Source organism: Lepus europaeus, chromosome 18, assembly GCF_033115175.1.
Source record: "Lepus europaeus isolate LE1 chromosome 18, mLepTim1.pri, whole genome shotgun sequence".
Lineage (NCBI taxonomy): Eukaryota > Metazoa > Chordata > Mammalia > Lagomorpha > Leporidae > Lepus > Lepus europaeus.
Genome location: NC_084844.1, coordinates 44,361,577 through 44,605,369, shown reverse-complemented (window position 1 = coordinate 44,605,369; position 243,793 = coordinate 44,361,577). Strand labels below are relative to the sequence as shown.

The 243,793-nt window shown below is 45.2% G+C and overlaps 4 protein-coding genes and 2 pseudogenes across 12 annotated transcripts; 2 read left to right on the top strand and 4 right to left on the bottom strand.

Annotated features, from left to right (window-relative positions):
• Positions 1–526: 526 nt before the first annotated feature.
• Positions 527–14,111, top strand: GIT1 (GIT ArfGAP 1). 4 transcript variants are annotated; one of them, XM_062175341.1, is made up of 21 exons: positions 527–629; positions 5,533–5,666; positions 6,035–6,147; positions 6,238–6,343; positions 7,210–7,427; positions 7,511–7,605; positions 7,942–7,984; positions 9,474–9,500; positions 9,639–9,687; positions 10,025–10,097; positions 10,402–10,499; positions 10,734–10,845; positions 10,924–11,057; positions 11,162–11,314; positions 11,404–11,634; positions 11,727–11,780; positions 11,887–11,973; positions 12,085–12,158; positions 12,250–12,432; positions 12,520–12,583; positions 12,706–14,111. In XM_062175341.1, exons 1-21 carry the CDS (start codon positions 578–580, stop codon positions 12,916–12,918), a joined length of 2,313 nt encoding a protein of 770 aa, XP_062031325.1. In that variant the 5' UTR covers positions 527–577; the 3' UTR covers positions 12,919–14,111. The 4 variants fall into 4 exon arrangements, with proteins under 4 accessions (XP_062031325.1, XP_062031322.1, XP_062031323.1 ...); XM_062175338.1 differs by lacking the exon at positions 9,474–9,500 and having other exon boundaries at positions 535–629; XM_062175339.1 differs by lacking the exon at positions 7,511–7,605 and having other exon boundaries at positions 563–604.
• A 216-nt stretch (positions 14,112–14,327) lies between these two features.
• Positions 14,328–19,666, bottom strand: TP53I13 (tumor protein p53 inducible protein 13). Of its 4 annotated transcripts, none has more exons than XM_062175345.1 (7): positions 19,356–19,666; positions 18,263–18,331; positions 18,001–18,042; positions 15,668–15,796; positions 15,353–15,547; positions 14,729–15,260; positions 14,329–14,649 (listed from the first exon to the last, which is right to left on the bottom strand). In XM_062175345.1, the coding sequence occupies exons 5-7, from the start codon at positions 15,509–15,511 to the stop codon at positions 14,537–14,539; spliced, it is 804 nt and encodes a 267-aa protein (XP_062031329.1). In that variant the 5' UTR covers positions 15,512–15,547; positions 15,668–15,796; positions 18,001–18,042; positions 18,263–18,331; positions 19,356–19,666; the 3' UTR covers positions 14,329–14,536. The 4 variants fall into 4 exon arrangements, with proteins under 4 accessions (XP_062031327.1, XP_062031328.1, XP_062031329.1 ...); XM_062175342.1 differs by lacking the exon at positions 19,356–19,666 and adding an exon at positions 18,519–18,620; XM_062175343.1 differs by lacking the exons at positions 15,668–15,796; positions 19,356–19,666 and adding an exon at positions 18,519–18,620 and having other exon boundaries at positions 14,328–14,649.
• A 164-nt stretch (positions 19,667–19,830) lies between these two features.
• On the top strand, positions 19,831–29,985 carry ABHD15 (abhydrolase domain containing 15). The gene is made up of 2 exons (XM_062216433.1): positions 19,831–20,749; positions 24,412–29,985. Exons 1-2 carry the CDS (start codon positions 19,869–19,871, stop codon positions 24,935–24,937), a joined length of 1,407 nt encoding a protein of 468 aa, XP_062072417.1. The 5' UTR covers positions 19,831–19,868; the 3' UTR covers positions 24,938–29,985.
• Positions 29,986–33,177: 3,192 nt separating this feature from the next.
• On the bottom strand, positions 33,178–188,364 carry TAOK1 (TAO kinase 1). 3 transcript variants are annotated; one of them, XM_062175210.1, is made up of 21 exons: positions 187,698–188,364; positions 141,622–141,771; positions 126,200–126,424; positions 113,388–113,459; positions 108,801–108,902; positions 107,626–107,671; positions 106,276–106,372; positions 104,706–104,819; positions 97,943–98,034; positions 91,627–91,720; positions 88,542–88,623; positions 81,063–81,230; positions 77,956–78,159; positions 74,878–75,012; positions 69,865–70,101; positions 68,584–68,712; positions 63,784–63,987; positions 59,043–59,282; positions 52,069–52,281; positions 50,519–50,701; positions 33,178–39,823 (listed from the first exon to the last, which is right to left on the bottom strand). In XM_062175210.1, exons 3-21 carry the CDS (start codon positions 126,329–126,331, stop codon positions 39,362–39,364), a joined length of 3,006 nt encoding a protein of 1,001 aa, XP_062031194.1. In that variant the 5' UTR covers positions 126,332–126,424; positions 141,622–141,771; positions 187,698–188,364; the 3' UTR covers positions 33,178–39,361. The 3 variants fall into 3 exon arrangements, with proteins under 3 accessions (XP_062031194.1, XP_062031193.1, XP_062031195.1); XM_062175209.1 differs by lacking the exon at positions 141,622–141,771; XM_062175211.1 differs by lacking the exons at positions 104,706–104,819; positions 106,276–106,372; positions 107,626–107,671; ... (3 more) ...; positions 141,622–141,771; positions 187,698–188,364 and having other exon boundaries at positions 88,542–88,597.
• On the bottom strand, positions 40,963–43,427 carry LOC133776786 (serine/threonine-protein kinase PLK4-like; annotated as a pseudogene).
• LOC133747176 (nucleophosmin-like) lies at positions 92,681–93,593 on the bottom strand (annotated as a pseudogene).
• Positions 188,365–243,793: the final 55,429 nt, after the last annotated feature.

Genomic DNA, 243,793 nt, shown 5'->3' with positions numbered 1-243,793 from the left:
CCCAGGGGCCGCAGTGAAGGGGATGGGGCTAAGAGGGAGACTTACACTGCCTCGGGGCTTGGAGGAGCACAGGAGCGGAGGCCCGGGCTGCAGGCCACGCTGCCCGTCCGAGCCCGGCGCCGCCGCGGCCCCTTTAAGCGCCCCCGCCCCCTGCCGCCCGCGCTCCCGGCTTCCTTTCTCCGGGAGGCGCGGCCGGCGGCGCGGGGCGGCGGGGCGGGGGTGTGGGCCGCCCCTCCCCCGGTGGGCAGGGCCTGCGCCGCTTCCTGCAGGAGCGGTCGGGAGCCGCGCAGGGGGCGGGGAGAGCGAGCGGCGAGCGGCGAGCGGCGGCGGCGGGGCGGCGCGGGGCGGCGCGGGGCGGAGGGCGCCCGAGGGCGAGCGGGCAGGCGGGCACGGCGGGTTCCGGGCCAGCCCCCGGGGCGGACGGTTGGCCAGGCGCGCGGAGCCTCGCCGGGGCCTTGCCGGAGCCGGGCCGGGCAGCAGGGGCCGCCGCTGCTGCCGCCGCCGCCGTCGCCGCCCGGGCCCGCCGCCCGCGCCCCCCACGCTGGCCCAGAGGGCTGCGGCCGCGTCGCCGCTGAGGATGTCCCGGAAGGGGCCGCGAGCGGAGGTGTGTGCGGACTGCAGCGCCCCGGGTAAGCGGGGCCGGGCCAGGGGCGGGACCGTGCACCGAGGCCGCCGCCGGGCGGGCGCCGGGGCCTGGCGGGAGCGCCGTGCGGGGCCGGAGGGCGGGGCGGGGCGGGGGGCTGCGGCCTCCGGCCTCGGCCCCTGGACCGGGCCGCTGCGGAGTCGCGTCCTTGGCTGGGGGGCCGGCCGGAGGGGCCCCGGTTCCCCCGAGTCCGGGGGCGAGCGAGGAAGGACGTCGCCGGCGCCGCCTCCCACCCTCGGCTCGCGGCCTCCCCGGCTCCAGCCCGGTGTCCACACGGAAGCGCCGGCCCGGGGTGGCGGGAGTTCTGTGGCGGAGGCCGGCGGGGTTGAGGAGGTGGGAGCGAGTGTGGATTTTGTGTCACCTCCGTGCCGCCCCCGCGTCTTGCACCTGCTGCCTGCTTGGTCGGCATGCCCGCCGGGGTGGCTGGGGGCCCAGGGGCACAGACGCCCCTGGGGCTTGGGTACAATTTCCTCAGGAGCAGGCGAGGGGGTGGCTCCTCCTAGGATTCCCGGCCCCTGCTTCCCAAGGCTGAGACCCCTTTCAGGGCCTGGTTCAGGGCCAGGCCAAGCCGGGGCATCTTCATCCCCAGGCCTGCTGGTGACTGGGAACAGCTGGGCTCGCCTTTTCCCGTTCCCCAGTGAAGCCTGCTTGGGAGGTGGCCTTGATGCGGCCCCAGACCCCTGCTGGTCCCCTAGTGCAGTGTGGCCAGAGTGGGGTAGGGGGCAGTGGCAAGGGGTGCCTGGCTTGCTGGCAAGGGCGGGCTCCCGGGCAGTTAGGTCTGCGTAGGTGTGGATGCCCCGGCCTGCCGAGTGTGTTAGGGGCAGTGCGGGACCCAGGAGGCTGCCTCCTCCTTCTGACCCGGGAGAACTCAGCCAGCCGAGGGGCTGAGAAGCGTGCCTGGGGAACGCAGCTAAGAAGAGGAGCCCTGGTCCCTGGGAGATGCCGCAGGAGTCTGTGGGCATGGTGGAGTGTGGGGGAATGGATGCGGCTTTGGGGGGGCTCTTGCTTGAGCTCCCTGGTGGTTCTGTGTCCCGAGCTAGAGTACTCGGGAACGGGGGCTTCCGGCAGGGGCGCACTCACAGGTGCCATGTGGGTGGCAGAGGTCCTGAGGGTCCCGGAACATCCGTGTGGGGTGGTGTTCAGACCCCCAGTTCTCCAGGAACTACCACTGCCTTCCCCTCCCGCAGCCAGGCCTGGGGATGGAGGGGCTAAGGGGAGACCTTGCCTTCGCCTGTCCTGGCTCTCCTGCACCTCGGGGCGGGGGAGAGGAGGAGTGGGTGAGGCTGAGGAGACACCCTGCTAGGGCGGTCTGGGCTTTAGGCTGCCTTTGTTTCCAGCTCACTCTGTGACCCATGGCGAGACATTGCTCGCCCCGGGCCTCAGCTCCCTTGACTGAGGCTCACCAGTTGGAGTAGAAATGATTTCTGAAGGCCCTCCTATCTCCAGAGCCCAGCTCCTGATTCTAGGCTAGGGGGACACAGGGCAGCGTCGTCCACCTGTGCTTTCCACGTTGCATTTGAACATCTGGCCGAACCCTCTGGCTGCCCGGAGGCTCGTATATTGGATACGGTGGCTGCCCAGCGCCCATCGCTCCTGGGTCCCTCTCGGATAAAGGCGTTCAGGTCCCTGGTGCTGCCTTCCCTGTGCCCCAGAGCACAGGTTAGGCAGAGGCTGTGAGAAGGCAAAGACCAGGAGGTGAGCCTGAGGGTCTGGCAGTTGCCAGCCACGCCCCAAGGATGTACGTGTTCATCAGGGCTGCAGACCCCCCTACCCTGTGACACTGGCCATGGTGTGTGGCGGCATGGGTGTTCTGGGGCCTGTGAATACGCAGCAGCCTGGGTCCAGACCCAGTGCCACCCTCCTCAGTGAAGCCCCCAGCCAGGGGGGCTTCTCTCGCTGTCAGGGGAGCCCTGTGGTCCCAGCCCTAGGGGTGGGGTCATGCCCTTTTATAGTTGGTCCACTGGGGAGGTACAGCTGGTCCCCAGAGGGTCCCGGGCCTGGGCCCGTGGAGAGCAGGTTTGAGTATGTTTTGAGGCAACTGGACGTGGCATGGCTGCTGTGACAGCAGGTGCCACCTGGTCAGCCGCCATCAGCATCCCTGTTCACACCACAGTCCCAGAGAGGTGCAGGGGTCAGGGGCCCTGGAGAACGCGGTCCCCCGTCCTTTACCTCTAGCCACCTTGCCGCGTGGCCTCAGTGCTGAGCTCCCAGGCCCAGCCCCAGGTCCCCACAGCAGCCTCTCTGCTCTGGCAGCCCAAGGCGCCCATCCTATGGACAACCCACAGGCTCACTGACCTCTGCGTAACACAGCTCCTGGGGCGGGGCGAGTGGTGGGCTTGCTTCCTCTTGCTGCGGCGTGTTGGGCCTTGTGGACACGGACGTGTGTGTGCAGCCGTGAGGCCACACCCTGAGCACGCCGTGGAGCATCTTGCTAGGGCGCTCCTTGACGTCGCCCCCGCCAGGGCTAACTACCCTCTGTCCCCATGGGTTGCCCTCGCCTGCCTCAGCACAGCTGGCTTCTCCCTCTTGTGTGAGCTTTAGTGCTGGAGAGAGGTGTTTATAAGCAGATCTGCTGGCCCTTGCGGCCACTAATGCTTCCGTGGTGGCAGGAAGTGACATGGTAGAGGCCTCCATGGGGTCGGACCATCCGAGACCCCCTGCCACCTACCTCGCATAGCAGACCACACCCCAGCTGTGGAGCTGGAGCCCAGGTGAGGGTTGGCAGGGTTCTGAGCAGCCCACCCCATCCCCTAGCTCTTTGGGCTGAAAAGCCTCTTGGTGGCAAGGGCGCTTTATCCCTAAGCTACAGTAGCTAGTTGGCTTCAGAAACCCTTCCTGCTTCTTCTCTTAGGAACTGGTGTAGGTGGAACTTGGGGTCTCATGCTTGGGTAGACCCGAGGCTGTTTGGGTATAGGTGGTAGGTAAGGCAGTTAGGGTGCGCCTCCGTCTGTATCATCCAGAAGTGAGCTGGCACCAGTGTGGCCCAGACCACGGCAGGTCTCCATTTGAGGTCCCCATGGAGGAGAAGGAGGGCCTTTCCCACAGGTGGGGGAGAGAGGACCAAGCAAAGCCTGGGGCCACATTCCCCAGATCCTGGGCCCTTGGTCAATGCTGTATCCAGGGGCTCATTATGTTTGGTGTGCCCACAACCTGGGGCTCTTGGACCGCTGGTCCTGGCTATAACGCTAGCTTTTCCTGGCCTGGCTTCTCTGATAGGGCCACGGGCCTGGGGTGGAGGCCTCAGGGCGGCCCATTTATGATCCTGGCCTGGGCGGCTCCCCTCTTACAGGAAACCCCACCATTTCAGCAGGAGGAATTTAGGCTGCATCATTTCCGGCTTCCTGCCTGCACTGCCGGAGGTGGCTGGCAGGCAGACCCCTGACCCAGTGGTGTTTGGTAGTGGGGGTCGGCCGCCCTCCATGCCTTAGTGGTGCAGTGCGCCCAGGGCTCCCCCTCTTGCCACGGACAGCTGGTCTGGGCCTCGTGGCCCAAGGAAGGTATATGGCGACACATTGTGGATTCTTTGGATCCTTCTCCTGCCCTGTTTTGGGGAGTCCCTGAAGAAACTTGCACCCAATGACCGAGCCCTCTCGTTTACTTCCTGTACGCTGTGGCCAGAGCCGAGGCTGGGCTCCTGACTCAGAGCCTCCACACAGCTCTCCTGGGAACTTGGATGAGCGTCCTGGACGGCCGCGGCCCGGGAGTCACCTTCTGGTTAGGAGAGGTCCTCATCACCCCAAGCTGTCCCCGTCCCAGGGGCCACCACTCTGGACATCCTGAAGACTGTGGGGAAAGGCAGAGAGCCAGTACCCCACCCCCTGCCCGCCCCCAGGCCAGGGCTTCCTGAGCCCTGGGCAGAGCACAGTGTCCAGGGAGAGCTCCCCGCCCCCACTTGCAGGCCGTACACAATGGCCGCTTTCTCCCCCGTGACCTCTCCGCAGCCTGAGTTGTATGCAGCTGTCTCCTCCCCCTGGCCCAGGGGGCCTGGGATGGGTGGTACCTCCGCCCCCCTCAAGGAGGACCCTGCTACTCCCAGCCAGGCCTGGCTCCCTTGTTGCCAAAGTTCTCTTCCCCTGCTTCTCCGGGGGCTCTGGCTGAGCTGCAGGGGCAGAGCCCCCGGGGAACAGCACAAGTGCAGACATGTCGTGGGTCTGCCGTCAGAGTGCCTGGGCCCACATCCTAGCACTTCTGATCCTTAGCTGTGTGACCTTGCGCAAGCCCTCTAACCTCCCTGAGCCACTGTCTCCTCATCGGTGAGGCAGGGACAGCCTCGCCGCACAGTTCTCAGAGGCATCGTGCATAAAACAGCCAGTGGTGCACAGTGTTCACTTCATCGCGGTTAGCGCCTCAGCTCTGCCCACCCTTCTCCAGACGGGCTGCGGCCCCCACCACCAGTGATGTGGCAGGAGGCTGGGGCATGAAAGACCCTCATACCTGGCAGCACCAGAGCCTACGGTGGGTCTGGCTGTCAGGCCCTAGGTGCAGGAGACTTGGGGCTGACCTGTAAGAGGAGGGTACCCAGGAGGCACATGGCATCAAGGTCTCGTCCCCTAGGGGATTCCTGCCTCCCTGCGGGAAGGGGTAGGGCAGCAGCTTTGTTCCCTGGGGAAAGGCTGTGGCCGCAGGACAAGGAGCTGTGCCCAGTGAATGGGCCCTGGAGACCACATGGCGCCAAAGGAGCAAGGGTGTGTAGCACAGGTCGTGGCCCTGTCATTCCCACCTGTGAGCCCTGGGAGAAAGCCTGCGTTGGTAACCAGGCCTAACCGCGGGTATGGGATATGAGCGGGTGAGCACGCATAAAGTACTGAGTGTGGTGTGGGCCCAGAGTGGGCGCTGAGAAGGTCTCGCCTGCCCCTGGCTCTGGCTGACCGTTGCCTCCACGCCGGCAGACCCTGGCTGGGCATCCATCAGCAGGGGTGTGCTGGTGTGTGACGAGTGCTGCAGTGTGCACCGGAGCCTGGGACGCCACATCTCCATTGTCAAGCACCTTCGCCACAGCGCCTGGCCTCCCACGCTGCTGCAGGTACAGGGATGGGCCGTGCGGTTTTTCCTTCCCTGCAGACCCAGGCCTGGGCTCAGGTCCTCCCCACCGCAGCCCCACCCTCGGTGGAGTCTGCAGCTTCCACGGGGCAGCATCCCCTAGGCAGAGCTGACCCTGACCCTGACCCTCCTCACCCCTGCTGCGCTCACCAACACAGCCAGTTCCTAGCAGCCAGGTGGCGCCAAGCAAGGCACTTGGCATGCTCCGTGGGATCCAGGCCTCTGGGTGGCCTGGCTGGCTGCAGGTATGGGGTGGCAGACCCACAGGAGGTCCCTTCCGTGCGCTAGGGGTGGGTCCCCGATGCCCAGCACACAGTGGGCGCACGCTCACTTGGCAGTCTTTCCCCACAGATGGTGCACACACTCGCCAGCAACGGGGCCAACTCCATCTGGGAGCACTCCCTGCTGGACCCCGCACAAGTGCAGAGCGGCCGGCGCAAAGCCAACCCGCAAGACAAAGTCCAGTGAGTGGGGCTGCAGGGGCGGCGGGGAGGGCGTGCGTGGCCTGGGCTGTGGCTGGGGGACACATGTTTCCTCCTGTGTGTGCCATGCAGCCCCATCAAGTCCGAGTTCATCAGGGCCAAGTACCAGATGCTGGCGTTTGTGCACAAGCTTCCCTGCCGGGACGATGACGGGGTCACCGCCAAAGACCTCAGCAAGGTTCGGGGGGCCCTGCGAGGGAGGGGCGGGCCTCTGCTTCCCACCCCCACACACCGCGAGGGCCTCTCCTTCATAACTGGTGAGCCCGTAGGCCCCTAGGGCTGCCTGGCCAGGGGAAAACAGTGGCCACAGCAGGGGACAAGATTGCTCCATCAAGCTGTGTGTGACCAAGGCGCCTTAGCTCCCGAGTGTGCACATGAGACTAAAGTCCCCCAGCTGCCACTCAGAAGCTAAGGGCAGGTGCGAAGGCTCTCAGAGCCTCAGTGTTCTCATCTGTAAAATGGGAAAGAAATAATAGCAACTACCTCACAGGTGATATGGCTTCCTGGCAGAGCACACAAGCACAGAGCAGCTGGTGACTGTGGCAGTTGTTACGATTTTTTGAATCTTATTTTTATTTATTTGAAAGGCTGACAGAGATCGCCCATCTGCTTGTTCACTCCCCAAATACCTACAACAGCCAGGGGTGGGCCAGGTCTAAGCCAAAAAACCCAGAGCTCAATCCAGGTCTCCCAAGTGGGTGACCGGGACCCAAGCACCTCGAGCCGTTCCCTTCAGCCTCTCGGTACATTAGCAGGAAGCTGGTTCCTAAGAGGAAGAGCTGTGACGTGGACCAGGCGCTCCGGATAGGGATGTGAGCTCCGCAGGCGGCATCCCCGCTGCTGCCCCGGGTGCCAGCCCTGAAGGCAGTTTTTATTCGTTGGCATTCATTCCTGGTGGGGAGCCTTCTGTCTTCCCTGACACGGCCAGATTTTGGCTGAGCCCCTCGGAGCTGGTGGACGTGCGGGGAGCAGCGGGGCAAGGGGCAGCTTGGGCAGGACTCGTGCACACGCGTGCACAGTTACTGCACACTCCACTGCTTGCAGCAACTGCACTCAAGCGTGCGGACCGGCAACCTGGAGACATGTCTGCGCCTGCTGTCCTTGGGCGCCCAGGCCAACTTCTTCCACCCAGAGAAGGGCACCACACCCCTGCACGTGGCTGCCAAGGCAGGGCAGACGCTGCAGGCAGAGCTGCTGGTCGTGTACGGGGCTGACCCTGGCTCCCCCGACGTTAATGGCCGCACACCCATCGACTATGCCAGGTGAGGGTCGGCCAGGGGGTGAGGCCTGGCGGGTGGGGGCAGTGGGCTGCTGCTGCAGGGCTGAGCCATACCCCTCCCCACAGGCAGGCCGGGCACCATGAACTGGCGGAAAGGCTAGTCGAGTGCCAGTATGAGCTCACTGACCGGCTGGCCTTCTACCTCTGTGGACGTAAGCCGGGTGAGCAGAGCGCAGGCAGGTCTGGCTGGGCCTGGCAGGTGGGACCCAGACACACCCCAGCAGCAGGTGCCATGGTGACAAAGCCGGCTGGGGAACAGTGTTGCTAGGCAACTGGCTCCTGTGAAATTGCTGCAGGCTCTGGGCTGCAGCAGGTTGGGGCCAGAGAGTGGGGGTGGGCCTAACTTCCAGCCAGCTCCCAGCGCTCTTGGGGTGGCCTGCCCTCCCCCTTCCCCCCTGACACTTCTGGGTGCCAAGCCCTGCTTGTGGCAGCGGGGTGGGCTCCCAGCTGCTGAGGCCACCCAGCACCAGTGACTTGGCATTTTTATTTTTGTTCAGATCACAAGAATGGGCATTACATCATCCCACAGATGGCTGACAGGTGAGTGCCCACCTGATGCCCCTTCCCAAAGGCTGTTGGATGCCATGCGGACGTTTGACCCCCAGAGGCCCCACCCCATGCTCTCCCCTGGTTTCATGGGCCTGGAACCCCACCCCACCCCCATCCTGTCGGGGGGGGGGGGCTGGAGGCACAGGTATTTCAGAGCTTAGTCTTCACTCCTAATGCTGGGCCGAACAGCAGGTAAGGATTGCCAGCTCAGTACACGACCAGCACCACCTGAGCCACATGACTGCCCAGGGCACAAGGAGAGCCTCTCTGTGCTGGGAGGGTGGCTGCTGGGCTCTGACCCCACCCTTACACAAACCTCTGTTCTGTAGTGAAAGATGGGAGGCTCCAGGGATTGACCCGCTCTGCGGCCACTGCCCAGGCCCTGGTCGCACACTCAGAAATCAGGCAAGGGCCATGCATGGCACAGGGTTCGAGTGAGGTGTTCCCGCCTCTGATCTGAGAGGCCGGGAGAGCCCCAGGTGGTAAGGACACCCCAGGCACTCATCCAGCTCAGGAGATGCATGCTAGTGCCACCTGGTGGCCATCTCTGGCCACGGTGTTCCACTGCCAGGCTGTAACTGGAGAGGAGCTTGCTCCCTCCCCCAGAAGCCAGTGTGAACAGATGCAGAGGGTCAGGCCTGGGCAGCAGGGATCCCTCAACCCAGACGTCCTCTGTTCTGAGACTCTCCCCATTGCTCTGGTCTGATTCTGCCTTGTGTGTGTGGCAAAAAGCCCCACGCGTGGGCACACGTTCAGTGCAACATGGGCCACACACCTTCTCAGAGCCAGCAGCTACTCTGGGCGCTGCAGTCACAGGCGGATGTCTGACGTGTTCCCTGCTCTTGCTCCAGCTAGGGAGGCTGCCCATCACTGCAGCTCTTGCCCACGGCAGGAGGCACAGGGGGTTGGAAATGCCACCCGGGATGGGGCGGGAGTCCCAGGAACACGGCCAGGACGAGGTGCGCCCGAGATGGCAAGAGCCCAGGCCATGCCCAGGGCAGACGGGTTCTAGGCCCGGAGTGTGGGCTCCGCTGTGCCGTCCATGGGCTGTGGGACTGGAGGCAGGCCGCTCAGCCCGAGTCTTGGCTGCCTCATCGGAGGAGGGATTGGCAGAGCTGTTGAGAGGATTAAGTGAGATATGTGTGCAAGGCGACCAGCCCGTACTTAGAAGCCCGCTTTCGGTGGAGGCAGGGCTGAGGCGAGCCCTGAGCACTGTTGGAGTGTTGGGTCCCTAAGGTGAGGCTGGTGCCACTGGGTGGGAAAGGCGCCCAGGCAAGAGGAAACGGCGCGGCACCTGGGGTGGAAGATGCCTAGGTGCTCCCGAGGTCGCCGAGAGCCCGTGAAGGGGCCCCAGGCAGAGCAGGCAGGGTCGGGGTGCGTGCCGAGAGTGCCAGCTCCTCCCGAGGCGGTGCGAGCGGCCCTGCTGCTGGGTAACAGCTGCTGTCCTGTTCTTCCCTCTGCTGCCTTCCTCTGGACTTAGGTCTCGGCAAAAGTGCATGTCTCAGAGGTATAGAGGCTGTGGCGGGCGGGCGGGGCGTCGCGGTCCTGTCTGCCTGGGAGCCCTGCATGCCTGGGAGGTCACCACAGGGGCCCGGCCACCTCTCACGGCCCTTTTTTCCCTTGCGTCTCCCCTCCTCGCCCCCAGCCTGGACCTGTCTGAGTTGGCAAAAGCTGCAAAGAAGAAGCTGCAGGCGGTGAGCACCCTGATGCTCGGAGCCCCCCCAACTCCCCGCCCCCGGCCCCTGCACCCTTCCTGTCTTGGACCTCGGCTCTGCCTTCCATGTGTAGGGCTCCCAGGGCCTTAGCCCCACCTCTGACCTACAAGGAATCAAGTAGTCCTGCTCCCTTCTGTCCTCTCCCTCCCTGGAGCTTGGACCCGAGCCCCTGCCTTGTTTTCCAGGTCTCAGAACACAGGGCTGGGTGGCAGCAAGGACACGAGCCCCTCCCCTATCTCGCGCCATCCTAGCCAGCTGGCCTAGCCAGCACTGGGGCCAATGGCTCTGACAAAATCTCATCCCTCTCTGCCTCCAGCTCAGCAACCGGCTGTTTGAGGAGCTTGCCATGGACGTGTATGATGAGGTGGATCGGAGAGAGAATGACGCGGGTAGGTTCGGGGATGGCGGTGGGCACCAGAGTGCCTCCACTGCTGGGGAGGGCCCGGGCCCTCAGCGGAACCCAGAAGAGGTGCCTGGCAGCGTCCCTGCTCCTCCCTCCCCCCGCCCCCCCACGTCACTGCCTCCTGGCCACAGCCAGATTCCAGCCTGAACTCCGGGGCTGCTGGATGGAGGGTGGGGTGGGCGTTGTCCTGTGCCTAGTCCCCCGCCAGCCTCATCCTGTGTTGAGCAGGCTCGGTGGGCAGGGGGTGGCCCGGCCACCATGCTGATGGCATCTCTGTCCCTCCCCCACAGTGTGGCTGGCCACCCAGAACCACAGCACGCTGGTGACGGAGCGCAGCGCCGTGCCCTTCCTGCCTGTTAACCCGGAGTACTCGGCTACCCGGAATCAGGTCAGAGGGTGGTCTCTCCGTCCCCAGGAGCCCTGCCCTTCCTCAGCCCGCTGGGACTGGGCTCCTGCCCACGCTCGCCCTCGCTGAGCTGGGGTTGGGGAACCAGGAAGACGTCGTTACTTTGAGTGCTTGGTGTCTTCCCAGCGGGGCCCTGGTTCAGGCGGGTGGCAGGGCAGTGCCTGGTGGCCCCATCGCTGCCTGTTAGGGGTCAGTGTGGTCTTCCCTGCCTTGCAGGGGCGACAGAAGTTGGCCCGCTTCAACGCCCGCGAGTTTGCCACCTTGATCATCGACATTCTCAGCGAGGCCAAGCGGAGACAGCAGGGCAAGAGCCTGAGCAGCCCCACAGGTGCGGCGGGCGCGGCGCCCCCTGCCTGGGGAGACGGCCCAGGGGAGCCGCCCCGAGTGACAGGCCCTGTGCCCTCAGACAACCTCGAGCTGTCTGCTCGGAGCCAGAGCGACCTGGACGACCAGCACGACTACGACAGCGTGGCCTCTGACGAGGACACGGACCAGGAGCCCCTGCGCAGCGCCGGCGCCACCCGGAACAACCGCGCCCGGGTCTGAGCACTGCCCCCCGGCCCCAGCTCTACCTCCTCCCAGCCCAGGGATCTGGGCGCCCCGGGCTCCGCCCGAGGGCTGATGGCCCGCGTGTTTCCCCACAGAGCATGGACTCCTCAGACCTGTCGGACGGGGCGGTGACGCTGCAGGAGTACCTGGAGCTGAAGAAGGCCCTGGCCACCTCCGAGGCCAAAGTGCAGCAGCTCATGAAGGTCAACAGCAGCCTGAGCGACGAGCTCCGGCGGCTACAGAGGGAGGTCAGCGCCGTCGCCATGGCCACGGCCGGGGCATAGCGGGAGGGGGCCCGGCTGCGCCCCGCGTCCAACACACCGGTGTCCACCTGCAGATCCACAAGCTGCAGGCAGAGAACCTGCAGCTCCGGCAGCCCCCAGGGCCGGCGCCCACACCCCCGCTCCCCAGTGAGAGGGCAGAACACACCCCCATGGGGCCCGGCGGGAGCACCCACCGCAGGGACCGCCAGGCCTTCTCCATGTATGAGCCAGGCTCTGCCCTGAAGCCCTTCGGCGGCGCGCCTGCGGATGAGCTCAGCGCTCGGCTGCAGCCTTCCCACAGCTCTGTGAGTGCCCGCGGGCCTCCGGGGAGGGGCGAGGGGCAGGGGGCGGCTGCACCCAGAGCCGAGCCGTGACGCCTGCTGTGCTGACCCCGCAGGAGCTCGAGGACGACAGCATGTACTCGGTGCATGTCCCTGCTGGCCTGTACCGGGTGAGCAGAGCCTGGGGCGGGGTGCGCCCGGGGCAGTCACACCGGAGAGAGGCATGCTGCAGGGGGTGGGGGGAGGCGCTGACTCCAGCCCCGCCCTGCCTTGCAGATCCGGAAGGGGGTGTCTGCCTCAGCCGTGCCCTTCACGCCCTCCTCCCCGCTTCTGTCCAGCTCCCAGGAAGGAAGCCGCCACACGGTAACGCCCACCAGCCCAGTGCCCAGAGGGGGCTGGGGGCGACTGGGAGGGGGGGCTGCGTGGGCCCAGGCCAGTCTGGAGCACTCACCTCCTGCCCCCCACCCCCTTCAGAGCAAGCTCTCGCGCCACGGCAGCGGTGCGGACAGCGACTATGAGAACACACAGAGCGGGGACCCACTGCTGGGGTGAGCGCCCTGGGGTGTACACCGCAGCCCCTCGCCCCTGCCCCAGGTCAGCCCTGGGACCAAACGTCCCTGGTGTTTGACCCCGGGACAGGCTGGAAGGGAAGCGGTTTCTGGAGCTAGGCAAAGAGGAGGACTTGCACCCGGAGTTGGAGAGCCTGGACGGGGACCTGGACCCCGGGCTGCCCAGCACGGAGGACGTCATTCTGAAGACAGAGCAGGTCACCAAGAACATCCAGGAGCTGCTGCGGGCGGCCCAGGAGTTCAAGCACGACAGGTACGCCGGTGGGCGTGCCGCGGGGGACGGGCAGCCCCGCGCCCCTGCAGGCCCCGGAGAGCCCACTCGTTTCTGCCCTCCCTCCAGCTTTGTGCCCTGCTCAGAGAAGATCCATCTGGCAGTGACCGAGATGGCCTCTCTCTTCCCAAAGGTACAGGGGTCAGAGTAGGAGCCTGAGGGGTGGGGCAGACGTGGACAACGTGGCAGCTCCCTGAGCAGAGGCCAGATGTGCCGGGCTTAAAGTCCAAGGCCCGGCCTCCCGTCTCCCTGCAGAGGCCAGCCCTGGAGCCGGTGCGCAGCTCCCTCCGGCTGCTCAACGCCAGCGCCTACCGGCTGCAGAGTGAGTGCCGGAAGACGGTGCCGCCGGAGCCTGGCGCCCCCGTGGACTTCCAGCTGCTGACTCAGCAGGTGATCCAGTGCGCCTACGACATTGCCAAGGCTGCCAAGCAGCTGGTCACCATCACCACCCGAGAGAAGAAGCAGTGACCACTCTCCCTACACCCTTACCTGCACCCCGGGACCTCACTGGCCACGGGAGCTGGGCCACTCCAGACACTAATCCCCACCCCACAGAGCCACTGGCACAAGTGCCCTTAGTGCTGCCGCCCTCCTGTGGCAGCCAGGCGCCCTGGTGCCCACCCTCTCGAGCCCCCAAGGATGGGGAGGTGGGGTGGCAGGACCTTCTGCCCCCCACATTCCATGTACCTCCCTCCCTGTACATAGCGCCCCTCCCTTCTAGCGTGCAGGGGCCTGCAAGGCGTCATTCCCAGCACCCTCAGCCTCGGGTCAGGGAGACACTCCCAGTGGGGCCGCTCCCCCTGCGTCACCCCACCCCCATGAGCCAGTTCAGCCCTACTGGGGGCTGAGTGGGGGCACCCCCTCTGTACATACTCTGTGGATGTCCCTGCCCCTTGCTGCTCTCCTCTCATGCCAAACGGCCCCTCCCGAGGGCACAGGCCCCCAGCCTGCGTGCTGGGGTCCTCAGCAGCAAACACTGGAAAACTTTTCTCTCCTCTCCCTACTCCTTAATTTTAACTTTGTGGTAACTGAGTGTCCCTGCGTGCCTGCGTGTGAGTGTGCGGGCGGCAGTGCCGTCCCGGAGGCCTGGTCCACCTGGAGCTAGGAGGGACAAGGGGACCAGAGTGGGGGGACCAGCATTGGGGGGCAGCCTCCCTCCCCCCAGCCTGGGGCCAGAGACTGCAGGCTCACCAGCTGTGGTCCTGCCCTATGTCCCTCGTCATTGCTACCCCCACTGCACCCCTTCTCCATGAACTTCAAACAAGAAAACCACTTCTCTCCCTCCCTCCTCCTCTCCCTCCCCTGTGGAGGGGAAGGTGTGCTGGCTGGAGTGGAGGACAGAGCACCTGAGCCTGGGGCTGGCTCCCCGGGGTCCCCGACTCAGCTGGTGGCCGCGGAGCTGACGGTCCCCTCCCCTTAACCTCGTGGAGGCCAGCACCACCATCACTACCCGCACCTGCTGTGGTTCCACCCTCCAGGGGCCTGGGCGCCCCCCACTCCCAGCTGCAGGCCAGGCACGCTGGAGAGGCCTACGCCAGCACCCACCACCAGCTCTTGTCCCTGTCCTGCCTCTTCCCTGGGGGGCCAGGCGCTACCTGTGTGGTGGTGGGCTGACTGTCAAGACGTGTGTCATGTACATTTGTATCAAAAATAAATAAGTGACCATGTGCTGCTTCCAGTGCTGGGCGGCGCGGGGGCCAGGGCTCGCAGGAAGGGAGAGGCACCAGCCTGGCAAACGGAGGGCGCCGGTGCCAGCAGCCGGGAGGGAGGTCCGCAGAGGGGCGAGCAGCCGGTGCGCCCTCCCCGCTAAGGCAAGCAACGCGGGCGTCCGGGTGGGAGTCTGTGGGGCAGAGGCACAAGGTCAACTCCAGGTTCTACTAAAATAATTTAATAAGAAATATGGGGCATTTCGGAACGGGAAGCACAAAGCGTCATTTCTCCGAGGGGCCACCCCTCCCAAGGAAGTCAGGCCGCGGCAATGCTGCGTCTGCCACCAGGGGGCGCTGCGGCGCGGGTCCACGTGGCAGAGGTCGCGGCCTCCCAGCGGGAGGAGCCCGCGGCGCCACAGCGGCTGGGCCGGGCCAGGTCAGTCAGAGCTGTCCCCATCCGGGCCACTGTCCGGTGTGGGCGGAAGGAGGGGTCTCCGCCGGGAGCGCTTGCCGCGGCGCGGAGGCATTAGCAATCTCCGCTTCAGCACAGCTGCAGGCAAGATGGGGTGCAGTCAGGGGCACGCCCACCGCGGGAGGAGAGGGGCAGGGAGCCGGGGCAGGACACTCACCGGCCACCGTGTCCTGGCTGTCCGCGGAGGGCCCCCAGTAGATGCTCTCCCCTCTTCGGAAGTTTCGGTGCAGCCGAGTGCAGAGTGTGGCCAGCGTGAGCAGCACCAGCAGGAAGGTCAGGGCCATGGCCGCCCAGGCGGCCTCCTCGGTGCGTGGCGTGGGGCCCTGAGCTGCCCGCGGAGGCGCTGCTGCCCGCGGGGCTGGGGAAGCCTGAGTGGGGCAGGCACAGAGGCCGGGGCTGCCTTGCCCATGGGGCTCCAGAGCCTCTGTCCTGGAGCTGGCCTTGCTCTCGGGGAGCCCAGGCAGCACTGTAGTTTTACTCCCCTTATCTAAGGCTCCCAACAGGCGCTGCTGGGACTTCAGGCTCCAGGAGGAAGACGAGGCAGGTCTTGGGCCTGAGGGAGTGGGCTGGAGACCCAGGGCGGCCCGCAGCCCCCGCCTCTTGGCACCACTGGGAGAGAGCTGCCTGGGCCCTCTGGATGTCCCCGCAGTACCTGGGGGCCGCCAGCTCTGCCGAGCAGGGGCCAGGGCCTAAGGGGAGAAGACACAGTGGTGAGCCCTGGCCTGCTCACATAACCCAGTAATCTGGCTGCCCACCGAGCCTGGGCTCCCGCAGGCCTTACCTGGGCACACCTCCTCCCGCACAGCCCCGCTCCGGCAGAGGGAGGGGCCCCAGAAAGTCCGACCGAGTGGGGCCACTCCTTCTTTCTCTGTCTCCACCGCCGCCGCCTCTTCAACCAGTGGGCCCAGTGGGCGGCCCAGGCTGGCTCTATCCATGCCATCTCCAGGGCCACCCCCCAGGCTGTCAGCACCACGGGCTATGAAAGGAATCAATCCTTAGAGCAAAAGGGGAAGAGGGAGCGAGCTCTCGAATTTTCCTTCCCAGCATGTGGGGCATCCTCCTCCTTGCCCGACAGCGCCTTCCACCTGCTGCTTACCCGCTCCCGAGTAAGACTGGAGTCGGGGGCAAGCAGGGGCTTCGTCACCCACGTGTGAGCCAGGAGGGCAAGCCGGAGCTTCAGCCAGGGGTGGGCGCAGGGGTGGTAGAGGAAGCCGACGGCCTTGGCCTGGAGGAGAGGCACAGAGACGCTCAGCTAAGCCCCAGTCCCTCCCAGTCTCAAGTTCCCCTATCCTGGGGGCCAGTTCAAAGCGAGTCCCAGGATGGCCGAACGGTCCTTCCACCCTCAGGGCCCAGGAGGAACCCGGGTACTGCTGTGCACTCTCTCCTGTCTGTGCGTTCCCATCACCCCTCATCTCCACCAAGGGCTACCCTCAAAGGGACAGCCTGCCTGGGGAGCCCGGCCAGACGCACACCACACTCCTCAGCTGTCTCTCTGCACCTGCAGTGCAGTGAGGCCTCTGCAGGCGCACAGTCCAGACTGCAAGCGCCACCCACACGGAGACCAGGTCTTTACATGTAGGTTGGATTGGGGAGCAGTCAGTCCCCCAAGAGCTTCTCGATCCAGGGCGTGCAGGCAGCAGGTGCACAACCTCAGGACTGATTCTTCCTTAATCATGAATCATCCTTTGACTGAGTCAACCTGGTGCTAGCACTGAGCTACGTGCTGCAGCAGATGCAAACGAGAGCAGAGCCCATGTAAGAAACTCAGGGACAGCCACTGCGAGTGCAAGAGTAAACTAACGAAACTCCAACTGGTCAGCAGGGAAACTGGAAGAGACGGTTATGAGCATTACAGGAACTTAGGGGAGGATGGAGTAAAGAAGGCTGACAAGACCAGGTGAGATGAGGAGGCTGTGAGCTCTCCAGGGAGGCAGAAGCACCTGTGTGGTGAGCCAACCACCAACACCAAGAGGAACCAAGGGTTGGGAGAGGCCGGAAAAGGCTTCTTTAAGGTCTAACAAGCCAGACAGGGCTGTGTGAGGGAAGGAGCCTGGTAAGTGACAGGATGCAACATCTCTTGGTGTGGAGATAGGATCCCCAAACATTAGATATTGCAGAGGAAAACCCGATGCAGGGCCCAAACCCTGGGGCCATCCTCTGCTGCTTTCCCAGGCACATTAGCAAGGAGCTGGACCAGAAGTGGAGCAGCCGAGACTCGAAGCAATTGCCATTTGGGACACTGGGCGCCACTGCGCAGGAGTCGGCTTTACCTGCTATGCCACAATGCCGGCCCTAATGTCTCTTTTTTTCCCCCTCACTGGACTGGAAACTCTGAGGCCACCCACTGCTTATTTGCCTACCACAATGATGTTTGGTGAATTTGTGAATGAGCTCATTTAAACTTTGCCACCATGAAGGGTACTATTTTATCCCCATTTAGAGTGACAAAAACTGAGGCTTAGCACAGTTGCTTCGCCAGCCCAAGGTAAATGCCTGTGTCTCCCCACCTGTGTCCTCTCCAGTCTTGATCACGGAGCAACACGTGGCTCTCACCACGTACTTGCCCTGTTCATCACTACCTCCTGAATGCCTTTTCAATAAATACGCATTTATGTGTGGGGAAAAACCAACGAAAACCCAAAGGGACAAGAAAGTTCTCTGACTACAGGCAAAGATGACACTTGGAGAGAGGCAGCCGTGTGCAAGCTGAGCCTGCAGTTTGGGGCCTGAAACCCAGGACGCACGCCTAACAGGACACAGCCATGTGCCCTCCCTGGCTCTGTCACACCCTTCCCCCTTCACAGGTGGAGGCAGAATATCCGCTGGTACAGAAAACTGGGTCCCAGGAAGGCAGACTGCCCGCAGTCACACAGGGGGGTCGGAGCCTGCCATCGTTTTTTCCTGCTACCCTGAGCCCCGCCCCTCGGGCAGCCGCCTGCCCACACAGCCCGCTACTCCACTGCTCAGGGCAGTCCAGCAGGCCACCAACGTCACACCCGCATCCCATATCGGACTGCCAGTGGGAGTCCAATCCAGCACTGAGAAAACAGCAGAGGGTGGCCCAAGTGCCTGGGCCTCTGCCACCCATGTGGGAGACCCAGATGGAGCTCCTGGCTCCTAGTTTCTGCCTGACCCAGAGTTGCCTGTTTTTAGCCAACTTCTCGAGAGAACCAGTAGATGGGGCATTTCTCTTTCTCTCTCTCCCTCCCTCTGTTGCTCTGCCTTTCAAATAAATAAATAAATCTGTATTTAAAAAAAAAAAAAACTCTCCACAGCACTTCTGAGCACTGGGGCCTACAGCTCACCATCCCCGGGAACTGGGAATCGTGCCTCCTTCTGAGGGAGTGGTTAGCAAGGGAGCGACTAAAAAGAGCAGCGGGGGCGGTTCTCCCAGGTGCAGACGCTCGGTGGGTCTGTGACTGTACTCACCTGCGCTGGTCTCACACGTGTGTAGGTCACTCTTGGGGATACCTACATGGACAAAGAGGACAGCTTAGAGCAGCGGGGTGCGCCCTGTGTTGGGTGAGGAGGTGCTGGCAGGTCCCAAGGGCCACGCTGGGATGGAAAAGTTGGCTGCTGGGGCAGGAGGAACCGGCAGAGGTCCCCGGAGGGTGCGCGTGGGGCGCGGCCAGAGCAGGACCGGGCTCCCCTTTCACACCCCTCTCACCCTCCTGCCCTCCAGGACTCCTACCTGTGCGGGCAGAGGCCACAGGCCCTCCGGACAGCCGACTCCTGCCTCCTCCGCCGGCCCAGTCACCACCTGTGGGTCCAAAGCGACCAGCTGGGGCGCTGGCCTCGGCGAGGGCCCTGCCCGCTCCGTCCCCAGGCCCAGCCCGCCAGTACGGAGTCCCCTCCGAGCACGCCACTCCTTCCAGGGCGAACTTCTGGCAAAGCGCTTTGAGATCCCGGGCCCGGGTGGAAGGCTCCCCGGGAGCCGCTCGCCTTACCTCGCCGGGACCCAGGAGCCCCGCCAGGGCGGCCAGGAGAAGCAGCTGGGGCGAAGGAGGAGGCGGAGGCGCCATCCCAGCCCACCCGGGGCCCGGCTCGCCGCCCCGCCCTGCCCCCGCGCCCCCACGTAGACCCCGGTCGCGCGCGCCCCCGCCCCGCCCCCGCCCCGCCCCTCGCCCGCCCCCAGCAGCCGAGCGTGCGCGCTCGCGTGCTAAACCCCAAGCCGGAAAAGTTAGGAGTCTGAGCTTGGGGGCTGAGCGCGCTGCGGGGCAGGAGGAGGACCACCTCCCTCGCCCAGGGGTTGGTCCCCGCGCGGCCCCGTGGCCTGCGGGGGATTGTGGAGCAGGGGCGAGGGCGGGAAGTGGGACTCTTGGAGGTGATCGGCGGGCTCCTCTGGGACCCGCAACCAGGCTCCCCAAGGCCGACCTGCCGGAGCGGGAGCGGCACTTTGCTGCCCTAGCACATCAGGCCCCGGGGTCCCGAGGCCGGGGCTGGCCCGGGCGATGCTGCGCCACTCCCCCCCCCCCCCCCCCCCGCCACACACACACACACACACACACTTCGGCCTGCCCCGGCCCCCGCAGTCGTCGCTCGCCCGGCGGCGGCCCGAGAGGCACTGGCGGCCGTGAGGTGGCGAAGCGCCAGGCCTCGCCCTAACGGGACGCACCGGCCGGGCTTGCCCGTCCTCTGCAGGATTCGCAGAGCGAGGGTTGGGGTGTCCGGCCCCAGACCTCGGAGTCCTGCAGGAGCGGGTTACTTCCGCCGTCTGCCGCAGCCGCTGGCCCGCAGGGGCTCCCCGCCCTCCCGCAGGGCCGCCGGCGCCGGCGGACTCTCACCCCTCGCAGGGCGCCCCGCTCGCTCTCGGGGCCGTGGGGCTGTTCACACCGGTGAAGCCTTCCTCGCACTTTCCCGCTCGCCGGGCTCCTCGCGGGGCCAGCGGGTCGTCGCAGGGGTGCGGGCACCGTCGCTGTCGGGGGCCACCCTGCTCTCCCCTGGCAGCCGCGGGGAGCCGCCGCGAGCAGCGACGCAGGGTCTCTCCCGCCTGCCACAGGCCGCGTTGGGCCGAGGGGTGGGGGCCTCTGATGCTCGCCCCAGGCCCCCTCCGTACGCACCCTCCCCCTCGCCCCGGCCGCTTTCACCCTGCGCCCCTGCTTGTCGCAATCGCTGTACAAAGGGCCCGGGCGGGAGCCCTGTGGCTGCCTCTGCGGGGCCGCAGCCAATCCGAAGGGCGCCCGCCCGCCCGCCCGCGCCAGAGGGCTCTGGGCGCCAGGCGGAGCCGCGGCCACAGAGGGAGCCGGGCGCGGGGGCGGCCCGCTGCAGCCTGCCCGCCGGGGGCTCGGTGCCTCGCCATGCCGCCGTGGGCCGCTGCCCTGGCGCTGTGCCTGGCCGCTCTCACCCTGCTCCTCCTGCTCGGCCCGCGGCTTGGGCGCCCCTGGAGACGCGCCGTCGGAGCCGGGCCCCGGCCGCGGGCTCCGGGCCAAGACGGCGAGGAGGAGGCAGCCGGCGGAGGCCCCTCGGATCAGTCCGGCGACGGGCGCGAGCCGCTGCCGGGGGGCTGCAGCCTGCTTTGTAAGCCGTCGGCGCTGGCCCAGTGCCTGCTGCGCGTGCTGCGGCGCTCGGCTGCGTTGGGGCCGGCTCCGCGCTCCTGGCTCTCCGGGCCCCACCTGCAGACCCTCGTCCACTTCGTCTTGCCGGCCGGGCCCGGGCCTGAGCTGGCCCGGGAGTACCTGCAGTTGGCAGACGACGGGCTGGTGGCCCTGGACTGGGTCGTAGGACCTTGCGCTCAGGGCCGCCGGGTCACCGGCGCCGGGGGCTTTCGGGCGGTGCTGCTGGTGATCCCCAATGCGTGGGGGCGCCTCACCCGCAATGTGCTGGGCCTCTGCCTGCTGGCCATGGAACGCGGCTACTACCCGGTCATCTTCCACCGCCGCGGCCACAACGGCTGCCCGCTGGTCAGCCCCCGGCTGCAGTCCTTCGGGGACCCGTCGGACCTCAAGGAGGCGGTCACTTACATCCGCTTCCGACACCCTGCGGCCCTGCTGTTCGCGGTGAGCGAGGGCTCGGGCTCGGCGCTGCTGCTGTCCTACCTGGGCGAGTGCGGCTCCTCAAGCTACGTGACAGGCGCCGCCTGCATCTCGCCGGTGCTGCGCTGCCGCGAGTGGCTCGAAGCCGGCCTTCCGTGGCCCTACGAGCGGGGCTTCCTGCTCCATCAGAAGATCGCCCTCAGCAGGTGGGTGACGGCAAACAGGTGTGGGCCACGTCGCCCATTTCTTCTCGCACCTCTTCCAAATCTGTCGGAACGCCACAGTCTGGACAGCACTAGGGGGGCAGCTTTTTTTTTTTTTTTTTTTTGACAGGCAGAGTGGACAGTGAGAGAGAGACAGAGAGAAAGGTCTTCCTTTTCCGTTGGTTCACCCTCCAGTGGCCGCCGCGGCTGGCGCGCTGCAGCCGGCGCACCGCGCTGATCCGATGGCAGGAGCCAGGTGCTTCTCCTGGTCTCCCATGGGGTGCTTGGGCCATCCTCCACTGCACTCCCTGGCCACAGCACCCTGGCCACAGCAGAGAGCTGGACTGGAAGAGGGGCAACCAGGACAGAATCCGGCGCCCCAACCGGGAGTAGAACCCAGTGTGCCGGCGCCGCAAGGCGGAGGATTAGCCTAGTGAGCCGCAGCGCCGGCAAGGGGAGCAGCTTTAAAAGCTTTAAAAGCAACGGATGGGTTTAGCTGTGCTGCAGTAGGGACTCCTGCGGGGGGGCCCTGTCTCAGCCTCGGGTGTCCTAGCAACTTGACTACCTGGCCTGCCAGCCCCAGAGCGCACCTGCCTCCACCTGGTCCGCAGCTGAGGGCCAGGGCAGCGATGGCCACTGAATATCTGCGCAGAAGGTTTACTTACAGGCTCTGAGCCGGGAGATGTCAGGACGCAGAAGTGGGGACCCTGTTGGGATTTATTCGAACTCTTTAGGCCTACCTGATTTCGCCTGTTCCTAGCTGTGTATTCAGCACATTTAGTACAAAATATTGAAACAGAACTGTTTGACCACCAAGGTGACAGGCAAGACTTTGCCACGGAGAAAGCCCGAGTGACATTCCCGGCTTTTGCTAGGAAATGGCGGAATGAGATGGGAGACGTTCTGGCAACTGTGAGGGCTAGCGAAGGACCTGGGCTGTGGGGTCAGGCTCGGCTGCCTTCAGCCCTGAATTTCCAGCGAGCCCGCCAACCCCTTCGAGCCTCCCTTCCCTGTGCAGTTAAATGAAGTTGAGAACCACTCCATTTTTATTACAAATCGTTACATGAAAAAACAAAAGGGGAGGACGTGGCACAGAAGAGGCTCTCTGTAAATGGTGGCAATGGTGATCTTAAATTGTTACAGTTTGTTTGAGAGGGAGAGGGAGAGAGAGCCCACGCTCAGATCGGCTGGTGTGCTCCTGGCATGGTCGCAGCGCTGGGCTGAAGCCTCATGCTGGGAATTCGTCCCAGCTCGCTCTCATGCGGGACCCCCCGCTGCCTCCCAGGGGTTGCATCCACAGGAAACCGTTGAGGAGCCAGAGCCGGGAGTGGAGCCCAGGCGCTGGCCAGTGAGGTGTGGGCACCTTTTGCGCTAGGCTGAACACCCTCCCTGAGCTCAGCAACAGGCCAGGGCGCTGCCCTAGCAACCCAGAGCGTGGCGCAGTGCGGGGGCAAGGCGCCCTCACCTGGCTCAGCTGCCATAGTTTCTGTCCCCAAACGCCCTCCCTCCCCAGCCCACGCACTGACCCTGGCCACCAGCTTGGAGGGCGGGGTGAGGGAGGTGAGGAGGAAATCCGCCCTTCTGATGGAAGTGTGGGACCGAAAACTCAGGCGAGCATCTTTGAATGTTTGCAGGAGACACCAATCTCAATTCATCTGGCCAAGGCTGGAGTGGTTCACCCCAGTGTCCGGTCCCCCGCCCTACCTGCCTTGTCAGGGTGCCAGGCCCTCTCCAGGGGCCGCGGATAGCGCTCTCTGAGACGACGCAGCAGTAAATCAGCCCCTTTCCAGCTGTTTCCTCTGCTGGCCAGCACGCTCCAGAGCACCTGCCCGGCTATACCAAGCGGGGATTCTCTTGTCATCAGGACAGCACGTTTGCTTTCTAAAAAAGTGAAAGCCCAACAACTAACACAATTTTCAGTAAAATGAGACTGGTGGGGAAGGCAGGGCTTCTGTCTTTGGTTTGGATTGCCTGAGCCCATGCGTTCTTCTTCTTCTTCTTTTTTTTTTTTTTTAAGATTTGAATTAATTTACTTATTTGAGAGGTAGTTTCGGAGAGAGGGAGAGACAGAAAGAAAGGTCTTCTATCCACTGATTCACTCCCCAGATGGTTGCAACGAATGGAGTTGAGCGGATCTGAAGCCAGGAGACTGCAGCTTCTTCCAGGTCTCCCATGTTGGTACAGGGGCCCCAAGCACTTGGGCCATCTTCAACAGCTTTCCCAGGCTGTCGCAGAGAGCTGGATCAGAAGAAAAGCAGCTGAGATTTGAACTGGTGCCCATAAGGGGTTCTGGCACTGCAGGCAGAAGCTTAGCCTACTAAGCCACACCGCCAGCCCTGTTTCTTTTTTAAAGATTGAATTATTGGAGCTGGCGCAGTGGCTCACTTGGCTAATCCTCCGCCTGTGGCGCCAGCATCCCATATTGGCGCTGGGTTCTAGTCCTGGTTGCTCTTCTTCCAGTCCAGCTCTCTGCTGTGGCCCGGGAGGGCAGTGGAGGATGGCCCAAGTGCTTGGGCCCCTGCACCCACATGGGAGACCAGGAAGAAGCACCTGGCTCCTGGCTTCGGATCAGCGCAGTGCTGGCCATGGTGGCCATTTGGGAAGTGAACCAACGGAAGGAAGACCTTTCTCTCTGTCTCTCTCTCTCACTGCCTATAACTCTACCTGTCAAATAAATTTTTAAAAATATTGAATTATTTATTTGAAAGCCAGAGTTACAGAGAGGGGAATCTTCTACCTGTTGGTTCACTTCCCAGATGGCTGCAATGGCTGGGGCTGGACCAGGCCAAAGCCATGAGCCAGAAGCGTCTTCTGGGTCTCCCATGTAGATAACAGGGGCCCAAGTACTTGTGCCATCTTCCACTGCTTTTCCAGGCCATAGCAGGGAGCTGGAATTGAAGTGGAGCAGCCAGGACTCGAACAGGTACCCATATGGGATGGCGGCATTGCAGGCAGCAGCTTTACCTGCTAAGCCACAATGCTGGCCCCTCTTTCTTCTTTTTAATAAACACTGATGTATTTGAAAGCTTGAGAGAGAGAGAGAGAGAGAGAGAGGTCTTCCATCTGCTGGTTCACTTTCCAAATGGCACAACAGCCAGGACTGGGCCAGGAACTCCATCCACACCCCCCACATGGGTGGCAGGGGCCCAAATACTTGGACTGTCATCTACTGCCTCCCTAGAGGCATCAGCAGAGAGCTGGATGGGAAGTGGAGCAGCCAGGACTCAACCAGGCTCGCGCTGCAAGTGGCGCTTAACCCATAGCACTACAATGCCAACCCGGAGTTTGTTCTCCGAGGAGGGCTCAGGAGGTGATGGCTCCCAGCAGGTTCCCTCGAGAGGGCCTGAAGTGGAGGTGAGGAGGAGCACAGCTGTGGAGTCAAATGTCCCCAGGGCTGGGCAGGGACACAGGAAGGGAGGAGGAACCAGTTGTTGCCACCAAGGGATGACAACCCATGTGGCTCCACCGTCCCACATGCCTGCATTTTACATAACTGATTTTACATGACAGCCGTGAAATGGAAGTTTTTTGTAAAGTGCCAGCCAGCCCAAGAAAGCCTCTGTAGGCAGAATCTGGCCTGCTGGCCACTCTTGTGTGAATTCTGTTGTCAGCATGGTGTTCTCATTCTCCCCCCACTTCCCGCCCCTTCAACTTCTTGCTGCCAGGTACGCCACGGCCCTGCAGGACACAGTGGACACCAGCAGGCTGTTCAGAAGCCGCACCCTGCGGGAGTTCGAGGAGACCCTCTTCTGCCACACCAAGACCTTCCCCATCAGCTGGGACACCTACTGGGACCGCAACGACCCCCTCCGGGACGTGGATGAGGCGGCTGTGCCTGTGCTGTGCATCTGCAGTGCCGATGACCCCTTGTGCGGGGCCCCGGACCACACCCTGCCCACCGAACTCTTTCACAGCAATCCCTACTTCTTCCTGCTGCTCAGTCCTCACGGAGGCCACTGCGGCTTCCTGCGCCGGGAGCCCCTGCCGGCCTGGAGCCACGAGGTCATCCTGGACTCCTTCAGGGCCTTGACTGAGTTCTTCCGGATGGAAGAGAGGCTGAAAGGGCTGAGCAGGCGCCGAGCTTCATTCTTAGGGGGCCGGCGTCGCTGGGGAAGCCTGCAGAAGCGGGAGGTCTCTCCCTCTTCCAGTCTGGAGGAGAGCTTCAGCTGGAAGCGATCATACACAAGGTGAGACCTGGCCTGAGCCCCTCCCCCCGCCTCGTCCTTCATGGAAGAGCAGAGCTGGGCATGGGGGTGTCCCACAAAGCTGCTGAGGACTGCCTCGGGGAGCTCCCCGCTCAGTGCCCCTGATTCGGGCCCCTCTCTCTTAAGCTGGTCTGTGGAAAGAGATGGAACTTCCAGCAAGCTTGCACTCACTGTGCGCTGCACAAAACTGCCCAGGCTCTCGCTGGTCCAGCACCCAGGGCACTCCCGGCGACTGTCACCAGTCACTGGCTTCATAAGCCAAAGAACAGCACCTTTTAAGTCTACGGGCGCAGGAGAAAAATGCTCTTGGTAGCAGTGGCTCCAGGGAAACTGGGTTCATGCGTGCCAGTGCACCGCTCTGTCCCACACAGACAGCTTGGCGACCCTGGCTCTCGAGCAGGAGCCACTTGATGGAGAAAGGACAGGATGTTTGTGTCTCGGCCCCACTTCCCTCATTTGCTCTGTGGTCGGGGCGCTCTGCTGTGACTGCGTCGGCAGCTGTGGCAGCAGCCCCCGGGGTTGCGTGACTATTTCAGGCTTGGCCGGGTATGAGGAGGGCAACAGAGGCGGGCAGTGCAGTGCGAGGTTGACTCGGGGAGAACGTGAGCACCCATCTGGGCTGCTGAGGTGCATCTCGAAGAGGAGCTCTGCAAGTCTCTGCTGAAAGGGGGCTTTGGCCTGGGCCCCTGGGAGAGATGACAAGGGCACTGCAGGAACCAGCGGCGCCTCACACGTGGCCTCAGGACTCTGCTGCAGGCAGGCTCTCCGGCTCCCTAGGACGCTGGCTCCAGTACATTCAGGGATTCCTCCGAAATCGCCCACCAGAATAGTTGGCCTGAGATGAGGGCTTTATTTAAGTCAGTGAAAAGTACAGTCATAACCTAGCTTTCTGGAGAGTTGTTCCCTCCCTGGCACGACCACTAGCCTCTCCCTTTCAGAGCTAAGGGGACCAGAGAAGACAGAAGCACAGATCAGCGCTGACTCCCTGAGCGTGCTTTGTCTGCTCAGTTGTGCAGAAGGCACAAAAGCTGTTTTCAGGATCTGGCTACTCAGTGACTAAGCCGGTGTTTGGTTTCATGAGGAACAAACACTGCAGGCTGGAGTCAGATGCAGTGTACAGACTGATATACAGATCCTGCTTTGGATCGGGCCATGATGACGATGACTTTGGCAATAGGAGCTCTGGTCCCATGTGTTGCTAAAATTCCAAAGCTTTGCCCAAAAGTTTTATTTTAAATTTGTCATTGAGAAAGAGGGCACCTGTGTTGAGCTCAAAACAGCACAGTGCTATTGAAGAGAAGTCTGTGTCAAAAGCCACCTCCAAGGCTTGGTTTGGCCATGATTTCATGTTTGCACAACGCTGCCCCTGTCTTACTCATTTGTATCATATAAGAATCTCTCAACTAACTCCAGGAATTTAAACTGAAAAGCATTGAGTGTCTGATGTACATTATACTCTTGTGAAAAAATTCTCCCACCTCCCTACTTCTGCTCCTCCTCCTCCTGACACACTTCACCATTTCTGAACAGGAGAAACCGAAAGGAACTGAAATCTGAAGTTGCTCTAGCTGGTGAACCACCTTGGTTTAAGGCTTGGTGAGGGAGAATGGCGGACATGGGTCTCCCAGGCCAACATCCTGTACAGTGGGGACTTCAGCTGGTTGGGGGCTTGCAGTCCCTCGTGCCCTAGGTCAACTCAGCATCGACTGCAAAGTGGGAAGCAGCCACGTGGTCTTTCATGCTAAGACTTAAGGATCCCTGAGGGTAAAAACCTGGATAGTTTCTCTGGGCCAGAGACCCCAGGACTCTAGGTTGAGATTAGCTTTTGGAGAAATGGTGGCTCCCTTCTTAAAGGAGAGAGCTTGCCAGGGAGAATACTTTGCAGCTGCTGTCTTCCGGCTCTCAGAAGGATGGCGGAACAGCCTTAGTGCAGCTTCCCTGGGCCCGTTACCTAACTCCTGCATCGTCCTCCTCTGTGGCCCTCCTCCTGCCAGGTGTGTGTGCATTGCACATCCCCTTATCTTCCCATCACTGCTTGAAGACCAGGGCTGAAGAGCCCCTTTTTGCCAAGAAAGCGTGATTCCTGTTCAAGCAGGAAAAGGTCTGGGTAACCCTGTCCGTTAGCCCAGATTGGCGCTGCTTTGCTGAATAGCTAATCATGGAAACCAGCTGGAGGAGCCCCAGGCACGCAGTTTGGAGAAGGTGCAGCTGCTTGAACAAAATGGCAAGTGTGAGTTTGAGGAACCAAGAAACAGCCGAACACACCCCAAAGCAGTGCCACTGAGTGTTTGCAGGTGGAGGCCCCTGTACTTGTTTGCCCTTCTTTTGGTCTCTTCATTATTTGATAAACACCTGCAAGTGCTAAGGGGAAGAAAACAAAATCCAAAGCTTGGTGACTAGTTTCAGCAGGGGAGACCCAGTCCTTCGTGGATCAGAATGCAGGAAGCAGGCAGCTGTCAAGCTCTGGGCTCTGACATCAAGACCTGGCTAAACTCAACTCAATTCCCAGGAAGACTTAGTATGTCCTGTACTTACACAAAGGCTTCCAGGGTGGCTTGGCTGGAGATGGCAGTGTGAAAAACAAGTCACCCAATTCTCATTTAGAGAAGGCATCACCTCAGTTTTGAGTGAAGATGTTCTAAGACTTGATTACCATCAGAAAAGAGGTCTCAAGGCAGGAAGTGTCATCTTGGCCTTGCACACAACCTCAAAAGAGCCCCAGTCAGAAACTCCTCTGAACTCCTCTTCCACTAAAACCGCAAGATTCTTTGTCAGACAAGTTCCCTTCCTTTAGAAATGAACGTTAGCCTGAGTTCCTCTCCCTGCTAAAGCCAACAGATGCAGCTGGCTGGTTTGGGAGAACTTGATGACAATGCCAGTAAAGAGTATTGGCAAGTTTATAGGCAAGCCGCAAAGGATGACATCAGAAACTGATCCCACCAGTTGTCTGTTTGCAGAGATAACTTAGGAAGGCTTGAGAAGTTCTACGTGGGGAATGAGTGCCTCAGAAAGGCTTAAGTCCCATGCTGTCGGTGGGACAGTCAAGCTCGACTCCCCTTGGCACATACCAGAGAGATGTGTCAAGGGAAGGTGGCCCTGTCATCCGAGAATCTGTGAGCTGAAACGATGCTGAGCTCAGCTGTAGACTTCTGGCTAGGTTTTGGGTTTGGCTTCTCAGCCTTTCGGCTAAGATCAAGTGTAGGCTTGGGGTTTGAGGATCAGTAGACCACAGCCAGGATACCAGTGGGAGTTGGGAGATGACAGATTTTCTATGGAAATAAACCTGCCACAATGATCAAACCAAAAGATACCCAGTAAATAGGGGCCGGCACTGTGGTGTAGCAGGTAAAGCCAGCACCTGCAATGCTGGTATCCCATATGGGCACCGGTTCGAGTCCCAGCTGTTCCACTTCCGATCCAGCTCTCTGCTATGGCCTGAGAAAGCAGTAGAAGATGACCCAAGTGCCTGGGCCCCTGCATCCATGTGGGAGACCTGTTAGAAGCTCCTGGCTCCTGGCTTCAGATCAGCCCAGACCAGGCCCTGTGACCATTTGATGGAAGACCTCTCTACCTCTGCCTCTCAAATAAATGAAACTTAAAAAAAAAAAAAAGATACCCAATAAGTACGCTCTACTTTCAAGTGCTGAGGAAGAGCCAGTTTTCAAGGTAAGATAGAAAATTCACTAAATCAATGACATTCATCTATTAAAAACAAAAACAAAGACACCTCTGGCCCCTGCAGCCTTGCTCTGTGGGGAGGCAATCCCTTGCTCTGGTGATTACCAGTGTAGACAATAATTTCTATCTTGCCTCTAAGTAGTGAGTAGATCGCACTCCCTGCAACACTGGAATGTTTCCATTTTTCTATCTCCAGACACAAATCTGTGCTGTTTGTCTTCAGAGGCCCCTGTGTACTCAGCCGTGCTTACCTACCGTGCAGTTTCACAGCCTCCTGCACATCCTGTATTCACTGGTTGTTGTCTCACTTTTGTAGATCTAGCCTTCTGTCCCCTAATGCTAATCAGTGGCAGCTGTTTAATCAGCAACCAGACCTTCTGCTCTGGGCTAATAATTTCCCAGCAGGCTCAAAATTCCCTGATCATCAATGGTATCTACATAGAGATATATGTCTTTCAGTGGGAAATTCACATTTGAGTTTTGAACACAGTACTGAAAGAGTAGTTTGGAGATGTGGGTTCTAGTTTCTACCTCATCTATGACTTAAATGATCCTAAGAAAATTATTATTATTTTAAGATTGGTTTATTTCTTTGAAAGGTAGAGTTAGAGATCTTCCATCTGCTGGTTCACTCCCCAAATGACTACACTGGCCAGGGCTGGGCCAGACCAAAGCCAGGAGCCAGAAGCTTCTTCTAGGTCTCCCACGTGCGGGCAGGAAACCAAGGACTTGGGCCATCTTTTGCTGCTTTCCTAGGCCACAGCAGAGAGCTGGATTGGAAGAAGGGCTGCCAGGACTTGGGATGCTTGTTTGCAGGCAGAGGTTTAACTTGCTGCACCATAGCACCAGCCCTAAAAAAATTATTCTAGGAGTTGTTCCATATGAAAAGATTGAGATATATAGGCTGTCAGGAGATAATGAGATAGTAAAAGCACATACAAGTAGATACTATTAACCAAGTAGACTTGCAAGTTTATGTCTTCATCAAGTAGTTACTCATTAATCATCCCAACACCCAGCACAGTGCCCAAGATTCAGTAATGATGCAGGGGCTGGGGGCTGGTGCTGTGGCCTAGCAGGTAAAGTCACCACCACCAGTGCTGGAATCCCATATGGGCACTAGTTCAATTCCTGGCTGCTCCATTTCCAATCCAGCTACCTGCTAATGCACCTGGGAAAGTATGGCCCACGCACCCACGTGGGAGACCTGGAGGAAGCTCCTGGCTCCTGGTTTCAGATCAGCCCAGCTCCAGCCATTGTGGCCATTTGGGGAAAGAACCAGCAAATGGAAGATTTCTATGTCTCTGCCTTTCAAATAAGTAAATAAATCTTAACAAAAAAAAAAAAAAAAAAAAAGCAGCAGCTGCCGCTGTGGTATAGCTGGTAGCACTGCTGCCTGTTAACCAAAGCAGACATCCCACATAGGAGCTGGTTTGTGTCCTAGCTGCTCTACTTCCAATCCAGCTCCCTGCTAATGTGCCTGAGAAAGCAGTGGAAGATGGCCCAAGTGTTTGGGCCCTTGCCCCCCAAATGGAAGACCTGGATCAAGCGCCTACATCCTGGCTTTTGCTTGGCTCGCACTGGCCATTGTGGTCATCTGTGGGAGTGAACCCCTAGATAGATGATCTCTCCCTCTCTTGAAAGGAAGAAAGAGAAAGAGAGAGAGAGAGAGAAATCAAGATGGCTCAAGTGCTTGGGCTCCTGCCACCCAAATGGGAGATGGGGATGAAGCTCCTGGCTTCGGCCTGACTCAGCCCTGATCATTTCAGCCACCTGGGGAGTCAATCAGCCAATGGAAGACGTCTCTCTGTGTCTCTTCCTCTCTTTCTCTGTAACTCTTTCAAATAAATAAATAAATAAATAAATCTTAAAGAAGTAATAATCCAGTAGTCACTGAACTGAAGTATACTTTATGGGAATAAAATTATCTTTAAAAACTGAGCAGACACTCTGTGTACTAAAATTACTTTATTACAGTTGATTTTTTTAAACATTTCCTTTGCTATGATACAAAGGATACTTACAAACAAAATATTACATATGACCTTGTTTTCGCTCTTATGTTCTGACAACTTGGTAACAGCTTTAAATGCACAATCTATACAATTAATACAGGTTATATATGAACTATCAGGTATGCTGAACCAGAAGAACACTGACAATACGCTGTACAAGGAGCCTTACCAGTTAGTGCCGTGGACCATTTCTACCGAAGGGAAATGCACATCTGTACAGCCGCCTTTGCCAGCTGGCACGGACAGGGAGGGAGGCTTCTTCCCCAGCACAGCCCTTGCTAAGCCTCCACTGTAGGCATCTGTTTGGTCCAAAAATTGAGAGGACTGCATACATTTAAAATCAGTCATTGGTAAAGTGGTGGAACATCACACTTTCAACATGATAATCTCTCACCCAAAAAATCAGTCCCAGTTTTAATGACCACAGGTCCTTCGTCCATCATGAAAACCCTACAGGATCAAGGGCTTTGGGAGATGAGAAGATGAAGGCTGCCAAAAAAGGAGGCAAGAAACCAAGCCAAAATCTAGGTCTTGCAAAATCATCATTTTTCCCTTCACCAAAGGGAACTAGAAATGTACAAATTCATTGATGAACCTCAATGATAACATCAGTTAGCTGATAACCCTCATTTTACCTGGACCCCTGACTTGTGGGAATAACCAAAATAGACTGTGGATAATATATATACCACTTTTAGGAAGGAACCTTTTGCTTAGAATATTCCCTTTAGACACCAAAGCTGGTCCTGGGCTATTCAGGTGTGCATTAGTCTCTCAATGGTCTACTCAGAAATGATAAGGTTACAGCTTTTTTTCTTTCTTTTTTTTTTTTTTAAATAAAAAAGCGACTGAAGCATTTTTTAAAAGGTAAATAGCAAAAATAAAAATAAAAACCAACCCTGGCATTTGCACAAATAATGCAAATGGAGTGATATGGCCTTTAAGGAAGGGTTAGTAGAAGGGAAGATAGAAGTGAAGAAAATCCAGAGAAAATGATGTATTAGTTTTTCTTTTTAAAAATTTCTACATGTGCAAAAAAATCATGCTGTTTGAGAAAAACAAAGGGAAATGAGTACATAAAACTAAAAACATAAATAATATGTTTGGATGACTGGTAAAAGCAGAAACCAACCTGGGTTACAAAAAGGATTATACATTCAAGATGCTCTTAAACCCAGTGGGATAACTTATGTTAAAACTGTGTTAATAGTTATGTTAAAAATCTCAAGTTTGTTTTTAAATCTTCACAATACAAGCAAAGCTGTTTTAAAATATACACTATACATATTTCTCATAGTCTCTCCAACCTCAATAATGCGCATTACACCGTTTCATAAACTAAAACATGGGGGTTCTGAAAGCTCAATTGCTCACAGAAACCCATCCATTATTTAAATGTTTGTTTGAAGTTTTAAGTGGGTTAAAAATCTTAGCAGACTTACATAAATAGGATTTAGCAACACAAGTGTTAATTTAAAAAACTCTAAAGCATTTACAAATTATCTGATTCGAACAGTCTGGGAAGTTATGTGCACTATACTTTAAAATGTTATTTACATCAGACCATTGCTTTTGTTGAAATTTCCCTAGAAAATACTAAAAAAAAACAAAAAAACAAAACGAAGACGAATTAACCTGTTTTCACTTAGCGGGAAAAGATCATAAAAGAAAAGGTAAAATAAGAACAAACTTACATCCTAATAGAAACCCCACACATCCCTCCTCATTTAGGTTTTACTCTAGGAAACCACTTGTAACTCCTAATAGGCTCATTCCTCAAGTGTCAAGATACTGGGATAAAATACCTTGTCAGGTAAATTACTGGCCTCAAGTGGACTTTTCTTTTTTTGAAATGTTTTCCCACCTTATGTCTCTGGCTTGGATTATTTTGGGACATCTGTAATTAATTAGAGGGGCACTCTAAATAGGCACAATTCCCATTTAATGTGGAATAAGAATCATAAAATGCTATTAGGAAGAAGGAGTGGTGGTTTCTTTGATACTATGAAATGCAAGGAAAGAGTACATTTGGAATGGGCACCCAGAGAAGGCTGTGTGGCAATACACCATGGGCAGCCAACATCTTTATAAACTAAATGTACTTGACTATGACCAAAAAATGGGTTAGAAGGGATCTAATATCCCCTAGGTCTTTTGATATGTGCCAAATCACCACAAAGACCAGCCAGAATCTGCAAGTGTTAGGCAGTTACATCCTTTTTAATCACACCCTTTTTATTCACTCCATGACCATGTGCAATTTATAATAACAGTAATGTTCATGTCTAGGCAATGTCTTTGAGGGCTCAGAAAAAGCAAAATGTGCCACTGAGAGAAACCTGTTCCCATATAACTGGTCTTCATGCTTTCAAGTGGCCCTAATATACCTTGAATACTAAGCCAAGCCATGCAAAAGCAAAGAGTACACACTTTTCATTAACATTGGTATCTCATTTCTAAACCACTGACCTCAGAGTTGCCATAGAAACATATAAACACAAATACTGAAAGCATACAATTGAGGGTTTATGGATTTTTACGAAATGCATTTCCCTCAGCTATGTTCACCAGTCTTCAATACCTTGGCTACAAGGCATATCACAGAAAGGGAGGTTAAGTGGGGATAATGCAAAAGGAATATATGTAGCTCTGGAATCAGGACAAATGTTCCAGAAATGGGATCAATGTGCCAGCAATAAGCATAGTTCATTTCATTTGCAAATTCAGTTACAGAGCCCAATAAACAGTCCCAAACCATAATGTTATCACTTGCATAATTTACATCAACATTCAAACACTTGCACTTCACAGACAAAACACACTTCTGTAAACATGGCCACTGGGGGAGGGCGGTTCCTTACCTCATTCAGACTGAGGACATGTAATCATTATATTAAATAAAATTATTTCGCTTTAAAAGACTTCAAACCTGACCAATGATTAAGCTTCATTTCTCCCTGTGTAACAACACTTAGGCATTAATTCTAAAAATGTCACCTAGGATGATTTCAGGATTAGATGCTAGGACCACAACTGGCAATGACAGCAACTCCTCTCTAAGGGGCACAGAGCTATAAACTTTAGTACAAAAACAAAAAAATACAGAAACTAAGTCAATTTGTTAGCTACATATTTACAGATAATTACAGGATTTTTCACTCATAATTGCTAAAAACTATGAGTGAAAGGAAACTGTGCAGGTTGAATTACCCGTACTTTGGGGGAAATCCTTGGGCTATTGATACCCTTCTTCATTCACTCATAACATCACACTTTCCACTTTTCATGGCAAACTACCTACAGATGTTCAGACTTCTAAGTTTGGTGGGCATCCTGCCATTTCAGAGCAAATTTAACCCTCTTCTCTTTTTAAAGAACCCTTTGTATTTTTAAAAACAAAACAAAAAATACACTCCAACAGATACACACGCACACACACAAATCTCGGAAGCTTTACAAAATTTGGATAGCTGGCAAACAGTGATGGTGACATAGTAAATGGCTCCCCAGTAATTCTCTGCCTTTATTCTCTCTAAAGGATATCTATGGGTGGGTGGAAGTGCAAGCTTAAGAAACCCACAATAGGCAGATAAGGTGCATACTAATTTATAAAATTTCTTATGATGTGAAGTCTACTCTTAGGCCAAATGGGTTCTGTTCCTTTGTTTGAATGAAATTTTGAAGTCTAAATATAAATGAGGAAAAAATTAGTCAACTTGACTTTACAGGGGGCTACCAGAATTCAGTAGAAAATACAAATACACAATAAAGGAAGATTTCTCAGCTTCACTTTCTTTTTCCAGACAGTGTTTAATAAAACTAAAAGTCATTTCCAATGTAGACCTATTTGTAGTGATTTCATCAAAGTGCAGACAACATAACCACACACAGCAAAACAGACTTCAATCAGTAGTCCTTGCATACAAGAGGCAAGTCTGCTAAGTGTACAGAACACTCTTCACTCTATAAGGAATCTGAGGGTGGGAAATGTCCAGTTCTTAACAACTAAGAATGAGTAAATGCCTTTTAAAAGGCAGTGCTACAACCTGGTTGGGACACTTAAGTTAGATGGGGAAAACAAAACTGATTTTGTTTCTCTTCAATAACAATCTGTATTTTGGTAAGCAGCTCGAAGATGACAGCCCAAGTTTTGACCTTGCTCCTTAGAGAAGGCTCTTTTCTATCTACAAAATGAAATCCTCTTCTTCCATCAGTATAGAAGATTCACACTTATATACCTTACATACATTATTTTCTGACTTGACTACACACTAAGATACTTCACATTGTGAGCATGGGACAAAACACAGGACTATATAAGCCTCCAAGGAAAGGATTGCTGTGTTGGGCCAAATCTCTGCTTGAATAGTAGTGGCTCAGAATGGGTAGAAGGTGCACAAAGAACTTACTATTAGCAAGCAAGAAGAGGCAGCTAAAAGGAGAAAGCACCTCACACCAATACCATATTTCTCTCTCCCAGTGGCCATTTCCTGTAGACTTTACAGTTTAGGAGAATGTTAGATACTTTAGCAGTATTTCTCTTTGCTCTTCTGATCCTCATCAAAATATATAATTATTAATATTAATGGAATAAAAGAATAGGAGGATCAATGGCATCACTACTAAGAAGTATGTATAGAGACTACATAGAAGGTTGTGATTTATTGGTTTTTAAATCATCTTTGCAGAGGAATCACCACCAGTGTTCTTAACTTGCTATGGTTCATTTCTCTCCGCATCACTTATCTTTTATTGAATCACAACATGAAATGGCTCCTTCCCCAGCACTATTTTACTAAATCGCAAATTATGGTTCCATATTCTGCTTAACTTTCTCTTCACTCACACAAGTGCTAAGAGGGGATTAAAAAGGAAAAGATTGCATCTAATGATCACCTTCTCATAAATATCAACCCAGAGTACTCATTTGTAAGAAGCACTGGCATTCTTGCCTTAACTGAGGACTGAAATAACAAAACCAAACAAAAACAACAGAACCTTAAGCGCCCTGATGGAAATGTACAGTATGAGTTACATCCATCTATCTATACACATATAGACACTCATATGTATATACAATATATACATACAAATGATAATAGCTATACCAAAAATGTGCATATTAAACACAGTTTTAAAAAGCCAGTAGATGATGGTATAATACAATTTATTTCCACTAGTGAATGGCACAAATGGAGAAATGCAAAGGAGGTGTTTCAAGTACAATGAAGTTATTTTTCACAGGTGAAAATAAATAGTATTATTCCAGTGTCCAACACATGTATTCTATAAAAGTTTAAAATGCTAGACATTTAGTACTTACAGAAGCAGAAAGTAACTAAAGTCTGCCTTATGGTCTGAAAAAGATAGTCATAATTTTTCAGTTTTTGAAAAGAGGGTGAGGAAAAATTCATGGAGTTGGAGGGAGTATCCAGGATAGTTTCTTTAGTGGACTGAATGGTATTTACCTGATGTCTAGGCAGCCAAAAGTAATAAGGACTATGTTAAACACTTCAATTTATCAATAAATCCTTGACTTGAGATTATGAAGCATGTTGCTTCTGTGAGTGCAGCTTCAAATGGAGGACTATTCATCTCTGGGTACAGAAATTACTAAAAAGAATAGAAGCTCTGAATAAAAACCATATAAACACAGTTTTCAGCTAACATTACCTATGTAAGGACAATATTATCAGATACTATAATTTGGGATCAGAGCTGACTTTAATAAGGAGGAAAAAACACATTCAAAGGGAAGGGAATCCAATTAGAGATAATTTATTTATTTCAAGAGGATTTGCATTTTTAAAATGCTAACCTCAAAAAAGGGAGAGGGAGCAAACACAAGAAACTTTTTACTGTCAGGCTCTGGATACCAGATATAGCATTTATAACTTATGATATGGTATACATATTTCCCACATTTTTATTTCTCTTAAACATATAATGAGTTAACACCAACACTGGGAAGGAGGTAGTGTTAATTTGATCAAATGTTGAGATTTGCACATTGACTGAGCAAAGTGCTTACTCTTTCTTTAGGAAATCTCAAAACCTTTCAAATTTTCCTGCTGCAAGCATTACTCTCTGATGATTCCTACCACGTATGAGATCCCTTAGAAGTCAGATCTTATAAACACACACAAACCAATTCATTTGAATCATTTTTGCAAACTATATATATATTTGAATTAAAAATTAATAGTATAAATCTGGATTAATAGTCCTGACCTATATGTAAAACTGGTTGCCACACAATTAAATAAAAGCCCTACTGGACAGACATTTGGAGTCAAGATTCAATCATGCTTTTATATAAATACATATTACTCTGAATGGGCTCAGTAATTCAGTTTCACTAATTTACATTCACAACTGGATTTTAAAATGTATCACTGGTAGTATTTGGGATTTAAAGAGTTTTGCACACAAAACTGACCTGTTTCCCTGTTTTATTTTTCTAGTAGTACAGAGGGGCCAGATATATGAAGAATTATTTTAAAGGTATCAAATTCCATTATACTTTTTGAACATTTTAGTAAACTGTAAAGCTCTCTAATTATTTTGCTCCAAATAGGTAGATTTCTCAATTTGTTCCAAACATTGTATGTTAACTTGTCTTTGAATGCAAAAAATATAGTAAGAAAAAAAAATCTCTTACATTTCATTCATGTTTATATAACAGTGACCACCTGAAGGATGGCCACCAGGATAGTAAATCAGAGTGTTACAGGGAACACTCTAAAACTGTGTGTAAATTCCACTGTAATCTTGGTTTTAAAAATATTTACACTAAAATATTAATATTTCTTCCAGTTACCTTCAAATCAATGTCAGAAACTCTTAAAGGAGCAGACTTGTAGAGACTGGGCTGACATACCTGGAGATTTAAAATTCGGTTAAGAAAAACCAAGACTTCAACAGTGATAGATTATTATTTGGTCATTAATTTGGTCTAAATGAAGAATATTATTGAGAGAGATTTAGTTCTACCTTGGAGCTCTCTGACTATATGAAAAGCAGGATCCAGTGTTAGCAGCAAGGACCCTTCAAGACAACTGGGCAGAGGACAAGAACTTGCAAGAAACTCCAATCTGTCACTGAAATCGACACTCTTTTCCTTTAAGTCATATTCACAGTTCCCACCTACCTCCAATTCAATTTCCATACACGTAATAGAATACCAAATAACACCCGCTTTCAACATTGGGTTGATCCTTCATTGTAAAACAAAACAAAATATGCTGTCCCTCCCTCCCCAAATAATGTTACTTTTTGTCAAGAGATTCCCTGACCACAATAACCACCCATTCCCCCTTTTTTTAATTTGCCAAACTTCCTAGTTCCTTTTCAGTAGTACTTCAGCACTGAGGCTTGAGACTTCTGGAAGTGGTGTTTCCTATTGTGTGATGTTAATATGATGCCAAATAGTCACTAAGTCTCAATGAACTAGAAGTTTGTAAAGTACTGCAGCAACAAAAATAGCAACTAGAAGGAAAAAAAAAAAAAAAAAAAAGGAGGACCTGTGCATGTGGCAAAAATCTACAGTGGTGATGAGGATTAGTCAGCAGCTGGTAAAGTCATTGGCTCAGTGACTCCTGGTTCACTATGGCAATTAAAGATTTAAATAATTGGCTATTCTACTTGTAAACAGGAAATCCCATAAGCCAAAGGGGATAAACAAATTATGTTGAAGTAGTGTGATGAGAATTTCAATACATGGCAGTTTTGCAAATATGGCATCATTCAAATACCTCTGGCATTTGATGTATATTGGCTGTGTGTCTTTGTTAATTGTATAAAGCAGAAGAACTGTCTGGGGTCTTGGGGATTCTAGAGCGTAGCTAGGATGAGATATCACAGTATAAGCAACAAAACGCCAGGATATACAGGCTTCATATCCTCACTCGGACATCAGACGTATTCATCAAATGACCTTTCCAAGGCCCCTCTCACCCTTCTGGACTTCCCCTTTGCAGGTTCACAGGTTAATGCAATTCCCACACAACTCGTCATCTCCTTAGCCACTTCCACTTCACTGTGACACAAGAAGGCACAACTGAATGGACAAAAATCACTGACAAATCTACAAAGCATTCAGAAAAGGAACTAAGTTGTTTCTACCACCTGAAAAAGTCAATGCAATCCTTTAGTGTTTATGGATTTCTTTTAGTCATTCCAAATGAGGCTGAGAAGTCAAAAGAATTTAATAAAGAAAATACACTGGTGAGGGGATGCAGGGTGTTCCATAATAACTTATTCAGCAAATGCTGCCTGCTGTGAGTGGTTCATAAGAATTTGGGATAAAGAGGAAGGCTTAGATCTTTTCACAAACTTCCATTTTGCTGCATTTTATTTTTTGCAGTGTTCAGAAAATACCCCCTATGTAGCCAATTTCTTTGTACCACATGCATGATGTGTGTGTATATGAGTGCGTGTATAAACACACACACACATACATTCATATGTTTAATACCAATTCCCCTTTCCAAAAATTCCCCGAAAGTTTAAAAACCAAAACAAAACCCGGCAGCCAAATACTATGACATCCCAATCAGTAAACACAAAACAGAACGTTTTACAAAAATGAATAAAATATACCATGTGCACTCAGCTCCTCACTGTAGTACCCAAGTGAGGAGGCTGCTGTGACGATGTCTGTAGGCAGTTTCTTTTGGCAGACAGCTCCAGCGGAATTGCCACTCTCAATTATTAAGTTATGTATAAGACATATGTGACCCATTGGATATTTGTGAAGTGACACTCGTGCTTCTGCTCATGCCCTGCTCCGTCCGTCCCCCAGAAGCTGTCCGCCTCAGAGCCTGGGGGCTATTGCGGACTCCCATACTGCTACCTCGAGGTACCCCTTGCATTGGCCCCGAGGGGTGACCCCATGGCTGGGGTCCACCTTGCATTGGATGCCCCCAAGCTTGTGGTGGGCCACCCATGGGATGACCCCAGTGAGGTCCTGGACCCCCAGTAGGATTGTGAGACCAACCAGAAGCTCCTGGGTAGCTGTGGCTGAATGCCTCAGGGGAGAGATTAGAAAGAACCATGTTACTAAAACCTAGTCTCATGCTTTCAGAGTCAAAAGCTTCAATTTCTCTGGCTTGACGTTCCAGCAGGCTTCGTATTCTTTCTGTGCGTTCATTCTGTAAAGCCAACATCTCTTCTTCAATCTGTTGAGGGTTAGAGAAGACAAGCAAAAGAATTATTTAAAAAATTATTAACTGAGGAAGCAATAATTACTCAGCTTTCAAGTGGCTACTGTATGGATATACACTTAAAAAAATAAAAAAATCAAAAAGCCAAGGGAATAATTTTAAAGATTATTAAAAATAATTTCTACTGAAATAATAAATAAAGGCAACTATCATTAATGGTTACTAAATCCATTAGGCAAAAAAGTAGGTGGAAAATGAAAACAAGTGAGGGGATAACCAGCCGTACTGGATAGCAGACACATACTAATAGACACTAATAAAAGAAATATTGGTGTAGGAATAAACAGCTGAAATGGAAATAGAATGCAGATTCCAGTTTGTTGGTCTTTAATGCAGGACAAAGCAGTTTCTAATCCAATAAAAAAAGATGGCTTTTTAAACAAACACAACTAGCCAACTATCTGGAAGGAAATAAAAATGGAACTTCATCTATACACAAAAATATATTCCAGGGGCCAGTGCTGTGGTGTAGCGGGTAAAGCTGCAGCCTGCAGTGCCAGCATCCCATGTGGGTGCCAGTTTGAGACCCGGCTGCTCCACTTCCGATCCAGCTCTCTGCTATGGTCTGGGAAAGCAGTGGAGGATGGCCCAAGTGCTTGGGCCCCTGTTCCCATGTGGGAGACCTGGAAGAAGCTCCTGGCTCCTGATCAGTGCAGCTCTGGCCGTTGCGGCCAATTGGGGAGTGTACCAGTGAATGGAAGAACTCTCTCTCTCTCCCTCTCTGTCTCTCCTTCTCTCTGGGATGGTATCTCTGACTTTCAAAAGACTTCCAAAGTCTAAAGTGAAAAGCAAAAAAGAAAAATATGCAGCAATTTTCTAAAAGCTGAAGAACTTTTTTAAATCAAAAATCATCATGTACATTTTTAATAAAAAATATTAGAAATAGAAAAGGATATCTTTATTTGAACACCTGAAAATTTTAGAATTGTAGAAAACACTATTTGAATAATTGTCTCTAAAAAGCTAAACTTCCATGTCAAAATGCCCATTGTGATGTTTCTAGATGGCTACTGCTCTAAAAATCAGGAAAAAAAAAAAAAAAGCTGCAATAACTAAACAGTTAGTTTTCATGTTAGAAGTAGCGAATACTATGATTACTTATCACTAAGGCTCAACTCCTGTCTTTCAATGTGTATAATCACTATTACAGACATATTTACATGGTACTTTGCACTGGATTCCTGTTCTATATAAAAGAGAAACGGAAACTAAAAGTACTCAAGTATTAAATACATGCTATAAACCCATTTATAAACATACTAACTTTTAAAGGAAAATTTAAAGCATAATTCAGTTATTCTAATTTTCCTATCGAAAAATGAAGATCTGGGGCTGGTGTGGAACAGTGAACTAACCTGCCACCTGCAATGCTGGCACCCTATATCAGAGTGCTGATTCAAGTCCTGGCTTCTCCAGTTCTGATTCAAAGTCTCTTAATGCACCTTCCAAAGCAGCAGATCATGGCCCAAGAACTTGGGCCTCGGCCACTCACATGAATTTCCTAGCTCCTGGGTTTGGCCTGACCCACCCCTGATCACCACTGCCATTTGGGGAGTGAACAGCCAGTAGAAGATGTCTATCTCTCCCTCTGTCACCCTCCCTTTGAACAAATTTTTTTTTTTTGAAAAAGGATAATTGAGAAGTACCTCAGGACCACCTGACGATGTTTTAAGTATCATTCATTATCCTGAGAAACCCATTAGGTTAGTCGAAACTTTAATTACATTAGCACAGTGTTTACTGGTTTACCAAAAAATAAAATAAGTGAAAAATACTGACATTGCTGTTTGTGGGTAAGTATCTCTCTTCATTTTCATCTACTTCTGATCTTTTTGACTTCAAAAGCATTTCTTCTGAATGACACCGTTCCATTGTACATATCTTTTTTATTTTATTTATTTTTATTTATTTTATTTTTTGACAGGCAGAGTGGACAGGCAGAGTGAGAGAGAGAGACAGAGAGAAAGGTCTTCCTTTTGCCGTTGGTTCACCCTCCAATGGCCGCCGCAGCTGGTGAGCTGCGGCCGGCATACCACGCTGTTCCGAAGGCAGGAGCCAGTTGCTTATCCTGGTCTCCCATGGGGTGCAGGGCCCAAGCACTTGGGCCATGCTCCACTGCACTCCCTGGCCACAGCAGAGAGCTGGCCTGGAAGAGTGGCAACCGGGACAGAATCCGGCGCCCCGACCGGGACTAGAACCTGGTGTGCCGGCGCCTCTAGGTGGAGGATTAGCCTGTTGGGCCACGGCGCCGGCCTTTTTTTTTTATTTTTGACAGGCAGAGTGGACAGTGAGAGAGACAGAGAGAAAGGTCTTCCTTTGCCGTTGGTTCACCCTCCAATGGCCACTGCGAACGGCGCACTGCGGCCGGCGCACCGCGCTGATCTGAAGGCAGGAGCCAGGTGCTTCTCCTGGTATCCCATGGGATGCAGGGCCCAAGCACTTGGGCCATCCTCCACTGCACTCCCGGGCCATAGCAGAAAGCTGGCCTGGAAGAGGGGCAACCGGGACTAGAACCCGGTGTACCGGCGCCACATGGCGGAGGATTAGCTTATTGAGCCGCGGCGCCGGCCAATTTTCCATTGTACATATCTTTGCTCGAGTGCTGTAAGTCTCAGATCTATCTGAGGAATGGGCTCTATGAAGATATCGAGAATGTGGCCTTTCCTCTGCATCTTGGATACTCTACCCCTTCTACTATCACCAGTTTCTTGATTTCCCCACTGAGTATAAAAACTGCTTCCATCTCCTGCAGAAGAAAATCACTTGAATTTTTATTCTTTGGAAATACAGTCATTTTATTTGGGAGTGGCTGACCAATCGAAAGTCTTCTTCTGTCACATAAACTACCACTTATACTGGTACTGGAAGAAGCTGTAACTGCAGCAGAAATCGTAGCATGTTCACTATCAATGGAGTCTTCTACAGTTCCTAAATCTTTATTTTTTGTTGAAGAATTTCTAGACATAAAAGGATGGTCCATTACTGAAGACAGACGTGAACGATCCACTGGATTTCTACGAAGTAATTGGTGAATAAGGTCCTTGGCCTCTCATGACAAAAAGCTGGCATTTCATAATCTGCCAATACTACTTTATTTAAGGTGTTCTTGATTGTGTCAATGTCAAAAGGTGGTCTCCTAATAAGTAATGTATAAAACATACAACCCAAGGATCAAACATCAGATTCAAGTCCATGTGCACTTTCAAGTTGCAATTTCTGGTGAAATGTAATTAGGAGTTCTACATAAAGTATAGTGCTTTTCATGCGGCATTTTCAATTGTGTTGCCAACCCAAAGTCAGCAATCTTGATGTTCATATTACATGTGAGGTCCAGGTGCAATATACCATGAGAATGAAGATACAACAGTCTTGTGATGATCTGGTACATGAAGTGTCGAGTTTCATTATCTGAGAAGGGTTTCATTCTGTTTTTTAGATACCTCTTCATTTCTCCATTATGACACATTTCTAATACCAGGTATACATAGTTGTTATCTTCAAAATAATTATAAAGCTCCAAAATAGAAGGATGTTTCAATTGGTAATGTATTTTCACATTAGCAGAAAGCCAGGATCAAAACTACTTTAATGTGTGAAGAAATACCTACCTTTGGCTAATATTAGTATCTATCTCTCTCTGCTTCTTAAATAAGCCTTAAAAAATCCCAAAACAGGGAACACTGCTGTGGTGCAGTAGGCTAAAGTCTCTGCCTGTGGCACTGGCATCCATATGGATGCTGGTTCGTGCCCTGGCTGATCTTCTGATCCAGTTCTCTGTTTCTGGCTTGAGAAACCAGTGGAAGATGGCCCAAGTGCTTGGGTCCCTGCACGCACATGGGAGACCTGGAAGAAGCTCCTGGCTCTTGGCTCCTGATTGGCTCAGCCCTGGACATTGTGGCCATTTGGGGAGTGAACTAGTAGATGGAAGACCTTCCTCTCTCTCTCTCTCTCTCTCTCTCTCTCTCTCTCTCCCCCTCTCTTTGTAACTCTACCTCTCAAATAACTGAATAAAATCTTAAAAAAAACCACAAAAACCCAAAACATATTTATTTTGGTGCAAAAATAAATTTAAAATCACACATAACTTTCTCATAATATATATTCCCCATGACCTTTTTTTTTTTTGAAACAGCACATCAAAACTTCCTTTTAGGGGCCTGCACAGTGGCATAGTGGGTAAAGCTGCCGCCTGCAGTGCCAGCATCCCATACGGATGCTGGTTCGAGTCCCGGCTGCTCCACTTCTGATCCAGTTCTCTGCTTTGGCCTGGGAAAGCAGTGGAAGATGGCCCAAGCCCTTGGGCCCTGCACCCACATGGGAGACCTGGAAGAAGCTCTTGGCTCTTAGCTCCTGGCTTCAGATCTGCACAGCTCTGGCAGTTGCAGCCATCTGGGGAGGAACCAGCGGATGGAAGACCTCTAAGACCTCTCTCTCTCTCTGTCTCTCCTTCTCTCTTGGAGTAACTCTTTCAAGTAAAATAAAAACAAAATCTTTTTTTTTTTTTTTTTTTTTTTGACAGGCAGAGTGGACAGTGAGAGAGAGAGACAGAGAGAAAGGTCTTCCTTTTTGCCGTTGGTTCACCCTCCAATGGCCGCCGCGGTAGTGCGCTGCGGCCGGCGCACCGCGCTGATCTGATGGCAGGAGCCAGGTGCTTCTCCTGGTCCCATGGGGTGCAGGGCCCAAGGACTTGGGCCATCCTCCACTGCACTTTCCTGGCCACAGCAGAGAGCTGGCCTGGAAGAGGGGCAACCGGGACAGGATTGGTGCCCCGACCGGGACTAGAACCCGGTGTGCCGGCGCCGCAAGGCAGAGGATTAGCCTAGTGAGCCACGGCGCCGGCCTCAAAATCTTTTTTTTTTAAACTTCCTTTTATTGCAATTCAAACATTTGAAAATCAGAACATCTAATTATCTGTCCTAATTATTATGCTCTAGACAAAACATCCAATGTTTTCTTTACATTCCTTTCCCACAAGTCATTCTGCACAATTCTTGGTGCTGGGTTTCATCTCACTGCCTTTAGTCTTCTAAACCACATGGGAATACTTGAAACTTATTGGTGCTTCTCTGGGTCAAACCAGAAAGACAAAAAGAACTAAATGACATTGGAAGTCATTCAAATACATTCAAACTACAGATTCCATATAAATCACTGGTACTCAGATAGGAAGAAAAAGACAATTACAACTAATATTATAGGTTATCAAAAATTATTGCTATACAAGTCTATCTTAACATAGAATAGTGTTCTACTGTGTAAAATTACTAGCAAGAACAGTAAAATAGAGATTATGCTTAAAATGACTTTTTGTCATAATCCATTGCTATCTTAGCATTCTCTGATGGATCCCATCCATGAGATAGGCAGTAACTGCAGCAACATCTGAACAGCTCACTTCTTCATTCACTATGAACTCAATTAGGAACAACCTCTCTGCATTCTTTTTTAAGCTGTGAATATCTGTACATTGAGAGGTAACTCAGCTTGGCCAGTTGCTCTCTCCACTCAGATAATAATGTCCCTACACCTCTCCTCCTTTTGGGCCTCTGGAATATCATCTTGACAGCTCTGTGAGACTGTTGAGGTGGATCTTCTGGTTACAGGTGAAGGGAATTTGGCAGAAGGGTTGAGCATCAACTTACTAACATCCTTTTTTTTTTTTTTTTTGACAGGCAGAGTGGACAGTGAGAAAGGTCTTCCTTTGCCATTGGTTCACCCTCCAATGGCCGCCGCGGTTGGCGCGCTGCGGCCGGCGCACTGCGCTGATCCGATGGCAGGAGCCAGGTGCTTCTCCTGGTCTCCCATGGGGTGCAGGGCCCAAGCACTTGGGCCATCCTCCACTGCACTCCCGGGCCACAGCAGAGCGCTGGCCTGGAAGAGGGGCAACCGGGACAGAATCCGGTGCTCCGACTGGGACTAGAACCTGGTGTGCCGGTGCCGCAAGGCGGAGGATTAGCCTAGTGAGCCACGGCGCTGGCCAACATCCTTTGTTAACATTTCTGAATCCTCAGAATTTTCTCCCACAGAAATCCAAAAAGATTCTGCAGACCAGGTTGGATTACACTTTCCTGGTGGGTCCACAGCAGTTGCGTTACACCTCTTAGGTGTTTGGCTCTCAGGTAAAAGAGTGCTGGACTCTCTAGTTACTCCAAAGGAGCCTGAAAATAACTAAACAGCCCATAAAGACAGAAAACACAGCCTCCAACAGAGAGATGAAATGAGCCAACTTCTCTCTATGACTTTTGTGAAGAAGCCTCACACACATGGATATTTTAAATAGAGGAGTCAAGAAAACATTAAATGACACCATGAGTATGCAGTCAAATCACATTCTGAATTTCTAAGAACAAATGATCTAATCCATAATTTCCTTTTTATTCTTTTTTTGCTTAAGATTTATTTATATTGAAAGGCAGAGTTACAGAGAGGGAGAGGGAAAGACAGAGACAGAAAGAGATCTTCTATCCATTGGTTCACTTCCCAAATTGTTGCAGTGGCTGGGGCTGGGCCAGACCAAAGCCCAGAGTTTAGAACTCCATCTCCCACATAGGTGGCAGGGGCCCAAGTACTGGGGACATCTTCTACTATCCCAGGCATGTTATCAGAGAGCTGAACTGAAAGCAGAGCAGCCAGGACTTGAACAGGTACTCACATGGGATGCTGGTGAAGCAGACAGTGGTTTAACCCTCTGTGCAACAATGCCAGCCCCCATAATCTTCTTGAAAAAGGGAAGGGGAAATTTTTACAGACTAAAAGCAATGTGCAGAGCTTGTTTGAGCCTCAATCCAAATAAACCACTTTAAAAAAAAAAAAAAGATTTATTTATTTAAAAGGCTGAGTTACAGAGAGAAAGAGGAACAGACAAGAGATCTTCCATCTGCTGATTCACTCCCCAAATGGGCTCAACAACCAGGGCTGGGCCAGGCAAAAGCCAGGAACCAGGAAGTCCATCTTGGTCTCCTTCATGGGTGGCAGAGGCCCAAGCACTCAGGCCACCTTCCTCTGCTTTCCCAGGTATATTTATCAGGGAGCTGGATCAAAAGTGGAACAGCCAGGACAGAAACCAGAACTCATATGAGACGTCGGATCGCAGGTGGCAGCTTAATCCACTGTATGACAATGGTGGCCCCCAAACAAATCAACTGTAAAACATTTTTGGACATGAACTAAGAAATTATTACTAATTATATTAGCCATCACAATGGAATGATGGTTATGTTAAAGGCAAAAAGTCCTATCCAAATTTAGGAGTAAAATGCTAGCTATACTTGGATTTTCTTATAAAACTCTAGATGCTATCCTTTGAAAAGTATGTGTGTGGAGGTGGGAGAATAGATGAGGGGAAAAAAAAAATCTTGATACCTGTTGAAGCTGGGTGATACATACTTGGGATTTCCTTGTAATATATTTTGTACTGTCTATGTTCAAAATTTTTTATGGTAGAAAGTTATTTAAGCCGGCACTGTGATGCAGAAGGTTAAGTTTCCGCCTGCAATGTCGGCAGCCCATATGGGTGCTGGTTCAAGTCCTAGCTCCTCCATCTCCAATCCAGCTCCCTGCTAATGTGCCTTGGAAAGCAGCAGAAGATGGCCCAAGTGCTTGGACCCCTGTACCCATGTGGGAGACCTGTATGAAGCTCCTAGCTCCTGGCTTTTGCCTGGCCTAGCCCCGGCCATTGCAGCCAATTCGGGAGTGTACGTGGTAAGTCAGCAGATGGAAAACTTCTTTATCTGTTTCTCCTTCTCTCTGTATCTCTGCCTTTTAAATAAGTAAATAAATAAATCTTTAAAAAAAGTTTTTAAAATATTAAACAGCAAGTTTTAAAAAACTGTAAAAGAGCATTAAATTCTAAGATTTTAAAGCATTTTAGGGCCAAAGACAATAATTAGTGGTCACTGCAAAAATGCAGTTCAATAATGCCAGCCTCAAGGACAAATTTTAATTCCTGTTTCTGCTTCTCCCTGCCAACTGAAAACACTGTGTATTTGCAAAATAATTCTCATTATCTTAACATCTTTCTATAAAATACCCAAGTGATACCAATTAAACTTATAAACTTTAAGAACTTAAAATTTTTTCTTTTAAATATCTTATATATCAAAAACTTGGGGCCGGCATCCCAAATGAGCACTGGTTCAAGTCTCACCTGCTCTGCTTCTGATTCATATCCCTGCTAATGTGCCTGGAAAAGCAACAGAAGATGGCCTAGATACTTGGGCCCCTGTCACCCATGTGAGAGACCCCAAACAGAGTTCCAGGCTCCTAGCTGCAGCCTGGGCCAGCCCTGGCCATTGTGGTCATTTGGGCAGTAAATCAGCCAATCAAAGGTATCTGCCTCAATTGGATAACTTTGCCATTCAAAAAATAATTTTTTTAAACAATAAGGGGTAGATATTGTGATGCAGGGAAGTAAACTGCTGCTTGGTATGCTTGCATCACATATCATATCAGTGCCTGGGATTGAGACCTGCCTCCACTTCCAATCCAACTTCTTGTGAATGCACACCCTGAAAGGCAGCAGAGGACTGCTCAGGTGCTTGGGCCACTGCCACCCACATGGGAGACCCTTATGGAGCTCTAGGATCCTGGCTTTGGCCTGACCCAACTCTGGCTGTTGCTGGTGTCTGGGAAGTGAACTTGCAGGAGAAGGACATCTCCCTCTCTCCTTCTCTCTCTCATATGTGTGTGTGTGTGTGTATACACGCATGCAAGGGCCCAAGCACATGGGCCATCTTGTTACTTTATCCCGAAGTGGAGCAGCCAAGACTCAAAGTGGTGCCTATATGGGATGCTCTCATTGCAGGCTGTGGCTTAACCCACTATTATATAAAGCCAGCACCAATTTTTAATTATGATTTCTTATATTTTATACAACATATCTTAAATAGGATTAGCCTATTGAGCTGCGGCGCCAGCCCAGATTGGATTTTAACTACGAAAGTTGTAATCAGACAAAATAAGATTTCTCAAAATATGTGTGTTTCTATCCTTCCCATCTTAAATGAGAAAAATACTTGAGATAATTTTATTATTATTATTATTTTTTATTTGACAGGTAGAGTTATAGACAGTGAGAGAGAGACAGAAAGGTCTTTCCCCTGTTGGTTCATTCCCCAAATGCTGCCAAGGCCGGTGCTGCGCCGATCCAAAGCCAGGAGCCAGGTGAGCCTTCCTGGTCTCCCATGCAGGTGCAGGGGCCCAAGCACCCTGGTCATCCTCCACTCCCCTCCTGGGCCACGGCAGAGAGCTGGACCAGAAGAGCAGCAACCGGGACTAGAACCTGGCACCCACATGGGATGTCGGCACCACAGGCAGAGTATTAATCAAGTGAGCCACAGCGCCGGCCCCAAGATAATTTTTTTAGAGTCAGGTAAGTATCTCTCTTAAGGAAGCCATTAATAAAGACAGCTATGCCAGAGAAATTGCAACATCTGATTTACATGATTTTTTTAAATATATATTTTCAAATATGATAACACCTTCTAGTTTTGTTATAAAATTTATAGGAAATAGAGGAAAATCTATAGGCCTATGGCCTAGAAACAATAACAACTTAAGGAAGATCATTAAGCATGTATTAACAGTGCCCAATGTACCTAGGACTATACCAGCTATATTTCCTCTCAAAATCTCATTCTTTTTCTTTTCCCCAACTCACACGTGTCCCACATAGACACATTCTCTGTTTCTGTCTTTCTCACCTCAGCACCCTAAAGGATGAAAATGTATTTGGGGACTCCAGTTTTATTCTTTAACATATCTGACAAAGTAAAAATGTTTCCAGAAGCAATGTTTCATCCTGACTTTTCAACTGTGTGGAACTGGTTTTATCTTCTGTCCCTCAGTAATCTGTAAAGTTCCAGGCCAAGGATGTATGAGTAAAGCACATCTTCCTGATCCTTTGTCCCTGCCTCTCCCAGGCAACTACTGTAGTTCTTTCTTTTCACTATTCAAGTCTTTCTCCAACCTCCTTAGGTAGAGGTAGGTAGACAAAAGAAGTGAGGAACATGGGGCCAGAGTTGCTACTCTCACAATTCAACTGACCCTTTTTACATAACCCCACATCTTTTCTTTAGCAATTACTACCAATTATATTGCCTTCACTTGTAGAACTCATTAATTGTAGGTTCATACTGAGTCAATAATTTTTTTTTTTTTTGGACAGGCAGAGTGGACAGTGAGAGAGAGAGACAGAGAGAAAGGTCTTCCTTTGCTGTTGGTTCTCCAATGGCCACCGCGGTTGGCGCGCTGCGGCCGGCGCACTGCGCTGATCCGACGGCAGGAGCCAGGTGCTTCTCCTGGTCTCCCATGGGGTGCAGGGCCCAAGCATTTGGGCCATCCTCCACTGCACTCCCTGCCCACAGCAGAGAGCTGGCCTGGAAGAGGGGCAACCAGGACAGAATCGGTGCCCCGACTGGAACTAGAACCCGGTGTGCTGGCGCCGCAAGGCAGAGGATTAGCCTGTTGAGCCGCGGTGCCGGCTCTGAGTCAATAATTTTAAAGGGAAAAACAACAACAACAAAAATCACCACAAAACCCTACTTAACTGCAATTAAAGAAATCTAATGTAACCTGTCAATATAAAAAATTATAAATTATTTTGATAATAATATTTGACTAGAACAATTATCTTCTTTCTCTTACGTATACCTTTTGTTCTAAGAGTGCCCTGCGGAGGGAGACCCTTTGTTCAAGCTCCCGAAGTTCTCGATCGTGTTGTGCCTCAGCTTGCATCTTGATTTTGCTCTGATATGCATTTAACAGCTCCAGTTCCTGCTGCAGCTGCATCTTCAAAACCTGGCACTCTGCTTCCTGTGCTTCATCCAAACGTAGCTGAGAGAGAAATAAAAGTTACATTCTACCATGAGCTACCTATTCATGACCCATAGAAAGAGGGAGAGGTGTTGGAAAAGACTACTCAGGTCACCCAATTGTTCTCTTTTCTAAGAGTAAACATCTCTGGATTAAAAAAAAGAGGCACAATATCCAATGATGGCATTATGATGATAAAGCTATCAATAAGCTATTTGGAGGATGTTTGAATAACCACATTTTTCCTAAGGAAAACCTAGAATCTGGTTTTATAGGTAATACAGAACTCTAAATCTCTTCTTCTTCCTTTCTAGAAATAACTATAGAACAGAATCCAGAAAACTGTAGCCTATGGGCCAAATACGGTCATCCACCTGTTTGTTTTGTTTTTGTTATTGTTGTTGTTTTTAAACAGCCCACTAGCTAAGAATGATTTTGAAATACTTACACAAACATTATCCTCAATTTTGTCTACTGGTCTGTAATGCCCAAAATATTTATTACTTAGTCCTTTAAGAAAAAGTTTACACAACTCCCATATACGATAAGTTTTATATTTGTGTTCAAATACAACCACTTGAATTTCCAGTGCAGTACTAATTTTTGACCACAATTTACTAAATCTGTTGATTTTTTTTTTTTTGGTCCATTGAGCTTTTATTTTAAGCATGCATTTCATCCCTAGAAAAAAGAATACCAGGATTTTCCCTCCTGTGTGTTTTTGTCTTGCGTCTTTGTGGTCCATGATGCCAGCTGAGGTCAGTACAATGAAACCAAACTGGCGAGATAGAACCACATTGTTCTACTATTTTTCTAGATCTTTCAACTGCATGTCAAATCGGGGGCTGATCACTCCACACTTGTTTAACCTGCTTGTGAGGTTCACAACAATTTCCCCGGCTCTGTGATCACCAATGATTTCAAATTTGCCAATGTAACCATGTTTCATCATCACAGTTAGAAACCTGATGATGACTTTGGAAGATAAAGATAGCCTAATAGTACTTGGCGTTTAGCTCTTTTTTTTTTTTTTTTTTTTTTTGGCATTATTGATGCTCCTGAGAGCATTAGTCAGGATGTTCATGTCCATTTTGGTGGCACGGAAAGATGGCGGAAAGAGCCGCTCTAATCTTAATAAGCTGTTAAGATCTGTGTCAGCAGGGAACCTATACAGAATCTCATATCTAAGTACATCACCAAGAACTCTGTATGCAGCATGACATTTCCAAGCAATGCTGAGAACAGAAAGAATGTGAACTACCACCACCATTTCACAAGCTACAAGAGAGCTATCATTTACAACTAGAACTTTAATTGCTGAGATTTCATTTAGGTAGTTGAAGTAAAAGGGCACTAAATTTGTTTTTGCTTAAACAAAGCAAACTTACAGCCTGTGTAGAGAGCATTTCATTAATGCTGTGATCATACTGCTCAGCCAAGATGGCTAACTTCCGGGTCTGCTCCTCCTTGAGCCGTTTTAGAACAGCTTTGTGCTCACTCTTTGGTGTAGTCTCCAGCAGGTGATTTCTTAGTGCTTTGTACTGTCTGGTTTGGATTTTACAGGTATCCTGAAACTGCTTCTTTATTTGGAGTTCTTTAGACTGAGGGGGAAAAAAGGTATAAGTTTTAACATACATTTGGTATACCTCATGCTTGCTTATCTGCTAATAAAAAGGGAAAGACAAAATAAAAAGGCTAGATTATAAGGTTGCAGGTCCTTTCATACTTGACTACTGGGTCAAAACACTGGATTCTATGCATTTTTACAACAAAAACTCTAAAACATTAAAATATTTAATAGCCATTTATCACCAGACTTTAAGCAATACATGTTATTTCACTAGCAAATGTAGTATCTTTAATAAACACTAAAATTAGCTTTTTTAAAAAATATTTTATTTATTTATTTGAGAGGTAGTGTTATGGGGGTTGGAGGCAGAGAGAGAGAGGTCATCCATCACTGATGCACTCTCCAAATGGCCGCAATGGCTGGAGCTAGGCCAATCCAAAGCCAGGAGCCAGGAGCCTCTTTTGGTTCCCCAATGTGTGTGCAAGGGCCCAAGCACTTAGGCCATCTTCTACTATTTTCCTAGGCCATAGCAAAGAGTTGGATAGGAAGAGGAGCAGCTGGGACACAAATTGGTGCCTATATGGGATGCCAGCGCTGCAGGCAGAGGCCTAGCGCACTATGCCACAGCACCGGTCCTTAAAATGAGCTTTTATTGCTGCTTGCATTCATTACAGAAAATTAAACTTCTTCTGAGGAATTAAGTAGATATAAAAGCATTTTATTGGCAAAACAACATTTTAACAGATTGCTGAGGCTGAAAATCAAGCATATTTGGGAGCTGGCATTGTGGTACAGTAGGTTAAGCCACCATCTGTGATATCAGCATCCCATACTCAAACACCAGTTTGAATCCCCAGATGCTCTGCTTCTAATCCAGCTCCCGCTAACGTGCCTGGCAAGGCAGTGGAAAACAGTCCAAGTGCTTGGGCCCCAATTACCCAGGTGGGAGACCAGGATGGAGTTACTGGCTTCTGGCTTAAGCTTGGCTTAAGCCTAGCTGGTTGTTGGGGCCATTTGGGGAGGGAACCAGCAGACAGATCTCTCGGCTTTCCCTCTCTGCAAATGTCTTTCAAGTAAATAAATAAATCTTAAAGAAAACAAAACAAAACCACACGCACACATTCTGCTCTTTATCTAAAAAAAAAGCACTTCCAATTTCTTTTTTCTTTTAAAATATTTATTTATTTATTTAGTGGAAGAAAGATACACAGGGAGAGACACAGAGACAGACAGCTCACATCCTCTGGTTCACTTCTCAAATGCCCACAATCAACAAGAAACTGTTAGCAAGGAACTCAAATCAGTCTCCCAGTAGGTGGTAGAAGCCAAATTACTCAAGCTATCACCTCTGCCTCTCATGGTCTGCATTATCAGGAAGCTGAAATCAGACGCCAGAGCAAGGAGTCAACCCCAGACAGTCCCATGTGGGATATGGGCATCTTGACACCTGCTCTGCCCCAGTTTCTTTTAGAGATAATCTCAACTACTAACTACATACTCTAAATAGATCCCCCCAAAAATAGGGTCTGTGGCCAACCTTAAGGATGATTTGAAGTCTCTATTACTAACTAATGAATACTGCCATTACAACTGTCTTTTCCTCTCAAGTAAATAAATAAATCTTAAAAAAAAAAAAAAAAAAAAAGAAAGACTATGGAACAAAGGAAGGACAATTCTCATTGAGGTTACATAAATTACATAAAGATTTCTGAAAAAACTAATTTGAGTTTAGAGACAGAAGATATTCAGTTTTTGTTTTATGTTAATTACTGTGGTAGGTAAGCTACGTACTCCAGTTTAAAAATTTTTTTTTCCAAGATTTATTTATTTATTTGAAAGGCAGACTTACAGGGAGACAGAGAGAGAGAGAGAGAGAGAGATCTTCCACCCTACTGGTTTACTCCCCAAATAGCCACAATTGCCAGGGCTGGGCCAGGCTGAAGCTAGGAGCCAGGAACTTCATCCAGGGCTCTCACATGGGTGCAGGGGCCAAGTTCTTGGGCCATCTTTCCCAGGGGCATTAGCAGGGAGCTGAATCATAAGTGGATTTAAATTGGCTGGCGCCAGCCCTTGTTTTTACTAGGTCACAGCTAGGTCACTGCTTGATACAATATTACAAGTAGAGTGTCCTTCAAGTCCTGGCTCTTCTTGTACCAATCTAGCTTCCTAATGTACTTAGGAAGCAGCGAATTATGGTCCAAATACTTGGGGTCCTGCCATTCAGATGGGATGGATGGATTTCCTGGCTCCTGGCTTTAGCCTGGTCCAACCCCAGCTGATGTAGCCATTTGTGGAGTGAACCAGTGGAAGGGAAATCATTCTCTCTCTCTCTCTCTCTCACTTTCCTTTTCTATCACTCTGTTTTTCAAATAACTAAATAAACAGATCCTTTTTAAAAAGAAATTTTAACAAGATGAGATAAATTCCCTCAAGGTATACTGGTCAAGCCTACAAGTAAGAATCTATGTATTTATTACATTGAGGCAGAATATAGAGTTGAAGTTATTTTACCTTAATATACATACTACCAGGTATTGGTTGATTGATTCAGTGTGCAATGAATGCATATATGACCAAATTTCTACTTATTTAAGAAAAAGTCTCCCCCTCACCTGTAACACTAATTTAAATATTTTCATATTTTTCACCAAGTGAGGCATTGTCATAAGCTTTTATTCTATGAGGGATCAAGAGCTATCTAGTTAAAAAGAGGAACTCTTGATTTATCTAGGCTTAGTAGTACTGCTCTTAAATACAGTTCCTGGTTAACAAAGTTCTTGAAAGTGCTTATAGACAGAAATGGAAGAATGAAATTTAGATACCTTCTGCTTCTACATAGGGATCTTCAAAAAGTTCATGGAAATGCCATTATGAAGAAACTGCAAGGATTTCAAATTTTGCTTGCACCCAAATAAGCTTTTAATTCCATTTCCTGTGAACTTATTGAAGTATGCACATTAACTGCCTGTATTCATTTTTTTTTTTTTTTAAACAGGCAGAGTGGATAGTGAGAGAGAGAAACCGAGAGAAAGGTCTTCCTTTTTGCCGTTGGTTCACCCTCCAATGGCCGCTGCAAGCGGCACATCGCACTGATCCGAAGCCAGGAGCCAGGTGCTTCTCCTGGTCTCCCATGCGGGTGCAGGGCCCAAGAACTTGGGCCATTCTCCACTGCCTTCCCGGGCCATAGCAGAGAGCTGGCCTGGAAGAGGGGCAACCGGGATAGAATCCGGCGCCCTGACCGGGACTAGAACCCGGTGTGCCAGCACCGCAAGGTGGAGGATTAGCCTGTTGAGCCACGGCGCCGGCCTATTTTTTTTAAAACATTTATTTATTTGAAAGGCAGTGACAGAGAGAAATTAAGAGACAGAAAAAGATTTTCCATCCTCTGGTTCAGTTCCCAAATGACCCAACAACCAGTTCTGGGCCAAGCTAAAGCCAAGAGCTAGGAATTCCATTCAGGTCCAAGTACTCAGGCTATCTTCCACTGTCTTCCCAGGCATGTTAGCAGGGAACTGGACTGGAAGTGGAGCAGCTGAGACCTGAACAGGCACCAGATGAGATGCTGGCATCACAGGCCATTGCTACAAAACACCAACCTCTGACTATATTCTGTTTCTTTAATGTTGTGCCATGAACACTGTAATAATTCCATATCACTGCCCAATGAGAAACAAATAACTTGAAAAACTCTTCAACAAGCATAAGGCTTTTACCAATAAACTGTAACTCTCAATGTCTGACTCAAGTCAAAGATGAAAATAAGCTGAAGTTACTTCCACTGAACACAAAGCACCACGTAGATGACAGTTGAAGGTAATCTTACACAACCCATTCCACAGAAACAGTGCCCCACCCCAAATCCTAATCAACACATATAAGTATTCAGACTGAAGATTCTTCCTCAATTTAAAGCCTTGGAGGGACTGGTTTCCTGGTGTGGAGGGTTAAGCAGTGGACTGTAACACCAGTATCCTACATGGACACTGGTTCATGTCCTGGCTGCTCTACTTCTGATCCAGCAGCCTACTAAGGGCTGGGAAAGCAGCAGAGGATGGCCTAAGTGTTGGGAACCAGAAAGATCTCCCAGCTTCTGGCCTTGGCCTGGCCCAGCCCTGGCCAATGCGGCCATCTGGGGAAGTCAATCAGCAGATGGAAGATATTTCTTTCTCTCTGTAGCTCTTTCAAATAAACACATGAATCTTAAAATAAAAAAAAAAAAAAAAAATCTAAGGGCCAGTGCTGTGGCATAGTAGGTTAAGCCTCCGCATGCAGCATCGCCATCCAATACAGGCACTGGTTCAAATTCCGGCTACTCCACTCTGACCCAGCTCCCTGTTAATGGCCTGGGAAAGTAGTGGAAGATGGTCCATATGCTTGGGCCCCTGAACCCACGTGGGAAACCTGGAAGAAGTTTCCTGGCTTCTGGCTTCAGATTGGTCCAGCTCTGCTGTTGTGGTCGTTGGGGGAGTGAACCAGTGGATGAAAGACCTCTCTCTCTCTGTAACTCTGCCTCTCAAAAAATAAGTAAGTCTTTTTTAAAAAAGCTAATCTGATTTGTTCAAATTGAACAAGTTAGATAGATACACATAAATAAGAGGAAAATGGGGGATTTTTTTCTTTACTAATGGAGAAATTTGAGTTCATTTGTCATTAGAAGGAGACATTCTATTTAAAAACTAACCATGAATGGGAAATACTACTTTCTCCTTACTTTTTATGTAGCATCTGAGAAAAATCAGACTACAGTTTATAAGCTTTCAAACTGAAAAGTCTCTAATAACAAGACACAAAAGGAAAGGTTAAAGTAAAACAACTACCCATCACCTAAGCACCAGAGAAATGCAGTCACATCAGGTTTATGGTATGAATATAGAAAATCAACAAGCTTGGCCAGCGCCGCGGCTCACTAGGTTAATCCTCCGCCTTGTGGCACCAGCACACCGGGTTCTAGTCCCGGTCAGGGCACCAAATTCTGTCCCGGTTGCCCCTCTTCCAGGCCAGCTCTCTGCTGTGGCCAGGGAGTGCAGTGGAGGATGGCCCAAGTGCTTGGGCCCTGCACCCCATGGGAGACCAGGAGAAGCACCTGGCTCCTGCCATCGGATCAGCGTGGTGCGCCGGCCATTGGAGGGTGAACCAACGCAAAGGAAGACCTTTCTCTCTGTCTCTCTCTCTCACTATCTACCCTGCCTGTCAAAAAAAGAAAAAGAAAAAAAAAAAAAAAAAAAGAAAATCAACAAGCTTTCAGTTTGGCTTACACTTAGGAACTGCTGTCTTTAGAATCACAATTACTGGGGACAATGCTGTGGCATAGTAGGCTAAGCCTCTGCCTACGGCGCCAGCATCCCATACAGGTACCAGTTCATGTCCTGGCTGCTCCTCTTCTGATCTAGCTCTCTGCGTATGGCCTGGGAAGGCAGTGGAGGATGGCCCAAGTGTTTGAGCCCCTTCCCCTGCATGGGAGACCTGGAGGAAGCTCCAGCTATTGTGGTTATTTGGGGAGTGAACCAGTGGATGCAGGATCTTTCTGTTTCTCCCTTTCTCTGGGAATCTACCTTTCAAATAAATAAGTAAAAATCTTAAAAAAATTAATTATTTCCATAGACATTGCTTTATATATCTTTTGGTGGTAGATTGCTATTACATAGCCAAATGATTATATCTCCACTGCAGAAACAAAATAAATATAAAAAATCATTATGAATTCCAATTTTTCTAAGCATTAACAAAGGAAGATTATGGTAACCAACATAACCACTTTCTAAGTGGTGAAATAATTAACTATCTTGAAGACAGAGCAAAGTGATATTTTACTCAGACACATGGAAAGGTTAAGGCATCTCAACTGTGCTTCTGTTTTTGTTAAGGATAGCTTGTTTGAATGGACTATGATGGGACTAGGCAATACCATTGGGTGTACTGTAGCTTCTAGATTTGCACACAGATTACTTCTGTAAATGAACCGCACTTTACTCCAGCAGAGTTAGCCAGAATAAAACAAAGAACAGTTTTATGGCTTAAATATTAGTTTGAAAAGTACTAGCAGGGACAGAGAGAAGAGACTTTAATTAAGAAATATTGTAGAATGTAGGCCTTACTGAATATAAAGAGGTATAAAATATGCAGACTTGTACAGATCAATGATCTGATCACTAATGACAGCCTATATTTCAAGTATTTTTGCTTTTTGCTTATTAAGACTCATGTGATTCTACTCCTTCAAATGTTTATATTTAAGTTACAAACAGAATTGTTAGCTCTGGTTGACTTTCATGAAGGGGAATAGATCAAGTGGCTTGAAAGGAAAAGGGAAGAGGGGAAACCTTTTATTTATAATGCACTTTTATATTTGGTACAAATCACATTTAGAGTAAATTAAACTTCCAAAATTCTATTACCTGAAATAACAAGGAAAAGCCAAGAGGTTAGCATGTTGACGCATGGAATTTATTAGACAAGGGGTACATTACAATAAGAATCTTGATTCTTACTTAGTAGCACTCCCCTACAGTTAAAATTTTGGCAGTTGTGTTGTATGCTGATGAAAAGTACATAAGCATAGTTCTGTAGTGATGGACATTCCATACTAAACCAATTCAAATGAAAATAAAAACATTCTCTCAATTTCTTAATAACTGGACATAGGTCTTAGACATTTCCTGCTAACATGGGTGCCTTATTATCCTATCCCCTTTATCCTGTCTGGTGTGGGCTTTGGAGTGAACTAGTGGCCAGAAGATACCTGTCTCTGTCTCATTCAGTTTCTTTGCCTTTCAAATAAAAGTAAGTAAGTACCTTCAAACTCTTAGGCTGTTGTCGAACTTCCATGACATGCTTTCGCCTTAGTTCACGTTCCCTTCGCTTATTATATTCCAGCTGGTTAGTGAGTTCAGTTTGATGCTGCAGTCTGATCAACTCACAGCGCATCTTCTGAATTGTGTTGAGGTGGCGGAACTCCAGTTCTTGCATGGATTCATGCTGTCGCAGAAGCATGGCATGCTCTAAGTCCTTCTGAGTTTGCCTTTTATTTAACTCCTAAACCATAACAAAAAGACAAGGATATAATTTATTGTGTACAATGCCAGAAAAAAAATTCTAGGTAACAGAATAACCAGGAAACAAATGTAATCAACCCTTTGATTCAACAGTAAATATCATGGTTCTATAACTTTACTTTTGTAAATGGGCAGTTAGTATCATAAATTTCCTTATCATATTCATTTATTATGCATTAACTTTTTTTTATTTGACAGGCACAGTTAGACAGTGAGAGAAATAGACAGAGAGAAAGGTCTTCCTTCCATTGGTTCACTCCCCAAATGGCTGCTACAGCTGGTGCGCTGCACCGATCCAAAGCCAGGAGCCAGGTGCTTCCTCCTGGTCTCCCATGTGGGTGCAGGGGCCCAAGAACTTGGGCCATCCTCCACTGCCCTCCCGGGCCACAGCAGAGAGCTGGACTGGAAGAGGAGAAACCAGGACTAGAACCTGGTGCCCATATGGGATGCCGGTGCTGCAGGCAGAGGATTAACCAAGTGAGCCATGGCACTGGCCCCATGCATTAACATTTTACTGCAATAAATTTAAGACATTATCAAATCTATCTCAAGCAGCTTAATGGCCTCATTTTAAAAATTTGTCTCCTGGGCCCAGCACTACAATGCAGCAGATTAAGTCACTGCTTATGAAACTGACATCCCATATTAGAGTGCTGGTTCAAATTCTGGCTGCTCCACTTCCAATCCAACTCCTCGCTAATGTGCGTGGGAAAACAGAAGACAGACCAACTACTTGAGACCCTGCTACCCACATGGGAGAACCAGATGAAGTGCCAGGCTCCTGGCTTTGGCCTGGATCAGTCCCAGCAGTTGTAGCCATTTGGGGAGTGAACTAGTACATGGAACATCACTCTTTATCTTTCTCTGTCCCTCTCTCTGTAACTCTGCATTTTAATAAATAGACAAATCTTAAAAAACAAACAAAGAAACAAAAAAAAACTCTATGCTTCTGTTACATCACCTCTCAAATCCAGAAAGTAATATAACTACTTCACAGATTTAACATAAGGGGGGGTTAGTGCTAAGGCATAGTAGGTTAAGAGCCCCTGCATCCACATAGTAGATCCAGAAGAAGCTCCTGGCTCCTGGCTTCAGATAGGCCCAGCTCTGCCATTTTGGCCATTTGTGGATTGAACCAGTGGATGAAACCTCTCTGTGTGTAAATCTGCCTCTCAAATAAATAAATAAATAATTAAAAAAAAAATAGAAAAAGAGGGGCCGGCGCTGTGGCACAGTGGGTTAACGCCCTGGCCTGAAGAGCCAGCATCCCATATAGGTGCCGGTTCTAGTCCCAGCTGCTCCTCTTCCGATCCAGCTCTCTGCTGTGGCCTGGGAAAGCAGTGGAAGGTGGCCCAAGCCCTTAGGCCCTTGCACCCATGTGGGAGACCGGGAGGAAGCCCCTGGCTCCTGGTTTCAGATCGGCACAGCTTCGAGTAAACCATCACGTGGAACATCTCTCTCTCTGTCTCTACTCTCTCGATAACTCTATCTTTGAAATAAATAAAATAAACCTTAAAAAAAATAGAAAAAGAAATGAATTAAAAAATAACGAACTCTCAGAATAATATCTAGCACCTGGTACTCAATACATGCTGTCACCTTATAAAAAAATCCTTTTCTGGCCGGCGCCGTGGCTCAACAGGCTAATCCTCCGCCTTGCGGCGCCGGCACACCGGGTTCTAGTCCCGGTCGGGGCACCGATCCTGTCCCGGTTGCCCCTCTTCCAGGCCAGCTCTCTGCTGTGGCCAGGGAGTGCAGTGGAGGATGGCCCAAGTGTTTGGGCTCTGCACCCCATGGGAGACCAGGAGAAGCACCTGGCTCCTGCCATCGGAACAGCGCGGTGCGCCGGCCGCAGCGCGCTACCACGGCGGCCATTAGAGGGTGAACCAACGGCAAAGGAAGACCTTTCTCTCTGTCTCTCTCTCTCTCTCACTGTCCACTCTGCCTGTCAAAAATAAAAAAAATAAAAAAAATAAAAAAAAAAATCCTTTTCTGAGGTTAAAAAAAAGTACCCATGTCCATATGTAATGTAAAAGCCAAATTTGCCATCTTTACCTCTGTACTCTCTCCCCAGAAGCTAACAGTTTGGTGCCTATGCTGCTCAACTTTCCCCTTCTTTATTGTGACACAATTATTATATATTATTATGTATTTTTAAAAATTGAACAATATATACAAGTATGTAATCTGCTTTCTTCATAGATCCAGATCAGATCAGCACATACAAATGATTTTTAAGTTTCATTCAAAATTATTGCTTTGTGATGACAACATTTTTTCAATCACTCCTCTATGGCTGGAGTGTTTCCATTATTTGCATTTATAAAGAAAGTACCAATAAATACCTAGCTGTGGTGCATTCTATAATCAAGCTATTACTGTAGCATTGAGTTCTAGAAGCAGATTTGGCAGGAAAAACATATATACATACTACATTTTAAAAGCTAGTGCTGGGGCCAGCACAGTGGCGCAGTGGGTTAACGCCCTGGCCTGAAGCGCTGGCATCCCATATGGGCCCCGGTTCTAGTTCCGGCTGCTCCTCTTCCCATCCAGCTCTCTGCTATGGCCTGGGATAGCAGTAGAAGATGGCCCAAGTCCTTGGGCCCCTGTACCCACGTGGAGACCTGGAAGAAGCTCCTGGCTCCTGACTTTGGATCAGCGCAGCTCCGGCCATTGCGGCCATTTGGGGAATGAACCAGTGGATGGAAGACCTCTCTCTCTGTCTCTACCTCTCTCTGTAACTCTGTCTTTCAAATAAATAAAATAAAACTTTAAAAAACAAAAAAGCTAGTGCTATAATTCACACACCCAAAAGAGAGTACCACTTTATACCCTTTCTGACAGTGTCCACTAACCCATGCCATTAATAGTACTGGATTTTATAAATCTTACGAATTTTTCTGATCTAACTGTAACAAGTTCCAATTTGAATTTCTTTACTAGGGTATTCCCACAATGATAACATATTAGAAGTTTATTTTAACCGAATTTTGACAGTAAATTTTTTTATGCTCACAGGTATCCTAATCATAAGGAAAATTATTTTCATTGTCATAAGAATTTCTACAGGGTCAGCATTGTGGTATAGCCAGTAAAGCAACAACAGACTACAATGCCAGCATACCATATGGGTGCTGGTTCATGTCCTGGCTGTTCCATTTCCAATCCAGATACCTGTGAAAGTGCGTGAGAAAGCAGTGGAACATGGTCCAAGACCTTAAGTCCCTGTACCCATGTGGAAAATCCTGAAGAAGCTCCTGACTTCAGACTGGCCCAACCATGGCCATTGTGGCCATTCTGGGGAGTTAACCAGTGGATGGAAGATCTCTCTCTGTAATTGCGCCTTTCAAATAAATAAAATAAATCTTAAGAAAAATTTCTACATTTACCTGATTAATAATTATATGATTGTAAAAATATGTTACATGGTAATACACATGGCACATATTTCAGACCAAAGAGGCAAAGATTACCCAGTTGATTTCCTTATATTTAAAAATTATTTTGTAACATATTTATTTGAAAGGCAGAGTTACAGAGAGGCAGAGGCAGAGAGAGACAGAGGTCTTCCACCTGCTGGTTCATTTCCTAGATGGCTGCAATGGCTGGAGCTGTGTCAATTTGAAGACAGGAGCTTCTTCCTAGTCTCCCTTGTGAGTGCAAGGGCCCAAGGACTTGGGCCACTTTCCACTGCTTTCCCAGGCCATAGCAGAGAGCTGGATTGGAAGTGGAGCAGCCAGGACTCGAACCAGCATTGACATGGGATGCCAATAATGCGGGCAGTGGCTTTACCTGCTACACTCTAGCACCAGACCCTAAAAATTAATTTCATTCACAGATTTAATAAATATTTATTGAATTTATATGATAGGTCAGACACTGGGGATATAAAGAACTTTAAAAAGCCTGGAACTTTTTTTTTTTTTGACAGGCAGAGTGGACAAGCAGAGTGAGAGAGGGAGACAGAGAGAAAGGTCTTCCTTTGCTGTTGGTTCACCCTCCAATAGCCACCGCGCTGATCTGAAGGCAAGAGCCAGGTGCTTCTCCTGGTCTCCCATAGGGTGCAGGGTCCAAGCACTTGGGCCATCCTCTACTGCACTCCCGGGCCACAGCAGAGAGCTGGCCTGGAAGAGGGGCAACCAGGACAGAATCCGGCGCCCTGACCGGGACTAGAACCCGGTGTGCTGGCACCGCAAGGCAGAGGATTAGCCTATTGAGCCGTGGTGCTGGCTAAAAGCCTGGAACTTTAACAATTTCCATTCCAGTGGGACAAAAGTGCATACATGTAGGTGTCTGAGAAGGATCCAGAGGTCAAGGAAGGAATTCTGAGGAGATTACACTGGAATAGAAACATAAAGATAGAGAAGAGTAATCTAGGCAGATAGTATAGTACAAAGGCTTTGACACTATAACATAATCAGCATATTATCAGAAGATTACCTTTATAAAAGGATTTACAATTTCATGTCATTCTAACGTACCTCCCTGACAAGGTCCTGCTCCAAGTTATGACGCCCAAGTAACATTCTTCTTTTGAAGCGACGGCATTCCAGCTCTAAATATTGTCTCTGACGTCGAAGAAGGTTAGCCTCTTCTTCTGCTTGGAAATGCTGTATATTCTCCTTCTGTTTGGAAAGCCACTCCTGTTTTTCTTTTTTGGGGGTGCTCTGGTTTTCATTCAGTTCCTAGAAATATAAAAAACAACTTAGCACAAAAGACACAAGACACATCCTTCTTTAAAACCTCTCCAGGAGTGGTGCTGTGGTGTGGTGGGTTAAGCCCAACCCATATGGGTGCCGGTTAGAGACCTGGCAACTCCACTTCTGATCCAGCTTTCTGCTGTGGCCTGGGGAAGCAGCAGAAGATGGCCTAAGTCCTTGGGCCCCTGGACCCATGTGGGAGACCCGGAAGAAGTTCCTGGCTCCTGGCTTCAGATCGGCACAGCTTGGACCATTGCAGCCAATTGGGGAGTGAACCAGCGGATGGAAGACCTCTCTCTCTCTCCATCTCCTTCTCTCTATATAACTCTGACGTTCAAATTAATAAATAAATCTTAAAAAAATAAAAGTAAAACCTTTCCAAATAGGGCTGGTGCTGTGGTACAGTGGGTCAAGCTGTGGCCCACAGCACCAGCATCTCATATGGGCACCTGTTTGAGTCCTGTTTCACTTCTGATCTAGCTCCCAGCTAACGAGCCTCGGAAAGCAGTGGAAGATGGCCCAAAAGCTTGGGCCCTTGCACCCACATAGGAGACCTAGAAGAAAGCCCCTGACTCCTGGCTGTGGTCGTTATAGCCATTTGCGAATGGAAGATCTCTCTCTGTCTCTCCTTCTCTCTCTCTTTAACTCTGCCTTTCACTAAATAAATAAATATTAAAAACACTCTTTCCAAGCACATTAACAATGCAGTACTTTCAGGTAAAAATCATGCATGAGGCTGGACATGTGGCGTAGCGGGTAAAGCTACCACCTCCAGTGCCAGTATCCCATACCAATGCTGGTTCGAGACTCGGCTGCTCCACTTCTGATCCAGCTCTCTGCTATGGCCTGGGAAAGCACTAGAAGATGGCCAAAGTCCTTGGCACCTGCACCCGTGTGGAAGACTCAAAAGAAGCTCCTGGCTCCTGGCTTCAGATTGGCACAGCTCTGGCTGTTATAGCCAACTGAGGAGTGAACCAGCGGATGGAAGATTGATCTCTCTCTGCTTCTCCTCTCTGTGTAACTCTGACTTCCAAATAAATAAATAGTTAAAAAAAATCATCCATGAATTGAAATTAGGACTAAAATATAGTTGAATATTTCACTTCTTATTTTGGACATTCTCAATACATTTCTGGCAAAATTTGTTTTTTTAAGATTTATTTTATTTATTTCAAAGAGTTACAGAGAGAGGTAGAGACAGAGAGAGTTCTTCCATCCACTAGTTCACTCCCCAAATGGCTACAACAGCCGGAACTGAGCCAACTCAAAGCCAGGAGCCAGGAACTTCTAGGTTTCCCACGTGGGTGCAGGGGCCCCAGGATCTGGGCCATCTTCTACTGCTTTCCCAGGTGCATTAGCAGAGAGCTGGATCAGAAGTGGAGCAGCAGACTCGAACTAGCGACCACGTGGGATGCTGATGCTGCTGAACATGTCAGGGTTTAATCCACTACGCTACAGTGCTGGCCCCTCTGGCACAATTTTAAAAATTCTAAAAAAGAACCAGGAATTAAATAGAAAACCAATATAAACCAATGAATGGAATTTAATTTTCAGAATTAGTAACCATTGAACAAATTAAAATCAATACTTTTCTTTTTTAAAAAGATTTATTTATTTGAAAGTCAAAGTTACACAGGGAGACAAGCAGAGGCAAAGTTACAGAGAGGTAGAGAGAGGGGTCTTCCAACCACTGGTTTAATTCCCAGATGGCTGCAACAACCAGACCTGTGCCAATCCAAAGCCAGGAGCTTCTTCTGGGTCTCCCACGTGGAAGCAGGGGCCCAAGGACTTGAGCTATCCTCCACTGCTTTCCCAGGCCATAGCAGAGAGTTAGATTGGAAGTGGAGCAGCTGGGACTCGAATCGGCGCCCATATGGGATGCCGGCACTGCAGTCGGCAGCTTTACCCACTACAACACTGCACTGGCCCCTAAAATCAATACTTTTCTAAACAGTTTTAAAAAGCATCTCACAAACTACATCAGGAAAACACATTTATATGGGACAAGTTAAAAAAAAATGACAATACAGTCAATGATGCAAATCCTAGCATGTTAATTAACATACTAACATCAATCATTTACAGAATATAAAGTGGTCATCTTTCCTAGATATGAGATGACTTTTCAGGCATTACCAAACTTAGAGTCTTTCCTCTGTTATTGAACAAAGAGACTATTTATTTAGATATTTAGTTAATAAGATATTCAAACACATAAAAATAAAAACAAAGAAATGAGTAGTTCTCAATGCAGGAGTGTATGTTTAAGAACTATAGTGGGCCGGCGCCGTGGCTCAGTAGGCTAATCCTCCGCCTTGCGGCGCCGGCACACCGGGTTCTAGTCCCGGTCGGGGCACCGATCCTGTCCCGGTTGCCCCTCTTCCAGGCCAGCTCTCTGCTGTGGCCAGGGAGTGCAGTGGAGGATGGCCCAAGTGTTTGGGCTCTGCACCCCATGGGAGACCAGGAGAAGCACCTGGCTCCTGCCATCGGAACAGCGCGGTGCGCCGGCCGCAGCGCGCTACCGCGGCGGCCATTGGAGGGTGAACCAACGGCAAAAGGAAGACCTTTCTCTCCGTCTCTCTCTCACTGTCCACTCTGCCTGTCAAAAATTAAAAAAAAAAAAAAAAAAAAAAGAACTATAGGGGTCCGGCACTGCGGTATAGCAGGTAAAACCGCCCCCTGCAGTGCCAGCATCCTATATAGGCAACAGTTAAAGTCCTGTCTGCTCCACTTCCAATCCAGCTCTCTGCTGTGGCCTGGGGAAGCAGTAGAAGATGGCCCAAGTCCTTGGGACCCTGCTCCCGCAAAGGAGACCCAGAAGAAACTCCTGGCTTCGGATTGACACAGCTCTGGCCTTTGCGGCCATTTGGGGAGTGAACAAGCGGATCAAAGACCTCTCTCTCTCTCTGCGGCTCTGACTTTCAAATAAATAAATATTTCTTTTTTAAAAAAAAGACACTATGGGAAGATGCAGGAATGACATGGGTACATGCAGAGAATCACTTGGGTGTCTTTAAAAATCTGCCAGAAAACACCCCCTTTCTGATATGTTCTTTTCTCTAGCAGGGGTGGAGAACATTTAGCCCATGGGTCTTAAGTGCTCTGGCCCTGCCAAGGCAAGCACAGATGGGACTTGAAATTCAATATATCTGTAGCAGGCTAATTTTTAGGTTGATAATTTTGTATGGCCCATGAATGCCATTAAAAATAGCTAAATAGAAAAGCCGGTGCTGTGGCATAGCAGGTAAAGCCGCCGCCTGCAGTGCCGGCATCTGGCTGCTCCTCTTCCAATCCAGATCTCTGCTATGGCCTGGGAAAGCAGTGGAAGATGGCCCAAGTCTTTCAGCAACTGCACCCAAGTGGGAGACCCAGAAGAAGCTCCTGGCTCCTGGCTTTGGATCAATGTAGCTCCAGCCGTTGCGGCCATCTGGAGAGTGAACCAGCGGATGAAATACTCACACACTCTCACTCTCTCTCTCTGCCTCTCTGTAACTCTGAGTTCCAAATAAATATATAAATCTTAAAAAAAAAAAAAATCCAAATAAATCCTTGGTAGAAAAAAGGTTCCCCACCTTTGTTCTATAGTGAGTATCATTATTCTAAATGAGCATCCTACACACACAAAAGAAAATAAATTAGTATGATTACAAGCTATTTGCCTAAAGGATTATCAAAACTAACCCATAAAGTAAAATTTCATTTCACTGGAAAATTGAAGTGTACTAATGTACTTTGTTGGATATTTAGAGATAGAAATCCCATTTATAATTTTTTCATATTCAGTGTTCCAATATAGGGTTTGATTTTTGTATTATTGTTAGGGGAATATTTCACAGGTTATATACCCTTTAGAGTTGGAAAATTTTATAAATGAAACTCTTTGGCAGAGTATTTATAGCAAGTCTGTCCACTAATTTGTACACAATAGGACTAACATACATGATTACAAGGCCAATTCTTACACACATATAAAGCATTAATATCAAAGAATAATTTTTACTTTATCAAGATCAATTAAGTTATCATAGTGTGCTAACTAATTACATGTACTAAAAATTTCAGTTGGTCATTCACACTGGAACTAAGGCTTTCTTCAAAGTTACTGCTAACTGATTTTTTAAAAAGTTCAAAAAGTAGCACATGAAGGGCAAATATGAAAACATGTCACCATGAAGAAATAATTAGCATATTGATCCAGTAAAGAAAATGTGACAAACATGCCTCTTATCCTTATTCCATGTTAAAATTATTATAAAAATAAATTATTATAATCTTCTAACGTAAGGTTTATTTTTAAAGTATGAAATGTGGTCTTTTTCCACAGCTTATATGTTTTTATTTTTAATGGGTAAGTTACATAACCTATAACTAAACTACTATTAAAAATCATATTTTCAAGAACCTATTTTAGATCCTACTTGACTAGGAAGCTCAATTAAGCATAACTGCTTATATTCAACGTCTTCATTTATGCTAACATATATTTAACATCTACAGCCAAAGAAAATACTTAGAGTTGAGAACCATTAGTTATAACTAATAAGCAGGTAACTGGCTAGTAAATTTTTATAAAGTAAGTACCTCCTTAAGTTGTTCTTTTCGAAGTTTATATTCTCTTTTCTGGGACTCCAAAAAGCTATTCAGTTCCTTCTTCTGTTGGGCTTGAATATGTTGCTGAAATTTCTTCTCTTCATTGGCCATCACTTTAGCCTATATGAAATTAAAAATGAATCAAATTAGTTAAGTAGATAAAAACTGAAAGTAGCAGGTTAAGTTGCAGTCTGAGACACCAGCATCTCATATGGTCGCCAGTTCAAGTCCCAGCTGCTTCACTTCTGATCCAGCTCCCTGCTAATGCGCCTGGGAAAGCAGTGGTTGGCCCCAGTATTTGGAACCTTGCTACCCACATGGAAGACCCAGATGGAGTTCCAGGCTCCTGGCTTTAGCCTAGCCCAGCCTTGCCATTGTGGTAGCTTAACCAAATAGGATAAATTTTTTATTTTTTTTAAATAATTGAGAACATTGTTGCTACTTTAAAAAAAAAAAAAGATTCATTCATTTACTTCTAAAGTTAAAAAGAGAGAATCTTTCACCCACTGGTTCACTCCTCAGATGGCTGCAAGAGCCAGTGCTTGGTCAGGCTGAAGCCAGGAATCAAGAACTTCACATCTGGTCTCCCATGTGGATGGCATGAGCCCAAACACCTGAGCCATCCTCTACTTCTTTTCCCAGGCCATCACCAGGGACCTGGATTAGAAGTGGAGCATTCAGGACATGAACTGGCACCCATATGGGATGCTGGTGTTGCAGGTAGAAGTTTACCTGCTATGCCACAAGGAGGGCCCTGGGATTAACTGGAATTTTAATTAATAATTTCTAATATTCTCTGTAGGTATTAATCTTCAAATATTCTGATATGAAAATGCTACTAAAAATATAAGGATGGATTCCAAACAGAAAACAGAATTATGAATGACCTTTTGAGACCAAATCATCTACTGATGGTTTTATCAGATAATCAGGGTGCCAAAATCCTAGAATAACTGAATGACTTACCCCCATGACACTATAAAACTATCAAGCATAAGGAAATGACTCCATGATTATTAGTACTTGATATTAAAACAAATTAACTTTCCATACTCAAAATGCACATACACAATTAGGGGACCATCTTTTTTTGTGACTGATCTGTCATCAATCAATAGAAAGTTTTATGCAAGTTACATAAATGCTTCTCCCTTTCCTCAATTGACGTGGTTCCTTGAAACAGATACCCTAATACCAAAACATCATGTCGGTTAATTTTGAGAAAGAAAGACATAAGCTAAAATAAGCAAATTAATATAGTGAATCAACTACCTCTTTTTCCATGGCAGCCTGGTGCTTCTTGATAAGTTTCTCCATTTCTGCAGCAAAATTATTTCGCTGAGTTTCAAGATCTTTGTCTAATCTGAGGCGGTGTTCATCCATCTCAGCCTTTAGCTTATTTTCTAGAGTCATCAGTTGCTTTTGATGTTGACGCCTCATTCGCTTATAGCCAGACATCTGTTCTCTAAGCTCAGAGTCCTGCTCATGTTCTTGCATCTGCCTTGTAACCTAGACATAAAATAATGGAGAGAAAATAATAAGACAAAACATTTTTTTTCAAAGGCATTTTAGACCATACCATTATTAACTAAGTAGGTAGTTAAGGTAAGAGAACCCAATGTTAGCAGTTTCTAATTAAATTTCCAGGAGACTTTAAAAAGAAATAGAATAGATAAGCTGGTTATAAAATTGTACATGAGAATGTAAAGGACCTAGAACAACCACGACTTGGGCCATCTTCTACTGCTTTACCAGGCCATAGGAGAGAGCTGGATCGGAAGAGGAGCAGCCAGGACTAAACTCCTGTCCATATGGGATGCCAGCACCACAAGTGAAGGATTAACCTACTGCATCACAGCGCTGGCCCTTGTAGCATTCCTTTTTATAGTTGAATTATTCCATTGTGTGTTTAATTTTTTTTTTTTTTTGACAGGCAGAGTGGATAGTGAGAGAGAGAGACAGAGAGAAAGGTCTTCCTTTTTGCCGTTGGTTCACCCTCCAATGGCCGGTGCACCGCGCTGATCCGAAGCCAGGAGCCAGGTGCTTTTCCTGGTCTCCCATGCGGGTGCAGGACACAAGCACTTGGGCCATCCTCCACTGCCTTCCCGGGCCATAGCAGAGAGCTGGCCTGGAAGAGGGGCAACTGGGATAGAATCCGGCGCCCCAACCGGGACTAGAACCTGGTGTGCCGGCGCCGCAAGGCGGAGGATTAGCCTGTTAAGCCACGGCGCCAGCCGTGTGTTTAATTTTTTAATCCACTGATAGGAATTTGTGTTTTTTATACCTTTTGACTATTGTGAAAAGTGTTGCTATGAGCATGAGCATACGTGCAGTTGTCTGAATTCGAGCTTTTAATTGTTTGAGAGGCAGAAAGACAGAGACAAAGAGACTAGAATGGTCATATCTAGTAGTTCACTTCCAAAATGCCTCTAGTGGTCCTTGGCTGGGGGCGAAGCCAGGAGCCAGGAATTCAATTCAGGTATCCCATGTGAGTGGCAGGAATTACCTGAGCCATCATCACTGCTTCTAGGGCCTACATTGACAGAAAGCTTGATTCAAGAGCTAGATGCCGGCTTTGAACCCAGGCACTCCAATAGGGAATACAAGTGTCTTAACCACAGGCCAAACATCTGCCCTTGTAAATTTTTTTTTTTTTTTTTTTTTGACAGGCAGAATGGATAGTGAGAGAGAGAGACAGAGAGAAAGGTCCTCCTTTTTGCCGTTGGTTCACCCTCCAATGGCCGCTGCGGCCGGCGCATCGCGCTGATCCGAAGCCAGGAGCCAGGTGCTTCTCCTGGTCTCCCATGCAGGTGCAGGGCCCAAGCACTTGGGCCATCCTCCACTGCCTTCCCGGGCCATAGCAGAGAGCTGGCCTGGAAGAGGCGCAACCGGGATAGAATCCGGCGCCCCAACCGGGACTAGAACCTGGTGTGCCTGCACCGCAAGGTGGAGGATTAGCCTGTTAAGCCACGGCGCCGGCCTAAATTTTTTTTAATTTAGAATATTACTATTAAAATATACACTGCCTCTGTAATGATCATTCTATTCTCTCTAACCAGGAGTTAGTTTTCTTAGATTTTTAGATGTGTGCCTAGCTTATTTCACTTAGCATAGTTTTCTCTAGATTCATCTGTGAGGTTGTAAATGACAAGATTCCCCCACCCACATTTTTTTCCTTTTAAGATTAACTTATTTGAAAGGCAGAGTAACACAGAGGGGAAGAAAGAGAGAGAGAGAGAGAGAGAGAGAGAGAGATCTTCTATGAGCTAATTCAATCCCCAAATGGTGGCAACAGCTGATGCTGGGCCAGGCTGAAGCAAGGAGCTAGGAATTCTATCTGGGTCTCCCACTAGGAAAGTAGGGCCCCCAAGCACTTGGGCCATCTTCTGCTGCTTTCCCAGGAGCATTAGTGGCGAGCTGGATCAGAAGCAGGACTTGAACTGGTGCACTGACAGGGATGCTGGCATTACATAACTCCAGCCTCATCTACTCCACCCCCCTGTTTTAAGGTAGAACAATATTCTACTTTATGTATGTATATATACATATCACATTTTCTTTATTTATTCATCTGGTGATGGCCATTTAGGCTGATTTCCCTATCTTGGCTATTGTGAATAATGCTACAATAAACAACGGAACAAAGATATCCCTTCCACATATTGCTTTCAGTTTCTTGGCTATATACCCAGGAGCAGGATTAAAGGATCATATGGTAATTCAATTTTTAGTTTTTTGAGGAATCTCCATACTGTTTTCCATAAAGGCTATACAACAATATACAAGAGTTCCCATTTCTCTACACTCTTGCCAACACTTGTTTTATTTCATCCTTTTGATAATGTTTTAAATTCTTTTGGGTATATACCTAGGAGTAAAATTATTGAGTCATACAGAAACTATGTTTAACTTTCTGAGGAATCATTAACTTTGCAGCAATGGCTAACCCATTTTACTAGCAATGTCGAAGAATTACATATGCCCTACAATACCTCTCATCTTGTTTTCTTTTAAGTACAGGCATTCTAGTGCGTGTGCAGTGGTGCCTCATTATGGTTTTAAGTTGCATTTTTCTAATAACTACTGATATTTTCATATGTTCCTTTTCCATTTGCGTATCTTTTTTTTTTTTTCTTAAGAATTATTTCATTTATTTGAAAGGCAGAGTTAGAGAGAAGGCAAGGCAGAGAGAGAAAGAGGTCTTCCATCTGCTGGTTCATTCCCTAGATGGCCACAATGGCCAGGGCTGGGACAGGCTGAAGCCAGGAGCCTGTTCTGGGTCTCCCATGTGGGTACAGGGATCCAAGGGCTTACGCTATCTTCTGTTGCCTTCCCAGGCACATTAGCAGGGAGCTAGATTGGAAGTGGAGTAGCTGGAACCCGAAAGGGTACCCATATGGGATGACAGTGTGGCAGGTGGCAGCTTAACCCACTATGTCACAATGCTGGCCCATTGTGTATCTTCTTTAGAGAAATGTCTGTTCAAGCCCTTTGCCTAATTTTAAATTGGGTTGTTTAAAGTGGATTACTTTTCACAATTTTTTTTTATTGCAGTTAAATACACCCATATGGGACACCAACAATGCAGGTGGAGGCCTAACCTTCTATGACACAGCACCAGCCCCTCAAACTTAATTTAAAATGTTTAATTTATGATTCAAAACAGTAGAGAAGGAACAGGTAAATTACAGACGGAGAAAAAATATTTGTAAGATGTATATGGGGGCTGGCGGCACAGCTCAATAGGCTAATCCTCTGCCTGCGGCGCTAGCACACCAGGTTCTAGTCCCAGTCGGGGCGTTGGATTCTGTCCCAGTTGCCCATCTTCCAGGCCAGCTCTCTGCTGTGGCCCAGGAGTGCAGTGGAGGATGGCCCAAGTGCTTGGGCCCTGCACCCCATGGGAGACCAGGAGAAGCACCTGGCTCCTGCCTTCAGATCGCCGCGGCGGCCATTGGAGGGTGAACCAACGGCAAAGGAAGACCTTTCTCTCTGTCTCTCTCTCTCACTGTCCACTCTGTCAAAAAAAAAAAAAAAGATGTATATGGGATGTAGTATTTGTATCCAGACCATATTAAAAACGCTCCTGCCATGGCCTGGGATAGCAGTAGAAGATGGCCCAAGTCCTTGGGCCCCTGCACCTATGTGGGAGACATGGAAGAAGCTCCTGGCTCCTGGCTTTGGATCGGTGCAGCTCCGGCCGTTGTGACCATCTGGGGAGTGAATCAGAGGATGGATTCTCTGCCTCCTCTCTCTTTCTCTGCCACTCCTTCTCTCTTGGTAACTCTGACTTTCAAATAAATAAAGTCTTTAAATAAATAAAAACTCTGGCCGGCACTGCGGTTCACTAGGCTAATCCTCTGCCTGTGGCGCCGGCACACCGGGTTCTAGTCCCGGTTGTGGCGCCAGATTCTGTCCCGGTTGCTCCTCTTCCAGTCTAGCTCTCTGCTATGGCCCGGGAGTACAGAGGAGGATGGCCCAAGTGCTTGGGCCCTGCACCCCATGCGAGACCAGGAGAAGCACCTGGCTCCTGGCTGTGGATCAGTGCAGCGTGCCAGCTGTAGCAGCCATTTAGGGGGTGAACCAATGGAAGGCAGACCTTTCTCTGTCTCTGTGTACTCTGCCTGTCCAAAAAAAAAAAAAAAAAAAACAAACCACCTCTTCTATTTGAATGCTAAAGATATGTTCATTTTATTGTATGAAGGAATCCGAAGGCAGAAAAAGGTAAAATGAATTATGGTACATAATACGTATTGAATAATGCAGTTATATATTGATCTGTTTAAGAGAAATAAGGTTATAATTTTCCAGTTCAATGATCTTCAAAAGGTCATGAAAGGGATTGCTGGGTCTCCTAGAGTAATAAACATCTAAGAAGTGGGGTTAGAGGCCGGCGCCGTGGCTCAACAGGCTAATCCTTCACCTTGTGGTGCCGGCACACTGGGTTCTAGTCCCAGTTGGGGCGCCAGATTCTATCCCGGTTGCCCCTCTTCCAGGCCAGCTCTCTGCTATGGCCCGGGAGGGCAGTGGAGGATGGCCCAAGTCCTTGGGCCCTGCACCCGCATGGGAGACCAGGAGAAGCACCTGGCTCCTGCCTTCGGATCAGCGAGATGCGCTGGCCACAGCGGCCATTGGAGGGTGAACCAACGGCAAAAAGGAAGACCTTTCTCTCTCTCTCTCACTCACTGTCCACTCTGCCTGTCCAAAAAAAAAAAAAAAAAGAAGTGGGGTTAGGGCCACGGTGGGTATGTAACTATATATATAGTCCAAGAGAGAAATAGTACATACCAGTGATGCCGTCCGTATGGTAGCAAAGTGTTCTCTATTACGATAGTGTGATTTGTGACGAGATACTTGGGGTGGAGATTGTGGATCTGATACTCTTGTTCTAGGATCTCCTTCTTCTCTGTAATTTTCCTCCTCCTGTACAAAGAAAGAGACAATATTATGTAAGATGAAAAACACAGTTTGAGTCCTCATAGAAATTAAAATCAAAAAACAACTTGATCAATAAATCTCAAAGACATAATTTTAAAAAGCAAAAATAAAACATGGGAATGCTGTCTTTTACTTTCAACATAATTAGAATTATGAAAAATTATTTCTGTGGCTGGTACTGCGCCTTAGTAGGTTAAGTCATCACCCGCAGCACCAGTATCCCATATGGGCCCTGGTTTGAGTCCCATTTGCTCCACTTCCAATCCAGCTCCCTGCTAATGTGCCTGGGAAAGCAGCAGAGGATGGCCCAAGTGCTTGGGCCTCTACACCCAAATGAGAGACCTGGATGAAACTCCTGGCTCCTGGCTTTGGCTTGGCCCAGCCTCAACCATTGTGACCATTTGGGGAGTGAACCAGCAGATCAAAGATGTATCTCTCTAACTCTGCTGTCTTTCAAATAAATAAAATAAAAGTTTTAAAAAATTTCCATAGTGAATGAAACAGTACAAAAATTGAGGATTTGAAAATATACAAGGCTAGATTTATATCCTATTCTTTACATGCAAAACTGAACTGCTTTAATATAACTTTAAAACAAAGATAATAAGGCCGGCGCCGTGGCTCAACAGGCTAATCCTCTGCCTTGCGACGCCGGCACACCAGGTTCTAGTCCCAGTCGGGGCACCAGATTCTATCCCGGTTGCCCCTCTTCCAGACCAGCTCTCTGCTATGGCCTGGGAAGGCAGTGGAGGATGGCCCAAGGACCTTGGGCCCTGCATCCGTACGGGAGACCAGGAGAAGCACCTGGCTCCAAGCTTCGGATCAGCGCGATATGCTGGCCGCAGCGGCCATTGGAGGGTGAACCAACGGCAAAAAGGAAGACCTTTCTCTCTGTCTTTCTCTCTCACTATCCACTCTGCCCGTCAAAAAAAAAAAAACAAAAAACCAAAAACCAAAGATAATAAAACATGTAGCCAAAATTCTAACTAATATTGATAAACTACTCAAAGGCGCTTGGATTTCAGAAGCAATTTTTCTTCATAATACTTTTGTTGTCTGTTCAAGATAAGCAATAAAAAAATAAATGTAAAAAAAATTTCAAAGCAAGGGTGAGCATTGGGTCTAGTGGCTAAGTTGTTGCTTGGGACACTGGCATATATATCTGAGTACCTAGATTCAAATCTTAGCTCCTGATTCCAAGTTCCTGCTAATACATACCCTGGAAGACAATTAGTAATGGCTCAAGTTATTGATTCCCTGCCACATGTACAAGACCTGAGTTCCCTGGCTCCTGGCTCCTGCCTGGCCCATCCCTGTCAGTGGATGGCATTCAGGTAGTGAATCAACGGATGGGAGCTCTGTCTCTCTGCCTCTCAAATAATTAAACATTTAAAAAATTTAAGGGCTAATGTCTTTGTGTACCTCAGGTCCTTACATGAAGAGGAAGTCAGCTAAGCAGCAATGAACTACTTGTGGAAACAACTTTGTTTTATGATTGGCTAAGAATATACAAACTAAACATGGCTTTGCCCTAAATAATAGTATCACTTAACCAAATCATTCCTAATAGCTTTTGAGCACATATGTGTATGTATGTATGTCTATGTGTATGTGTGTGTGCGTGCGCGCACAGTAAAACAAGAGATCTGCCATTTTAAGTGGTGATAATTAGATTCTCAGTGCTACACAACCATGAGCTCTATTTCTAAAGCCTGTGATTACCCCAAATAAAAACTTTATCCATTAGAAATAATTCTCTATCTCAGTCTTCACACAACCACTGGTAATCAGTAAATTGCTTTCTATTTCTATGAATTTGTCTATTCCAGACAAGTTAAATGTTTATTATATACTATGTCCTTTTCTGTCTGGTTTATACTACTTAGCATATTTCTGAGATTCATCCACATCACAACAAGTAACAGAACTTCATTCTTTTTTATAGCTGAGTAATAATCCATCGGACACATATATCAAAATTTTGCTTATTTATATGCATGTTGATGGATATCTGCATTTTAGCTACTGTGTCTAAAAGCTTTTTAGATAATACTGAAAGCTGAAGTTCAAAAAGGAATCATTCTTGCGAACCAAAAGGAGTTACCCAACTTTCTAGTATTTTTGAGAAAACTTAAAATTTCTCACTCAAAACTGCAAATATAGCAAGCACTCACATTTCCTAAGACCACAATTTGTCATTTTCCAGTAATACTTTTATATTAAAAATGTAATTATGGATAATGCAAAAGTCACTTTTCATCATCAACCATCTCAACTGTTTTTCCCACTCCTCTAAAGATACCATTACTATGAATTTCATGTGTTAACAATCTTATTTTTAATATCTTATTTTCCACATTCAAATATTATACAACACAATATTGCTGTATTTCATCTTCTAAGATTTTAAGACAGCTCCACATTCTTTTTGTATCCTCAAAATCTTAGTTTTCCAAATGTAGATGATTTTTTCAAAATGCTCCAAACTTTTTGAGGCTAGCATTGTGAGGCAGGAGGTAAAGTTGCAGCCTAGAACAATGGCATAAAATATGGGCACCAGTTTGAATCTTGGTTGCTCCACTTCTGATTCAGCTCCCTGCTAATGGCCTGGGAAAAGCAGAGGAACATAATCCAAATGTTTTGGGCCCCTGCCACCCACACAGGAGAACCAGATGAAGCTCTTGCATTCTCATTTAGTTTGCAACTATCTGGGTAGTGAACCAATGGTGGACTATTTCTGTCTGTCTGTGTCTTTGTCTTTCCTTCTTGCTCTGTAACTCTTTCAGATAAAGAAATCTTTCAATGATAAAATAAGTTCCAAAACTTCTGAAACTTCAAAGTAAAAAGACAACCTCTTTCTCTTAGAACAACCAGACAAAAAATTTGCTAATCAAAATTGAAATCTTTTCACCAATATCAAATACTCACAGGTTTTAAATGGATGACAGAACTGTTAGACATCACTGTGTGGTCTCCTTCCATCATGTCTAGCTCACTCTTGTCATCTGAGGCATCTGGAAGACTGTTAACACTACTGCTTTGGCTGCTGGCACTAATGGACATACTAGGAATAGACTGATTACTTCCAACACTATTCACTGTTCCTGTCCGGCCAACACCATGATCTTGTTCCTAATAGAAAGAGAGAATAGGGTTCAATCATCTGTATCTCTTCTGCATTCTTGTTTGTATAAACAACTAGCATACTACATGGCACACAATCCTTAGAAAGAAAATTTGAGGTCTGTTGTGAGAAATATTTTTGTCAAGATCAAGAAGTTTAGCAACTGTTAGTTGATTGATAACAAATAAAAATGATCAACAAGTAAATAACAAATAAGTTCATCCAACTGTTTAAAGTCAGTTGATCAGTTTTGGATGATTCCAAAGTATAGTATCCACAACACATCCCATGGGCTATACAGACTCTGCTATTGCTTAATGATTCTCAGTTAACTCAAATTCCTCCTTTAGAAAAAAAGTTATAAATGCTATTACATTTTTAAAAAGCCTTTCTTTAGTAGATTCTTCCTTTTTTCTGAAAATAGTCTTTAGATTACCCTTCTACCACCAAATAATTTAATTTTCATTCATAGCTATCATAAACTAAGAATTACATATTACATATCTATGTAATACTCAAACATAATCACAAGAACAAGTTACCAGGAGCCAGTGTTGTAGCACAGGGGCTAAGCTGTCACCTGGGATATCTGCATCCTATATCAGTGCTGGTTCAAGTCCCAGCTATTCCGCTTCTGATTCAGCTCCCTGCTGATGTGCCTGGGAAAGCAGTGAAAGACAACCCAAGTACTTGGGTCCCAGCCACTCATGCGGAAGAAATGGAAGGAGTTCCAAGCTCCTGGCTTCAACCTGGTCCAGCCCCAGCAGGTGAAGCCATTTGAGGAGTGAAACATTAGACAGAAATCTCTCCTCCTTTCTCTGTAACTCTGACTTTCAAATAAATTAAATAAAACTTTTTTTTTTAAAAAAATAACAATTTCCTGAAGTAACCAAGTAGCCATGATTTCTGGGCACCAATACTCTAATACTCTTACCATACCAGTAATCAGTAATATACACAGAATTTATAATAAATACAGACATGTGGTATATATATAAAGGGACTTTAAAGAGACTTTTTATTTTTCTTCTACCCATAGCCTAACAGAGACTGCGTTAAAAAAAAAAAAAAATTTAATCACAGGGGCCAGAATGGTGGCATAGTGGGTAAAGCCGCCACCTGCAGTGCTAGCATTCCATATGTGTGCTGGTTTGAGTCCTGGCGGCTCCACTTTTGATCCAGCTTTCTGCTAAATCCTGGGAAAGCAGTAGAAGATGGCCCAAGTCCTTGGGCTTGGGCCCCTGCACCCACGTAGGAGACCTGGAAGAAGCTCCTGGTTCCTGATAGGCACAGCTCTGGATGTTGTGGCCAACTGGGGAGTGAATCAGTGGAGGGAAGACCTCTCTCTCTCTGCCTCTCCTTCTCTCTCTGTGTAACTCTTTCTTGTTTTTTTTTTTTTTTTTAATTTTTATTTATTTATTTATTTATTTATTTTTTGACAGGGAGAGTTAGAGAGAGACAGAGAGAAAGGTCTTCCTCGCGTTGGCTCACCCCCCAAATGACCGCTACAGCCAGTGCGCCGCACCCATCTGAAGCCAGGAGCCAGGTGATTATCCTGGTCTCCCATGTGGGTGCAGGGCCCAAGCACTTGGGCCATCCTCCACTGCCTTCCCAGGCCACAGCAGAGAGCTGGACTGGAAGAGGAGCAACCGGGACAGAACAGGTGCCCCAACTGGGACTAAAACCCGGAGTACCGGCGCGGCAGGCGGAGGATTAGCCTAGTGAGCCACGGCGCCGGCCTCTGTGTAACTTTCAAATAAATAAATAAATCGTTAAAAATTCAATCACAGAGAATTTTAATACTATAACTTTATCACCTATTTCATACATGAAAAATTGTAATTTTTGGTCATAATTACTAAAAATAAACAAAAACTGTTAACAGTTTTGTATTTTATACTTCATTAATTATTTAATGCTATTGAAAAGTAAAGTAACTATTGTGCATTGTTTCAGAATACAAAGTGATGTCTTACTAGAAAGCAACCAAAAAAACTCAAAGATGTAGAACTCTGATGGCACAAAGAAGAAAAGCTATTAGGAAAATAAAAGATAATTTCCCATTTAGTGTACTTTATTTGTATATTTCCTTGTGAGGAAATTCTATAACATTTTTTGCAAATCTGTATTTCTACTCAAAAGGCAACATAAAAGCCTGCAGAACCAGAAAGATAAATTTGAACTCATGTGTGTCTGCTGACAACTAATTAAACACTCTGAAGGTTGCTCTCTTCATCTGTAAAATGAACATTTTATAATAGTATAGATGGAATTAAATTATGTAGAACATAAAGGAATCAAGTAGTCATGACGACACATTAGATTATGTATAAGTTTCTAACAACTTCTCTTTGAGTAAAGTCACCTTTCAGAGCCTGCAATTTCAAGAACTTCTAAAAACTTGTTCTAAGGAACTAGATAATTCAATCAAAAAGGGCTCTGTGGCCAATAAATTTGATAAGGATCAGATTAAATGGCTGAATATGTTTCTTTAAAAAAAAGGCTTCTCAGGGCACTTACTATGCGAGTGTGCATCAAAAAGGGGTTAGGTTTTAGAGCTTGTAATCTAACATAAAGACAGGGATCTTGTAGGACCAGTGTTAAGAAAAAATACTTGGGGCCAGCCCCGTGGCTAGGCTAATCCTCCGCCTGTGGCGCTGGCACCCTGGGTTCTAGTCCTGGTTGGGGTGCCAGATTCTGTCCCGGTTGCTCCTCTTCTAGTCCAACTCTCTGCTGTGGCCCAGGAAGGCAGTGGAGGATGGCCCAAGTGCTTGGGCCCTGCACCCACATGGGAGACCAGGAGGAAGCACCTGGTTCCTGGCTTTGGATCGGCAAATTCATGGAAGGGCAAGTTACTTAAGGAAAGAACAATAAAAATAATTCAATATTTTAGTCTTTTTTAAGGTATTACCTCTTCTTCTTCCTGTGCTTCTACTGCTGGTCCATTATGTGCCTCCTGGAATAGGAGTTTCTTCATCTTTCGATACTGAAGATTGTCCAGTTCTCTTACTGCATCCTTTGTCCTTTGAATGAGATCTATTAACACTGTTTCAGGGCGCTCCCGAAGAACAAACATGTGCTGAAGAGGGCAGAAGGTAAAGGTCAGATTGGAACTTCTTTTTCCTTTTTAAAGACTGATTTATTTATTTCAAAGGCAGAGTTAGAGGGTCAGCATTGCGGCACAGCAGATTAGGTCACCACTTGCAACATCCCATATTGGTGCTGGTTAGAGATCCAGATGCCTTGCTTCCAATCCAGTTCCTTGCTTATGTGCCTGGAAAAGCAGTGGAAGATGGCCCAAGTACTTGGGTCCCTACAACCACATGCAAGATACAGATGAAGCTCTGGGCTCCTAGCTTCCACCCAGCACAACCCTGACTATTGTGGCCATTTGAGTGTCTCTCTCACTCTGCTTTTATTTTTTGCTTTATGAAAAGATTTATTTTGCATTTATTCAAAAGGCACAGTTTGAGAGAAACAGAGAGAGATCTTCTACTTGCTGGTTCACTCCCCAAATGGCAACAATGGCAGGAGCTGTGACAGGACGAATCCAGGAGCCTGGAACTCCTTGCAGGTCTCCCCACATGGGTGGGAGGGGCCCAAGTACTTGGGCCATCTCCTGCTGCTCTCCCAGGCACATCTGTAGGAAGCTGGATCAGAGGTAGAGCGGCTGGAGCTGGCGCAGTGGAATAGCGGGTTAAAACGCCGCCTGTAGTGCCGGTATCCCATAGGGGCGCTGGTTTGAGACCCAGCTGCTCCATTTCCGATCCCACTTTCTGCTATGGCCTGAGAAAGCAGTAGAAGATGGTTCAAGTCCTTGGGCCCCTACACCCACGTGGGAGACCCAGAAGAAGCTCCTGGCTCCTAGTTTTGGATCAGCACAGCTCTGGCCGTTGTGGCAAATTGGGGAGTGAACCAGCAGATAGAAAACCTCTCTCTCTCTGTCTCTCCTCCTCTCTCTGTGCTCTCTTTGGCTTTTGTTTCCAATAGTTTTTTTTTTTTTTTTAAATATTTATTTATTTATTTGAAAGTCAAAGTAACACAGAGGGGAGAGGCAGAGAGAGAGAGAGAGGTCTTCTATCTGATGGTTCACTCCTCAATTGGCCACAACGACCGAAGCTGCGCCAATCCGAAGCCAGGAGCCAGGAGCTTCTACTGGGTCTCCCACATGAGTGCAGGGGACCAAGGACTTGGGCCATCTTCCACTGCTTTCCCAGGCCACAGCAGAGAGCTGGATTAGAAGTGGAGCAGGCCGGTGCCGTGGCTTAACAGGCTAATCTTCCGCCTTGCGGTGCTGGCACACCGGGTTCTAGTCCCGGTCAGGGCGCCGGATTCTATCCCGGTTGCCCCTCTTCCAGGCCAGCTCTCTGCTATGGCCCAGGAAGGCAATGGAGGATGGCCCAAGTCCTTGGGCCCTGCACCCGCATGGGAGACCAGGAGAAGCATCTGGCTCCTGGCTTTGGATCAGCGAGATGCGCCGGCCGCAGTGGCCATTGGAGGGTGAACCAACAGCAAAAAGGAAGACCTTTCTCTCTCTCTCTCTCTCACTATCCACTCTGCCTGTCAATAAATAAATAAATAAATAATAATTTAAAAAAAAAAAAAAAAAAAAGGAAGTGGAACAGCCAGGTCTCAAATCGGTGCCCATATGGAATACTAGTGCTTCTGGCCAAGGCGTTAAACTGCTGCACCACATGCCAGCCCCTGAATAAATAAATCCTTAAAAAAAAAAAGAAGACTGCCCTTTTTGAGCAAAATGAAGGTGTTTTTATAAAAAAAAAAAAAAAGAAAAGAAAAGAAAAACAAACAAAAAAAAAGAAGTAGAGCAGTCAAGACTCAAATATGCACTCCTATGTGAAGCCAGAATTGCAGGTGGTAGCTTTAACCTGCTATGCCATAACATCAGCCCCATGAAACTTTTTTTCTTAATTACTGCAAATGTATCCTTGGTCAGAACCTAGAGTTACAATCCTATAATGAATAATGCCTATAACATACAGCTATCTAAGTATATTATACTTTTTTTTTTTTTTTGACAGGCAGAGTTAGACAGTGAGAGAGAGAGAGACAGAGAGAAAGGTCTTCCTCCCATTGGTTCACCATCCCCAAATGGCTGCTACAGCCAGCGCACTGCGCCGATCTGAAGCCAGGAGCCAGGTGCTTCCTCCTGGTCTCCCATGTGGGTGCAGGGCCCAAGCACTTGGCCCACCCTCCACTGCCTTCCCAGGCCACAGCAGAGAGCTGGACTGGAAGAAGAGCAACCGGGACAGAACCGGCGCCCCAACCAGGACTAAAACCTGGAGTACCAGCGCCGCAGGCAGAGGATTAGCCTAGTGAGCTGCTGCGCTGGCCTAACTATATTATACTTCTGATATTTACTATATAATTGTATAAATGTATTATATAATTGTATTTCTGATCTTTATAAATTTTTTTTTTTTAGATTTTTTATTTATTTACTTGAGATGTAGAGTTACAGACAGAGAGGGAGAAACAGAGAGAAAGGTCTTCCATCTATTGGTTCACTCCCCAGATGGCCACAGCAGCCAGAGCTGGGCTGATCTGAAGCCAGGAGGCAGGAGCTTCTTCCAGGTCTCCCACGTGGGTGCAGGGGCCCAAGCACTTGGGGCATCCTCCACTGCTTTCCCAGGCCATAACAGAGAGCTGGATCAGAAGAGAAGCAGCTGGGGCTAGAATTGGCACCCATACAGGATTCCAGTGCCATAGGCGGAGGCTTAACCTACTGTGCCACATATTTATATGTGCCGATATTTATAAAAATATCACTTATAAATACATATAAGGTACTTCAAAATATAGAATTAAAATTATGAGTTTATTTTGGTGCAAAATAGTTTTTAAAAACCATGCATAATTTTTATAATATGTACTTTCAAAATATTATGAAAAATTGTATAAAAATTAATTTAGAGATTTTTTTTTTTGGACAGGCAGAGTGGATATTGAGAGAGAGAGAGAGACAGAGAGAAAGGTCTTCCTTTTTGCCGTTGGTTCACCCTCCAATGGCCGCTGCAGCCGGCGCATCTCGCTGATCCGAAGCCAGGAGCCAGGTGCTTCTCCTGGTCTCCCATGCGGGTGCAGGGCCCAAGCACTTGGGCCATCCTCCACTGCCTTCCCGGGCCATAGCAGAGAGCTGGCCTGGAAGAGGGGCAACCGGGACAGAATCCGGCGCCCCAACTGGGACTAGAACCCGGTGTGCCGGCGCCACAAGGCGGAGGATTAGCCTGTTAAGCCACGGCGCCGGCTGTATAAAAATTAATTTAATTCTATTTTCCATAAGCTTTCTGAAATATCCTCATATACTCTATATAACTACCTCTGTACTTAAAAAAATTTTTTTTTATTTTACTTGTTTTTGTTTATTTGAAATGCAAAGAGACACAGACAGATTGAGATCTTCCATCTGCTTGTTCACTCCCCAAGTGCATGCAACAGCCAGAGCCAGGCCAGGCTGAAGCCAGTTCTGAAGTCTCAGAACTCAGTCCAAGTCTCCCACATGGGTGGTAGGGATCGAAACTTGAGCCATCACTTGCTGCCTTCCAGGGTGTGCATTAGCAGGAAGCTAGAATCAGGGGCAAAGCTGGGACATGAACTGAAGCACACCAATATGTGATATGAACATTGTAAACATGGTCTTTAATTGCTGCACAAAACCCCTTCTTCCACAAATTTCATAAAAACTTTTTTTTTTTAAAAAAAGATTTATTTATTTGAAAGGCAGAGTCACAGAGAGAGAGAGAGAGAGAGAGAGAGAGAGAGAGGAAAGACAGAGGAAGAGAGATCTTCTATCAGCTGGCTCACTCCCCAAATGGCCAAAACAGCCAGAGCTAGGCCATGCCGAAGCTAGGATTGGAAGTGGAGGAGCTAGAACTCAAGCTGGTGCTCCCATGAGATATTGTAGGAACTAGGTTTAACTGGCTGTGCCACATTGGGCCATCATCCACTTCTTTCCCAGGTGTATTTGCAGAGAACTAGGTTAGAAGCAGAACAACCAAGACTTGAATAAGTACTCCAATAGGGGATGCTGGCTTGCAAGTGACGGCTTAACTCACTGTATGTACCACAATGCCAGACCATTAGAGTTATCATTGTTACATTGAATTACCCTAGAAATTACAAAAAGACATATGCCCTCACTTAAGTTCCATGAAATATCCCTGAATTCTTACTTTCTGTTAGTTCAAATTTATTTCTTCTCTATGCAGAAAGTTTTCAATAGGGGCTAAGTTAAGCCACCACTTGCAATGCCAGCATGCTATATGTCCACTGGTTTTGAGTCCTGGCTGCTCCACTTCTAATACAGATTCCTGCTAATGAGCCTGGGGAAGTAGCAAAAGATGACCCAAGTCCTTGGGCCCCTACATCTACATGAGAGACCAAGATGAAGTTCCAGGTTCCTGGCTTCAGCATGGCCCAGCCCTGGCCATCGTAGCAATTTGGGGAGTGAACCAGCAGATGGAAAATATCTCTCTCTCTTTCTCTGTAACTCTGCCTTTCAAATAAATTAAAAAAAATTTTTTTAAATAAAGAGTTGTCACTATACAATATTTTAATCTACTTCCACTGTAATCAGTGTTGCTATTTCAAACTCATCAACATAATACCTCTACGATATTTCACTAAATGCTTGTGCCAAAATTATTTAGCTGTCAACAGAATTCTAGATGGATATCTGCAATATTTAATTCTGATAAGGAACTTCATATATTAAAATTGTTTAATATTAATTTTTTTCATTATGATGGACTGTGATAGAAATATGATTAGGCAAAATGAGTTCTTGATAAGATACTTCCTATCATTTCAAACAAGACTGTAAAAAATATACACTGTAGTTTAGGCAAATGGTTACTATACAGACTCAGGATCTAATCACCAAATAACTGACCTTGTTGGGCTGGATTATTACTTTAAGAGTTTTAAGCTTTTTGTCTGTAATGGGCAAATGTAAAAAGCCAGTCACATTTTGCCTTTTGTCTTAGTGTATAAGTGTATAATGTATAGTCATTTTGCCTTAATTTAAAAAATATTCAGTTTTCTTATATTTCTAAGTTTGATAGTTTTTTACATATAGGTCTCATTTATTATTTACTAACATAATCTTTAGTTACATTAAAATTTCTGTTGCTACTGTGAGTGTGTATTTATTCAGGCCCTCGTTTTTGAGACTGTGAGTTTTCTGTCTAGAATTCCCCAAGCATAACTAAAACTTCTATGTTGTTCTTTTACTTACTGTGCTTCTAAATGGTATTACCAAATATATATATATTCAATAATAACACATAAATGAATGCTTCCATCAGATTTTTCTAGCCATGATTTAATTAATGTGTGTAAATAAAGGTAAGTTGAACTTTTTTAAAATTCTAAAATATTAGGCCGGCGCCGTGGCTTAACAAGCTAATCCTCTGCCTTGTGGCGCCGGCACACCGGGTTCTAGTCCCAGTCGGGGCGCCAGATTCTATCCTGGTTGCCCCTCTTCCGGGCCAGCTCTCTGCTATGGCCCGGGAAGGCAGTGGAGGATGGCCCAAGTTCTTGGGCCCTGCACCCGCATGGGAGACCAGGAGAAGCGCCTGGCTCCTGGCTTCGGATCAGCGAGATGCACCGGCCGCAGCAGCCATTGGAGGGTGAACCAACGGCAAAAAGGAAGACCTTTCTCTCTGTCTCTCTCTCACTATCCACTCTGCCTGTCAAAAAAAAAAAAAATTCTAAAATATTAGTATAGAAATAGTCTACTTAAATCTTACAATGAAAAAAATCAAAGAGATTCCTTAGAGTCACAAAAAGAATAAAATCCAACTAATTAATACCTAATCTAGATGCTATAAAGAACTATAATTGACCGTCATCATGGCTCACTAGGCCAATCCTAGGCCTGTGGCACTGCCACCCCAGGTTCTAGTCCCGGTTGGGGCGCCAGATTCTGTCCCGGTTGCTCTTCTTCCAGTCCAGCTTTCTGCTGTGGCCTGGGAAGGCAGTGGAGGATGGCCCAAGTGCTTGGCCCCTGCACCCGCACGGGAGACCAGGAGGAAGTACCTGGCTCCTGGTTTCGGATCGGCGCAGTGCGCAGGCCGTAGCAGCCATTTGGGGGGTGAACCAACGGAAGGAAGACCTTTCTCTCTGTCTCTCTCACTGTCTGTAACTCTATCTGTCAAAAAAAAAAAAAAAAAGAACTATAATAAACACAACACTACTATTCTTAAGAAGTTCAACATTTAAATGGAATAATTTTTGTGGAAATCATGTATTTAAATTAAGACAACCAAGCCTGCTGAAAATTGAATAGAATTTACAGAATTTTAAAAATATTTTCTAAGCTAAGTTGGAAAAGCATATTTGCAAAAAAGGAAACAAAAGTATTACATCCACTTTCAATACTTTCTTTTATATATTTATGTAAATACATCACATAATTTATATTGGATTCATATTATATTAATATTGGACAGATCAATATATAAAGTGTGGCAGATATGAAATTAAATCCAGGGACCAGTGTTGTAATATACAGAGGGTTAAGGCACTGCCTTTGACACCAGCAACCCATGTCGTAGTGCCAGTATGAGCCTTAGCTAGTCCAGTTTCAATCCAGCTTCCTGCTAATGTGCCCAGGAAAGCACAGGAAGATGGCCCAAGTGCTTGAGCCCCTGCCACCCATGGGGGAAACCTGGTTGGAGTTCCTAGCTCCTGGCATTGGTCTAATCCAGACCTGGCTGCTGCAGCCATTTGGGGAATGAACATCAGTAGATGGAAGATCTCTTTCTCCTCCCCCAATCCCAGTCTCTCTCTGTCACTCTGCCTTTCAAATGAGGAAGAAAGTAAATATTTTTGAGCCTACACTTGGCACAAGTAAAGCTGCCGCCTGCAGTGCTGGCATCTCACATGGGCACCAGTTGCAGTCCCAGCTGCTCCACTTCCGATCCAGCTCTCTGCTATGGCCTGGGAAAACAGTGGAAGGTGGCCCAAGTCTTGGGCCCCTGCACCCACATAGGAGACCCGAAAGAAGCTCCTGGTTATTGTCTTCGGATCAGCCCAGCTGTTGCAGCCATTTGGGGAATGAACCAATGGATGGAAGACTTCCTTCTCTCTCTCTACCTCTGCCTCTCTGTAACTATGTCTTTCAAATAAAAAACAAATCCTATAAATAAATAAATAAATATTTTCTAAATAAACAAAAATTAAATTCAATGCTAATCTGTTTTACCAACTATGAAAGATATTGTTCCATTTGAATTAAAACTCATGAATATATTCTTGCATGTACATATAAATTTTTTGCTGTTTAGTACTACTTTAAATATTTAACCACATATTCTACCTAGATATGGTAGAAGCAGTTAATCACTTTTCAAAGAAAAATAGAACTGACCTTTAAAAGTTCCTCTGATGTAGGACGATCTTGAGGGATTTTCTGGAGGCAAGAATCTACAAAGTTGCGAAAATAATCAGACCTATTGTAAAGGAAAGTATCAAGTGAACATATTGCTATTTCCTTTAAAAATACATCCACAAATCAAGGGAGTACTCAGAGCAAAGATCAAAGATTTTTATGGAAATCCATAAAAAGCCATCTAAAGCAGTAAGTGAACGTTTATCATTTTCTAAAAATAAGCTTCAACAGATTAGTTAAAACTCACACTCCCACATATTTAAATGCTACAACTCTTTTTTTTTTTTTTGCAGAGGTAAAGAGAACTAGACACAGAGCTTCATTCATTTGCTAGTTCACTCCACATTTATTTCAACACATTTATTATCTAGATGTACCAAGTTACGGTTGAGTGATTTTGTCCTCTGGAGTCCTTGGTGAGATTAGTCCCCAACCCAACCAGTACTGGGAGGTGTTTAGGTCATGAGGGCACAATAAAAACGGCTGCAGTAGTGGGTTTATCCTCTCCTGTTCTGCAATGCCAGAATAAAACATTCCTCCCCTCCAGAGGATACAGTATCTAAGCACCATCTTGGAATAAAACAGATTATATCCTTCTGGCTTCCAAGTGGCCCAGCTCCAGCTGTTGCAGCCATTTGGCCAGTGAATAAGATGGAAGATCCACATCTGCCCCCCCCCCCAATTTCTCCCTTTATCTTTGCCTTTCAAATAAATAAATAAATCTTTTTAAAAAAATGGCAGGCGCCGTGGCTTAACAGGCTAATCCTCCGCCTTGCGGCGCCGGCACACCGGGTTCTAGTCCCGATTGGGGAGCAGGATTCTATCCCGGTTGCCCCTCTTCCAGGCCAGCTCTCTGCTATGGCCCGGGAAGGCAGTGGAGGATGGCCCAAGTGCTTGGGCCCTGCACCCGCATGGGAGACCAGGAGAAGCACCTGGCTCCTGGCTTCGGATCAGCACAATGCGCTGGCCGCAGCGGCCATTGGAGGGTGAACCAACGGCAAAAAGGAAGACCTTTCTCTCTGTCTCTCTCTCTCACTATCCACTCTGCCTGTCAAAAAAAAAAAAAAAAAAAAATTTGCATTATGCAGGCACTGTGGCTCAACAGGCTAATCCTCTGCCTAGCGGCGCCGGCACACCGGGTTCTAGTCCTGGTCGGGGCACCAGATTCTGTCCCGATTGCCACTCTTCCAGGCCAGCTCTCTGCTGTGGCCAGGGAGTGCAGTGGAGGATGGCCCAAGTGGTTGGGTCCTGCACCCCATGGGAGACCAGGAGAAGCACCTGGCTCCTGCCTTCGGATCAGCGCGGTGCGCCGGCTGCAGCGCACCAGCCGCAGTGGCCATTGGAGGGTGAACCAACGGCAAAAGGAAGACCTTTCTCTCTGTCTCACTCTCTCTCACTATCCACTCTGCCTGTCAAAAAAGTTAAAAAAAAAAAAATTTGCATTATCTTTTCAGTTGTCTCTGAACTTCTAGAAACCTCTTCATATTTTTAAATTTTAAAGTATTTAATAAATATGCTAGATATTCCCCTAGAAATTTTCAAATGCTAGGTACATCTGAGGAATTAATTTTATAATAAAATTTTTTACCTACTAATAAAAATCCTAACTTCCTAAAACTGTCAGTCTGTTCTCCATAAATTAGTTTGCATGAATGAACACAATGGATATCAGAGCAATACGGATAATAACTCTTATAATCAGAATTAAAATGATCCCAAAATTCTCTTTTTTAAAAAGACTTTATTTATTCATTTGAGAAGTAGAGTTACAGACAGAGAGAGGGAGAGACAGAGAGAAAGGCCTTCTATCCACTGGTTCACTCTTCGGACGACTGCAACAGCAGAGCTGGGCTGATCCAAAGCCAGGAACCAGGAGCTTCTTCAGTCTCCCATGTGGGTGCAGGGGCCCAAGCACTTGGGCCATCCTCTACTGTTTTCCCAGGCCATAAACTGGCACTCATATGGGATGCTGGTGTCAAAGGCAGAGGCTTATCCTATTATGCCATAGCACCAGCCCCCCAAAAGTTTTTAATTATCTGGCAATGATGACAAAGTCAAATCATTTTACCCATGTTTTATACATATAAACTATAAACCATTCCCAAGGAATTATCACTATATTTTGTGACAACATATATTACACTATTTCGGATACACACATCCCAAATCAGAGTGCCTAGGTTCAATTCCTGGCTCTGTTCCCAATTCTAGCTTTCTGGTAAAGTATACCCTAAAGAGGTAGCAGGTTATGTCTCAAATAGCTGGGTTCGTGCCACCCATATGGGAGACCTACGTTGAGTTCCTAGCTCCTAGATTCATCCTGGGCCAGCTTTGGCTGTTGTAGGCATTTGGGAAATGGACCAGTGGACGCTAGATTTGTCATTTAAATAAATAAGATAAATTTAAAAACTTATAAATGCTGTTTTATTATTGGGTTACACATGCTCATAAAATTCAAAGGAAAGGTAATTTTTTTTTTTTTTTTGACAGGCAGAGTGGACAGTGAGAGAGAGAGACAGAGAGAAAGGTCTTCCTTTTGCCGTTGGTTCACCCTCCAATGGCCGCCGCGGTAGGCGCGCTGCGGCCAGCGCACCGCGCTGTTCAGATGGCAGGAGCCAGGTGCTTCTCCTGGTCTCCCATGGGGTGCAGGGCCCAAGCACTTGGGCCATCCTCCACTGCACTCCTTGGCCACAGCAGAGAGCTGGCCTGGAAGAGGGGCAACCGGGACAGGATTGGTGCCCCGACCGGGACTAGAACCCGGTGTGCCGGCGCCGCAAGGCGGAGGATTAGCCTAGTGAGCCGCGGCGCCGGCCAGGAAAGGTAATTTTTGTAAAAATCTACTTTTTGCATCCATGACATCATCTACCATTTTTTTCTGAACTGAATGATATACTCCTATATGGTATGAAATACAGACATGACAAGAAAAGAAAAAATAAACCTATTCTAATGTGTTTTCAGCTAATACATTTTGCATAATTTAAATTAAATGATTTTGATACCAGATTATAAAAAGCATTTCATTTATATAATACTGAGCAATATATCTCTCAGCAATACTCACCATTCATTAGATTGTAGTGTAGGGGATTCATTTTGGGCTATGTGATATAAGGCACTCATTGCATTCATATTAAATAAAGGAGGCTTTCTTTCCGCTGTAAAAGAAATAAAACTTTCCTATTAAAACATGTGCTTGTTATGTAAAGGCACTGAACTATGCTATTTCTATGATTTTTTCCACTTTATTAAAATACTTAGTTTATTTCCAATGTGTATTTTTGTCTACCCACCATTTTCATGTCTGACTACCACTAGTAATGTGTCTTATCATTATATTCCATAAATGTTCAAAACCAACAAGGCAGAGTTCCATCTTTACAACTTAAACCGGCATTTTGGACAACACATTCTTGGCAATGGAACCTGGACAACATTTAACAATCATGGTAGGTAACTTTTTTTTTTTTTTTTTTTTTTTTGACAGGCAGAGTGGACAGTGAGAGAGAGAGAGACAGGTCTTCCTTTTTGCCGTTGGTTCACCCTCCATTGGCCGCCGCGCTGCAGCCGGCGCACTGCACTGATCCGAAGGCAGGAGCCAGGTGCTTCTCCTGGTCTCCCATGGGGTGCAGGGCCCAAGGACTTGGGCCATCCTCCACTGCACTCCCGGGCTACAGTAGAGAGCTGGCCTGGAAGAGGGGCAACCGGGACAGATTCCGGCGCCCCGATCGGGACTAGAACCCGGTGTGCCGATGCCACTAGGCGGAGGATTAGCCTGTTGAGCCATGGCGCCGGCCCCGGTAGGTGAAGTTCTTACCCTGCATCATAAAAAGGACAGCCAGATACCAGCTGTTACAGGATGAAATAAGATGGAAAATTTCAACAAACTGTTTAAACCATTCTTTCTCTCTCTTTTTAAGTTATTTATTTACTGATTTGAAAGGCAGAGTTACAGAGAGAGAGAACTTCCATCTTCCATCTGCTGGTTCACTCCCCAGATGGCTGCAACGGCTAGGGCTGAGTGAGGCCAATGGAGCCAGGAGCCTCTTCTTGGTCTTCCACATGGGTGCAGGGCCCCAAGCACTTGGATTATCCTCTACACTTTCCGAGGCCATCAACAGGAAGCTGGATTGGAAGTGGAGCAGCCAGGACTACCATATTTGGGATGTTGACATTATAGGTGGCAGTACAACCCACTACAGCACAGTACCAGCCCCTTAAACTACGTTCTTAAAAAGATCTCCTCCACTGCCAATGATCTTGAATAGCCTGTTCAGTCATCAGAAAGCAATTCTTCACACACACAAAGAAACTGATGAATTTGGCTCCCACTTTGGGAAGATAACTACCTTTTTCTATACTTGCTTATATTTTCATTTTAATGTGCTCTACAGAACTAGCTCATTTTTAGAAGTTTTTTCCTATTTTTTGAAGGATTCTTGACTTTTTGATCGTAGTTTGATGGTTTTGAGTATTTACTATTCTGGCTTAATTTTTCTGTATTCTTGGCTGGGGTATCTTGTATAGATTTCTTCACTGGAGTTTTTTCTTCAATTTCCTCTTCCTCATCATCTTCACAGTAGCAAGCTTTACACTTGTCTGTGGTACTCTGCTGCCACCTCCAGAAGATGGCTTTCCAGATATAATAATAAATTTCATTCTCTTTCTCTTCACCTTTTGATTCTGCACCTTACTCCACAGCTACTAAATGCTGTACACCAATATACATAGAACCATATTTCAAACTTAAAATCACAGGTGGTATTATTTCTAAACCCCCAAGGGAAATCATTGTCGTCAAAGTTGCCAGTGTTAATTTAATTGAACTGCCTTCATAATTCACAGCCTCAGCTTCAACAATGAGCAATTCATCCTTTGTACCAGTGCCTACATCAACCATTCTTAAAGATAACTGGTGCTCATTTTCATCACTGTCCACTTTAAAGGATAATCTTTGTCAACCTCTAGTTTACAACCAAAAATAGTTCTGGAGCTCAGGGGACTCATGTCCTTATCCATCAAATCTTTCATGGGGAGTAGTACATAGAGATAAACATTGCTGTTGCAAAGAATAGCCACACAAGACAAAATCACACCAGGCAAATAAGTTGTTTTTAAAATATTTCTCATTTTGAACCAATCTTAACAACAATTAAAAAAAAAAGAACTTTAAATAGAGCTCAAGAACTTTCTCAAATGAATCAACTGAAAATAAATTTCTGAACTGATGGCCTACTATCCCTAAATATTTGAGTACATATTTTCTATAAACAAAAACACTTTCCTAAGGAAAGATACTATAGTAATTTAATACTGATAGATGTCTATTACATAAATTCCAAAACCCATTCTTCATTCCAACATCTCAATAGTGTAGCAAAAGCTTTGATCATTTGCATCCTTCTAGGAACTTGTCCATTTTATCTGAGTTGTGAAACTGACAGACAAATGTTATTTCTCTATTATCTTTATTCTTTTTAATAATTTCCTAAATTATCTTCTTAATATCTGTAAAACCTATACTGACTATTACCTCTCATTCCTGATAAAGGAAATCTCTATCTCTTTTTCTTTTCTTCTTTAAAATATTTATTTATTTGAAAGGGGGAAGAGATAGACATGGTAAGTGGTAATTTGTGTGTGGATTTTTTTTTAAAGATTTTTAAATTTTATTTGAAAGGCAGAGTTACAGAGGGACAGAGACAGAGAGAGGGAAAAGAGATCTTCCATCCACTGGGCTGATTCAAAGCCAGGAGCCAGGAGCTTCTTCCAGGTCTCCCACGTGGGTGCAGGGGCCCAAGGACTTGGGTCATCTTCCACTGCCTTCCCAGGCCATAGCAGAGAGTTGGATTGAAAGTGGAGCAGTCGGCACCGTGGCTCAACAGGCTAATCCTCAACCTTGTGGTGCCGGCACACTGGGGTCTAGTCCCGGTCGGGGCGCCAGATTCTGTCCCGGTTGCCCCTCTTCCAGGCCAGCTCTCTGCTATGGCCCGGGAGTGCAGTGGAGGATGGCCCAAATGCTTGGGCCCTGCACCCCATGGGAGACCAGGAGAAGCACCTGGCTCCTGCCTTCGGATCAGTGCGGTGCGCTGGCCGCAGCGCGCCAGCCGCAGCGGCCATTGGAAGGTGAACCAACGGCAAAAAGGAAGACCTTTCTCTCTGCCTCTCTCACTGTTCCACTCTGCCTGTCAGGAAAAAAAAAAAAAAGAAAAAAGAAAGTGGAGCAGCCAGGACTTGAACCAGTACCCATATGGGATGCTGGCACTGCATGCAATGGTTTTACCGGCTATGCCACAGAGCTGGCCCCTGTATCTCTTTTTCTTGGTGCTCTATATGTTTAGGAGTTTACCACTTTAATTGATCTTCTCAAAAAATTAGTATTTAATTTCACTAAATTTCCTATGCAACTGATTTCTGCTTTGCTTTTTCATTTATTTTTTAAATATTTATTTATTTGTTTGAAAGCCAGAATTAAAGAGAGAGGGGGAGAGACAGAGATCTTCCATCCGTTGCTTAACTCCCCAAATGACTGAAACAGTTAGGGCTAAGCCAGGCAGAAGCCAAGAGCCAGGAGTTTCTTCCTGGTCTTGCATGAGGGTGGTAGGATCCCAAACACTCAGGCCACCTTCCACTGCTTTCCCAGACACATTACGAGGGAACTGGGTATAAAGTAGAGCAGCTAGTTCTCAAATTGGTGCCTATATGGGATGTTGGTGTCGCAGGCAGCACCTTTAGTGGCTATGCCACAATGTTGGCCCATGTTTTGATCTTTATTATTCTATTTCTTCTGTTTATTTTGGGTTTCCATTTTCTGCTTATTCTAGTTGCCTTTTTAAAAAATTTTCTTAAAGATCATTTATTTGAGAGGCAGAGTTACAGACAGAGAGAGGGAGAGATGGAGAGAGGTCTTCCATCAGCTGTTTCACTATCCAAGAAGTCACAAAGATGGACTTGGGCAGATCCAGAGCCAGGAGCCAGGAGCTTCATCCAGGTCTCTCACATGGATGCAGGGGCCCAAGGACTTGGGCCATCTTCCCGCTGCTTTCCCAGGCCATTAGTAAGGAGCTGTATGAGAAGTGGAGCAGCCAGGACACAAACTGTTGTCCATATGGGATGCCAGCACCACACACGGTGGCTTAGCCTACTAAGCCACAGCACTGGCCCCTTCTTCTGGTTTCTTCCTCTCTCTCTCTGTCTCTCTTTCTTTTAAGATTTATTAGTGGGGTTGCGCCATGGCTCACTTGGTTAATCCTCCGCCTGCGGCGCTGACATCCCATATGGGCACCGGGTTCTAGTCTTGGTTGCTCCTCTTCCAGTCCAGCTCTCTGCTGTGGCCCAGAAAGCAGTGGAGGATGGCCCAAGTGCTTGGGACCCTGCACCCGCATGGGAAACCAGGAAAAAGCACCTGGCTCCTGGCTTCAGATCAGCGTAGCTCTGGCCGTGGCGGCCATTTTGGGGGTTAACCAATGGAAGACCTTTCTCTCCGTCTCTCTCTCTCACTGTCTAACTCTATCTGTAAAAAAAAAAAAATTTTAAAAATTTATTTGTTTATTTAAAAGGCAGAGTTATGGAGAGGCAGAGAGAGTCGGGGGGGGGGGGGGGAGAGAGAGAGAGACACACACAAGAGTGTGGACACTGCAGTGGCTTTATGTGCTATGCTACAGTGCCAGTCTCTTATTCTAGTTTCTTAAGGTAAAAGTTGAAATCATAACTCTTACAATTTTGAAATATAAAGAACTCTTGAATATACCCTTAGTTTGTCTGTTATTTCCTATGACTGGATTCGGGTTATATATCTTTGGCAAGAATTTCACCAAAGTAGTGCTATATTTTGCTCACTATAGCCTACCAGGTTGAACGTGACATTGAGTGATCCCATTACTGATGATATCTGGGGGCAGTGTAGCATATGCCTGTGATGCTGACATCCCATATGGGCACAATTCAACTCCTGGCTGCTCTACTTCTTTTTAAAAAAAAAAAAAAATTATTTATTTATTTGAAAGACAGAGTTACAAAGAGAGAAAAGGAGAGGCAGAGAGAGAGAGAGGTCTTCCATCTGATGTTCACTCTCTAATTGGCCTCAACAGCCAGAGCTGTGCTAATCCAAAGCCAGGAATTTCTTCTGTGTCTTCCACACGGCTGCAAGGACCCAAGGATTTGGGCCATCTTCCACTGCTTTCCCAGGCTATAGAAGAGAGCTGGATCAGAAGTGGAGCAGCCAGGACTTGAAACTGTGCCCACTTGGGATGCCAGCATTGCAGGCAGTGGCTTTACCTGCTAAGCCACAGCATTGGCTCCTGCTCCACTTCTGATCCAGCTCCCTGTTGGTGGCCTGGAAAAGCAGCATAAGATGTGCTCGCGTGGGAAATCCAGATGAATCTTCTGGCTCCTGGCTCCTGGCTTTAGTCTGGCCTAGCCCTAGCGACTGAAGTCATTTGGGGAGGAAACCAGTGTATGGAAGAATCGTCTCTCTTCTGTTTCTCTGTAGCTCTGAGTTTCAAATAAACAAATTAAAAAAAAAAAGTCTGTTTGTTCATTATCTTCATGCTGAAGTTTCTCCTTTTTCATTAATAAGCATTTTGTGATAAAGTACTGTGCATCTATATGAATATCTTATTTATCAGAAGACTTTAAAATTGTTTTTATTTTATGGATTCACAGATTTTTATTGAAATTAGGCTGTAATGTATCATTTATCATGATCTTTATATTGTCTCCATTATTATTATTGCCCTATTTTTTTTTTCTACAGGCAGAGTAGACAGTGAGAGAGAGAGAGAGACAGAGAGAAAGGTCTTCCTTTGCCGTTGGTTCACTCTCCAATGGCCGCCACGACCGGCGCACCGCGCTGATCCGATGGCAGGAGCCAGGTGCTTCTCCTGGTCTCCCATAGGGTGCAGGGCCCAAGCACTTGGGCCATCCTCCACTGCACTCCCGGGCCATAGCAGAGAGCTGGCCTGGAAGATGGGCAAGTGGGACACAATCCGGCGCCCCGACCGGGACTAGAACCCCGTGTGCTGGCGCCACAGGCGGAAGATTAGCCTATTAAGCCATGGCGCCGGCCATTTTTGCCCTATTATTTGCTTACTTCTTAGCTTTCTGGCCATACTAATGTGTCTCAAGCTTATCTTGTACTTCCCTACTCCAGATTCTAGATCAATCATTTCTCCATAGAGCCAGTGCCACTAAGTGTGCTGTTCTAATTAACAAATACACCTATCTAATATATATAAAAACTGCCAGACAATGGAAATGAAAATTTTAATACATTAATTCTTCTTAGGAATTGACAGATAAAATAAAAATCTACAATTTGGTACAGAAATGGAGACAAAATATGTATCAAAACTTAATCCATAGTAAAGAACAATACTTACCTAGTTCAATACATGTTATTCCAAGAGACCATACATCTACTTTGCCATCATACTGCCCTTCATCCATGGCTAAAATTACCTCTGGGGCCATCCTAAAAATATAAAATATGCATTTAAAGTTTAAAAATGTATATAATTCTTTAAAAATTAATAACCATCAACTTGGAGAACATGGTTTGAATTCCAATCAATACACCTGGACATAATAAGTTTTAAAATGGGAAATAAGTACATCAGAGGTTGTGAAGTAAATATATTTTTTAAAGCCTTTATATATTGAGAGACAGAGAGAAAGATAGACAAAGTGTGAGAGAGCTCCCATATGCTCATTCATTCCCCAAATGCCAACAAAGGCTGGAGGTGGGCCAGGGTCATAGCCAGGAGCAGGAAGCTCAATCCAAGTCTCCCATATGGGTGAATTACTTGAGACATCATTACACTCTCCCAGAGCCTGTGCTGGCAGGATACTGTAATTAGCAGCCATAGCCAGGAACTGAACCTAAGTACTCAGATATGGGATATGGATATCTTAACCTTTATCTTAACCATGAGGCTAAAGGTCCAACCTATGAGGTAACATTCAGTAACTCAAATAAGAGTATGACATTTGGGGCCAGTGCCATGGCCTAGCAGGTTAAAGGGCCACCTGCAATGTTGGCATCCAATATAGGAGCCAGTTCAAGTCTCAGATGCTCCTCTCTCTCTCTCTTTTTTTTTTTTGGCAGGCAGAGTGGACAGTGAGAGAGAGAGAGACAGACAGAGAGAAAGGTCTTCCTTTTGCTGTTGGTTCACCTTCCAATGGCCGCTGCGGCCGGTGTACCGCACTGATCCGAAGCCAGGAGCCAGGTGCTTCTCCTGGTCTCCCATGCGGGTGCAGGGCCCAAGCACTTGGGCCATCCTCCACTGCACTCCTGGGCCATAGCAGAGAGCTGGCCTGGAAGAGGGGCAACCGGGACACAATCCGGCACCCCGACCGGGACTAGAACCCAATGTGCCAGCGCCGCAGGCAGAGGATTAGCCTATTGAGCTGCGGCGCCAGCCAGATTCTCCTCTTAAAATCCAGCTGCCTGCTCTGTCCATGCCACCCATTCAGGGAGTGAACCGCTGGATGGAAGACTTTTTTTTTTTTTTTTTTAAATTTTTGACAGGCAGAGTGGACAGTGAGAGAGAGAGACAGAGAGAAAGGTCTTCCTTTTGCCGTTGGTTCACCCTCCAATGGCCGCCGCGGTAGCGCACTGCGGCCGGCGCACCGCGCTGTTCCGATGGCAGGAGCCAGGTGCTTCTCCTGGTCTCCCATGGGGTGCAGGGCCCAAGCACTTGGGCCATCCTCCACTGCACTCCCTGGCCACAGCAGAGAGCTGGCCTGGAAGAGGGGCAACCGGGACAGGATCGGTGCCCCGACCGGGACTAGAACCCGGTGTGCCGGCGCCGCAAGGCGGAGGATTAGCCTGTTAAGCCACGGCGCCGGCCTGGATGGAAGACTTTTCTCTCTCTGCCTCTCAGTAACTCTGCCTTTCAAATAAATAAATACATCTCTTTTTTAAAAAAAATTCATTTATTTATTTGAAAAGTAAATTTACAGAGAAGCAGAGGCAGAAAGAGAGAGAGAGGTCTTCCATCCGCTGGTTCCCTCCTCCAATGACTCCAGCAACTGGAGCTGAGATAATCTGAATCCAGGAGCTTTGGAGAGTCTTCCGAGTCTCCAACATAGGTGCAGTGGCCCAAGGACTTAGGCCATCTTTATTGCTTTCCCAGGCCATAGCAGAGAGCTGGATTGGAAGTGCAGCAGTTGCAACTCGAATCAGTGCCTATATGGGATGCTGGCAGTGCAAGGTGGTGGCTTTACCTGCTACACCACAGCACCAGTTTTAATAAATAAATCTTAAAAAAAAAAAAAAAAAAGTAGCATGCCATTCATTCTCACGATGTGTCATGAACGTGTAACTGCATCCTCAGAGAAGCAGGGTTGTATTCTGCATTGGTTAAAAGTTGCAGAGTCTAATATTGCATATTCTTTAGGCTAGCAGTTTTCAAATATTTTGGTCTTAGTATCTGTTTATGAAAATCTAATTTTTGCCTGAAAGATCAGGTTAACCTGATGTGACCACCTCTCTTCATTTACTTGAGAAAATATCTGCCACAATAACTAGGACTAAACAAATAATCGGTTTGTATATGTCTTTCAAATACAAATGATGTTTTAGGAATGGGAGGTTAGAATAGAATTGAAAACATTCGCATCCCACATACAGTACTTAGGATTGATTCCTGGCTCCAACTCCTATCTTTATTTTCCTGCTGATGAAGCTCCAGGGAGGCAGTGTGATAGTTTAAGTAACCGGGTCCCTTCCACCCACGTGGCAGACCTGAATTGTGTTACTTGTTCCCATCTCCAGCTCAGCCCAGCCTCTACCCCTACCAGGCATTTCGTAGAGTTAACCAGCACATGGGAGCTTGCTTTCTCTCACTCTCCCTCTCCCTCTCAAATAAATAAATATTTACTTATGGGTATTTTAGTTATGAAATGGAATACTTAATTCATGTCTTCAAATAGAGCCTAACACTCCTAATGGTACTTTATCTTAAACTTCATTTGTACTTGGTGTTAAAGAGATAAATATTTAAAAGAGTTTCTGACTACCTTAATTAGACTCTTACCAGGCATCCCAAAGTATATGTGTGTGTGTGTGTGTGTGCGCGCACAAAGACACAGATATCCTGTTCTTGTATTTTGAAAGTGTTCTTCAAGATATAAGCTTGGGAAATTACAAAGCTGAGCAGAGTTAAAGCAATTTTTGTGGTTTTTTTTAGTAAAACTATCCAGGGCCTTTTCAATATTAATATTCTTCAGAGGGAAATCATTAAGAAGTATTACTTGCACAGAGAATTTTTTTTTTAGGTATTATTTATTTATTTGAGAGGCAGAGTTAGAGAGAGAAAGGCAGAAAGGCAGAGACAGATAGAAAGGCCTTCCATCTGCTGGTTTACAACCCAAATGCCTGCAATGGCTGGAGCTGGGCTGATCCAAAGCCAGGAACCAAGAGTTTCCTCCAGGTCTGCTAATGTGGGTGTAGGGGCCAGAACACTTGGACCATCTTCCACTGCCTTCCCAGGCTATAAGCAGAGAGCTGTACTGGAAGAAGAGCAGCTGGGACACAAACCTGTGCCCATATGGGATGATGGTGCCGCAAGCAGAGGTTTAGCCAACTACGCCACAGAGAGGCCAGAGACTCTTTTTTTGTTTGTTTGTTTGTTTGGACAGGCAGAGTGGACAGTGAAAGAGAGAGAGACAGAGAGAAAGGTCTTCTTTTTTCCGTTGGTTCACCCCCCAATGGCTGCTGCGGCTGGCGCACCGTGCTGGTCAGAAGCCAGGAGCCAGGTGCTTCTACTGGTCTCCCATGCAGGTGCAGGGCCCAAGCACTTGGGCCATCCTCCACTGCATCCCGGATCACAGCAGAGAGCTGGAATGGAAGAGGAGCAACTGGGACACAATCCGGCGCCCCAACCGGGGCTACAACCTGGGGTGCTGGTGCCGCAGGCGGAGGATTAGCCTATTGAGCCGTGGCACCAGCCAGAGATTGTTTTAAAAACAGAGCAGAAGGGACTGTCTGGAGTTCCATATAACAAACTTGTACGGTCCAGTATTATGACTGGTAAAGCCAGTGCCTGCAACAATGGCTTCCCATATAATCACCAGTTCATGTCCTGGCTGCTCCACTTCCAATCCAAGTTCTGGCAAATGCTAATGGTCTGGGAAAAGCAGCAGAAGATGGCCCAAGTATTTGAGCCCCTGCACCCATGCGGGAGACCCAGATGAAGCTCCTGACTCCTGGCTTCAGCCTGGCCCAGCACTGGCTCTTGGGGCCATTTGGGCACGAACCAGTCGATGGATGATCTCTCTGTAACTCTTTCAAAAATAAATAAATAAATCTTAAAAAAAGACAACAATTTGACAATTTCGGTCAAAGAGAACAATATTCTTCAAATATTTTTATTCATTTACCTCCTAAAATTTATAAAAATTGTATCTTCCCTTGCACATTTCTGGATAACAACATTTTATAAATTTAATAGTTACAAAAGATGTAAAAGTACAGCATACACGTATACTGTATATTGTCCACATATTTTAAAGAGCTTTAAAATGTGGAATTGCATAATGACTTCATTCAATTTACTAATCACACTGCTTTATAACCTTATTAGCAGAGCCAGTCTTCATGGTAATATCAATCAGACAGATGAGAATTACTTTGTCAGAAAAAAAAAAATCTGGCTTTACATTTCAATGAGAACAAACATGTTAACTTGTTTCCAGGACAATCATTTCAGTTTTGAAGTCTACATAGAAGAAAAAGGGGAGAGGGGTGAAAGGTATTGGGAGAAAAAGCAAGAGTAAAAGTAAGGGAAGGATGATATATAGAAAAGGACAGGGTGTCTCTCTCTCTCTCTCTAATATTTATTTATTTATTTATTTGAAAGGCAGAGGTGGGGTGGGGAGAGACAGAGATCAATCTTCTATCCAAGGGTTCACTCCCTAAATGGCCCCAATGGCCACGACTGGGCCAGGCAGAAGCTAGGAATCTGGAATTCCATCTGGGTCTGCCATGTGGGTGCAGGGGCCCAAGGACTTGGGCCATTTTTCCTTGCTGTTATTAGGCATGTTAGCAGGGAGCTGTATTGGAAGCGGAACAGCCAGGACTCTAATTGGCACCAGATGAGATGCTGGTGCTGCAGGCCATGGCTTAACACACTTTGCCACAAATAAGGACAGGATCTTGTCATCAGTTTGTGCCCTGACCCTTCAAAATTTCTTCAAGATGTTATTACATTGGCAAAATGTCTCTGGTTGCCTCTAAGGCTTTCACATCACAGAGCAATACGTCACCACAGTATTCACAACATAGGAAGCCTTTCGTTTATAAAGCAGGACAAAGGAAGATTGAAAGGTAGATGAGAAAGAATATGCACTTGACCTAAGACATCACATCACACTCAGTGTACATAAAGAGGACCCATAGGGAAGTTAAAGATCTGAAAAAGTATTCCCTTCAAATTTTACTGATAGATACCTGATTTTTTAAAAGGTTTATGTATTTATTAGAAAATCGGAGTTACATAGAGAGAGGGATAGAGACACAGACAGAGACAGAGAGAGAGATCCATTGGTTCACTCCCCATATGATTGCAAATGGCAAGGCCTGGGCCATGCCAAAGCCAGGAGCATCATCTGGGTCTCCCACATAGGTGGCAGGAACCCAAACCCTTAGACCAGCTTCTGCTTTTTTCCCAGACCACTAGCAGGGAGCTGAGTTGAAAGTGGAGCAGCTGGGATACAAACTGGCACACATATGGGATGCTGGCATCACAGGTGGGAATCTTGCCTGCTATGCCACATGGCCATACCCCTAGTTAATTATTTATGAATGAAACTAGATAATGTCTAGATCTGTTTAAAAATAATGGGGTAGGCAAGAAAAGAGAGTACATAGGGTAGTTCTGGCTATGTGTTATTGTTGGGCTGAGTGACGGGTACATATGACCAGTATATTTGAAATTTCTGACACTAAAAAGTCAAAACAAAACAGGAAAAACTCAAGTCCCTGTGTTCAAGGATTCTTAGTCTAAAGATCAGTGATATAGTAAATATCCAGCCACTGTGGCCATTTGGGGCGTGAACCTGCAGATGGAAGATTTAGCTCTCTCTCTGCCTCTGCTTCTCTGTAACTCTGCCTTTCAAATAAAAATAAATCTTTTTTTAAATTTTTTTTTAAAAAGATTTATTTATGTATTTGAAATTCAGAGTTACACAGAGAAGGAGAGGCAGAGGGAGAGAGAAAGAGGTCTTCCAACCGATGGTTCACTCCCCAGTTGGCTGCAACGGCCGATCCGAAGCCAGGAGCTAGGATCTAGGAGCTTCTTCCAGGTCTCCCATGTGGATGCAGGGACCCAAGGCCTTAGGCCATCTTGCACTGTTTTCCCAGGCCATAGTAGAGAGCTGGATCGGAAAAGGAGCAGCCAGGACTAGAACCGGCGCACATATGGGATGCCTGCGCTTCAGGCCAGGGCATTAACCCACTGCACCACACTGCCAGCCCCAAAATAAATTAAAAAAAAATTTTTTTTTTGACAGGCAGAGTTAGACAGTGAGAGAGAAAGAGAGAAAGGTCTTCCTTCTGTTGGTTCACCCCCCAAATGGCTGCTATGGCCGGCATACTACGCCAATCCGAAGCCAGGAGCCAGGTGCTTCCTCCTAGTCTCCCACGCGGGTGCAAGGCCCAAGCACTTGGGCGATCCTCCACTGCCTTCCTGGGCCACAGCAGATAGCTGGACTGGAAGAAGAGTGACCAGGACAGAATCTGGTGCCCCAACTGGGACTAGAACCCAGAGTGCCGGCGCTACAGGCGGAGGATTGGCCTAGTGAGCCGCGCGCTGGTATAAATAAATCTTTTTTTAAAAAAATCCACACACGAATTACCACTTACCATGTTTATCTCTCCCCCTATTTGACTGTTTCAAATTTTTTTATCCCCACATCCCATTTATGATGCAAATCCTAATGGGAAAGCAACTGTGGCAAGGATAACATGAAAAAATAAAATGCAGAAGCATTCCAAGTCTATAGTTAAAACTAAATATAACGCTTAAAGTAAAACTGTCTGAAAACCGCAGTGTATTTTTAGGGGAAAAAAAGACATCTGAAAAAAAAAAAACTTTACCTATTTTAATCAGGAGGATTAACATCAGATAGGAATATTCTTACCAATAAGGCGTTCCCACAAAAGAATTGGCAGGAGATGCCATGGATGCAGATCCAAAGTCAGCAAGTTTCACTTGGCCTGGTTCTGTCAGAAGGATATTTCCTGCTTTGATATCTCTGGGATTAAGAAACACAGCAAATTATTTATTTTTCTCATTAGACTGTGTTTAAAATGATAAAAATCAGGTAAGAATTCATAAAATAGGGAAAGATAAATCAAAATAATTGAGAATCCCATAATTGTGGTAAAGAGATGAAGACAAAAAAATACAGAACCCAAGTAAGAATACTAGTATAGTAACAATTTTCTGAGACAAATACCACTAAAAAACAAATTAAAAAAAACAAAAAAACAGAAAGCAAGGTCATTACAGTATATAATCTATATTTAAGCCTCTGTTTATTGGTACAAACCATGGCTTTTGAAATATACCTTAATTAGGTAACAGCCACATCTTAATGTGTAAGATTTCTGAGAATCTAATTTAAAGTAAATAAGAAAACATAAAAAGAAAACAGAAACTTATCCTACAAAGTTGGTTTTTTAAGAGATTATTCATATCATTTCCAAACTTTAGCATAGCTATAATTAAATAAGAAATAAAACTAAAGCAAATTACAATATTACTGACGTCAGATTTACTTTGAAACTTAACTTTCTCCAAACTAAGAAAATGAAGAATATTTTTATAATGGGACTCTATGTCCAATAGGCATTATAACAATAATCTAACCTTTCAAAAAATTATTGTCCTACAAACAATACTATGTGAATCTATTTTCCTTCCAACCTTTTTTTTTTTTTTTTTTTTTTTTAATTAAGAGGTAGTCTGAAGTTAAAAAAGCCCTAGGTTCTAATCCAAACCCTGTGATTCATTTATTTACTAGTATAAATGTTCCCCTTGGGCTTTATTATCATCACTTAAGAAATGACAGCCTATTAATTCACATTGGCCTTGTCATATAGTTTAATATGTACTGCCTGATTTATATATATATAATTTTAAAATGCTGTTTCCTTCTAAAACAGCCAAAACCAATACCAGTGACAAAAATGCACTATAAAATGTGTTAACTTCAGTTTTTTTTTTCATCAAAGATTACTAAGGATTAATGTGCAAAAGCATAGTCTTATGTAGCTTTTATTTACTCATGATTAGAATAATCAATGAAAGAAATTTCAGTTTTAGCTCTCTACATAAACTTTGGGGAATTACAGTAAGAAATTGGAGCATCACTTTGTTCAAATGTAAAATGAGAAAAAAAGATTACATGATTCCTTACATCCCTTTCAGTTTGCAAATTGACTCTACAATTAAATTTCTATGGCAAATCTATGACGTGTACATATTTAGAAGATCCAGCAGCACATATAAGTCAAAAAGTATCTTAAACAGAGATACAAAGAGTATCAGTATGTTCTTTTTAATACACTGACAATCCAAAAATAAAAAAGATTATATAATTCAAATTGACTATATCCAACAAAAATTTCAAGGTTAATAAATTCTAGATTTGACAGATACAACAAGCTATTTGCTTGTCAATATTTAATAATTTTCAAAGCACTTACCTATGGATCATAGTATGAGAATGTAAATAGGCTAGTCCCTGGAGAGCACCATGTGTAATTGCTGCTATTTCCACTTCTTGTAATGGCTTTTTGTGAACTTAAAATAAGAGTGTATTTAAAAATCATTATTACATAGAACACCTTTGTTTTATAAATATACTTATCTAATATATGGGTATATTTTAAAAGCTGACATTTGGCAAGAAAAAATTTCTATAACAAAATGATAAAATTATTGAACTTCCTAATTAATACATAGTTGTGCCAGCAGTTAAAAGGTATAATTCTCAGCCAATTTTCCTTTTAAATAACAATATTGAACAATTACTTGGTGAGTATAAAGACAAAAATACCAAAGAAATTCTTTATTTTTTAAAAAAAATTATTTCAGCAGCGTCAGTGGCTGGGGGTTGGGGGAGACACAGAGAGACAAGACAGAGATTTCCCACTTACTGGTTCACTCCCCAAATGGGTGCAACAGTGAGGGCTAGGCTAGGCCAAAGCTGGGAACTGGAATTCAATCCAGGTCTCCCATGTGGGTGGCAGAGACCCAACAATTTAAGCCACCACCTAGAGTCCACATTAGCAGGAAGCTGGAAGGCCAAAGGGAGCTGGGACTCAAACCCACATACTCCAATATGGGATGTGAGCATCCCAACCATTAGGAAAGATGGCTATCCCAGAAGTTTTCCTTTATCCTAATTTATCTATCTTTAACTTGTACAGAAAGAGGACCAAATTGAATGAAAAAGAATCCTGAAAAATGTAAAGTCATGATGACAGACAACCTGCCTCCTTTATGCTACTATTTAATATTTAATAAGAATAGCACATACTGAGAATATGAAAAAGTTAAGGATTTTTTTTCCAGAAATCTCAAACTATTTAGTTATTAAACATTACATAATTTCTAACTGAATTAGTCTATTAATAAATTTCTTTTTAATTGGAGAGACAATTATTTGGAATTAATTTTTAAGTGTGTGTGTGTGTGTGTGTGTGAGAGAGAGAGAGAGACAGAGAGAGAGACAGACAGACTGACAGAGACTGACTCAGAAAAGAGAAAGAAAGCTCCCATCCAGTGGTTCACTCTTTAAATGCCTTCAAAGGTCAGGATTGGGCTGAGAGGAGGCCAAGAGCTGGGAACTCAAGCCAAGTCTCACATGTGGGTGGCAGGAAGCCAGTTACTTGAGCCATCACCACTGCTTCTCAGGGTCTAACCTGTAAAAGCTGAAGTCAGGAGATAGAGATAGGTATCGAATCCAGGCAATCCAAGTCGATTTGAGGGCATCTTAACCACTAGATCAAATGCCTGCCCCAATACTTTTATAACTATTGAAGGAAACCTACCTTCTAGTAAATCTGAAGCAGATCCTAAACAATATTCCATTACAAGCTAAATGGAAAGAAAAGTTATAAAAGCATTAAAATACATTTTTACAAATATTCTATTTGAGATCAAAATTTTACCAAGAAGTTAAGAAAATTGTTTGTGGTAAAACAAACGTCATCATTTACATTTTATCAATAATATTCAACAATTTGGTAAATGGATATATAAAACTAAGCCACTGATACCTCAGTCTTTTAATAAAGCCATATATAATTACCAAGTACAATTAGAAAGGAATAACATATTCTATGACTATTAGCCTGTAATAACAAAGCTGATCATTGTTAGGAAGCAGAAAACTGCTCTCTGGAACTACATATACAACAGCTTGGTTACAGCTTAAATGTTTCCTTTAAAGCAAACACAAAGTACCATATATGTGCCAGGTATTTTATATATATTAACCGATTTAACCCTTGCAACAACCTTGAGGGAGGTCTAGTATTACACTTGTTTCATAAATGGAGAAACTTTGACAGAGTGGTAACCTAGCCAATGTCACTGCTTATTCTTAAACCATAGCTTCACTTACAGGTGTCACCACCACCCCATCACCAAAATTAAACTGCATTAAAATGTAAAAAAAAATTAAAAAGCTAAAACTAAGTTGCATTTATTAAAATGATACTCAGTTGTGCTTATTAATTTTTCAAAATAAGAGGTAATTCATATTCAAAGAAATTTAATCTTTGTCTTACAAGATACATCTTATTACACACATATACCATTATAGATACTACCATGTCCTATCAATGGTAACAATAGGGTAAAATTAATCTGTACTTCTTATAATAAAGTGCCTCAATTCTCTAACTTTAGTATTACTCAATCAATAAATCAGTATAAGTTCAAATTTCATAAAGATTTGACCAAATTGCATCAAGGTTATTTTGGTGAAATGGACATAATATATTTGTATCAAAAAACTGTTTTCGCAATGTTGAATGCTTGCATTAAAACACATGGAAGGTATTTTACATGGACGTTAGCAGAATTCTAGAAATGCTGCCCTTTCAGTCTCGGTATGAACAAATATTTCCGGTGTTTTCACATGTTTCTACACAAGCAGACACTCTGAATTAGTTCATTCTTAACTTACAACCAAAATTACAAAGAGAGAACAGGTACCAACCCATGCTGTGTGTTCACGTAAATAGCAGCCTTTGTATTCTATACTGTTGGGATGCTTTATTCTTTGTAGAAACTTGACTTCTTTAATAATGTCCTGCCATTTCTGTGGGGAGAAAAGAAAAGGGCAACAAATTATGAATTGGTGTCCTAACTCTAAGAAGGCTATAAAAAATAGGTTATAAAGTTACAGAAGAAAAAATTACTAGATAAAGAAGGGTTAACAAGAACATACACCTTTGCTTAACTTGAATTTTTAAAAAGGTTTATTTATTTATGTATTTGGGAGGCAGAGTTACAGGAGAGAGAACTAGAGAGATCTTCCACCTACTGGTTCACTCCCTAAATGGCCTTAATAGCCGGGGCTGGCCGAGGCCAAAGCCAGGAGCCTGGAACTCCATCTGGGTTTCTCATATAGGCACAGGAGCCAAAGGACTTGGGTAATCCTCTGCTGCTTTCCCAGGTGCATTAGCAGAGAGCTAAATCAAAAGTTGAACAGCTGAGACTTAAATCAGCATAAATAAGGGATATGAGTGTTGCAGGCAGCAGCTTAACTCACTGTACCACAAAGCTAGCCCCTAATTTGTAATTTTTAGATGAAATACCAAAATATAAAAATTTAAAAATAACATTCATAAAGTTTACAATGCAATTATTTAATTTACAAAATTACTTCATTTGAGGTACAACAAATTTTAGTTTGATAAAATTTATTAGCAAAGAGCCTTATAAAATTCTATAATCCTAGGATAGCCCTGTGGTGTAGTGGATTAAGCCACCATCTGTGATGCCAGTATCCCATACATGCCTGGGAAAGAAGCTAAGGATAGCCCAAGGGATTGAGCCCCTGCCACCCACATGGGAGACCCAGATGAATCTCCTGGCTTTGGCCTAGCCCAACCTTAGCAGCCATTTGGGGGAGTGAACAAAAGAATGGAAGATCTCTGTGTATAGGGTGTATAGGGTGTATAAGGGGTGTGTGTGTGTGTGTGTGTGTATGTTTCCTTCTTTCTATAACTCTTTCAAATAAAATAAATAATAAATCTTAAAAAAAAAAAAAGAGGATGTATTCTAAACAGTTACTCTTAAGAAACAACCAAAAACTCTTAAAAATACAGGTACTTGGGCTGGCGCCGCGTACTAGTCCTGATTGCTCCTCTTCCAGTCCAGCTCTCTGCTGTGGCCCAGGAAGGCAGTGGAGGATGGCCCAAGTCCTTGGGCTCTGCACCTGCATGGAAGACCAGGAGGAAGCACCTGGCTCCTGGCTTCGGATCGGTGCAGCACGCTGGCCGTAGCGGCCATTTTGGGGGTGAACCAACGGAATGAAAACTTTTCTGTCTCTCTCTGCCTAACTCTGCCTGTCAAAACAAAACAAAACAAAACAAAAAAAAACAAAAAAAACAAAACCAGGTACTTGGGTCCATACTCAGAGGTATGGTATGAGAAAGGGACTAAGAATTTGTTTTTCTTATTTGTTTTCTTTTTTTTTAAGCTTTACCACTGATTTGGACTATGTAATTCAGAGAAGGGAAAGTAGTGTAATAAAAACCTTAAGATATGCTTTCTACTAGATTTATTTTTTTTTAAAGATTTATTTATTTATTTATTTGAAAGGCAGAGTTACAGAGGAAGAGGCAGAGAGAAAAAGAGGGAGGGAGGGAGGGAGGGAGGGAGAGAGAGAGAGAGAGAGAGAGAGAGAAATTCTTCCATCTGCTAAATCATTCCCCAAATGGCCACATCAGCCTGAGCTGGGCTGATCCAAAGCCAGGAGCCAGGAGCTTCTTCCAGGTCTCCCATATGGGTGGAGGGTCCCAAAGACTTTGGCTGTCTTCTACTGCTTTCCCAGACAATCAAAGAAAGCTAGATCAGAAGTGGTGTAGCCATAAATTCAGGAAACCTGCTTTATGGCTTTAAATTTTAAATTTTACTTATTTGAAACAGAAAGACAGAGATCTCCATTCATTGGTTTGCTCCCCAAATGCCAGCAATAGCAGAAGCAGGGCCACTCTAATATGGGATGCCAGCATCTCAAGAGTCATCTCAATCACTACTCCAAACAACAGCAATTCTGCAAGTTTGGATGAGAATTTATTAGGCATCCTCCTTGGATTTCTTATTTAGCCCCTAATGACTTTTGTTTCTTAATCATAAAACAATCTTAAAGGGCATCCACTTTTCTTCAGCTAATAAGATACTGAAATTTATGGATGAGCTAATGGGCTGGTATCACTGCTTTTAAGTGGCTTAAAACTGAAAGGCCTTATGTTGAGAAATAAATTTTATATTTTTATCTTTTAAGTCTATTTTTCAATACCTGATTTCAAACTCCTTGTATTATTATATCATAGTATATTCATCATGAAAGCAAGACTTATAGTAAAATAGATTCCAAAAAATAGTAGGAAAACAAAATCTTTGTAGCAAATAGTAAAATAGTAGGAAAACAAAATGTTGTGGCATAGCAGGTAAAGCTGCTGCCTGAAACACTGCTGCCTGCAAAGCTGGTATCCCATATGGGCATTGGTTCGAGTCCCAACTGCTCCACTTCTGATCCAGCTCATTGCTAATACACCTGGAAAAGCAGCAGAAGATGGCCGAAGTGCTTAGGCCCCCTACACCCACATGGGAGACCTGGAAGAAGCTCCTAGCTCCCAGCTTTGGCCTGGCACAGTCCATACTGTTGCAGCCATTTGGGGAATGAACCAGCGGATGGACGATCTCTCTTTGGGGCCGGCATTGTGGCATAGTGGGTAAAGCCACTGCTTGCAGTGCTGGCATCCCATATGGGCGCCAGTTTGAATCCTGGCTGCTCCATTTCTGATTCAGCTCTTTTCTATGGCCTGGGAAAGCAGTAGGAGATGGCCCAAGTCCTTGGGCCCCTGCAGCCTCGTGGGAGACCTGGAAGAAGCTCCTGGGTTCGGATAGGTGCAGCTTCGGTTGTTGCGTCCATCTAGGGAGTAAACCATCGGATGGAAGGTCTCTCTCTCTCTCTCTCTCTCTCTCTCTCTCTCTCTCTCTCTCTCTCCTCCCTCCCTCCCTCCCTCCCTCTGCCTCTCTATAACTCTGCCTTTCAAATAAATAAATAAATCAAAAAATAAAATCTCTCTCCTTTTTCTTTCAGATAAATAAAATACATCTTTAAGGTCTTTTGGCACATTGGTCAAGGTACTGGTTGGGATGCCAGCATCCCATGCTGGAGTGCCTAGATTGTACTTCCAGCTCCACTTCTGAGTTCAGCTTCCTGTTAATATGTACCCTGGAAAGCAATGGGTGATGGCTCAAGTAGCTGAGACCCTGCTACTCACATGGGCGACCTGGACTGAGTTCCTAGCCCCTGGCTTTAAGCTTAGTCCAAACCTGGCTGCTGCAGACATTGGAAAGTCAGCCAGCAGACAGAAGATATCTCTTTGTCTCTTTGCCTTTTTAAATAAATTTTTTAAATACTAAGGTCCATTTAATATAGTAGCAATAATTTACTTATTTTTTTTTCAGATTGTTACATACTTCCTATTGATTAAAATTTAGTTTAAAATAGACAAACAATTTTTATTTATTTACATTTTAAAGATCTATTTATTTAAAAGGTGGAGTGGCAGAGAGAGAGAGAGAGATTGATCGATCTTCCATCCTTTGGTTCACTCCCCAAATGGCTGCAACAGCCAGGTCTGTACCAGGCCAACACCAACAGCCAGGAACTCCACCCTGATCTCCCACATGGGTGCAGGGACCCAAGCACTTAGGCCATCTTCTGCTGCTTTCTCAGGTGCATTAGCAGGGAGCTGGATGGGAAATGGAGCAGCTGGTACTCAAACAAGCACTCTGATATAGTACATTAGTGTTGTGTGCGGTAATTAACCTGCTGTGCCACAAAGCCAGTCCTAAACAATTTTTAAACATCTACAGATATTATATTCAACAAAATTTACTGTCAAGAATATCTTAATTAGTCCTTTAGAAACTGACAATGCCTCCAAAATACACATAGAATAATATAGCAAACAACAGTTTAAAAAGTTAAAAATCATAGGTAAGTTACATAGCTTTTGGGATACCAGTAATGTTGTATATATGGCTCTATGTAGTAGATTATAAAAGAAAAGTAAGCCGGCGCCGTGGCTCACTTGGCTAATCCTCTGCCTTGCGGCGCCGGCACACCGGGTTCTAGTCCCGGTCGGGGTACCGGATTGTGTCCCGGTTGCCCCTCTTCCAGGCCAGCTCTCTGCTGTGGCCAGGGAGTGCAGTGGAGGATGGCCCAAGTACTTGGGTCCTGCACCCCATGGGAGACCAGGAGAAGCACCTGGCTCCTGCCATCGGATCAGCGCAGTGTGCTGGCCACAGTACGCCTACCGCGGCGGCCATTGGAGGGTGAACCAACGGCAAAGGAAGACCTTTCTCTCTGTCTCTCTCTCTCTATCCACTCTGCCTGTCAAAAAAAAAAAAAAAGAAAGAAAGAAAAGTAAGATACACATTTAAGATTTGTATACATTTATTTCTGTATGCTGTGCTTCAAAAAAATTCCACCCATTCTCTGCAGTTAAAAATAGCATGTCTTTCTCAAACATGCCAATAAAAGTATACATATTTAACCCACCTCAGTAGACTGCTTTCCACTGTAAGACATTTTCTTGATAGCCACCACTTCATTGGTACGCACATCTCGTGCCTAAAATTAAAAAAAAAAAAAATGATAAGTTTTAAAATGAACAGATTAAATCAGCACAATGATTTCTTTGAGAATAAAAGCACTTATAAGCTATCATGTGAAAAAGGACATAAAAACTGCTTTTAGGGGAGAAGCCATAGGGAGATATAAGTCAAAGAATGCAAAATACCAGACATATAGGATGAACAAGTCCAAAGATTAATAATAATGTAGATTACAGGCACCAGGCTGCTCCACTTCCAATCCAGCGCTCTGCTATGGCCTGGGAAAGCAGTAGAAGATGGCCCAAGTCCTTGGGCCCTTGCGCCCATGTGGGAGACCTGGAAGAAGCTCCTGGCTCCTGGCTTCAGATTGGCGTAGCTCTGGCCATTGCGGCCAATTGGGGAGTGAACCAGTGGATGGAAGACCTCTCTCTCTCTCTCTCTCTCTCTCTCTCTTTCTCTCTCTCCCTCTCCCTCTCCTCTCCATGTAATTCTGAATTTCAAATAAATAAATAAATCTTTAAAAAATAAAAAAATAATGTAGATCTAATAATAATGTAGAATGAGGAATAAAGTTAATAAAATTCTATGGTATTACAGACTTTTGTTAAATAAGATGTTAGCTGCTCGTTTCTATGTGAGATGACAGGTACATTACCTACTTCACTATAGTAACCATTTTATTGTTTCTACTATTCTATAATTGCATATTGGAAATCTCAGATATATACAACAAATTAAAAAAATTCTTTTTTCTTTGAGAGGCAGAGAGAGAAAGAGAGATAGAACAGAGCTCCCACTCATTCACTAGTGTACTCTTCAAATGCCTGCACTGGCAAAGACTGGACTGGGTTGAAGCTGGAAGACACAACCCAGAACTCAATCTAAGTGACCCATGGAAGTGCCAGAAACCAAATTACATGAGCCATCACTACTGCCTCCTCCTAGAGCTGGTTTTAAGAGTTGCTGCCAGGTATTGAACCCAGGCTCTCTGATGCAGGATATCAACATCTTAATTGGCTTCTGAAGCTCTAACTGCCTACCCCTACAACAAAATTTACTCACAAAAGCACAAAAATAATCCTGCTCAAAAGAAAAAAAAAAAAAAAAGCACAACCCTATATCAAAGGCACTGCTCCCCCAATGCATACTGATACAATTTCAAAAATATACACAATATTTATTTTCCAAAGAGACATACTCAAAGATGACATAGTCTATCCTCTATCTAATCCTTTCTACTCTACCCAGCAAATACCATACCATTCTACATCACTGACTCTTAAATTTTATTAAAGTATAATTTCTTAATCTCATCAAAGAATACATTTAATGCCTGTATTATTTACTGGATGTAAACCATACTCAAAATCATTGCATCACATTAAGTGCCTACATGCCAAGAATTTTCTCAATGGGATTTTTTTAAATAAAGATTTATTTATTTATTTGAAAGCCAGAGTTACACAGAGAGAGGAGAGGCAGAGAGAGAGAGAGAGAGAGAGAGAGAGAGACAGAGAGAGAGGGAGGGAGAAGGAGAGAGAGAGAGAGAGGTCCTCCATCCGATGGCTCACTCCCCAGTTGGCCGCAATGGCTGGAGCTGTGCCGATCCGAAGCCAGGAGCCAGGAGCTTCTTCCAGGTCTCTCATGCAGGTGCAGGTCCTTGGGCCATCCTCCACTGCCTTCCCAGGCCATGGCAGAGAGCTGGATCAGAAGTGGAGCAGCTGGGTCTCGAATCGGCGCCCATATGGGATGCTGGTGCTTTAGGCCAGGTCATTAACCCACAGCACCACAGCACCGGCCCCAATGCGATTGTTATATAAGGCCCATCTGTATTTACAAAACACTCTATTTTTCCTATATTCTATATTCCTCCACATTATTGTGTAGGGAGAGTAAAGAAACAAGTTCAGAATCAGACAAAACTGTATTTCAGAAAAAAGAATGTTTTTGTAATGCCTATTTCCTGGGTCCTACTTTCCTTATTTTGTGTCCAATCGAGAAGTCAAACAAATGTTAGCAACATAAAACATACACAGACACAGCCTGTGTACAAACATGTTCAAACAAAGAGATTTTACTAGGATGTATAACTAAATGTTAACAATGTCTGTCTTTGCATCATGAAATTACAGATGGAATTTTTCTTACATCTATTTGTCTCCAATTTACAAATGGGAAGTAAATTAGAAGCACAAATTGTAAAGAATTTGAAACATTTTCTACAGAGGAAATATTTTAGGTGTGGTTGTATTGCTAAGGTTCCCATAAGGAAAGAGACTAAATCCATAATTTTACCATGATATTAAACAGCTATATACTATTTGTTGCTATTTTCTATAATACATTTACTGATTAAAATCTACTCTACACACACACACACACACACACAATAGGTTCAGAATTGTCAAACAATATCCCTGTGAGAAAGTCACTAGTCTTATGTTCTTTCCTCCCTTTGTGTGTTTATGCTGCTCATTTATAATATGCTTAGGTTCATTTGTTACAGTTTGTATTCCATTTGGGTTTCACTCAAGCATGGCTGATAATATTTTGCTTTTTAAAGACCCATTTATTTATCTGAAAGACAGAGCTACAGAGAGGCAGAGGCAGAGGCGAGAGAGAGGTCTTCCATCCGCTGGTTCACTCCCCTGGTGGTAACAATGACCAAAGCTGACCTCATCAGAATCCAAGAGCCAGGAGCTTCCTCCAGATTTCCCACATGGGTTCAGGGGCCCAAGCAGTTGGGCCTTCTTCCACTGCTTTCCCAGGCCATAGTAGAGAACTGGATTGGAAATGGGGCAGCTGGGACATGAACCAGCGCCCATATGTGATGCTGGTACCATAGACAGTGGCTTTACCCACTATACCAAAGTGCTAGTCCCACTGATAATATTTTTAATGAAGACATAAAATTCACTCATCATAGTGAACACAATTAAGCAGATATCAGCCCTGGCAAACATGAATGAAACTACTGTAAATATTCATGCATAGGTTTTTATGTAAACTTAAATTTTTTATTTCTCATGGGTTACTATCTAGAAATGGGATGTGTAGCTCATATGGTAATTATATGTTTAACTTTACTGTTTTCCACAGTGCCAAGACCACTTAGCATTCCACCAACAATGTATGAGATTTCCAGGTGTTCTACTTACTCATAAGCTATATGTATTTCCTGAATTTTTTCCTTTCTGTTTTTTTTTTTTTAATGTATTTATTTATTTGAGTGGCAGATGTACAGAGAGAAAAGAGACAGAGAGAGAGAGAGAGAGATCTTCTATCCACTGGTTCACTCCCCAGATGGTTTCAATGGCCAGTGCTAGGCCAGGATGAAGCCAAGAGCTAGGAGCTTCTTCTGGGTTTCCTACATGGGTGCAGAGGCCCAAGCGCTTGGGCCATCTTCCACTGATTTTCCCAGGCACATTAACAGAGAGCTGGTTCACAAGTCAAGAAGATGGGACTCAAAACAGGATGCCAGCATTGCAGGTTCGTGGCTTTTACCTGCTACACCTCAACACCGGTCTCTTTTTAATTTTTTTAAAGGAATTCTTTTTTTTATTATTTTTTATTTTTTTGACAGGCAGAGTGGACAGTGAGAGAGAGACAGAGAGAAAGGTCTTCCTTTTGCCATTGGTTCACCCTCCAATGGCCGCAGCGGTAGGCGTGCTGCGGCCGGTGCACCGCGCTGATCAGGAGGAGCCAGGTGCTTCTCCTGGTCTCCCATGGGGTGCAGGGCCCAAGCACTTGGGCCATCCTCCACTGCACTCCCTGGCCACAGCAGAGAACTGGCCTGGAAGAAGGGCAACCGGGACAGGATCGGTGCCCCGACCGGGACTAGAACCCGGTGTGCCGGCGCCGCAAGGCGGAGGATAAGCCTAGTGAGCCGCAGCGCCGGCTTAATTTTTTTAAAGGAATTCTAGAGATGGGTAGTGGTATCTCCATGTATTTTTAATTTCTGTCTCCCTAAGGACTAGTGATGCCGAACACTTTTTCATATTATTATTTGCCATCTGAATTGTTGTGGTGATGTTTCAATTTGGACCTTTACTCTGTATTAAAAATTCTTTATTTGAAAGTCAGAGAGAGAGAAAGAGAGAAAGGATAGACAGAGTGAATTCCCATCTGCTGATTCACTCCCCATATGCCCATAACTGCCAGGGCTGGGCCAGGCCAAAGCTAGAAACTGGGACCCAACTATTTGAGTGAACATCCATTGCCTTCCAGGGTACACATCAGCAGGATGTTGGAATTGGGAGTACAACTGGGACTCAAACCCAGGCACTTGGATATGGAATGCAGGCATACCAATCAGCAGCTTAACCACTGTGCCAAAAAATGCCGCTTGATTAGTTTTAAGGAGTTAATGTCCTTATTTTTGAGTATTTATAGAACTCTGAATATGTTCTAGATAAAAATTCTTAAATTTGTAACTTAAAATTATTTTTGCCCAATTTGTGGTTTTCTTTTTCATTCTCTTAACAGTATTCTTTGAAGGGGCTGGCATTGTGGTGTAGCAGGTTAAACCTCCATCTGCAAAGCCAATGCCGGCATCCCATATAGGGTGCCAGTTCAAGGCCCAGCTGCTCCACTTCCAATCCAGCTCCCTACTAATGCATCTGAGAAAACAGCAGAAGATGACCCAATCCCTTGGGCCTCTGCACTCATGTGGGAGACCTAGAAGAAGCTCCAGTTTCCTTGATTTCACCTGGCTCAGCCTCAGCTGTTGCATCCATTTAAGTAGTGCGCCATCTGTGGAATAAATAAGAGGATGGAACCAGAAGATGGAAGAGCTCTCTCTCGCGCTCTGTCTCTCCTCCTCTCTACGTAACTCTGCCTTTCAAATCAATCTTAAAAAAAAAAAAAAGTTTATTTATTTATTTGCAAGTCAGAGTTAAACAGAGAGAGAAGCAAAGAGAGAGAGAGAGAGAGTCTTCCATTCAATGGTTCACTCCCCAATTGGCCACAATGGCCAGAGCTGCACCGATCTGATGCCAGGAGCCAGGAGCTTCTTCTGGGTTTCCCAAACACAGGGGCCCAGGGACTTAAGCCATCTTCTACTGTTTTCCCAGGCCATAGTAGAGAGCTGGATTGGAAGTGGAGCAGCTGGGACTCGGACTGGCACCTATAAGGGATGCCAACACTGTAGGTGGTGGCTTTACAAACCAGGCCACAGTGCAATCCCTCAAATAAATCTTAAAAGTATATAGTATTCTTCACAGAGTTTTTCATTTTGATGAAGACCAATTTATAAATTTGTCATTTTTAAAAAAATTTTTTATTTGACAGATAGAGTTAGACAGTGAGAGAGAGAGACAGAGAGAAAGTTCTTCCTTCCGTTGGTTCACTCCCCAAATGGCCGCTACAGCCGGCGCTGTGCTGATCCGAAGCCAGGAGCCAGTTGTTTCTCCCTGGTCTCCCATGTGGGTGCAATGACCCAAGCACTTGGGCCATCCTCCACTGCCCTCCTGGACCACAGCAGAGAGCTGGACTAGAAGAGGAGCAATCGGGACTAGAACCCGGAGCCCACATGGGATGCCGGCGCCACAAGAAGAGGATTAACCTAGTGAGCCATGGCGCCAGCCCCCTATAAATTTGTCCTTTATGGCTTTTGGTGTCATGATTTTTGGTGTCACGTCTGTGAACTCTGCACAGTCCAAGATAAAAAAGTTTTTTTCTGGTATTTTATCCTAGAAGCTTTATACTGTTATTCTTTATATTTAGTCCTATGATCCATTTTACATTACTTTCAGTATAAGGTATGAAGTATGAGCAAAAGCTAATTAATAAATTAATTAAAAAAAAAAAAACCAAAAAAACTATGGAACTGATAGAAAGATACACTGACAAACTGAAAAGAATTTAAAGTTCAAAATTAAACCTATACAATATGGTCAGCTGATCTGGGGAAAGAACAGTGTCTTTACTGGATGATCTGAGAAAAAGATTTTCATACACAGGGGCTAGGACTGTGGCATAGTGGGTAAAGCTACCATTTTATCAAAAATACAGAGAGACAGGCCGGTGCCGCGGCTCTATAGGCTAATCCTCCGCCTGCGGGGCCAGCACACCGGGTTTTAGTCCCAGTCGGGGCACCGGATTGTGTCCCGGTTGCCCCTCTTCCAGGCCAGCTCTCTGCTATGGCCCGGGAGTGCAGTGGAGGATGGCCCAAGTGCTTGGGCCCTGCACCCCATGGGAGACCAGGAGAAGCACCTGGCTCCTGCCTTCCGATCAGTGTGGTGCACTGGCCGCAGCCCGCCGGTTGCAGTGGCCATTGGAGGGTGAACCAACAGCAAAAGGAAGACCTTTCTCTCTGTCTCTGTCTCTCTCTCTCACTGTCCACTCTGCCTGTCAAAAAAATAAAAAAATAAATAAAAAGAAAAGAAAATACAGAGAGACAAAGACAGAGTTCTTTCATTTGCTGTTTCACTCTCTAAATGGCCACAGGGGCCAGTCCAAAGTCAGGAGCTAGAGACCCATGTCTTCCATGGGTTCGGAGGCCCAAGCACTTGGACCATCTTCTGCTGCTTTCCCAGATGCTTAAGCAGAGAGCTGGGTCAGAAGTAGAGCAGCTGGGACCCAAAACAACACCCATATGTGATGCCTGTACACCACAGCACCAGCCCTCACATCCCCGTTTTTAATTTTGAGTACGTACTTAGGAGTGGAATTGCCAGTTCTTATAATAGTTGTGTACCTAACTTTTTGAAGAACTGCTAAACGGCACCCTAACAGCTATACTATTTCCATTCCCACCAGCAGTGTAAGACCACTTCAGTTTTTCCACAACCATGATCATGCCTGTTAATTTCTGTTATTTTGATTATGGCTATACCATTAGGTCTGAAGTGGTATTTCATTCAGATTTCTTTTTAAAAGATTTACTTACTTGAAAGGCAGAGTTACAGAGAGAGAGAACAAATAAGATCTTGCATCCACTGGCTCACTCGCCAGATGACCTGCATGATGCTCATGCCTGGAGCCAGAAATCCATCCAGGTCTCCCTTGTAGCTGACAGGGGCCTAAGCACTTGGGATATTTTCCACTGCTTCCCCAGGTGCATTATCAAGGAGTTAGATTGGAAGTTGAGTGCCCTGAACTTGAACTGGTGTTCATATGGGATGCTGACATTGCTGGCTGTGGTTTATCCTGCACCAAACCCATTCCTTGCAATTTTGATTCATGTTCTCTTTCACTAATGACTGATGATGTTGAACACCTTTTCATGTACCATCCATGTATCTTCTTTATAGAAATGTCTGTTCAAGTCTTTTGCCCATTTTAAAATCTGGGTGGTTTATTGCTTTGTTGTTGTCTTTTTGTATTTGGGATATTAAAACCTTATCAGATATGCGATTTGCAAATGCTTTCTCCCCTTCTATAGTTTAGCTTTTCACATTCTTTATAATGTTTTTTGATACACAGGTGCTTTAAAATTGATGAAGTTGAATTTATAACTTTTATCTTTCATTGTTCTTTTTTTTTTCCCATTCCTTAGCAAATGTAAGGTCTTAAAGATTTACTCCTATATTTTCCTCTAAGAGTTTTATGATTTGAGCAGTTACACAAGAGAAAATCAAAAAAATTTGTGGGAAATGGAATTAAAAGGTAAATTTATTTTGGTGCAAAGAAGTTTTGAAATCCATGCATATGAAGGGGTCTTCAAAAAGTTCCTGGAAAGTGTACATTGTGAAAGAATTTTACAGAATGAGGTAGGCTCACTACTGTTGCTCCAGTCATAATGTTTAATTCTACTCTTTTGAGAAAAGATAGGATTTATTGCTGGCCATCAAAGAGGGAGGAGAAGGGCACTCAAATCAGTCAGGGGTTTGGAGAAGGCTTTTTGGGTAAGGTAGGAGAAAAACTTGCCTATCACAAAAGTGACTTCTGATTGGAGGGGTTTAGAATCAGGCCACCACGGTAAGATGGACTTTTAATTCTGGATTTCTGTGTTTAACAGTTCTCTGAATCAGCTCAGATGAACATAGTTTTGGTGTTGCCTTGGTTTCCTTGGTTTTAATGGGTAGATTTTCCTTTTTCTACATATGCCCAGATTGCATGACATTCTGATCTCTGCTTCGGGTTCCCTCTCTGCATGCACAGCTATTCCTAAAAACTAGGGACTTTAAAAATTATGATCAGATCAGGCCGGCGCCGTGGCTCAACATGCTAATCCTCCGCCTTGCAGCGCCGGCACACTAGGTTCTAGTCCCGGACGGGGCGCCGGATTGTGTCCCACTTGCCCATCTTCCAGGCCAGCTCTCTGCTATGGCCCGGGAGTGCAGTGGAGGATGGCCAGGTGCTTGGGCCCTGCACCCCATGGGAGACCAGGAGAAGCATCTGGCTCCTGCCTTCGGATCAGTGCGGTGCTGAGAGAGAGAGAGTCAGACACACACACACACACACACACAGAGAGAGAGAGAGAGAGAGAGAGAGAGGTCTTCCATCTGTTGGTTCACTCCCCAATGGCTGCAATGGCCGGAGCTGGGCCTATCCAAAGCCAGGAGCCAGGAGCTTCCTCTGGGTCTCCCACGTGGGTACAGGGGCCCAAGGACTTGGGCCATCCTCCACTGCTTTCCCAAGCATATTACCAGGGAGCTGGATCAGAAGTGGAACATCTGGGATTGGCACCCATATGGCATGCCAGTGCTGCAGGCCAGGGCTTTAACCCACTGTGTCAGAGTGTCAGCCCTGATTTTATTTTATAATGGCCTCAAATCAAGAGCATGTGGAGGGTTACCCCAAAGTACTGGGAAAGCCCCAAAAACCACGGCAGCGCAGGCTCCTCAGCTCCTCCCAGCAATGTGAATCATCTACCTTGGAAAATCTATTGGATCATGGGGAAAACAACCTGAATAAGAATGGAGCACTACTACAAGTATTCACCTCAGACTACTATCTATGTTACAGTAATTGTTAGTAAAATGGCACCATCTTCCTAAGCCCAGCCTGGCTTACTGGCCCAATCACAAGCATCAGCTCCACTCCCACCAGAATGGGATTTGCTGCTCCCATTTCCTTATCTATGCAAAGCTATATAAGACCTGTTCTCCCAGTAAAGGCTGTTCTCTCATGCTTGGGAGTCAGTCTATCAGGCTGTCACCACCTGACAATAAATCTTTTCCCTTACTCAGTTGTTTGGTGTTTTGTGGTGACCTTTCCTTTCACTAATAGTCAACTTCTAGATGTCCTGCCTACCCGCTGCTCCCTTGCAGGATGTTCAATAAATTTATCTCTGTTCACTCTGACTGCTCTGAGAGATTCTTTCACCACCCTGGACACCAGCCTCAGTAGATCTCTTCCTATGATAAAGCATTTTGGTGCTATCAACTCAAGATACGGCAAAGAGATGTTCAAAGCACTTCCAATAAGTTAAAAGGTAACTTAATAAAAGTTCTCTGCTTAGTAAGTAAACAAAAAAAATCATGCTTAGGGAAATATTCTAACCATGACATTGTCGGAAAGAAAATAATCATGCTACTTTTGCTGCTGCACTTCAAAATACAAAAGCTATGACCTTGGTGTGCTTAGTCAATATGTGAATGGCATTAATTTATAGGGTTTGGTACCATAAGCAGTTTCAAGCACCCACAGGGTGTTTTGGAACATATCCTCTGAGGATAATGTGGGAACTACAAGTTTTGAAATGGGAAAAGTCAAGGAGGTAAAGTTCATGAGCTGGAGGCCACACTTACCCCATCCCATGTAATCCTATCATCATCAGATGACACCTCCCTAAGATGTACCTCCCCTTACCTGGGACCTAGGGGCAGTACTATGTAACCACTCCCTTTTTCAAAGTTAATAAAACCCCAGTGAAGGGGAGGGGTGCTCTCTCTCTCTCTCTCTCACCTCATGAACCCAGAATGAGCAGAGCAGGATATGAAACTCTCTTTTTACCTTTCCTGGCCCACTCTCCCTAAATGAAGCCCTCATGTGCCTGAATAGTTTCTAAATAAACCTTACCATGCTGCATGCCGCTTGTGCCTGTGCTTAGAATTCTACTCTAAGTAAAAGGCAAGAGCCTGCAATATTAATTTTGGCCCAACCTAACCCACAACACTTTTGTCTAACTAGAATAGGCAGGAAAGTGGGGGGAACGCATACAAACTTATTAATGTGCAAAACCATAGGAGTTATTTACAAAACAGGAGGCTCAAAGAGACAGAAAGCTGAAGTTTAAATAGCACTGAGCTACAGATGAAAAACAAGGACTTGAAACTGCTGCGGGGGTAATGAGAGGAACCTAGGAGGAAGGCAATGTAAAAAAAGTTGTTATATTCTATTAAGGATAAAGCCTCTCAGGTAAGTCTTCAAAAGTTGTGGTAACTTCTGTATTGACCAGGTATCAGACTCCCAATCTCTTATTCCTGTGAAAAGATATTTCCAAAAAAACTAGTAACGGGGAAATAGCAAACAGAAAAGCATCTGACTCCCATCTGCTATTCATCTTACTAACATACAGGGACATTTTTTTTTTTTTTTTTTTGACAGGTAGAGTTATAGACAGTGAGAGAGAGAGAGAGAGAGAGAGAGAGAGAGACAGGTCTTCTTTCCGTTGGTTCACCCAAAATGGCTGCTACGGCTGGAGCTGTGCCGATCTGAAGCCAGGAGCCAGGTGCTTCTTCCTGGTCTCCCATGTGGGTGCAGGGCCCAAGGACTTGGGTCATCCTCCGCTGCGCTCCCGGGCCACAGCAGAGAGCTGGCCTGGAAAAGGAGCAACCAGGACTAGAACCCAGAGCCCATATGGGATGCTGGTGCCGCAGGCGGAGGATTAACTAAGTGAGCTGCGACGCCGGCCCTGACATAAATTATTTTCTAAAAGGACACTTTTTCAGGACCATTCATGTGTCTGCAAAGGTATGTAGTTTTGCTAAATAATCAACTCAAAGTATGCACCAAAGAAATTTATTTGGGGTGGGATATTTTGATGTCCTTCAACTCATCTTTTGTTAAAACACATGGTGGGCAGGCACTGTGGCATGGAGGGTAAAAGCCACCACAGGAAATGCCAGTATCCAATATGGGTGCTGGTTCAAGTCCTGGCTGCCCCGTTTCTGATCAAGCTCTCTGCTATGGCCTAGAAGAAGCTCCTGACTCTTGGCTTCAGATCAGCCCAGCTCCGGCTGTTGCAGCCATTTGTGGAGTGAACTAGCGGATGGAAGACCTCTCTCTGCCTCTCTGTAACTCTTTGCCTTTCAAATAAATAAATAAACCTTAAAAAAAAAAAAAAAAGAAAAACACATGGCCTTTTGTCTCTGGTTTCTGAAAGGACTCTAGAGCAGTCAGATAACCAAGGAAAGACAGTTTTTTGTTATTTACAACAAACACCTTACAACATCTGAGCTTACGTTAATGACCTGATTTCTGGAAAATCATCCCTAGATAAACTCAGTATGGTGGACTGGTTGCCAGGGGAACCAAATATTTCCAGAGAGTTGGAACTCACAGCTCCATTACTCTCTTCAGGGGGAGGGGCTAAAGACTGAGTTCACCCCTGATGGCCAATTATTTAATAAACTAATCAATGACTATAATGTAATAAATCCTCCATAAAAACCCAAAGGATTGGCCGGCACCGTGGCTCAATAGGCTAATCCTCCGCCTGCGGCGCCGGCACACTGGGTTCTCGTCCCAGTCGGGGCACCAAATTGTGTCCCGATTGCCCCTCTTCCAGGCCAGCCCTCTGCTATGGCCCGGGAGTGCAGTGGAGGATGGCCCAAGTCCTTGGGCCCTGCATCCGCATGGGAGACCAGGAGAAGCACCTGGCTCCTGCCTTCGGATCAGCGCAGTGTGCCGGCCGCAGCGCACCGGCCGCAGTGGCCATTGGAGGGTGAACCAACGGGAAAAGGAAGACCTTTCTGTCTCTCAAAAAATAAAAATAAATTTAAAAAAATTTTTTTAAAAACCCAAAGGATTGAGTTCAGGGGCTTCCTGAAGGCGAACAAGAACACAATCATGGGGTACTAGGTTAAGCTGCAGCCTGTGATGCTTGCATCCTATATGGGTACTAGTTTGAGCCCTGACTACTCCACTTCTAATCCTGCTCCCTGCTAATGCTCCTGGGAAAGCAGAAGAACTTAGGCCCCTGCATCCATGGGGGAGACTGGAAAGAAGCTCCTGGCTCCTGCCTTCAGCCTGGTCCAGCCCTAGCCATTGCAGCCTTTTGGGGAATGAACCAGTGGATAGAAGATCTCTCTATCTCTCCTTCTCTCTCTGTGTAATTCCTTTAAAACAACAAAAAAGTCAGAAGGAGGTGCAACCCAAGCAAGAAGCTCCTTGCTCTGATCATTTCCAGACCTTGCCCCATATATTTCTACATATGACCATACATCAAATAATATAGTAACATTTTATAGTAATAAATGTGTTCCCCTGAGTTCTGTAAGCTGGCTCTAGCAAATTAAAACATAAAAGAGGGTCATGGGAACCCCAATTTATAGCTAATCTATAAGAAGCACTGGTGATACAACCTGGACCTTGTGAATGTTACATGAAGTGGAGACAGTTTTGTGGGACTGAGCTCTCACTCTATGGAATTTCCTGGTTCAAATGTCAGAATTTAATTCAAGGATACTCAGCCAGTACCTGCTACACAATCGTTTGCTTATGTGTAAAGGAACATACTTGATGTCAGAAAAGTACTTTGGGAGCACAGTAGGAGAAATTCAGTTTGTTTTTTCTCTTTAGCCTGCATCTCTTCATATGACTGTTTTTTTACTCTGACATTACTGACATCAAGCCTTTAACACTTACAAAATACACTGCTCCAAAGCTTCCATGGCCAATTTCTCTGAGATCTGTGAAGAGCTTCTCTGGATCTTCTTTGAAAAACAGCTCTGCAATTTCCGGGTCCTTTAGGCTGCCCGCTCTGTTAGTTGATGGCATCCTGCTGGGCAGTCAGCTGTCTGATTCTAATTTTATATTGCTATCCCAATCCTTGGTTCATCTGTATGAATGAAGCCACGCTGACATAAACTACTGTAGAGAAATAAGAAAGAAAAAAAAGTCAGGAAAGGCAGTAGCTATTAAGAATAATTAGTATAAGTTAATTTACTGACAACATCTACAAAATTCTCAGGCCTAGAACTTCACTGAAAACACAACACTGTCATCTGTTGCAGCCATTCCTAAATCTGACAGTAGATTACCATAACCTACAGCACTTAAAATTTTTTCCTGGGCCAGCAACCCATTTTGGCACTAGTTTGGAGTCTTGACAGCCCCACTTTCCATCCAGCTTCCTGCTGATGTGCCTGGGAAAGCAGCAGAAGATGGCCCAAGTACTTGGACCCCTGTACTCATGTGGGAGAACCAGATGAAGCTCCTGGCTTTTGCTTGACTCAGCCCTAGCCATTATAGCCATTTGGGGAGAGAACCTGTAAATGGAAGATTTCTCTCTTTTCTCTCTCCCTGTTACTCTGCCTTTGTTTCTTTTTTCCTTTAAGATTATTTATTTATTTGAAAGAGAGAGGGAGGGAGAGCAGAGAGATCTTCCATGTACTGGCTCACTCCCCAAATGGTTGCAATGGCTAGGGCTGGGCCAGGCCAAAGCCAGAAGCCTGGAGCTTCTTCCGGGTTTCCCATGTGGATGCAGGGGGCCCAAGCATTTGAGCCATCTTCCACTGTTTTCTCAGGAACATTAGCAGGGAACTGGATTGGAAATGGAGCATCAAGGACTTGAACTAATGTCCATATGGGATGCTGGCATTGCAGGTGGCAGCTTAACCCATTACACCATGATGCTACCCCTTCTAACAGTGCCTTTCAAATAAATAAAAATAAATTAAAAATAAATTTTTTTCGGGACCGGCACTGTAGCGTAGCAGGTAAAGTCACTACCTGCAGTGCCAGCATCCCATATAGGCGCCAGTTCGAGACCTGGTTGTTCCACTTCCAATTCAGCTTTCTGCACTCCCATGGGAGACTCAGAGGAGGCTCCTGGCTCCTGGCTTCCGATAGGCACAACTCTGGCCAGTGCGGCCGATTAGGGAGTGAACCAGTGGATGGAAGACCTCTCTCTCTGCCTTAACTCTGACTTTCAAAAAAATAAATCTTAAAAAAAAATTTCTACAAAATACAGCACTTTAAAATCTTTTTTTTTTTAAATGCTTTTTATATCAGTACTTAAAGAGTTATTTAGAGCCGGTGCTGTGGTGTAGCAGGTAAAGCCGCTGCCGGCAGTGCTGGCATCCCCATATGGGTGCTGGTTCCTATCCTGGCTATCCCACTTCTGATGCAGCTCTCTGCTATGGCTTGGGAAAGCAGTAGAAGGTGGCCCAAGTGTTTGGGCCCAGCACCTATGCAGGAGACCTGGAAGAAGCTCCTGGCTCCTGGCCTAGCTCTGGCCATTGCAGCCATTTGGGGAGTGAACAGCGGATGGAAGACTTCTCTTTCTCTCTCTCTGCCTCTGTCTCTCTGCCTTTCAAAAAAATAAATAAATATTTTTTAAAAAAGAGAGAGGTTGGGGCCGGCGCCGTGGCTCAACAGGCTAATCCTCCGCCTTGCGGCGCCGGCACACAGGGTTCTAGTCCCAGTTGGGGCGCCGGATTCTATCCCAGTTGCCCCTCTCCCAGGCCAGCTCTCTGCTATGGCCCAGGAAGGCAGTGGAGGATGGCCCAAGTGCTTGGGCCCTGCACCCTCATGGGAGACCAGGAGAAGCACCTGGCTCCTGGCTTCGGATAAGCATGGTGCACTGGCCGCAGCGGCCATTGGAGGGTGAACCAACAGCAAAAAGAAAGACCTTTCTCTCTGTCTCTCTCTCACTATCCACTCTGCCTGTCAAAAAAAAAAAAAAAAAAAGAAAAAGAAAGAGAGAGAGAGAGAGCTATTTAATTCAGATGCAGTCAGCAGGAAACAACACATCGGCTAAGAAAAAGTTTCTAACAACTCCCATCCATCGATGACATTCAAGTATAAGAAAATACACAACAGATGTAATTCAAGTGGCAGGCATTTGGCCTAGCTATCAAGACTGTCAGAGTTTAAGCCCACGTGCCACATCAGAGTGCTTGGATCTGAGTCCTGGCTTTGCTCCTGATTCCAGCTTCCTGCAAAATGCACCCTGGGAAATAGTAGGTGATGCTCAAATAGTTGGGTTCTCAGCTCCCAGCTTCAGCTTGGTCCAGTCTTGGCCATTGCCAGTGTTTGGGGAGTGAAGCAGGGGATGAGTTTTCTTTGCCTCCCAAATAAAAAAAAAATTTTTTTTAAAGTTACTTATTAAAGGTTACTTTAACTTTCAGATATCATCATATGCCACTGAATGAATCAACTTGCACAGACATTCTAAAAAAAACTGCAGACAAAGGAAATACGAATTTAACAGACAACTGTTTCCCCATAAACCTGATTCACCTGATTTACATTAAAACGTGGCCTTCATCAACCCTACCTCATTCGATAAGAAGACATTAGAACACCAATAAATTCCCTGGTAGTTCTATTATCAATTCCTTTATATCAGATTAACCAATTTAAAAACTGATTGTTATAACTGACAAGCTCAGATCTGAGTTCTGGAATGACATTGCCTGGATATGCAACCAGGCAATAGTATTTTCTTTTCTTTTCTTTTTTTTTTAAAAATCATTTTATTTATTTGAAAGAATTACAGAGAAAGGTAGAGCCAGAGAGAGAGAGAGAGAGGTCTTCTATCCACTGGTTCACTTCCCAAATGACCACAGTGGCCAGACCTGAGCTGATCTGAAGCCAGGAGCTTCCTCCAGGTCTCCCACACGGTTGCAGGGGCCCAAGGACTTGGGTCATCTTCCACTGCTTTCCTAGACCATAGCAGAGAGCTGGATCGGAAATGGAACAACCAGGTCTTGAACCAGCGCCCATATGGGATGCTGGTGCTGCAGGCCGGGGCTTTAACCTGCTGCGCCACAACGCTGACCCAGTATTTTTAAACTGTGAACTTAGTCTCATTTTCCTAATCTGTAAAATGAAAATAATTCTTATTTCATAGAGTAGTTGTAGCAGGTGAGTTAATAAATTAAAGCATAAACTAGTACTCTGACACAGTGAACACTATAGTAACTATTAACTATTTTAACCTGCTTAAATTCAGCTGTTTACTTCAAAACTGATTTCACAGACTAGTAAGGAAAAAAAAAATCCATCAAATTCTACCCATGCCCTTTATATGAGTAGATCTCATTTTTAGGGAAATAAAAATTTTTCCTCAAAAACTCTTTTGCAACTACACAGAAACACATTTATGTCTTTGGTACTTTCCAACATGCAATACAAAGGCCAAATTGTTAATGTATAATTCATTTTTAATATAAATCTAATGCTTCCACATATATTTAAATTAATTTCTCTGCTCTGGAAGTATCCTAGGAAAGTCTTGATTGCACTCTTTAAAGAATACATGACCAAGGCCAGTATTGTGGCAGTGGATTAAGCTGCACTTATAATGCTGGCATTCCATATGAGTCCCCACTGCTCCACTTCCAATCCAGCTCCCTCTAAAGTGCCTGGGAAAGCAGCAGAAGTTGGGCCAGGTGCTTGGGTGCCTGCCACCCACATGGGAGATCTGGATGGAGTTCCAATCTCCTGGCTTTGGTCCGGTCTAGTGCTGCCATTTGGGGAGTGAACCAGCTGATGGAAGATCTCTCTCTCTCTCTCTGAAACTGTTTCAAATAAACATATAAATCTTAAAAAGGAAAAAAAAAAAAGAATATAGGACCACAGTAAAGTCACTTAAGTTCTCATTCCTAAAATGAGATGATTGAACCAATTTCCTTATTAAATCTTAACATTCAATTAATCAAACTCTTAAAAATTTAGTATTACTGGCCAGCGTCGTGGCTTAACAGGCTAATCCTCTGCCTTGCAGCGCCAGCACACCGGGTTCTAGTCCCAGTTGGGGTGCCGGATTCTGTCCCGGTTGCCCCTCTTCCAGGCCAGCTCTCTGCTATGGCCCAGGAAGGCAGTGGAGGATGGCCCAAGTGCTTGGGCCTTGCACTCACATGGGAGACCAGGAGAGAAGCACCTGGCTCCTGCCATCGGATCAGCGCAATGTGCCGGCCGTAGCGGCCATTGAAGGGTGAACTAACGGCAAAAAGGAAGACCTTTCTCTCTGTCTCTCTCTCTCTCTCACTACCCACTCTGCCTGTCAAAAAAAAAAAAAAAAAAAATTTAGTATTACCTAAAACCTCATTTGAAAGATCAAAATTTCCTCACCAGTTCATGATGTGCATTTTCCCTTTTAACTGCATAACAAATTCACACTCAAAATTTCAAGGTTTTAAATGTCAATGTAAAATTTTAACTCTAACTGGAAGAGTTGGTCAATCTTCATGCTCCCAAAATATTTTGCAGCATTTTCCATATTATATTGGAATTATTTTTTTCCTCTCTCTGTCCTAGACAGGCAAATACATTGTAGCTCATTCAACTTTTTTTTTTTTTTTAAGAATTATTTATTTATCTGAAAGGCAGAATGACAGAAAGAGAGAGGGAAAAACAGAAAGACCTTCCAGCCACTAGTTCACTCCCACAAAAGGCTCCAACAGCCAGGTCTGGTCCAGACTAAAGCCAACAGCCATGTCTGATCCAGACTAAAGCCAACAGCCAGGAACTCCATCCATGTCTTCTATACAGATGTCAGGAGCCCAAATACTTGGGCCATCTTCCACTGCCTTCCCAGGCCCATTAGCAGAAAGTTGGATAGGACAGGCCAATTTTTAGCAAGTAGCCCAATCAGAAGGAACAGCCAGGATGCAAACCAGCACTCCAACATGGGATGCTGGCTGGCTTAACCCACTGGGCCACAACACCAGCCCTTTAGTCATTTTTGTATCCACTCTCCATCTCCTAAAGTAATTATATAAATATTTATGAAAACAAAATAATGCACTAATTCTCCTCTTCCATACAAGCTCTAAAAATGATTCCACTTCCACAAATATTTACTAAACAATAGTATGCAGAAAATTATTATAAGCAAAACTATTTTCTAAAGATTTATTTATTTATTGAAAGGCGCAGGGTATTTGTTACAGATAGAGGAAGAAATAGCAAAACAGGAAGCCAGCAAATAAGATCTTCCACCCACTGGTTCACTCCCCAAATAGCAGCAACTGCCAGGCCAAAGTCAAGAGCTTCATCCGAGTCTCCAACATGAGTGGCAGGGGCCTCAGAACTTGGGCCATCTTCCACTGCTATCTCAGACATATTAGCAAGGCGCTAGGTAGGAAGTGGAGCATACAGGACTTGAACTGGTGCCCATATGAGATACCAGGGTCTCAAGCAGCAACTTAAATCCCTATGTCACAATGCTGGGCCTAAGATAAACTCTTATTAAAGCTGACAGAAGTAGATTAAATTCATTATGATTAGCACTTTGCAGAAAATTAGATTGACAAGAAATAATGAGAACTGGAATGTCTTCTCCATCAAATATTAGATTACACAACTCAGTACCCTGAGAAGTATGTAAAATTTTTATGTATCAGTTAAAAATGAATTCTTTAAAGCCCCACAAAACTACAGCCATCACAAATCACAAGAACAAAATACTAAAAAAAGAAAGACAAACATACCAATAATCTAAAATAGTCCACAAACAAACTCATGCACAGGTACCTTGGAATTCAACATGCAATGAAAGAAGAAGTAGTAAATACTGTTCAGAAAATTAAAAATTTGGAAAAAATTACACTCCTAACACATATCTTACATAAACACTATCACTAAATGCCTAAAACAAATAGCTCAAATCAATGCAGGAAAGACTGATTTGTTTAAAGTAAGTGTTGTTGGGAGAAACCAATAGCCACATGGAAAAAAAAATTGACATCATGGGGCTGGCACTGTGGCTTATCAGGTAAAGCTGCCACTTGCAGTGCCAGCATCCCATATGGGCGCCGGTTCAAGACTCAGCTGCTCCACTTCCAATCCCGCTCTCTGCTTTGGCCTAGGAAAGCAGTAGCAGATGGCCCAAGTCCTTGGGCCCCTGTACCTGGGTGGGAAGACCCGGTGGAAGCTCCTGGCTTCAGATCGGCACAGCTCTGGCTGTTTCAGCCAATTGGAGAGTGAACCAGATGATGGAAGATCTCTCTCTCTCTCTGCCTCTTCTCTGTGTAACTCTGACTTTCAAATACACAAATAAATCTTTAAAAAAATTGACATCATTCACAATTACATGTGGGTCAATTATATAAATATAAAAAATGAAATTAGGGACAGGGTTTTAGCCTCATAGTTAAGGCATTTCCTACATCAAGAATGCAAAGATTGGATTTCCAGATTCATTTCCTGACTTCACCTTTCCAATAGTGCAGACCCTGGCAGGTAGTAGTAACAGGGTTCCTGACACTCATATGAGAGAGCTGTATTGAATTCCTAGCTCTCAGCTTTGGCCCTGGCCATTGTAGGATTTGGGTAGTGAACTAATGCATAGGAGCTGTCTCTTAAAAAGAAAAAACAAAAACATATGCTCTAGAAGGAAATGTAAGTAAATTTCTCTACAATCAGAGAATGATGAGACTTCCCTATGAGCTAAACAAACACACACAGTTACCTGACAATATAAAAAATAAAATCCAGGAGCCAGCGCTGTGACCAGTGGGTTAAATCACTGCCCACAGTGATGGCATCCCATATGAGTGCTGGTTCGAGTCCTGGCCACTCCACCTCCGATCCCGTTCCCTACTAATGTGCTTGGGAAAGTAGCAGAGAATGGCCCAGGGGCTTGGACCCCTGTACCTGGATGAAGGTCCTGGTTCCTGGATTCGGCCTGGCTCAGGCTTCACTGATACAGCTATTTGGGGATTGAACCAGTGGATGAAAGATCTTTCTCAGCCTCTGTCTTTCCCTCTCTCTGTGCAACTCTCCCTTTCGAATAAAATAAATAAATCTTAAAAAAAAAAACAGGAGGACAAAGCACAGAAAAAAGACACCAAAACAAAAAGCAAATGGTACTGCTTATGTAAGTTTTGAAACTGTTAAAAAACGTTAAGATCCTTAGTATATAAAGTTTTGAATAGCAGATAAGAAAATACATAATTTTTGGAAGAAGAAAGCAAGAAAATGGCAAAAACATAAAAATGGCAAAAATCTACAAATCATATGAAAATATGCCCAACATCACTGGAAAAGAAATACAAATCAAAATTGTATTATGATTTTATTTTTCACCTATCAGAATAGCAAAAACACACCATACACTGATGGTAGGGTGGAAGAGAAATATGTACTCTTATTAGAAGCAGTACTGCAAGGGTACAAACTTTACTAAGAAAACCTAGCAAATTCATATATTATCACTGTTTTTATTATTTTTTATTTTTTGACAGGCAGAGTGGACAGTGAGAGAGAGAGACAGAGAGAAAGGTCTTCCTTTGCCGTTGGTTCACCCTCCAACGGCCGCTGCAGCCTGCACATTGCGCTGATCCGAAGCCAGGAGCCAGGTGCTTCTCCTGGTCTCCCATGGGGTGCAGGGCCCAAGCACTTGGGCCATCCTCCACTGCACTCCCGGGCTACAGCAGAGAGCTGGACAGGAAGAGGAGCGACAGGGACAGAATCCGGCGGCCCAACCGGGGCTAGAACCCGGTGTGCCGGTGCCTCAGGCAGAGGATTAGCCTATTGAGCCGCGGCGCTGGCCAACACTGTACTTTAAAAAATCCATACCAAGGTAGACATTGGGCACAGCAGTTGTCACTTGGGATGCCCATATCCCATATGAGTGCTGGGGTTCACATTCAACCTTTACTCTAGATTCTAGCTTTTTACTAAGGTACACCCTGGGAGGAAACAAGTGATGGCCTAAGTATTTGGGTCTCTGTCACCCATATGGGAGATCCAGAACAAGTTCTTGCCTCTTGGTTTCTACCTGACCCAATTCTGATTGTTGCAGGCAACTAGAGATGGAACAAGAAGATGGGAGATCTCTGTCTCTATGCCTTCCAAATAAATCAAATTTTTTTAAAAAGGATACTTATTCAAAATCTAAGAAATAATATATCAGTGATGGAACACTATTTGTATAATAGCAAAAGATTACAAACAAGTTAAAGGCCTTACATGTGAGGACTGCTCAATTATTCATTAATACCAAGCATTGGCAAGCTTTTTCTGTGAAAGCCTAGTTAATAGATATGTTAGGCTTTGTGTTCTATAAAATGGAGGATATTATGTACATATTTATATGAAAACAATTTTACTTAAAATTTTATTGAGAAAATCTAAAATAGAATATAAATTTAGGCCGGCGCCATGACTTAACAGGCTAATCCTCCGCCTTGCGGCGCCAGCACACAGGGTTCTAGTCCCAGTCGGGGCGCCGGATTCTATCCCGGTTGCCCCTCTTCCAGGCCAGCTCTCTGCTATGGCCCGGGAAGGCAGTGGAGGATGGCCCAAGTCCTTGGGCCCTGCACCCGCATGGGAGACCAGGAGAAGCACCTGGCTCCTGCCTTCGGATCAGCGAGATGCGCAGGCCGCAGCAGCCATTGGAGAGTGAACCAACGGCAAAAAGGAAGACCTTTCTCTCTGTCTCTCTCTCTCACTATCCACTCTGCCTGTCAAAAAAATAAATAAATAAATAAAAGACAATAAATTTGGTACTTCTTTTGGTAATAAAATTGTTCTACTAGTAAGAACAATAAAAAATCTTTTATAGAAGTATCCTTTTATAAAATATTTTTTTATTTGAAAGGCAGAAAGAGATAGAGAGAAAGATATCTTCCATCTGCTGGCTTAGTCCACAAATGGCTGCAAACAGCTGGAGTTGGGCCAACCTGAAGCTAGGAATCATAAGCTTCTTCTAGCTCTCCCATGCGGGTGCAGGGGCCCAGGCACCTGTGCCATCTTCTGTTGCTTTCCCAGGTGCATTAGCAGACAGCTGGATTGGAAGCAGAGCAGCCAGGATTTGAACCCATGCTTTATGAGAATATTCAGCTTAATAGGTTAAAAGGATATTCTCATCAAAATTTCTTCCATTCGTGTATTAATGTTGATCTGTCCTAACATTTTATTTACTTCATCCTTGAAAAAAAAATTTGTTGAAGATTTATTTATTTGAAAGGAAGAGTTAGAGAGAGAGAGAGAGAGAGAGAGAAAATATCTTTCATCTGTTGGTTAGCTTCCCAAATGTCCGCCACAGCTGAAGCTGGGCTAGTTCAAGGCCAGAAGCCAGGAGCTTCATCAGGGTCTGTCATCTCTGCTGTTTTCCCAGGCACATTAACAGGGTAGAGCAGCCAGAACTCAAACTGATGCCGGCCCACAGAAAACATTTTCTTACACAAAAACATGTACTGCCGAATACTGATATAAATCCATGAACATGGACTGTTTTGTATTTTCTTGAGAGATAGGCGGACAGAAAGTTTGGGAGTCTCATTTGATGGTTCACTTCTCCAAATGTTCAAAATGGCTAGGACAAGATCAGGTTGAACTCAAAATAGGTTTCTATGTGGGAAGCAAGAACCAATCACTTGGGATATTACCAACTGCCTCCCAGAGTCTGCATTAGCAGAAGGCTAGAATCAGGAGCCAGAGCCAGGATTAAAATCCATGAACCAGATCTGATTTGGGATGTGGGCATCAACCTCTAGGACAAGCATGCATTCCAAATATTTAGTTCTAACAGCATATTTATCACTAGAAAGGTGCTCATAGAATTCCATTTAAATTTTCTCTTAACCATGTCTTTACCGCGTCATTACATTGTAGACGAATCACTTCCAATTCAAAATTAAGTGGAAGCTCCTCAATTTCACAACGTTTTTGTTTGTTTTGTTTTGTTTTTTCTTAAGACTTATTCATCCTTCTTTCCCCATTGTTGACCTTTGTTGCCCTTGTTGCCTCCTGCCTTTGGGGTGCATGGCCTTCCGGCCACCCACTTTCTCTCCCTCTTTGCTTCTCCCTAATTTGCTTGTGGCTGCTCATAACCAAACACTCTCTGCACGTGGCTCCTGGCCTGCTCTCTGCTTAGTATGGACCCCAACTTAATTTCTGGACTTTTCTTTCTTTTTTTTTTTTTTTTTTTTTTTTTTTTTTTTTTTTTTTACTTTTTGACAGGCAGAGTGGACAGTGAGAGAGAGAGACAGAGAGAAAGGTCTTCCTTTGCCGTTGGTTCACCCTCCAATGGCCGCCGCGGTAGGCGCGCTGCGGCCGGCGCACCGCACTGATCCGATGGCAGGAGCCAGGTGCTTCTCCTGGTCTCCCATGGGGTGCAGGGCCCAAGGACTTGGGCCATCCTCCACTGCACTCCCTGGCCATAGCAGAGAGCTGGCCTGGAAGAGGGGCAACCGGGACAGGATCGGTGCCCCGACCGGGACTAGAACCCGGTGTGCCGGCGCCGCAAGGCAGAGGATTAGCCTAGTGAGCCGCGGCGCCGGCCCAATTTCTGGACTTTTCTTTCTCCCTTCGAGCCCTCACTCTTTTATGCATTTCTCTCACTAAATAAAAAGCTTAAAAACTTAAAAAAAAAAAATACTTTCATTTATTTGAAAGAGCTAAAGAGAAAGAGAAAGAAACAGAGAGAGCTTCCTTTCATCCACCAGTTCACTCCCCACATGATCACAAAGGCTAGGGTTGGGAAAGACTGAATCCAGGAGTCAGGAGTTTCATCTGGGTCTCCCATTGGGTGGCAGGGGCCCAAGTATTTGAGTCATTTTCTACTGCTTTTCCCAGGCCATTAACAAGTAGCTGGATCAGAAATGGAACACACAGGAATATGAAACAGCACTCATATGGGATGCTGGCATCACAGGTAGTGGCTTTACTTTTCATGCCACAATACCAGCTTCTGCATAGGAAGATTTAAATAAGAAATTTCCAGTGCATTTGCATCAAAGTCTGGAAAACTGTGCTAGAACTACAGTCTGAGGCCGGTGCCGAGGCTCAACAGGCTAATCCTCCACCTTGTGGCGCCGGCACACCGGGTTCTAGTCCCAGTCGGGGTGCCGGATTCTGTCCCGGTTGCCCCTCTTCCAGGCCAGCTCTCTGCCTGTGGCCAGGTAGTGCAGTGGAGTGCTCCTGCCTTTGGATCAGCGCGGTGCGATGGCCGCAGCGGCCATTGGAGGGTGAACCAACGGCAAAAGGAAGACCTTTCTCTCTGTCTCTGTCTCTCACTATCTACTCTGCCTGTCAAAAATAAATAAATCAATTAATTAATTAATTTAAAAAAAAAACTACAGTCTGAGCTCAGAAAATACATAAGCTGTACCTCTGCATCAGAATGGAGATTTTATTTATTGAAGCTTTTCAGAGTGTAAAGCATATAAAGTAGTTTGATATAACTTGGTATTCAAACATTTGTTATTGTCAAATGATTTTACAACAGACTATCTCACTATAAGCCTTATTTTGCCCAGTAATTTAAATCTGAATATACGAAAAATGTTATCAAGTCTGCAGAAAAATTATTAACAAAAATTATTCGGTGTTCAAGAATATCAGTTGTGGAGCTGGTATTGTGGTATAGCAGGTAGAGTTGTGGAATGCAACACCAGCATCGCTTGTAGGCACTGAATCGTGCCCTGGCTGCTCCACTTCCAATCCAGCTCCCTGCTCTTGGCCTGGAAAAAGCAAAGAAAGATGGCCCAAATCCTTGGGGCCCTGCACCCACATGGGAGACCTGGAGGAGGCTCCTGGCTTCTTCCTGGCCTAGCTCTGAACATTGCAGCCAACTAGGAAATGAACCAGCAAATGGAAGATCCCTCTCTCTGTAACTCTGACTTACAAATCAATAAATAAATCTTTTTAAAATATAATCAAAATAATTAAATCTCAGTCCTGGGTTCAAATAAAAGATACAATCCAACATCACCACTGCTACATCATCGACCTGCTGTATAGTATGTGGCATGTGGTGGGGCAAGCCAAGATAGTTAGTGGGGCCGGCAACATGGCACAGTAAGTTAATCTTCTACCTGTGGCGCCAGCATCCCATATGGGCACTGGTTCTAGTCCTGGCTGCCCCTCTTCTAATCCCAGGCTATGGCCTGGGAAAGCAGCAGAAGATGGCCCAAGTACTTGGGCCCCTCCATCTGCGTGGGAGACCTGTAAGCAGCTCCTGGTTCCTGGCTTCGGATAGACACAGCTCCGGCCATTGTGGCCATTTGGGGAGTGAACCAGCGGATGGAAGACCTTTCTCTTTGTCTCTCCCTCTCACATAAATACATAAAATTAAAAAAAAAAAAAAGATAGTTAGCTTCTCTAACCATCAAAATTCATGGTTGTGAAAGAGGTTAACCTAACTCCACGAGTTAGGTTCACCACTAAAGCTGCTGGTTCAATAACACAAGATAGTTCAATTTTTTTTTTCCACAAAGTACTGCTAATAATTATATTAAATAACACAATGAGTAATACCTACATTTTAAAATAAGCTGCACTTTGATAGGCTTTATATAAATTTATCCAACCAAGTCTTTTCCAGCTTAATGTATATTTTCACCACCATCAACTGTAACACAGCATACTGTATGTCAGGTGATAGTGAATAAGCTTGTTTAATTCTTTAAAAATATTCTCATTTAAAGTTGGTATTTACAGATTATTCACAGAAGCAAAACTTTAGGTACATGGCATAGACTCCCTAAATAAACAAGCAAATAGTATAAGCAACTTGTTAATTCATCAAGAGCCAAGGAAGATCACTGAAAATTGTTTGTTTGTTTTTCATTTGACTATTGATGCTGTTCCCAAGGACCTCGACTTTCTGAACTATTCTCAATTAAAGATAAATTGTCTTAAATTTATTTTTTGTAGACACATTTCTTCCATCACTGTAGTCAAATATGATCTAATTTACTCAACGTCAGCAAATTACTTTCTTTGCTGGGCTAACATGCAAGTAACTCAGAAATTTATTTTAGTGGGGCCTTCATTTTCATATTTCAGCTTAGTGATGAAATTCTTATGTGTCCTTCTTCTTGGTCCCAGGTGGTTACAGGGGACCAAGCACATAGGCCATTCTCTGCTGATTTCCAGGTGCATTAGGAGGGAGCTGGATCAAAACTAGAGCAGCCAGGAATCGAACTGGTACCCATATAGGATGCCAATGCCACAGGGCTTAACCTGCTACGCCATAATGCCGGCCCTGAAATAATCCACTTTAAATTTTCTAACTTTTTTTTTTTTTTTTTTTTTTTTGACAGGCAGAGTGGACAGTGAGAGAGAGAGACAGAGAGAAAGGTCTTCCTTTGCCGTTGGTTTACCCTCCATTGGCCGCCATGGCCGGCGCGCTGCGACCAGCGCACCGTGCTGATTCGAAGGCAGGAGCCAGGTGCTTCTCCTGGTCTCCCATGGGGTGCAGGGCCCAAGCACTTGGGCCATCCTCTACTGCACTCCCGGGCCATAGCAGAGAGCTGGCCTGGAAGAGGCGCAACCGGGACAGAATCCGGCACCCCGACTGGGACTAGAACCTGGGGTGCCGGCGCCGCAAGGTGGAGGATTAGCCTATTGAGCCGCGGCGCCGGCTCTAACTTTTCTGACCATTCCTTTCCTGTCAGTTGAGAACACCTTGATATTCCAGGGTTTAGTCTGGAAACATCAATGTATATTATATTCTTTAAGCATAAGCTAGTGTCACTGTATAATAAGTGTAATACCTTTGTCATCCCATTCAATAATAAAATGACCTATATTCTACTGTACTTTAAAAGCATGACATTAGTAATCCACTTTATTAATTTTGACATGATGGACATGCACTGGTAATAATAATAAAATGTTACAGTTAAATGACAGGCATTGAGTTGTAAGCATATTACAGCAATTTGTAATGTGCCAAACAGCAGTGTAAAAGGATGAAATCACACATAAATAGTATCTACTACAACTACTCAACTCTGTAGCTGTATCACAAAAGTATCCACTGACAAATAACTTAATGACTCTGGCTGTATTCTAATAAGACTATTTACTGGTACTCAAATTTGAATTTCATGCAACTTTCAGGTGTTACAGATTATTCATCTTGGGACCGGTGCTTTGGCATAGTAGGCTAAGTCTTGGCAGTTCCAACATCCCATAAGGGCACCAATTCCTGTCCTGGCTGCTCCTCTTCAATTCAGCTCTCTGCTTATGGTTTGGGAAAGCAGCGGAATATGGACTGAGTGTTTGGGATGTTGCACCCGTGTGGGATACCTGGAAGAAACCCCTGGCTTCTGGCTTTGGATTGGCCCAGCTCTGGACATTGTGGCCTTTGGGGAGTGAACCAGCAGATGGAAGACCTTTCTGCCTCTCAGATAAATAAATAAATAAAATCTTTTTAAAAAATTATTAATTTTAAAATTTTTCCTACTTTCTAAAAATGTCAAAAGCATTCTTAGCTGGAGGCCATGAGAAAATGGCAGTAATGGGTGGCGCTTACCCTAGCTGTTAAGACACTGGTTAAGGGGCTAGTGCTATGGCACAGGGGTCTAAAACCTCAGCTTGCAGTACTAGCATTCTGTTTGGACACTGGTTCAAGTCCTGGAAGCTCCACTTCCAATCCAGCTCCCTATTAATGCGCCTGGGGAAACAGCAAAGAATGGCCCAAGTCCTTGGTCCCCTGCACCCATGTGGGAGACCCAAAAGAAGCTCCTGGCTCTGGATTGGTTCAGCTAAAGTCATCACAGCCATTTGGGGAGTGAATGAGCAGATGGAAGACCTCTCTCTCTGTCATTCCCTCTCTTTTAAATAAATAAATCTGGGGAAAAAAAAAAAAAAAGACACTGGTTAAGATGACCATACCCAGAACAGAGTATCTGAGTACTGATTTCCAGTTCTGGCTCCTCACTCCAGCTTCCAGGTAGTGCAAACTGTGTGTGGCAAGAGTGATGGCTCAAGTGGTTGGATTCCTAAGAAACACATGAGATCTGGACTGCAGGCATTTGAGGAATAAACTATTAGATAGGAGCTCTCACATGTTCTCTCTCTCTGCCTCTCAGATAGACATATACATACATAAATAGATACATACGTACATACACACATATTAGGCATTAAGGCAAATTTGCCCCTTCGGCCAATTTGGCAAATCCTGACCTATACAATGGAGATTTATGAAGCAATAAGAAGGAATGAAGATGGGGCAGGCATCGTGGCACAGTGAGTTAAGCCGCCTGTTGTGATGTCCACACCCCATGTCAGAGTACCCGCTCAAGTCCTGGCTACACCACTTTTAATCCAACTCCTAGCTAATATGTTTAGGAAACAGGGGATGACAGTTTAAGTACCTGAGTCCCTGCCACCCACACGGCTGGATGGAGTTCCTGGATCCTGCATTCAGCCTGGCCCAATACCAGATGTTGTGGCCATTTGGGGAGGGAATCAGTAGATGGACGATGTATCGCCCCTACCCCTTTCTGTCACTTCTGCCACTCCACCTTTTAAATACATAAATAAACAAATATATAGAATGAGGAATAATTCTACATATGCTACAGAACAATAGACTACAATTTTATAATAAATAATGCAAAGTACCGAAGAGCATATATAATATGCAGCCTTTTAAGGAGGGCGAATATGAGAAAAGGTATGCTAAACAATGAAAGGATAACTAAAAGCCTATTCCAATGGCTACCTACAGACAAAGAGATAAAGTGGAGAGGATGGGAATTTAAGCAACATTTCTTTCAATGTACCCTGTTTTATAAATTTGAGTTTGAGGTTGTAAATGTTTTATGTCATTATAAAATCAGACATGATTCAGAATAAAAAGAAAATTAACAATTCTTAAGTCAGAGTCAAGTTAAAACAAATTTTACCCTAACTGTGCTTTAAATCAATGGTTTGACTTCACACAGAAGAATAATTTCAATTTTTTATTTTTTTGTTTTATTTTGACAGACAGTGAGAGAGAGAGACAAAGAGAAAGGTCTTCCTTCTGTTGGTTCACTCCCCAAATGGCCGCTACAGCCGGCGCTGTGCTGATCCGAAGCCAGGAGCCAGTTGTTTCTCCCTGGTCTCCCATATGGGTGCAGGGCCAAAGCACTTGGGCCATCCTCTACTGCCTTCCTGGGCCACAGCAGAGAGCTGGACTGCAAGAAGAGCAACTGGGACTAGAACCTGGCGCCCACATGGGATGCCGGTGCCGCAGGCGGAGGATTAACCAAGTGAGCCGTGGCACCAGCCCATAATTTCAATTTTTAACATTGTATTTCGACTACTATGAAGGAGCCCAAGGACCAAATCACTGCATTATTTAACTATCTTAGCTATCATATTATTAATGATTATATTGGAATTTTTATTCTAAAACTATTATGTAAATATTGTCAGACACAACAAATGAGTAACTGCATTAATGTCAAGAGCAACCAAGATGAAACAAACATAAATACAAAATCAAAGTAAAAACCTTTCAATTTGTGGCTGGCGCTGCAGCTCACTTGGCTAATCCTCTGCCTGTGGTGCCAGCACCCCGGGATCTAGTTCCGGTTGGGGCGCTGGATTCTGTCCCGGTTGCTCCTCTTCCAGTCCAGCTCTCTGCTGTGGCCCGGGAAGGCAGTGGAGGATGGCCCAAGTGCTTTGGCCCTGCACCCATATGGGAGACCAGGAGGAAGCACCTGGCTCCTGGCTTTGGATTGGTGCAGCGCGCCAGCCATGGCGGCCATTTGGGGGGTGAACCAACGCAAGGAAGACCTTTCTGTCTCTCTCTCTCTCTCTCTCACTGTCTAACTCTGCCTGTCAGGGGGAAGAAAAAAAAAAAAAAAACCTTTCAATTTGTAACTTTAACTTAAGGCATCAGCATGAACTAGTGATTTAATCTACACTAAATCAAAACACACACTTAATTCCTAGCTCTACCTAATAAAATAGGCTAGAAACCAATGGATTTATGGCAATGATGCCAATTGGTGGCTTTGGGAAAGGAAAAGTGTAGTTAAGTCTGAAAACAGAAAAGGCTGTGGCATGTCAGGTAAAAGCACTGCCTGCAGTGCCTGCATCTCATATGTGTGCCAGTTCGAGTCCCGGCTGCTCCACTTCCCATCCAGCTCTCTGCTATGGCCTGGGAAAGCAGTAGATGATGGCCCAAGTCCTTGGACCACTGCACTGGCATGGGAGACCCAGAAGAAACTCCTGGCTCTTGGCTGCTGCAGCCATCGGGGGAGTGAACCAGCGGATGGAAGACTTTTTTCTCTGCCTCTCTGTAACCCTGCCTTTGAAATAAATAAATACATACAAAAAAAAAAAAAAAAAAAGAGGGGGAATAGCTATAAAAGGGAAAGAAGCTATGAAAGAATACTTTTAAAGCATGCAAAATGAGACTCATAAGCCATCTTAGAGGTTCTCACTGGAAAACAGGCAATCTGGGAATCACACAGAAGTAAAACTAAAATGAAACATCAAACATACTGTAATCTACTAGTATGGACTATTTTAAAGAAAACACATTCTGCTAGCATATCATTAATTCTATAAACAAAGGAAAAAACTGACATTTATCTTACATTTTCTGAAAACAAGGGAGACTTTTTCTTTGTAAAAATAGTCCAACTAGGGGCTGGCGCTGTGGTGTAGTAGGCTAAGCCTCCACCTGCAGCACTGGCATCTCATATGGGCACCAGTTCATGTCCTGGCTGTTCCTCTTCGGACCCAGCTCTCTGCTAATGACCTGGGAAAGCGGCAGAAGATGGCCCAGGCACTTGGGCCCCTGCACTAGCATGGGAGACCCGAAGAAGCTCTTGGCTCTTGGTTTCCGACTGGCCTAGCTCCAGCCTTTGCAGCCATTTGGAGAGTGAACCAGAGGATGGAAGACCTTCCTGTCAGTTTGTCCCTCTCTCTGTAACTCTACCTCTCAAATAAATAAAATATTTAAAAGAGAGAGAGAGAGAGAGAGAGACAGAGAAATAGTCCAACTAATAAAATGAAGGAATGACAAAATATTTTTATACCACTAACAAAATAAAATACCAGTTCAATCATTATCCATGGTTACTAATTAATGTCTTTAATTGAAAAGCTTTAAAATAATACTTGAAAAGCTATGGGAAAAATAATACCTGAACCCACTAATCAATTTCACATCACAAAAAAACTCAAGACACCAAGGGCTTCCCAATGAAATACAAAGGGAGTTACAAAATACTATGTATTCTTGCCATAATCAAAAGAGAAGAAGAAAAGATCAGTTCTCAAGTTAATCAGGATTCCATATCTAACCACCAGCTTATAGGAAATACAAAGGCTAGAGGAACACATTAACTGACAACTTCAGGATGCAATTAATAAAATCCAAATTATGAAAACGCTGAAGAATAATGTTGGTTCAACAAGTTAACTGCAAGGAAAAACAAAGAAGGAGAGCGATAAAGAGAGACTTAAACATTTTAAATTAAATGTGAACTTTGTTTGGCATGATGGTTCAAACAAACAACTGTTAAAAGTTGGGAGGAGGAGGAGGAAGAAAATTTTTTTGAATCAAACTATGCGGAGATTATGTATAGTAAGATACATAACTAAGAAATTGATACGGAAAGTTTTAGGAGGAATGGGGCAGGTGTTTGGCAAAGCAGTTAGGATTCTCCTTGGGATGCGTACATCCCGTATCAGAGTGCCTGGGTTCAAACCCCAGTTTGAGTTCCTGGCTCCTGGTTTCCATCTGTCCCAACCTGGCTACTACAGGCATTTGGGGAGTGAACCAGAGGGTCAGAGATCTCTCTCGCTCTCAAATAATAAAAAATAAATAATCTTAACTTAAAAGCCATAAGAAAACTGGCTCTGGGGTGTATCTGGCTGCAAATTTAAAGATAAAATTATATTATATCTGAAATCTGCTTTAGAATAATCAAGTGGAAAGAATGGAGTAAGGGGGTTATGTATGCAATAAGATTAACAATTTGTTGAAATTTTTCAAAGCTGAGCGGTTTTACAGGGAGAATTTTCTGTTTAGAATTTTCCTATGGTTAATTCTTAATTAATGGCTTAACAAACTTGCAGAAAATATTCACAGTACACACTTCTAATAAAGGATTTACATCCTGAATATACAAAGTAATAAAAATTCAATAGGACAAACCAATTTTTTTATTGGCAAAATACCCGAACAGATACTTCACTAACCATGATACAAAAATGGCAAAGAAGCCCAGGAAGATATGCTAAACATTGTGAGTCTTCAGGGAAACGCAAATTAAACCCTCATCAAATACCACTACATGTGTTCTTCTTTTTTTAAAATTTTATTTTATTTATTTTTTTGACAGGCAGAGTGGACAGTGAGAGAGAGAGACAGAGAGAAAGGTCTTCCTTTGCCGTTGGTTCACCCCCCAGTGGCCGCTGCAGCCGGTGTGCTGTGCTGATCGGAAGGCAGGAGCCAGGTGCTTCTCCTGGTCTCCAATGGGGTACAGGGCCCAAGTACTTGGGCCATCCTCCACTGCACTCCCGGGCCACAGAAGAGAGCTGGACAGGAAGAGGAGCGACCAGGACAGAATCTGGCGCCCCGACCAGGACTAGAACCCGGTGTGCCGGCGCCGCAAGGTGGAGGATTAGCCTATTGAGCCACGGCGCCGGCCTACATGTATTCTAATGACTAAATAAAAAGTGTACTGGTGAAGATGTGGAGGAATAAGAACTCATAACGTTGTTAGGAGTGTCAAACAGTGTAATACAATCATTTTGGAAAACTGTTTAACAGATGCTTATTAAGCTAAATAAATATTTACCACATGATAATGCATAGTTCCATAACTAGTTAGCATTAACTCAAAAGAACTGAAAACATAGACACACAAAAAACACTTATACACAGCAGCTTTACTTCTAATAATTCAAAATAAGAGGCGAGTTTTTGGCCCAGGGGTTTAAGTTGCCTCTTGCAACAGCCATATCTCATATCAGCGTGCCTAGGTTCAAGTTGTAGCTCTGCCATACATTCTTTCTTACTGCTGATACACATCATGGGAGGCAACAAATGATGGCTCCAAAGTTGTTGGGTCCCTGCCATCCACATGGTACCTTAGGATTGAGTTTCCTGCTCTTGGCTTGTGGTAGTTGTTTGAGGAATGAACCAGCATACGGGAGATCTGTCTTTCTGTCTCTGACTTTGCCTTTCCAATAATTTTTTAAATGCCTCAAACTGTAAACAATAGAAATGTCTATCAAAAAATGAACACATAATAAAATTATGGTATACTCATACAAGGAAATATTCATAACACTTAAAAGGAATAAGCTAATGATATTTGTAGCTTTCATTTTAGGATTCTAAAAAGACAAAGCATACTAAACCAAAAGTAAATATAAGGGAGGAAATAATAAAGAACAGAATAGAAATCAATGATATAGAAAACAAAAGGCCAACAGACAAAAAACATAAATACCAAAAGCTGATTCATTAGGGAAGGGTTATCAGTGAGGCCACTAGCCAAACAACCAAGAAAAAGATGAGACAAACATGCCCATTAACAGAAATGAAAGAGAATAACATTATTAACCCTACAAACATTAAAAGGATGAAAAAATACAATGACAGTGAAAATCTGTAGGGTCATACTTTTTCTTTAAGTCTGTTTATTTATACTTGAAAGACTGACAGAAGAGAGAAATCTTCTGTCCATTGGTTCACTCCCTAAATGCTCACAACAGCCAGGGCTGCACCAGGCTGAAACAAGGACCTAGAACTCCATTAGTGTCTTCCAAGTGGGTGGAAAACTGACATCTGCTGCCTCCAAGGGTGCACATTAGCAGAAAACTGTACTGGAAACAGAAGCAAGCCTCAATCCCAGGGACTTAAGATTTGGGATGCACACATCCAAAGAAGCAGCTTAAGCCACTATCCCACAGCAAATGCCCTCTCTAAGGTTATACATTTGACAAGAGATGAAATGGACAAATTATCTGACAGATGAACTACCAAAACCCAGTCAAGGCCGGCGCCGTGGCTCAACAGGCTAATCCTCCGCCTTGCGGCGCCGGCACACCGGGTTCTAGTCCCGGTCGGGGCACCGATCCTGTCCCGGTTGCCCCTCTTCCAGGCCAGCTCTCTTCTGTGGCCAGGGAGTGCAGTGGAGGATGGCCCAAGTGCTTGGGCCCTGCACCCCATGGGAGACCAGGAGAAGCACCTGGCTCCTGCCATCGGAACAGCGCGGTGCGCCGGCCGCAGCGCGCTACCGCGGCGGCCATTGGAGGGTGAACCAACGGCAAAAGGAAGACCTTTCTCTCTGTCTCTCTCTCTCACTGTCCACTCTGCCTGTCAAAAAAAAAAAAAAAAAAAAAAAAAAAACCCAGTCAAGAAGAAACAGACAACCTGGCCGGCGCCATGGCTCAACCGGCTAATCCTCCGCCTTGCAGCGCCGGCACATCGGGTTCTAGTCCCGGTTGGGGCGCCGGATTCTATCCCGGTTGCCCCTCTTCCAGGCCAGCTCTCTGCTATGGCCCAGGAGTGCAGTGGAGGATGGCCCAAGTCCTTGGGCCCTGCACCCGCAGGAGAAGCACCTGGCTCCTAGCTTCGGATCAGCGCAATGCCAGCCGCAGTGGCCGTTGAAGGGTGAACCAACGGCAAAAAGGAAGACCTTTCTCTCTCTCTATCTGTCCAAAAAAAAAAAAAAAGAAATAGACAACCTGAATAGTCATATGTATATTTAAAAAAAAGTCAAATGTATGGTTTAAAATATTCCCTGATAGAAAACTATATCTATCTATCTATCTATCTATCTATCTAATAAAAAGAAATAAGACTAGCCGGCGCCATGGCTCACTTGGCTAATCCTCCAGGTTCTAGTCCTGGTTGGGGCGCCGGGTACTAGTCCTGGTTGTTCCTCTTCCAGTCCAGCTTTCTGCTGTGGCCCGGGAGGGCAGAGGAAGATGGCCCAAGTGCTTGGGACCCTGTGCCCGTGTGGGAGACGGGGAGGAAGTACCCGGATCCTGGCTTCGGATCGGCACAGCACTGGCTGTAGCAGCCATTAGGGGAGTGAACCAACAGAAGGAAGACCTTTCTCTCTGTCTGTCTGTCTGTCTCTCTCTCTCTCTCTAACTCTGCCTGGCAAGAATTTAAAAAAAAAAAAAAAGAAAGAAAAAAGACTGTAGGTATGGAAAACATAATTATATATATGAAATGTAGAAAACAGCAGGGAGGGAAAATGGAATATTGAGATATAAGTCTAATCATATGAATAAAATTTTTATTACTAGAAAAATTAAACCATGATAAAAGAAATCAAGGCTGACATAATGAAATAGAGAAATGTTTTGTGTTCATGGACTGAATGACTCAATGTTGTTATGGGGTAATTCTACCATAACTGATCTAAAAATTCATTAATTCATAGATTGAATACAATCCTAATGTCCTGTTGTTGTTGTTATTGTTCGTAGATATTAGCCAATAAATTCTAAAATGTATATGAAAGGCAAAGATCCAAATCAGCCAAAGTAAGTTCTAGAAAGTAAAATAAAAGGGGCCAGCACAGTGGCATGGAAGGTAAAGCCACTGCCTGCAGTGCTGGCATTCCATATGGGTGCCAGTTTGAGTCCCAGCTGCTCCATTTCTGCTCCAACTCCCTGTTGGTGTACCTAGGAAAGCATCAGAGGACAGCCTGAGTCCTAGGGCCCCTACACCCATGTGTGAGACCCAGAGGAAGAGGATGGCTTCTGTTTGGTCTGGCCCAGTCCTGGACATTGTAGCCACTTGGGGAGTGACTCAACGAATGGAGTACTTCTCTCCTGGTCTCTCCCCCTCTCTAACTCTGCCTTTCAAATAAATAAAATAAATCTTTAGGAAAAAAAAGTAAAACAAAGATGAAGGATCCACGCTACCAGATTTCAAGACTTAATATAAAGCTACAATTAAGATAATGTGGTACTTAATGAAAGGACATACTGTTCAATGAAACAAAATCAAAGTCCAAAAGCAAACCATAGGATAAACTGATTTTTGATAAAACTGCAAGAGAATATAATCTTTTGAAAAAATGATGCCATATCAATTGGACATCCCCATGCATAACTTATAAAAAAATTTAATTCAATATGGCTCATGTGTCCCCTTTTAAAAGGTAACACCATAAAATGTTTAAAAGAAAAATCAGGAGAAAATACTTGTGACCTGAATTAGGCAAAGGGAATTTAGATACAATACCACTAACATGATCCATAAAAGGAAAAGTTGCTATTGTGGACTTCATCAAAATTAAACACTTTTGCTCTTGCAAAGAATACCTGTTAAAAGAATAAAGTCAACCCACAGACCAAGAGAAAGTATTTCAAATCACATAACAGAAAAAGAATTTGTATCCACAATATTTGAAGAACTTTCAGTACTCAACAGCAGAGTCTACAGATGAACACTTGAGTAACAAAACTATAATGGAACTCCAGAAGCAATTACTATGTGAGAATAGTGGTTAACTTAGGGAAAAGGAAAGAGTTGTAATTGGGGTGAGACACACATAAAAAATTCTGGAGTGGCTAGCTGGTCAAGTTCTATTTCTTGCCCTAAGTAGTAGTTATAAGAGTAGTTGTAAAACTGTATGGTTCTGCATACATTCCTATGGACTTACTTCTAAAGGTACAGCTAAAAGCTTGCCATGGGACACCAAATCCCATTAAGCTGGGTAGTAATAATGGCATCTTAAGTGTTAAAGATATCATTTTGTATTAAATTGATCATATAGATAGAAATAAGTGCTAAAGGGACAAAATAAATAAGATTGAGTGTCTGGTAATAACAATAGATATAATTAAAAAGGAGAGAATGTTCCAATATGGGAAGCAGTTCACATAGCAGACTCAGAATGAGCACTCTGACCTCAGAATCAGCCCTTAAGGCTTCCTGGTCTGGCTGAAAAGCACATGAGAGTGTTTCAGGCATGGAAAGGCAAGATTTTGTGACAAAAAAAAAAGTCTTTTTTTTTTTTTTTTTTTTTGACAGGCAGAGTGGACAGTGAGAGAGAGAGAGACAGAGAGAAAGATCTTCCTTTGCCATTGGTTCACCCTCCAACGGTCACTGCAGCCGGCGTGCTGCGCCTGGTGCACCGCGCTGATCCGAAGGCAGGAGCCAGGTGCTTCTCCTGGTCTCCAATGGGGTGCAGGGCCCAAGTACTTGGGCCATCCTCCATTGCATTCCCGGGCCACAGCAGAGAGCTGGCTTGGAAGAGGGGCAACTGGGACAGAATCTGGCGCCCCGACTGGGACTAGAACCCAGTGTGCCGGCGCCACAGACGGAGGATTAGCCTATTGAGCCACGCTGCCGGCCAAAAAAAAAGTCTTACATGAAGGATCTCTGTGAGTGAGACCTTGTGGAAAGAAGGTGCCATCAAAGAAAGATGTACTTTTCTCTGAAGGGAAGAGAGAACCTCCACTTTGTTTATGGCTTTGCCTAAATACTGACAGAGACTATAGACTCAAAAGCCTTCCATAGCCTTGGCAGCTCATGTCAAGAGCCTCAGGTGATCACTGGCATCATATATAAGAGTGTTAATTGCTAAATTAACAGGAGTCACTGTGCACTTACTCCCCATGCAGGACCTCAGTCCTCAATGAATTGTACTATGAAAATTAACTGTAAAACTTGTTCTCAAATAGTTTTTTATATTTTGTGTGTGTGTGCAAACTGTTGAAATCTTTACTTAGTATAAAGTTGGTCTTCTGTGTATAAAGCTAATTGAAAATGAATCTTAATGGAGAATGGGACTGGGAATGGGAGAGGGAGGAGGAAGTAGGGAGGGAGTGGAGGTGGGAGGGGGGTATGGTGGGAAGAATCACTAAATTCCTAAAGTTGTACTTACAAAATTTGTACTCATTAAATAAAAGGTTTCTAAAAAACAAAAAGAGTAGCTGATTTATAATAGTTTTTCAAGCTATATATTTTAGTTATGTTTTATTTTTATAATAAAAAATTAAAATTTTAAAAACTGTATATGCAGCGTGCTGGTTCAAGTCCCAGCTGCTGTGCTTCAGATCTAGCTCCCGGTTAATGAATCTGGGAAGGCAGTGGAAAAGTACTTGGGCCCCTGCCACCCATGTGGGAGATCCAGATGGAATTTTGGGCTTCTGGCTTTAGCCTGGCTCAGCCCTAGCTGATACAGTCATTTGAGGAGCTTACCAAAGGATGGAAGATCTCTTTTTGCCTCTCCCTCCCTTATCTTTCCTTCTCTCTCCTTCTCTCTCAGTGTTAATTCTGCCTTTCAAACATTTTCAAATAATTAAATCATTAAAAGAAATTGTATATGCAATATAGCATCAATTACATACAAACTTCAGAGAAAAGAGGGCAGTATTCCAAAATATTATTATTTTAGATATTTATGGACAATATTATGAATATTCTAAAAGTCTATACTTTATGTTCCAAATTATTTTTTAAAGATTTATTTATTCATTTGAAAGTCAGAGTTACACAGAGATAGAAGGAGAGGCAGAGGGAGAGAGGGAGGGAGGTCTTCCATCCACTGGTTCACTCTCCAATTGGCCACAACGACCGGAGCTGCGCCGATCCGAAGCTAGGAGTCAGGAGCCAGGAGCTTCTTCCAGGTCCCCCACACGGGTGCAGGGGCCCAAGGACTTGGGCCATCTTCTACTGCTTTCCCAGGCCATAGCAGAGAGCTGGAACAGATGTGGAGCAGCCGGTTCTTGAACCAGTGCCGACTTGGAATGCTGGCACTGCAGGCGGCAGCTTTACCCACTACACCACAGCACTGTTCCCCCAAATTTTAAACAGTAATCATATGCTCAATTTCTTTAATCAGGAAAAAAGAGAAAAAAAATCCAACATTTATTCATCTTCTTTGGACTGTTCAAGATCAAAAACTGAAAATAAAATGTATAAAAATATGAGAGGACAAATGCGGTGCAGCAGGTTAAATCGCCATCTGGTATGCCCATATCCCATTCTTGGAGTGCCTGATTCAAATCCTGGCTACTCCATGCTTCCTAGGTAGCTTCTGCAAACACACTTGGGAAGCAGCACATGATACTTGGGTCCTACCACCCACATGGGAAACTGGGATGGACTTCCAGGCTCCTGGCATTGGCCTGGCCTTGTCCAAGCTGATTTAGGGAGTGAATCAGCAAATGAAAGAGATCTGTCTCCATGTCTCTCCCTATCTGTCACTCTGCCTTTCTTTTTTAAAAAAATGACAACTCCAAAAACATTAGTACCCATTTATATCACAATGTTATGCTAGACTTAATAATATATAGTAATTCATAACTGCTTCTTTTCTATACACAAATTTCCAAACATAATTTATTATAAAAGTTGGCAACATCCTGGTTGCTCTGCACTTATTCAGCATACTGCTACAACAGGGTCATTAATGTAAAATGACAAAGGTCTTGTCCACTTTTAAATCACTGTCATGAAAACTACAGGAAAAGAAACAGCAGAAAGAAGCTTTCACAGCAGCCCTAACAACAAACTTCATAATTCTTCTAGTCTCCTGAACATACACACATGATATCCAAAGTACAGAACATAAGTTGATAAACTAGGTATCAGGCTAAAAAGCATAACTGCTTATCAATACTGTGAGACTACAGATAGAATCTTCTTTTAGAAAGGGCTATCGGAGCCAGCATTTGGCATAACGGACAAAGCTACCACCTGTAATGCCAGCATGGGTGCTGGTTCCAGTCCTGTATGCTCCACTTCTGATCCAGCTCCCTGCCAATGTGCCTGAGAAAACAGTGGAAGATGGCCCAACTGGTTAGGACTCTGCACCCACATGGAAAACCTGAAGAACCTCCTGGCTCCTGGCTTTGGACTAGGCCAGCCTGGCCATTGCAACCAAGGGAATATCTCTCTCTCTCTGTAACTCTGCTTTTCAAATAAATAAATAAAATCTTTAAAAACAAAACAAAACAAACAAACAAAAAACCAACAAAACTTGGCCAAGGACTAGGAAACCACCATAAACTGGCAATAGTTTATCTTCACTAAAGAAATATGTCTTGGGGCCAGTGCTGTGGCATAGTGGGTAAAACCACTGCTCATGGCGCTGGCATCCCATATGGACACTGGTTCCAGTCCTGGCTGCTCCACTTCCAATCCAGCTCCCTGTTAATGTGCCTGGGAATGCCTTGGGAGGACAGCCCAAGTCCTTGGATTTCTGGAGCTTCAGGCCTCAGCCTGGTCAAGCCCTGACCACTGAGGCCATCTGGGAAATATACCAGCAGATGGAAGCTCGCTCTCTCTCTCACTCTCTCTGCCTCTCCTCTATAACTCTTTAATCTTACATCTTGAGGCTAGGGTTGTGGCACAGCAGTTTAAGCCATCACCTCTAATACTAGCATCCCATATGAGCACTGGTTGGAGTCCTGGATGTTCCACTTTCGATCCAGTTCCCTGATAATGCACCTGGGAAAGCAGAGGAAGATGGCCCAAGTGCTTGAGCCCCTGCCATGGAAGACCCCGATGGAGTTCTAGGCTCCTGGCTTTGGCCTGCCCCAGCCCCAGCTGTTGCAGTCATTTAGGGGAGTGAACCAGTAGATGGAAGATTGAGTATATCCCCCTCTCTCTAAGTCTGCCTTTGAAATAAAAATAAATAAATCTTTAAAAGATAAAGAAAAGAAATATGCCTAGAGAAAAATGGTTGCCTTTTGAGGTAAGACTGAAAGCTTCACCATACAGAAAGACAACAAATACACTACTGATCCGTGGTTATAGGCTTTTCTTTTCTTTCTCTCTTCATGCCAGGAGCAGGGAAGAGTGTAATTTGCTCAGCTGTTATTAAGTTTGAAAATGACAAATTAGGTGCCAGTGTTATGGCATAGCAGTCAAAGCTGCTGCTTGGGACATCAGAACCCCATCCAGGCACCGGCTGTGTCCCAGCTGCTCCACTTCTGATCCAGCTCCCTGCTAATGGTCTTGGAAAAGCAGCAAAAGATGGCCCAAATACTCAGACCCCTGCCATCCATGTGGGAGACCAGGAGAAAGCTCCTGGCTCCTGGTTTTGGTCTGGCCCAGCTCAGGCTGTTGTGCCCACTTGGGGAGTAAATTAGGGAATAGAAGATCTCTCTCTTTCTCTCTGTAATTCCTCTGCCTTTCAAATAAATGAATCCTTAAATAAAAATTACAAATCAAATCGTGTAATAGGAAATTCTACCTCAACCAACTGCTGAGGTGTTTCATAACACACATCAAATCAACTTTATCTCTTTACATTCAACAGCACAAATGCAGCTTGGTTTAATATATTGTGGGCATGTAGGGAAAGAAACAGCAGATGGAAGATCAATCTCTCTCTGTCTCTACCTCTCTCTGTAACTCTGCCTTTCAAATAAATAAAATAAATCTTTAAAAAAATTTTTTTGCTTTAGATGCCTGCATCCCATATTAGAGGCTCTAGGCTGGCATACAATTCAGCTCAAATTCCAGCTTCCTGTTAATATGGACCATAGGAGGCAGCAGGTAATGGCTCAAGTAGTTGGGTACTTTCTACTTACAAGGGAGACCCAGACAGTACCCAGCTCATGGCTTTGGCATGGTCCAGGCTCTACTGTTGGAGGCACTTGGGGAATGAACTTACAGAAGGGAGACCTCTCTGTGTGTCTTTCTTTCTGTCTGTCTGTCTCTCTCTCTCTATATATATATATACATATATACATATACACACATATCTTTCAAATAAATGAAATTTAATTTTAAAAAAGCACAGTAATTGTCACAAAACTGTACTTTTAAAAAAAATCAACAAACCACCAGAGTAAACAGGAAACAAAGAAAATATAATTAACTCTTAAGTATAGAAAAAGATCACAGAAAAGCACAAGAAACATTACACAACAGGACAAATCTTAAGTATATCTTCATGACAATAAATGAATAAAGAAGTTAAAAATCTTTATTTGGGGTAAAAAAGTCAAATTCATCTATCTAAGAGATACACTCAAAATAAATGAAACAAGAAACTGGAATATCAGTGGCCATGTTTAGTGGAAAAAAATTAAGTTGCAGGATAACATATAAACTACAGTATGCTCTCATTTGTGTGTGTGTGTGTGCATGCTACCATCTACTACCTCCATGGTGCACATTAGCAGGAAGTTGAAATCAAAAGTGGAGCCAAATCTGAAATCAAGCACTCTAAAGGGGATGTAGGTATCCTAAGGACTTTTTAGCCAAATGTTCATCTGTGCCCAATATACTTCTACCCCCTCTGTTTAGAAGTTGTGCAACATTGGAAAAGTCAACTAATAAATACCTTAGTTTCGGCCGGCGCCGCAGCTCAATAGGCTAATCCTCCGCCTGCAGCGCCGGCACACCAGGTTCTATTCCCGGTCAGGGCACCGGATTCTATCCCGGTTGCCCCTCTTCCAGGCCAGCTCTCTGCTATGGCCCGGGAAGGCAGTGGAGGATGGCCTAAGTGCTTGGGCCCTGCACCCCATGGGAGACCAGGAGAAGCACCTGGCTCCTGCCTTTGGATCAGCGCGGTGCACCGGCCGCAGTGACCATTGGAGGGTGAACCAACAGCAAAGGAAGACCTTTCTCTCTGTCTCTCTCTCTCTCTGTCCACTCTGCCTGTCAAAAAGAAAAAGAAAAAAGAAAAAAAAAAAAGAAAAAACCACCTTAGTTTCATGATCTATAAAAAAGCACCACTGGGGCCAGCACTGCCATGCTACTGTACCTGGGAAAGCAGTGGAAGATGGTCCAAGTCCTTAGACCTCTACACCTATGTGGGAGGCCATTTGGGGAATCAATCAGCTGATGAAAGATTCTCTCTCTCTCTCTCTCTCTCTAATTCCACTTTTGTAACTCTGAGACCTTTCAAATAAATAATTTTTTCCTTGTTGAAAAATATATGATTTATTTTAGTCTAAGAGAAGTAACAAGTATAAAGGAAGTGCATTCTAGAGAGGAATAAGAAGTTCAGGTCATAAAATATAAAAGTAACAAAATTTACTTTCCATTAATAAGGGCAATAGAACTCTCGACTTAGCAGACATTAGTGCTTCCTACACAAGCAAAATACCGTGAAACTAGGCACTATGAACTGGTTTCAAGACACAGCATTTCCAACAAACTGTGACGTTAGTTCAATTTGCAGCCCACATGAGCTTGAGCTGAAAAGAAAGAACAAAAAGCAAGAAAAGGAACCAGAAAGACAGTGTTCCAAGGTTTCCTTAAAAAAAGTTTTATTTTTTTAATATATTTATTTGAGAGGCAGAGTTACAGACAGACAAAGGGAGATCACTCCTCAAATGGCTGCAACAGCCAGAGCTGGGCTCAGATACAAACCCAGGAGCTTCTTCTGGGTCTCTTACATGGGTGCAGGAACCTTTGGGCCATCTTCCATTGCTTTCCCAGGCCATAGCTGAGAGCTGGATTGGAAAAGGAACAGCCAGGACACTAACTGGTGCTCAAATGGGATGCCGGCACAACAGGCAGAGGCTTAATACGTGTCTAATAGACCACAGCGTAGGCCCACAGGGCTCTAATTTATAAAATGATAAAAAAAAAAATTTACTTCCAAAACATACAAAGCTCTATTCAACAAAGAAATCTTAAAAAAAAAAAAAAGAAAAGAAAAGAAAGAAAAGAAAAAATCTTCCTTAGCCAATCATACTTAAGCACTGTACAGTCACACACAGGAGCTATAGCACCCTCCTAAAGGTATGACACAATGCCTTCTGCTCCTTGGTAATTAACCTCGCTTTAGATTAGGCCCCAACTACCTCTGGGTGCCCACTAGGTGCAAGGTCTAGGCTCTATGTCATTGAACCAGCTTGTTCTGAACACAACAATGATGGCACCAGAGACAGAGTGGGCAGCTGGTTTTATTTATTTGATGCTTTTCTATATAAAGTTTAGGCAAGCTAGGCCTCCTGTATGTGGATGGCAGGCAGGGATAAAAGGGCAAAGTAGGCTACGGAAGAACCCCAACTTATCCTGGAGTAGGTATAAACGCAGTTTTGACTGAACTCTCCCCACACAAGAACAGAAAAAACTACCCTAAAAGTAATTTCTAAGGAGGGTCCACCGAAGGATACCTTCTCATACTTGAGCTGGGGAATACTGGAGCTGCTGCGATTAGAAAGAGGACCCCAGGGGGATTGGGATCTGCCCTATGGACTGTGAAAGGTCTTCCAACAGGTGTAGGGGTAGCCCTTCCTCAGCCTGGTGCTCAGCACATATCTCCCCCATGTCAGGTCTAGCGCGCTTAGGTATGAACCAAGGCACATGGAAGCCTAGGAAGCCCCAGAACACACTCATCAAAATGAAAGGCACCATGAGGTTCTGATAAGCCATGGTTGCTGCCAGAAATGCCAGCCCCTGGGGCCGGCGCTGTGGCACAGAGGATTAAAACCCCCGCCTGAAGTGCCGGCATCCCATATGGGCATTGGTTTTAGTCTAGGCTGCTCCACTTTCATTCCAGCTCTCTGCTATGGCTTGGGAAAGCAGTAGAAGATGGCCCAGGTCCTTGGGCCCCTACCCCACGTGGGAGACCAGGAAGAGGTTCCTGACTTTGAATTGGCTCAGCTCCGGCCACTGCAGCCATTTGGGGAGTGAACAAGCAGATGGAAGACCTCTCTCTGTCTCTACCTCTCTCTATAACTCTTTCAAATAAATAAAGATAAATCTTTAAAAATAAATAAATAAATAGGCCGGCGCCGTGGCTTAACAGGGCTAATCCTCCGCCTTGCGGCGCCGGCACACCGGGTTCTAGTCCCGGTTGGGGCGCAGAATTCTATCCCAGTTGCCCCTCTTCCAGGCCAGCTCTCTGCTATGGCCCGGGAAGGCAGTGGAGAATGGCCCAAGTGCTTGGGCCCTGCACCCGCATGGGAGACCAGGAGAAGCACCTGGCTCCTACCTTCGGATCAGCGCGATGAGCCAGCCGCAGCAGCCATTGGAGGGTGAACCATCGGCAAAAAGGAAGACCTTTCTCTCTGTCTCTCTCTCTCACTATCCACAATGCCTATCTAAATAAATAAATAAATAAATAAATAAAAGAAATGCCAGCCCCTGCCTCACCACCTAACTATGGTCCCACCCCAAAAATAAATCTTAAAAAATAAAGTAAAATAGTACCATATTATTATTCTTAGAGTCGATCTAAACATTATTATTGCTGAGTAGTATTCTATTATTGCATGAATATACCATAGCAATTTCTTTTCTTTTTAAAAGTGTATTTTTGTTTTAAAAATCAGAGTTACAGAGAGGGCAAGACAGAGATCTTCAATCTGCTGGTTCACTCTCCAGATGGCCACAATGGCCTGAGTTAGGCCAATCTGAAGCCAGGAGCCAGGAGTTTTTTTTTTTTTTTTTTGACAGGCAGAGTGGACAGTGAGAGAGAGACAGAGAGAAAGGTCTTCCTTTTGCCGTTGGTTCACCCTCCAATGGTCGCCGCGGTAGCGCGCTGCGGCCGGCGCACCGCGCTGTTCCGATGGCAGGAGCCAGGTGCTTCTCCTGGTCTCCCATGGGGTGCAGGGTCCAAGCACTTGGGCCATCCTCCACTGCACTCCCTGGCCACAGCAGAGAGCTGGCCTGGAAGAGGGGCAACCGGGACAGGATCGGTGCCCCGACCGGGACTAGAACCCGGTGTGCCGGCGCCGCAAGGCGGAGGATTAGCCTGTTGACAGGTGGAGTTATAGACAGAGAGAGACAGACAGAGAGAAAGGTCTTCCTTTCATTGGTTCACCCCCAAATGGCCGCTACAGTCGGCGCTGTGCCGATCCGAAGCCAGGAGCCAGGTGCTTCCTCCCGGTCTCCCATGAGGAGTGCAGGGCCCAAGCACTCGGGCCATCCTCCACTGCCTTCCCGGACCACAGCAGAGAGCTGGACTGGAAGAGGAGCAACCAGGACTAGAACTCGGCACCCATATGGGATGCCAGCACCTCAAGCAGAGAATTAACCAAGTGAGCCACGGCACCAGCCCAAGGAGCTTCTTTTGGGTCTCCCACACTTGGGCCATCCTCTATTGCTTTCCCAGGCCATAAGCAGTGGATCCATAGAGGAGCAGCTGGGACATGAAACAGCACCCATATGGAATGCAGGTGTTGCAGGCTGCAACTTTATTTCTATGCCACAATGCCAGCCTCACCACATTGATTTTCTAGAAAATATAAACTATTACCTATTGTAGGCAAACTAAGAAGATTAAAAAACAAATTCTTAACCATACTATCCTATTTAATGATGAAATACTTAAAATTTATTTTATGTATTTGAAAAGCAGAATAATGAGGAGGGGAGAGAAAAGAGAGAGAAAAGGTAATCTTCCGTCCATGGGCTTACTCCTCAAATGGCCACAATAGCCCGGGCTAGGCCAGGCCAAAACCAGAAGCTTAGAAATCCATCTGAGTCTCAAACATGTACTTGGGCCATCTTCTGCTACTTTTCCAGGTACACTGGCAAGGAGCCAGACAGGAAGCAGTACTCCAATATGCAAGGCTAGTGCTGCAGGTGGCAGCTTGATCTGCTGTGCCACAATGGGCTAAAGCCCTGGTTCAAGTCCCAGCTGCTCCACTTCCAATCCAGTTTCCTGCTAATGCACCTGGGAAAGCAGCAGAGGATGGCTCAAGTCCTTGGGCCCCTGCACCCACCTGGGAGACCCAGAAGAAGCTCCTGGCTCCTGGCTTCAGATCAGCTCAGCTCTGGCCATTGCAACCATCTGGGGAGTGAACCAGCAGATGGAAGACACCTCTCTCTCTCTGCCTCTGCCTCTCTGTAACTCTGCCTTTCAAATAAATAAGTATATCTCTTTAAAAATTAAATAAGGGGGCCGGCGCTGTGGCATAGCGAGTGGGGCCAACGCCTGCAGTGCCAGCTTCCGACCCAGCTCTCTATTATGGCCTGGGAGGGCAGTGGAGGATGGCCCAAATCCTTAGGCCCCTGCACCCATATGGAAGACCTGAGAGAGGCTCCTGGCTCCTGGCTTCAGATCTACGCAGCTCTGGCCATTCTGGCCATCTGGGGAGTGGACCAGTGGATGCAGGACCTCTGCCTCTGCCTTTCAAATAAATAAATAAAAATATTTTAAAAATTAAATTAAATTAAAGATAAATAAAAAAGAATATTCCAGGTACTTATTCCTAAATTATTCCAGGTACTTATTCCTAAATAAGAGTGTCTTATTTAGGAAGAATGTCTGGGTTCAAGCCCCAACTCTGCTTCCAATTCCAGTTTCCTGCTAATGAGCACCCATGGGGGCAACAGGTGATGGCTCAAGTAGTTGGGTCCCTGCTACCCAGATAGGAGACCTAGATTGAGTTCTGGGCTCCTGGTTTCTGCCTGGCCTAGCTCTGACTATTGCAGACATTTGGGGAATGAACCAGTAAATGGAAGATCTGTGTCTCTGCCTGTCAAATAAGTAATTTTTTAAAAAGAATATCCATGACAATAAATGTTTTTACCACTGTATACCACAAAAATACCCATGAGTATAAAACAAAACAAATACAAACTAAAACTGCAATAAGAAAACAAACTAATAAGAGCAGGGATTAAAATGGAGCTCACAAGGATACAAATCATCTGGCAGCAACACTCTTTTTGCTCATTCTGTAAGCTCAATGTCAGCACCATTCTCTCACCAAAGACAGCACCCCTACCTATTTTACTTCCCTCATAAGTACACCATCTACATAATCATTTTTACATCCCCTGCATCTAAAATAAAGCTTCCCAAAAATAAAAAGTTTTTCCCAAGTATGTTATGTATCTCTGGAAAAGAGAACAAAGAATGAAACATAGTTCAAAATAAAAATCTTACTTAGTGAAGTAAGAATCTTACTTAGTGAAATAAGCCAGTCCCAAAGGGAAAAATACCATATTTTCTCCCAGACCTGTGAGAACTAATAGAGTACCTAAAATGAAATCCGTAGAAGTGAAATTGACACTTCGAGAAGGGATGACTTGGGGCTGGCACAGTGTGTTAAAGCCCTGGCCTGCAATGCTGGCAACTCATATGGGCGCCAGTTCGAGACCCAGTTGCTCCACTTCCCATCCAGCTCTCTGCTATGGCCTGAGATAGCAGTGGCAGTTGGCCCAAGTCCTTGGGCCCCTGTACCCACGTGGGAAACCTGGAAGAAGCTCCTGGCTCCTGCTTTGGATTGGCGCAGTCCTGGCCGTTGCAGCCAATTGGGGAGTGTACCATCATGTGGAAGACCTCTCTCTTTTTGTGTAACTCTGACTTTCAAATAAATAAATAAATTAATTAATTAATTAAATCTTTAAAAAAAAGAGAGAAAGAGAGAGAATGGATGACTTGAGCTGCCCTTGTCTTGACTGTCAAAGAACAGTTTCGGGGTTTTTTTTTTTTTTCATACTATTTGTTGAACTCTTTCCTTAACATAGAGTTAATCATGTGTGTATAAAGTCAACTGAGGATGGATCTCAGTAAAAAATAAGAGTGGGAATAAAAGAGGAAGGAAGAAGTTTGCAGCTATACAACTGTATAATTCTGCACACATTCCTACAGACTTACTTCTAAGGGTACAATTTAAATACTTGTCATGAGACCCCAAATCCCACTAAGCTGGGTGGTAACAACACTATCTTAAGTGTTAAAGTGTTCATATTAAGTGTTTAAAGTGAACATGTAGATAGGATCAAGTGTTAAAGTGAGCATAAAAATAGGATAAAGTGTTTGGTAATAATAGGTAGAATTAAAAAGGAAAGCATGTTCCAACATGGGAAGCAGTCCACACAGCAGACTCGTAGAATGATAATCGCTTTAACTAACAGTCTGACCTCAGAATCAGCCCTTAAGGCTTCCTGGTCTGAGAGCATTTCAGGCATGGAAGGCCAAGACACTGTGGCAAAAAAATGTTCTACATGAAGCATCTCTATGAGTGAGACTCCAGCACAAAGAAGTGGCCATCAAATAATGATGTGCTTTCCTCTAAAGGGAGCAGAGAATTTCCACTTTGCTTATGGTCTTATCTAAATACTGACAGAGTTTGTGGATTCAAAAGGCTTCCATAGCCTAGTTAGCTCATGTCAAGAGCCTCGGGTGGTCACTGACGTCATACATAAGAGTGTTAATTGTTAACTTAACAACAGAAGTCACTGTGCACTAACTCCCCATACAGGACCTCTGTCCTCAATGAGTTGTATTATGAAAGCTAACTGTAAAACTAGTTCTCAAACAGTTTGTGTGTGTGTGTATGCAAATTGTTGAAATCTTTACTTAGTACAGAGTTGGTCTTCCGTGTACAAAGTTAATTTAAAATGAATCTTAACGGAGAATGGGCCTGGGAAGGAGAGAGGGAGGAGGAGGAGGGGTAGAAATGTGGGTCAGAAGACAGGTATGGTGGGAAGAATAATTATATTCCTGAAGTTGTACTTATGAAATTTGTATTTCTTAAGTAAAATGAAATAAAAGAAAGAACTAACGAAAGAGAGAAAAGAGAATCTCATGACTTCATAATCTATTATATGAATATAAGTGAAGAAAGGCTAAAAGAATGAAAAATAATCCCCAAAGTTTCTAACTTGGAGACTTCAAAAAGGTTACTAACAAAAACAAAAATATGTCTTATAAAAAAAAACTTGTACACAACGTTCATAGTATTTTATTCACAGTAACCAAAAACTGGAAATGATTCAATATCAAGTAACAGGTGACTAGATAAACAAATTGTGGTATACCCAAACACTAGACTATCATTAAGCAATAAAAAGAAATAAACTAGTGATATATGCAACAACATGCATAAATATAGATATTATGCCAAGAAAAAAAAAGCCAGGCACAAAAATACATACTGTATAATTCCATGTTTATAAACTCGAGAAAAAACAAATCTCATTTATATCTGTGTGTGTATATATATATATATATATAATTTTTTTTTGACAGGCAGAGTGGACAGTGAGAGAGAGACAGAGAGAAAGGTCTTCCTTTTTGCCGTTGGTTCACCCTCCAATGGCTGCTGCGGCCGGCACATCGTGCTGATCCAAAGCCAGGAGCCAGGTGCTTCTCCTGGTCTCCCATGCGGGTGCAGGGCCCAAGCACTTGGGCCATCCTCCACTGCCTTCCCGGGCCATAGCAGAGAGCTGGCCTGGAAGAGGGGCAACCGGGACAGAATCTGGCGCCCCGACCGGGACTAGAACCCGGTGTGCCGGCACCGCAAGGCGGAGGATTAGCCGATTGAGCTGTGGGGCCGGCCCAAATCTCATTTATATTAATAGAAATCTTATCAGTGGTAGCATGGGAATTAACAGAGGGGATAAACTGATTACAAGTAGTTTAGGGAATTTTGCAAGAAACCTAAGTGTTCTGTATTGTCATTAAGGTGATCAGTACAGCCATCCACCTGCATATTAAAAATGTACGAGTTAAGCCGGCGCCGTGGCTCAACAGGCTAATCCTCCGCCTTGCGGCGCCAGCACACCAGGTTCTAGTCCCGGTTGGGGCACCGGATTCTGTCCCTGTTGCCCCTCTTCCAGGCCAGCTCTCTGCTATGGCCCGGGGAGTACAGTGGAGAATGGCCCAAGTCCTTGGGCCCTGCACCCCATGGGAGACCAGGAGAAGCACCTGGCTCCTGCCTTCGGATCAGCGCGGTGTGCTGGCCGCAGCGCGCTGGCCGCGGCGGCCATTGGAGGGTGAACCAACGGCAAAGGAAGACCTTTCTCTCTGTCTCTCTTTCTCACTGTCCACTCTGCCTGTCAAAAATAAAAAAAAGAAAAAGAAAAAAAAAAGTATGAGTTGACTATAAGTAAATTGTACCACAGTAACATTAATTCTGTAAAAAACCTTTTATTAACACTGAAATAGGTAGGTAAATAAAGGTCATCTTCTGCAGAAGGAAATGAATAAGATGAGTTCAATTTAGATGTGCTTAACATCATAGATATCTCAACTAGGTCTGGGTATAAAGGATGGGATAGGGAGGTGGGGGAAAGAAATAGAAAGCATTGATAGATATCTACAGTTAGGGGCATCAGAAAGAACCACCAATAAAACAAATACTTTAAAGAGGAAGGAAATGATAATGTCAAGTATTACAAGGAAGCAGAGGAAATAAAGAACTACAAATGGGTGGGTGTTCAGCACAGAGGTTATATACCCAACTGGGATACTCATATCACCATATGGGAGTGCTGGGTTCAAGTCTCTGCTCCACTTCCAATTCCAGCTTCCTACTAATACTCATTCTGGGAGACAGTAGGTGCTGGCTCAAGTACTCCCTGTCACCCAACTGGGAGACCTGGATGGCTTCAGCCTGTCCCAGCCTCAGCTGTGGTGGGCAGATGGGGAATGAATCAGCAGATGGTTGATAGCTCACTCATATGGGTGTGAGTTCAAGTCCCGATTGCTCGGCTTCCGATCCAGCTCTCTGCTATGGCCTGGGAAAACAGTAGAAGATGGCCTAAGTCCTTGAGCCCCTGCATCTACATGGGAGACCTAGAAGAAGCTCTTGGTTCCCAGCTTCGGATTGGCCAAGCTCCAGCCGTTGCAGCAATTTAGGGAGTGAAGCAGCAGATGGAAGACCTCTCTCTCTCTGCCTCTGCTTCTCTGTTAACTCTGTCTTCCAAATAAATAAATAAATCTTTTAAAATTTTAAACTAAAAATAGAGGGTGGCATCGTAACACAGCAGATTAAGGTGCCATTTAAGATGCCAACATCCCATATCAGAGTATCAGTTTAAGTATGGATCAATCTGCTTCCAATCCAGCTTCCTGCTAATGCATCCTGGAAAGCAGCAGATTCAAGTACTTGGGTCCCTGCCATCCAAGTGGGAGACTCAAATGGAATTCCAGGTTTCTGGCTTCAGCCTGGCCCAATCCTGTGGTTGAGGGTACTTGGGTAGTGAACCAACAGATGGAATATCTTTCATTTTCTCTTTCTGTGTGTTTGCACACGTGGTATATCTGTGTGTGTCACTGTGCCTTTCAAGTATATGAAAATAAACATTTAAAAATTAAAATAAATATGTATTTGCTTCTTAAAAAGTTATTTATTTGGAAGTCAGAGTGACAGAGAGAGAGAGGGAGAGACAAAGAGAGATCTTCCATCTGCATGTTCACTTAAATGGCCACAAAAGCTGGGACTGTGCCAGGTCAAAGCCAGGAACCCAGAGCTTCTTCCAGGTCTCCCATATTGGTGCAAGTTCTTGGGCCCTGCTTTCCCTGGACATCAGCAGGGAGCTGGATCAGAAGTAGCGCAGCCAGGACACGAACTAGCACCCATGTAGGATGACAGAGTTGCAGGCTTTTACCCACTATACCACAGTGCTAGCTCCTAAAATAAATATGTATCTTACAACATCTGCCACACCAATGAGCTAAAGTGCTGCCTGCAATGCCAGCATCCCATATCAGAGCACCAATTTAAGTCCTGGGCTGCTCTGAGTCCTGTCTAACTCCCTGTTAATGTGCCTGAGAGGGCAACAGATGATGGTCCAAGTTCTTGGGCCCCTGTCACCCAGGGATGGAGTGCCCAGCTCCATGCTCCGGTCCTGGCTGCTGCAGTCATTTGGGGAGGGAAACTGCAGATGGAAGATCTCTTTCCATCTGTCACTCTGCCTTTCAAATAAATAAATAAATCTTTAAAAAAAATGGCATGTAATAAATGATGATACTACTAAAATTCTTACCATGAATTTCAAAATAATTCACTTCTTATTTTTAGGATCTATTTATTTAGTTGAAAATCAGAGTTATAAATCGAGAGGGAAAGACAGAAAGAGAGATCTTCCATCCACTGGTTCACTCTCCAGATAGCCACAATGGCCAGCACAAGGCCAGGCCAAAGCCAGGAGCTTTACCCAGGTCTCCTAGGTGGGTGGCAGGGGACCAGATACTTGGGTCATCTACTTCTGCTTTTCCAGCCCATTAGCAAGGAGCCAGATCAGAAGTGGAGCAGCCAGATCAGAACTGGCACCCATATGGGATACTGGCATCATGGGCAGTGGCTTTACCTGCTATACCACAACACGGGTCCCTCATTTCTTTTTCTTTTTCTTCTTTTAAAGGTGATCTCACTTTTTTTCATTTGAAGGGCAGAGAAAAAAAGACAGAGAAAGAAGCCCGTTCGATAATCACTCCCTAAATGCCCACAAAGGCTAGGGCTGGGTGAGGCTTCCAACATGGGTAGCAGGGACCCAATTACTTGAGACATCACTGTCACCTCCTAGGTTCAGCATGAGCAGAAAGCTGGAGTCAAAAGCTGAGCTGGGTACTGATTCCAGGCATTTTGATATGGGATGCAGGTATCTGAACCATTAAGCTGAAAGACCAATCCAACAAAATTCAAATTTTTTTTTTTTTTTTGGACAGGCAGAGTGGACAGTGAGAGAGAGAGAGAGACAGAGAGAAAGATCTTCCTTTGCCGTTGGTTCACCCTCCAATGGCCGCCGCAGCCAGCGCACCGCGCTGATCCGAAGCCAGGAGCCAGGTGCTTCTCCTGGTCTCCCATGGGGTGCAGAGCCCAAGCACTTGGGCCATCCTCCACTGCACTCCCGGGCCATAGCAGAGAGCTGGCCTGGAAGAGGGGCAACCGGGACAGAATCCGGCGCCCCGACTGGAACTAGAACCCGGTGTGCCAGCGCCACAAGGCGGAGGATTAGCCTGTTAAGCCACGGCGCCAGCCCAAAATTCAATTCTTAAAAGACTAAATGGGGCTAACGTTGTAGCATAGCAGATTAAGCGATTTGGGATGCTGTCTGGGATGCCCACATCCCATATGAGAGTGGCTGAAGGGGCAGGTGCTGTGGAGTAAAGCAGGTTAACCAGCATCCCATATGGGTGCCAGTTCTAGTCCCAGCTGCTCCTCTTCCAATCCAGTTCTCTTCTATGGCCTGGAAAAGCAATGGGAGATGACCCAAGCATTTGGACCCCTGCACCCACATGGGATACCCAGAGGAAGCTCCTGGTTCCTGACTCCTCAGATCATATCAGCTTTAACCGCTGCGGAACCAGCAGATGGAAGATTTTCCTCGCTGTCTCTCCCTCTCACTGTCTGTAACTCTACTTCTCAAATAAATAAATAAAAATCTTCAAAGAAAAAAGAGAGAGAGAAAGAGAGCAAGTTCCTGGAATTGAGTTCCACCTCCACTTCCAATCCAGCTTACTGCTAATGTGTATTCTGGGAGGCAGCAGGTGATGGTCCAAGTATTTGGGTCCCTACCATCCATGTAGGAGACCCAGATGCAGTTCCTGACTCTTGGCTTCAGCCTGGCACAGCCTCGGCTGTTGCAGGCATTTGGGGATTCAACCAGCAAACAGAAGATCTCAATCTCTCTGTCTCAATCTCACTCTCTCTCTCTCTCGTTCTGCTTTTCAAATAAAATAAATACTTTTTAAATATAATATGTAACTTTTTAAAGCATTAAATAAGCTACAACTCAACATATGACAAATATTTACAATGGCTGCAATATTCCAGTTCTCTTCTTCTTTAGGGCACATGGTAGAACAACAGTTCCTTGCCCTCTGTGAAATCTCTTAAAGCCACATGACTTGCTTTCACTGATGAACTATTAGCCAGAGTAGCATGTCCCTCTAGGGAACATTGGAAGGGAAGGAATATCTGGCCCACAAGCCATATAAGGTCCACAAAACCAATTGTTCTTGACCTGCCAAGGCAGGACTTGAAATTCATTAAATCTACAGCAGGCTAATTTTTAAGTTGATAATTTTGTCTGGCATACAAATGATGTTATAAATATCCAAATGGTCCTTGACAGAAAAAAGGTTCTGCACACCTGGTTTAGAAGGTAAAGACTTTAAGAGCCAGAGAGGAATTGACTGTCCCAATGTCATGGAAAATATAGAACCATGTGTTAAAATGGAGCTTGCACATCAAGAACAAGAATAACACACCTTCACACTGTATGTGGCCAATACACATAGCATGCCTTTAAAAAGATTTTTTGCCCTATTAAAAGCCGCTTAAGGCCGGCACCACGGCTCACTAGTCTAATCCTCCGCTTAGCGGCACCGGCACATCGGGTTCTAGTCCTGGTCGGGGAGCTGGATTCTATCCCGGTTGCCCCTCTTCCAGGCCAGCTCTCTGCTATGGCCCGGGAGTGCAGTGGAGGATGGCCCAGGTGCTTGGGCCCTGCACCCCATGGGAGACCAGGAGAAGCACCTGGCTCCTGCCTTCGGATCAGCGCGGTGCGCTAGCCACAGCGGCCATTGGAGGGTGAACCAACGGCAAAAGGAAGACCTTTCTCTCTGTCTCTCTCTCTCACTGTCCACTCTGCCTGTCAAAAAATAAAATAAAATAAAGATTAAAAAAAAAAAGCCGCTTAAAATTGCTTTTTTAATTTGAGAGACAGCATGCATGCTCCTATCCTCTTGTTTCAATCCACAGATCCCTGCAAGGGCCAGGACTATGCTAAACCAAAACCAGAAGCCAGGAATTCAATCCAAGTTTCCCATGTAGGGAGCAAGAACCCACTATTTAGAGTCATCATCACTGTCTCCCAGGGTCTGCATTAACAGGAAGCTGGAGTTAGGAACCAGAGCTGGCCACCAAAACCAGTATTTTAACTGCTAGGCTAAATGCCTGCTCCTGACATTTTAAAGCTATGTGTTACAACAATATAATTTAATCTCTCCTAACCAATACACAACTAGAACCAAAAATTATTATCTCTCCCTTGTAGCCTTGCAAAATAAAATTATCCTCAATATATCCTTTTGCTTAGCTTGAGTTAGCCTGAAATGCCATTAATTGTTTTTACCCAAATATTTCTCAAATACATCATGTCAAGTATACTCCTTAATCAGATTGCTCTAATAGTATCCTAATCAATTTCCCTATAAATAATTTCTGCCCATCTATTCTCTGTAATACCTCCAGTGGAATCTTTTTAAGACACTAATCTATTCACATCACACTCTTATTTTTATATGACTTTCACATCAACAAGAAGTACTATAAAAATGGCCCTTCAAGAATTATCTCTATCTGTAAGAGATACTAGAAATGTTCTATATCTTGTTTTGAGCAACAGTTTAGACGGGAGTAGGGAATGTCAGGCCTGCAAGCCATAAAAGACTGTGAAATCATTTGGTCTAGCCCTGCCATGGCAATCACAGGGGGATTCGAAATGCAGTAAGTCAATCAGTTAGAGAGAGGAAGGGAAAGACAGAGTTAAAGAGAGATTTTCCATCCACTGGTTCGCTCCCTAGATGGCTGGCAATGGCCAGGGCTGGGCCAGGCCAAAACCAGAAGCCAGGAGCTTCATCCAGGCCTCCCACGTGGGTGGCAGGGAACCACTTAACCCATGTTCCATTATTGTACCCAGTCACTAGCACATACTGCTGGATTGGAAGTGGAGCAGCCAGGACATGAACCAGTGCCCATATGAGATGCCAGTGTCACAGGCTGTGGTTTTACTCAGTATGCTACAATGCAGTTCCTAGCAGGCTCTTTTTCAAGTTGATAATTCTTTATGACCCACAAATGCTATAAATATCCAAATGGCCCTTTGTAGAAAAAAGGTTCACCATCCCCGGTTTAGAATGCAATGCTCAAAACATACAATAAATAACGTGTATGACTGCTGAATTTTATTTTGATACAAAAGCTACCTAATTTACTAAACTGATGACTTTTAAATTTTTGTTTATATTTTTAAAATTTATTTTAAAGGCAGAAAAAAAGGGAAACAGAGACAGAGATCTTCCATTCACTGGCTCATTCATTTGTCAAATGCCTGTGACAGCAGGGGGCTGGACTAGGCTGAAATCAGGAGACAAGCCTAGTATCCTATGTGGATGGCAGAGACCCATAGATCAGCACTTAGATGATCACCTGCTGCCACCTAGAGCACACATTAGCTGGAAGCAGAACTGGACTCTAATCCAGGCACTATGATATGGGGCTGCTGTTATTCCAAGCAGCATCTTAACCATTGCACCATATACCTGTCCCCAAACTGGTAGCCTTTTTATATATATTTGCTCCATCGTGTATATATATATATATATACACACATATATATATATATATCCCTTTTATATATATAGATATATATTTGGTCCATCCCTTTTCCTTACCTTTTTTTTTTTTTTTTTTTTAAAGGGAAGGAAAAAGAGAGAGAGAGAGAGAGAGGGAGAGCGCGCGCACACTCTTCCATCCCCTGGTTCACTCCTGGTTCACACTAGACTGAAGCCAGAGCCTAGAACTCCATCTGGGTCTCCAATGTGGGTGGCAGGAGCCCAAGAATTTGAGTCATCATGTGTGCATCAACAGGAAGCCAGAGTCAGAAGCTGACTGGGGATTCAAACCCAGGTATTCTGTTGTTAGATTCAAGTGTCCCAAGCAGTGTCTCAAACCACAGTACCAAAAACCCACCAGCCCCAAAACTTTAAATTCAAATTCCATCAACCACTATTTTGATTTGATGTCATAAGACATACCACCAAATCACAAATTATAACTATGTATCTCAAAAACATATTAAATTTAAATCGATTTCCACTTTTAGTGTAAATAAACTGGACTAATGACTGTACTTGAAAAGGATTTTAAAAAGAACACTTTTCAAGAAATGTTCAGTCTCATACCACAGTGCCACCAAATAAAATACAGTAAAATAGTTAAGTACTAAAACCAGGGACACAGGGCTAATGCTGTGGCAAAAGTGGGTTAAAGCTTGGGCCTCCAACCCAGGCATACCATAAGGGCACAGGTTAGAGTCCCAGCTGCTCCACTTCTGAACCAGCTCCCTGCTAATGTGTCTGGGAAAGCGGCTAAGGATGGCCCAAGTGTTTAGGCCCCTGCACCCACGTGGGAGATCCTAAGACACTCCTGTCTCCTGGCTTTGGTCTGGCCCAGCCCTGGTCACTGTGGCCATTTGGGAAGCTCTCTCTTTGTAACTTTGCCTTTCAAATAAACAAAATAAATCTTAAAAAAAAAATCTAGGATACCATTTCATTGAATTTCCATATACGAAAATTATATTAAAACAGAGAATGGTGGTATAAAAAAAAAGTTGGACAAATTTTATATCAGTTACTTATTTTCACAAACATTTCACACCTCAACAATAGAACCATTAATTGTTAATGACTAGATTTATCACCTCAAAGGCAGTTGTTAAGGGGCTAGCACTGCTTCCAACACACGCAACCTGTATCAGACACATGTATCCCATACTGGATGCCCAGTTGGAGTCCTGGCACTTCAGCTTCCAATCCAGTTTCTTACTAATGGATCCTGGGAGGCAGCAGATGATGGCTCCAATGTCTGAGACCCTGCCACCCATGTGGGAGATCCAGATGGAATTCTAGGCTACTGTCTTCGGCCTGGCCCAGCTCTGGCTGTTGCAGACATTTAGGAAATAAACTAGTAAATAGAAGATTGATTCTCTCTCCACCCCCCCCCCCCATCACTCTACCTTTCAAGTAGGTGAAAATAAATAAACATTAAAAATACAGTAATAAAACATTTTAAATGTTTGCTCTTCAGGGGCCAACGCCGTGGCTCACTTGGTTAATCCTCCGCCTGCAGCGCCGGCATCCCTTATGGGCGCCAGGTTCTAGTCTCAGTTGCTCCTCTTCCAGTCCAGCTCTCTGCTGTGGCCTGGGAGGGCAGTGCAGGATGGCGGAGGAGCTTGGGCCCCTGCACCCACATGGGAGACCAGGAAGAAGCACCTGGCTCCTGGCTTCGGATCGGCGCAGTGCCAGCTGTAGCAGCCATTTGGGGGGTGAACCAATGGAAGGAAGACCTTTCTCTCTCTCTCTCATTGTCTATAACTCTACCTGTCCAAAAAAAAAAAAAAATGTTTGCTCTTCAAAAAGTTCACTGAGGGGCAAACATTTGGCCTAGCAGTTAAGATTTCTGGGTATCTGGGGAATAAACCAGCAGATGAAAGCTCTCTCTCTAGCTATTCTTTGACTTCCAATTAGCTTTTTATTTAAGTTAATCGAAAATCTGTAACAAAAAACACATCAGGGGCCAGCACTGTGGCATAGCAGGTAAAGCCACTGCCTGTAGTTCTGGCATCCCTTATGGGCACCAGTTCACGTCCCGGCTGCTCCACTTCTGATCCAGCTCTCTGCTATGGCCTGGGAAAGAAGTAGAAGATGGCCCAAGTGTTTGAGCCCCTGCACCCATGTGGGAGACCAGAAAGAAGCTCCTGGCTCCTGGCTTCAGATCAGCGCAGCACCGGCCAAGCGGCCATCTGGGGAGTGAACCAATGGATAAAGACCTCTCTCTCTCTCTTCCTCTCTCTCTCTCTGCCTCTGCCTCTCTGTAACTCTGCCTTTGAAACAAACAAATACATCTTAAAAAAAAAAAATCATGGATTTCAAAATAGTTTTGCACAAAAATTATCTTGACTTTTAAATCCATTCTTCCACAAACAGTATGAAGTACTCTCATATACAACTAAATTAACCAGATGTTTTTTAAAAAACCTAGTTGTTTAGGTGGGGCCGGAACACTGACATAGTGAATAAAGCTGTCACCTGTGGTGCCAAGCATTCCATATGGGTCCTGGTTCAAGTTTAGGCTGCTCCATTTCCAATCCAACTCCCTGCCGGTATGCCTGGGAAGGCAGTGCACCAAAGTGGGAGACCCAGAAGAAGCTCCTGGCTTCGGATTGGCCCGACTCTGGCTTTTTCAGCCATTTTGGGAATGAACCACAAGATGGAAGATCTCTCTCTCTCTCTTTTCAAATAAAATAAATAAATCTTTAACAAAAAAAAAAAAACTAGCTGTTTAGAATAGATAGTATAATATCTTGGGAAACTAATTCTCTAACAAAGTAAAGTATTTAAAGAAAAACACATTACCTATATTTTGAAAATAGGCATTTCAAATGTAATAAAAGTAAAGTTCCTTGACTTTTTTTCTTTTTAAATTTTATTTTTTTAAAGATGTATTTGTTTATTTGAGAGAGAGAGTTACAGACAGTGAGAGGGAGAGAAAGAGAAAGGTCTTCCTTCCGCTGGTTCACTCCCCAAATGGCCACAACAGCCAGAGCTGCGCCAATCAAAAGCCAGTTTCTTCCAGGTCTCGTGGGTGCAGGGGCCTAAGGACTTGGGCCATCTTGTACTGCTTTCCCAGGCCACAGTAGAGAGCTAGACTGGAAGAGGAGCAGCTGGGACGAGAAACAGTGCCCATATGGGATGCTGGCACCACAGGTGGAGGATTAACCTCCTGCAAGGATTACCCAGCCTCAAGTTCTTGGATTTCTATTTAAGGTACTTAAAGTATACAAACTCCAACCAGGTCTATTCATGCTGATAAAAAAAAAAAAAAAGTTTCATAAATCATACTTGCCCCTGTATATAAGCACAAAATCTAATCTAATGCCAATATTAAACTATTAAATGGAAAAAAGTACCATTATTTGGCTGATTATTAAATAAACAGCATCTACTTCATATGTATTCAATCAAAGGAAGAAAAACTCCACTTATAGAAATACTCCATTATTCACGGGTTTCATTTAACATATTTTATCACAGCAATAAACTCTTGTGAAGTTTTTTTTTTTTTTTTTTTTTTAATTTTTTGACAGGCAGAGTGGACAGTGAGAGAGAGACAGAGAGAAAGGTCTTCCTTTGCCGTTGGTTCACCCTCCAATGGCCACCGCGCTGATCTGATGGCAGGAGCCAGGTGCTTATCCTGGTCTCCCATGGGGTGCAGGGCCCAAGCACTTGGGCCATCCTCCACTGCACTCCTGGGCCACAGCAGAGAGCTGGCCTGGAAGAGGGGCAACCGGGACAGGATCGGTGCCCCGACCGGGACTAGAACCAGGTATGCCGGCGCCGCAAGGCGGAGGATTAGCCTGTTGAGCCACGGCGCCGGCCTTGTGAAGTTATTTTAACATGTCAAATTATCTGATACATATAACAAAAACATAACACATATATCAATATTTTTACTTTCCCCTAAAACGTTATTCTTTAATGTAGAAGCTATGTCCAAAAAGTTTATTATACAATAATAAGTACAACTGGTTGAAAATGATATGTAAACAAAGAAATATTTTAACTCTGCATTTCCTATTGCTAACAATCAAGTTTCTCTATGACAGGGCATTTGTTCTCAAAGTAGAATTTCACATCTTTTCTTTTCCTACATTCCTTTTAAAGCTTTAGAGTAGTATTTTATAGAAGTGAACATTCATATATAAAACACAAAAATACTTTCTCACTACATAAACTGAACATAAAAAGGTCTCTTAATTATGTCTTTTTCAAATTATTTATTTTCTAGAGAAAATAAATGGAAAATGTTTGTGAAAATAAAATAGAAAAAATGGAAAAACTGGCACTAACAATGATATGGCAAAATAAAGAATCTAAAAGTAGGCATATTTTATTGCCCCTCTGGGACTCAGAACATCTGAATTCTAGGCCGGCGCCGCAGCTCAATAGGCTAATCCTCCACCTTGCGACGCCGGCACACCGGGTTCTAGTCCCGGTCGGGGCACCGATCCTGTCCCGGTTGCCCCTCTTCCAGGCCAGCTCTCTGCTGTGGCCAGGGAGTGCAGTGGAGGATGGCCCAAGTGCTTGGGCTCTGCACCCCATGGGAGACCAGGAGAAGCACCTGGCTCCTGCCTTCGGATCAGCGTAGTGCGCCGGCTGCAGCGCGACTACTGCGGCGGCCATTGGAGGGTGAACCAAGGGCAAAGAGGAAGACCTTTCTCTCTGTGTCTCTCTCTCACTGTCCACTATGTCAAAAAAATAAAAGAAAGAAAGAAAGAAAGAAAGAAAGAAAGAAAGAAAGAAAGAAAGAAAGAAAGAAAGAACGAACATCTGAATTCTAAAAAACAAAACAACTGAAATATGGTATTCCTACTATGTGACAACCTTATAAAAACATCAGGTTCAGGTCAGCATTGTAGCATAGATTAACCCTCTACCTGCAGTGTCAGCATCCCATGTGGGTGCTGGTTTGAGTCCTAGCTGCTTCACTTCCAATCCAGCTCCCTGCTGATGCACCTGCAAAGCAGCAAAGGATGGTCAAGTACTTGGGCTTCTACACCCATGTGGGAGACTTGGAGGAGGCTCCTGGCTCCTGGCTTTGACCTGACCCAGCTCCAAGTGTGGTGGCCATTTGGGGAACGAACCAGTGGATGGAAGATCTCGCCCTCTGTCTCTCTCCATCTCTCCATGTCTCTGCCTTTCAAATAAATAAATCTTTAAAAAAAAATAATCAAGATCATCATCTACAACTTACAAAGCATGAGATTAAACAATATGTAATAAACACTAGCCAGGGGTCAGTATTGTGGCGCACTGGGTTAAGCCACTGCCTGCTACACTAGCATCCCATATAAGTGCCAGTTCAAGTCATGTTCCACTTATCCAGTTTCCTGCTAATTTGCCTGAGAAAGCAGCAGAAGATGGCCTAAGGGCTTAGGCCCCTGCTACCCATCTGGGAAACCCAGAGGGAGTTCCAGGCTCCTGGCTTCAGTATGGACCAGCCTCAATCATTATGGCCATTTGGGGAATGAACCAGTGGATGGAAGATTCTGTCTCTCCCTGTCTGTAACTTTGCCTTTCAAATAAATAAGTAAACCTAAACAAACAAACAAACAAAAAAAACATAGGAGCAGGCCTTGTGGCATAGTGGGTAAAGACATTGCCTGAGAGGCCGGCATCACATGTAGGGGCCAGTTTGTGTGGCAGTTGCTCCACTTCTGATATAGCTCCTTGCTAATGTGCCTGGGAAAGCAGCAGAGGGTGGACTAGGTACTTGGGCCCCTGCACCCACATGGAAGACCCAAATGAAGCTCTTGCCTTCTGGCTTCAACCTGGCCCAGCACCAGCTGTTGCAGCCATTCGGGAAGTGAACCAGTGGACAGAAGATATTTCTCTCTGTCCCCCCCTCTCTCTGTAACTCTGCCTTTCAAATAGATAAATAACTCTACTTCTCAAATAAATAAAATCTTTTTTAAAAGATTTAATTTATTTATTTGAAAGTCAGAGTTACATAGAGAGGAGAGGTAGAGAGAGAGAGAGAGAGAGAGGTCTTCCATCCAATGGTTCACTCTCCAGTTGACCGCAACAGCCGGAGCTGCGCAGATCCAAAGCCAGGAGCCAGGAGCTTCTTCTGGGTCTCCCACATGGGTGCAGGGACCCAAGGACTTGGGCCATCTTCTGCTGCTTTCCCAGGCCATAGCAGAGAGCTGGATGAGAAGTGGAGCAGCTGGGTCTCGAACCGGCACCCATATGGGATGCCGGTGCTTCAGGCCAGGGCATTAACCCGCCGGCCCCATAAATAAAATCTAAAAAAAAAAAAAAGTTCTGTAATTCATGAAAAGTATACTCACACATAAGGTGTGACACTTGGTATATGAAAACACATGTTCCCCAATAAAAAGTCTCAGAAGTCATCATCATTCCCAAAATTGTTGGTCCTCTGCCCAGGATTCTTTTAGACAAAATGCTTAGGATCTTCTAAGCGTCAAGGCTAGGAAAGGTAAATAACTCCAATCAAACTACCAAATGGACTAGAGACAGGATTCAGGAAAAAGTGAAGGCTGAGCTACTGAAGGTAAAAGGAAAAAACAAAAAGCAGCATACTTCAGAAACATGAGATCAGAAGTAAAGGGATAAGGCAGAAACAGAATTTCCATAAAAAGTTAACTAGGTACCTGGAATACATAAAAATATAGCAAACAAGTTTCCAAAATAATGCTTTCCATTTACTTATGTACCTCATTCAGACATCTCCTATTATTTAACTGGTATTGTGACTCATGAAATTGAATTCACAAGTCACTGAAAGCACTGGCTTAGAAGAATTTACAATCATAAGGAAGCTCCTTCTTTCCTATGAATATCTACCTATTCAGGAGGTGGAAGAATTAAGAAGGCAGAATTAATTCTTCCACAGCAGGGACAGTATCTTAGTGGCACATAATAAGCAAAGTTTTGTGAATTAATACACTTTGGAACAAAAAGCACTTTTAAGATGAACACGTGTCAGGGTCAGCACTACGGCACAGCATGTAAAGCCACAACCTGCAGTGCCAGCATCCCATATGGGCACTGATCTGCTGCTCCACTTCCCATCCAGCATCTCTTGATAGCCTGGGAAAGCAGTAGAAGATGGCCCAAGTCCTTGGGCCCCTGCACCCGCATGGGAGACCTGGAAGAAGATCCAGGCTCCTGGTTTTAGATCGACCCAGCTCTGGCTGTTGCGGCAATTTGGGGAGTGAACCAGCACGGCAGAGAGAGGACCTCTATCTCTGCCTCTGTCTCTTTCTAACTTTGCCTTTCAAATGAATAAATAAATCTCAAAAAAAAAAACGAATGCATGTCTACAAATGAAACGAATTAAAAGGCTTACAAGAACATGAGTACTTTGGATACCTTCAAAGCCAGGGGCAGTGAAAAGAGTTTCAAGAGGTAGACGTGTGATATCAAATTTTTCTTAAATGAACAAATGAATGGGCCAGCGCCGTGGCTCAATAGGCTAATCTTCCACCTTGAGGCGCCGGCACACCAGGTTCTAGTCCCGGTCGGGGCACCGTATTCTGTCCCGGTTGCCCCTCTTCCAGGCCAGCTCTCTGCTGTGGCCAGGGAGTGCAGTGGAGGATGGCCCAAGTGCTTGGGCCCTGCACCCCATGGGAGACCAGGAGAAGCACCTGGCTCCTGCCATCGGAACAGCGCGGTGCGCCGGCCGCAGCGGCCATTGGAGGATGAACCAACAGCAAAAGGAAGACCTTTCTCTCTGTCTCTCTCTCTCACTGTCCACTCTGCCTGTCAAAAAAAGAAAAAGAAAAAAAAAAAAAATGAAGTACCAAAGGAAATGGAAATTTCATTCCTACAACAGGCCTTATATACAGAAAGGAAGAAGAAAACCTCTAAGAGACTAAAAATTCATATTAGTATCAGGTAATACATAGTAACCAGCAAGTTAACTATCCTAAAATCCTAACCATGTCTCTGAAAAGTATGTCAGACTTGTAAAAGTGTAAATTCAACTTCAACTCAAAATTATATAATGTAATTCATTATTAAATATTAGATTCTCTGTATCCATTTATTTTTTTTTTTTTTTTTTGACAGGCAGAGTGGACAGTGAGAGAGAGAGACAGAGAGAAAGGTCTTCCTTTTGCCGTTGGTTCACCCTCCAATGGCCGCCGCGGTAGCGCGCTGCGGCCGGCGCACCGCGCTGTTCCGATGGCAGGAGCCAGGTGCTTATCCTGGTCTCCCATGGGGTGCAGAGCCCAAGCACTTGGGCCATCCTCCACTGCACTCCCTGGCCACAGCAGAGAGCTGGCCTGGAAGAGGGGCAACCGGGACAGGATCGGTGCCCCGACCGGGACTAGAACCCGGTGTGCCGGCGCCGCAAGGCGGAGGATCTGTATCCATTTATAAACATTTATTAAGCAGCTAGTATGTGAAGGCCAACAACTTACTGAGTGCTTACTACATGTCAGGCAATAAGACTAAGGATTATTCCAGCAAGGAGCTTCCACAGTTCATTTAAAGTGTTACTATGAAGAAACTACACATGAATTTCAAAAACGTTTGCACCTAAATAAATATATCTTTTAATTCCATTTTCCACAAATTTCTCGAGGTACCCTCACATTTAAATCTAATAACCTAGTTATAGTTATTTAAAGAAAAGTTGAGGCTTAAAAATTAGGTAAATTGGGGCCAGTGCTATGGCATACAGGTTAAAGTCATGGCCTGCAGCTCCAGCAACCCATATGGGTGCCAGTTCGAGTCCCAGCTGCTCCACTTCCAATCCAGCTCTCTGCTAATGTGCCTAGGAAAGCAATGGTGCACAGCCCAAGCCCTTGGCCCCTGCATCAATGTGGGAGACCCAGAAGATGCTCTTGGCTCCTGGCTCTGGCCCAGCAAAGCCCAGTTGTTGCAGCCATTTGGGGAGTGAACCAGAGGAAGGAAGATCTGTCTCTCCCTCTCTCTGTTTAACTCTTTCAAATAAATAAATATATTTTAAATTAGATAAGTTGCACAACTAAAAAATTAAAGATACATTAGGAAGGGGCCAGTGTTGTGGTATATAAGCCATCATCATGATGCTAGCATCCCATATGGGCAACAGTTTGAGTCCCAGCTGCCCCATTTCTGATCTAGCTCTCTGTTAATGGCCTGGGAAAAGCAATGGAAGATGGTACAAGTGTTTGGGCCACTGCCACACATATGAGAGACCCAGATGAAGTTCCTGACTCCTGGCTTCAGCCTGGCCCAGCCCTGGCCATTAAGCCACCTGTGGAGTCAACCAGAGGATGGAAGATCTCTCTACATATCCCCCTCTCTGTAACTCTGCCTTTCAAATAAATAAATCTTTATAAATAAGTAAATATATATATATATATATATATATATATATATATAGACAGAGACAGACAGACAGACAGAGAGAGAGAGAGAGAAAGAGAGAGGTGGACATTGTGATGCAGTGGGTTAGGCTGCCACTTGGAATACCCAGATCCCATATCAGAGCACCAGTTGGAGTACCAGCTGCTCTACTTCTGATCCAGCTCTCTGCTAATACTCCTGGGAAGCAGCAAATGATGGCTCAAGTACTTGAGTTTCTGTCATCCACACAGAGACCTGGATGGATTCCCTGCCTCCTAGCTTCAGCCTGGCCTAGCTCTGATAGGGAACAAAGGGATCCCAACTGGCAGTTAAACCACTAGGCCAAACATCTGCCTGTTCCCTGTCTCCACAGTGATGTGAAGAGTGAACTAGTAGATGGAAGAGCTCTCTTGCTCACTCACTCTCTGTCACTCTGCATTTCAAATAAATAAATCTCTCTTTCTTTTATGATATATTGGTAGTCAGGCATTATGGTACAGTGAGTTAGCCACTTGGAATACCAACATCCCACATCTGAGTACATGGGATTGAGTCCGCATTCACTTCCAATGCAGCTTCCTGCTAATACACCTGGCAGGCAGCAGGTGAGGACCCAAATACTTGGGTTCTTGCCACCCATGTGGGAGACCCAGCTGGCTCCTGGCTTTGGCCCAATCCAGCCTCAGCTGTTTTGGACAATGGGAGAATAAACCAGCCAATGTAATCTTTCCCTGCTCCCCATCATTTGGTGTTCCATATATATATATATATATATGGAAAAGGCAGACGTCTGGCCTGGTGGTTTAGCTACCAATTGGGATCCCTTTGTCATCTATCAGAGTGACTAGACTTGAGTTCTGGCTCTGCTCCAGATTCCAGCTTCCTGCTGATGCACACCCTAGGAGGCAGCAGGCAATGGCTTCAGTAGTTGGGTCCCTACCACCCACATGAGATACCTGGATACATTCCTGGTTCTTAGTTCCTGGCTCTAGCCCTGGCCCTGGTCCAGTCTCAGCCCAACCCCCTTCTCAGCCATTGTGGGCACCACTGTGGGCATTTGAGGAGTAGACCAGTGGATGAAATTTTTCTCTCATAAATAGTAATAATAATATTAGTAGTAGCATTATACTAAGTACCAATTATTATTATTGGTGGCTGCAAATTAGAAAGCTTTATTCCATTATTTGGTAATTTTTTCTCAGAAACTAAACCTTGCATGTCATTCTAAATATTTAAGTAATTTGCTACTCCTAAACTGTATAAAATATTTAATCAAATAATTTATCAAAAGGAAAAATTACGAACCAGTTTTGTAGCACAGCAGGTTAAGCCGCCACCTCTGAAGCAAGCATCCCATATGAGAAGTGGTTCCAGTCCCAGCTGTCCACTTCCAACCCAGCTCCCTGCTAATGTGTCTGGGAAAACTGTGCATGATAGCTCAAGTGCTTGGGCATCTGCTACACACACGGGAGACCCAAGTAGAGTTCCAGGCTCCTGGCTTCAGCTTGGCTCAGCTCTGGCCCATGTGGCCATTTGAGGAGTGAACCAACAGATGAAGATCTTTTTCTCTCTCTGCCTTTCTCTCTCTCTCTTTTTTAAAAAAGATTTTATTTATTTATTTGAGAGGTAGAGTTACAGAGAGAGGGAGAAACAAAGGTCTTCCATCTACTGGTTCACTCCCCAAATGGCTGCAACAGCCGCAGCTGGGTCGACCTGAAGCCAGGAGCTCCCTCCAGGTCTCCCAGAGGGGTGCAGGGGCCCAAGTTCTTGGGCCATCTTCTGCTTTCCCAGGCCTCAGAAGAGAGCTAGATTGTAAGAAGAGCATCTGAGACTAGAACTGATGCCCACAGGGGATGCTGGCACCACAGGTGGAGGCTTAGCCCTCTACACCACAGAGCCGGCCTCTCTCTCCCTTTCAAATAAAAAAAAAAAAAAAAAATCTTTAATAGTAGAAACAACTACCTAGGACATAATTGACACTGGCATTTTTACCAGGTTGTATATCTATTATGCAAAGTACTTAGTAACCTACACTCTTACATACTTTATTAACTTGCCAGGTACTTATATTTTGAGAAATTCTCCTTTTATGGACCACTTAATTTTGTCATTAAGAATATACAGCCTTACATTATATACCAGAACAAAAAGCCTGCTTCAAGCCCAAATGGAAGAGATTAAAAAAGAAAATAACTGTTAACAGAGGTGGGCATTTACCTAACAGTTAAGGTACTCAAGTTCCATATCAGAGTACTTGGATTTCATACCCTGCACTCTTGCTCCTGACTCCAGTGTCCTCCTATACAGATCCTGGGAGGCAGTAGCAATGGCTCAAGTAATTAGGTTTCTGCTACCTTTGTGAGAGAACTAGATTGAAAATCAGCAAAAGCTGTCTCCCTCCCTCCCTCCTTTCTGTCTCTTTGCCTCTCAAATTGTTTACAAAAAGAAGTAATTGTCACTACATGATGACAGAAACGTCTCAACTAAAAAAAATTGTTTCTAGTCTCTCCACACTTTCCTTTAAAATATTTATTTACTGGCCAGCCCCGCGGCTCCATAGGCTAATCCTCCGCCTGTGGCGCCAGCACTCCGGGTTCTAGTCCCGGTCGGGGCGTCGGATTCTGTCCCGGTTGCCCCTCTTCCATAGCTCTCTGCTATGGCCAGGGAGTGCAGTGGAGGATGGCCCAAGTGCTTGGGCCCTGCACCCGCATGGGAGACCAGGAGAAGCACCTGGCTCCTGGCTTTGAATCAGCACGGTGCGCTGGCCGCAGTGGCCATTGAGGGGTAAACCAACAGCAAAAAGGAAGACCTTTCTCTCTTTCTCTCTGTCTTTGTCTCTCACTGTTCACTCTGCCTGTCAAAAAAAAAAAAAAAAAAGATTTATTTACTATAGGCAGGTCTGGGCCAGGCCCAGCCAGGAGCTATAAACTCCATATAGGTCTCCCACACAGGCAGCAGGAGTACATGTACCTGGGCCATCTTCCACTGTGCTCCCAGTGGCACATTAGGAGAAATCTGGATCAAAAGCAGAGTAAGCAAGACTTGAACCAGCACTCCAAGCTGTACTTAACTCTCTCTGCCACCGAGTCCCCCACACAACTTTCTAATTCAGTTTATTTTTTAGACAATATGAGATCTCTTCAATGAAATTAATCATCAATTTTTTTAAGAATTTATTTATTTCGAAATCAGAAAGAGAGAGAGAGAGACACAGATCTTCTACCTGAAGATAGAAGCTGGGTCAAGAGGAAATCAGGAGCCAGGAGCTTCATCTGGGTCTCCCATGTAGGGTGCAGGGGCCCAAGCACTTGGGCAATCTTCTGCTGCTTTTCCCAGGCCATTAGCAGGGAGCAAGATGGGAAGTGAAGCAGTTGGGACACAAACTGGCATCCATATGGGATGCCAGGCATCACAGGTGGCAATTTTACCCTCTATGCCATAATACCAATCATCAATTGTTAATCACTAAAAATTGAAATACTTTAACCTAATAATGGAATGAAATAATATAGGTTGGAGGACCAGCATTGGGGGGTAGCAGGTAAAGTCAACACTTGGCATACCACGTGAGTGCCAGTTAATGTCCTGGCCACTCCACTTCTGATCCAGCTCCCTGGTAACGGGCTGGGAAAAGCAACAGAAGATGGCCCAAGGGACTGGGCCACTGCCACCCAAGTGGGAGACCCAGGTGAAGCTCCTGGCTTCAGCCTGACTCAGCCCTGGCCATTGCAGCCATGGGAAGTGAACCAAGGATAGAAGATATCTCTCCCTCTGTCTCTCCTTCTCTTTGTAACTCAGCCTTTCAAAAAAAACTAAACAAATCATATATATTATATATACATATACATATATATATTATCTTCTCACTTATGTTTTACACTAGGAAATCTTGAAGAAAAAAAAAAAATCCGCCCCACTGCCATAAACAAGTACAGAAACGTAAAAACAGATGAACAAATGTTGGCACTCTGTTTAATGAAACAATTTCATTTATGTAATACCTGACTGCAGAAACACTTATTAGAAGCAATTAATTCATATATGATCCTGAACTTAAATGGCAGCTCTTAATATATACCAAAAAAGTTCCTGATTTCTAAAAGATCAAATTAGTCTGAGTACAATTAACTGTGCTTAGTAGTAGAGACTCCCGATAACCAAAAAGAGATACAAATGAGAAATTAACCGACTTTAATACACAAATCAGCCAAACGGCCGGTGCAGTGGCTCAATAGGCTAATCCTCCACCTTGCGGCGCCAGCACACCAGGTTCTAGTCCCGGTCGGGGCGCCGGATTCTGTCCCGGTTGCCCCTCTTCCAGGCCAGCTCTCTGCTGTGGCCAGGGAGTGCAGTGGAGGATGGCCCAAGTGCTTGGGCCCTGCACCCCATGGGAGACCAGGAGAAGCACCTGGCTCCTGCCATCGGATCAGCGCGGTGCGCCGGCCACAGCGCGCCGGCCACAACAGCCATTGGAGGGTGAACCAATGGCAAAGGAAGACCTTTCTCTCTGTCTCTCTCTCTCTCTCTATCCACTCTGCCTGTCAAAAAAGAAAGAGAGAGAGAGAGAGAGAGAGAGAGAGAGAAAGAAAGAGAAAGAAAGAAAGAAAGAAATCAGCCAAACATAAAACAGAGAACTTACTTACAAGTAATATGAAAAACAGATTAACTATAACGCTAATTTTAATGCCAACAAGGAAATTCTTAAATTATACTCTTATGGTTAGTTAGGAGAATCCAACCTTTTTGGTTGCTATAACTCATCAGTTTCATTCTTTTCATGGAATGGCATTACAACATGAGACCAAATATGTATATGCTTTGATATTCAGAAAGGTTACTTTATGTTAACACAAATTCAGTTAATTAGCAGATCCCCAGTTCTTCCAAAATCTGTATTAATAAAAATCCAGGGCCAGCACTGTGGCATAACAGGTAAAGCCTCTGCCTACAGTGCCAGCATCCCATATGGGTGCCGGTTTGAGTTCCGGCTGCCCTACTTCTGATCCAGCTCTCTGCTATGGCCTGGGAAAACAGCAGAAGATGGCCCAAGTGCTTGGGCCCCTGCACCTGCATGGGAGATCCAGAAGAAGGTTCTGGCTCCTGGCTTCGGATCAGCACAGCTCCAGCCATTGCAGCCAATTAGGAAGTGAACCAGCAGACAGAAGACCGACCGACCGACCGACCGACCGACCTCCCTCTCTCTCTCTCTCTCTGCCTCTCCTCTCTGTGTAACTCTTTCAAATAAATAAATAAATCTTAAAAAAAAAAAAAAAATCCAATGAGGTGAGTGTTTGGTGTACCACAGTGCCTGGTTTGAGGCCACTTTTGTTTCCAGCTTATACTAATGCATACTTTGGGAGGTAGCAGATGATGGGTCAACTACTTGGTTCCCTGCTACCCATGTGGGGGACCCGGATTGAGTGGTGGGCTCCTGGCTCCAGCCAGGCCCAACCCTGGCTTGTTGCAGCTTGGGAGAATGAACCAGCAGATGAAGATCTTTCTCTATGTCTCTGCCTTTCAAACAAAAATGAAAATAATTTTGTAAAATTTAAATGTGAAATCTTTAAAAATACAGTAATTATTTTCTATTCAAACTTTGGGTCTTATACACTGCTGTATTTCTTTAAAACCTCTCAGAGTTTATATCTGTTTGATACTATTCTTTACTTTGGAATCAATGTTTTGTTACTGTCAAGATAATCTTAGACTATTCAAAGTCTCCCTAAACCCAGTTGATTCTTAGAAATTCTCCCATCTATAAAACATGAGAATTATAACCAAATTAACAAATCAGATATCAGAATGCCAAAAATTAAGTCATTAAAAGAGAATCCAGAGAAACAGCCAGTTGTGAAAGAACAGGAAGTGATGTACACTGCCATTTTGTAGATGAACTATTTAGAAACCTAAGAAGTGACATACTAATCTGGAATCAACTCAGACGAATAGCTCTCAGTATTCTCTAACAGTGGCATCAGAGGTCATCTGAAATAACCCTCAAGCACATTTTTCCTCAATAATGAATTTATCTAATGGATCAAGAACACACTTTTACCACTTTTAGACAGAGATCCTACTAGCTACAGAAAACAGAAAGGGTTTCTTTTTAGTTCTCCTGAAGAGGACCCTTAGTTCTAGCATACTGAAACACAGCAAGTAGCTAACCTATACCCCATATACATCTGTAAGTTTTGTAGCTTTTATTAATAAATTCTTTCTTCCCACATCTTTTAAAAGTAAAAGCACTCTTTACTGAGAATATACTTGGATTTTTACAAGCTAGCCTATACACCTTAATTATCAACAAACCATAATATCGAGAATTAGGTTCTATGGCATAATTTCCCATATAAAAGAAAACTATACATCATAACTGCAGCTGTGTGGCATGAAATATTCAAATGAATAGCGCTGTTTCAGTTAAATGAGTCGACATGAACATCTAAAGAGAATAAGGCAAAGAGTTCCATTTTCTAAGGGACAAAATAATAAAACACATTTAACACGTCTCCTACATCACAATCATGAAACGAGATGATAAAAGCTAAATATGTGTCTAGCATTACTACAAACATCTTTAAATCTCTGTATTAAAATAGGGTTCAAAATGCAACACACACTCCAAGAAAGCTCTCAAGAACAACATTTAATGACAACATTGCAGATGGCATTTGGAGGTATTTAAAAATAAGTCACCAAACTAAGTAAAGTTTAAAAACTAAAAACAAAAAAGCAAAACCCATCACATAATCTATACATATTTTAGTCAATTTCATCACTTTGTGAAACAAATTTTTTGACTCTTAATATTCATATATGGAACCTTTTGGAATAGCTTCACCTGCAAATCTAAACACTTCAAGAAAAAAAATGTGTCAACAGTACATCAAGATTATTTCAAAGCTTGAAGACCATTATTTGTTCATAAACAGCACTTGGCAACACACTTCCAGAATGTTAACATTTTTATTTATTTCTACTCTAAGGACAAAACCAACAAGTATTACAGAAAAACAAATGATTTGTTTTAAAACAAACATGATTGAAGAAAATTAGTGAAAAAAATGACTACTTGATTTCCAGAATACAGATATGTCTTAACATAATTAGGTAATTTTTCATTGCCTTAAAAGTAATTGCTACAGAAAGATTTGCAACCTCATTATTTTCAGAAAATTCCAATTTCAATTATAACAAAATATTAACCTTAAAAACGTACAGCCCGGGGGATACGTCCATCACATAGACTGCCCGAATGTAATAATCTTAAAAATCCTTCAAGAACTACAAAACTCATAGGAAGAAAAAAAAAAAAAAAAAGAGGAGTACAAAATTATTTGAATCCTAACGAAAACCCAATCTGCTCACCAAAAAAAATGTCAATCCATACATCTCTCAAAAAGAGAGAGCAAGAGAGACATCCAACTGTTCTAACACCAGAGGGGTCCCTTCGAGAAGCCAGATCCCCCCACAACAACGGAAGCCTGTATCTCCCAGGGACCGGTCGCACAGGAAAGGTACTATAGACTGTACTGTTATCGAAACGAAGGAAAAAGAGTAACCTTTCCGAGAGAAGCGCCATTACTTCCCTCTCCTGCTCCCCCTCCCTTCAGTGTATACATGGGTCTGAGTATGAAGAAACTGCCTTGGACTTCTGCAGCATTGCAGTAGGCTTGAGCTGGGGAAGGGGGAAGGGTAGGGGGGGAAGAAATGCTCCCATCACCCCTTCAAGAAGAGTAGAGCTCTCCGGGGATGGGGGTGGGCGGGTGTGGAACCCACCCAGCCGGCTACCCAGAGCAGTCTCCCTTCCCAAGAATCCACAGACACTACAAAGGAGGAGCGGGAGGAGAGGGACCAGAAAGGAACATTGCGCCTTTAAATCGGGGTTCACATCAACCCAGTCGGCCAGAGGGCCACACCTTCCTCGAAACAGCCCCTTCCGGTGACCCTCAGGAAAAAGGAATGTAATCGCCCTAGCCCCTCAAAACGGGGAGGGCGCCCAACTCACCAGCTTCTTTACCCCACCCACAGAATCACAGACCCTCCTTGTCTCCCTCCCCCACCCCACCCCCACATCCCTTCTTCCACACAAGAGGCCTGAGTGGGCCGAATTTCCCCGCCCCCCTCCATGTCTCCTTTTCCCCAAGCAAAGGTGCCCTTACCCTTTCGCCGACAGGTCTGGGGCGGAGTAGGCAGGCACAGCCCCCTGCAGCTCTCCGGTGGCCGCTACGCTGGAGGGCAAGGAGTGAAGAGGAGAAGGAGGAGGAGGGGGCCCGGCGACAGACCGCCGCCCCCCCCCACCCCGGAGCCCCAGTGAGCCGCCCAGCCCAAGCTCTGCGACAAGGGGCAAGGGGGTGGGGGGGGCGAGGGGACGACCGGGGTCGAAGAGGCGCCCTCAGAGCTTGGGCTCAGCTAAGATGGCGCGGGGAAGTGCCGGGAGCTGCCGCCGCAGCCGCCGCCTCGGGGGAACCGTCCCGGGCCTCGGCCGCCTCCCGTCCTCACACAGCCGAGGCCCTCTCGGTCCCCCGCGGCGGCCCCTTGGCGGGCGGGCCCACGCGCAGTCCTTGGCCACCACCACCACCCCTGGGAAGGGGGCGCTCACAAAGGGAAGAGAGGCCGCGGGCCGGCCGGCGGGCTGCGGGGCGGGGTCCCCAGGGGCCGGGAGGCCTCAGAGGCTCGCGGGTGCCTAACGCTCTCGGCCCGCGAAGTGCGCAGGGCAGGCGGGACCCCTCCTCTCTCCTCGGGCAGGCGGCGGCACCGACTCACTCTCTTTGCCACCCTCCCTCTCTCCGAGCCCTGAAGCCACAGAGCTCGGCCGCTGCCCAGGTTCCCCCCCTTCCCCGACACCACTCCCCTCCTCCCGACAGTCATCCCAGTCTCCGATCTCGCGAGATTTCCCGCCTGACAGGCTCGACCCTGCGCGAGGCACGACTACGTGCGCGCGCGCGCCCTCACGAGAGCGCGCAGAGGCTTGCGCTGGGCGGTGTCGCCCTGGGCGCCGGGTGTCCGTGCCTCTGTCCAGCCCGGCCTCGGTCATCTCGCGGAGCCCCTATGCCACGCGGACATCAGGTGCATTTATCTCACCTCTCAAATCTGAGAGAAAAGAGTTTGTCTGTGCTCGCCTTTTGTCCTTTTTCACGCCTCCGAAGCATCCGTCCCCCGCTAAACTTGGGAATGAGAAGTTTGTCTTAAAATGTGTAGCATCCTATTCGCATACCTTAGGTCGACCCCTTCGAGGAATTCAGAGGTAAATTGGCCAGCATAATCAGTATGCAACTGAGTTTTTGATATCTTAGTAATTTTTAATTTTTTAACGGCGGTAAAGTAAGCTCACGTTATTTTAGTGATGGTCGCAAAAGCTTTTGTGGGTTTAGTAGACTGATGAGAAGTTTTTGGAACAAGAGCAGCAAGCAAACTAAAGGGCCCCAAGGGCTCTATGCAGGACGGAAAGTAGAGCTTATCTCATTTTTTCGGTGAGAAAAAAAAATTTTTTTTTGAGGGAAAATCCTCTTCAATGGTTCTTATTCAGTCAAGAATGGAAAAGTGTGCTTAGGAGCCAGCGTTGTGGCCTAGCCGGTTGAGCGGCCGCCACCTGCGATTGGAGCCCGGCTGCTCCACTTCCATCCCAGGCTTGGGAAGGCTGGGGAAGATGGCCCGAGCCCTTGGTCCCTGCCACCCGCGTGGGAGACCCCTGTGGAGTTCCAGGCTCCTGGCTTCAGCCCTGACTGTTATGGCCATTTGGGGAGTGAACCAGCAGATGGAAAATCTGACTATCTCCCTGTCTCTGTAAATCTGCCTTTCAAATAAATAAATAATTCTTTTAAAAAATGGCTAAAGTTCAGTCATAAAAAACGGTGGTCCTGGGGCCACATTTGTCCTGGTTCCTGCTTCCCTGATCCGTGGAAGCCCTGCAGCAGCTTTAGGCTCTTTCAGCTGGGCAGTCATCGGAGGCACTGGGGGAATGCGCCAGTGGATGGAAGAGGTCTTTCTCCTCCCTCTCCTAAGTAAAATTTTTTAACGATGGCTCTTCAAACAGCAAAACAATCATAAATACAATAAATAAATAAACAATAGAATAAAGTGTGTGAGGTGATTTTACAGTGTTCTGTAACCCTATGGGTGGTCGCGGTGTCTGTGTTTGACAATCGTCATGCGAGAGTACTCCTTGCTGTGTTCCCTTGTACATACATTGTCTCTGTGTAGCTCTCCCAGTATTGTGTGGTTTCGGATAGGGGTTCCATGTAAATACTCTTCCTGCTATCGAAATGCCGGCGCCCCGATCATGAATCACCCCCACGAGCGGTTTTGCCTCTATGCTAACACGTTTTGAGCCACTGACGTGCAGATGGATGGTTAGTTTCTTGGGCTTTTATTTTGCAATTTTATATATATATACATATATATAATATATATATTTATGGATTGGTTTTGTATAGTTTTCTGTTTGAATCTCTGAGCACCAAAGCTGCCCTTGGATTTTGGCGAGAACTTTCCGATGCCACTTCCTGACTCTCTGCTGCTTTGGTGTCTGCTCGTGTCGCGGGGATGGCGGCCCCGCCGTGGGTTTCTGTACGTGCGTGCTGTTATCTCACCTGCAGATATTGCCCTAGTAAATCTAACGTGCTTGGCTTAAAAAAAAAAAAAAATTTATTTATTTGAAAGGCAGGACTTCCATGAGACGAAAGAGGAAGAGGGAGAGAAAGAGCTTCCATTTGCTGGTTCACTCCCCAAAGGACTACTGCGGCTGGAGCTGGGACTAGGCCAGGCTGCAGCCAGGAGCCTGGAACTTCATCCTGATCTCGCACGTGGGTGGCAGGAGCCCAAGCACATGGGCCATATGTAGCTGCTTTCCCCAGGTGCTTTCGCAAGGAGCTGAGTCTTAGGTGGAGGAGCAGAGACTCTAACCATTGCCCATATTGGTTGCTAGAGTTGCAGATAGCACCTTAACTCAACGCTGAACTCATGTTGTATGACCTTTATGAATAAAAGTTTACTTTGTAACAATGATTGCAAGTTACAATAAGCTAAGGAAGTAAACTGGGATAAAAATCTAGCTGCTTGCTTCAATGGGATGCAGGTATGACTTGTTCTGAATACTCTCTTTTATAGTAAGGGTCCTTCCTCTCTGCCAGTCATTCCTCTTTTTATCTTTATTACCAACCACCACCCAATGGCAATCTCACCTCCTTGGAGTGGGAAACAAAAGGATTTCTATCTTCATCTCTCCTGCCCTTCACAGCCAAACCTCCTGAAAAAGCTGTGTATCCCCCACCTCCCCTGTGATTGATCTTGCCAAGTTCAAGAGTGACCTTGATTGCTATGTCTATTGGAGTCATTTAATCCTTTCCTCCTGTCATCTGCAGTATTTGACATAGTTGACACTGCAGTCTTGAAATTGTGTTCCTCCTTGGCTTTTTCGATACCATAAAACTGTTTTCCTTCTTCCTTCTGGTCCTGGCAGTGCCTTTCTTCCTCCACTCATCCTTAAAAGATGCCCGTCTAATCCTGATCTCTTTTCCTAAAAATATTAGAGCAAGAATATTATAGCTATTCCATACACTTCAAAGTGGAAAACAATTCAGGCTTTCCCATAGTATTTTTTAAATTGAAATTTTCAAATATATATGGAAAGAGTAGAATAGAATAATAAACCTCCATGTACCCAGTTTCAACTATTATCAATACTTTATCAGCCTTAATTCACTTCTTCTCCCACAAACCTATTTTCTAAACATTTTTTATTTTTTTTTTATTTGAAAGACAGACCCAGAAACAAAGAGAGGTCTTCCATCAGCTGGTTCACCCCACCAAATGCCCACAACAGCAGGGCTAGGCCAGGCTGAAGCCAGAAGCAAATAACTCAATTATGGTCTCCCACATGTGTGGCAGAGACCCAAGTATTTGAGCCATCATTTCCTGCCTCCCACGGTGTTCATTAGCAGGAAGTTGGATCAGAAGCAGAGTAGCTAAGCTCCCTGGAATGCAAATGTCCCAAGTAGAACTCAAATGCCGTGCCACGTGCCCAATCCCTCCCTGAAGTATTTTTTTAAGAGTTATTTATTTGTTTGTTTGTTTGTTTATTTGAAAAGCAGAGTTACAGAGAGAGGAGAGACAAAGATCTTCCATCTGCTGGTTTCTTCCCCAAGTGGCCCCAACAGCCAGGGCTGGGCCAGGCAGAAGCCAGGAGCTTCATCCAGGTCTCCCACATAGGTGCAAGTAGTTGGACATCTTCTGTTGCTTTCCCAGGTGCGTTAGCAGGGACTTGGATTGGAAGTGGAGCAGCCAGGACTTGAACCAGAGCCCATCTGAAATGCCATTGTCACAGACAGCAGATTAACATGCTAAGCCACAACAGCAGCTCTTCCCCAGAGTATTTTTAAGTAAATAGCTCAATGTGTAACATTGATTTATATATATATATTTAACAAAGATATATATATATATATATATATATATATATATATATATATATATATATTTGAAAGGCAGAGAAGCAGATACAGAAAGAGAGAGAGGTCTTCCATTGCTGGTTCATTCCGCAGATGGCTGCAGTTGCCGGAGCTGCGCCAATCCAAAGCCAGAAGCCAGGAACAACTTCTGGGTCTCCCTCGTGGGTGCAGAGGCTGAAGCACTTGGGCCATCTTTGGGCCATCTTCTACTGCTTTCCCAGGTCATCAGCAGGGAGCTGAACTAGAGGTGGAGCAGCTGGGACTCAAACTGGCACCCATATGGGATGTCAGAGCCACAGGCAGATGCTTAGCCAGCCCCCTTTTTTGTTTTCTTAATTCCTTTCTTTTCTTCCTTATCTCTTTCTTTTCTTTTTTGGCTTGAATTTATTTGCTGAAGAAATCAGATCATATATCCTGTAGACTTTTTCACATTCTAGACCTGGCTAATTGCATCCTCATGATGTAATTTCACATTTACTTCAGTGCCCATATTTCCTACACACTGATGGTTAAATCCAAAAGTTTGGTTGTGTTTCAATGGAATTTTTTTATAAGACTGTTGTATAAGTGATGTTTTATAGTATTCTTTCTGTAACTGCCACCCCCCATTCTCTCATCGACCTCTATCTTGATCATAATTGTAGTTCCCCTCCTCCCTGATTCCCCAGCATGTAGAGAATCTTAAGAGACACTGGCTGCCTTTTTTTCCTACTCCAGATATGCACCTGTGGTCTGGTGTTAAGAGGACTCCCTCCTCAAATTCCTAGTTCACACATGCACACACATGGCTTATCTCAATAGCAAATTTATTCAACAAAAAAGCATCATTAGTAGATACTGCAAAAAATATTTTGTTTTTAAATTTTTATCAAACAGAAAAAGAAATAATATTCATCCATAGCAAGAAACTAGTAAGTTAATGCTTAGAACTGTGGCAAATATTGCAGATCTTTGTATTTAACTCCTGAATATTTCTTTGTCCCTGAAATGATCCCCACTGCCTCTGCCGTAGTGGTTCATGCATCATTTTATCACTTGGAATGATGTAATTGCTTTCTGTGGACTCAACTCTCCCCTCCCTTCCAGCATACCCAGTTCTCTGTACCAAGGTGAATGGTTTTAAATTTCATAAATACAAATTCTGAAAACTAAACATGTCATTTCTCTGTGTAAAACTCTTCAATGGCCTGATTTGGAGTGTTCTAACCACACTGAACTATTATTCACAGTCTGCTATCTGTTAATATGCTTTCTCTAGGACATAGCACAGCATTCCTCTGCCTGAGATGCCTTCTGAGTTGCCTAATATCCTTCAAGACTCAGCTCAAGTGCCACTTTTCTTGAGATGCTTTCTTATATCTCAATTAGGTATCCTTTGAGCCTGTAAATTGGAATCAGAAAGCTGCAAGGATAAGGATGTGTATCAACTACATTTTGTCCTTGACAGAAAAGTTACCCAGGCAATGATAAAGCTGAAAAGAAGTTCATTCCACACATTGTCTTACTTTATCCTCACAAGAAACCTATGAGGTAGGTTTATTATCATTATTCCATTTTATAAAAATGAAAATTTGTATCAGAGAGCTTATATTACATGCCTCAAATACCAACTGATAGATAAGTGGTGAACTAGAATTTGAACTCAGATGTGAATGAATCCAAAGCACACCCTCTTTCCACCATATTGTATTCCTGATACCACCAACTACTCTAGTTTGATGCCATGTATATTTATGTATGTGATATCTGAATATGTTTAATATCTGTATATTAGGGTACTTCAAGAAGTTATAGAAAAAGTACAATAAAAAATAAGTTTGGGGTGGCATTTGGCCTAGCAATTAAGATACCCACCTCCCAAATTAGAATACCTGGGTTTAATACTTAGCTCAAGATCTTGATTCTAGTTTCTTGCCACTGCAGACCCTGGGAGGCAGCAGTGATGGCTCACATTGTTGCATACCTGCCACACATGTGAGAGACCTGGATTGAGTACTTATATATATATATTTTTTTTCAAGTTATTGGGGCCATTGTTGTGGCATAGCTGCTTAAGCTGCCCCATGCATAGCCAGCATTCCCTATGGGTGCCAGTTCGAGACCTGCCTGTTCCACTTCTAATATAACTCAGAAGGTCCAAGTGCTTGGGCCCCTGCCACTCACGGGAAACCCAGAAGAAGCTCCTGGCTCCCAGCTTTGGATTGGCCATTGTAGCCATCTGGGGAGTAAACAAGTGGGTAGAAGATCTCTCTCTCTCTCTCTCTTTCTCCCTCCTCTATATACTTTGCCTTTCAAATAAATAAATAAATCTTTAAATAACTTTATTTTATTTGAAAGATAGTTACAGAGAGGGAGAGAGGAGTTCTTCCATCTGCTTGTTCATTCTCTAAATTGCTGCAGTGGCCAGTGCTGGGCCAGGCTGAAGCTCAAAGCTTCATAGGGATCTCCCATGTGGATGTCAGGAGACCAAGCACTTGAGCCATCCTCCACTGCTTTCCCAGGTGTATTAGCAGGAAGCTGGATGGAAAGTGGAACAGGTGGGACTTGTATGGGGTGCTGGCTTTGTAGGCCTGGCTTAATCCACTGTGCCACAATGTGGGCTCCCTGGATTGAATTCTTGGCTCCTGGCTTCCACCTGATCTAGCCCTGGCTGGTGCAGGCATTTGGGGAGTGAACCAGTGGAGGAGGATCTCTCTCTCTCTCTCTCTGCTGTTGTTGCTCCTCTGCCTTTCAAATAATAAATAAATAATTTTTTTAAAGAAAAGATTTATTTTATTTATTTGAAAGACAAAGTTGCAGTGAGGGGAGGGAGAGAGAGACAGATAGATCTTCCATCCACTGGTTCACTCCCCAAATGGTCACAGCGACCAGGGCTGGGCCAGACCAAAGTTAGGAGCCAGGAGCTTCTTCCAGGTCTCCCACGTGGGTACAGGGGCTCAAGGATTTGGGCCATCTTCTGGTGCTTTCCCAGGCATATTAGCAGGGAGCTGGATCATAAGTGGAGCAGCTGGGACTCAAACTGGTGCCTATATAGAACGCTGGGGTCACAGGTGGTAGCTTTACCCACTAAGCCACAGTGCTAGCCCCATAAATAAACTTTTAAAAGAAAAAACTTAGGGCTGGCGCTGTGGTTTAGTGGGTAAAGCTGTTGCCTGCAGTGCTGGATCCCATATGGGTGCCGGTTCAACTCTTGGCTGCTCCATTTCTGATCCAGCTCTGTGCTGTGGCCTGGGAAAGCATTGGAGGATGGCCTAGATCCTTGAGCCCCTGCATCTGCATGGGAGACCTGGAGGAAACTCTTGGCTCCTGGCTTCAGGTCAGCGCAGCTCCAGCCATTGCAGCCATCTGGGGAGTGAACCAGCTTCTATAACTCAAATAAATAAATAAATATTTAAAAGAAAAGAAAAAGAAAAAACTCTACTTCGGTTATTCTACCAGACTGCTACTAAAATTTGGGAGAGGGCCAGACATTGTGATGCAGCAGGTTAATCTGCTGCATAAGATGCTTGCATACCATATCAGAGTGCCTGGTTTGATTTCTGGCTATACCACAATTCCAGTTAAGCTTCCTAGTAAGCAGCAATGATAGCCCAAGTACATGAGTTCTTGCTACCCATGTATGAGATCCAGATGGAGTTCCTAGCTCCTGGCTTCAGCTGGCACAACCCTAGCTGTTGCAGGTATTTGGTGAGTGAACCAGTCTTTGGATGATATGTCTTTCTTTCCCTGCCCACCACCCTTATTCTCTCTCCTCCCCTCCTTCCTTCCTTTCCCTTCCTCCCTCTCTCTCTCTCTTTGTCATTCTGGCTTTTGAATAAATAAATAAAGACTTAAGAATAATAAAATAGGGGCTGGTGCTGTGGCACAGAGAATTAAAGCCCTGATCTGCAGTGCCGGCATCCCATATGGGTACCAGTTCATGTACTGGCTGCTCCACCTCCAATCCAGCTCCCTACTAATGCACCTAGGAAGGCAGCAAAAGATGTCCCAAATGCTTGGGCCCCTGCACCCATGTGGGAGACCCGGAGGAAGCTCCTAGCTCCTGGCTTCAGAACGGCTCATCTCCAGTTATTGTGGCCATTTGGAGAATGAACCAGCAGATAGAAGACCTCTCTCTCTATTTATCTCTACCTCTCTCTGTAACTCTGTAAATAAATTCTGTAAACAAAATAAATATTTTAAAAATAATTATAGTAATAATAAAATAAAATTGGGGGAAATTCATTGTTCATGGCATTACCTAGTGTATAAATTTTTTGTGATAACATTATTATTATTTATGGAATGTCTCTCTCTTATGATAGAAGGCAAACAACAATAAGTGTGAGTATGTGAGAGGCTAGTTAGTGAGAAGGACGTGTCTTAGAATTACTCATTTAAAAACTAAGGATGAGTCACTCCTTGTCAGATACATTGCTAGAAGTCCATTCAGTGTATCCTGGGATGTTATCAGTGTACCAGTAGATTTTTTAAAAAAGATTTATTTATTATTTAAAAGGCAGAATTACAGACAGCAAGAGAAAAAAGAGGCAGAGACAGAGACAGAGAGATCTTCCTTCCACTGGTTCACACCTCAAATGGCCACAATGGCCAGAGCTGGCCTGATCCAAAGCCAAGAGCCAGGAGTTTCCTCTGGGTCTTCCCCGCGGATGCAGGAGCCCAAGTATTTGAGCCATCTTTTACTGCTTCCCAGGCACATTAGTAGGGAGCTGGATTAGAAGTAGAGCATCCATTCGCCGGCCGCAGCGGCCATTGGAGGGTGAACCAACGACAAAAAGGAAGACCTTTCTCTCTGTCTCTCTCTCTCTCACTATCCACTCTGCCTGTAAAAAAAAAAAAAAAAAAAAAAAAAAGAAGTAGAGCATCCAAGGGGGCTGGTGCCATGGTGCAGTAGGTTAATCCTCTGCCTGCAGCGCCAGCATCCCATATGGGTGCTGGTTCTAGTCCTGGCTGCCCCTCTTCCAATCCAGTTCTCTGCTATGGCCTGGAAAAGCAATAGAATATGGCCCAAGTGCTTGGGCACCTGCACTCACATGGGAGACCAGAAGGAAGCACCTGGCTTCGGATCAGCACAGCTCTGGCCTTGCGGCCATCTGGGAGGTGAACCAACAGAAGGAAGACCTTTCTCTCTGTCTCTCCCTCTCACTGTCTAACTCTACCTCTCAAATAAATAAATAAAATATTAAAAAAAAAAAAAGTAGAGCATCCAGGTCTGGAACCAGTGCCCATTTGGGATGCCAGTGTCATGGGCTGTGCTTAACCCACTATGCCACAGAACCGGCCCTGTCTCAATACATTTTTGTCTTTAGGTGCCAGGACCAAACACCTAAAGCAAGTTGCTGTCTGACTGACACTTATTGCACAGCTAGGTTTAACAGGAGGATGCCTGAGATAAGCAAGGATACGGGCTGGAAAATGAAGATAGTCATGTAAAGAATTGCCTCGTGAGTTCTCCTTTCCTGTATAATGGGATACATTTTTGTGAACATCTTTTAAAATTGCCATTTTTTTTCTAGTACTCTCACGTGAAAGCAGCAAATTCTTCCATTTTAACCCACAAGAGTAGATCAATGAGAGGCCAAAACCCAAAGGACTGTAGAATACAGTTCAGCCCAAGAAAGTCCTGACCTAGAAACCTTTCAGTCTCAAGTATCTATCAGATAAGCATCTGCAGTAAGCCATTAATAAGTTAAAGCAGCCACCCCAGGGTCTAAAAGAATCTAGACTGAAAGAACTTAAGCAGTGGATGGAAAGATAGCACAGCAACAGCTACAGACATTGACTTTATTTATTTTATTTTATTTTTTTCTTTGACAAGCAGAGTGGACAGGGAGAGAGAGAGAGACAGAGAGAAAGGTCTTCCTTTGCCGTTGATTCACCCTTCAATGGCCGCCGTGGCCGGCACGCTGCGGCCAGCGCATCGTGCTGATCCGAAGGCAGGAGCCAAGTGCTTCTCCTGGTCTCCCATGGGGTGCAGGGCCCAAGCACTTGGGCCATCCTCCTCTGCACTCCCGGGCCACAGCAGAGAGCTGGCCTGGAAGAGGGGCAACCGGGATAGAATCCGGCACCCCGACCGGGACTAGAACCCAGTGTGCTGGCGCCGCAAGGCGGAGGATTAGCCTATTGAGCCATGGCGCCGGCCAGACATTGACTTTAGAATTCTACCTCCATCACTTACTTTGTTTTTTTAAATATTTATTTTTATTTATTTGAACGGCAGAGTTATGGAGAAAGAGAAGGGGAGAGATAGAGAGAGATCATCCATCTGTGATTCACTCCCCAAATGGCCACAATGGCCATGGCTGGGCCAGGCTGAAGCCAGAGCTTCTTCCCCGTCTCCCACATGAGTCCAGGTGCCCAAGGACTTGGGCCATCTTCTGCTGCTTTCCCAGGCATTAGTGGGAGCTGGATAGGAAGTAGAGCATCCTGTTGTCACATGGGGCAGCTTAACCCATATGCCACAATGCCGGCCCCCATCAGTTATCACTGTCAGTGACTTCCTTACTTGGTGTCATGCCTTTCTTCATTGTAAAATTGGGTTAACATTACTCCCCAGCAGAAATGAGGATTAAAAAAGATAACAAATAAAGTGCTTGGCCCTATGCCTAGCCCGTGGGAAATGTTTTAAAGGGTTTGCTATTACTGTATACGTGTAAGGAAATAAATATTCATCCCACTGCTCTGACACTACCCCCTGGAAGCCCTCATAATTGGTGCATCACGGTTGTGATTGTCTGCAACATCTGTGACTGTGGGAAGGGTTGGACAGCATGTTTGTGGACAAGAGTTTTTGGAATTTATCTTCAAGGGCCAATTGATGATTTTGTCATGCTCTTCTTTTTGGCTGACTTTTGCTATGATTTCTTTTTTTTAAATCTATACAAATTCTCATCAGATTTGTGCCACATAGGATATGAAATATAAAAAGCTAGCGATCAAAACATAAAACAAGTTGGTGTTTTATTGGTCTGGGATTATCTCAGGACCTCCTCTTTGGACTTCTGTTTACTAAGTAGTAGTACTGTATTAGTAAGATATCATTCAGTTGAAAGTAACAATTCAAATCAGCTTAAGAAAAGGGAAAAAAAGGAAATTTATTAGACTGTGTAATTAAAAAGGAACTAAAAGAAATTTTTATGTGTTTATCTATTTTAGTCTCCTTTTTATCCATCTCCCACACACCACACCCAGCTCCCAAGTCACTAGATATGTTTCCCTATAGATTGTTTTTTATGAAGTTGTGTGTGTCTACACTGAGGAGGCAGGCACAGCTGGGAAATCTGGGGTCCCATGTGCTTCCCACTGCTGCTGTCTAGTTTAATATACCCCAATATTGAATGCTGCCAATGATATTGTCTACACACAGCAGCAGATTTTTTCTTTTTTCTTTTTTTTTTTTTACTTTTTAAATTTATTTTTTTACTCATTTATTTGAGAAGCAGAGAGACAGAAGCACAAAAAGAGAGAGTTCCCATTTACCAGTTTACTCTCCAAATGCCTGCAATGGCCAGAGCTGGCCTGGGGTGAGTACCAGGAGCCAGGAACTTAATCCAAGTCTCCCACCTGGGTGGCAGGAACCCAACCAACTTGAGCCATCACATGTTGCTCTCCAAGGTCTACACTGGCAGGAAGATGGAACTGGGAGCCAGAGCTGGGAATCACACATAGGTGCTCCATTATGGACTACAGCCATGTTACTCAGTGTCTTATTCACTAGGCCAAACATCCACCCCAGGAAAATTTCCAATATTGCTTTTAATTAAATGTTTCTTTTACAGATATACTGTAGTATGCTCATTAGTGGTAGAAGCCCCTGTCTTGAAATTCAGGTTTCATCCAGCTACTTAGGCTTAGCTGCTATGCGACTTTTCTTATATAACCTGTTCTCTCTCACCCACTGCCCCAAACCCCTGAGCAGGGTTACAGGATTATAGATCTAGATATCAAATGGTTATCATGAAACTCATCCTTAGTTTCTCTTCTTTATAAATCTTCTTAACTCAGGATGTTAGATAAGTGTAGAATTTGAATGTATTTGAGCCTTTGTGAAGATGATCAGATCAGAATTTGAGGCTTCACATAAATCATACCAAATGCAAATTCCATCTTACTCGTTTATTTCATGGAGCAGAGGGATGTGATCCTGGGATGGGGGTGGGGAGTGGGAGGAATGGCACAGAAGTTCCAGACTTACATCTTCCCAGTTTAGAGACCCCAAAAGTAAAGGATAGCTTCTTACTCTTTTTTTTTTATTATTTGAAAGGCAGTGTTACAGAGGGAGAGGGAGAGACAGAGTGAGAGAGAGAGAGTGAGCAAGCTTCCATCCATTGGTTCACTCCCCAAATGGCTGCAACAGCCAGGGCTGTGCCAGGCTGAAGCCAGCAGCTGGGAGTTTCTTCAGAGTCTCTCACGGAGATGCAGGGGCGCAAGGGCTTAGGTCATCTTCTACTGCTTTACCAGGCTCATTAGCAGAAAGCTAGATCAGAACTGAAGCAGCAGATCTCAACTGGTATCCATATGGGATGCCAGCATTGCAGGAGGCCACTTAACCACTGCACCACAATGCCGGCTTCCTTACTCTTGCATAACAGTGTGTAAAATCCAAATGACCATCTCTGAGTGATCCAGCTTGAACCCTGAATCACATGCCTTTCCGTGGACCAGTTGCTTCACTAAGGGGTAAAATATTTTGAATGCCCCGGCTGTCATTGTGTGCCATCCTGTGGCAAGAGGCTCAGAGTCACACCCCCACAGAACTACAGAGGATGATGGAGAGGAAATTCCCAAAAGGAATGTAGGGTACTTTTTGCCAGAAGAAGAGTGAGAAATTCTGGAAAGAAAATAACAGATGCTAACTATAAGTAGAATAGAATTATTATCAATAGAATATGACTATTCTATTGAGGCCAAATGATATGATTTTATAGGGATGCTAACTAGAGTAGAATATATTAATATTTGTGGCCAGGTAAAAGAAAGCAGCTATCACCTGGATGTAACAGAGAACTTTCATTTCTGTGACTTCTTTTGATCTTCAGTGTAACTCTGAAAAATGAGCAGGGCATACTCATTTTATAGTATATACTTTTCAGATGTAACACATAGAAGTATGGCTAAAAACATGTTCACAGGACAGGACTAGGTGTAATTCTGGTATATACATTAGTTGAGGAAGCAGGTGCCTTCCAGACATTCTTGAAACTTTAGACAGTTGTGAAAACATCTGGCACATGCAGGGACCCAGACATGTTCATCAGCCATACACATAATGCCAAGGTGACATCAACTTCCCATGGATGCTAGCGTGTATGTGCATCTTTTCCCAGAGTTCTCTATCACACTAACCTTTTCCGTAACTCTTCTTACATATGCTCCAGGCAAACAGCTTATCCACTTATTCTTATTTCTAACTCTTACACCTTATCTCAGTTTCTGACATGTGACAAAAACTATTTGGAGACTATTGAATTGATAGCAAACATTTATCAAATGTCAATTGTGTCCATTATACTAGCTCTTTGGGCATTAAGATAGCTTTCCTACTTTGAGAAACTCATAGCCTACAGGAAAAAAGCCAACAAATAAACAGTTCTGTCACTTAGGACTCTAGGTTGCAAATGACAGAGAACAGACGGAAAGTAGCTTGAGAGGAATGAGAATTTTCCTTTTCTTTCTTCTTCTCTCTCTCTCTCACACACACACATACACACACAAAGTCTAGTATTAGGGAAGGCTTCAGGCAGAGGTAACTCCAGGGCTCAAATGATCTAGTTTTGGGGCTGGCATTGTGACAGTAGGTTAAGCCTCTGCCTGTAACACCAATATCTCATGAGTGCTGACTGCTTCCACTTCCCATTCAGCTCCCTGCTAACACACCTGGGAAAGAAGCGGAAGGTTCCCAAGTGCTTGGGCCTATGCAGCCAGTTGGTAGACCTGGATTCCAGGCTCCTGGCTTCAGCCTGGACAGCCCCAGCTGTTGCAGCCACTTGGGGAGTGATCAGTAGATGGAAGATCTCACTCTCTCTCTGTCTCACCTTCTCTCTCTGTAACTTTGCCTTTTAAATAAATAAATAAGTCTTTAAAGAAAAATGATCTGGTTATATCTCGGTAATGTATCTTCACTGATCTGGGGATTCATAGCAAAATTCAGCAGTGTTTCCAATCCATACATTCTCTCAAAGTAATAAAGTATAGTAGCTAAGAGTGAAAGTTAGATGTAACATGGCTTCATCAGAAACTGGCTGTGAGATGTTGACAAATTAATCAAAATTCTCTGTGCCTCAGTTCCACCATTTGTTTTTTTTTTTAAAGATTTTTTTTTTTATTTGACAGGTAGAGTTATAGACAGAGAGAGAGAGAGAGAGGTCTTCCTTCCATTGGTTTACTCCCCAAATGGCCACTACGGCTGGTGCTGCGCCGATCCAAAGACAGGAGCCAAGTGCTTCTTCCTGGTCTTCCATGCGGTTGCAGGGGCCCAAGAACTTGGGCCATCCTCCACTGCCCTCCCGGGCCACAGCAGAGAGCTGGACTGGAAGAGAGACAGCCAGGACTAGCATCCGGTGCCCATATGGGATGCCGGCACCACAGGCAAGGATTAACCAAGTGAGCCACAGCGCCGGCCCCTCAGTTCCACCATTTGTAAAAGGAAATAATAATCATATATATCCAACATGATTATTGTGAAGAGTAAATAAAATAAGTTCGGTGTTTAGACCTCTTCCTGGCATAGATCAAGCGCTCAATAAGCATTGACTATTACTATCATCATCAACAACTTTTAGGAGGAAAAAAATGAGAGAATCTCTTTTTCCAAAAATCTCAGAGAAAATCTTACTGCACTTATTGGCTCTAGTGGGATCACTTGCCCAGCCCTGAACCAGACTTGTGGGAATGTTATGCACTGTATACAAGGATTGGTTTAGGCCTAATAAATGTGCTCCATCCTTGGGGCATGGAGTAAAGGGACACAAGGGACACATAGACTGTGAAGAGAGGAAGGAGCAGCTCCCAGCAAGAAATTGAGGCATGGTTACCAGAAAAAGATGCACCGTCTGTGGGCTGGTGCTGTTGCATAGTAGGCTAAGTCTTCTCCACCTGTGGTGCCAGCATCCCATATGGGCACCGGTTTGAGTTCCAACTGCTCTACCTCCTATCCAGCTCTCTGCTACTGCACCTGGGAAAGCAGTAGAAGATGGCCCAAGTAATTAGGCCCCTGAACCCACATGGGAGACCCAGAAGGAGCTCCTGGCTCCTGGTGGCTCCAGATCAGCACAGCTCCTGCCATTGCAGCCATCTGGAGAGTGAACCAGCAGATGGAAGATCTCTCTCTCTATCTGTCTCCATCTCTCCCTCTGTCTGTAACTCTGCCTCTCAAATAAATAAATATTTAAAAAGAGAAAAAGGATACATTGTCTGCTAGCCAGCAGCAATAAGACATGGGCAGCATGGTAGACTTTACAGAAAAGTGCCGTGATCAAAGTCAGTATGAGAGCCCATCCTTGGAGCTTCTGACTCAGCCTAGGAATAACTGATTTTTTTTTAATTTGACAGATAGAGTTAGACAGTGAGAGAGACAGAGAGAAAAGTCTTCCTTCCATTGGTTCACCCCCAAATGGCTGCCACGGCCAGAGCTACGCCGATCCAAAGCCAGGAACCAGGTGCTTCCTCCTGGTCTCCCATGCGGGTGCAGTGCCCAGGCACTTAGGCCATCCTCCACTGCCTTCCTGGGTCACAGCAGAGAGCTGGACAGGAAGACGAGCAACCGGGACTGGAACCCAACGCCTATGTGGGATGCCGGCGCCACAGGTGGAGGATTAACCACGCGCTGGCCCCCTGATTTTTTTTTCTTTTTCATCAACTACCTTAACCAAAAAGGGTTAGGCTTTTTTAAAAAATTGTGATAAAATGATTTTTTAAGCAAATGGTTTAATGGCTTTATGTATATTCACATTGTTGTGCATCTTTCTGCAGAACTTATTTCATCTTCTAAGACTGAAACACTGTACCCATTAAACAAAAACTCCCAATTTCCTCTGCCCTCAGCTCTGAAATACATTGTTCTACTTTCTGTCTTTAAGACTTTGACCATTTTAGTAAAGTAGCTTACATAAGTGGAGTCACACAATATTTGTCCTTTTGTGACTTGCTTATTTCACTTAGCATAACGTCCTCAAGGTTCATCCATGTTGCAGTATGTGTCCTTTTTAAGACTGAATAATATTCCATTGTATATATGCAACTCATTTTGTGTATTCACTTATCTGTTGATGGACACTTGGGTTGCTTCCACCTTTTGGTATTATAAATATTTTTGCTATGAACATAGGTGTACAAATATCTATTTGAGTCCATGCTTTCAATGTTTTGGATGTATAGGGGTTAAACTTTTTAAAACAAAGGAAAAAGCAACATTATTAACTAATTTTTTTCCCTCTGTTTCTGAGAGGCTGCATCAGATTCCCATACTCCCATTCCACTTATGGCTTTGATGACTCTTGCTCCATTACCAAACCATAGAATCAGTTTTTCCCCATCACCACCATGAAACCCAACAGTCTGCTTTGGAATTAGATAATATGTTGAGAATGCTACCTTTCCTCAGGTGAGACTCTTTGAATGATAAGGAGGGGCATCATACTGAGAAATTTGGGTTGCCTGGGAAGAACATGCCAGCTGTGAAAAGCCCAAAGTTGTAAATTGTCAGGTGGTGACTGCCTGTGAAGGCTGTCAAGATTCCTGACAGCTCAGCTTAGAACCTAATTACTAGTTACAAAGAGAGACAGGAAAAACATGTTGTCAGAGAGTGCCCGGTCAGAGAGAATGAGGTATGATGTCCCGGTCTCATCATTAGCCTCCTTGTTTCAACTAGAGCAAAACACATTAGTATAATTGACATTACACATGTTTGTTATCTGGAACAAAGGGACTGTGTCAAACCACAAACCTGTGTCAGCTGTCTTTGGTAATCACATAAATTGAACAGTGGCATTTGCCCTGATTGCACACACTTCTGATATCCTTACTGCCAAAGATAATACCATCCAGTAATTAACTTTTCTCCTAGAGTTTACACGAACTTTAACCAATCTTCCTCCCTTCCTGAAGTGAAAAAGAGCAATGATCCTTTGTTCAGGTAAAGCCCAGAGAAGGAAAATAACTTACCTAATATCACACAATCAGCACCCCAGCATGTTCTTTTTTAAAAAAAAAATTATTTATTTGAAAGGCAGAGTGACAGAGATGGAGAGACAGATGAAAGAGATCTTCCATTGTTGGTTCACTCCCCAAATGGCTGCAAAGGCCAGGGCTAGAATAGGCTAAAGCCAGGTGCCTGGAACTCCATCTGAGTTTCCCACATGAGTGGCAGGGACCCAAGGACTTGCACTGTCTTCCACTGCTTTCCCAGGTGCCAGGATTAGAAATGGTGTTCTAATATGTGATGCCAGCATCGCAGGCAGCATCTAACTTGATGCGCCATGAAGTCAGGCCTGCAACCCAGGCATCTGACTTTCCAAAGTAAATACTGTTATACAATTTTTTTTTTTTGACAGGCAGAGTGGACAGTGAGAGAGAGACAGAGAGAAAGGTCTTTCTTTTGCCGTTGGTTCACCCTCCAATGGCCGCAGCGGTAGGCGTGCTGCAGCCAGCGCAACACGCTGATCTGATGGCAGGAGCCAGGTGCTCCTCCTGGTCTCCCATGGGGTGCAGGGCCCAAGCACCTGGGCCATCCTCCACTGCACTCCCTGGCCACAGCAGAGAACTGGCCTGGAAGAGGGGCAACCGGGACAGGATCGGTGCCTCGACCGGGACTAGAACCCGGTGTGCCGGCGCCGCAAGGCGGAGGATTAGCCTAGTGAGCTGCGGCGCCGGCCTGTTATACAATTTTTACAGCAACATGAGGAGACCAGCAGTCTTCACCAGGAATCCCTAAATTATGGAAAAGCAACATTAGTGTATTTACATACTAGTTTTTTACAAAGTCTTTTAGTCTTGGAAAACATGCACACTTCCTACTCTGCTTTCTTTCCATAGTTCTATCAGTAGCACTTGAAACTTATTTTCAGTTTCTTGAAAACAGGGACTTATGCTTACAACATCAGATAGGGAAGAGAGAGAATTAATATTCATTGAGCACCTATTATGTTGCAGACACTGTGTCTTACCTTAATCTAATTTAACCTATAGGCCAGCTGGCAAAGTATATACTCATGTATACTCATACATGGTTAGATGCCATACCAGAGACTCGGAGTGATTAGGTAAAATGCCAAGCTCACACACAATAAATTTCAGAGCAGAATTGTTTTCTTTTTAAATTTTTATTTATTTATTTGAAAGGTAGAGACAGACAGAGATCTTCCATTCACTGGTTTACTTTCCAGATGCCTGTAACAGTTGAGGCTGAGCCAGAATGAAACCAGCAGTCTGGAAATCCTACCATGGGGCCGGTGCTGTGGCGTAGCAGGTAAAGCCACCACCTGCAGTGCCAACATACCATATGGGTGCCGGTTTGAGTCCCAGCTGCTCCACTTCCAATCCAGCTCTCTGCTATGACCTGGGAAAGCAGTAGAAGATGGCTCAAGTCCTTGGGCCCCTGCACCCATGTGGGAGACCCAGAAGAAGCTCCTGGCTCCTGGCTTCGCATTGGTGCAGCTCCGGCCATTGTGGCCAATTGGAGAGTAAACCAGCAGATGGAAGATCTCTCTCTCTCTCTCTGCCTCTCCTTCTCTCTGTATAATTCTGCCTTTCAAATAAATAAATAAATCTTTGAAAAAAAGAAAATAAAGAAAGAAAAAGGAAAGAAACCCTACCATGCAGGTGGCAGGGACCCAAGTGCTTGAGCCATCACCTGCTGCCTACCAGGATATACATTGGCAGGAAGCTGGAATCAGGGACAGAACCAGGACTCCAAACCAGTCAGTCTAATATGGGTTGTGGGCATTCCAAGCAGCTGCTCAGCTGCTGTGCCTAATGCCTGCCCCTTGGAGCAGAGTTTCTTTTTAAAGATTTATTTACTGGGGGAGGGGGTGCAGCGGGTTAAGCCGCTGCCTGCAATGCCAGCATCCCATTTGAGTGCTGATTTGAGTCATGACTGTTCCATTTCCAATCCACTGCATTGCCTGGGAAATCAGCTGACAATCCTGAGCACTTGGACTCCTGATACCCATGTGGGAGACCTGGATGGAGTTCTAGACCCCTGGCTTCAGCCTGGTCCAGCCTTGGTTATAGCAGCCATTTGGGGAGTAAACCAGAGGATGAAGATCTCTCCCTCTTTCTGTCTTTCCGTTCCTCTCGCTCTCGCTCTCTCTCTCTCTCACACACTCTGCTTTTGAAATAAAATAGATCTAGAGCTACATCCAGGTTTCCCACATATTTTACAGAGGCTCAAGTACTTGAGCCATCCTTTGCTGCCTCCCAGGCACATTAGCAAGAAGCTGGATTGTAAGTGGAGGTAGAACTCAATCCCAGGCATGGGATGCAGGTATCCCAAGAGGTGGCTTAACCCCTGCACCACAATGCCCTCCCCTCAGAGCAGAATTTTTTTTTTATTTGTTCATTTTTTAGAACAGTACTTGAAATCCACCTCTTCCTGGCCCAAAAGGTGGTTTTCTTTGTACTACTTTGTGCTTCTTTGTAATAGAAAATGCTTTAAGGGGACTTCTAAGAGATTAAACTGATAAAATCAGCCACTCTGAACTCCCAGTGCCTTCAGTTTTTTAGTACACATATGCATTAGAGTTGCTTTACTGGAAAGAGAAGGCATTCAGGCAAAATACTCCTTCAGATTCAAGAATATCACAGAGAAGAGGAAACAGGGATGGCAAATGAGAGGAAGGAAAAGAAAAGAAGTGGATGAGGAAAAAGAGAGACCAGGAGGAGGACATGCCTGGGGAGTTTAAAGGATAGCTGGAGTTATTCTCAGATAACTTCCATCAAGACCACAGAACATGTAAAAGCTGATACTCTTCCCACCCACCCACCCCCCACTTTTTTTTTTTTCCCTCCATTCAGGATTTATTTTCTTTTCTGTAAAAGGATTAGTAGGATGGGCTCAGTGGGAAAGGAGGCCCCTGTGGGATCCTGTTACCAGCCATCTGTGTTCTGTTCTTTACTTTTGAACAAGACGGCTCCAAAACTCTGAGCTGGAGCGGGAGTTGGAGCTGCATACAGATCAGCAGAGCTGTTGCTAACAGCTCTGACGCCTGCAGGATGACTCAACCCTCTGTGCCTGGCAGAGTCAGCTGTGGTCCCCTGGAGCCTCCTACTCTAGGGGGAAAATCAGAGATGTGGGAAAGGGGCTCGCAGAAGGGGAAGGAGGAGCCTTTATCTTAGGTAGGAATTCAAGCTGGCAGGATAGGTTGGGACACCTTGAGTAGTCATTTAAGAATGCCAGCTGATTATGGGGGAGGGATTAAAGGTGACAGGAAAGCAGAATCCTCTATCCATTTAGCTGCTCCCCAAAAAGGAGCACACTGAAGGATGGCAGTCGGCAAAAGCCATATGGCTGTGTCACCAGGAATTCAGCCCTAACACAAATCTCACTCACCTCCCTGGTGAATTTTACTCAGGTACAGTGAGCTCCTGCTGTTCCCTCACTTTCTGAGGAATCCACGGACTATTCCTGTTCCTACAGAGCACCACTGACTCTTGAGAATGTTTTAGTGCTAAACCATTGCCAACTGCAGACCTTCCCCTGGTCATTTGCTCAGAACTCTGAGATACACGGAATTAGGAGGAAGAAGCCATGCTAGGAAGCCCCAAGGTAGCCTTCCTGTTTGTTCTGGGCTTTGCTCCTTGGGTATCCATCCTGCTAAGGGGCATATTTACCCTATATCAATACATAAACACCCTGCTGTACTCTCATACCACAAACAATGCCAGGTTTCCCTCAAAGAGCTTTCTTTTCAGTTGATTTCTTACCACTCACCACTAAACAGCACCCCCACCCTCACCCTCTGGTTTGGCTTCCTGTTGCCATGGCAACTCAAAAGAAATGGGTTGACGCTGCCAATAAAGGCATCTGCAAGAGCTCCCTAAAGCCAAACTCCTTTAAAAACCATAGTAAAAGTGGAATCACCGCTATATCAACTCCCCCCTACCCCCTCACACACACACCTTCAATTGTTGGTTTTATGGAGAGACTGCTAGTTCTTGAGATAACTGAGAAAGTTGCTGCTTTATCCCAGATGAAAGGTTTTCACGCTTTAATACAATTCTTTTTTTAGAAACTAGACTAAAAATCTGACCAAAGCGTTAGCACCTCTAAGGATTGAAAGAATTACAAAATAGATCTGTATGTTCCTTTCATTTATATTTCATTTTTCTGTGCCTGAAGAAAGAATCTGAGTATTTGGTGTTTCAGGGCTAGAACTTCTAGCTGATTTCTCACAAAGGGCATGGGGATTCATTTGTTTGTTTTCCGGGTTTTGTTTTGTTTTGATTCGAGAGACACACAGACAAGCGTTCCCATCCACTGGTTTCCTCCCACACTCTCCAAATACCTGCAACAGCTAGGCTGGGCTGTGTCAAGTTGAAACCAGGAATGAGAAACTCAATCCAGGTCTCCCACATGGGTGGTAAGGACCAAACTACAAGCCACCACTTGCTGCCTTCCGGGTCTGCATTAGCAGGAAGCTGGTATCAGGAGCCAGAGCCTTGAACCTGGGTGCTCTGATATAAGATGTGGATCTCTTAACCACCAGACCCAACACCTGCCCCATCATGGGGCTTCCTGATGCCCTCATGTAATGTGTGAAGGTGCTCTGTATGGGTGTACTCAGATATTCATAGAACTACTGTCCTTTGTTCATATTCCCCTGCAGTTCCAGACTCTACAGTCAGACTTCCTGATTTGAATGTTTTCTTTACCCTTTACTTGCTATGTATATATGTATGTATTTGAAAGGCAGAGCCACAGAGAAAGGGAGAGAGATTTTCCATCTGTTGGTTCACACTCCCCAAATGGCCAAAATGGCCAGGAACCTGGAACTCCATCCAGGTCTCCCACCTGGGTGGCAGGGGCCCAAGCATTGGGCCATCTTCTGCTGCTTTCCCAGCACATTAGCAGGGAGCTGGATTGGAAGAGGAACAGCCAGAATTCAAGCTGATGCCCATATGTGGTGCTGATGTCACAAGCAGTGGCTTACCCCACTGTACCACTTGGCAACCTTTGTCAAGGCTTCCTTTGTGCTTTACTTTTCCCATCTGTAAAAAGTGAGGAGGAAGGGAATAGCATCGACTTCAAAGGGCTTTGATGGAAGACCTCTTTCTCTGCCTTTGCCTCTCTGTCACTTTCTTCCTTCCTTCCTTCCTTCCTTCCTTCCTTCCTTCCTTCCTCCCTCCCTCCCTCCCTCCCTCCCTCCCTCCCTCCCTTCCTTCCTTCCTTCCTTCCTTCCTTCCTTCCTTCCTTTCTTTCAGATTTATTTGAAATGCAGAGTTAGAGAGAGGCAGAGGCAGAGGCAGAGAGAGAGAGAGAGAGAGAGAGAGAGGTCTTTTATCCACTGGTTCACTCCCCAGATGGCCGCAATGGCTGGAGCTGTGCCAATCCAAAGCCAGGAGCCAGGAGCCTCCTCCGGGTCTCCCACGCAGGTGCAGTGGCCCAAGGATTTGGGCCATCCTCCACCAGTTTCCCAGGCCACAGCAGAAAGAAAGAAAAATCTTTCTGCTGAAAGCTGAATCGGAAGTGGAGCAGCCAGGACTCAAATCAGCGCCCATTTGGGATGCCAGCACTGCAGGCAGCAGCTTTACCTGCCACACCACAGCACCAGTCCTGACAATTTTATTTTAAAGATATCTGTGAGGGATGGATGTTTGTTCTAGCAGTTAGGATGCTGTTTAGGATACCTGCATCCCCTGGCAGAGTGCCTGGGTTTGAGTCTCAGCTCTGTTCCTGATTCCACCTTCCTACTAATGTTTACTCTAGGAGGTAAGCAGGTGATGACTCAAGAAATTGGGTCCCTGCTGCTCAGATGGGAGACTTGAATTGAGTTCCTGGCTCTCAGCTTTGTACAGGCCCAGTGCTTGCTTTTGTGGACATTTGGGGAATAAACTGGGGGTGAGAGATTTCTCTTTCTTTCTCTATCTCTTTCTTTCTACCTCTCAAATAAATTAAATAAATAACACACAAAAAATTTAAGATATATATAAAAAAAAGCTCAAGAAAACTAATAATCCAGAAGAACAAGAGAAAGCACTTTTGGTATTTTTGGCTTGATGCTTTGTCATTAGCATGACTTAGCTATTTTCCTCCTGGCAGGGCCTCTCTTACCACTAGCGATTGGTTCCTTATTCTTCAGATGGTGTGGATGCTTCTCCACCTCACAGTTTCTATTACCTCATCACTTGCCTTCACCCATCATGACTCTGAGTTTCTTTTGTCGCTTTCTTCAGCTATCATTTTAGCTCTTGTTCTCATGATTAATTGAGGTATTCTCTCCTTTTTCTAACTCACACTTTAGAGAGTAAGAGGGAATTTGATCAAGCTACCCGTTTTTGGTGCCAGGTATGTTGTCAGTTGCTGACCAGGTTCTGGATTGGCCACCATGGCTTCAGATGCCAATTCTGATCCAGTTAGGTTAAGTGAAAGGGACTCCATGGGACATGGCTGTGGCTACCTAGGGCTGACTCTTCCACAGAAGTTGTAGGCAGGAACATTTCTCTGGGAAAGGAAATATGATTGTAACAGTCATGATGTTCTATGTAGAACAGAAAGAAGAAGCACCATGTACAAAGAGTGTGGAAAAGAAAAGTGCAGTGAATTGGGAGTTCATTCAATGGCTATTTATTGAGGGATTACTAAATGTCAGTCACTAAGTCATGAATGGGTAACCAGTGCTATGATGAATGCTAAGATGCTGTGGGAGGCCATTACAGGGCCACTTGACATGGGGTATCAGAGGAAGAAAATTCCACATTCCAACCAGAAAGAGGAATAGGAATAAAAAAGAGCATGGGTGGGGCCAGTGCTGTGGCGCTGCAGGTTTAGTCACTGCCTGCAGTCCCGGCATCCCATATGGGTGCTAGTTCAAGACCTGGCTGCTGCACTTCTCTGGCTAGGAGGGCAGTGGAGGATGACCCAAGTGCTTGGGCCCCTGCACTCAAGTGGGAAACCCAGATGAAGTTCCTGGCTTTGAAGACATCTGGCATTGCAGCCACCTGTGGAGTGAACCAGCAGATGGAAGATCTTTCTCTCTACCTCTCTCCTCTTTCTCTTTAACTCTGACTTTCAAGTGAATAAGTGAGTCTTTAAAAAAAAAAAGTCAAATTAAAAAAAGGGAGGGGGAGGTGCATGGCACATTCTAGGATCTGAAAGAACCTTCACTGGCTGTCAGAAAATGAAGGGGAATAGCAAGAGATAGGCAGGGACTACCTCATTAAGGTTCTAATAATTGTGGCTTCCAATTACTGAACACAGAACTGAGCAATGTGCTAATCATTTTATTTATGTTAGCTTATTTAATCCTCCCCACAACTCTATGAGGTATGAATAATTACTGTTTACATTTTCAGATGAGGAAACCAAACCTTAGTGAGAGTTAGTAACCTTATGATCACATAACTAGCAATAGCCCAAACTGTTAACAACTACATTATACTTATTTTGTGGGCCATGTTGAGGCTATCACGGTATTTATTTTAAGACCAATGGAAAGTCTTTGCAAGTTTTTCAGCATATTTGCATTTCAGAAAGATCACTCTTGCTGCAGAATATAAAATGGATTACAGGGGGAAACAGGTATAGTAGGGGATCACTTGGCACTTGGGATGCTATTATGACCAGGTGAGAGATGGCAGTAACCTGGACTAGAATAGTAACAGTGACATGGATATAATTATTCATGTATTATTGTGATCAGTAAATGTTTAATGAACTTAAATGTTTAGTGAACTTCCAGGAAGAGCGCTAGGCCTTAAGGGTATAACAGTGAACAAGTTAAATGATTCCTGCCCCCATAGGGCTTATTACTTAAGAGACAGAATGAAAGGTTGGTGCTGTGCTTTAATAGGCTAAGACTCTGCCTGCAGAGCCAGAATTCCATATAGGCACCAGTTCTAGTCCCAGCTGCTCCTCTTCCCATCCAGCCTTCTGGTTATGGCCTGGGAAAGCAGTGGAAGATGGCCCAAGTGCTGGGGCTCCTGCACACACATGGGAAACCCAGAGGAAGCTCCTGGCTCCTGGCTTTGGATTGGCTCAGCTCCAGACATTGTGGCCATTTGGAGAGTGAACCAGCAGATGAAAAACCATTCTCTCTGTCTCTCCCTCCCTGTCTATAACACTGTCTCTCAGATAAATAAATAAAATATTGAGATAGAGTGAATGTGAATCAGTGATGAGCTGAATGTGGTAGTGATGAAAAAGAAGTAATCTGAGGTAATTCAGTGACTTTTGCTTATCTCTAGTGCCTACACTCCTTCTACCACACAAAGGCTTTTCAAAAAGTTCATGGAAAAATGGAATTCAAAGAGGTTTATTTGGGTGTAAAAATATTTAAATCTTGTTTTAAAGATTTACTTATTTACTTGAAAGGCAGAGTTACAGAGAGGCAGAGGCAGAGGCAGAGAGAGAGAAATCTTCCATCTGCTGGCTCACTCCCCCAATAGCCCTGTCAGAGCTGGGCCGATCCAAAGCCAGAAGCCAGGAGCTTCTTCTGGGTCTCCCACACAGGTGCAGGGGTCCAAGGACTTGGACCATCTTTTACTGCTCTCCCAGGCCATAGCAGAGAGCTGGATCAGAACTGGAGCAGCTGGGACTCGAACTGGCTCCCATATGGGATGCCAGCACTGCAGGAGCGGCTTTACCTGCTTTGCCACAGCGACAGCCCCATAAAAATATTTTGAAATCCACTTGTGGTTTTTCATTATACACATTTCCATGAACTTTTTTTCTTTAATTTAGATTTATTTCTTGTTGAGGGGAGAGGGGGAGAGATCTTCCATCACTAATTCACTCCTCCAGATGCCTGCAATAACCAGGACTGGGCCAGGCTGAAGCCAGGAGCTTTGAACTCCATCTGTGTCTCCCATGTGGGTGGCAGGGACCCAACTACTTGAGCCATCATTTGCTGATCACCTGCTGATTCCAGGGTCTGTTTAAGCAGGAAGCTGGGATAGGGAGTGGAACTGGGACCTGAACCTAAGCACTCCAAAATGAGGTGTGAGCATCCTGAGTGGCAGTTTAACTACTGTGCTGAATGCCTTCCCCCTCCAGGAACTCTGTGAAGACCCAACATATGCATGAGTTCATAACCTTTCTGCAGCAAAAGAAACTTATCTTTTCATTCCATTTTCTTGAACATTTTGAACACCCCGTGTGCTACATCTACAAAGGATTGTGTGTTAGATGGGGAGCAGGGAGCCATAGGGTGAAGTTTGGAGGGAAGACCAAGGACAATTTGGAACGAGCCTTGTATGCTATTCTCATCAGTTCAGACTTTATTCTGGAGACTTCAGGGAGCCACTGAAAATATGTGAGCAGGGAAATAGCTTGGACTTATTGGCATATCAGCTTCCTCTCTAACACTTAAAAATTCCTCCAGGGGCCAGGGCTGTGGCGCAGTAGGTTAATCCTCCATCTGCAGTGCTGGCATCCCATATTAGGCACTGGTTCTAGTCCCGGCTGTGTTTCTTCCAATCTAGCTCTCTGCTATGGCCTGGGATAGCAGTAGAGGATGGCCCAAGTCCTTGGGTCCCTGCACCCATTTGGGAGATCCGGAAGAAGCTCCTGGCTCCTGGCTTCCGATCAGTCCAGCTCCCGCCATTGTGGCCATTTTGGGAATGAACCAGCAGATGGAAGACCTCTCTCTCTCTCTCTGTCTCTCCCTCTCACTGTCTGTAACTCTACCTGTCAAATAAATAAATAAAATCTTAAAAAAAAAAAAAAAAGTTCCTCCAAAGCTAAATCACTAGTTTGAGAATGAGAATGCCCTGATCTTTTTTTTTTTTTTTTTTCATACTCTGTCCTCTAGTGGCAAGAGGAAAAACAGCAAGCTCTAACCCCACAGGTTAGTAAGGACCAGGCAGCTTTGATTTGCCCTCAAAGTCATACCTCCTGTATGGCTCAGAAAGTTTTGTTGCTCGGTTTCCAGCAGAGTATCCATTCATCCCGATTTTCCCTAGCTCACTGACACAACTATGGCTCTGACTGACAGCTGTCTTCCGGGAACTCCTACCAGCCTGGTTCCCAACCTCTCAACTGACAACTGCATTGTGGGTCGCTTTGGAGCGCCCTTGCTGTGCAGATCTCTGTCAGCAGCCGTGAAGAATCAGCAAAAGCTAACACTGCTGCCCTCAGGTGGGAACCTGGTGAAGTGTGCATTGCACTTCTTTTGGAACCCTTCCCTCTCGGAAAGATGATTTTTAAACTTATTAATGTCCTAGTACACATCTGCTTCCTTCACATTTAAGTTGAAAAAAGGATAAGGCCCCCTTTGCCTCAAATTTAAGGAAGCAATGTGGAGGGAGAACAAACAGAAGTTCCTCTTCTCTGTGAATTTCATTGTCATCATCATCACCCTTCCACCATTTGAGCACCAGACTCCGAAAACAACTTTGCAAAGGCTTGAAAATAGAAGGCATGAATTTCAATTTTTAAAAAAGGACTTATTTATTTATTTGAAAGGCAGAGCAACAGAGAGAGGGAGAGACAGAGAAAGAGAGCTCTTCCATCCACTGGTTCATTCCCCAAATGCCTGCAACAGCCAGGACTAGGACAGGCCAAAGCTAGGAGCCAGGTACTTCATTCAACCCTCCTACATACTTGGTAGGATTTAAGTACTTGAGCCATCATCTGCTGCCTCCCAGACACATTAGTTGGGAGTTGGATTGAAGTGGAAGCAGTTGAGACTCGAACCAGGCACAGGATTCAGCCATCTTCAAGAGGCAGCCCAACCCACTGTGCCACAATACCTGCCTTGGATTTTGATTGTTTGTTGCAGCAAAATGAACATCTTATATTTTATTTTCATTTTATTTGGAAGGCAGAGACAGAGACAGGCAGACAGGGATTTTCCATCTGTTAGTCCACTCCCCAAATGCCTGCAATAGCAGGGGCTGGCTAGGCTAAAGCCAGGAGCCCAGAGTCCATCTGTGTCTCTCACATGGATGACAGGGACCCAAATAGTGGAGCCATTACTTACTGCCATTCAGAGTTGCACTAGCAGGAAGCTAAGATCAGAAGCAAAGTCAGGACTTGAATCCAGGTACTCTGATATGGGATGTGGGTATCCTAAATGCTGTGCTAAATACCCACCCCTAAACTTATCTTTTAATTCCATGTTCTGCAGTCTTTTTGAAGTACCTTCATGTAGGGCAGGTTTTGCAAGAATGTCTCCTGCTTTCTTTAAAGAGATATTCTCTTTCACTACTTTATACCCAGTCCCTTTGCCCCCAGAGTCCTCATGTTTTAAGATACAGCTCTAATAATATCCATCTTAAGAGAGTCTTATTAATCTATGCAGCTTAGAAACAAATACTGGAATTGCTTCTCAAAAGTTCAGATTGATTTAAATATCCACTGGCAATATCCCTTTGGCATCCTCTCCAGTTTTAAAGAACTTGGGTCACCGTCTCCTCCACTCATTGACTCAGCACTTAGTGGCAAAGTGACCCTTTAAATCTCATCTCAGCTAAGAAAGCTTCTCTACCTCCCAAGATTGTGATTTTATGAATTAAACACGAATGTTTTTCTGATTTCACACATATACACCACCCACAGACAATTTATTCCACAATTTCTTTTAAAGCCAGGGGCTTTAAGATTTCTGACCAACAGATCCCTCCCCCATCCAAGCCCTCTATTCATCCAGGAATTTGTGATGGAAATAGTACTGCATGCTAGAGTAGAGCTGCATACCAGGGCTGCTGAGAGCTGAGTGGCTGTTGCCATGGGGGCAAAAGTGTTTGTACAGCACTGCTACGAGGTAGTAGGAAGGCGGAAGAAGGCCCAAGGGTTGTTTAGATTCAGAGCTGAATAGAGGGATAACTGAACTAGCCCCCTCATTTTACAGATGAGGAAACTAAGGCCCCAAGACTAAGTTAAATAACTTACTCTAGGCTCTTGGGCAGGTTAGAGACAGAGCTGTGCCTGTTGCAATGTATCACCCTCTTCAATGAAATAGCCACACTGGTTCTGGCTGAGTGAATGCTTCTCTAGCCAGTTCTGCTAAAGTCACTGTGCTATTGCAGCATCCTCAAACCCAGGTAGAAGGGCCAGGAAATGTGAGACTGGCAACAATGGATATGTAAATATCTTTGCATTTGTATGCATGCCTATGCTTGCATCAAATTACAAGTGCACACCTGAGGGTGATTGTGCTGACTGGCTATTTGTATAGCTCTCTGGCTACTGAAATTCATTAGACCTCAGTTTCCTCAGGAGTGAAATTCAAATAAGAAATAATACTTATCTGGCCGGCGCCGTGGCTCAACAGGCTAATCATCCGCCTTGCGGCGCCGGCACACCGGGTTCTAGTCCCGGTCGGGGCACCGATCCTGTCCCGGTTGCCCCTCTTCCAGGCCAGCTCTCTGCTGTGGCCAGGGAGTGCAGTGGAGGATGGCCCAAGTGTTTGGGCTCTGCACCCCATGGGAGACCAGGAGAAGCACCTGGCTCCTGCCATCGGAACAGCGCGGTGCGCCGGCCGCAGCGCGCTACCGCGGCGGCCATTAGAGGGTGAACCAACGGCAAAGGAAGACCTTTCTCTCTGTCTGTCTCTCTCTCTCACTGTCCACTCTGCCTGTCCAAAAAAAAAAAAAAAAGAAATAATACTTATCTCAAAGGAATAAATGAGGAGTCCACTGTCATGGCACCGCAAATTAAGCAGCCACCTGCAATGCCAGCATCCCATATGAGTGCTGGTTCCAGTCCTGGCTGCCATTCCAGACCACTTGTGATCCAGCTTCCTGCCAATGTGCCTGGGAATGCAGCTGAAGATGGCCTAAGTGCTTGGGGCCCTGCCATCCCTGTGGGAGATCCAGGAGTTCTAGGCTTCTGGCTTTGGCCTTGCCCAGCTTTAGCCATTTTGGCCATTAGGGGAGTGAACCAATGGATGGAAAATCTGTCTTTTCCAATCTCTTCTCTCCCTGTAACTCTGCCTTTCAAATAAATAAAGATTTCTTTAAAAAAAGAAAAAGGTTAAATGAGATCATATAGTATTTAAAGTACTTAGTGTTAGGAAACTGGTGCAGTTGTAGCCTGGCGGCCGCATGGCCCAACTACCCAAGCCAGGCTCCACCCTCATCCTAATGGGATTCCCAGCTCCGGCTTCCCTGCCCGCCCTCAGGCGAAGTTTTAAAAGGGCCTGTTCCTGAACACGCGCTCTCTTGCCTCTCAGTTCTTCTCTCTTAGCTCGCCTCTCCTGCTTTCTGCTCTCTTCTCTCCTCACTAGCTCCTCTCCTCTCTGTTTCTCTCTTATACTCTTTTTCTCTCATTTTTTCTTCACCGCCCCTTCACTCCGGTCTGTAGGCTGTTCCCCAATAAGCCCTTTCCCCTACTCCAGTGTCCGGTGTGTTTTTCAATGGCTAACATTAATATATAACACTTAGCATAGTAGCTGGCTACTATAATAAGTGTTTGATATAATATTGTTTCTGTTATGTCTTTTTGTAGTGGAATGTATCAGGGACTGTCCTCAAGGTACTGAGCTAAATGCTTTAATTTTTTCATTTAATTTTTACAACAACCCTTTGAAGTAGAGTTCTTCATTATCTATGCAGTACCAATGAGAAAACTAGGCCTAGAGAGGTTGAGCAACTTGCCTGAGTTATCAGCTCGGAAGCTGCTGAGCAAGAATCAAAACCATGTGTATTTAATGTTGATGAGCAATCACATTGCCGTACCTCTCACAAAAAACAGAGGGACAAGTTTTCTGTTCTATTTTTGATTTGCTCTCTCCAAATACATTAGATGCATATTGTATGCATAGGTACATGTTGCATATACCTATTACCCATAGAAATATATTTTAATTAAACCCATAGAAACTGTAAGCAAATGGTTTGCTTTCATCCCTCTTTTATTACAGTTTTTTTTTTAATTAATATTTACTTATTTGAGAGGCAGAGAAAGTTTACTCTCCAAATGCCCACAAACAGCCAATAGTGCCAAAGGAAGGAGCCTGGAGTTCATGTGTAGATGTGGATGCAGACGGCAGGAATGCAACACTAGAGCTATTACTACTGCCTCCCAGGATGTGCATCAGTAGGAAGCTGGACTCAGGAGCTGGAGCTGAGTATTGAACCTGAGCACTCTGACGTGGGACACAGGCATCCTAACTGGCATCCTGATCGAAGACCAAATATTTGCCCCTTTTATAGTTTTTTATAGAGACCCTACTTAGCCATTTTGTACAAGAGACAATTCCCCAATGACTGAATGGCATTTTATTAGATAGTCTGTTGTTTCAAAATTCCTAGTCAGTCCTGATGAGACCCATGGAAAAATAGCAAAGCAGAATCACATCACCAAATGCTTGGGAAACTAGTAGGTCATCTCTCCTTCAGAATCTCTGCTGGTATAAAAGATAGCCATTAAAGATTTTCCCTTAATTAATATTTTCCCATTCCAGTCAAGAAGACACATTTTAAGATCCTTTCTAGTTTAACCTAAATTTCTCTTCAAGTCACACCATTTGGTTGCTATCAAATCAGTCTCAGACTTTTGTTGTTCTTGATTGTTCCACTTTTCTTTCCCTTCTCTATTATCTCACAGTGATTTTATCTACTCCTATACCTTCAACTATCCCTACTTTAAGGACATAACTACCATATTAATCTTATTCCTTCAGTAAACATTAATTCTTGCTACAATCTGGATCTCATTCATCCAATCAGACCTCTGTCCTTAGCTCCAGTCCAGATGTTGGTGGAATGCCATCTCTGACATGCCTGTAACACTAGCTCTTGGGCAAGAAAGTACCTTGTCTTCTGTACTTCGGTCTTGGCATTCTCTCCCTGATCCTCCTTACACTTATATTAGCTATCCATAGTCTGGAATTCTCTGCACTGACTCTGCAGATCTAATCTCAGTAGCATTTGGAGTCATGCTATAAATAACTAAGGTTAGAACTCCAAAGTCAGTAAGACCCGAAACTAAATTATCATCTTCATCACAGAATTCATTTAAAAGGTATCCAGAGGTTGTCCCAAAAGCTAATAATGAAACCTGATAAACCCTGAGCAAAGGCAAATGTGTTAGATACATCTGTTCTTCAAAAGCCATATACATTCTCAAAGAAGCCTCTCCTTGATTTTTTTCTTACATGGAAAAATGAAGAAATCCAGGAATGGAGTGAAAATTCGATGAAATCAGAGTTCCTCTGACTGACTGCTTGGGCTTTTGAGAACGTTTGGGGGCCAGAGCTGTAACACAGCGGGTTAAAGCCCCAGCCTGCAGCGCCTGCATACCATATGGGTACCGGTTCGAGTCCCGGCTGCTCCTCTTCCAATTCAGCTCTCTGCTATGGCCTGGGAAAGTAGTAGAAGATGGGCCAAGTGCTTGGGCCCCTGTACTCACGTAGGAGACCTGGAAGAAGCTCCTGGCTCCTGGTTTCAGATCAGCTCATTTCTGGCTGTTGTGGTCGTTTGGGGAACAAACAAGTGGAATAGAAGACCTCTTTCTCTCTCTCTCTCTCTCTCTCTCTCTCTCTGGTTCTACCTTTCTCTGTAACTCTGTCTTTCAAATAAATAAAAAATAGTTCTTTAAAAAAAAATCGATGTTTGCAAAGAAGGAGGTACCCTTCTCCGAAGGGGGGAGAGAACCTCCACTTTGACTATGACCCTATCGGAATAAGATCGAAGTCAGCGAACTCTAAAGGCTTCCATAGCCCTGGCAACTCATGACTAGAGCCTAGGGAGATTACTGACGCCATGAACAGGAGTGTCAAATTGTTAAGTCAGCAACAGGAGTCACTGTGTACTTACACCCCATGTGGGATCTGTCCCTAATGTGTCGTCTAAAGCCAAGTGATGCTATGACTGGTACTGAAACAGTATTTTTATACTTTGCGTTTCTGTGTGGGCGCAGACTGATGAGGTCTTTGCTAATTATATACTGAAGTGATCTTTTGTATAGAAAGAGAATTGGAAATGAAAAAAAAAAAAACCTGGTGTTAAAATGGAAATGGCATAGAAAATTAATTAATTTGAAAAAAAATTATGTAGGATCTCTGTCTTTAATGTGCTGTACATTGCTATTTAATGCTATAATTAGTAATCCAATGGTAGTTTTTTCACTTGATGTTGCTATATGGGCAAAATGTTGAAATCTTTACCTAATATACACTAAACTGATCTTCTGTATACAAAGAGAATTGAAAATGAATCTTTACATGAATGGAAGGGGAAAGGGAGCGGGAAAGGGGAGGGTTGCGGGCGGGAGGGAAGTTATGGGAGGGGGGAAGCCATTGTAACCCATAAGCTATACTTTGGAAATTTATATTCATTAAATAAAAGTTTAATAAAAAAATAAATAAATAAATAAATAAAATCTTTAAAAAAAATTGGCTACTATCAGAAAAAAAAAAATCGATGTTTGGGGCTGGCTTTGTGGCAAAATGGGTTAAGCTGCCATCTCTCTCTCTCTCTCTCCCTCTCCCTTGCTCTTTCTGTAACTCTATCCTTAAATAAATAAACTAAATCCTTAAGACAGACAGAGGGAGAGACAGACAGAAAGATCTTCCATCTGCTGGTTCACTCCCCAAATGGCCACAATGGCTGGAGCTGGGCCAGGGCAAAGCCAGGAGCCAGGAGCCTCCTCTGGTCTCCCACGTGGGTGCAGGGTCCCAAGCACTTGGGCTGTCCTCCGCTGCTTTCCCAGGCACATTAGCAGGAAGCTGGATTGGAAGAGGAGCGGCCAGACTTGAATCAGCAACCATAAGGGATGCCACTGCGACAGGCAGAGGCTTAGCCTACTATGCCACAGCGCCAGCCACTAAAATAAATCTTTAAAACAAACAAACAAACAAACAAAACAAAAACAAAAACAAAAAAAACAGCCCAGCCATTTTGGCCATTTGGGGAGTGAACTAGCAAATGGAAGATCTCTCTTTCTCTATGTCTCCCCCCTCTCTGCATCTCTGCCTTTCAAATAAATAAATTTTAAAAAAGTTAGATGCTCATTACTTAGGACAAATGCGAATGTTACTGTTTTCTAACTCTCCTTCATTCTACAATGAGGAGCTGGGCTCTACCTCCAGATATCCTGATACAATTGATCTAGCATAGTGGCATGTGTGTGTGTGTGTATGTGTATTTGGCATTGAAATTTTTTTAAAATCCTCCAAAATGATTAATGTGCAACCAGGACCATGGAATGGTGTTATGGACTGACCGTTTTGTTTCAAAACTCATGCTGGAGCCCAGCCCACCATGTGATGATATTTGGGAAGCAGGCCTTTGGGAGTTATTATTTGGTTGAGATCCTGAAAATGGGGTGACATGTTGGAATTAGTATCCTAACAGAAAGAGGAACAAAGACTAGACTGCTGTCTCTCCCTGCCATGTGAAAACAGGAAGAATGCCATCACCTGATGATGTAGACACTCTGATCTTGGAGTTCCCAGCATCCAGAGATGTAAGAAGTAAATATCTGGTGTTAAGTTACCTAGTCTATGTTTTGTTTGTTTGTTTTTTGTTTGTTTGTTTTGACAGGCAGAGTTAGAGAGAGAGAGAGAGACAGAGACAGAGAGAAAGGTCTTCCTTTTCCATTGGTTCATCCCCCGGTGGCCGCTGCGGCCGGCGCACCGCACTGATCTGAAACCAGGAGCCAGGTGCTTCCTCCTGGTCTCCCATGCGGGTGCAGAGCCATCCTCCACTGCACTCCCGGGCCACAGCAGAGAGCTGGACTGGAAGAGGAGCAACCAGGACAGAATCCGACACTCCGACCGGGACTAGAACCCAGGGTGCCGGCACCGCAGGCAGAGGATTAGCCTATTGAGCCGCAGCGCCGGCCGGTCTATGGTATTTTGTTACATTAGCCCGTAGTGACTAAGACAAATAATAATTAACTGGTGTTTTCTGTAGATGTAGCAGTGAAGAGTTAAATCAGAAACTAATATTTAAAAGTTCAACAAGTAATCATTATTATAGAAAGCACTTTGAAAAACTACCTTGCACATAGAAAATACTCAATAAGGGGCCGACACTGTGCCATAGCAAGTAAAGCCACCGCCTACGGTGCCAGCATCCCATATGGGTGCCGGTTCAAGTCCCGGCTGCTCCACTTTCCATCCCGCTCTCTGCTATGGCCTGGGAAAGCAGTAGAGATGGCCCAAGTCCTTGGGCCCCTGCACCCATGTGGGAGACCTTGAAGAAGCTCCTGGCTCCTGGCTTTGGATGGGCACAGGTCCAGCTGTTGCAGCCATCTAGGAAGTGAACCAGCAGATGGAAGACCTCTCTCTCTCTCTCTCTCTCTGCCTCTCTGTAACTCTGCCTTGAAACAAATAAATAAATCTTTGAAAAAAAAAAAAAAAGAAAGAAAGAAAATACTCAGTAAATGTAAGCTAGTAGTAGAATTAAAGGTGGGGCTGGCACTGTGGCATAGCAGATGCAAAGCCTCTGCCTACAGTGCCAGCATCCTGTATGTGTGCTGGTTCGTATCCTGGCTGCTTTACTTCCAATCCAGCTCTCTGCTGTGGCCTGGAAAAGCAGTGGAAGATGGCCTAAGCCCTTGGGCCCCTGCACCTGTGTGGGAGACCAGAAGAAGCTCCTGGCTCCTGGCTTCGGATTGGCGCAGCTCCAGCCGTTGCAGCCAACTGGGGAGTGAACCAGTGGATGGAAAAACTCTCTCTCTCTCTCTCTCTCTCTCTCTCTCTCTCCCTCTCTCCCTCTCTCTCCCCTTCTCTCTGTAACTCTGAATTTCAAATAAATGAATAAATCTAAAAAAAAAAATTAAAGGTGAATTCTTTTTCTGCTAAAGAGATTAAGATTTAGGTGAGTTGAGAGGTTTCACCCAAGTGTCAGAGTCCAGATTTAAATTATAATTGAAATCTAAATGTATTTCATCACACTAGGTCTTGACAGCAAAAATAGCTTTCTGTTTAGAGCTACGCAGAATTACAATTTCCAAAACTAATATTATTTTTCATATTTTCCCTGTTTCTTTGGCCATTTCCTTTTCCAGGTGAAGGCTTCTAAGAGGTGGTTTTTATCTATTTTATTTTTTTTAAAAGATTTATTTATTTGAAAGGCAGAGTTACAGAGAGGCAGAGGCAGAGAGAGAGAGAGGTCTTCCATCCAATGGTTCACTCCCCAGATGGCCACAACAGCTGGAGCTGCGCTAATCAGAAACCAGGAGCCAGGAGATTGCTCCGACTCTCCATTGCGGGTGCAGGGGCCCAGGGTCTTAGGCCATCTTCTGCTGCTTTTCCAGGCCACAGCAGAGAGCTGGATTGGAAGTGGAGCAGCCAATACTTGAACCGGTGCCCAAATGGGACGGCGGCACTGCAGGTGGCAGCCTTACTCGTGACACCATAGCACTAGCCCCAATTTTTTTTTATTTAAAAACATTTTTAAAGGTTTACTTATTTATTTGAAAGGCAGAGGACTGGTACTGTGGCATAGCAGGTAAAATTGCCGCCTGCAGTGCTGGCATCCCATATGGGTGCCAGTTCTAGTCCCCGCTGCTCCAATCCAGCTCTCTGCTATGGCCTGGGAAAGCAGTGGAAGATAGCCCAAGTCCTTGGGCCCCTGCACCCACATGGGAGACCTGGAAGAACCTCCTCGGTCCTGGCTTCAGATCGGCACAGCTCCAGCCGTTGCCACCAACTGGGGAGTAAACCAGCAGATGAAGACCTCTATCTGCCTCTCCTTCTTTCTGTGTAACTCTGCCTTTCCAATAAATAAATAAATCTTAAAAAAAAAAAAAAAAGGCAGAGTTACAGAGAGAGAGACAAAGAAAGATCTTCTATCCACTGATCTGCTGGCTCACTCCCCAAATGTCCACAACAGCTGGAGGTGGGCCAGGCTGAAGCCAGGAGCCAGGAGCCCCTTCCAGGTTTCCCACGTGGGTGCAGGGGCCCAATACTTGGGCCATCTTCCACTGCTTTCCCAGGCACATTAGCAGGGAGCTAGATCAGAAATGGAGTAGCTGGGACTGGAACTGGCACCCATGTGGGATACCAGCACCACAGATGGTAGTGTTACTGCTATGCCTCAGAGCTGGCCCCCAAGAACGTCATATGGGCTGGGGTCAGTGTTGTGGCACAGCGTGTAAAGCTGCGGCCTGCTGTGCAGGCATCCCATATGGGCACCGGTTAGAGTCCTGGCTGTTCCACTTCCCATCCAGCTCTCTGCTATGGCCTGGGAAAGCAGTAGAAGATGGCCCAAGTCCTTGGACCCCTGCACCCACATGAGAGACTCAGAAGAATCTCCTGGCTCCTGGCTTTGGATTGGCACAACTCCAGCCATAGCGACCAACTGGGGAGTTAACCAGCAGATGAAAGACCTATCTCTCTCTCTTGCCCCTTCTGTCTCTATGTAACTCTGACTTTCAAGTAAATAAATAAATCTTTTTAAAAAAGTCACATGGGCTAAAATCAAATGACAAATGAGCAATAACTTTTGGGCCTAAAAACCTAATGGTTTAACCTGGGAACAATGAACATATTTACAATAGAGTCTCTAGCTCTTGGACTCTCCTCCAGGCTTGAGTAGGCAGATTGCTTAAAGAGAACTTTTATTCAAGAGGTTCGCATCTTCTGTAGTCCTCATGCATTTCTACCCTTGTTGATTTCTAAAACTATTTAGGTTTCTTAAAAACTTAGAGTAATGCCTGGAAATGGGCCCAGAAGAGGGAAGGAGTGAGGGGAACTGCTTCTGTTGACAGTTTCCCAATATCTGTAGGAACCCAGGTCACTCAGGGACATCTTCTTGTGCCCTATTTTACTGAGTCCAAAATTAGATCAGAGTTTTTACTGTTTGAGGTAAGGAAAAAAAAAAAAAAAAAAAAACAAAGCTGGGCCAGATTCCCACTAGAAAGCCCTGTATTTCACTTGGCTAACATTCTTTTTTTTTTAATGACTTGAATTTTTTAAAAAAGATTTATTTTATTTATTTGAAAGGCACAGTTAGAGAGAGAGAGAGAGAGAGAAAGGGAAAGATAGAGCAATCTTCCATCTAATGGTTCACACCCCAAATGGCTGCGATGGCCAGGGCTAGGCCAGACTGAAGCCAGCAACCAGTAAATTCTTCCAGGCTTCCTGTGTGGGTGCAGGAACCCAAACACTTGGGTCATCTTCTGCCCCTTTCCCAGGCACATTAGCAGGGAGCTGGATTGGAAGTGGAGTGGCCAGGACTAGAACCATTGCCCATATAGGATGCCAGTGTTGCAGGCAGCAGCTCTCCCCACTACACCACAATCCTGACCCCCTAATATTCTTTCTTAAAGAATCAGACTGAGGCCAGAACTGTTGTGTAGTGGGTAATAAGCCTAATGTTAGGGCAGGCATTTGACACAATGGTTAAGAAACCTCTTCGGATACCCATATCCTATATTGAAATGGGTGGGTTTGAGTGCTAGCTCAGCTTCCTGCTAATACACACTGGTAGACATCAGGTGATGGTGCAAGTTCCTGGGTCCCTGCTACCCACATGGGACACCCTATTGAGTTCTAGGTTTCTGGCTTTGGCCTGGTCCAGCTCCTGCTGTTTCTAGCATCTGAGAAGTGAACCAGGGGATAGAAGAGCCTCTATTTCTCTCTCTTTCTTTCTCTCTCTCCCTCTCTCTGTGGGGTGTGTGTGCGTATGTGTATGTATGCATGCGTGTGTCTGTCTGCCTTTCAAATAAATAAAAATAATTTTTAAAGATTATTTATTTGAAAGGAAGAGTTATAGAGAGGCAGAGAGAGAGAGAGAGAGAGAGCGAGAGACAAAGAGAAAGAGAGAGAGATCTTCCACCCACTGGTTCACTCTCCAAGTGTCCACAATGGCCAAAGCTGGGCTGATCTGAAGCCAGGAGCCAAGAGCTTCTTAAGGTCTCCCAGGTGGGTACAGGGGCCCAAGGACTTCAGGCATCTTCTGTTTTTCCAGGTCACAACAGCAGAGAGCTGGATCAGAATTGGAGCAGCCAGGACTAGAACCGGTGCCCATATGAGATGCTGGCACTGCAGGCAGCGGCTTTTTACCTGCTACACCATACCAGCCCCAATAAAAATAATTTTTTAAAAAAAACCCTCATTATTGTTTGTCACTAGATAAATGCCAATGAAAACCACAGCAAAGGGCAGGCTTTGTGGTACAGCAGGTTAAGGTGCATCCCATATCAGAATGCCAGTTTGACTCTAGCTAATATGTGACTCCAGTTCAACTAATGTGCCTGGGAGGAGTGAATGACAGCCCAAATACATGATTACTGCCACCTATGTGGGAGACCAGATAATGTTCCTGGCTCCTGGCTTTGATCTGTCCTACCGCTGGCTGCAATGGGCATTTGGAGAATGAATGAGCTGATGGAAGATATCTTTATCTGCCTTTATCGTTCTCCCTTTCAAATAAAACAAAAACTTTTTGCCAGCGCTGTGGCTTAACAGGCTAATCCTCTGCCTTGCGGTGCCGGCACACGGGGTTCTAGTCCCAGTTGGGGCACCGGATTCTGTCCCGGTTGCTCCTCTTCCAGGCCAGCTCTCTGCTATGACCCAGGAGTGCAGTGGAGGATGGCCCAAGTGCTTGGGCCCTGCACCCGCATGGGAGATCAGGAGAAGCACCTGGCTCCTGGCTTTGGATCAGCACGATGTGCCGGCCGCAGCAGCCATTGGAGGGTGAACCAACGGCAAAAAGGAAGACCTTTCTCTCTCTCTCTCTCTCTCTCACTATCCACTCTGCCTTTCAAAAATAAAAAATAAAAAATAAAAATAAAAATAAAAGATGTATTTATTTATTTGAAAGGCAGAGCTACAGAGAGCAGAGGCAGAGAGAGAGAGAGAGAGAGGTCTTCCATCCACTGGTTCACTCCCCAGTTGGCTGCAACGGTCAGAACGGCGCTGATCCAAAACCAGGAGCCAGGAGCTTCCTCCATGTCTCCCACGCAGGCACAGAGGCCCAAGGACCTGGGCCATCTTCCATTGCTTTCCCAGAGCCAGATTGGAAGTGGAGCAGCTGGGACTCTAACTGGCGCCCATATGGGATGCTGGCACCGCAGGTAGTGGCTTTAGCTGCTACACCATAGTGCCGGCCCTACTAGTATGATTATAATAATTAAAAAAAGGGTGACAGTGCCAAGTGTTGATATGGAGAAAGTGGAACCTTTATAGTCAGATAATGACTTCCTTCCATTGGTTCACTCCCCAAATGGCCACAACGGCCAGAGCTGTGCCAATCCAAAGCCAGGAGCCAGGAGCTTCTTCCAGTCTCCCACACGGATGCAGGGGCCCAAGAACTTGGGCCATCTTCTACTGCTTTCCCAGGCCATAGCAGAGAGCTGGATTGGAGGAGGAGTAGCCAGACTAGAACCGGTGCCCATATGGGATGCTGACACCGCAGGCGGAGGATTAACCTACAATGCCACCGTGTTGGCCCTAGTACAACATAAATTTATCTTTTGACTCAGCCATTTCATTCCTAAGAACTTTCTGAGAGAAAACTTGTAAGTGAATGTATGTCAACTGGTAAGTGCACAAACAAAACATGTTATATTCATATAATAAACTACTCTTCAGCAAAAGGAAGGAATTAACTGCAGACACACTACAGAACATAGATGAACTTCAAAAACTTTATGCTAAATGAAAAAAGCCAAACACAAAGGATTCCATTCACATGCAATGTAGGATTCCATTTATATAAGTTCCACAAAAGGCAACTCTGTAGAGACAGAAAGCTGATTAGTAGGTGTCTGGAGCTAGGGATAGGAGCAAGAATTGACTACAAATGAGCACAAGGGAACTTCAGGGAATGAGGGAAACATTCTAAAACCTGAGTTATAGTGATGGTTTTACGACTCTAGATTTACCTAAAACTATTGAATTGTATACTTCCAACAGGTGAATTTTGTGACTTGTAAAGTATGCCTAAATAAAATTAATGATGTCTCAAACAAAGGACACAGGTTTAAGTCAAATCCTGGTTCTGCCATATCTAGCTATGAGTTTCGGACAAGTTATTTTAACTCTGTTATCTTCCACTTTTTCCATCGCCATAATAGAGGAATGAAAAAATAGTACCATAGGGAGCCCCTGCTGTGGTATAGCAGGTAAAGCTGCTGGCTGCAGTGCCAGCATCCCATATGGATGCTGGTTCAAGACCCGGCTACCCCACTTCTGATCCTGCTCTCTGCTATGGCCTGGGAAAGCACTAGAAGATGGCCCAAGTCCTTGGGCCCCTATATCCATGTGGGAGACCAGGAAGAAGCTCCTGGTTCCTGGCTTCGTATTGGCCCAGCTTCTGCCATCATGGCCAACTGGGGAGTGAATCAGCAGATGGAAGACTTCTCTCTCTGTCTCTGCCTCTCTGTAACTCTGCCTTTCAAATAAATAAATAAATCTTTAAAAAAAATGTACCATAGCTGCCCAATGAAGACTAAGTAAATTCATGCAGTAAAGCATGTAGCACATAGTAATTACAAACTGCAGGTTAGTTCTTATTTAAATTGGTGCTATAGGGAGATGGTTAGGATATCTGCTTATTAAAGGAGTCTTTGGACCATACTGGGGACCATGACAGCTGGGTGCAATGAGTGAGTTGGGACTGGCTGATATTGCGTTGTTTGTAATTAATTTCAAAAGGTGCATGGCAATTTAAAGGGATGAGAAGATTCAAATCCAAAGCAGGAAAGGAGTAAAGTGTGAGATTTTTCAGAGATAAACAGAAGAGGCAGCTGGTAGTAAAAACATAAAAGAAAACTGCAGATAGTCAAATACTGAGGAAAAGAAGACAAGAGATGATCACTAATTGGATAAGTAGAGTTTTATTGAGAATACTTCTCTTTTCTAAATTGAATCTGCATATAGCTAAAAAATTTTTTTTACCTAATTGTATTTACTTATGCATTCACTCATTCAACAAAATGTACAAATCAGGGGTGCACATTTGGTCTAGGGGTTAAGATGTCCATGTCCCATGTCAGAGTACAGAGTTCATGCCTGGCTTCGACTCTAGACCCCAAGCTCCTGTTGATGTAGACTGTGAGCAGTAGAGTGGTGGCTCATGCAGTTGGGTACCTGTCATCCACATAGGAAACCTGGATTGAGTTCTTGGTTCTCGGCTTTGGTCTGACTCCACATCTGCCAATGTAGGTATTTTGGGAGTAAACTATGGATGGGACCTCTCTCTCTGCCTCGCTCTGTCTTTCTCTCCTTTATATCTCTCAGAAAAATAAATACTTTTCAAAATGCACAAATCACAGATAATAAGAGTATCTACTATTATTACTATGTAGAGTTGTCACAAATTAAATTAGTTAAGTCTTATAAAGCTTAGTTAATACAGGATACTTTATATATCATATTAGGAAGTTGAGAATTAATTAAATATTTAGTCATCTTTTTTTGACAGAGTTGCAGAGAGAGAGAAAAGAGGGAGAGAGAGAGAGAGAGAATTCTTCTATCTGTTGGTCTCAGATGGTCTCAATGGCTGAGGTTGGGCCAGGCCAAAGTCAGAAGCCAGGAGCTTCATCTGGGTCTCCCATGTAGATGGCAGGGGCCCAAGCTTTTGGGCCATCTTCCAGTTCTTCTCCCAGGCCATTAGCAGGGAGCTGAATTGAAAGTGGAGCAGCGAGGACTCAAACTGGTGCCTGTATGGGATGCCAGCATTGCAGGTGGCACCCTTTCCCACTACACCACAACACTAGCCCCTAATTTATTTATTTTTGAAAGACAGAATTAGAGAGAGAGAGAGACATCGTACGTCCATTGGTTCACTCACAAAATAGCCACAACAGCTGAGTGTGGGCTAGGCCAAAACCAGGAGCCAGGAGCTTCTTCTAGGTCTGTCACATGGGTACAGACACCCAAGCATTTGAGTAGTCTACTGGTGCTTTCCCAGGCACATTAGCAGGGAGCTGCATCAGAAGTGGAGCAGCTGGGAGTCGAACTGGCACCATATGGGCTGCTGACATTGCAGGCAGTGGCTTAACCTGCTATACAATGCCAGACCCAAATTTAAACTTTTTTTTTTTTTTTTTTGACAGAGTTAGTGAGAGAAAGAGAGACAGAGAGAAAGGTCTTCCTTCCGTTGGGTCATCCCCCAAATGGCTGCTACGGCATGAGCTACGCCTATCCGAAGGCAGCCAGGTGCCCCCTCCCGGTCTCCCATGTGGGTGCAGGGCCCAAGCACTTGAGCCATCCTCCACTGCACTCCTGGGCCATAGCAGAGAGCTGGCCTGGAAGAGGGGCAACCGGGATAGAATCTGGGTTCTGGTCCCGGTCGGGGCGCCGGATTCTGTCCCGGTTGCCCCTCTTCCAGGCCAGCTCTCTGCTATGGCCCAGGAGTGCAGTGGAGGATGGCCCAAGTGCTTGGGCCCTGCACCTGCATGGGAGACCAGGAAGAAGCACCTGGCTCCTGGCTTCGGATCAGCGCAGTGCGCTGGCCACGGCGGCCATTGGAGGGTGAACCAACGGCAAAAAGGAAGACCTTTCTCTCTGTCTCTCTCTCTCACTGTCCACTCTGCCTGTCAAAAAAAAAAAAAAAGTCTGTGGTTCCTATCCATGTTAAGGTCTTGGATCTCTTTGAAATTTAATGAAAATTCTAGGGCAATATTTCTCAAACCAAAAAAGTGTTTTAAAAAATTTTACTTACTTATTTTCATTTTTTAAAAGATTTACTTATTTATTTGATAGGCAGGGGCTGGCGCTGTGGCGCAGCAAGTTAAAGCCCCGCTTGAAGCGCAGACATTCCCATATGGGTGCCTGTGCTAGTCCCAGCTGCTCCTCTTCCTATCCAGCTCTCTGCTATTGCCTGGGAAGGCAATAGAAGATGGCCCAAGTCCTTGGGCCCCTGCACCTATGTGGGAGACCTGGAAGAAGCTCCTGGCTCCTGACTTTGGATTGGCTCAGCTCCAGCTGTTGCAGTCATCTGGGGAGTAAACCAGCAGATGGAAGTCCTCTCTATCTCTACCTCTCTCTGTAACTCTGTCTTTCAAATAAATAAAAACAAATCTTAAAAAAAAAAGAAATAAAGAAAAAGGCACAGAACAGCTGAAGCTGGGTCAATCTGAAGCTGGCAGGATGGAGTGCTGGCCCCCTATATTCATTTTATTTAAAAGGCCAAGAGAAAGAGAGACAGATGGAGAGATCGTCCACTCACTGGTTCATTCTCCAAGTGTCTGCAATAGCCAGAGCTGGACCAGGTCAAAGCCAGGAGCCCAAAAGTCAATCTATTTCTCCCCAACATGGGTGGCAGGGACTCCAGGTACTTGAGACATCACCTGCTACCTCCCAAGATGCATATCAGCAGGAAATTGGAGTGGGGTCTTGAACCCAAGCACTCTGCTATGACATGTGGGTATCCCAAGTGGTGGCTTACCTGCTGTGCCAAAGACCAGCCCCACCAAGTGGTAATTTCTTAGAGCTGCAATGTGGAATCTAAAAACATCAATGTGATCTTTTGTATATAAAGAGAATTGAAAATGAAACATGATGTGATTGGAAGGGGAGAGGGAGCGGGAAAGGGGAGGGTTGTGGGTGGGAGGGAAGTTTTGGGAGGGGGAAGCCATTGTAACCCATGAGCTGTACTTTGGAAATTTATATTCATTAAATAAAAGTTAAAAAAAAAAAAAAGAAATAAATTCATTGTCTTGGGCTCATAGGAAAAAAAAAAAATCAATGAGTGTTTTGTTCTGCCTCATTAAAATCCATTGGTATTTCTTGCTCTTTGAGTGGGTCTTTTAAAATTCTTTCCAGTTTCTAATTTTATTTATTTGAAAGGCAGAGAGACAGAGATCACCTACCTACTGGTTCTCCCTCTAAAGCCTGCAACAACCAGGGCTGGGCCAGGCTGAAGCCAGGAGCCAGGAACTCAGTGTTGGTCTTCCATGTGAGTGGCAGGGACCCAACTACTTGAGCCATCATCATTGCCTCCCTATGTATACATTATCAAGAAGCCAGAATAAGGAGTCAAGCCAAGACTTAAACCTGGGTATTCTGATATGGGATGTAGACCAGTAGACCAAATTCCTGCCCCTGCATGGATCTTTTACCCATGTATCATTTGATATATTCACTGCTCATTTGAAAAATATTGGTTTACTTAGTTATGTAGATCTTCCAAATACTGAACTGTTTCATTATACAAAAATATCATATTTTCATCTGGAAAGTGTTTTAATTATCAAGAAGTAGTCAAATTCGTAGCATTGGATAAAGTTTTCTAATATTCTAGTTTTTGTTTGAAACTTCGATTTTATTTTTTAAAAATATTCATTTTTATTTATTTGGAAGGCATAGTTACAGAGAGACAGGGAGAAATATAGAGAGATCTTCCACCCACTGGCTCATTCCCCATATGGCTATAATGGATTGGGGCTGGACCAGGCTTAAGCCAGGAGCCAGGTTATCCCACATGGGTGCTGGGGCCCAAGAACTTGGGCCATCTTCTGCTGCTTTTTCCATGCACATTATCAGGGAGCTGGATTGGAAGTGGAGCAGCTGGGACTCAAACTGGCGCCCATTTGGGATGCCAGAGTTGCAGGCAACTGCTTAACTCATTGCACTAAAATGCTGGCCCTTGTAAACTTCAATTTTATAATGTCAAGAAACACTGTCAGTTATTTTCCTTAAAGTACAACCTCATTTTGTTCATTTTTAGGAAAAAGTTCAGCCAAATACTCCAATTTGAATAGTCTTAATTTGTCTGTTAGTCATTCTTTCAAGTAAAAATGGTGGTAAATGAGACAAGCAGTTGTCTTAGCTCATAGTTTACTGAATTACTAATAGTTTTTTAAATGTTTATTTATTCATTTATATTTATTTGAAGAAACAGAGTGACAGAGAGAGAGAGAGAGATCTTTCATCTGCTGGTTCACCCCCCAGATGGCCACAGCAGCTGGGGCTGGGCAGGGCCAAAGCCAGGAGCCAGCAGCTCCATTCAGGTCTCTCGTGGGTGACAGAGACTCAAGCACTTGCGCCATGACCTGCTGCCTCCCAGGCTGCACATTAGCAATAAGCTGGAACCTGGAGCAGAACCAAAACTCCAGCACAGGCACTCTGATATGGAATGTGGGCATCCCAAGCAGCAGTTTAACTGTTGTACCAAATGCTAGCCCCAAGGACATTCCTAAATAAAATTGCATACTTTATTTATTTACCTTGGAAGTTAGCTCTACTTTGCTCTATTTAGTCATTTTAATTGCACATAGATAGCAGTAAAAAGTACAGTGAGTCCTACTGCGGCCTGGTACTACCATCTTTTTTCCTAAGGCAACAGCAGTTTTACCTGCCGTTGCTTTTGCACTGTTAGTGTAAATGGCAAATAATATCCAGGTATTATGAATATCAGCCATTCTTCTGAAAAACTCGGTCTTATAGCTCTGTTACCCAAAATATGTTCTGAAGATCAGCAGCAAAACAATAGTGTTACCTAGAAATGTGTTAGGAATGTATTATCTCAGGCCTAACCCCAATATATGGAATCATTCTCTGTGTTTTAACTAAATCCTTAGGTGTTTTGTGTTCATATTAACTTTGCACATTGGAATCACATGGTAAACTTTTAAAAAGTGGACATGCAAGAGGCCGGCGCTATGGCACAGCAGGTTAAAGCCCCGGTCTGAAGCGCTGGCATCCCATATGGGCCCTGGTTCTAGTCCTGGCTGCTCCTCTTCCGATCCAGCTCTCTGCTATGGCTTAGGAAAGCAGGAGAAGATGGCCCAGTTGCTTGGCCCATGCACCCACAACAGGGACTCAGAGGAATCTTTTGGTTCCTGACTTTGGATCATCTCAGCTCCAGCCATTGCGCCATTTGGGGAGTGAGCCAGTAGATGGAAGACCTCTCTCTCTCTCTCTCTCTCTCTCTCTCTGTTACTCTTTCAAATAAATAATAAATAAATAAAAATAAAAATGGCCATGCCCATGTTCCTTGAGATCAATTAAATCAGAGTATCTAAGGTCCTTGTAGTTGGGAGTTTGCTGTCTTAGAAGGCATAGGAGATTGGCTGTTGCTGTGGCTCAGTAGGTTAAAGCCATCACCTGCTGTGCCAGCATCCCTTATGGGCACCAGTTCGAGTCCCAACTGCTCCACTTCCGATCCAGCTCCCTGCTAATGTGCCTGGGAAAGCAGTTAAGGGTTGCCTAAGTGCTTGGGCCCTGCACCCACATAGGAGACCTGGATGAAGATCCTGGCTCCTGACTTCAGCCTGCTCAGTCTTGGCTGTTGCAGCCATTTGGGGAGTAAATCAGTGAATGCAAGATCTCTCTCTGTCTCTCCTCTCTCTCCATAACTCTGCCTTTCAAATAAATAAATAAATCTTGAGGAGGAGGAGGAAAAGGAGGAGAAGAAGAAGGAGAAATTTATGTCAAGTCTGATCTTAGGGAAGGTTGGTGATTGTCCTAAGTAAACAGTCTGGCTTGTCCTATGAATCCTACAAGTGATCACTTTCTCATCTTTCTGTTGGTTGCCAGGGAGCTTAGAGTAAAAATTTTGTTTTGCTCTCTTAAGCAAATATATAGAACTTCCTTCATGTTATGTAATTTGTGAGGTATCCTCATTCCTCATTAGTTTCTGACTCTTATTAGATTCTCTTTATGTCATCTTTCTTACATGAAATGCATTTTTGTCTTGCTGTTTACTTTTGCAACTTTTTAAAGCTTTCTTTGCAACAATACAAGCTGTAGATAGATGAATGATTTTGATTAAAGTAAGATGAGTCTGTAAGGCTCCATCTAGGGAACCTTCATCAAAGGCAGAATGAGGCAGATACTCTAAATAAATTTAACAATGATGCAGTAAATATTTGCTAAGCATCTACTGTCTCAGCATCTACTGGGCAGGACACCAGCAGTTAGAAGGCCCCCACAGAAAGGTTAAAAATAAAGAAAGGGAACAGACAAGTCCTCCAAGAATATAAAGAAGTTTTAAGTTATTTTTAAATCTTTATATTCTCTTAAACTGTTTTTATTTATTTATTTGAGAGAGCGAGCGAGCTAGCGAGCATATTCTCATCTACTGGCTCTTTCTTCTCAGAAATGCAGTATCTCCCCAAGTGGCCAACACTTGTGATTTAAAGGACACATTTCCTTTGTTTTTTATTGATAAATAGAAAGATCCCTGATTTATATACTTATTCTATTTCTTCTACCTGCCAAATTATTTCTGGCCAGTAGGACTGAAGGATCCTATTCTATTTAACTCAACATTTCTAACACTTCAAACAGTGCCTGGCACATAACAAGTACTTGGTAAATGTTAGCTCAGTTGAACACAACTGGCCAGTCATAGGTCAGCAGCACAAAATTCAGTTTTGTCTTTAGCCTCCTTTGAAACTCTAGCTCCAACAGAGAAATGTTCTTGAGTTTCAATTTCTGATTAGGCAGCAGGAGTTAGACTTTCTCACTAACTGGCCCTCCAATGCAGGATGCTATAACTGCAAATGGTTTAACCCCGTGTGCCATGACGCTAGCCCCCACAAACTTTTTTATATTCCTATCTTCAACAGTTTTGGCTTAATACCACTCCCCTTGAATGTGGGCTGGACTTGGGTGACTTGTTTCTAATGCATGGGATATGGTGGAAGTGATGGTGTTTGACTTCAGAGACTAGGCAATAAGAGGCATTGCTACTTCCTTCTCTCCCCCCCCCCCCCGCCCCAGATACTCTCTCTGAAGGAAGTACCTGCCCCATGGTGAATACATTCTGACAGCCCTATGATAGGTTCATGTGTTGTGGAACTGAGGCTTTCTGAGGTACAACCTACAGCCCCAGTCAAACCTTCAGACAACTGCAGCCCTGACAGTCTCTGTTGCAATGTCACAAGAGACCCTGAGCCAGAAGTACACAGCTAGGCAACTCATTTCCATATTCCTGATCCTCAAAAACTGTGATATAATAAATGTCTATTGTTTTAAGCTGCTAAATTTCAGGGTACTTTGTTTCATAACAATAGATGACTAATACACTATTCTTCCAACATTTTCACATTACTCAAGGGGAATGATATTATTTATACCCATTTTATTGTAGAGAGAATGACTTGTGCAAGGATTGATAGCTAGTAATTTTTTGAACAAATTATAATTTATAGAACTAAAATTAGAATCCAAACTGGCAACAAATCTCTATTTTTTTTCTGTGAGTTTCTGTGTGTTTGTGTGCATACATGCATATGTGTGCTCTGTCTCTTTTCCTTTTTTTTTTTTTTAAGATTTATTTTATTTACTTGAAAGATATCTTCTGCTGCTTTCCCAGGCCATTGCTAAGAGCTGGATTAGAAGTGGAGCAGCCGAGACTTGAACTGGTGCCCTTATGGGATGCCGGTGATACAGGCTGGGGCTTTAACCTGCTGTGCCACACTGCTGGCCCCTCTCGTTTCCTTTTATCCTCTTTTCTCTCTACACTTTCTTCTTTCTACAGTTTCCCTCTGTAGATGATTCCTCATCTAAATATTCATGTAAGTCTCTCCTGCATTCTAGTCTCATGTTTTCTCAAGTGTACTAAACTCAGCCTGTTCCAAACTGAAACCACTGGTTCCTCATCTAGCAGCACCTCAAGCATGTCCTAAGTAAAAATTCATCCTCCTGATTTGTTTTTCTGATAAATGATTTTAACAAGATTCTAGTAAACCTTGCTCACAATTGTTTTTCTTTTTCAAAAAGTAAATAGTATAGGCCTTTTGCAAAAAAAAAAATGTGGGCCAGCAACTAAATTTTTTAAATTTAAAGTTATGGGGGTGAGTGTTGTGCAGTAGGTTAAGCCATTGCTTGGGATGCCCACATCCCGAATCGGGGTTCCTATTTGGTTCCTGCTTACTCTGAGCTTTCATGCTGCTTCCTGCTAATGTACCTGAGAGGCAGCAGAGGATAGTCGCAATACTTGGATTCCTGCCACCCCTGAGGGAGACCCAGATGGAGTTTCTGGCTCATGGCTTCTGCCTGCCCCAGCCCTGGCTGTTGTGACCATTTAGGGAGTAAACCAGTGAATGGAAGATATCCCTTTTTCTGGCTCTCCTTCACTGTCACGTTGCCTTTCAAATAAATAAATAAATCTTTAAAAAACAAATAAAGTTATCTGCAACCAACAATTTAATAAATGTAAGTAAGTAATTTGTGGAATAAATTATGAAACATCTATATAGAGGAATACCATGCAGCGTTTAAAAATAAAAAAGAGGAAGCAATTTTTTTTTTGACAGGTAGAGTTATAGACAGGGAGAGAGACAGAGAGAAAGGTCTTCCTTCTGTTGGTTCACTCCCCAGATGGCCACCACGGTCAGTGTGAGCCGATCTGAAGCCAGGAGCCAGCAATTTTCAATTTTATATTGCTGGGGCCGGCGCTGTGGTGCAGCGGGTTAATGCCCTGGCCTGAAGCACCGGCATTCCATATGGGTGCCAGTTCGAAACTTGGCTGCTCCACTTCCGATCCAACTCTCTGCTATGGCCTAGGAAAGCAGTAGAAGATGGCCCAAGTGCTTGGGCCCCTGCACCCACATGGGAGACCTGGAAGAAGCTCCTGGCTCCTGGCTTTGGATCAGTGCAGCTCCGGCCGTTGCAGCCAATTGGGGACCTCTGGAAGACCTCTCTCTCTCTCTCTCTGCCTCTCCTCTCTCTGTGTAACTCTGACTTCCAAATAAATAAATTAAAAATCTTTAAAAAAATTTTTACATTGCCGATAAAAGTCACCTTTCTAAACTGCACATATGTTTAAAGGGAAATCCTCTTTCTTCTAGATGTAGAGAGAAAAATAAAAGAAATAGATATGTTGTTCTCTTCATTGTTTACAAATTTGGTTCTATTTGTTCCTTTTTGTTTTGTTTTGTTTTGTTTTAAAAATTTGTGTTTATTTGAAAAACAGACAGAGAGCAATTTCCATACACTGGTTCACTGCCCCAAGGGTCCACAATAGCTGGGGCAGGGTCAGACTGAAGCCAGGAGCCAAGAACTCAACTCAGATCTCCCACATGGTTAGCAGAGATCCAACTACTTGTTCCATTGCTTGCTGCCTCTCAGGGTGCACACAACAGGAACCTGGAATCAGAAGTGGAGCAGGTACTTGAACTCTGGCCTAGCATATGGGATGTGGATGTCCCAAGTGACATCTCAAGTGCTGCACCAAATGTCTGCCTCTCTTTTTGCCTCCTTTAGCTTGGCAAATGTTAATAACATCTACCTAGTTGCTGAAGCCAGAAACTTGAGAGTTACCTTCAACAACTCCCCATCTCTCATGGCTGCAGCTAATAGACAAGTTCCTTTACAAATCTTTGTTTTCTGCTTCTCATCCTACTGTACCCAGATTTTTTTGTGCCTCTTGCCTAGATAATCACAATATCATCATAGATCCTCTGGGATTTAGAAAGCCTTCATGGTTATCAAGCCCAGACCCTAATAATAATAGGTAGTTTTTCAGTTGTTTGTTTCTAATACACAGAGGATAAAGATTGACTGTGTAACAAATTCTGAAAATGTCATGCCTTTATTTATGCTCTTCCTGCTGCATAGTATGACTGTTTTCTTTTTTTCTTTCTAGCAGATTCCTTCTCATCTTTTAGTACAGCTCAAATATCACTTCCTTTCTGGTTCTGCCAGAATTACTTACTCTTTCTCTGTGCTTTCAAAGCACTTTATACATGCCTCTTTTTTTTTTTTAAAGATTCATTTATTTGAAAGTCAGAGTTATACAGAGAGAGGAGAGAGGGGGAGAGAGGGGGAGAGAGAGAGAGAGAGGTCTTCCATCTGATGGCTCACTCCCCAGTTGGCCACAACGGCTGGAGCTGTGCCGATCTGAAGCCAGGAGCCAGGAGCTTCCTCCGGGTCTCCCACATGGGTGCAGGGGCCCAAGGACTTGGGCCATCTTCTACTGCTTTCCTAGGCCATAGCAGAGAGCTGGATTGGAAGTGGAGCAGCCAGGTCTGAGCTGGCGCCCACATGGGATGCCAGCACTTCAGGCCATGGTGTTAACCCGCTGCGCCACAGCACCGGCCCTATACATACCTCTTTATGACACTTATTATATTATACTACTCTGCTTACTACTGATTAAGACCTATCTTTAGCTCACATTTTTGTTTTTTACCACTTCTTACTTTTTCTTTTCCAGTTTTTGCATAAAGAAAACAAAGTACTATTTGGGAAATCAGAAATATATTTTATGTTTATCTTAGCAAATAGCAAGCAAATATTTTATCTACTCAATCCATTAAAATATGTATTTATATTTGAATCTAAATTTGAGTGAACACAAAGTACAGAAAATGGTAGGCAATCTTTTATCTTTTAAAACCACTTAATTGTCTTTGTGATAAAGTCATTTAGTTTTATTGAGACAAAATCATATTGGAATAGATTTCAAAAATTTGCATTTAAGGTATGGTAGTTTTCTAAAAATTTTATTCATTTATTTCAAAGGCAAAAACACCATCTCTTTCTCTCTCTCTTTCCCTCCCCCACCTCTCAAATAAATAATTATTAAAACATAAAATTAAAAATATAAAGTTCACTCCCAGCACCACTACTGGGGGGGGCACATATTCTTCTGATCAAGGGCCAATAAATACATAAATAGATAAGATTCAATGATATTAAAGAACAATAGCATTCAGAGTAGGAGAATAAAAGAGCTAGGAGAAAAATATTGGGATAATAGAATGGTATGAAGAATTTCAGATTATTAGAGAGGGGAAGGTTTGGCCGGTGTTGCAGCTCACTAGGCTAATCCTCCACCTGTAGCACTGGCACCCCGGATTCTGTCCCGGTTGCTCCTCTTCCAGTCAAGCTCTCTGCTGTGGCCCGGGAGGGCAGTAGAGGATGGCCCAAGTGCTTGGGCCCTGCACCCGCATGGGAGACCAGGAGGAAGCACCTGGCTCCTGGCTTTGGATCGGTGCCACGCGCCGGCCACTGTGCGCCGGCCACAGCTCACCGGCCATAGCGGCCATTTGGGGGGTGAACCAGCAGAAGGAAGACCTTTCTTTCTCTCTCTCTCTCTCTAACTCTGCCTGTCTAAAAAAAAAAAAAAAAAAAAAAAAAAAAAAAAAAGAAAAGAAAAGAAAAAGAAAGGGGAAGCTTTTAGGTGGAAAAACAAAGAAACAAAGTCCAGGGTGTGGCCAAAGTAAAATACTGTATGTTTAGAAGGGAAAGGAAAGCTATTGGAATTGTGTAAGCCAAAAAAATTTTGAGACTGGAATCTAAGATGGCTCATTCATATCAATGTTGAAATTTCAGAAACTAGAAGATTACAGCGAGTTTAAAAAAGTCAAATTGCCAAAGTTTTCTTTTTTAGTTTATTTATTTACATGAAAGGTAGAGCGACACACATGTATGCATACATATAACAGTGCATCTTTCAGAATCTCCAGAAAGCTGGAGTCAGAAGCACAGCCAGGTACTGAACACAAGCACTTCAGTATGGACATCTTAACCACTAGGCAGATGTTCACTCCTCTTTATACTTTATATATTGTAGATATAAGTTCCTTTTTTTAAAAAAAAAAAAAAGAGAGAGAGAGATTTAGGCCAGCGCCGTGGCTCACTAGGCTAATCCTCTGCCTGCGGCACTGGCACCCCGGGTTCTAGTCCCGGTCAGGGCTCCAGATTCTGTCCTGGTTGCTCCTCTTCCAGTCCAGCTCTCTGCTGTGGCCCGGGAGTGCAGTGGAGGATGGCCCAAGTCCTTGGGCCCTGCACTTGCATGGGAGACCAGGAGAAGCACCTGGCTCCTGACTTCGGATCAGCGCGGTGCGCCAGCCGCGGTGGCCACTGGGGGGGTGAACCAATGGAAAAGGAAGACCTCTCTCTCTGTCTCTCTCTCTCTCTCTCTCTGCCTGTCAAAAAAAAAAAAAAAAAAAGAGAGAGAGAGAGAGAGAGATTTATTTGAAATTCAGAGTTACAAAGAGAAAGAAGGAGAAGCAAAGAGAGAGAGAGAGGTCTTCCATCTTCTGGTTTACTCCCCAGTTGGCCGCAGTGGCTGGAGCTGTGCCAAATGGAAGCCAGGAGCTTCCTCTGGGTCTCCCACGCGGGTGTAGGGGCACAAGGACTTGGGCCATCTTCTACTGCCTTCCCAGGCCACAGCAGAGAGCTGCATTGGAAGTGGAAACAGCTGGGACTAGAACTGGCACCCATATGGGATGCCCGCACTGCAGGCAGCGGCTTTACACGCTACACCACAGTGCTGGCCCCTATAAGTTGCCTTTAAGATACATGATTTGCAAATGTTAACTCTCATTCTAGGAGGTGTCTTTTTTTAATTTTATTATTACTATTTTATTTATTTGAAAGACAGAGTTACAGAGAGAGGTAGAGACAGAGATGTCTTCCATCCGCTGGTTTACTCCCCAGATGGCTGCAATGGCAGGAGCTGGGCTGATCTGGAGCCACCAGGAGCCAGGAGCTCCTTCTGGGTTTCCCATGTGGGCTCAGGGGCCCAAGGACTTGGGCCATCTTCTACTGCTATCCCAGGCCATAGCAGAGAGCTGGATTGGAAGAGGATCAGCCGGGATTAGAACCGGCACCCTTATGGGATGCTGGCGCTTCAGGCCAGGGTGTTAACCCGCTGCGCCATGGCGCTGGCCCCAAGAGGTGTCTTTTTACTTTCTAAATGGCTTTCCACTAAAGAATAAAAGTTTTTTTTTTTTAATTTTTATGTAGTCTATTTTTATTGTATTACTTGTGCTTTTGGTTTTCTAATAATATTTTAACTAAACTTCACAGACATAAACCTATATCTTCTAAGATTCTTATAATCGTAGCTTTTACATTTAAACCATGACCCTTTTTGAGTTAATTTTTATGTGTACTATTGGAAAAGAATCAAATTTTGTTCTTTTATAGGCGGATGCTCAGTTGTCCTAGAACTTTCGTTGAAAAGACTTCTTTCTCCCATTGAATTATCTTGGCATTCTTGTTGAAATCAATTGACCATAAATGTGAAGGTTTATTTCTGTACTCTCATTTCTATTCCATTGATCTGTATATCTCTGCTTATGCTAGTACCACACGCTCCTCAAAATGGTTTTTAAGAAGCAGCTAAGGAACCTTTCCAACTTTCCTTTCTTCCAATTACAAACAGAATTAGAATCTGCCTATTCTCTGCTCCTGGGCAGCCTATGCTTACCCTGATTATAGCATTCCATTATTATGGCATAGTCACTTGCTTCTGAGTATTATCTGATTTCCAGTTTCTTCAAGGGCAGGCATGTGCCTCATCTGCTTTTCTTTTTAATATTTATTTTTATTAATTTGAAAGGCAGAGTTACAGGGAGAGAGGCACAGATAAGGAGGGAGAGAGAGGTCTTCTACCTGCTGGTTCACTCCCCTAATGGCTGCCATGACTGGAGCTGAACCAGGCTGAAGCCAGGAACCAGGAATTTCATATGGATCTTCCACATGGGTGCAGGGGCCCAAGGACTTGAGCCATCTTCTGCTGCTTTTCCTGGTGCATTAGCAGGGAGCTGGATCAGAAGTGGAGTGGCTGAGACTCATAACCTGCTATGTCACATCGCTGGCACCCTTATCTACTTTTGAATCATCTCAATCACAGAGTCATTCACATTATAAAATTTTAGTACATGTTTATTGATTTTAAATATAAATGTTATAAGCTATGTAGCATAACTTTGTTTTTAAATTACTTTATTTAAATATTTATTAATTTTCATTTACTTGAAAGGTAGAGAGGAAGGATGGAGATCTTCTATCTGCTCCCTAAATGCCCGCAATAGCTGGGGCTAGACCAAGCAAAAGCCAGTTAAG

Bases quoted from the DNA above. Each gene is read 5' to 3' on its own strand.
- TAOK1 (XM_062175210.1), bottom strand. From the start codon at position 126,331: ATGCCATCAACTAACAGAGCGGGCAGCCTAAAGGACCCGGAAATTGCA. The intron at 70,102-74,877 runs GTATGTACTATT...TTTTATGTCTAG, and splicing joins CCATACGGACGGCATCACTG to GTTACAAGGCAGATGCAAGA. The intron at 68,713-69,864 runs GTAGTTGATTCA...AATTTCATATAG, and splicing joins AGGCTGCCATGGAAAAAGAG to GCTAAAGTGATGGCCAATGA.
- TP53I13 (XM_062175342.1), bottom strand. From the start codon at position 18,593: ATGGCGCCTCCGCCTCCTCCTTCGCCCCAGCTGCTTCTCCTGGCCGCC. The intron at 15,548-15,667 runs GTAAGCAGCAGG...TTCCTTTCATAG, and splicing joins CCAGTCTTACTCGGGAGCGG to CCCGTGGTGCTGACAGCCTG. The intron at 15,261-15,352 runs GTAAGGCCTGCG...TTCTCCCCTTAG, and splicing joins GCGGGAGGAGGTGTGCCCAG to GCCCTGGCCCCTGCTCGGCA.
- GIT1 (XM_062175341.1), top strand. From the start codon at position 578: ATGTCCCGGAAGGGGCCGCGAGCGGAGGTGTGTGCGGACTGCAGCGCC. The intron at 7,606-7,941 runs GTGAGCAGAGCG...ATTTTTGTTCAG, and splicing joins CCTCTGTGGACGTAAGCCGG to ATCACAAGAATGGGCATTAC. The intron at 9,688-10,024 runs GTGAGCACCCTG...CTCTGCCTCCAG, and splicing joins CAAAGAAGAAGCTGCAGGCG to CTCAGCAACCGGCTGTTTGA.
- ABHD15 (XM_062216433.1), top strand. From the start codon at position 19,869: ATGCCGCCGTGGGCCGCTGCCCTGGCGCTGTGCCTGGCCGCTCTCACC. The intron at 20,750-24,411 runs GTGGGTGACGGC...TCTTGCTGCCAG, and splicing joins CAGAAGATCGCCCTCAGCAG to GTACGCCACGGCCCTGCAGG.